We start from the raw sequence: 286969 nt of genomic DNA, 5'->3' as shown, positions 1-286969 counted from the left end.
GCGAGGGCGGCTGCTCCAGCCCGGGGTCACGGCGGGGGCCAGGGAGCCCCGAGAGGCCCCGCCCCTCGGCCAGAGCACAGCAGGACTCTTGTTCCCCGTGAAGCAGAAAATGGCCCCCACAAGTCCCTGGGCTCTGCGGGCCTGGAAGCTGCTCGGATGCCCGACGGGAGGCCGGGGGGTGCAGGGGGGGGCACAGAGGAGGGGAGGCCCGGGGGCCCCGCGGCGGAGCTCGGCCGGCTCTGCACCGGGGCAGGCAGAGGGGGAATAAATAAGGGGGACATGCGCTCTGTGACCCGGGGCCGCCCCGCCCGCCCGCGAGTCTCTGGGGAGCGGCGCCTGCCCCTCCACGGGAGGGAGGCTCTCCCGGCGGCCGCGGCGGCTCGGCTCCGGTGCGCAGAGCACGCGGTGAATCTCGGGTGACAGCCCTGCGCTGGCACAGGTGCGGCGGGAGGGGGGCCCGGCCCGGCACCCCGGCTCCGCCTCCCCTGCCACCGGGCCCGGACTTGGCCCGCCCACGGCGGCAGCTGGAGGAGGCACCGCCGCGCCCCTGCCAAGCCGCCGAGGCGCGGCCACCGGGGCCTTCCGGAGCAAGACGGGAGGAGGCCGGGGCCCGGGCCGCGCCGGCCCTCCACCCGCGGGCGGGGCGGGCCGGGGCTGCGCCCCCGAGGTCCCCGCGCCCCCGTGCTGCCTCCGTGGCGGAGGCCCCGCGGGCCCTCAGCTGCTCAGCGCCATCGTGTCCACCACCTGCTCCAGCTTGCTCCGCAGCCGCTGCCGCCGGGCCTGCTCGTCCTTCTCCAGGGCGACCAGGATCTGCGGGGAGGGGTCAGCGGGGTCAGGGGTCAGCGGGGTCGGGGGTCGGCGGGGTCAGGGGTCAGCGGCCGGGCGGGAAGCCTACAGGACGGAGCAGCCACCGCCACACCGCACCGCAGTGACCCCCCCCCCCCGCGCCACGCCGTGGTTCAACGGGGGAGCCCGGAGGCCCGAGCCGCCGCGTGCCCGCCGCGTGCCCGCCGTGGAGGGGCCGGGCAGGGCTCCCGCCCAGCCGCGGGCGCGGGCCGCTCACCTCGTCCTTGTACTTGGCGATGTAGGAGTAGATCTCGTGCAGGGCGCTCATGCTGTTGAACTGGCTCAGGTGCAGCCGCGACTGCTCCGCCAGGTACGCGCTCATGTCCTGGTCGCTGATGGCGGGCATCTTGGCGATGTCGGCGTAGTACCTGCGGGGCGGGGGGGGGGTTCAGAGCGCTCCCGGGGCCCGCCCGCCCCGCCCGCGGCCCGGGGCCTCACCTCTCCACCCAGCTCTTGTAGTTGGGGATGTCCTTGGCGTAGAGCAGCTTGTTGGAGGGCGAGTCCTTGCCCAGCTTGTGCTCGGACGTGGAGCAGGAGTCCATGAAGGTCTGGGCCACCACCGACAGGCAGGCGTCCGTGATGCTGTTCTTGTGGATGTCGAACACGAACTGCGGGTTCTTGATCACGTTCACCCAGAAGCGCAGGGGGAGGCTGCGGGCGGAGGCACAGCGCTCGCCACCGCGCGCCCGCCGCCGCCCTTCCCCCGCGGCCTCCCGAGAGGCGGCGGCCTCCACGGGGACGGTCGGGGGCCGCCGCGGGGAGGGAGCACTCGCAGCAAGGACGCCGCGCCCCCACGGGCCAGCCACCCCGGCCTCCCGCCGAGCACTCGCTGCCCCCAGCTCAACGTGCTCACCACGCACGGCAGGCCGGCCGGGATGCTCCGCCCACCACCCGCCACGTCCCACGGAGCCAGCCGGGAGTGCTCCACCCACCACCCGCCACGTCCCATGGAGCCAGCGGGGAGTGCTCCACCCACCACCCACCACGTCCCACGGAGCCGGCCGGGAGTGCTCCGCCCACCACCCGCCACGTCCCACGGAGCCGGCCGGGAGTGCTCCGCCCACCACCCGCCACGTCCCACGGAGCCGGCCGGGAGTGCTCCACCCACCACCCGCCACGTCCCACGGAGCCGGCCGGGAGTGCTCCACCCACCACCCGCCACGTCCCACGGAGCCGGCCGGGAGTGCTCCGCCCACCACCCGCCACCCACCACGGAGCCGGCCGGGAGTGCTCCGCCCACCACCCGCCACCCACCACGGAGCCGGCCGGGAGTGCTCCACCCACCACCCGCCACCCACCACGGAGCCGGCCGGGAGTGCTCCGCCCACCACCCGCCACCCACCACGGAGCCGGCCGGGATGCTCCACCCACCACCCGCCACGTCCCACGGAGCCAGCGGGGAGTGCTCCGCCCACCACCCGCCACCCACCACGGAGCCGGCCGGGATGCTCCACCCACCACCCGCCACGTCCCACGGAGCCAGCGGGGAGTGCTCCGCCCACCACCCGCCACCCACCACGGAGCCGGCAGGGAGTGCTCCACCCACCACCCGCCACGTCCCACGGAGCCAGCGGGGAGTGCTCCGCCCACCACCCGCCACCCACCACGGAGCCGGCCAGGAGTGCTCCGCCCACCACCCGCCACGTCCCACGGAGCCAGTGGGGAGTGCTCCGCCCACCACCCGCCACGGAGCCGGCCGGGAGTGCTCCACCCGCCACGTCCCACGGAGCCGGCTGGGAGTGCTCCACCCACTGGCCACAGTCCCCCGGGACCCTTCTGCAGCCTGCTCCCGGGTGGGACCCCCCTCACCCCACCTTAGAGAAAGCCACCGCTGGGCCGCCTGGCGGCGACACGGAGGTGACACTGGGAGCAGACCCCGGGCAGCCAGGCCTGTGGCGCCCAGGGCTCGGGCTCGAGCTGGGGGCACAGCGCCTCCGACCGCGTGGACCTGGGGCAGCCCTCGCCGGGCCGGGCCACCCACCGCACTGGGCCGGGGCGGCGGCGCTACCCCCTCCTCTGCCAGGTCTGTGGACAGCACAGCGGGGCAGTGGAGCCCGCCGAGGCCTGGGAAGAAGAGATGGGGGGCCGCCCGGGACCCCAAAAGAAGGAAAGCCAGGGGCAGAGGGCCTGGCTGTGGTTCCCCCCCCACCACGGCGACAGAGGCAGAGGCCGGGCCGTGGCCCCCCCCCCCCCGCGGAGGCGACAGAGGCAGAGGCCCGGCCGTGGGTCCCCCCCCCGCGGAGGCGACAGAGGCCCGGCCGTGGGTGCCCCCCCCCCACGGAGGTGACAGAGGCAGAGGCCCGGCCGTGGGTGCCCCCCCCCCACGGAGGTGACAGAGGCAGAGGCCCGGCCGTGGGTCCCCCCCCCCCCCGCGGAGACGACAGAGGCAGAGGCCCGGCCGTGGGTCCCCCCCCCGCGGAGGCGACAGAGGCAGAGGCCCGGCCGTGGGTGCCCCCCCCCCCCCCCGCGGAGGCGACAGAGGCAGAGGCCCGGCCGTGGGTGCCCCCCCCCCCCCGCGGAGGCGACAGAGGCAGGCCCGGCCGTGGGTGCCCCCCTCCCCCCCCCGCGGGTACCAGTTGCTCTTCCAGGTGTGGCGCACGTCGGCGTCATGGATCTGGTGCTTGTCGGCCTGCTCGTCCAGGAAGTCGAACATGTACTTGATGGCCAGCGGCAGGGCCGAGCCGCGGTGCGCGGTGCTGAAGATGGTCTCGAACAGGTCGTCCACAAACTTCTGCAGCGTGCCCTGCGGGGCGGCAGCGCGGGCTCAGCGGGCCCGGGGGGCCCGGGGGGCCGCGGGAGCTCGCGCCAGCCCCGCCCCACGCACCTTGGTGGCCAGCAGCCGCGTCAGGTAGATCTCGGAGACCATCTTGCTGCCGCGGTCGCCCTCGCGCTGGTCCAGGTGGTCGTGGTTCTTCACCAGGTGCCACAGCTTGGTGCCGCTCTCCAGGTCGGGCGTGATCATGGGCGTGCGCGAGCGCAGGCTGTCGGGGCTGCTGGCCGTGCGCAGCATGCTCTCTGCGGGGGGACGCCCGTCAGCCGCAGCGCCCCGGCCCCCCTCGCCCGAGCCGCCGCCCCCGGCACAGGGAACCCGGGCAGGGCGCGAGCGCGGCCTGCAGCGCTGGGGGAAGGCCCCGTCCCCCCCCCGCGGCTCGGGTGGCGCGGGCCCCACCGTATCTGCTGAGGGACTTGGTGAACGTCGAGGAGTTGGAAATGTTGTAGGCAGACGTCTGCTTGGGCACCAGAGCCACCGACGACCCGTCTGTCACCTACGGGCAGAGGCGGGGACCCGTGAGGACCAGAAGGCCACGCGGATGCCCTGTGGGCCGCCCGCTGGGGGCCAGGGCCCTCGCCGGGTCCCTTCCCGCCCCTCGGCACAGCCCCGCGCGGGGCAGCAGAGCCGTGGCGGGCGGCGGGCACCTGGTAGTGGGCCAGCGTGTTGAGCCTCTTCCAGTCGTTGTCGATCTTGGTGGTGACGTCCTCATCTTGCAGGATGACGCGCGCCATGCGGCCCTGGCGCCACTCTGCGGGGAGCAGGGCATTGAGGGGCCGGGACACCCCTCCCGGCACTGCTCCTCCACCACCGCCCCCCGCAGCCCCCGCACCCCCAGTGCAGGGGAGGGGCGGGCGGGAGCAGCCCCGGGGGCTCCAGGGCCCTCCTCCACCCACCACCCCCCCCAGCCCTGGCTCCTGGGGCTCCGCCGGGTCTGGTTCTAGCACTGGGCTCCCTGGGTTCCAGATCCCGCCTCTCAGCCTAGAGCCCCCCCCCCACCAGGTCCTCAGCCTCATCCGCCAGGCAGGACCCCCGAGTTCCACTGCACAGCCATCTGCAGCCGCTGCGGCCCGTCGGCCTCTTCCCTGGAGGCCCCACCCCACCGCACCCCCCACCGGGGCCAGGTCCTCTCCTCGCTTCCCTCCCCGCCCACAGGCGCGCTCCAGGCCCCCAGGAGGCTCGGGACCGGCCCCCAACCCAACGCGCCCCACGCATGCGGCTAGCACACCCCCACCTCCCGCCCCAGCTCTCAGCCCGATCACCAGTGGCCAATTCCAATGCCAAACCCTCCCCCGCCGCCTGGGGCCGCTCACCCAGGTCCATGGCCCCCCCGCCCGCCCCAGAGCCCCTCACCCAGGTCCATGGCCCCCTCTGTCCTCCCGGGGCCGCTCACCCAGGTCCATGTCCCCCCCACCCCCCCGGAGCTGCTCACCCAGGTCCATGTCCCCCCCCCCGCCCCCCGGAGCTGCTCACCCAGGTCCATGTCCCCCCTGCCCCCCCGGAGCCGCTCACCCAGGCCCATGTCCCCCCCCCCCCGCCCTCCCGGAGCTGCTCACCCAGGTCCATGTCCCCCCGCCGCCCTCCCGGAGCCGCTCACCCAGGTCCGTGTTCCCCCCGCCCTCCCGGAGCTGCTCACCCAGGTCCGTGTCCCCCGCCCCCCCCGGAGCCGCTCACCCAGGTCCATGTCCCCCCCGCCCCCCCGGAGCTGCTCACCCAGGTCCGTGTCCCCCCCGCCCTCCCGGAGCCGCTCACCCAGGTCCGTGTCCCCCCCGCCCTCCCGGAGCCGCTCACCCAGGTCCGTGTCCCCCCCGCCCTCCCGGAGCTGCTCACCCAGGTCCGTGTCCCCCCCGCCCTCCCGGAGCTGCTCACCCAGGTCCGTGTCCCCCCCGCCCCCCCGGAGCTGCTCACCCAGGTCCGTGTCCCCCCGCCCCCCCGGAGCTGCTCACCCAGGTCCATGTCTCACCCAGGTCCATGTCCCCCGCCCCCCCGGAGCTGCTCACTCAAGTCCATGTCCCCCCCCGCCCCCCCGGATATGCTCACCCAGGTCCATGTCCCCCGCCTTGGGCCTCTGGGAGTAGGGCACCCCCTTGTACACGGCGTCCAGCAGCTTCTCCTTGACCTGCGTCACCGTGTCGCAGTTCAGCCCCTTCACGGGCACTTCGGGTGCGTTCTCGTTCTCGGGGTTCACGCAGTTCAGGGTCTGGGGGTGGGGGGGCCGCGTTAGCCCGGGCCGGCTCGGCAGGCTGTGCCCGCGCCCGGCCGCCCGCTCACCAGCGTCTTGTAGTCGATCTGCTGCCGGATGAGCTTGTCCTCGCTCAGGGAGTAGCGGGCCTCCCGGTGATGGCGTCGATGGGCCCCTTCTCCATCTGCTGCTTGATGGCGCAGTACAGCATGAAGAGCGGCTCGCCCGCGCACTCCTGCGGGGCCGGGGGCGGGGCGCGTGAGGGGGCGGGACCCGCCTCCAGGCCCCACCCCCGGCCTTCCACCGGCCCCGCCCCCCGGCCTTCCACCGGCCCCGCCCCCGCCCCACCCCGGCCTTCCACCGGCCCCGCCCCCGGCCCCGCCTCCGGGCCCCGCCCCCGGCCCCGCCCCCGGCCTTCCACCGGCCATCCGCGCCGCTCCAGGCTCCCAGGCGGGGAGGTGTGGGTCCCCGTGAGCCCGGGGAGGCGCTGGAGGGGCGGCCCAGGGGCTGGAGGGCAGAGGACGGGCTCGGAGCGCCTGAGCCCCCCTCGCCCACCGCCCCCGGGACACCCCCACCGCCACTGCCAGCGCGGGCCTGCCAGGCGGGGATCTGCCTGGTTCCGGAACCCACTTCCAGTGTCACCGGCTCGAGGACAGAGTCGGCAGCCCCCACCACGAGGCCGGGGGGCGCGGGGCGGGCGGGCGGCCTCCAGCCCTTCGCCACCTGCTCCACGCGGGCACCCAGGGTCCCGCCCCAGGGTCCCGCCCCAGGGCCGTTGCGCCTGCTGTCTGTGTAGCCAGGCCTCTTGCCTCCTCCTCTGGGCAGGGCCCAGCCTAGGGCCCGGGCAGCACCAGCCCCGTGGACGGGGGGGGGGGGGGGGGGTGTCCCAAACATCTGCTCATCCGCGAAAAGCTAGCAAAGTTGTCCCAGGAAAGCGTTGAGTCAGGAGCCGAGGGGAGCCAGCTGGCCGGGCTCAGCCTGGCCCCGCCGGCCCCGGAGGTGCCCAGTCTGCCCGGCTCGACATGGGGGGGGCACTGGGCGACGAGTCCCCACCGGGCCTGGCTCAGGTGAGAAGCCCTGGGGTGGGGAGGGGCGGCAGCTGCTCGGCCAGCGCCAGGCGCCCAGGGCACCTCGTTAGCATCTGTGGTAATTGGAGAGACAGCTGCTAAGGAAGGGCTGCAAGCCGAGCCCTCCCCTCCCCTCCCCTCCCCTCCCCCCCCCCCCAAACACCGCCGGCTTTGAAATTATGTTTCACTTGCAAACTTGGTATGCTAAGGGGGGGGGGGCGGACCAAGAGCCCTGAGCAGAGGGGGGCAGACCAAGAGCCCTGAGCAGAGGGGGGGCAGACCAAGAGCCCTGAGCAGAGGGGGGGGGGCAGACCAAGAGCCCTGAGCAGAGGGGGGGCAGACCAAGAGCCCTGAGCAGAGGGGGGGCAGACCAAGAGCCCTGAGCAGAGGGGGGGGCAGACCAAGAGCCCTGAGCAGAGGGGGGGCAGACCAAGAGCCCTGAGCAGACGGCTCCGCCTGGAAAAGCCTTCTGACCCGAGCGAGGGCGAGAGCCTCCCAGGCGGCGGCCCTGGCAGAAGCCTCCGGAAGCGGCCAGCGGCCTGGCGGGGACCCGCAGCAGGTGGAGGGGGGGAGCCGGGGAGCCCCACAGGCTCCCGCCCGGCGCAACAAGGCACCGCGGCCGGTCCAGACGGGAGCCATGGCCTCCCCTCGTCCTCTCCGGCCCGTTCCCCGGGTCATGGGCGGGTGGGGGAAGGGCGGGCGGGAAGGCAAGCCAGCAGCCGGTGAGACGCGGCCCGCACCGAGGAACCACGGAGCGATCGCTAGAACTGTGCGCAGCGGGACACCACCAACGCCAGCCACTCCGGAGGCCGGGCCCGAGGACTGGGGCTCCAAGCCAGGCCGAGCAGGACCCCCAAGGCACCCCCACCACAGGAAAGGGCCAGCCGTGGAGCTCGGGCTAAGTGGTGGAGGGCCAGCCTTGAGCACGGGCTCCGGAACAGCCTGAGCTCAGCCCGAGGACCGGCGCCCACAAGGAGAACCGGGGCCGCTCGCCACAGGAGACGCCGCCCAACCCACGAGCGGAGCCAGGCCACGGCGCCCAGCATGCGCCCCCCCCACAGCCGCCGGGACGGAGGACGCGGCGCCCCCCACGCCCAGAACTGCCTTGCTGCACGGCGAGAGTGGAGCCAACGGTACAGAAGATGAGCCTGCGGAGCCCTCCCGTGTACTCAGCCCGCGGTGTCCTCCCGTGTACTCGGCCCGCGGAGCCCTCCCATGTACTCGGCCCGTGGAGCCCTCCCGTGTACTCGGCCCGCGGAGCCCTCCCGTGTACTCGGCCCGCGGAGCCCTTCCGTGTACTCGGCCCGCGGAGCCCTCCCGTGTACTCGGCCCGCGGAGCCCTTCCGTGTACTCGGCCCGCGGAGCCCTTCCGTGTACTCGGCCCGCGGAGCCCTTCCGTGTACTCGGCCCGTGGAGCCCTCCCGTGTACTCGGCCCGCGGTGTCCTCCCGTGTACTCGGCCCGCGGAGCCCTCTGTGTACTCGGCCCGTGGAGCCCTCTCGTGTACTCGGCCCGTGGAGCCCTCTCGTGTACTCGGCCCGTGGAGCCCTTCCGTGTACTCGGCCCGCGGGAGCCCTTCCGTGTACTCGGCCCGCGGGAGCCCTCCCGTGTACTCGGCCCGTGGAGCCCTTCCGTGTACTCGGCCCGCGGAGCCCTTCCGTGTACTCGGCCCGCGGAGCCCTTCCGTGTACTCGGCCCGCGGAGCCCTTCCGTGTACTCGGCCCGCGGAGCCCTTCCGTGTACTCGGCCCGCGGAGCCCTTCCGTGTACTCGGCCCGCGGTGTCCTTCCGTGTACTCGGCCCGCGGTGTCCTTCCGTGTACTCGGCCCGCGGAGCCCTCCCGTGTACTCGGCCCGCGGAGCCCTTCCGTGTACTCGGCCCGTGGAGCCCTTCCGTGTACTCGGCCCGCGGTGTCCTTCCGTGTACTCGGCCCGCGGTGTCCTTCCGTGTACTCGGCCCGCGGAGCCCTTCCGTGTACTCGGCCCGCGGTGTCCTTCCGTGTACTCGGCCCGCGGTGTCCTTCCGTGTACTCGGCCCGCGGTGTCCTTCCGTGTACTCGGCCCGCGGAGCCCTCCCGTGTACTCGGCCCGCGGAGCCCTCCCGTGTACTCGGCCCGCGGAGCCCTCCCGTGTACTCGGCCCGCGGAGCCCATGGATGCCTGCAGTACCCGTCCATGTGCTCAGCACGGTGCCCACCTGTGGACCCAGCCCCAGGAAGCCCACTGCCATGTGAGCGTGACCAGTAAAGGCGGGGCGCACAGGAAGGGGCGGCAACCCGCGCGCCCGCCGCCCCGTTGCGGAAAGAACAGGCCAGCTCCGGTCTTCACAAAGGCGGGGCCCGCGCCCCTCCCCCGGCGCGCGACAAGACGCCTCGTGAGAAACAGCTCAGCACCAGGGCTTCCTCGCCGAATCTGGTGTGCGCAGCCAGGGCCGGGGCGCGGCCCTAACCCCCAGCGCTCAGGAGGCGGAATCTGAAGACAGCAAAGTCGCGAGACTTTCACCTCTGTCAACCACCCAAAAGCGAGCAGCAGAGCTGTGGCTCCTAGACTTGAGCGAGAAAGCTAAGAGACAGTGCTCAGGCTCTGAGTCCAAGCCCAGTGCCCACGTTTAGACACACGCACACACACGCACGCGTGTAAAACGAGGCCAAGACAGGAGAATTGCTCAGGACAGGGACTTCTGGACCAGACTGGACAACACAGCAAGACTTCATCTCCAATGATTTTTACAAACTAAAATAATTTTGGGGCTGGGAGTGTGGCTCAGTGATAGAGTGCTCGCCTCGTATACATGAAGCCCTGGGTTCGATTCCCCAGCACCACATAGATAGAAAACGGCCAGAAGTGGCGCTGTGGCTCAAGTGGCAGAGTGCTAGCTTTGAGAAAAAAGAAGCCAGGGACGGTGCTCAGGCCAGGGACGGTGCTCAGGCCCTGAGTCCAAGTTCCAGGGCTGGCAAAAAACAAAACAAAAATACTCTGTTTCTAGGTGTTTGAGACGGGGAGAACATGACTGAGCACGAGCGACCCCACCAGGCACTGTGGGCAGCCGGCCTGCCTCCTTACACTCACATCGGTGGTGCTACGTGTGCAAAACGTGACATGAAGCTTTGTCTCTAAAGACAGCCAGGAATGAAGAAGATCGCTGTTTAAAACCTGTGTCAGGAGGACAGGGACACCCAGCGGGCCTGTCGGTGTGGACACCGTGGGTCAGGGGGACGGGGACACCCAGCGGGCCTGTCGGTGTGGACACCGTGGGTCAGGGGGACGGGGACACCCAGCGGGCCTGTCGGTGTGGACACCGTGGGTCAGGGGGACGGGGACACCCAGCGGGCCTCTCGGTGTGGACACCGTGGGTCAGGGGGACGGGGACACCCAGCGGGCCTCTCGGTGTGGACACCGTGGGTCAGGGGGACGGGGACACCCAGCGGGCCTCTCGGTGTGGACACCGTGGGTCAGGGGGACGGGGACACCCAGCGGGCCTCTCGGTGTGGACACCGTGGGTCAGGGGGACGGGGACACCCAGCGGGCCTCTCCGTGTGGACACCATGGGTCAGGGGGATGGGGACACCCAGCGGGCCTCTCCGTGTGGACACCATGGGTCAGGGGGATGGGGACACCCAGCGGGCCTCTCCGTGTGGACACCATGGGTCAGGGGGATGGGGACACCCAGCGGGCCTCTCGGTGTGGACACCGTGGGTCAGGGGGACGGGGACACGCAGCGAGCCTCTTGGCCTGACATGCAGCTTGGAACTCGTGAACCGGTCAGCCGCACGGCGTGTGGCTGCAATGTCCAGGCCGGGGGAGGGAAGCCACGGAGTGTGGCGGCGGCGGCGGCGTGGATGCCGTCAGGTAGACGCGCACTGGGCCATCCCACCCGCAGCAGGCCCCGGGGGGGCGAGGGACGGGCAGGGGGCGGCGGTGCCAGGGGCTTGGGAGGGAGTGCTAGCGTTTACCGGGGGCGGAGCTGGGCTGTAGAGCCGGTGGCGGTGACTGCACGGCGGAGAGGACGGGCCGCCGCGGGGACGACCCCGGGAGGCTGAGGCAGGCGGGCCACGTCCTCGGGAAAGCCCCGTGGCACCACCGCCCGTGACCACGTGGCTTCCTGACGGCCCCGGACCTCCCGACAGAGCCCCTGCTCTCGCTGGGCGAGGACGGCGCGAGCTCGAGATCCACGGGCCAGGCGGATGCGCGCTGGGCGCCTGTGACGCAGACCCACGCGGGGCGGAGTCCGCGCCCGCTCCCCGCCGCACGCCCCGCGCCGCGCCCAGCGGCACGCCCCACACCGCTCCCCACCGCACGCCCCGCACCGCGCCCAGCCGCACGAGGGCTCGGCGGGCCGCCTCCCCTCCCCCGCCCCCCCCCCTCGCCACCTGGGGACCCGCCCGGCGCACAGACCCGGAGCCGACCCTGCAGCCGCGGCAGAGCCCAGCACAGCCTGCTGGGGGGAAGCGGGGCGGCCATGCCTGTCCCAGGGGCGGCCAGCGACACTGCTGGACACGTCCCAGCACGTTCCCACGGCCCTGGCGTGGAGGAGCACGGTCCACCGGCCAGCCAGCCACACTCGGAGGTGTGGACCGCCTCGCTGTGGACAGTGCCACCCAAGCAGAGCCCGGGGCCCCCGCCCCGCCCCGCTGCCCTCCCATGCTGAGGACGGCTGGTGCGGCCACCGGGGCTCAGGAGGGGGCGGGGGAAGCCCTGTGGCCCCGTGGAAGTCCTGTGCGGTGCTGCCCTGCCCGAGCCTCGTGGCCAGACTTGTCCTGGACAGGACTGCCTGCTGCTGGTGGCTGCCTGGAGGAGGAGGAGGAGGCGACGCAGGGCCCGGGTCCTCCTGACAGCCTGGCCCTAGACGGCTTTCAGCCGAGACCCGTGCTGCCCGCTGCCCCCCCCCACTGCCCTGCTGAGACCCATGACACCTGCCCCTCCCCCCCAACTGCTCCACTGAGACCCATGACGCCTGCCCCTCCCCCCACTGCCCTGCTGAGACCCATGACGCCTGCCCCTCCCCCCCCACTGGCCCGCTGAGACCCATGCCGCCGGCCCCTCCCCCCCACTGCCCCCCTGCTCCTCCCTCCCCACTGCCCCCCTGAGACCCATGCCGCCCGCTGCCCCCCCCACTGCCCCCTGAGACCCATGCCGCCCGCTGCCCCCCCCACTGCCCCCCTGAGACCCATGCCGCCCGCTGCCCCCCCCACTGCCCCCTGAGACCCATGCCGCCCGCTGCCCCTCCCCACCCCCGCGCGCAAGCGCCTACCTTGAGGAACTTGTACAGGAGGAACGTGAACCAGTTGGTCAGCATCTTCTCCGCCACAGACTCCGTGCTACGGGGTGAGGAGCAGCAGACCCCGCCGATGGCATCGTCCCCCCACCGCCGGGCCCACAGCCCCGGCCCCCGCCCCCGCAGGTCACCCCGGAAGGCGCCACGGTGGTGGTATCGAGCGCCCCTGGGCGTGTCGGAAGACCTGACACTCGCCCGAGCCGAGTGCCATAGCGCAGGCCCAGACGGCACCCACGGGCCACGGCCGGGGCCCAGCGACGCCCCCCACGCACCCCGCGGGGCCCCGCAGCGGCGGGCGGGGCTGTGTGCAGAGGAGGCCCAGCCTCGCCCCGTGCCCCCCCCTCAGCCCGGCCCCCGGGCCCCCCGGCCGGCTCACCGGCGCAGCAGCAGCTTGGGGTGGTTCTTGCTCTCCAGGTTCTTCTCGATGAGGTCCGACAGCAGCTGCTTGAGCACCCCGGTAGCGTACTCCATCTCCCCCTGCAGGGCCGTCATGATGAGCGAGGCCACGTTCCCGCGGTCGCGCATGGAGAAGCTGCGCTGCGCCTCCAGCGTGCGGATGAACGTCAGCAGGAAGTGCTTCTTGGTGAGCAGCTGCCCAAAGAGCGTCAGGGACTTCTCCACGTTGGCCTGCACCTGGGGACACAGCAGCGCTCAGCCGCAGGCTGAGGCGGGGGGGGGGGGGGGGGAGGGAGCCGTGCGGGGCGGGGCAGCCGCATGGACGCCTTGGCCAGTCCCCCGCCTCAGTTCCCAGGGGAACACTCGAGTCCTGGAAGCCAGAGCAGCGCCCCCAGGACGCAAGTGGGGCTGAGCGGCCCAGCGCCATCGGGGCTGAAGGCCGCCCTGTGGCCTGGGCGTCGGGACCTCTGGCCGCCCAGAGAAAGCCCGGGCCGCTCAGCGCGCTCAGCTTTACAACAATGACCCACACGACACTACCCTCCCGCAAACGGGAGCGGGACCGGGAAACAGTCACAGCTGGAGTGACCCAAGTCCACAGGATGGACACAGCGCACGCGCACACACAGGAGGGTCCTGCGTGACACACGGAGGCTGTGCGCCACCATGCACCGTCAGGGGACAGAGAGGCACTGAGAAGAGCTCACGGCAGTCCAGGGGTCCAGCTGCAGCCGGCACGCCACCCAGGCCCCAGGGGACTTCCTGCGGCAGAGGCAGCAAGTGCACCAGGCAGCAGAGGGCAGTGCGGCCTGCTGAGGCTGGGCTGTCTGTGGCTAGGCCCGCGTATTGGGCCCCCACAGCGAGGCCCTGCAGCCCTGGGCCGGAGCTCCTGGGCGCCCGCGTCTCCGGGAGGCCCTGGGCCGGGGCTCCTGGGCGCCCGCGTCCCCGGGTGGCCCTGGGCCGGGGCTCCTACGTCTCTGGGAGGCCCTGGGCCGGGGCTCCTGGGCGCCCGCGTCCCCGGGAGGCTCACCGTCAAGAGCCCGGGCACGGCGGATGCTGAGGTCCAGCAGAGCACCTCACCCCCCGCATGCCCAACAGTGACGTCCTGGAAACCTCGGCACCCAGAACCTCCAGAAGAGGCCGGGCCCGGGCCAGGCTGCCCAGGAAGGGCTAGGAAGCCAGGCTGGAGGTGGTGAGGCCGGCTTGTGGGCGTGGGGGGGAGCGGGCAGGCCCCCGCTGCCCCGCCCGGGTCTGCTGCCAGCACTGTCCGCGGGGTCCTGAGGCCCCCCGCCCTCTGCAGGCTCCCCGGGGTCCTGAGGCCCCCCGCCCTCTGCAGGCTCCCCGGGGTCCTGAGGGCCCCCCCGCCCCTCTGCAGGCTCCCCGGGGTCCCGAGGGCCCCCCGCCCTCTGCAGGCTCCCCGGGGTCCCGAGGGCCCCCCGCCCTCTGCAGGCTCCCCGGGGTCCCGGGGGCCCCCCGCCCTCTGCAGGCTCCCCGGGGTCCCGGGGGCCCCCCGCCCTCTGCAGGCGCGCACCTCCATCTCCTTCAGCACAGGGTGGTCCTCGATCCCGGGGAAGAGCACGCGCATGGCGTACGTGCGGTAGTCCAGGAACGGGATGCCCGCGCCGTCCAGGTCGCTGGTCAGCTCGTGGATGTCTGTCTGCAGCTCTGCAAAGGCTGCGGACAGGGGGGGCCCAGGTCAAGACGCTGCCTCACCCGGCTCCCCCGCTGCCTGCCGAGGCCGAAGCCTCGCCCTTCTGGTCCTGGTCTCTGGAGCGGCAGCCACTGTGCTTCCTGGTGCCTCCACGTTCCCTCCTGACGTGCACGGATCGAGATGGGAACAGAGGGGGTGCGGGGCCGGCCCCCCACCACAGCGCCGAGACCAACAGCCTCGGGGGGTCCCTGGGCTCCCAGCCCCCACAGACACCTGTCCCGGCCCGCCTGGGCCCTCGACCCCGCAGTCGACTCCTCTCTCTCGGGCGGCAGGCCCCACGGGACGCCGCGAGGCGTGGCTTCTGCAGCGGCCTGGGGATGCCCTCTGTGGGCTCCTATGTGCTGCGCCCCTCACCTCCCAAGGCCACCCCCACACTGTGCCCCCCGCCATCCCCGAGCACTAGCCTGCCTTCTGACCCACCTGGGCTGCCACGGAGCGGGTGGGCAGTGCGCCGGGCCCTGGGTCTGTCCAGGGCTGGGGGACATGGTGACCGCAGCAGACCACAGAGCTCCTAAACCAGGTGCAGCCCGCAGGGCACCTGGCTCGCCCCCCGCCCCCCGCCCCAGGCCCTCGGCTGTCACCGTCTGTAAGTGCCCAACTGCGGCTGGCGTCCCCAAGGCGCTCTGAACACCTGCGCCTCTCAGGGCTGTGGCCGTCTGCCTCCCAACAGCCTTGTCTGCGGAGGCTCCAAGAGGCGCCCGGCGGGGCAGGGCCACGGGAACGCAGGCCCGGCCCAAGGCACGGCACACCCACCAGAGGAAACGGTGTGACGCCCACGACCGCCGTCCACTGCTGCCGGCCGCACCCAAGTCCAGCAGCCGCCCTGCCCTGGCAGTGGCCACCCCGGCCTCTGTCCGTCTGTCCTAGGCCACCTGCCTCCGCAGGCTTGGCCGTGTGCCCAACTCCTGCCTGGCCCTCAGCCCTCAGGGCAAAAACGGGGGTCTAGAAGATTCCTTCCCAGTTGGGCCACGGGCCGGGTGTTAGGAACTGGCGTGCAACCCTGAGCACGTGGCCCTCTGGGATACCGAGCAGACGAGGGGGGGGCCTGGCGTCTGGCCACACCGCACGGGGCCTCTCGCTGCTCAGCGCTCCAGCCCATGGCCCGCCGGCTCCGGCCCGGCCTCCGGACCCTCTCTCCACCTGCCCGTGGGGTCTCTCCTCTTCAGGCTGGGGCTGCAGAGGCCCAGGAACGGGGAGGCGGGGGCCCACTATGGCCTCAGAGTACCAACAACTGGCCACTGAAGCAGCCGAACCCATCCACCATGGCATCCCCAAAGGGCCCAGCATGCCCAAGAAGGGAGGGGAGGAGCCCGGGGACTCCCACATACCCGTGGAGCACCAGAGCCAGTCATGGGAGATGGCACCAGCCACATCGAGAACTGCCCTGGCCAAACACCAGGGACCCAGCAGAAGGCCGGAGCTAATGTCCGCCACCACACCCTAGGTGCAGACACACACGCACCGTAGGACGACAGGCAGCCTGATGCAGGCGGGCCGTGCCAGCCCAAGCCCAGACCCGTGTGCCCAGGGGCCCCAGGGTGCAGACAGACCTACGCTTTCTCGGGCAAGCCCGGCCTGGCTGGAGTCCTCTATCCACACTGCGGGTGCCCTGGCCACACGGGCAGGGCACGTGGGCAGAGCTACCACGGAGCCTGCTCCGTGGCGTGTCAGCCAGGGACGTGGGCCGCCGCACATCCCGCAGAGGGGAGTCCGGCGGCCCGTGCTGGTCTCCCGCCGAGCCGGGCTGTGCGCGTGAGGCCACCCACTCCTGCACGCTCCTGCAGGCCTGGTCGCCAAGGTGCACTGGGAAACAGGAAGCTGAGCCGGCGCTGACCCCGCCCCCCAGCTCACCTTCCTTGCACTCCAGGGCCACGCGGGACTCCAGGTTGTCCATCTGGAGCTGCAGCCGCTTGAGGGTGCGGTCCGCGTCGCGGGACTTGCGCTTGTAGGCGATCAGCACGGCCACGATGACCAGCAGCAGGAGGCCCCCGCCCCCGCCGATGCCCACGATGGCGGGCAGCGTCAGCAGGCTGTCCGAGTACATCTGCAGCATTCCCGGGGAGAACTCGAAGCCGCCCGCGCGCACCTGCCAGGCGGGGGGTGGGCCGTCACGCGGAGCTCGTGGGCTCTGGGCGGCGGGGGGACGCGGGCACCGGGGCGGGAGAGGCGGGCGGGGAGCGGGGCCCCGCTCCCCGGCGAGGGGGGCCGGCACGCACCGTGACCTTGTGCTGTCCCGTGAGGTTGGGCGACTCGCACAGCAGCTGCGTCTCCGACACCGTGAGGGCGCACGGCGTGGAGCCGATGAGCACCGTGTAGTTGAGCCGTGAGTTGCCTGGGGCCGGTGGCAGGAGGTTCCGGCCCTGCACAGGGGTGGGCGTGAGGCAGGAGCCGGTCCAGGGCTCCCCCCCCCCCGCCCCCCGCCGCCGGCCGGGCCCTACCTTGAGGATGAGGGGAGAGCTGGGCTTGAGCTCCAGGAGGCCGGTGGGGCTGAGGGGCTCCAGCACGGGGTCCGGGTAGTAGAGGAAGGAGGAGGAGTTGAGCACCAGCAGGGCGCGCACGTTGTCCATGACGAAGCCCAGCTCGTCGGGCCGCTCCCCCAGCTCCGGCGGGCTGCGCGTGGGGTTGTCCACCGACGGGGCCCGGCACACCATGGTGGTGTCGTTGTACACCATGCAGCTCTGCGGCAGGCGGCAGGATGCTGGGCTGGCCAGCCCCGGAGACAGAGCCCGCCGCCCCGCCGGGGGATGGCCGCGCACCTTCCTCCCCCCTCCCCCCTGGGAGGGCGAGGCCGGGGCGGGGCATGGACTCACATTCTCCCGCTCAACACCTCCGTACTTGGCCCGGATGCGGGGCTCGCGGACGGTGGCCAGATTGGTGCCGGTGACCGTCAGGAGGGTCCCTCCGCTGGAGACGGAGGCGTGGGAGGTCAGCCCCCGCCCGGCCGGCAGGGCTTTCCCAAGGCGGCGCCCCCCCCCCCCCCCCCCGCACGCACCTGTTGATGCTCCACTCGGGGTCGATCCTCAGAATGGTGGGGTCCTCGGTGTAGTTGTACTTCACCTCGGGGTTGGTGAGCTGGGCGCGGTTGATGTTGATGACGATGGGGGCGCTGCCCGGGCTCTGCCCTGGCGGCGTCAGGCAGCGGATCTCCCGGGAGTTCCTCCTGGGGGCGGGCACAGGTGAGGGGCGTCCCCGGGGGCTCGCGCCCGCCGTGCAGGGGGCTCCACAGCGAGCCCTAGAACCACACACGGCACCCTCTGCCTCGAGGTAGCGACTTGTGCTCGAAGCTTCTACCCTGTCCTTGGCCCAGGCTGCCTCCGGCCCCTGGACCGGGCCTGGCATGTGGGCCTCTTCCCTATGCCCCCAACGGGGCCTCCACCCTCAGGCTGCTTTCCTCACGGGCTCCGCCTCAGAGCAGGAAAGGCCCTGCTTCACCTCGCTCCCCGCCAGGTCCTGACCAGGACTGTGACCCGCCTGCCTCCTCCCCAGCGCCAGGCCCGCAGTAAGTCAGCCGTGCCTGTAGTCCCGGGGGAGGCAGCCCATGCCCCGTGTCCCTGCAGGGCTGGGCAGCTCACCCGTAGCCCCCCGGGGGAGGCAGCCCGTCCCCTGCAGGGCGAGCCAGGACGGGCTGGACTGGGGCACGGGGTCGCAGGTCACCGTGACGGCAGCCGGCAGCCAGCACCCACTCCCAAACTCTGTCCTGCCGCTCCCTGCCGGCAGCCGGGGCGCCGGAGCCGCGGGCCTGGCTCAGCTGCAGATACCAATGATCGCGCTGATAAGGGGTAATTACCACAGGGAAATATTTAAAGGGCCGTTCCATTATCTCCCTAATCTAAAATTATCCACTTCAGGCCTCAAGGCTTTTGTTAAGATGCCTGTTTTCTCTTAAAAAAAAAAAAAAAAAAACCACTTCTTATTTTGTTCCCAAGGGAGTCCCACCCCCCATCCCCCAGGGGTGCAGGCTGTGCCCACCCTGGACGACAGGCCCCGCCCTGCTCCTTTCTACTCTGGAGGCAGCCCCCGTCTCCATGGTAACCTCTGCCTCTTGAGTTTCCATAGTGATCACCCCCGCCTGGCTCTCCATCCCCGTTACCCGGGCAACGGAAGGGGACACAGCCAGGGATCGCCCCGATCCGACCACCGGCGGGCAGGGGGGGTGCGGCCCGCCGGCCCCTGCGCCGCGTACCAGGAGAAGGAGCAAGGCCGGCCCCCGATGGACACGGCCACGTCGCTGCCCGCGTTGAGGTGGCTGCCCTCGATGCCGATCCAGGTGCCCCCCGACAGGGGCCCGCGCGAGGGGCTCACGCGGTAGAAGGTCGGTGTCTGCGGAAGACAGACCCGTTACCGGGAAGACCGTCCCCACGGCGGTGCTCCCGGATGGGAGTCCCGGGGCTCAGGCTCTCGCCCCGGGTGCCCGGACAGCCAAGGGCGAGGCGAAGGCGACACGGGAGCCCGGAGCCGGCCCCGGCACCTCGCGTGGGGAACCCCGAGCGGGGAGGGCGGTGGGCCTCGGGGATCCCCAGCCCCCCAACCACCTCCTTTGGTGAGCAGGGAGCGGGGCGGCACTTACCACGAACGTGAAGCGCTTGGGTGACAGGGCCCGGTAGTGGGGCGAGCAGTCGCGCACACACACCTCCACCAGGGCGTCGTGGGCCCGCACCGTGCTGGCGTCCCCGATCTCACACACGATCCTGCGGGCAGGGGGCCTCAGCAGCTGCCGCCAGCCCGGCCCTCCGCCAGCCCGGCTGCCCGGTCCTGAGCCCGGTGGACTGGCTCTCCACGCCACAGGGCCGCGCCCCTGCCCCCCCGCCCCCCCCGCGCCCCCCCGTGCCCCCCCTGCCCCCCCCGTGCCCCCCCGTCCCCGCGGCGCACTCACTGCTCGGCGCTGATGTACTGGCTCTCCACGGGGCTGCACAGCACCTTGCCCACGCGCACGCCCAGGCGCACGTCCTCGAACCGCAGGCCCAGGTTCTCCCCGGTGATGGTGAGCTTGGTCCCTCCCTGGCGAGGGCCGGTCTCGGGGAAGAGCTGGGGGAAGGCAGAGTCTGGCACCGGCCCCCAGCCCGTGCACCGCACCGCGGGGCCGGGGCGGGCCGGGCTCGGCCCCCGGGCCTACCTTGAGGATCTTGGGGTCCGCGCAGCGACTGTTGCCGTGGCGGGCGTGCATCCAGGCGGCGGGCGCCTCGGCCGGGCAGTGGGGGCGCAGGGAACAGCGGCGCTCGGCCACGCACCAGCCGCACTCGAAGCGCGGGTCGGCCTTGAGGCAGAGGCCACAGCTCTGGCGCAGGGCGGGGCACTTGTAGAGGTGGGCTGCGGGGGAGGCCTGGTCAGCCAGGCGCCCACCCCGAGCACCCTGCCCCCCACTCACCCTGGGTGTCCCGGGGCACCCCGCCCCCCCACTCACCCTGGATGTCCCGGGGCACCCCGCCCCCCGGCCCGCCACTCACCCTGGGTGTCCCGGGGCACCCCGCCCCCCCACTCACCCTGGATGTCCCTGGGCACCCCGCCCCCCCACTCACCCTGGATGTCCTGGGGCACCCCGCCCCCCGGCCCGCCACTCACCCTGGGTGTCCCGGGGCACCCCGCCCCCCGGCCCACCACTCACCCTGGATGTCCTGGGGCACCCCGCCCCCCCACTCACCCTGGGTGTCCTGGGGCACCCCGCCCCCCCACTCACCCTGGATGTCCCGGGGCACCCCGCCCCCCGGCCCGCCACTCACCCTGGATGTTCTGGGGGTTGTCGATGACGAAGTTACCATTCCACACCACGGACAGGTTCACGGGCAGGTCGCTGACGTCGTTCCCTTCGTAGGAGTACTGTGGGCGCAGCACCGCAGTCAGCGCCCGCCCCCCAGGCAGCCGGCACTGCCCCTGTGTTCCCACACCTGGCCGGGCCCTGCCCACCCGTCACAGAGACCCGCACCCTCTAGCAGCCAGGCAGGCCCCTCCTGAGGGACCTGCTGGGAGACAGTCTCAGCCTTTCTGGGACCCAGCAGCCCCTGGACAGCAGTGGGGATCCTCGAAACCCAGCACCTCCACGGTGCCGAACTGCGGCGTCCCCCGGGGCGGGCTGGGCTCGGTCGCCACGCCTCCGGAGGCGGCGCCTGGGGCTCCAGCTCTGTCCCACATTCTGGAGTTGGGGACCCCTGTCCGTCCCCCCCCCCCACCCCCTGGGCTGGAGGGAGCAAGCCTGGCGTCCTCAAGGGCAGCCCAACAATCCATGTCATTTTATCTGAGAAATTCCCTGCTCTCCACCCCCCTCCCCCCCGCTAAACACGGACCTAGAGGGGCGCTCGGGCCGGGAGCGGCAGGGGCGCGGCGGAGACGGCGTGGCCCCCGGGCAGCGAGGGGCCGCTCTCAACCCGCCTCACCAGGCCCCCGGTCAGCCAAAAGGCGGATTAGGAGCCCCTTCCCGAGGGCCGCCTCCCGCTCAGTGAGGGCCCAGCCCGGCTCAGGGACCTCCCCGCCCCCGAGCCAGTGGGGAAGCTCAGCGGGCCGGGCCAGGGCACAGCGTGGGGCCGGGCCTCTTCCCGACCACCCGGCCCCGCGCGGAGACGCCCCGTGCTGCTGGCTGAGCCGGGGCCCTTCGACCGTGCCCACGTCCGCGGGAAGCCCGGAGGGCTGCAAGCGCCAGCCCGGCCCGCTCCAGGCCGCGCCCCCCCACGGTCCTAACCTGGGGAGTGCGGAGGTGGCGGGTCCAGGCTGTGCCTGTGCGCACGGAGCAGGAGGTGCGCCCCGAGCCCCGCCCGGGGGTTCCGTGGGGAGCCCACGCGCATGCGCCCCAGCCCCGCCCTCCCGCCTCACCGAGGAGTTCCGCGGGGAGCCCACGCGCATGCGCCCCAGCCCCGCCCCGCCCTCCCGCGCATGCGCGTGCGCCCCAGCCCCGCCCCGCCCTCCCGCGCACGCGCCCCAGCCCCGCCCGCCCGCCTCACCGAGGAGTTCTGGCACTGCAGGCTGGAGCTGTTGAAGCGCAGGGCGGTCACGCGGGCCGGGTTGCCCGGGATGTGGAAGAGGCACTCGTACCCTCGCTGGCCCGACTGCGGCTGCGGCAGGTTGCGGGCGGCCAGGGTGATGGGCTTCACCACGCCCACCGGCACGTAGATCTGCGTGGAGGGCAGGATCTGGGGGCAGTCCTGGGGCAACAAGGCTTCGAGTGAGCGTGGGGCACCACCCGGCTCGCCGGCGCCGTCCTCACGGGCGCCGAGGGCCGCGGGCGATGGACGCCCTGCCCCGCCGGCGAGGCCCCACGCCCGGCCCGGCCGCCCGCCTCGGCGCCAGGTCCTAGGACCCCGGAGCCCCATCTGGCCTGCAGCTGCGCAGGCCCTCGAGGCAGCAGCCCCGCGTGGGGTGCTGGAGCCGCGCTCTCAGCTGGGGACCTGGGGAGCATTTATAAATAGCTGGAGCCGGCAGAAAAACAGCCGGGGCCCCCGGGGCCGCGCGCTGCAACAATAACTGACGCAAGGACCCGCTTCCTTGCAGCACCGCTGGAGAAGCCCCGGGGGCCGCTTTAAATAGGGCGGCTGACAACGGGCCGGGATCCCCGACAGCTCTGGGGGCCCCGGGCCTCACGGGGCCGTAGACCCCGAGCCAGTCCCCAGGGCCTCTAGGGGGCAGGCTGGAGCGGCCGTCGAAGCGAGCTGACCGCTCCCCGCAGGGCCGTCTAAGCGAGCTGACCACGTCTAAGCGAGCTGACCGCTCCCCGCAGGGCCGTCTAAGCAAGCTGACCACGTCTAAGCGAGCTGACCGCTCCCCGCAGGGCCGTCTAAGCGAGCTGACCACGTCTAAGCGAGCTGACCGCTCCCCGCAGGGCCGTCTAAGCGAGCTGACCACGTCTAAGCGAGCTGACCACGTCTAAGCGAGCTGACCACGTCTAAGCGAGCTGACCGCTCCCCGCAGGGCCGTCTAAGCGAGCTGACCACGTCTAAGCGAGCTGACCACGTCTAAGCGAGCTGACCGCTCCCCGCAGGGCCGTCTAAGCGAGCTGACCACGTCTAAGCGAGCTGACCGCTCCCCGCAGGGCCGTCTAAGCGAGCTGACCGCTCCCCGCAGGGCCGTCTAAGCGAGCTGACCACGTCTAAGCGAGCTGACCGCTCCCCGCAGGGCCGTCTAAGCAAGCTGACCACGTCTAAGCGAGCTGACCGCTCCCCGCAGGGCCGTCTAAGCGAGCTGACCACGTCTAAGCGAGCTGACCGCTCCCCGCAGGGCCGTCTAAGCGAGCTGACCACGTCTAAGCGAGCTGACCACGTCTAAGCGAGCTGACCACGTCTAAGCGAGCTGACCGCTCCCCGCAGGGCCGTCTAAGCGAGCTGACCACGTCTAAGCGAGCTGACCACGTCTAAGCGAGCTGACCGCTCCCCGCAGGGCCGTCTAAGCGAGCTGACCACGTCTAAGCGAGCTGACCGCTCCCCGCAGGGCCGTCTAAGCGAGCTGACCGCTCCCCGCAGGGCCGTCTAAGCGAGCTGACCGCTCCCCGCAGGGCCGTCTAAGCGAGCTGACCGCTCCCCACAGGGCCGTCTAAGCGAGCTGACCACTCACTGAGGGTCTAAGCGAGCTGACCACTCACCGCAGGGCCGTCTAAGCGAGCTGACTGCTCACCTCATGGCCGTCTAAGCAAGCTGACCGCTCACTGAGGTTTGGCCTAAGCGAGCTGACCACTCACTAGGAACGTGCGCCCTCCGTCCACTGGCCGGGGCCCAGGCAGGGGAACAGCACTGAGGCGTGCTCCAGCCCTAGCCCTGGAGATGGGGCACTGGCCATATCCCTAGCAATAGCTATTTGATAGCTGCCCGGTGGCTGCACCCCAAGTCCCAGCCTGGAATGTCTCATGACGGGGACCAGTATGGCCCCAGCACCTCAGGTGCCATGTGAAGAACAGGATGGGCTTGGCACTGAGTCCTTCAGGGTCCAAACCCCACCTGCCCTCAGCCTCCAGGAGCAGCGTAGGCGAGGAAGCTTCCCTCCTGGCACCTGAGCCAGGCGGCCCCACAGGAGACCAGGGGTCGCCGGAGCCCCCAGGGGAGACGGCAAGGCCCGGAGGTCCCGGGGACTGGGGCCTCCTCCCCGCCGGCTGGAGGTGGGGAGCGGACTCCTGCAGGGTGAGGTCCCCCAGGGCCCAGCAGCCCCCCAACACACAGATGGAAGGCCGTCCTGCCGGTCAGCTCCTGCCTTCCACCCCCCAAGCACTGTGCTAACCCGCACCCAGCTCTACCACACCAGGCGGGCTGTCGGGCTGGGACCTCCCGGCTGCCGCCACACCCCGCTCCCGCCTGCCTCCGGTCTCCTCTCCATACCACGGGGCACCTCCCACCTCTGCGTTCTGCAACCCAACAGGAGGAAGGCCCGACAGTGTCCTTGTCTCCAGCAAGCACCCAGGAAAAGGCGGCAGGGCCCTGGGGAAGGCTGTGACGACGGCCGTCACTGAGGGGGCGTGAGGGCACGGTGCCAGGCCTGGAGGCCCTGGGACCCGGCTCGCGTCGGGGACGGCCGCAGGGGCCCGGGCTGGGACCCCGCTCATGACTGGGGACGGCCGCAGGGGCCCGGGCCTCCTAGAGGCACTGGCTCACGTCTGGAAAACGGCGGAGGGAATGAAGCCCTTCCTGACCCGGGTTAGCACTTCCATCACACGGCCCAAAACGCGTTGCTCTACCCATCGAGTCACAATCTGGAAGGCTGCCCCTGTACAGTGGGCCTGCCTTATCCATGCACTTGTTAAGTTTCAACAATGGTCAAAAAATAAAAGGAATTGGATTCCCGTGAGTGCAGCACACGGCACGGAGAAGCGCTCAGCCCGTCCCACGCCATCGCCGGCCATGTCTGAATCACCGTCATCTGCTACGTCCCAATCCCCAACGTCACCGAAAACCTGCCTCCCAAAAAGTAAATGGTGTCAGGTGCTGGTGTCTGACGCCTGTCATCCCAGCTACTCAGGAGGCTGAGATCTGAGGACTGCAGTTCAAAGCCAGCCCGGGCAGGAAAGTCTCCCATTAATCACCAGAAAATGAAGTGGAGCTGTAGCTCAGAGTGAGCATCATCCTTGAGCAAAAAACCTCAGGAACCGCACCCAAGCCCTGAGTTCAAACCCCGTGACCAACCAAAAACAAACAAAAAACCCCAACAACAGTAACAGTATATGGTGCTCCAAAAGCAAGGTGAGCCAGTTCTAGTAGCTCACACCTGTAATGCCAGCTACTCAAAAGGCTGAGACGCAGAGGTTCAAGGCTCGAGACCAGAACCTAGGCACTCAAAGTCCACGAGAGTACAAAACAACCAGCAGGAAACAGGTTTAACAGCGTGGCTCAAGTGGCAAAGCACCAGCCGAGCAATCAGGCAGGAAAGCCAAGGAAGCACCAAGTCCTGAGTTCCGATCCAGTAATAGAGGAGAATGGGTGAAGTAAAGTGGATGTAATCAATTTGAGAAACTGAACATATGAGCCAGGGCTCAAGCGGTAGAAGGCTTGCTCAGCAAGTATAAAGTCCTGAGGGGAAAAGAGAGAAGGGAAAAAAACAAACCACAAAGCCAAGGCTTTGCTGATCAGAAGCCGGTGGCTTGTGCTGAAGCCGGTCGTCACCAGCCACTTCCTCACAGCCAGGGACCCAGAGCCACCGAGGTCTGCTGGCGGTCCCTGCCGGGGACTCGGCCGTCCCAGGGGCCCGCAAGTGGGACAGTTCAGAACCTGGGGTCTTGCGGGGCCGCCTGCAGACGGGAGCCTGGCCCGTCTCCCAGGAAAATGCCAGCCCCGGCTCCCACGGCTCCAGAAAACCCCTCCTCAGGAGCCTCAGCCCACGGGGCTCCTCCAAGCTACAGGCCGCCTCTCCTGGCACCCCACACCGGCGTGGCGGCCCCGCCCGGGGAGCCTGCCGGGCGTGGCTCGGCTGCCCATCCGAGCAGGGCCCGGCCCGTCCTGACGCCGAGAACCGCGGTTCTAGGAAGAGCAGCCTGCTGCTCATAAACACAGTCTGCCTGGCCTGGGCTTCAAAATAATTACTACCTAATTACTAGCAATTACCACGCAGCACTTCAGAGAAAGCCAGAGCCCACCCGCCCTGCGCCAGTTCCCGCCGGCCTCCGAGGCCCGGGCCCCGCCCTCGCGCCACCCAGCCAGGCGGCCCCCACCTCGGGCCCCCACCGCCCCGGCTCTGGGGCGGGACCTGGTGGCGGCGCCTCCCACTTCCCGGGCACGGGACACTCGGGCGCTCCACCCACCGGACAGGTGCCAGGTGCCCCTTGGCCTCTGGCCCTGGGCCCCGCCCACACGTACCTCGGAAACGTTGACGCGGCCCTCCAGAAAGGCGCAGTCGGCGGCGTTGTTGGTGCACACGTGGCGGTACTTGCACCAGTGGCAGGGGAAGGAGCCGTTGACGCACGCCAGGCAGCTGCAGGGAGGGCGGGCCGCGCGTGAGGAGGGCGGCCCTCCCCGGCCCCCCGCAGCTCCTCTCACCGGCCCCCGTGCCCTCCCCCCCCCCCCCCGCTGCCCCTTGCTCTACAGCTCTGACCCGGCGCCGGCCGCCGCGGGGACCCCGAGCGTGGAAACGAGCCGGCACACGGGAGAGGCCGTGTCTCACGCTCCCTTGTCCTGACACGCTCGCGTGTAAGTTCAACGGCAGGTGGCTCCCACGGAACGGCCCAGCGCCGCGGCCGACGGGCCCCCACCCGAGCCCAGCCCCCCGGGCCGGGCAAAGGGACCGGCCATGGCACCGCCCCTGGAGGGGGGCCCTGGAGGGGGGGCCTCGCAGAGCCAGGCAGAACTCTGCCTCTGTCAGGCCTCCGACCCCGAGGGTGCTCACGGCCAAGGCAGCGAGGTAGGGTGGACCCGAGCCTCAGGGCTCCAGGAGGAACCAGACACCTGGACGGCCCGTGGCCCAGCCGCAGCCGGGCTCAAGGGCAGTGGGCACCGCGTGGGCCGGGCCCCGGCAGGACCGCCTGTCCCCGCCCTGAGCGCCTGCCCCACTCTGGTACTCAGAGACCCCCAGCCACCCCGGCGACCGGCACCCCTCGGCGGCCACGCCGGCAGCCGGCCCCACCCGGCCCTGCAGCTGCCCGGGCTCTGGCACCCACCCCGGGGGGCCTCAGCCCCGCGGCGCGCTCCACGCAGGCTCTGAGGACGCCCGGGCCCGGCCCCAGCCCCCCTTCCTCCGCCCCCCCCCCCCGCCTGGTCTCCCCGCCGCCCCTCGCTCCTCCTGGCCCGGCTGGAGGCACCCACGGCAGAAGGGGGGCCGCGGGGGGCACACTCACGCCTGGTGGACGCTGCAGTTGTAGAAGACAAAGTCGACGGCCGCGAACTTCTTGCCCGTCTCCTTGGACTTCAGGTAGAGCTTCACCACGCGCTGGTCCCCTGCGGGCGGCACGGGCAGGTCGGGGGGCCGCACGCCACGGCCCACGACCCCACGCTCCGGACGCCGGCTGCTTCCGGGTCAGGAGGAGGCAGGGGGGGAGGGGGGGCCGCGCCACAGCCCAAGACCCCACGCTCCGGACGCCGGCTGCTTCCGGGTCAGGAGGAGGCAGGGGGGGAGGGGGGGCCGCGCCACAGCCCAAGACCCCACGCTCCGGACGCCGGCTGCTTCCGGGTCAGGAGGAGGCAGGGGGGGAGGGGGGGCCGCACGCCACGGCCCACGACCCCACGCTCCGGACGCCGGCTGCTTCCGGGTCAGGAGGAGGCAGGGGGGGAGGGGGGGCCGCGCCACAGCCCAAGACCCCACGCTCCGGACGCCGGCTGCTTCCGGGTCAGGAGGAGGAGGCGGGGGGCGCACGGCCCCTGCGCAGGGCGGCTGGGGGGGGGCAGGGGGGCTCTGCCCTCCAGGTCCCCCCTTCACCCCTGACCCTCAGCTCTGCAGCCTGCCCCCCCCGGCCCCCAGGCCCACTCACCCTGGCCCCTGGTGATGGGCGCCACCTCCTGGGCGGAGGGCGAGCGGCAGTGGATGCGGCCGTCCTGGAGGATGCCCTCGGACTCCGTGAAGTCCTCGAAGGAGCAGTTGACCCCGGCCGAGAGGTCGGGCACGTTCCAGGCCTGCAGCACGAGCTGGGCCAGGCAGGCGAGGCGGCGTGAGGGGTGGCGCCCCGCCCAGGACTCCCCCGCCCAGGACTGCCCCGCCCGCCCGGCCCACGACTCGCCCGCCCGCCCCACCGGCCCGCCCGCCTGCGGCCACACTCACCGGCACCTGCGACATGGTGACAGACACGTTGCGCGGCTGCACAGCCAGCCGCACGCACTGCAGCAGGCTGGAGGCGAAGCGCTGGGGCTCGTCCGCCCGCTCACAGGCGTCCTTCCGCGAGCAGCTACGGGCGGGGGGGGGGGGGGGCGAGGCTGGGCCAGGGCCGGGCGACCCCCCCCCCCCCAGCCTCCTCCACCCTGGCCGGCAGGCACTGAGACCCAGCGCAGGCCCGAGGGCCCGGGCACCGTTGGTGCGCTCCTGGGCTGGGGCCAGCCCACACCCCCCCCCCGCCCCCCCCCCTCGCCCCCCCCCCCCGCACGCCCTCACCTGCCCCCCCTGCCCCCCCTCGCCCCCCCCCCGCACGCCCTCACCTGCCCCCCCCCCCCCCGGCCCCGCCACCGCCGCTACTCACACACTATGCAGGACACACCAGCCGCAGTGCGGGTCCCGAGACCCCAGGCACAGCTCGCAGGACGTGTACTGCACGCAGCTCTCCACCGGCACCCGCGTCACCTGCGGAGGGGCGGGCAGGGCGTCAGGGACCCCGGCCCCCCTTGACCCCCACGCCAGGGGCGCCCGGGACAGGCAGTGCGCCTGACCTGGCCGGGCCCCGTGGGCCCCGGAGGCCCCGCAGGCGGCGGGCCGCCCACCCACGCCCGAGGGGCAGGAGGGCTTGCTGACCTCCCCGGCCCGGCGCCCCAGACACCGCAAGGCCCGGGAACAGAACTCACTACGCGGATAGAGAAGCAGCGCGAGCCCGAGGGCAGCAGGGCCAGCTTCTCCAGACGCGAGCCCGCCCGCCACCCTCCCCGCCCGCCACAGGTCGGATGGAGGCCGGTTCCAAGCGGGCGAGGCCGGGACCGAGAGCCCACAGACCACGCCGGCCAGGGCGGCCCGGGCCCCCCGCGGGCCCCAGCAGCCCGGCGCCTTCCTGCCCCGTTCAGGTTCAAGCAGAGTCACCCGGGGAGGGGGGACCGCCGTGCCCGCCCCCAGCCCCCTGCACGCCCGTGTCCTCCCCCAGGCCGCCTGCCCCGCCCGGCGGCCCGCGCACCCACCTGCTTTTCCGTCATGGCGTACAGGTACTGGTGGTCAGGGCTGAGGACGAGGTCGCGCAGGACGGGGCTGCCCTCCTGGACCACCACGCTCTCGTAGGCCAGGGCCGGCCGGCCCCCGGGGCTGTTGGGGTCCAGCAGGAGCTGTGGCGAGGCGGAGGCTCTTTAGGAGCGCGCCCACACCCCTGCGGAGGCCGGGGCGCTCCCGGCCCTTCCCGCCCCGCCCCCTCGCCCCCTCGCCCGGCCCGGCCTGAGGGGCCCCGCGCCCGCGTTCTCCCCCAGTACAGAGCGGGGTGCGCAGGCTGGGCCGGGGGTGGAGGCCCGGAGGCTGCAGGGAAGGGGGGCCCGGGGCAGCCGAGGAAGGGACCGGGTACGTGAGACGGGGCGGCCAGGCCAGCCCCGCCCGGGCGAGGCCCACCCCAGCGGGAAGACGGCAGGCGCGGGAACGCCCGATACCACGCGCCAGGCCATCCTCAGCCTGCTCTTCTCCCCAGCTTTGGCGCCCCAAGTATTTTTAGTTGCTTTTACCAAGCAAGTGTATTTAATTAACCGAGAGACCCAGGGGGCTCCGGGGTGCGTCTGCGCAGCCGCGCTGGGCCCGGGGAGGGTCCCCAGGGCGTGGGGTGGGGCCGGCCCCGCCCCCGTGGCCCGCCTCTCCATCCCCGCGTCCTCCCCAGGCCCGGGCTCCGCACAGGGCCCTCCTTTGTGCCCCAGGACACCGGACAGGGCAGGCCAGGGGGCCGCAGAGCCAGGCAGAAGCCCCATCCCAGCGCGGGCTGGGCGCGGGGCCAGCGGGGTGGGGCGCCGTGTGTGCAGCCAAGAGCCTGCTGGCTGTGGAGGGGGGCCGCATTCCTGAGAGGGGGCCCCCCCACATCCGCTCAGCTGCCTCCCCACCGAGCCGCCTAAGTCAAACCAGACTGGGAAGCGCTGGGCAGGGGCGGGTGCCCGGCGGTGCCCGGCCGGGACGCCGGCCGGCAGGGGCTGCCCACGCCCTGGCTCACGGGCTCTGGAAGGGGGGGGTCTCAGAGCCAGGGAGGGAGCCCAGCCGCCCCACCCCTGCTCGGGGACTAGGACACACTCAGTCTTGCTCCCAGCTGCCCATCACGGCCACCCAGTCCTGCCCTGCGGCCAGAGTGGGGGTGGCGGCTCAGCCTGAAGAGCACGGAGGGGCAAGGGGGCCGGCTGCGTGCCTCCGCCTCCGGCCCAGGGACTGGCGGGACCCATCACAGAAGCTGGGTCAGCTGCAGCCCGCCGGGACCCAGGCCTCGAGGGGACCCAGGCCTCGAGGGGACCCAGGCCTCGGGGGGACCCAGGCCTCGGGGGGACCCAGACCTCGGGGGGACCCAGGCCTCGGGGGGACCCAGGCCTCGACGGGACAGAGGCCTCGATGGACCCAGGCCTCGGGGGGACCCAGGCCTCGGGGGGACCCAGGCCTCGGGGGGACCCAGGCCCGAGGGACCCAGACCTCGGGGGGACCCAGGCCTCGGGGGGACCCAGGCCCGAGGGACCCAGGCCTCGAGGGGACCCAGACCTCGGGGGGACCCAGGCCTCGGGGGGACCCAGGCCTCGGGGGGACCCAGGCCCGAGGGACCCAGGCCTTGGAGGGACCCAGGCCTTGGGGGGACCCAGGCCTCGGGGGGACCCAGGCCTCGGGGGGACCCAGGCCTCGGGGGGACCCAGGCCTCGGGGGGACCCAGGCCTCGAGGGGACCCAGGCCTCAGGGGGACCCAGGCCTTGGCGGGACCCAGATCTGGTTGGGAACCAGGTCTAGATGGGACTCAAGCCTTGACAGGACTCGGGCCTAGATGGCACCCAGGCCTAGAAGGGACTCGGGCCTAGGCAGACCCAGGCCTAGACATGACCCAGGCCAGGAGCAGACTGGACCCACGGTGCCTAGGTTCAAGCCTGACGCAGACTTATCCCACCTGTGGCACCCATGTGTGGTGTTAAAGCGTTTTCTGCCTCAGTTTCCCAAATGACTGTCATTCTTGGGAAATAGAACGGCAGCCAGCCATCCCCCACAAACGTTCTGAAAGAGGTCAGACCAGCCTGGGACAGGTACCAGAGAGTAGAAGCGGGACACAGCCTGGTGTGGAACAGGACAGGGGACACAGCGCTCCAGACGCCAGCCTCCCACACGAGACCCCATCCAGCCTGTGCCGGGCCTAAAGCCCCTCCCCTGCCCCCCCAGGCCGGGCCCAGAGCACAGGGTCACCCGAGGCCGCCACAGGGCCGGGCAGGAGTGGGGCCCGCCTTCCCAGCCCTACCAGCAGCCCTGGCCCCGGCCCGGCCCAGCCGGCCCTCCCTCCCCCTCCCCAGGCGGGGCGGGGCAGCTCCAAGGCCGGCAGAGCAGGCGCTAAGCCGAGCCCAGGCGGGGCGGTGGGCAGCACTGCCCGGTGCCGCACACCCTGCCCTCCCCCGCGGCCCTCCCCTCCCCCCCGTGACGGGACAGGTGGCACGGACAGCTGCAGCAGGGGCTGGTGTGCACAGCTGCCATCCACCTGCCCGAGGGGCCGGCCCCCCCCCCCCGCCCTCCCTGCGCAGGCGGGGCCCGGCCGGGGGCAACCCTGACCCCATCTGAGACCGGAGAGCAGGGCTGGCGGCGCCCCGCCAGGTCGGGGGGCTCAGGTGCTGAGAAGCCACAGCCCTGGCTCCCCAGAAACCGTGCGCCACGCGTACGAGGTCCCCGGGGGATGACACCCCCACCCGCACACACGCGGCGAGGTCCCGGGGAGCACATGCCCGGGGCCACTGCACAAACACGCACACGATGGGGCGCGTGTGCGTGGGAGGCGGGTTTCCTGTGTGAGCACGTGATGGGGTTCCCGCAAGCCCATGCCGTGGAGTCACGGGTGCGCGTGCGTGTGATGACGGTGCACACGCGTGTGGCCCTGCGTTCGCACGCGTATGATGACATCCACGCGCACACGTGACAGGGTCCTCGCGTGTGCGTGTGGTGAGGTCCCGGGGGCCCTGGGCGGCACACGCGGGGCACCGTGAGGACGCGTGCGTGGCGGGGCCTCCGCGTGCGCGTGTGGGCGGGGGGCCGGGACGACGGGCCTCAGGATGCCGTAGGCCCGAGGGCCGTCAAGGCTCAGCCATCGTCACTGACTTCACGGGTGGTAAACTGAGGCCCGCAGCCCGGGACCCTCGGCGGCAGCTTTTGGGCCCCACGGTGGGAGGGAGTCAGCCCCGGTCGGAGGGCGGGGGCTCAGAGACCCAGACGGCAGGGCGGGCAGAGGGCCAGGGCGGCGGCGGGCCGGCCGGCGGGGCCACAGCTGTCCGCGCGAGGGCCACCCACCTGGAGGCAGCTGTGGGCGCCGGCAGAGGGACGCGTGGCCCGCGGCCCTCCCCACCTCCCCCCCGGGCCGCCAGGCCCCGCTCAGCCTGCGCCCTCCCCCAGGACCCCAGGGACTCCCACCTGCAGCAGGCCTGGACCCCACTTCTGAGGTGACGGGCCCCATGCTGGGGAGCCCCTCAGAGCCGCCCCCACCCAGCCTCCCTGGACTCGGCCCCAGCCTGTGCGAGGTCCTGGACCCCCACCCACCCCAGCCCGGGAGACGCAGAAGCCCAGGCCGCCCCGGCCCTCGAGGGCCCGGCCACTGGGGGGTCACGGGGGAGTCGGAGCCGACGCGACGGAGCCCCCTGCGCGGGGCGCCAGGGCACAGAGCGGCCAAGGCCCGTGCCGAAGGTGGCGAGCAGGCGCGGCCACGTGCGAGGCCGGGCCCGGCGGGGCCTGTGGACGAGCCCCGAGCCCAGGCGAGCGTGGAGGCGGCCGGCTCCGCGACCCCTGCTGCGCAAGCAGGCAGCTGACAGCCCGGCCGGGTCAGCTGTCCATCCCGCCGAGAGCCGACAAAGGGCCCATTCTCCCGCAGAGGGCGGGCGGGCGTGGAGGAAGACGTCTGGGCCGGCCAGGCGGTGTGCCAAGGTCGGCACGCGCCCCGTGCCCAGAGGCGGGGGCTGCCTGGCTTGGCCTGACCTGGGCGGGAGAGCCCGCAGCCAGGGCCGCGCTCCAACGCCCTCCCTGCGTGGGGGGGGCTGGGGACACGGCAGGGCTTAAGGGACAGGCCGGGGAGCGGCAGGAGGCTCCGTCTGCCTGCGGCCACCTGCGGCCCGGCGGAGGCGATCGCCGAGGGCAGCACAGCCGTGGGGGCCCCGCCACTCCCCCGGGGCGGCCGTGCTCACCCCTTTCCTGCTGGGCGGGGTCCACCCCGCGTTCTAGGGCTGGAAGAGCCCCCCGTGCTCTCCTCCCCGCAGCACTGGGGAGTTACAGCGGCCTGCAGGGGCCCGTGGCGGTTCCGTAGGCCTGGAGCTGGGGGGTGGGGGGCAGGGGACCGGGAGGGACAGAGGCGGGGAGGAAGGCCAGCCGCCCCTGCAGTTCCTTCTGCACCCTTGGTCTCGGCTGCCAACAGCCAACTTGCAGAGTTGTTCAGGAGTCGGGAGCTCATGTACTCCAGGAAAGGGGGCTTTGGTTTGGAGGCCACCGAGAACGAGACCCCCAGGCGAAAACTCCGCAGCGGGGCAGAACACGGCCACAGGGCCAGGCCACTGTGTCGGGGGACCCCGCACGGACCAGCCAGCACTAACCAGGACCCGGGGCGTGGGGCAGGCTCCCAGGGCACACCGTGGATGGGCTCACTTCAAACTGGCACTGGAGAGGCCCCGTGGCTCCTCCCACCCCCCATCTGCTTCATGGCCACCTGAGCCAGACCTCTGCAGCTCCCCTAAGTTCCACAGAGCCCCAAAAGAGCAGCCCCCACAGTGTGCAGACAAGGACAGTGATGAGCAGGGTACATCTGAGGACCTGGCCAAGTCAGGACACCATGCTGTTTGATTCCCAACATACACTAGGACACCCTGGGCACCGTGTACACTGGGACACCCTGAGCGCCGTGTACACTGGGACACCCTGGGCACCGTGTACACTGGGACACCCTGAGCGCCGTGTACACTGGGACACCCTGAGCACCGTGTACACTGGGACACCCTGAGCACCGTGTACACTGGGACACCCTGGGCGCCGTGTACGCTGGGACACCCTGGGCGCCGTGTACGCTGGGACACCCTGGGCGCCGTGTACGCTGGGACACCCTGGGCACCGTGTACACTGGGACACCCTGGGCACCGTGTACACTGGGACACCCTGAGCACCGTGTACACTGGGACACCCTGAGTGCCGTGTACACTGGGACACCCTGATCGCTGTGTACACTGGGACACCCTGAGCACCGTGTACACTGGGACACCCTGATCGCTGTGTACACTGGGACACCCTGGGCACCGTGTACACTGGGACACCCTGAGCACCGTGTACACTGGGACACCCTGGGCACCGTGTACACTGGGACACCCTGGGCACCGTGTACACTGGGACACCCTGGGCACTGTGTAAACTGGGACACCCAGGGCACCGTGTGCACTGGGACACCCTGAGCACCGTGTACACTGGGACACCCTGAGCACCGTGTACACTGGGACACCCTGAGCACCGTGTGCACTGGGACACCCTGAGCACCGTGTACACTGGGACACCCTGAGCACCGTGTACACTGGGACACCCTGAGCACCGTGTACACTGGGACACCCTGGGCACCGTGTACACTGGGACACCCTGGGCACCGTGTACACTGGGACACCCTGGGCACCGTGTACACTGGGACACCCTGAGTGCCGTGTACACTGGGACACCCTGATCGCTGTGTACACTGGGACACCCTGAGCACCGTGTACACTGGGACACCCTGATCGCTGTGTACACTGGGACACCCTGAGCACCGTGTACACTGGGACACCCTGATCGCTGTGTACACTGGGACACCCTGGGCACCGTGTACACTGGGACACCCTGGGCACCGTGTACACTGGGACACCCTGATCGCCGTGTACACTGGGACACCCTGATCACCGTGTACACTGGGACACCCTGGGCACCGTGTACACTGGGACACCCTGATCGCTGTGTACACTGGGACACCCTGAGCACCGTGTACACTGGGACACCCTGATCGCTGTGTACACTGGGACACCCTGGGCACCGTGTACACTGGGACACCCTGGGCACCGTGTACACTGGGACACCCTGAGTGCCATGTACACTGGGACACCCTGAGCACCGTGTACACTGGGACACCCTGATCGCTGTGTACACTGGGACACCCTGAGCACCGTGTACACTGGGACACCCTGATCGCTGTGTACACTGGGACACCCTGGGCACCGTGTACACTGGGACACCCTGGGCACCGTGTACACTGGGACACCCTGGGCACCGTGTACACTGGGACACCCTGATCGCCGTGTACACTGGGACACCCTGATCACCGTGTACACTGGGACACCCTGATCGCTGTGTACACTGGGACACCCTGGGCACCGTGTGCACTGGGACACCCTGGGCGCCGTGTACACTGGGACACCCTGAGTGCCATGTACACTGGGACACCCTGGGCACCGTGTAAACTGGGACACCCTGAGCACCGTGTACACTGGGACACCCTGATCGCTGTGTACACTGGGACACCCTGAGCACCGTGTACACTGGGACACCCTGATCGCTGTGTACACTGGGACACCCTGGGCACCGTGTACACTGGGACACCCTGGGCACCGTGTACACTGGGACACCCTGATCGCCGTGTACACTGGGACACCCTGATCACCGTGTACACTGGGACACCCTGGGCACCGTGTACACTGGGACACCCTGATCGCTGTGTACACTGGGACACCCTGAGCACCGTGTACACTGGGACACCCTGATCGCTGTGTACACTGGGACACCCTGGGCACCGTGTACACTGGGACACCCTGGGCACCGTGTACACTGGGACACCCTGAGTGCCATGTACACTGGGACACCCTGAGCACCGTGTACACTGGGACACCCTGATCGCTGTGTACACTGGGACACCCTGAGCACCGTGTACACTGGGACACCCTGATCGCTGTGTACACTGGGACACCCTGGGCACCGTGTACACTGGGACACCCTGGGCACCGTGTACACTGGGACACCCTGGGCACCGTGTACACTGGGACACCCTGATCGCCGTGTACACTGGGACACCCTGATCACCGTGTACACTGGGACACCCTGATCGCTGTGTACACTGGGACACCCTGGGCACCGTGTGCACTGGGACACCCTGGGCGCCGTGTACACTGGGACACCCTGAGTGCCATGTACACTGGGACACCCTGATCACCGTGTACACTGGGATACCCTGAGCACCGTGTAAACTGGGACACCCTGATCACTGTGTACATTGGGACACCCTGGGCGCCATGTACACTGGGACACCCTGAGCACCGTGTACACTGGGATTGTCCCATGTACACTGGGACACCCTGAGCACCGTGTACACTGGGACACCCTGATCGCTGTGTACACTGCTACACCCTGGGCACCGTGTACGCTGGGACACCCTGAGCGCCGTGTACACTGGGACACCCTGATCGCTGTATACACTGGGACACCCTGATCGCCGTGTACACTGGGACACCCTGAGTACCGTGTACACTAGGACACCCTGGGCGCCGTGTACACTGGGACACCCTGGGCGCCGTGTACACTGGGACACCCTGGGCACCGTGTACACTGGGACACCCTGGGCACCGTGTACACTGGGACACCCTGAGCACTGTGTACACTGGTACACCCTGAGCACCGTGTACACTTTGACTCCCTGATCGCTGTGTACACTGGGACACCCTGATCACTGTATACACTGGGACACCCTGATCGCCGTGTACACTGGGACACCCTGAGCACCGTGTACACTGGGACACCCTGAGCACCGTGTACACTGGGACACCCTGAGCACCGTGTACACTGGGACACCCTGAGCACCGTGTACACTGGGACACCCTGAGCACCGTGTACACTGGGACACCCTGAGCACCGTGTACACTGGGACACCCTGAGCACCGTGTACACTGGGACACCCTGAGCACCGTGTACACTGGGACACCCTGAGTGCCATGTACACTGGGACACCCTGAGCACCGTGTACACTGGGACACCCTGAGCAGCGTGTACACTGGGACACCCTGATCACTGTGTACACTGCTACACCCTGGGCACCGTGTACGCTGGGACACCCTGAGCACCGTGTACACTGGGACACCCTGATCGCTGTGTACACTGGGACACCCTGGGCGCCGTGTACACTGGGACACCCTGAGCACCGTGTACACTGGGACACCCTGATCACTGTATACACTGGGACACCCTGATCGCCGTGTACACTGGGACACCCTGAGTACCGTGTACACTAGGACACCCTGGGCGCCGTGTACACTGGGACACCCTGGGCGCCGTGTACACTGGGACACCCTGGGCACCGTGTACGCTGGGACACCCTGGGCACCGTGTACACTGGGACACCCTGATCGCTGTGTACACTGGGACACCCTGGGCACCGTGTACACTGGGACACCCTGGGCGCCGTGTACGCTGGGACACCCTGGGCACCGTGTACACTGGGACACCCTGATCGCTGTGTACACTGGGACACCCTGGGCGCCGTGTACACTGGGACACCCTGGGCGCCGTGTACACTGGGACACCCTGATCGCTGTGTACACTGGGACACCCTGATCGCTGTGTACACTGGGACACCCTGGGCACCGTGTACACTAGGACACCCTGGGCACCGTGTACACTGGGACACCCTGAGCACCATGTACGCTGGGACACCCTGGGCACCGTGTACACTGGGACACCCTGGGCACCGTGTACGCTGGGACACCCTGGGCACTGTGTACACTGGGACACCCCTGTGCACTAGTCTACGGTAGCTGCTAGACAGCAGAAGCAGAATCGTTCCCCGTCACGCACACAGACTCTGAGATGAGCCGCCGGGACGGCCTCGCGGTGTAGAGACCGCTTGGCGTCAGGCTCCTCAGCCCACAGTGGTGGGCCATTCCTGGCAGGACCAGAATGGAGAGCAGCCTGCGTTCCCAGGAAGCGCAGCCACCCGCAGCCACCCAAGGCTCCTGCCTGGCGAGTGGGTCACCACCTACTGGGTGCGGGCAGCCGTCCCTCCGCTCCCACACCTACCCCACAACCAGCTGGGGACGGAGACAGACGGACCCCACCGGCAACTCCCAGCCCCCACCCGGTTCTCAGATCAGAGATGAAAGATGAGCACCAACGGCAGGCCAAGCTCCTAACTCTGGGGCAGAGGCTCGGCAGGCTCTGCCCTCCCTCTGCAGACCCACCCCCCAGGACGGGCGCAGGGCACAGAGCTCCCCACAGGGAACCCAGGGGCGCGGCCGCCGCGCGAAGCTCCCCGTGAGGCTGAGCAAAGACGAAGCACACGCACCGCGTGACTCAGCCGCCAGTTCCGGACGCAGCACGACGGCCCAGAGCCAGAGGCCAGCCAGGGCGCCCCAGAGGCCAGCCCGGGCGGCCGGGAGGGGCTCTGGGAGGGCGGGTGCCCGCGTAGCCTCGAGGGACACCCTCGCGATGCGTGTCTGCCGTCTCAGCGTGGGCCCGACTACCCACTGGCCCCGCGCGGGCCGCGAGTGCAGACTGCGAAGCACCCGAGGCCAGGGCAGGGAGCGCGGGCCGGGCCGGGGTCCCGGGCAGCCCAGGCCCAGGAGGGCGGGGCAGGAGCGGCAGCCAAAGCCCAGTGAAAGCTCCAGAAGCACTGCGGGGAGCTGAGCTGAACCCGCCCCCCAGGCCACTGCTGCCCAGAGACACCCCAGGGGAGCCCGGCAGCACTCAGCCCTACTGGTGAGCACGGAGACGTGGAGGCCGGGACAGGAGCGGTGGCAGGCTCCGGGGGGCTCGGGACAGGGCGGAGCTCTGCTGTCAAACGGCTAAGCCAGCGGATTGCAGCGGGCAGCCCATGAGCGGCCATGCAGAGCACAGAGGAGGGGCAGCACCCCCAGGGCGGCCATGCAGAGCACAGAGGAGGGGCAGCACCCCCAGGGTGGCCATGCAGAGCACAGAGGAGGGGCAGGACCCCCAAAAGAGGGGCAGCACCCCCAGGGCGGCCATGCAGAGCACAGAGGAGGGGCAGCACCCCCAGGGCGGCCATGCAGAGCACAGAGGAGGGGCAGGACCCCCAGGGCGGCCATGCAGAGCACAGAGGAGGGGCAGGACCCCCAGGGCGGCCATGCAGAGCACAGAGTAGGGGCAGGACCCCCAGGGCGGCCATGCAGAGCACAGAGGAGGGGCAGGACCCCCAAAAGAGGGGCAGCACCCCCAGGGCGGCCATGCAGACCCTCAGAGGAGGGACAGCACCCCCAGGGCGGCCATGCAGAGCACAGAGGAGGGGCAGGACCCCCAAAAGAGGGGCAGCACCCCCAGGGCGGCCATGCAGACCCTCAGAGGAGGGACAGCACCCCCAGGGCGGCCATGCAGAGCACAGAGGAGGGGCAGGACCCCCAGGGCGGCCATGCAGACCCTCAGAGGAGGGGCAGGACCCCCAGGGCGGCCATGCAGACCCTCAGAGGAGGGGCAGCACCCCCAGGGCGGCCATGCAGAGCACAGAGGAGGGGCAGCACCCCCAGGGCGGCCATGCAGACCCTCAGAGGAGGGGCAGGACCCCCAGGGCGGCCATGCAGACCCTCAGGGGAGGGGCAGCACCCCCAGGGTGGCCATGCAGAGCACAGAGGAGGGGCAGCACCCCCAGGGCGGCCATGCAGAGCACAGAGGAGGGGCAGGACCCCCAGGGCGGCCATGCAGAGCACAGAGGAGGGGCAGGACCCCCAGGGTGGCCATGCAGACCCTCAGAGGAGGGGCAGGACCCCCAGGGCGGCCATGCAGAGCACAGAGGAGGGGCAGGACCCCCAGGGCGGCCATGCAGACCCTCAGGGGAGGGGCAGCACCCCCAGGGCGGCCATGCAGACCCTCAGGGGAGGGGCAGGACCCCCAGGGCGGCCATGCAGAGCACAGAGGAGGGGCAGGACCCCCAGGGCGGCCATGCAGACCCTCAGGGGAGGGGCAGGACCCCCAGGGCGGCCATGCAGAGCACAGAGGAGGGGCAGCACCCCCAGGGCGGCCCTGCAGACCCTCAGAGGAGGGGCAGGACCCCCAGGGCGGCCATGCAGACCCTCAGGGGAGGGGCAGGACCCCCAGGGTGGCCAGTGGGCGGCCATGCTGGGGAGGGGGCATGCCCAGGTACAGTGAAGGGGAGTGAGAAGCCCAAGAGAGCAGAGCCTGGCCCCCCTTGGCCCCCTTTGGCTCCCCTTGGCCCTGCTTCAAGTACCCCAGGCCTGCAGTGCCTTCCCTAAGCTACACCCCAGCTCCGCAGAGGCCCTCAGCCACGACGGGCAGTCACGGGCACGCGAGCTGTCGCCGGCGTACAACAATGACGAGCTCTCACACCGAGTGCCACTATCCAGGTGACCCTGAAACACCGGGTGCTCGGCAGATGGCCTCGCTCCCGCCTGGCGGGGCCGCCCAGGGCCAGGCTGTGCCTCGCAGGCCGGCTCTCGGGGCCCGCAGGGCACAGCCCCGCGCGAGGGCTCGGTCCGCGGGCCGCTCCCCGGGGGCCGCCGAGCGACGGCCAGCGCCAGGGTCCTCAGAAGCCACGGGGAGCCGCGCAGAGCCCGGGGCTCTGGGGGCCAAGAGCATGCTGGGAAGGGCACCCAGGAGCGCCGGCTGGGCAGGGGGAGGGGCAGGTGGCGGGCAGGGCACCGCAGCCAGCCCTGAGCAGCTGAAGTTGGCAGGTCTTAAATTAATCCGCTACAATTTTACACAACAACACGTTTGGCAGGGCCTGGCCGGGGGCCAGCCGGGTCCCCGGGGCTCGGGGATGCTTTTTAAAGCCCTGCGAGAGCAGGCCTGGGAAAGGGGGAGGGGCCGCCCGGCTCGGCGGCAGGCGAGGCCAGGCGTGGGGACCCTCCCCGGGCTGGGGCAGGGAGAGCCCCAGGTCCAGCCCCCTCACGCCCGGCCCGCGGTCAGGGTGACCAGGGGGAGGCCAGGGCTGTGGGAAATCTGCCTCCCCAAGGCTCAGCCCCGCCACGAGGAGCAAGCGTCCTTGGTGGCCAGCCCGTGTGGGGGCTGTGGGTGTGGGGGAGGGGACAGCCAGGGCCCCGTGCGTGCCGAGTGGGCGGGAACGCAGGGGAAGGAGCGCAGAGAGGAGGTCACAGGCGGAGCTGGGCCCTCAGAGCTCTGCGGGCCCCGGTCACGTCCTGACCAGCCCCAAAGGAAGGGAGGGAGGGCAAGCACCCTGCAGCCAGCACCCCTGAGCACGTGCCAGCAAGAGCTGGGGCTCAGTTTCCCCACCTGTCGGGTAGCGGAGTTGCTGTGAGGCCCCGAGCGCCCCACGCGCTGCGGTGGGTCAGGAGCCCGTAGGGGGGGGCTGGCGGGAGCCACGGGCTCACCACAAGGCCAGTCTCCACGTGGCCACCTGCACAGCCCCGCGGAAAGGTCCCTGCGGTCTGAGCAGCCGCCGGGCAGCCCCCAGACCCTCAGGCGGGCTCCCCTCACGGCTACCTCCACGTCTGGGGGGGCTTCATGGCAGAACTCCACACAGAATGAGGTCCGCTCCCCGAGCCCAGACGCCCTGCAGCCGACCCCAGGCGTCCCCGGAGGCACCGCCCACCCAAGACTGCGCGGCACCTGGAGCCGCTAAAGCCACCCGCGGCCCGGGAGGGGCTCTGGGCAGCAGGAGAAGGGGTGCTGGGCAGCGGGCTCTGGGGGCACAGCCCCCTCACGTTCCCGGGGGGGGGGCCTGGCTGGGGCGGCCAAGCTAGCCTGCGTGCCGGGGAAGGGCAGCAGGACCTCCGGCGGGGGCCACCGGCCCTCCCCTGGCTCCAAACCCGGGGCCTTCCTGGCACAGAAAGAAGGGCCCAGCCACGGCAACACCGAAGCCCCGCACAATCCACTCGCCCCCGACCCTCGCCCAGGGGCTTCCTGCGGCCCCGGGTCCCAGCGCCTCCCCACAGGGCACCACGCCCCGGGTGCCCACACGCCCCGTCAGCCGAGGCCCCCACGGGCTGAGGACAGGGCGGGGCCCCGAGTGGGGGCAGTCAGGCCAGGCGTGGGCACGGCCCCTGGCTGGGATCTTGCTCCTGCTTGGGGCCTCTGGTGCCCCCCACCTTTCCCTGACCCTGGGAACCGGTCCTCACGGGGCCTGGCTCCCCCTCCCTCCCCCACGGCCCGCAGGCGCCCCCTGCCCCGCCCGGCTCCACGCGGCACTCCGCATTCCTGGGTGGAAAGGAGAGCCTAGAGACCAGCCCTGAGCGGGGCTCCGGCTCCGGCAGGGCGGAGGAGCGGCCTCCCCTTGCCCTGCCCTTGGCCCGGGCGGCGGAGAGGCGGGCGGGGTGCGCGGAGCGGAGTGCTGCTTCAGCAGACACCAGATCGCCCACCCAAGCCGTCCAGGGCTGGGAGCGGGGCGCGGGGGGAGCGGGCCACCAGGCCTGCCCTGCCAGGCCCCCTGCCCGCGGGAGCCCTTCAGAGGGCTCCGCGCTCGGCCCCAGAATCCCGACTCGGAGGCCCAGGCCAGACGCGGAGGAAACCTCCCCAGGGAGGCCCGGCAGGAAAGCCCTCCACGCGGAGGTCACCGGGCACCCGCCGTCCCCACTCACCGGGCCCATCTGACGTCACGGGGGGAGGGGGCCAAGCCACCTCACCAAAAGGCCCCCCGCCCCGCCCCCACCGAGCGCACGCGGGCCCCACCTTGCGGATGCGGCCGCTCCGCGTGCCGGCAAACACCACGGTGTCCTCCTGGTAGTTGTAGGCGGCCACGGCAGTCAAGCCGTCGTCCTTGTCCACAAACAGAGGCGTGCCCTCGATGGTGACCGTGCCCCCCAGAGGCTGGTTGAAGTCCTGGCCACAGAAGTCGTCGTCGATCTGCAGGGGCTGCGAGAGGGGGCGGGGGAGGGCTCAGCCCCGGGCCCGGCGAGGCCACCTCTGCCGTCGCGGGGGCCCTCCGAGAGCAAGCACACCGGCATCAGACCGGGGCCAGGGACTCCGGGGCTCCCTGGACGAATGAAGGCTCTGGGAGCTGCCCCAGCCAGGCCCAACAAGAACGCCCCGGAAAGGCAGGAGTCCCCAAGGGCAGGTGGAGCCGGGCCCCGGGAACAGAGGGGAGGACGGGAGAGGGCCGCCCGAGCGGGAAAGGCCAGGCGGCGGCAGCTCGGGTTCAAGGGAAAGGCAGAGGCTGCCGCGTGCGCAGCGAGCAACGGCTACGGGGAAGTTCCGGAGACGGCTGGAGTCCAGCGTGGAAGGGGCGGCCCCCGAGGAGGGCGCGTGGACGGGGAACGAGGACCGCGCAGAGGCCAGCCGGCCCCCCTCCGGGGCCCGAGGCCTGCGGGGGAGGGCACCGTGTGGCCAGGCAGGCTGGGCCAGGAGGAGAGCTCGGGAACCACTCCGGGGAGGAGGGGGCGGGCGGGCCACCGAGGACGGGCCGCAGCAAGGCGCGCGTGTGGAAACGCCGTGCGGGCTTTGGCCAGTGGACCCGCCCTGTGCACTCCGGGGGCAGACCTCGGAGGAGAGGGGTGCGGGCCTCCCCGGGCCACGCAGGGCCAGGCAGCGGGAGGGCAGGGCCGGGGAGGCTGGCGGGCCGCTCGCACGACCTGACCCGAGCCAGAAGTCACGCCCGACGGCACCGGCAAGACGCCCCGGGGTTCACGGCTGGCCCGAGGCGAGGCGGGCTACCGCGGCCAGCGTGCCAACGTGGGCGTGGCCCGGCCACCCCCAACCCGGCATCCTGGCGGCTCGCGCACCGGGCGAGAGGGCGAGGGTCTGGAGGGCAGGTGTCTGGCCAGGGAACAACGGGGACAGCAAATGCTCCGCAGGGACAGCAGGCCCCCCGTGCAGGGAGCTGGCGGGCCCCAGTTCTGCCCTGCCCGCTGCGCGGCCTGAAGGCCTCCCTCTCCCTCTCCCAGCCTCAGGAGCCCAGGCTGAAGAACGGGCACGAGGAGGCCAGGTCCCAGCAGTGCGGGACGTGGCGTCGGCACTGCGTCCGTGCTCCCTGAGGCCCGGGCACCCCGGGGGCAGGCCCGACCCCGTCCCCCGCCCCCGCCCGCGCCAGCGCCCTGGCCAGGCGCAGAGCGGCCGCGGCCCGGCACTCACCGAGTTGATGCAGCCCAGCTCCTTGTTGAGCAGCCAGGGGAGCGAGAGCTTGCCCTCCCCGCGGTAGCAGGACTGAATGCGCTCCTTGATCCTCTCCTTGATGCTCCTGAGCGTGAACAGGCACAGCACGGACTCCTTGGGCGGCTTCACGCGGTTCTTCTGGCCCTGCGCAAACACGGTGAAGAGCACGTCCTCGTCCCGCGAGAGGCCCAGGCTCTGGCCCAGGTGGGGGCTGGGCCGGCTCAGGTAGGCGTCCTGCACCAGGCGGTACTCCACGCCGGCCTGCTTGCAGCCGATGGGGAACTCCACGTAGGAGTAGAACTTGGGGTCGTCCACGCAGAGCCGCACGATCTTGGAGGTGAAGAAGTGCTCGCCGGCCGCGTCGGGCGAGGTCAGCTGCGTGTCCAGCTGCAGCGTGAGGTAGTACACGAACTGCTCGCTCCGGAAGCTGTACACGTAGTAGATGTCGAAGGCCGGGAACTTGGACAGCGTGTCCGACGGGATCTTGAGCTGGGAGGACACAAATTCGTCCTGGTACACGAAGCCGAACATGTCGGCGTCCTCCTCGTTGGCCATGAGCCGGCGGCTTGACAGCGTGGGGAAGTACTCGGACTTGCCGTCGATGGGCGTGCCCACGAAGAGCTTGGCCTGGGCCTGGCCCGGCGGGGCGGGGATGAGCACGCCGGCCATGCTGCTGGCCTCCCGCACGCTGGACAGGTAGTGCTCCTTGCGGTGGTGCGGCTCCCCCAGCTTGAAGAGGTCGTCCAGCCGCAGGAACTGGCAGATGCCCTGGGAGGCGCTGCCGCAGGCCAGCAGGCGGTTGGCGGCGTAGTCCAGCAGCAGCAGCTTGTTGACGTTGTCGGTGATGCCCAGGCCGTGCGGGCAGGACTGCACGCTGGGGGGCGGGTAGCACTTCTCATTGTCCTCCACGGGGCCCGTCACGTGCACGCGCAGCAGCGTCAGGTTCCCCGACAGCTTGTAGATGCGGTTCACCCCGCCCAGGTACACCTCCCCCGTGTGCTCGTGCACCACCAGGTGCGTGAGGCCCCAGTCGCTGACGGCGAAGGTGCGGAAGGCGGGGCCCCCGGCGGCCCCCGCACACCCCAGGAGCAGCAGCGGCAGCAGCAGCGGCAGCGGAGGCCGCGGGCTCGCAGCTGGCGGCCGCATGGCGGGCCGGGGCCCTGGCCCTCGGTGCTCAGGTCGCAGAGGGGCGAGGGTCATGGCGCCAGCAGCCCTAGAGGGAACAGGTCAGAGAGGGCGTCAGCACGGGCCGCACCTCCCACCCCGCCCCCAGCGCCCGTGTGTCCCTCCAGCGTGATGCCTCCGGGGACCGGCCCACCCCCCTCCAGGCCCGGGGAGGCCTCGATGCCCTCGGGGGACGGGCCCACCCCCCTCCAGGCCCGGGGAGGCCTCGATGCCCTCGGGGGACGGGCCCACCCCCCTCCAGGCCCGGGGAGGCCGCGATGCCCTCGGGGGACGGGTCCACCCCCCTCGAGGCCCGGGGAGGCCTGCGATGCCCTCCGGGGACGGGCCCACCCCCCTCCAGGCCCAGGGAGGCTTCAATGCCCTCGGGGGACGGGCCCACCCCCCCTCCAGGCCCGGGAGGCCTGCGATGCCCTCGGGGGACGGGCCCACCCCCCCTCCAGGCCCAGGGAGGCCTCGATGCCCTCCTTCGATGCCCTCCCCTCCTTCGATGCCCTCGGGGGACGGGCCCACCCCCCCCAGGCGCTGGAGGAGAGGACAGGCCCTCGCTCGAGCAGGGAGAGCCAGGGGCTGCAGAGGCCAAGCTGTGGCGGCCCACGGCGGCCAGGACACCCGCGACGCGACACCGCGTGGCCACAGCACTGCTGCCCGGAGCCCCGGCCCGCACGGCGGGCGGTGACAAGGGCCTGGCCCCTGCACCCCGGGGCAGGGGACCCCTTCCCGCCTGAGGCTGCGCTGCCACTGTCACCCTACAAGCGCTGGGCGTCCTGCCCGCGTGGAGCACTGCCCCGTGACCCCCGTGGCTCTCGGGTGGGGTGCCCACCCCGCCCTGGCCCGGCCCGGGGGGCGGAGGGGCCCCGTCTGCTGGCGCTACTCCCCGGCCTCCCCACAGAGCACACCCCACAACACCAGGGCCCTCTTGGACCCCAAGTGCCAGCACGGCCGTGTGACCCCACCAAGCCCACCGCACCGTCAGCGACCCAGCCCAGCGCCTCTGCCGCGTGGGGTCCCGCAGGCCCACAGCTGGGGTGCTCCGGCCCGGCCCTCTCCCTGGGGCCCAGGCCCCAGCGGCTCTAAGCCTGCACGCCTAGAAAGGAGTGCGCGGCGCCTGCTCACCTGCGCCCCCAGCCCTGCCTCTCGCCTTCCCTCCAACGCGCCCCTGACCCCGCCTCACGCCCCGCTGGAGGCAGGAGGGGCGGGCGGACGCCAGGCCTTGCAGGGGCCCTCGCCCAGCCCAGCAGCTCACGGCCCCCGCACCCCGCGCTCCTGCCAGTCACACCCCCCCCCCCCGTCTCCTCCAACCCGAGCTGGGGCCCCCAGCGGCCCCGCACTGCGCCCATGACTCCACGCTGCCGCGGCGCTGCCCCGTGTCCACCGGCGACCACGGCGGCACAGGGCACCGCGGACGGGCACGCGGGATCTCGGCCCCCACCCACCCGGAAGGCTGGCTCCACGCGCTGGCTCACAGCCACACGCGTCCCTCCACGGCCGTGGGGCCTTGAATTCAGGCCCCTTTCCTGGCCTCGTGCTCCCCGTCTGTGGCGGAAGCTTCTGTCTTGTGGATGAGCCAAGGCCTCTCGGCCCACTCCCCGCTGAACCCCGACCTTGGCATGCTGGGCAGCCCCGCTTCCCGGCGGGGGCCACCGAGGCCAGGTCCGCTGGGCGGCCGCCCCCGAGCCAGGGCCCCGCCCCTCACCTGCCCAGGCCGGCGGCCAGCCTCCTCTAGCCGCTCCCTGAAGGGAGAGCATGGTCTGCCCGGCTCAGCTTTCGGTCACTTGCTGCCTGAGGACAGCAGTGCCCCTGGGCCCAGCTCTGAGCGGTGTGGACTCCCCGGAGCCACGGGGCTCAGAAACACTTGTGAATGAGCGAACGGGGACACAGGGTGGCCAGAGGGTCTGAGCGGAGTAGCACAGCACCTGCCCCCTGGCTTTGCGGCCCCATCTCCTGGGGTTCCGGGAAGCCAGGAACGCTCGCCGGAATTGCAGAGCGGGAGCAAGGTCGAGCCACCTTCTGGGACCCCTCCCAACAGGCTGTGCGCAGCCCTTCCCAGACACCCACCCTGCCCCCACCAGCACCCTCCGCGTCCCCCAAAGGCAGCCCGGAGAGCACCCAGCTCCCACCCCCACCGCAGCCCATGGCAGACCAGGGAAGTAGACGGAGAACAGGTTCTTCACAGAGGCAGTGGCCCTGGCTGAGAGCTGAGTGTATGTGAACTCCAAAGAAAACATGAATCACTCACCGTTTATCAGTTCAGAGCAGGCCTGCAATTACCAGGGGCTGGGCTCTCCCCTCCTCCGGGATAATTATACACGTCTTAATGCAATTACGGGCCCTACTTTTTATATTAAACAGGAGGGACCCGACTGAAGAACCCACCATCTAAACTCAGCCTGGCCTGGGCTGGCTCCTCCACCTCCCAACACAGGCGGCCAGGAAAGGGCTGGCCCTGGGGCCCGGGGCTGCGGACCAGGAAAGGGGAGACCCACGGCCGGCCTCCTCAGACCCCCTGACAAAGACAGCGGGGAAACCCGGGCCACTTTCTCCACCTTGAGCAAACAGGACGCCAGGTTCCGCAGACTCAAGGTCATGCGGCTGCCCCAGCAGGTCAGGGGCCAAATCCAGAGCTTCCCCAGAGACCCAGGCGGACGGTGACCTGCTAGGGCTCAGCTCCCCCAGAGTAGGGGTCTGGCCTGGACCAAGTGCCCTGTGCGAGGCCGGCCAGGTGCTGGGGCTATGCCTGCACCACCGCCGAAGCACAGCCACGCTGGCCACTAGTGCTGCCGCCCTCCGAGGGGCCTGTCACTGGAGAGGGAGGATGAGCAGCACGAGGGGCCACCTCGTGAGGTGCGGGCCGAGGGGGGCACTTCTGAGTACAGAACGGGACCCGCGGACGGGGCGGAGAGAACGGCTGCCGACTCCTCCGCCTGGGCAGCGGGTGGGCCGGGGGGGGGGGGCCACGCCGGCGTGGGCCTGTGCGGCGGGGACGGCCGGGGAGCCGGGCCGGTAGGCAGCAGGTGGGGGCTGAGGCCTAGGGGCCCCACTCCCAGACAGGACGGGACGGAGCAGCCAGCAGCGGAGCGCACACCGCTCCGTGCACCGTTCCCTCCCCCTTCTCTCTGAAACACAAAAGCCTGAAAACCCTCCTCACAGAGGGGACAGCCCCCTGCCAAGCCCGCCTGCTCTGGGGCCAGGTGAGGGCTTGACGGAGCCCAACATGACAGTGCCACCTGTCCCCAGGACTCCCCTGGGCAGTAGGGGAAGGGCTGTCCCAGGTCGGAGGTCACAGGAAGGAGTCCCAGGGGGCCTGCTCGCCACCCGTCCCCGGTGCTCAGGGCTTGGAGCGCTGGAGCCCTGCTCCTCAGAATAACAAAAAAAGGAGCCTGCTCGGGGCCTCTCCGGCTTCCCTGAGCACGGGAGCTTCCCGGGGCTTCCACCCAGCCGGCAGCCACCCGCGGGCCTCGGCGGCGCCGCGGACGACGGTGGGCTTTGTCCGCAGGCACCTGGCGGGCTCCCACGCCCTCGGCTTGCAGAGTCCGCGGGAGAGGTGCCAGCCTCCCCCGCGGGCCGGGCCTCCACCCGGGCCGCTCGGGGCCCCGCGGGCAGGCGGCCTCCCGCTGTCTGGCAGCCCGGCCCTGAAGGGAATCCCTGCACCTCCGCATGGGGCTGGGTGTGCCGGAGCCAGGTAGGCTCGGCGTGTCTGGTCCTGCACACCCCAAGTCAGCAGGGAGCCAAGGCACCGGGCGGTGCTCCAGGCCAAGGGGGGCAAAGGCAGAGCCCCACCCGGCCGGACGGAGGCCCGGGCGGCGCTGCATCCTCGGAGGGGGCGGTCGGCGCCGGACACCCAAGCCGGCCAGGAGCCCCGCTGAGGGGCAGCGGCTTGGCCGGGCCCAGTCCCCTCCCCCCACCACCCCTTTCTTTCAAGGGGCGTGGCCCCAGCACCCCACGGAACAGCCAGAGGCAGCTGGCCGCACGCAGCGGCGCCCCAGAGCTCCCCTCGCCCCTCGCTCCTTCCCAGGCTGCGCCCGGGGTCGGGCCGGGCCGAGGGGCCGCGTCTCCCGGGAGCCACTGCACCCCCTCGCCGGGCGGCGCGGCCTCGCCACGGCGCGCCAGGCCCGGGACGGCCCGCGAAGCCCAGCGAGGCCTCGGGGAGGGGAACGACCCCGAGAGGCCCAGCGCGGCGGCGGGGGGGGGGGGGGGCGAGGCCCGAGCGGCGGCCCCCGGGGCACCGCGCCGCCCCCTCCCCGCCCGCCCGCCCGCCCGCCCGAGGCCTGGCCCGGCCCGCGCGCCCACTCCCGCGCCGGGGCCCGAGGGGGCGGCGGCGCGGTCCCCACGAAGCCCTCCAACTTCCACCCGGCCCCCCGGGGGCCGGGCGGGACGCGGCCCTCAGACCCGCGGGGCGCCCGCGGCCCTGCCCGGGCCTGCCGGGCCGGCGATGCCCGGCCACCGAGGTCCGACCCGCGCGGCCCGGCGGCCCGCCTCGGCCCGCGCCCCCCCCGCCGGGCCCGCCCGCCCCGCGGGGCCCCGCAAACTTTCTCTCCCGCCTCGGGGAGGGGGCAGCGCGGCCCCCCCCGCGCCGCCCGGCGGCGAGGCCCCGCGGCGCTCGGAGGGCCGGGCCGGGCCGGGCGGCGGGGGGAGGCCGGGCCGGGCCGCCGTGTCCGGGCCTGGGGCCGCGGTCCGACCCGGCCGCGCGGGGCCGCGGCGGCTCCGCGCCGGCGCCGCGGCCGCGCCCGGACGCAGGCGGGCGCCCGGCGGGAGCCGCAGGGACACGCGGGCCGCGGACGCGCGCGCCGCAGTGCCCCGCGCACGCCCCCCGCACGCCCGGCGCCCCGAGGCCGCCCGCCCCGCCCGGGCGCCCAGCGCGGACCCCGCGCCCGCGCCCCGGCCCCTCGCGGTCGCCGGGCCCGGCCTCCTCGGCCGCCCGGACCCCGGGCCCCGGCCGCCCGCCCGCTCCCGCGCGACGCCGCGGGGAAAGTTGCGCCCCGACTCACCCGCCGCCCCGGGGCGCGCCCCGCCGCAGGCCATCGCCGCGCCCCGCCGCCCGCCGCGCCGCTCGCCCGCCGAAGCCGCGCAGGCCGCCCGGGCCGAGGCCGCCGCCGCCGCCGCCGCCGCGCCCTGGCTCCGCTGCGTGGCCGCGCGGCCGCTGCCCAGCATGAATGGGGCGCCGAGCGCCGCGCGGCTGCGGACCGGCCTCGCTCTCGCCGCCCGCGGAGCGCCGCGCCGCGCGCATGCGCCGCCCGGGCCGGGGGGCGGGGCCGGGGCGGGCCGGGGGCGGGGCCCGCGGCGGCCTCCAGGGGGCGCTCGGCCCCGCGTCGCGCGCGGCCGGGGCCCCACCGCGCGCCTTCCCGGGGCGACGCCGCCTCCCCCGCGAGGCGCCGGGCGCGGCCGCCCCAGCACGGGCTTCGGCCTCCGGGGCCCGGGCTGGGGTGGAGGAGTGGAAGCCGGAGGAGGCCGCCGCCCGGGGCTGCGGGACTGCGGGGCGGGACGGGCTCCTCCGCGGGCGGGCGGGCGGCGGGCGCCCCCTGCAGGCAGGGCCGCGGGCGCGGGCTGCGGGCGGGCGGGCCGCGGCCCCGGGGTAGTGCGTCCCTGGGTGCGCGGGCCGCGGCCCGGCCGGCCTGTCCCTGGGTGCGCGGGGCGGACCCCCGGTGGCGGGTCTCCAGGGCCGCGGGCTGCGGGTGCGGGGCGAGCAGCCGGAGGGGCGTGGCGGGCCCCCGCGGGCCTCCCAGCGCCGGCCTTCCTGCGCCCTTCCCCGCGGGCCCTGGCCCCCGCACCTCGCGTTCTTTTGTGTGGCTCGGTTGTGCAGGATCGAATCGGGGTCACACCACCCGCGCCGCCCCAGCGCCCCGCGGGCCACCACCCGCCCCGCGGCGCCCGCCCGGCCCCCGCCCCCCCCCCCCCGCTCGGCCGGGCGGCTGGGCTCTCCTCGCCGGCTCGCCGCCCCCCCCCCGCCCAGCCCCCGTGAATAAAGCCCGGATGCGCGCCCGGCCCTGCGCGCGGGGCAGACGCCCACCCAAGGCGGCCCGGGCCCGGCAGGAGTGCGCTCGGCAGGGCACAGGGGCCGGGCGCGGTTCCCAGGCTCCCGCCGCACCTCCGCGGGCTGAGGTGGGCCCCTCGCGTGCCGGCGGGGCGTCACTCCCGGTGTCCCCCTAGCTTCTGGGGGGGGGGCAGCAGTGGGGCTCGCCCTCGGGGCCCCCTGCACGTGCTAGGCGCTCCCATCTCCGCGTGGGCCGGGCCGGGTCTCCCCCACCCAGTTACCCCTCCACCGGGAACGCCCCGGGCGCCCAGAGCTGCCCACTAAGCAGCCGTGGCCTCCCGGGGGAGCCTCTCTCCTCTCCCCGGCACCCTCTGCATCCCCAGCCCTGTGGACTCTTCTAGAAAGCGAACTCCAGAGCCGCCTCCTTCCTCCCCCACCTGGTCCCCGCATCGTCTGCTCGGTCCAGCTGCTGTCCGCTCTGGGGTCCGGAGTGCATACCCCCCCCCCCCGCCCCAGGAACTCGCGCCCGACACCCCGCACCCCGCACCCCGCACCCCGCAGACACACACGCACTTGGCAGGGGTGGAGAGCCATCAGGCCCGGGGCCCGCGGGTCTGAGTATAATGGAGGAAAGCGAAGGACTTCTAGGGAAAGGGCGCAGGTTCTCCTCCCCCGGGGCGAGGGAAGGAGGGAGCTCCCCAACACGCGGGGCTGGGCTGCGCGGGAGTGCCCGAGGCCCCCCGGGAAGAGGGCCCGAGACACCGCGGCCCTGGCCCTGCGTGAGTCCGGGCTCGTCCCGGGCCGCCCTCCCCGCAGGGCCCGCGGGGCCGCGCCGCAGGCCCGGGAAGTGAGTCAGCCCCGCGCCGGCCGCGGGCTCCTCCTCGAGTCTGCCCGTGGGTCCCCCCGCCGGCCCGGCGCGGACCGGGAACCTGACTCCTCGGCTTCATCCTTTCCCGCCTCTGGCCACGGGCGCAGCTCCAGGGGCCATTTCTGCGTGGCAGGATTCAGCGCCTCCCGCAGAGTGCACGGGGCCCGGGGCTCCACCCGCCTCCGGGCAGCGCCCCGCGGGGGGCCCCCCAGGAGCACGGCCGCCCACCCCGGCCATCCCGAGCCGCGCCTCTCCCCATCCTGCCACCTCGCAGGTCGCTCGCCCCGCCCACTCGTGTGCCCTCCACGCGTGGCCCAGCAAGATCTGAGGAAAGCGCCAGTGTGCGCACGCGCACGCACCCGCACACAGAGCAGCACACGCGCCTGCACGCCCATGCATGCCCTGGTGCGCGTGCGCACACGCGGCGCCCCGCGGCCGCTCTGCCCTGGCGGACACGCGCATCACCCCGGGCTCCCCGACGCTCCCCGCTTGGAGGGTCCCTGCACGGCACGGAGCGCGGGGCCCGCACTGTCCCCACCTGCGGGCTGAGCTGGGAGAACTTCCCCGACGAAACCCAGGCGCAGCCAGGAGTGCTGGCTCGCATCCGCAAGGGGAGGCCGAGGGCAAGAGGACCGCGGTTCAAGGCCAGGCCGTCCATGAGCTCCAGGGCCCCGGGGCCCTGTGGGGTGTGCTACAGCCAGAGCTGTGCCCATGACCCGGCCCCCCACAGGACCACATGCTGCCAACGGACTGTGCCTGCCCCCCCCACCGCTCCCATCCCCCCCACCCCCGGTGCCTTGCCGGACCAAAGTCTTGCTCCAAAGACATCTTCAGATCCCAGGCTTTCCCCATTCCGTGCCTCCTGGCCGGAGTCTCGCGCTCCGATTCCATTCGCCAGGAACCTGATGGCAGCACCTGACCCAGCAGGCCGGCTGGACGCAGAGCCGGGAGGCTGCGCCGGCGTTGGCCGCCTGCATGGTACTGGGCAATGGCGAGTGTACATGACCTGCCTGGCCCTATACAGCCCACACGGCATGCACCCCCCCCCCCAGTGGAGCGGGTCACCCTGGGCCTCCAGGCCACCAAGGAGGTCCCCAAGGACGGGAGGCCTCTCCGAAGCCCGCTGGCTGGAAGCAGTGGCAGCTGAAAGGGCCGGGCCGCGGTGGGGGCGCTGGAGGCACGCCGGGTCGGGGACACTGGCCACCACAGGACAGCGCACCACCTCTTCTGGGGGGCAGAGTCCTTCCTGCTACAGGGTCCGGCCTGGCCCCCCACACCCAATCCTCCTGCCGCAGACCTCCAAGTCCTGGGGTCTGGACAGCGGTGGAAGAACACGTGTAACTGCTCTGAAGACCCAGGGAAACGATCCTCTAGGAATGAGGGTGAAGCCAATGAAGAAAGAAAAGGTCTTCCCTCTGCACCCTGGGCGGGGGGGCGACTGGCGCCCTGATTCTAGCAACTCAGGAGGCTGAGATCTGGGGACTGTGGTCTGAAACCAGCCCGGGCAGACATACACAAGGGACTCTTATCTCCAATGAAGCAGCAAAAAGCCAGAAGAGGGGCTGGGAATATGGCCTAGTGGCAAGAGTGCTTGCCTCGTATACATGAGGCCCTGGGTTCGATTCCCCAGCACCACATATACAGAAAATGGCCAGAAGTGGCGCTGTGGCTCAAGTGGCAGAGTGCTAGCCTTGAGCAAGAAGAAGCCAGGGACAGTGCTCAGGCCCTGAGTCCACGCCCCAGGATTGGCAAAAACAGAAAACCAAACAAAAAAAAGCCAGAAGAGGAGGCATGGCTCAAGTGGTAGAGCACCATCTTTCAGAGAAAAAGCCATATGAGAACTCAAGAAGTTCAAGCCCAGTACCAGCACCAAAGCGAACAAGAACAAGAACAAACCCTGAGTGAGCGGGAAGAACAGTGGAAAGCGTTAGACGGTGGAGACAGCACAGCGGGCATCTTCTCTCAAGTTTGCTAATTACATTTGGTGGTTGAAGATTTTACTATTGTCTACTGACTTAATGTGTATAGAAGAGATACGCAGGGTGAACACATTATAAAGAGGGCACCGAGCTCAGACGGCCACATGTCACTAGAACTGGTAAGAAATTGAGGTAGACTGTGAATGGGGCAGATTATGATGCTGAGCAGATTGTGACAAGTACACAGACACATGTGCACGCACACACATACACACTACTTCTAGTAAGCACTACAAATCTACACATACACAGACTGAAACACTGTAGGTAGACAGAAAAGGAACGCTAAAGATAGGTTCAAGTAACCCACAGAGAGGCAGGAAGGAAAGAAAATAGAGGAAAAGCCACTAAATCAGAAACAAAGCAGAAGATGAAATGGTAGGCAGGAGCCCTATCAACAGATCAATAGTTACAGAAGACACACGTCATATAGGATTCTACTTAGGCAACATTTCTAAAAAGACAGCGCTACAGAGACGGAAGCTGGAGGGAGCCGTGGCGCCTCTGCATCCCAGCCACCGGGAAGAAGACGTGGGGGGATTCTCCAGGGTGCGGCTAACCCGGACAGGAATGCTCACGGGATGCCATCGAACAGGAAGAGCTGAGGGCGGCGGCCGCTGGTGCTGTCCCGGCTGCCTGGGGGACGTACACCGGATGGTTTGGGCCAAGACCCTCGCAGGCTGGAGGTGTGGCTCAAGTAGGAGAGCGCTTACCAAGGACGGAGCCCTAAATCCAAGCCCCGCTAGAGCCTACAGATACAGGTGTGTGTGTGTGTGTGTGTGTGTGTGTGTGTGTGTGCACGCCCTGGCGACAGAGGGCAGAGCAGGGCCCTGGGGGGGGGGGGGGGTCAGCAGCCTGTCCTTACCTGCTGCCTCCTCCCGGCGGGCCACCAGGAGCTCTGCTTTCTCGGACACGGCCGAGCTTTGCACAAGACGCTCGCCCTCTGACCCTTCCCTGGGGTCACGACCCTGCTGACCTCAGCCGTGGCCCTGGCGCAAGCTCTTCTCCTTCCAGGACTGCCCTGGAGCCCCGCCCCCCCCCCCCCCCCCCCCCGCAGCTCCCGGGGCTGCAGAGGCGTTGTGATGACCTTGGGCTCCTGACTGGGGCTGGGTGCGCCGCCATGAGGAAAACACCCGAAAGGGACGGGAGAGACCACATTCTCCTCTGCACCCCAGGACCGCCACATGGGGCGGCGCGGGGATGATGGCCGCCTCTCCCTCCAAGCTCAAGAGAGACGCTCCCACGGTTTATGTAACCGTGACCCCCCCGTTCATCACCTTTATCGTAATTTAAAACACAGACGCTCACCTTTCCTTAAAGAAGAACCCAAGTCGTTCCTGAAAGGCTGCTCCATGGGGCCCCTCCCTCTGGTCCCCGGCCAGGCCTCCAGAGCAGTAACAAGTGACAGCGCTGGCTGTCCCTGCCAGGCCCAGGCCCGCGCCGGGCAAGCAGACGGCCACAGGCCTCTTGCCGCTGCTGTTCAACAGATGTAACCTGCACGCCCCACCCAGGACCTCCCCAGTGGTTCTCTGTGTGCCGCCTTCCTTCCCTTCCGTGGGTGTGCTCATCCCGGGGCTTGAACTCAGGGCCTGGGGACTGTCCCTGAACTTCCTTTGCTCAAAGCTAGTGCTCTACCATTGAGTCACAGCACCACTTCTGGTTTTCTGGTGATTCACTGGAGATAAGGGTCTCATGACCTTCCTGCCTGGGCTGGCTTCCAACCCTCATCTTCAGATCTCAGCCTCCTGCGTAGCGAGGATGACAGGCGTGAGCCACCAGCGCCGGCTCTTCTTTTCCTTTTAAGAGTAGATTTCTGGGGATAACTGAATCTTTCTCCTCCTTCCTCCCTCATGTACATAAGGTTCACAATCTTAAACTACTGCCCCATGCACTCTGACCTCCACACACAGACTTGGTAGCTGCCGTAGGCGGGGCTCGGCCCCCACAGACGAGCTCTGTGTCTGGGGTCTTTGATCAGCTATCAGTGGAGGCACTCACTCGGGGTCCTGTGACTCAGAGTCACGCCTGGCCTCCCAAGTGTGTGACTTGTTTCCAAGCAACGGGGGGGGGGGGGGGGGGGGGAGGGGAATGGCCTCCCATCAGAGGCGCTGGGAGGCCTGGTCCTGAGGCAGAGCGGAGACTCAGCATGCCACCTTCTGCCCAGGCTGAGCGGGAATGAATGGGTGAGCGCTGCCTCCACCAGGTGCGCCAGGCCGGGCCCGGAGCTCCAGGAGGGGCGGCCCGGGCATGGACTCCAGAGCGAGGGGCAAGCTGCCAGGTCTGTGGTCCCTGGCTAGGAAGACACAGTGGACACGGCCGGAGCAGGGTCCTGGGCTCCTTACTGCCGTCTACCACCCAGGACTTCGAGCTCTCCTGCCGCGAACGCGGCGTGCCTCCAGGCGCGGAGCGGCTGCCTGGGTGACCGCAGTGTAAGCCATCTTCCCCAGGAGCCGATACCCATTCCTACAGCAGTGGGCAACCCAGGGCACTCGCTCGCTTGCCCGCACTCTTGCCCGCACCTGGCCTCCCCGTTCTCTCCCATCCAGCCTCCGGGGGTGTGCGGAAGAGCTTAGTGGCTTGGGTAATGACATCTTTCTTGCTGTGCCGTGGATGGAACCCAGGGCCTTGCACAAGCGCCACTGTGCTACACCCCCACCTGTCCTTAAACCCCAAACTGGACGCACAGGGAGACGGGAACTGTCCTCACAATGGGGAAACGACTGGGCACCTCATGCAGTCCAACAGTAATGGCGGCACAGAGGAAAGCAGAGCTGAGGGCCAGGAGAGTCCAGTTCCTAATGACTATGTTTCAGCTCCTAGATCCAACTGTGCCTGAAGCACAATGTGTCAAGTTGGTGGCCGAACAAGCCGGTTCTGTCTGTCTTTCTTTTGCCTGAGTCAAGTGCGTGTCTGAACGATGTAGACTCTGAGTGTGCCCACACCCTGGCTCTCCAGGACACCGACACTCTTGAGAGCCACCATGCTTGGGAAAGGAGGAGAGGGGGAGCTCTGAGTCCCAGGCTCCGTCCCTCCTGGGCTGGCCACACCCCGCTTTATCATCCAGAGTGCTCTGAGGCTGAATGACCATGTAATTGGCTCATCCGTTCCATAGTCAAACTTTGGCAAATAACGTTTTTCATAATTAGTTGATGTTTATTTAACAAGAATAACCAGCCGATTAAAGTTAATGAGGCAGGTTGTCACGTATGAGGTGGAAACGCTTCGAGGAGTCCCCTGGCTTTGGTCTCCCCGGCCGCGGAGCTGGGGAGATGCCAGGGCACGCCCGTCCCGCTGTGGAAAGCCCCGGAGGCAGGAATGCAGCCCACGTTGCCCTCGGGCGCCCTGCCCCCTCCGCCGTGTCTTTGGGGTTTCTTGGTGCCGGCCTGTCGTCACTGGGGTCGGGCTTCTCAAGGACGAGGCCTTCCCCCACCCTGCTCCTGCTCCGTCTCCAGGGAGCATGTGGGACGCAGCGACGGCACCGGGAGGCTCCGGGCACTGGGCACCTGGATTTGACGGAGGGGCCGGTGACTGGGCCTGGGTGACAGACGGGAGGGCGCCGGGCCCGCAGGCCCAGCCCCTGGCTGGGGAACCACAAGCTCCCTTCACACTCGAGCCACCACGGTTTTGTGCTTGTTCTCTTTGGTTCTACTTGGGTTGGACCAATGAGAGAGAGTGGGTTCTAAACATGCCCATCCCCGTGACCCTCCCTCCGGCTTTGCTCAGAGTGGATTTTTTAAATCCCAACAAGGGGTTGACCCTTCCTTCCTTAGCCACAGCGCACAGAGACACCCCGAGCACCCCTGCTCCACGCTTGGCCCGTCCGTCCGTCGGGCGTCTCGTGCACCCTTGGCACGCGAGGTCTCCACTAGCTTAATGTCATCATCAACACGGGCGTCTACACCACCGTCTTGCCTGGCGGGTCTGGCTCAGCCCTCGCACCTCAGTGTGGGGAGTGTCACCAAGGCTGAGCTCCAAGGTGCATCAAAACTGGCCTTCAGGACGCCCCTCCTGCTGGACCCTAGCCTCGCGGGCCTGGGACACGCGGGAAGGTTAGCGCCCTGGCCGCTAGGCGCGGCGCGGGGCTGGGGCGGCACGACCTTCGTCAGCGAGGACAGCTCAGCGTGGGAGGCGGGCTGGGGGCCGTGGCTCGCTCCAGCCACAGGGTCCCATCTTGCTGGGGGGTCTCAGCAGCCCGGCCCTTCCTGGAGGGAGGACTCGGGTGAAAGGCCATCAGCGACACGGGCAGCAGGTCCTGGGAGGGCCCGAGCACAAGCATGGCCACCCCACTGCCACAACCCCAGCGCGAGCAAAGGCTCGGCGGTTCTGGTCATGCACGGCCCCGTGGCTCGTGTCCAGCTTGCGTGGTACTGGGCGTACATCCTGGACCTGGGGTGTGAGACCCACAGTCCCTCCAGCTTGTGCCTGCGGTGGATGTGGCGGCAGCTGCGGCCCCGATTCTGCCAATTGGCCCACAAGGTGGCACAGGGCGGCGCGCTCCCTGTCAGGTCCGCGGCCAAAGGCCCTGTGGCTCCCCGTGCTCTGCCTTCCAGATCCCAGGTGGGTCCCTCCCTCCCCTCCCTCCCCCCCCCCCCGCGCCTATGTCCACCAGGTCTTCTGGAAGCAGCACACAGTGGGACCACGCGGGGTCTACACACTGAAGGCTTTTCGTGTTTCACCCAGCGTGTCACCCCAGGAGGTCGCTCCTAGTGATGAGACTCGTGCTACGGTGGGCGCCCTGTGCCCTCCCCCAGCCCGGCCACTGCTGGCTCTGCATGTGCACGGCCACGCCTGCAGCTGGGGTGGCCAAGTGGCCGGGGCGTGGGCAGTCTGTCTCACGCAGCGCCCCGGGCCCTTTCCGTGAAGCCTGGCTCGGGCCGGCCGGCTGCCACTGACCACTGAGCCACTCCTGGCGTCGGTGGTATGGAGAGTGCTAAGCGGCGGACACCCCTGCTAGGGTTTACCTTCTGGGGAGCCAGCGAGGGGGGAAACCTGCTGATCCCCTCGGCAGGGCCGAGGCGGCTCCGGCTGTCCTGGGTGCCCGAGTTCTGCCTGGCACACAGCCAGAGTGGCCTCCAAGAGCAGGTGTTGGGTGGGGTTCAGGCCAGGAAGCCAAGGCACTTCTAGCTCAACCGCAGCTAGTGCGCTGTGTGGCCCTGGGCAAGTTACCCACGCCCCGTGCCAGTCTCCTCGCCAATGAGGAGTGCAGTAGCAGCCATTACCCTGGAAGGTTGTGGGAGACTTTAAACAAGCGCCCACTGATAAAGGCCGTGCACCAGGCGGGTGGCGAAAATCCAATAATGCTAAGCCTGATTATTAGTACTGTTCCCTGCAAGCTGCCGTGATCTGGCAAGACAAGGCAGAGATCCTACAGGCCCACGTGCACAGCCCTTCGTGGCTCAGTCATGCGAGCCTGCTCATGCGTGTGCGTGTGTGCATACATACATGTGCACACACTTCTGCTTCACACGCCATCCATCCCACGCGACGTCTTTATGACTTGACCTTCTGCCACGTGTGGCCACATGCACAAGTGCCCATACGTGCACACACCTACACACTTCTCCGAGTGGTGTGTATGGAGAGGGGCCAAGGGAAGGAGACGGAAGCACGTATCAGCAGGTGTTGCGTGTGGCTGGCCCTCGTGTATCAAGTCAAGTCCCCGGTACACACAGACCACACACACACACAGACAAATGTGCGCCTATATGTACACGCACACCCACAGAAGCACCCATTCCAGTCACACCTGAGCACACGCACAGAGACAAGGACATTCTAGGTGCACACACAGACACCTGGACATGGACCCAGCTCACATGGGCGCACATTCACACACGCAGCGTGTGCACCGTAAGCGTGCAGATGCTATGCAGATGGGGAAGTCCTGGGGAAGAACACATATGCCGTACACACAGTGGGCAGCTACGCCCTGCCATGCGCCGGGGGTACGGGACACCCCGGTCCTCCGGGAGGCCGCTCCTGCAGCACCCCGCGGTGGGAGCACGGCCTCCACGCGGCCTGCCTGGGTGAGAAAGGGGCTCACACTAGGTCTCTGGAAGGGGGGTCTGGGAGGCGCGTGACCCAGCAGGCAAGCCGGTGCAGCAGGTGCAGCGCCAGCCTCCCTGTGTGCTCACCTGGGGCTGCTTCCTCTCCCAGGCCCCCAACGGAGAGCTGGAGAGCTGAACGCAGACGCGGGAAGTTGCTCCTGTGTCGCTGGTATTAGATAAAGCCCTGCAGACAGGAGACTGAACTCCTCCCTCGTGGCCTCCCTTCCCAGAGTCTCAGGAGTGTCAGAGGGGCTGCTGTGTCTGGCTCGAGGATGGCGCTCATGTCACTAACTAGGTCAGTGACCAGGGGACCTGGGGCCCCTGCTCCCTGAGCATTCAGGCCAGAGAATCCTCTGGCCTACCTGGTCGCTTGCCCCTGTGTCGCAGGAAGCTGCCCTCCCAGGACCTCTGGCAAGGCGTCCATGTCTCCTCCCAGACCTCCTAGCGTGTGGCTGGATAGCTGAGACTCTCCCAGACTACAGCCTGCTCTTGGGTTCCCTGGGAGGTTTGGGGACGAGTAGAGGCGTCTGTGCTGCATAGCCCAGGTCCTCACGGAAGGCCCCAGAAGTCTCATGGTAAGCCCAAGGTCACCAACAGTGTGGTTGGAAGGTTCCAAGCTCTCCCAGAAACTCACTGCTCTGACACAGTGCAGGCCTCAGCAGGGTCATGGCGGCCCGGCCCATGGACTGAGGCAAAGGTCAAAGACAGGAAACCCAGTGTTTGGACTCCAACGATAGAGAGCAACACCGTACCCTATCTGTCTCCTTGCCCCGACATCCCTCAGCCGTGAAGCCACAGCACCCCTGGAGGCCCCTCCTAGCTCCGTAGACTGGGCCTGTGGGCAGGGCATGCTGGCTCCACCCAGTCGGCTTTGCTGAGCCTTTCCGCTGCACTGCACAACGCCGGCCCAGCCCTGCCTTACTCGAGAAGCGCTCCCGCAGACAGCGGAGCCACCGGGTTCACGGAGCGCTCGTCCCACCCCCTCTGGCCAGCCTGGCCCCTGTCCTTCCACGTGGGTGTCTGAGGACAGGCAGAGCCTCTTTCCGGAAGCTGGCTCTCCTCACTATGGCTTCCTGGTGCCCCAGGGCACTTGCTTCCGTGGCAGACTGGCCCCTGTGGGGTAACGGCACGCCCCCTACCGGGCTGGGTGCTCCTGAGGAGAGCAGCCCGCCCCGCTCGGCTGTGCCGTCGCCGTCCAGCAGAAGGCTGGGCACGGAGCAGGCAGCAGTGATGGCTGGCCAGAGAGCCGATGAGTGAACACAGTGCCATCTGCTTTATTGGTTCTCAGACAGCAGCCCACGCTTTCCTAACCACACTGCACCACGAGCTCAGAGGCAGTGCGGTGGCCAGTGGGAAATGGCAGAGCACAGCGGCCGTGGCCTGGGCCTGTGGTCCCGGGGTCAGTCCCTCCTTCAGCACGCCAGGTCACTGCAGGGCAGGGACGATGCTGCTCCTTAGCCCTGCAAAGAAAACAGTTGGCGCTCAGTGGTGGCTCTCTTGTGACGACCGGGTGGCCACGGCTCCGAGAGGCCACGGCCCTCTGCTCAGGGCTCCTGGCAGGGCGCCCGGGGCCGGGGCCACTTCCCTGTAGCAGGAACCCTGCCTCGGGGGGGAGGCTCTGTAGACTCTCACCACACCACCCCCCCCACACCCCAGCTCACTCAGGGGCAGGAGCTGACTGGCATGCAGCTTAGGTGCAGCGCAGCCTTGTCTCGCGTCTGCCCCGCCTTACTGGGGCGCCCCCTCTGGTCCCTAACTTAACAGGCAAGAGTTTCTAAGCCAGCCCCGGGAGAGCAAGGGCACTGGCATGGGGGGGGGGGGCGTGAGCCCTTGGCCTGTTGTGCAGTGGACGGCCACACGTGGCACCCAGGCTTTCCACGTGGAAGGTGTCACACCCACAGGTATCTGAGCCGTCCCAGGAGCTCAGGTCTGCTGCTTGAGCTTCATGTGGGGGATCGCCCAGCTCCCCAACCAGGTGGGCCTCTTTTTTTCTGATAGCTGGTCCCTCTTGGGGACCCTAGCTGCCAGAAGCCTTATGAGGTAGAGGCTAGAAGAGGTGAGGTTTCTCTAGTTCCTGTTCTCTCTGAGGCTGCATGTGTGGCTGGGTGCCAAGGCCCCGGAAGCAGGTGGAACGCAGTGGTCCAGACACAAGAGCCTGCGCCAAACAGCGGGGAGACCTGGGCTAGCCTTTGCTCCGGCCACCTGCTCACCTCCACTTCACTCTCACGCAGGGCTGGGGCTGGGGGCTGGGGGCTGGGCCTGGCCGTGTCCCCGAGCCTCTCTCGGCATGCTGGGGTGGCAGAGACATGCTGGAGCATAGTGCAATCAATCTGTCTGCTTCAACATCCTATTTTTGCCTTGGTGCAGCAAGGACAGTGGAAGGCAGGGCTGATCTCACCCACCCACTTGGGGAAAACACCACGGGGCCCCCCTTTTCCTGGGCTGAGGTCCAAGGGACGCATGGGAGGAGCCAAGCAGAGTGTTCACAGGGAGGGGAAACTAAGACCCAGGAACGCCTCTCTTGGCAAGTGCAGAACCCAGACTCTGACTCCAGAGGAGGCAGGTGGCTGGCCTTACCTTGTGGGCGGAGCTGACACAGTGCTGGTACTCCTTGACCAGGTCGGAGCAGAGCAGCACCTCATGCAGGTGGTCTCGATAGCAGCGGAGGATCTGGTACTGCAGGCCTGAGCACACGGGCTCCACCCGGCGGGGCCTGGGAGGGACAGAGTACAAAGGTTCCAAACCTGCTCCCAGGTGGGCAGGGGAGGGAAGCGACCCCACTCACAAATATCCTGGGGCCAGACTCTAGGGTAGCCGCCTACTGGCAGCCACCTAGCCCGCTGTAGAGGTTAGGGGTGGTGAAAGCACCACACCCTGGGGTGTAGACTCCGGGGTGCCACGCTGGGCCACCTCAGTGCAGGAAAGGACTGGGCGGGCAGTGACCTCAGCCCGAGGCCCCGACCTCTAGGGTGACCCTCCCAGCTGGGCCTAGCCCAGACACCTTACAAGGACTTTTCTATGCCAAGCTTCGCCTGGGACTATAGCTATATATACGCTATCTTCTTATGCAAATTGTTCCTATGATTTTAAAATAAATACACATGAAGGCAGCAAACCTAGAAAACCAAGAATGTCCAAAAAGAAAAGTTTCAAATTTCTTACAGATAGCCATGGTAATATCTTGAGGTGCTTTACCACTTCTTCCTTCTTCCTTTACTGGAGTAGTTTAAGAACCCACAATAAATGAATATGCTCACTTTTAAAAATTGTGAAATAAAAATAAACAACAAAAAAGAAAATATGCACTAGCATAGTAGGGCGAGGTGTCTCCTCCCATCCACTGCTTCCTCCTCCTCCCGCCCCGCAACCTCCCCCTCCCTCCCGTGTGGCACACGCTCCTTCCCAGGCACGCTCACACACACTCCCCCGTGGGCTCGTCACACTCACCTCTACTGCCACGCGTCCACGCGGTGGCTCAGACCCGTGATGACACGCTCACTCACACCCTCCCCAGTGGCCCCAGGCTGGGAGGAGGCTGGAGCCACCACTCACCATCTCCTTCCTGCACTCTCATACTTGGGGCACACGGGCCGAAGTGTGGGGACAGTCACGTGTACTGACGTGGGCTGGCCACACTGAAGCGTGGGGACAGTCACGTGTACTGACGTGGCCTGGCCACACTGAAGCGTGGGGACAGTCACGTGTACTGACGTGGGCTGGCCACACTGAAGCGTGGGGACAGTCACGTGTACTGACGTGGGCTGGCCACACTGAAGCATGGGGACAGTCACGTGTATTTACGTGGCCTGGCCACACTGAAGCGTGGGGACAGTCACGTGTATTTACATGGGCTGGCCACACTGAAGCGTGGGGACAGTCACGTGTATTTACATGGGCTGGCCACACCGAGTCTACCATCTGCTCAGGGCGTTTGGGCCAGGCACACCCAGGGTGCACTGTCACAGCCCTGTGGCCCTCAGGAACCCGGCCAATGGTTCTGCAGTCCAGCCCACGCACGGCAGGGCCCTTCCTCAGATTTCTTAGCAACAGGAAGGCCCAGCATTGTGCATGCGCACGCGCAGGCCGGAGGCTCTCCTGCCCAGGTCTCTCATTGACAGCATTTAGCCACAAAGCAGGCACTGGAGGAGGGTAGCACCACTACTGTTTACAATAAATTAACCAAACCAGACTCATCTACAACAGTACAGTAAGCAGCAGAAGCCTTGAGAGTAAGGGGCATTTCGCGGTCCCACTCCAGCAGTCTGGAGATGGGGTGCTTGAGCACTGCGGTCCAGCCCCACAGTGCTGCCTGTGGGTCCTCCTTTCTTTCCTGTACCAACCCCTGCACACAGACCTAATCACAACCGAGTGGGACTCCGCAGGGAGAAGCAGGCCATCTACGGCCGCATCCTCTCACTCCTGGGGGGGAGGGGATGACTGGGCTGCTTACACCAAGGGGGCAAGCGGGCCAAGCAGAGCACACCCATCCCCAGCGGCCAGGTGGGGCTGGGGAGGTCACCCTAGCCTGAGTTTTGCTGCCCATCGGCTCTGGTGTGACCCTCGCCCTCTTCATGCTGGCGCTTGCTGTACAGACCAAGTCTTGAAGAGCCTTTCCTCTGACAGAGGAAGTCCACTTTGCAACCCATCAGGGGAGCAGGAGAAAACCATGGCCCTGGCCCTCCCTCGCCAGAACTGTGGGGTTGTCCTGTGAGGCCACCCATTACTTCCCCACACACTTGTAGGATGGTTCCAGTTTTGCATTTCCTCATTGTTGGCACAGATGTGTGTCATCACAGTCCTTTAAAACAGTGTGTCCCCTTTGGAGGACGCCCCGCTTCTGGCAAAGGTGGGGTCTTCTCTGTGCACAGCTTCTTCAATTGCTCTGAGGGCCTCCAGGAGCACCCCATCCCGTCCTCCTCTGAGGACCTCCAGGAGCACCCCACCCCATCCTCCTCTGAGGACCTCCAGGAGCACCCCATCCCGTCCTCCTCTGAGGACCTCCAGGAGCACCCCATCCCGTCCTCCTCTGAGGACCTCCAGGACCACCCCACCCCGTCCTCATCTGAGGACCTCCAGGAGCACCCCATCCCGTCCTCCTCTGAGGACCTCCAGGAGCACCCCATCCCGTCCTCCTCTGAGGACCTCCAGGAGCACCCCACCCCGTCCTCATCTGAGGACCTCCAGGAGCACCCCATCCCGTCCTCCTCTGAGGACCTCCAGGAGCACCCCATCCCGTCCTCCTCTGAGGACCTCTCCAGGAGCACCCCATCCCGTCCTCATCTGAGGACCTCCAGGAGCACCCCATCCCGTCCTCCTCTGAGGACCTCCAGGACCACCCCATCCCGTCCTCCTCTGAGGACCTCCAGGAGCACCCCAACCCGTCCTCCTCTGAGGACCTCCAGGAGCACCCCATCCCGTCCTCCTCTGAGGACCTCTCCAGGAGCACCCCATCCCGTCCTCATCTGAGGACCTCCAGGAGCACCCCATCCCGTCCTCCTCTGAGGACCTCCAGGAGCACCCCATCCCGTCCTCCTCTGAGGACCTCCAGGAGCACCCCATCCCGTCCTCCTCTGAGGACCTCCAGGAGCACCCCATCCCGTCCTCCTCTGAGGACCTCCAGGAGCACCCCATCCGTCCTCATCTGAGGAGCACCCCATCCCGTCCTCCTCTGAGGACCTCCAGGAGCACCCCATCCCGTCCTCATCTGAGGACCTCCAGGAGCACCCCATCCCGTCCTCCTCTGAGGACCTCCAGGAGCACCCCATCCCATCCTCCTCTGAGGACCTCCAGGAGCACCCCATCCGTCCTCATCTGAGGAGCACCCCATCCCGTCCTCCTCTGAGGACCTCTCCAGGAGCACCCCATCCTGAGAAGGTATAGTGTCTGAGAATGTCGTCCTGTCCTCTCTCCTGCCCTCTGCACTGCTGTTCAGCCCACCGGTCTCATCCTGTTTTCTCACATGCTGCCCCTCTGAAGTCTGTGTCCCTGAGGCCACAGCACTTACCTTGAAGCAGTGTCCCTCCTCCCTCCATCATAGGACTGTGACCCTCCTCCCCCACCAGGTTGAGCAGCAGGTCTCTCACCAGACACTTAGTGGGGACGACAGCTTAGGAGACGCTCCAGGGCTCAGTGAAGGCAGCGCTGTCTGCTCTGGGACTAGGGGTGAGGCTAACCAACCACGGTGGAAAAGCACTCTCAGGTTAGGGTCTAGGAGAACAACCCTGGCCCAGTCTGCATGCATCATCTTGGAGCCAGAACTCCAATTGTGAGCCTTGTCCTCTACAGATGGACAACTGAGGCCTGACAGCTATTCTTCGGGACTGCAGAAGAACAGAGGCTAGCATGATCACTCGTCCCTTTCCCCACGAGCTTGGGGCTCTGTCCTCCCTCACTAGCCCCTCCCCCACCGGCCTTCAGGTGCCCAGTGAGGGCCTCTGTGCATGTGAAGGGTAAACCTCAAAGAACACCCATGGGCTCCCAGGTCAGGAGAAACTGGGCCGTGGTGAAATCTACCCCCTTCACACTGACACCACCTCTGGGACCACAGAGGCCTCTCCTCTGGGATTCAGCAGGAACAGTATGAGCACACAGAAGGGTGGGCAAATGTCAACAGCAAGAAATTCTACCCATTTGTTCAAAAAGGCTCCAAATGGGACAAGCCAGGCAGACCTCAGCTTATGAAGTGAATGCATTCTCTGCAGCAGGGCAGGTCTAGGCCTGGGGTGAAGCTATTCAGGAGGTGCAGTGCGCTCTAAAAAAGCCAGCCACCCGCCCCCCACCAGGTCTGGCCCGGGGCCACCTCATTTTATAATGCATGCTAACAACTCCTGTTTGCAGCATGAGTTCTAGGAGAAGCAGCTCTTCAAGTGCTTAAGCTCACGTGTTCACAGCATGCCACAAACTTTCCAGGGACAGAGTACTTCCTGGACCCCTAGCTCAGTGCCAGTCTCTATGCCAAAGGATGCCGTGTGTGCATCTGGTGACACCAGGGATCTCCCACTATCCAAGGCAGTGTGGGGGGTGCCTGGTCTCACCCCAAGGCAAGGCCAAAGCTTTTATCTCCCTCCTCTGCACAATAGAGATGGTGATCACCTGCCCCAAAGATGAAGACCAGGAAGGACGTGTGTGAGTGTTGAAAAGTGCAGCTTTTATTAGCAACTGAGCTGCAGGTGCTGGAAACAAAGGCAGAGCCAGGTCAGAGGTGGGGCGGGGGCACTGGTACCTGCAGGAAGGTGGGTGATTGGTAGCACTAGGTGAAGAAGATCTGTGGCGAGGCAGCCCTACATGCAGGGCTTAGAGAGTAGGATGCCGCCTTACTGTCCCTCTTCTTCCCACCTAGGCTCTGTCAGCACGACCAGCTCGGACCTCACCTGGGAGCATAGGCTTGAGCCACTTGACCCAGGTAGGCCAGCCTGGTTCCAGTCAAAGACGGTGAAGGCACACAGCTGAAGCCCTGATCCTCCAGGGAAAACAGAACACGGGGCCCCCAGCAGCCACACAGACCCCACTCCATCCGAGTGTCTCAGGGAGAGGCCCATGCTGCTCCCAGCTCTCCTGTGGCCCAGGCCGGCATGCTCTACTTTGGCTCACGTCAGTTTGGAGTGAGTGTCTATTTCACTCACAGCTGCTGTCAGGAGGGTACAGCATGGGGAGGGGCGTCCAGGGCCCCTCTCCAGAGCCCGTCCTTCCTGGACTCAGAACACGATCTTATTTGGAAGCAGGGTCATTAGAGGCGAGACTGGTGAAGATGAGGTCGCGGTAAGGTAGCATGGGTTCCTAAAGCGATGCAGAACTAACTTCTCTCCTGCTATGAAGTGAAGGGGGGATGGGGGCAGATGCACAGGGACAAGGCCGTGGAGGGGCAGAGGAGGGATGGCGGCGTGCTCCTGCTCCGAGCAGCCAGGGACGCTGGACCCCTCCCAGAAAGAGCGTCTACCCTCTGGAGACGCCAGCTGGCAGTGCCATGTTACAGTGCCCCACACAGAAGGTGGCGTGCCCCGCCCTCCAGAGGCCACACTGGCAGGGGTGACGGGCAGGGCTTAGGAGAGACGGCACATGCTGGGCCACTCCTCGGTGGTCGAGGCCTGGTGCCCAGGGCTCTTACAGCAAGCAGTACAACTGCAGTGGGCACTGCTGCAATCAGTGGTCAGTGACCGATTCTGCTCCATGTCTCTGCCCAACCTGGTGAGGCACCATCTGCATTTAGACGTGAACCAAGCGCCTCAGTTCCCCTGGTCAGGGAGAAGCTGTCATCCCGGGTAGGTCTGCGCAGTGCCTTCCTTGGCTCTGCAGGAAGCTCTGCCTGCTGGGAGACATTGGGTGGGGACCAGGCCATAGGAAAGGGAGAAGATACACTTCTATCCTAGTGAGCAGTGGAAATTCAGGCTCTCTGGGATGTGGTAGGTTTGTGGTCCGGCCATTCTTAGGACCAATACCTGCCATGGACTACTGTGCTCTATGAACATCCACGACATTACCAACCCATTCTCAGAGTGGTTAAGTGGCTTGACAAAGTAAGCCACTTGGCAAAGTTGGGTGGGTTCAGGATAAAAGCCTAGTGTGTTTGGTTCCACGGCCCTCGTCCCTACCTTTAAAGAAAAGGTAGAGCATGCAAGGCTGCACAGTGAAGAGCACTGAGAATATGGTGGGTCTCTCACCCTGGAAGAAAGCTGACAAGCAAGCAGCAAGACAGGCAGACCATGCAGTTTGAGGCTCCTCAATGCTAAAAGCTGCTGCCTCTGAGTAAGGAGAGGGGAGGAAGCCCAGGCAGGAGCCGAGGGAGAGAGGGAAGAGAGGAAGACGCCCACTGTGTGGGTGCATGAAGTAGACGACGAGGGCAGGCTCCACAGGCAAGGACAGCGAGGAATCAGCGACCTGGGTCAGAGCAGGCATGGCACCCACCTGTGTTGCCACACAGGCACGCCAGCCTCAGCGCGGACACGGGCAGGAGAGCACCTAGCAGAGCTAGGTGCCTTCCGGCCTCCAGTCAACTCGCCAAAGCACACCCCACATATGCTCATCTTATGGCCCAAACCCTCTGTGCCTCTTCACTTTATTTAATAAATGGAATCTCATCAACTTATCCTTCTTCTATTATCGTTGCTGACATCAATCTGATAATACTGGCCTGGCATGGAATTGGGCTATTATATGTCCTCCTGATATTTAATTTCAGAGAAACATCGGCAGGGGGAGACGCTGCAGAGCAAGCTTTTTATTACAGGCAGCAGTAAGGAGATTCCAAGTGAATTAGACATTCGTCTTTGTCAGGGCTGATCTAGCTGTTCAGAAGAGGTTTCTGCTTTAACCTGCGGCCAGGGCTAAGGCTCTGATGAGACCACTGTGACTAAGGACTTGGTTAACTGGCTGCTATCGACAATGTGTCATTTCGGCCTGGGAGAGTGGAACCCAGAGATCTTGCCATTGATCAACATGCCACTTGGGATCACTGCCAGCTACTCAGACAAGGTGCCCAGCTGCCTCACCCCTCAGGCAGGAGAGAACATATTGGAAAGCTCTGGCCCAGCCGGGGGCCCGGCGTAAGCCTCTCCCAAGAGGACACGGGGCACAAATGCATCCTGGCTGTCCATCAGCGAGGAAGGCTGCCTCTGACAGCAGTCTCTGCAGCCCTCCCTTGTTCTATTCTCACCCCACCCCGCCCAGCACAAGCAAACATGTGTGTCACACGCGTGTGCACGCGCGTGCACGCACACACCAACACAGATTGGGAAAGGGCACTTTCTTTCCTGTCTGTGCCCTGTTAGAGAAAAGAAGGATGCGCACGTTCCCCTGAGAGGCCGCATTCACGAGCTGTGTGTGGACTCAGGGTGTCAGGGAGGAGGAAGGAAACGGCAGTGTCACCATGATCCAGCATTTGGAGTGGACTACCCTGAGCTAGTGTGGTTGTCATCCTTGTGGCAATGACATCTGGGCCTATCTGGGCTGCTGGAGGGTCTCGGGTGCAAGCTTGTGTTCCCTAAGCAAGTGCCGGCCCTGACCTGGGTCTCTAGCGCTCATGTGCCTGCCCTCCCCACCCCCGTGAGCTCTTGCCATCTCTCATCCAGAAAGCTTCAGTCACCTCAGGGCCTATGCATCTCCCCTTTCCATCTGCTCTGCAAACCCAGCTCCTGGTTGACACTAATTAGGGACTGGCCACACAAGCACTCCTGGAGGACGACGGCTAGCTTCAGCTCGGCCTCAGTGCCTGTGTCCTAACAAGAGGGCCCGCCAGCTCCGCCCAATCCAACCTCATAGTGGTGCTTCATTGTGAGCCAAGATTCTTTTCTTTGAGTTGCTGGGTCCTGCTCGGCCGTCTGCAACCTGGCCTTCCGCCACAACCTTCTCCAGGAAGAAACTCCGTGTTACAGGCCCACGTACAAACTCACGGCTGAAAACACCTACCGAGGACCTAGGTGGGCAGACAAGTAGAAGACCAAACCTCAGCATGGCCTCGGGGTTCTGCCGGTGAGTAGGAGGCCCAGAGGCAGGGCCTGGCCCTCGGTGCAGCCCGCGGTCCCTGCCACACTGCCGTCCTGAGGCTAGCCCGAAGACCTGGGCAGCTGCTTCCTGGGGGCACACCGCAGCACGCTGCGCGCCTTCCACTCCTGCTGGCTGAACCACGAGGGTGTGTCTGCCACGGGAGAACATTACTCTCACCAAAGATGCTCAGGCCCGGCCGACTTGGTTTGTTAGGAGCTTGGGGGCTGCGTGAGGGACAGGTTTCTGAAGGTCCCAGCCTGGGACAGGAAGGGTGCCGCCTACTGGACATGGTGCTCGTCGAGGTGGATTCTTCCTCCCAGCAAGCGTAGCTTGCGGCTGGCTGCTCTGCTGGATCTGCCCAGCACCAAGGCGTGGCCTGCAGAGGCCTAGACACTAGGAGTGCTGCTAGAGGCCCTGGGGACAACAACGCAGGAGGATGGTCCCTACGTCCGCTGTGCAGACCGCACTGTGCAGGCCAGCCAGGGCAGGTAAGGAGATGCTCCTGCTTTGGAGACAGGTTCTCCAGAGTTCTCAGCCACTGAAAGAAGTGATGGGAACTGGTACAGGATGTCTGGCAGGGACAGACCACTGGCTGGGTGTACTACTCAAGTCTTACCCTTGTCAAAATGAACCTAGTATAACGTAAAGGGATTTGACCAGCCCCCGCCCAGTATAATGAAAGGATGAAAGGACAAGCTCCCCTCCCCAGTAATGAAAGGATTTGACAATGGCCACCCTAACTGGCAACAGGCCGCAGTCACAAGGTCATCTCCAATTCTGAGTCAAGCCACAGCTACCTAGAGGAAGTCCTGTATGATTTGGGGTGGTGGGAGGAGACAACCTCCACTTTGCAGGGGTGTGGACCTAGAGTACATGAGTGTGGAAGGAACATCTGAGAGATTTTTGGGAAGTCTGGCAGCTTTGCCTCATGGCCTTAAAAACCATTGGTTTTAGTCAGCTGAGGCGGAGGCCTTCCAGGTCAACAGGGGCTCCCTGCCCTCCCATCCTGCCTCTATCCTCAAAGGTCCTAGATGCTTTGAGTCGTGCAATACACCCTTTATACTCAGAATCCATGGAGTGACACCCAACTCAACTCCACATGCGGCAAGCCCTTTGCTCTCCAGGCCCATGTGGCCCTCTCCATTCCAGTCTCCTCTGCTCATCAGCCCTCCCGGCTATGCGGTTTCCTGGGGTGATCCGCATCCGAGGTCATGCCCTTGTGTGACTCTGCCCACCCGCACGCTCATCTGTGGATGGCTCCAGGGATCCAAAGCCACATGGGGCAGTGGCGTATCTGTGGTGATCAAAACCAAGCCCTGGCGCTCTCCTCAGAGAGACTTTAGAGTGGAGTAGAAAGATGCAACTCAAGTAGCTCCACGCACAGATTGGGAATGAGATGGCCCACTGGAGGAGAGCACAGGGTCCTGGGCTACCCAGGGAAGATGACCACTGGGGCTGTCACATGTTCTTTGACTCTTCAATCTCTCAGTAACCTCTTCTCTACTCTTGCTGCACAAATTCAAGCCCTCCCCTTCTTCCCAAGATCCCACCCTGCTTTCCTATTCGTGCTGGGCCACCCACCACTGTGCTAACTAGTGTGATGGAAAAATAACTGGACTGCAAGTCAGTCCCCAGTTTGGAAATCTTCAAGGTTTGTGGTGCCTGCCAGCGTGAGAGCCGTTCTATGGTGTTCAAAGGACTTCTCAATCGCTCTTGCTTCTCTGCATGGGTTCCTGGCACCACCCCACCACGTGTTTCTGCTCCCAAACAGGAGCTGCGGAGGCCTCCAGCATGCCCTCCTTCCCACCAGTGTGCCTCTGGGGTCCACGTTCAGGCTGCTCTGTGTACTACAGGCCACTGGCCACCAGTGGCCTGGCAAACCTACCTGTCTGCATGCCCAAGCCAGCCCCTCCAGCAGACTGGGGCGTCACTGTGCAGCGAAGAGTTGTTCTACGGATACCACAGAGGTCCTACTATGTGCGCCCCACCCAGTCTCCATGCTTGCTTTGTGTCTATTCCTGCTGCTATTACATAGCCTTCTTTCTCTGGCTTGAAGCTCCTCTGGCTGCTCGTGTATTCCCAGGGCCTGCCAGTGTTGCAAACAGCACGTGCTAAATAAACCAGTGGCGACAGAAAGCAGCAGGGCCATCTTCTCAATGTGCCCACCACCGCCCTGCCCCCCCCCCCCCGCCTCACCTCACTGCACAGACCCGTACCCACGCCCACAGAGGTCCTCGCAGAGCAGCTCCTTCGCGCTGTCCTGCCGGTGCCACGTGCGTTGACCGTGACCCCAGGTGAGCATGCACACAAGCTTCCTGCCTCTGCTTTCTGCTCTGCGGGTCTGCAAGGCCTGCTGGCCTCTGAGGACCCTGACGCTGACGGCCCCACCAGAGCAGCACACACACTGCAGGCGGCCACATGGGGGCGGGCTCCTTAGGGGACAGGTGTAACCCCGGAGACAGAGTGTCCACAAGTATACTGAGGTGGGCAGGGCGTCGATAATTAAGTCACTGAGACTCTACTTCCTTATAGCTTCTAGGGCAGAGAACACACCCAACAGACACACTCGATGTTGAGCCAGACTGACTTGGGTCCCAACACCGGGAGGCCTGGCCCTGGCTATGCATCTTGTCAGACTGTCCAGCCCGAGCTATGCTGGGTGGGCTGACTTCCTACAGTCTCATCTCTGCTGCTCCTCATCTACTAGATTCCTGTTGCTGGCCTTCCTCCCGCCCCTCTCTCCTTGAGTCTGAGTGACTCATTCTTCCTTCCCTATAGCTCCAGAAGCCTCCCAAGGTGGGAGTCTTAGTGTTCGCCCCTGCAGTGTCTGGGCCTTCAGAACACTTCTACTGCAACAGGTGCTCCCTGCTGTCTGCTGCTGGGTGAGTCACAGACTTTCCTACAGGGGCTGGGCAGACAACACACTGCCCCTGTGGCCTGTCTCGCCCTTCTCTGCCAGGAGCGGGTGTGGCCAGCTGGGCCAGCCCAGGCAAGCAGGGTGTGGGGCACTTGGGCTCAAGAAAAGTTCAAGTGTGTCACGTGCTCCTGTGAGAGCACAGTCATAACACGAGACCCAGGATGGGGAGGCAAGAACCGGACTCCACTTGGTAACCCTAGACAGGAGTTCCTTGCTGGCAATGTATGGCTAGGTCTGAGTCTAAGCCATGGCTGCACCTGCTGCTCCCCGGGGCAGCTATGCTGGCGCCCCATGGCATCGGCCGGCCATTCCCAAATCTGACCTCCTGTCGCCTTGCTGTGAGGTGAAATTCAAGCCTACCTCCTGGGTACCTCACACCATGCTCCTGGGCTCTTTGCCAGACAACAGACCCAGGCGTCAGGGGCATGCCTAGAGCCTCCTCCAGCCTTGCCCCCACACACCTCTCCTGGGGCCACCGAGGCGCCTCCTCTAACCCATCTCCGTGTTGTCTTCTACTGTGACTCTTCTGAAAGCTCTGTTCACTCTGTCTCCACTAGATCACACCCCAGCAGGCCCTGGCAGACCAGGGGGGTCTCGTGTCTCCTTCACACGTCCTCACTGTGTCTGAGTGAAGGTCAACATCAATGCTTTCATGGATTGTGCTTTTGTCATCATACCTAAAATGTAATGGTTAAGCCTAAGACGGTGTCTATTTTCTTGTTTATCTTCTGGGAGTCTGATAACTTAGTGCATTAAATTTAGGTCTGTGATCATTCTGAGTTAATTTTTGTGGATCTCACTATTTTCTAAGTTGGAGACATGTATGCAGGTTGGTACTCTTTATACGGGTCGTCGATGGGTTCTCTCCTCTCCCTTCCATTTGCCCTGATCATTTACACAGATGGTAAAGAACAGCCCAGGGCACCCAGCACGTCCTGCAAGAGGGCTCGTAGACCCGGGGCCTGTTTCCTCACATGGCTCCCCATCATTCAGGGACTCCCCTTTCTCTTCACCTCAGATGTCGGGTGCTCCTTCGCCAGGACAAAAGGGGCTCTTAGTCTAGAAAGCACCCTAAAACCAACCTCTCCAAGTGATATGTAGGCTTAGAACCGGAACTGAGCTCCCTCGCACACTCAAGGGGTCAGCTCCTGGCTGCGGAGCCCAGTGCTCCCTGACACGAGCTGACCCCTGGAGGGAGGCCTCACCCTGTGCCCACCCTCGCATCCATGCCATGGTGGATACCTTGGCCGTGGGGCCCTGCCTTTGCTTCCTGGTGCCCAACGACCCCTTTTCCCCTGCCACTATCCCTGCCCCTAGCAGGAGCAGACGGAGGAAGTGGCGCGGTGAGCTGCCAGGAAGGTGGCCGTGGTGTCCTGTGCTGAGCGGCAGGGTGTATATGAAAGGGAGTCAAGGCATTGGGTGATGGTCACGAGGAAAAGAAGAGCCAGGTTTCCTGCTCTCTGGAAGGGATTTCCAGCCATGGAAAGGGAAGGCCACAAAGAACTCCCAGGCACTGGAATTGGTGAGACTTAAAAATATAGATAAAAATATTATAGGGGCTGGGGATATAGCCTAGTGGCGAGAGTGCCTGCCTCGGATACACGAGGCCCTAGGTTCGATTCCCCAGCACCACATATACAGAAAACGGCCAGAAGCGGCGCTGTGGCTCAAGGGGCAGAGTGCTAGCCTTGAGCGGGAAGAAGCCAGGGACAGTGCTCAGGCCCTGAGTCCAAGGCCCAGGACTGGCCAAAAAAAAAAAAAAAACAAAACAAAATATTATAAACGCATGGTGCATGTACATGCACATACATGTATGTGTTCTGGGCATACATGAGTGTCCTGGCTCTATCCACTGACAGCACAAAAGCACACCCAGTGCCCAGACTTTGGTTTCAAATACCATTTTCCAACAAAAGGAAAAGAACTCCTTAGAAAAATGGCTGATTCCAGGCCTGTTGGAACTAAGAATAAGATCTACTCTGTCAGAAGGGGAAGAAATGCCAGGAAATAAAAACACAGGCTGAGAGGCTGGGAATATGGCCTAGTGGCAAGAGTGCTTGTCTCCTAGACAGGAAGCTCTTGGTTCGATTCCCCAGCACCACAAATATGGAAAACGGCCAGAAGTGGCGCTGTGGCTCAGGTGGCAGAATGCTAGCCTTGAGCGGGAAGAAGCCAGGGACGGTGCTCAGGCCCTGAGTCCAAGGCCCAGGACTGGCCAAAAAACAAAAAAAAAAAAAAACCATAGGCTGAAAGGACAGAAAAGAGCTGGGCACTGGTAGTTCATATCTATAGTCCTAGCTATCCAGAAGACTGAGATCTGAGCACTGGAGTTCAAAGCCAGCCTGGACAGGAAAGCCTTTGACAATGTTCTCTCTAATTAACCAGCAAAAAGCCAGAAGTGGAGCTGTAGCTCAAGCGGTAGAGCACTAACCTTGAACAAAAAAGCTCCAGGACAGCACCCAGGTCCTGAGTTCAAGCCCTAGTACACCCTGCCCCTAACACATGCATAACAGAAAAGAATGTTTGAGGGGCATCTGAAATCTAGAGTATTTGAACATCAAAATAAGTGAGAATGTACATTCCAACTCAACACACAAATGTGAATCCTTGAGTTCTCATTAATGTAACCAAATAAATGAACACCTAGCTAGCTCAGTGAAGGAGATGGTGAAACTCCTCACCTGGCAGAATAGCAACTCTTCAACAAGGGAGAAATTGTGAAGTAACCCATCACCATTTGGTACCCATTATTGTGGTGGCCTCTTTGGCGAGAGCTGATGATGGAGGCAAAGACACACCGGGATAGTGTCTAAAGTATCTTCCCACAAAATACCGATCCATCCATCGCCAAGTGAACACCAGGCCTTCACAGGAAGCCCGCAGGGGTGTGTGTGACCAGTCCTAGGCTGACATGGCTGGGGTGAGATGGGTCCTCTTTAGGGCTTCTTGACAAGATGCACTGCAAAGTGCACCACAGATGTCTTCCTGGTCATGAGCAGATAAAAGGTGAGCCCCGACTGGGTCACCATACAGAAGGAAAGCTTAGTACTTGCATTAAAACTCTGCAAGTCAGGCCAAGAGCTGGTGGTCCGTGCCTGTAATCCTAGCTATCTCAGGAGGCTGACATCTGAGGATTATGACACAAAGCCAGCCGGAGCAGGAAAGACCTCAAGACTCTTAACTCCAATTAACCACCTGAAAATGGGAAGTGGAGCTGTGGCTCAAGTGGTAGAGGGCTAGCTTTGAGTAAAAGAGCTTAGGGACAGAAGCCAGGCTCTGAGTTCAAGACCCATGACCCCCCGCCAAGCAACCCCAACCCCTCCCCCCCAAAAAAACACTGTGAAAGTCAGGAGCAACAGGAAAGATTAAGGCACAGTTCCCTCCCTATGAAGGAACTGACACATGACCACGAAGTATAGAACCAAGTCATGAACAGTTTTCTGGGTCAGAAAGAAGAGAGGGAGACTGCTGGTGGTTTGGGACTAGTCATCACGCTGAAGCAGTGATTTTCTAACTGGCAGGTTGTGTAGTTAGTTACGGAAGACATCTTTGGAAGGACACAGTGGACAGACACAGGGAGAGGAAAAGACAATGCTTTATTTGGGAGAAGTGATGAAGCAGATTAGAGACCCCTGTCAGGGAGCTGCAGAGCAACCTTGCTATGAGCGGGAAAGTGTTTTCACATAAGCAGAGAGACAATAAGAATGGCAATGTGATAGGGCTGAATGTGTTCAAAAGAATGTACTGATCTCAAAAAAGCGCCTACCAGATTTTCTTTTCTTTTTCCGTCTGGGAGTAAGGTTGGGGAAGTTTGACAAAGTGATTCTAAATGCATCGCAAAGAACAAGTTGGAAAAAGAGAGTCAAGGTAGAAAAACTTGTTCTGCCAGATTTTTAATATTTTAAATAACTGTAGCTTCCTAACACACTTTAGACATAATTAAAACATGCAGGATTGGTCTTGCATGGAAAGGAGTCTAGAAATACGCCTAAGTGTATAAGTAGAAATTTAGCATATGACTGGGTAGAATTTTATACTAGTACTAATGGGACAAAGGACTTGCTCTTTGGGAAAAAAAAACAAAATTGGATCTGTACTTCACATCTTACTTCCAAGAAAATCCCAGGGGCTTATCTGGGGCAACAGCTTCATGGAATGAAATAAAATCATAGAAGCTTCAGTCCTCAAAGTCTGGATGCACAAAATTATATCACAAGCGGGGTGGGGGGGGGGGAGGTCTTTGCAACATAACTTAAACCACACACAGAAAAACGAGCAAAGATATACTTGATCCCTGCCCTCCACATCAACCTTCAAAGGGCAAAAATTAAAATACTAACTAGAACAACGGACATGACAAAAGTTAAATAATAATACATTACACAAATACCTTTTAGAAATGAGTCACAGGAAAGAACAGAGGTCACAGGAAGCAATTCACAAAAGAAGAGAAAAAAAGGCCAATAATGGAAGAGAAGGTTTTTCAATTTCACTTAATACCTATAGAAATGAGATTTAAAAGTGACGGTTATCTTCCCCCCTTTGAGTTTGGCACAGATTTTTCTACAAAACACTTAAAATCCTTTTCTTTTGAAACCAAGAGTTGGGTTTTATTCCCCATACATTCTAACAGCATCAATTCATTGTAAGGGGGGGGGGGGGTTGTTCTGACATGTCCACCTAGCTCCCCTCCCCCGCCAACCCTGAACTTGTGAAGTCTTTGGGAAATAGACGTCCTCTAGCATTACCAACTGGGAATAGGCACTTTTCCTTTCTGGGGTTCAGTTGTAAAATGTAAGTATACAAATATACATATATATGCAAGTAGGTTTTTTTGGTGTATGTATCTTTTGACCCAACAACTCTGTCTAGACGAATTTAAGCAAGTAAAGATAAGATAAGTAAAGATAAGTGTTTCTCCTACTGGGAAAAAGTTGGGAAACACCTGAGGATCCACCAATAAGGGATTCCTTATGAAAGTTGTGCCATCGTATGGAACGGTAACAAGGCATGTAGAAGTGCAGGTGTAAAGTTATCTCTACTGCGCACCGCGTGTGGGCAGGGAAGAGCGCGCACACCTGCGTGTGGAGTGCACCACAGCGCTACTCCCCTGCAGGAGCACGGTCCTCTCCGTGAACTGAGTAATGCCACCACACAGAAGCAGGGAGAGCGTTTAGAGCTTCACAACTTCCCTCGTGCTTTTGCTATATTTACTGTGACATTCGTATACAACTTTTAGTCAAAAGACAAAAATTATTTTTCATTTTGAAAAACGTGGGAGATACGTATGTACTTATTTGTGTATTTTGGATCACCTGTGGTTTTAAGATGCTACTAAGAGCCAATCAAATATAGACACCAAAGACTATGTGTTAGTGTGTGTTTCAAGTACTAAGCATAGTGCCTAGCTGACTGTAAGATCCATTTCTCAAAGTTACTCTGCACATATACGCACACATTTCATCTTCTGCTAATCACAAAAGACAGGGGAGCACAAAACATAGGGACAAAGTATAATTGCAGACATTAAGTAGGAAACTCAATAAACGAATTAGAAGGGGCAAGGATGTACTTGTGTCTGACATTCAGACTTAAAGCCCAAATTGATTTACTCAGATGGCCAATGGGGTGAATGTGAGTTCTAGAGTATTGCTAAAAGATCTGTCATGTTTTGGCCCTCCCATCTGGTTCTATCACTGTTTAGGAACGTGAGGGATAAAATTCCTGCTCTCTTTTTCTCTACCTTGTCACAAGACACAGTTTTCACAAACCTGTGGCTCTGTGGCAGGAAGCCATCTTAAGGCATTCTTACTTCCTTCTGTCATATTATGTTCCCTACTTACACATATACGTGTGCATGCGTGCACACACACACACACGTGCATACACTGACTGAAAGAGACAGGTTGGAACAATAGCCTGCAATTGGCATGAAATCAAGTAGAGACAAATGTCCTGAACTTGGGCTTAAAAATAATCAGCGTCACAAAGATAGGATGGAAGAGCTATAGCTTGAAAGACAACATATCATTTCTGGAATTATCTTCCTGAAACACATATGATCATGGCATTTCAAAAGCTCAGATATTCTGGGCTTCCCAAGGCATCAAAATCAAAAGGATACCCTGCCACTCAGGATCCTACTGCTTGTCCTGTCCCGGCTGTGCAGGCTCTCCTGGACTAGAACCTGATTCTCTGGCTCAGCTCTATGACCTTGGGAAGCCCAACTGTTTGGCCAACTCCAAATCTCATTGCCTATAACACTGGAATGACAAATGAGATAATACGTTCAAAGGTCTCATGATTTGCAAGGACCACAGAAGGGTCTGCTAAATCCAAGTACCCTCCTGGACACAGGAGTATTGACAGGAGTGCCAAACCACAGAGAAGGCCAGTGCTTCATGTCCAAGCAAGAACATGGCTGGCAGATAGGAAGTTCAGAGAGAACCTGAGAGTGGGTCTCAGAGACAGGTGCTCGACAGCAGAGGCCTCCGGTTGGAGACCAGCCAGGGCTACACTTGAGTCATTCCTGAGGGAGGGACCCAGGAACTCTGACGACCATCCCTGAGACCACTCTGCCTCTGTGGCTGTGGCTCATTCCCCCTGGCACAGTCCCAGGGGGAAGAGAGTCTCCCAGTCAAACAGGAGGATGCCTCAGTGACTGAGATGTTGCCCCTGGCTCAAAAACATTGCAATGTGAAGAGTCTAAACTGGTTGTTGGGTTCTAATGGCCAATGGCAATAATAAGTAAAACAGCTACAACTTACAAAATATTGTAAGTTTATATCATGAACTGACCCAGTGGAAGGCACTCTACTCACTGATCTCTCTCTAGCTCTGTTTTAGTATATTACACACATACACCTTGGTGTCTTCTGAATCCACATGTTATGGCTGGGAGAACACACAGGGAGATGACAGAACTTGCACACGTCGGGTCTGGCGCTGGAGCTCAGATTCACATGCTCTCAGGCTGGTGTGTGGACTATGACATCCTGGAAGATGGGGCCATTTTGCTGTCCATCTTGCTCTTATTTCCTCACCCCCAGGCCAACAATCACATGTCACATGCTGCATGCTAACAGACCCTTGCCAGTCTTCCGTCATAGAAATGGACTCTCATCTGGCTTTTCACAAATCAGAAATTCAGAAACCTAGATAAGAGTTGTTTCTCAGGATCCTGGGCTCAAGACAATTTTCAGCCCATGGCCCAGGCTTAGTGTGGGAAGTCTTCATCTTCTGTCACATGGCTTATGTAAGGCCCACCCCCGGGAGGGCTCCATGCAGATCCCCCCCCCCCCCCCGACCTGTTTAAGTCTGCGCCCAGTACCTGAGTTACCTAGGTAACGGGCACACCTGGAGGCCTTACCTCCTCCTCCTCTGAGCTCACATCCAATCCACCTGGCCATCCCTCCCGCCTTCCCCTGTAATCCAGCTCAACACAGTCCTCTTTCCTTTTCTCTCTTACTCTTGCTCTTTTCCCTTTTTCCCTTCTTCCTTCCTCTCTGTCTTCCCACGCCTCCATCTTGTATAGGCTGGCAGTTTGCTTGCCCCTTAATGAACTCCTTTCTGCCTGAACCATGTGGTGGGTTTCCTTTCTGGCGAACCTTACAGCTAAGATACCTGCAGTACTCTAGACCACAGGGTCATCACCTGGGCAACTACTACCTCCAGCAGGGACAGAATGAGCCCTACAATGCCACATCCCTGTACATACCTTCCAACCCTTTCACACTTGCTCAAATTCTTACCAAATATGCCTGCTGCTGTCAGTCTGAGAATGCAACACATACAAAACCACCAGTGTGCTCTGTGACTCACTGGGCCAGGAACTCTGATATACAAACTGATCTGTGCAATGTGACTCTGCACCTTCAGAGAGAGGGTGGAAGTTCATGAGCATGCCTGAGCATGTACTGGGTTATTAACCCTCAGAGAATCACCCACAAGATCCCTGAATTCAAAGCAGATAGTGCTTTGCCCTGGGTTACTCTTGTCAGATTCCAAAGGCCAGGTAACTTACAAGATTAGACCTCTACAGCATCACCTACCCCAGGATCCCTCCAGGCTAGCCTCCCGACTCCTCAGTGTACACCTGCCTAGTTCCCAATAAACACTCTCGATCTCTTACCCAAATAGGTGCTACAGTTTGTTGCTCAAATGCTTTTCTGTCTGATTCTTGTAAACTCAAGTCTCTGAAAGTGTGTGGAAGTTACACTCATCACCAGCTTACTCCACCTGCTCCAATAAAACCAGCGGCTGTGTGGTATGGTCAAAGTCACAGTGGACGAGAGCCAGGCACTTCGGTTCTGGTTCCTACTTGACTATGGGCTGGCTTCTGGCCTTGACAAAGGCTTTGAATGCCACTGAAGACTTCTTTGTGTTCAAAGGGAGGAAGAAGGGCTGGGGATATGGCCTAGTGGCAAGAGTGCTTGCCTCGTATACATGAGGCCCTGGGTTCGATTCCCCAGCACCACATATACAGAAAGCGGCCAGAAGTGGCGCTGTGGCTCAAGTGGCAGAGTGCTAGCCTTGAGCAAAAAGAAGCCAGGGACAGTGCTCAGGCCCTGAGTCCAAGGCCCAGGACTGGCCAAAAAAAAAAAAAAAAAAAAAAGAATCAAAGGGAGGAAGAAGAGGGTGGTATGCAGGAACCCTACCTTTCTCCAGCTCATCACCCACAAGACCTGGAGCAGATGCTTCAACTTAGGTGGTGTTGGGTAGGGGTGTGCAGGCAGCATGCACGGGGTGGGGTGGGGTGCTAAAAGGAAGGGAGTGAGGTCCCAACAGAAATAGGACGTAAACCACGTGTGGGATTGTAAGTGTTCTACTAGCTATGTAAAAAGTAAAACAGGGCTGGGAATATGGCCTAGAGGTAGTGTGTTTGCCTTGTATACATGAAGCCCTGGGTTCGATTCCTCCATACCACATATATAGAAAACGGCCAGAAGTGGTAGAGTGCTAGCCTTGAGCAAAAAAAGCGCCAGGGACAGCACTCAGGCCCTGAGTTCAAGATCCAGGACTGGCAAAAAAAAAAGTATAACAGGTAAAGTTTATTTTAAGGATGTATTTCTTTTAATAAAATAAAATGGAATACTATCATCTCAATATGTAAGGCAATATGAAAAACTCGTAAGACATTGCACAACTTTCTTGTACTAAGTCTTTGCAATCTAGTGTGTATTCTGCAGTTACAGATCATCTCAACGCAGATGCAGCACGTGTGGTGTGCACGTCATCTGAAGGGCCCAGGACTAACACGGTTAGAACAAAACGCTATCCTGGCTTTTCTATGCACATAACGTGTTCGTGTGACGAGGAAAGGCCTACTGTGGCTCGTGGTTTCCGAGGCTTCAGTCCAGGGTCACCTGGCCCCACTGCAGGACAGCATATTCCTGTGGGGAATATGTAGTGGAAGAGGCCTCTCCACATCATGGTGCAGACAGGAAGGGGCTTGGGTCCCAGGGGACCAAACTTGCTTCCATAGGCCCCACCTATTAAACTCTCTGCAATATAGTGCCATGGGCTAGCACCAATGACTTCATACTATCCTACCTCAACCACAAAGGGCAGCATTGCCATCCCTGCACACACACAGCTGAGGAAACAGACGTAGAGCGGCTGGGCCATATGTCCCTGGCCCTGGCATGGGAAGTCACCCAAGGAGGATGCTCACAAGGAGGCCGCCTGGCTGATGCTCACAAGGAGGTCCATCTGGCTGAGGGATGACGGGCATTGCTGTGCCCCGAGGGGGAGACGCTGATCCGGGGTAGGAGCCGCCCAGCACTAGCTGGGTTCCTAGAGGCAGGCGACTGTTAGGTGTGAGTGGGGGCTGTGTTTCGACTTTGCACAAGTGAAGGGCATATAAGCATGTTGTGGGACAGCCAAGGCCTTTCCCTCTGGATTTCTTGGGCTACTTCCTGCCACATCATCCCAAGCCAGAGTGGAAGGCAATGTTTCCCACCTAAACCTAGCATTGTTCTTTCTTCCAACGCCATGTTCCTGCTGGTATGCTATCTCCCAGACAATTCTGTGTCATTCACATTAGAGCTTTTGCTCTGCTGTAAAACCACCTTTTCATAGCTTTTCTTAGTTCTTCAAGATGTATTTCTGTGACTTTTGAACAAATAGGTACAATTTCATTACTCATTTTTATCATATGGGAGGTGTCACAGATTTTACACTAGCTTCACATGCTCTGTATTATAACAAACACCCGATTTTCCCCCTTTGTGTCCTCAAAACAGCCTTTTGACCTTTGCTTAAATAAGCATTTAGACTACAAAGGTTTGTGGTTTTGAGCTGATGTAGCAGGATCTGTAGGGTAAAAACTTGAATGCAAAGCATTTTTGTCACAATTGAGGGGGGGGGGGGGCAGAGCAGGGGGGTAGTGTTGCCCTGTAATGCTGTCCTGAGGCCTGGGACTTAGTCTACTTCTATGGTAAGCCTGAGACTTCAATTCTTAAAATTGTGAGACTGTGTTTGGTTTTTGCATGTTGCACGCCTCACGCCTGTCCAGAGTTCAAGGTCACGACCCACGTGGCAATCCGTGTGCTGGGCCCTGATGTCCTCTGCTCTGAAGGGTGGGAGGCCCTCAAAGAGGTGCAGCACAGAGGAGAAGCCATTTCTGAGAGGTGCTGACCCCCCCTCCCCCGCCCCACTTCCTGCAATCCCGGAGCCCAGGGTGAAACCATCCCCAAAGGTACTGGGGAGGAGCTTCTCCTGCAGCCAGGGATGGAGAGGTGAAAGGGAAGGGGGCCGGGGACCCTGGAGCAGCAGAGCAAGAGACATTACGCCGCAGTCTTCCCAAATCCCAGAACTCTGGTTCTGAGAAACTGTGTCCTGACTGAGAATCAATGATCCCATCCCCCATCAGTTTCTAATCCACAGATAGAGAGCCATTCCTCTTTGAGGTAGAAGCCAATCTACCCGAACCTACGAGCTAATGTAAAAGAGAAAAGGAGGGGGAAAGTCCAAGTGGTCCCCAGCTCCGACTTCCAGTGGAGCCTGACAACATGCTTTATGACAGTGACACAGTGCCCGAAGCTGCCAGTACTGTCTGTCAGGACTAATGACCCCAGAGGCAGCTGTCATTAGCCAATTCACTAATTAGGGGCCTGTTTGTAGAGCTAATGGGAAGGGTAATCATTTGTTAGCTTAAATAAAACTCCCAGGCATTCCTGACAACTGTCATCATAGAAAAGTTTGGAGAGCAATTTATCTATTCCTGTAAAATTCAAGGAAAGAATCTGGGAAGCTTTTAACAAGAAAAAAATGAACATCATACTTCTTGAGGAATCCTCTAATAGGGGCTTCCTGCTTTTAGCACCTGGTACATCTGCGTCCGCAGCAAGTAAGTATGAGTCTGTACAGACGGGGCCCCATTCCGCCTCTGCCTGCGGGTCTGAGCGCCGTGGGGTGGACGGACCTGCCTTCCCGTAGGTGGTGAGCCAGAGAAAACAGTCAACTCTAATGCCCCAAGTGGGTTCCTGCCAGAGGAGGGGCTGCTGGGGACGGGCTGTGTGTGTAAACTCCAGGGAGAGTGGGAGAAAGGGGGTGCACCAGTGCCATAAGAAGGGGGCGTTTCAATGATGCTATCTGATTTATTTAGGCTTTCTGTTAAATGTAAAATTGCAGTTTTTAAAAGATGATTGATTATTTGCACTCGTCACATAAATTTAAAACAACATGGGTTGTGAATAAATATTATTACTGGGAGGTATTTTAGTGGTGGGCTAAAGCCATGGTTACGATTTAGGGAAAAAACATGTTCCCATGAGTGTGGGATCTTGAAGAATGAACTTTCCTTTAACACTTTCACCAGCAGGGTACCACGTTCTCTCCTGCCTGGTCCTTCCGAGCATCCACCTGGCTGCTGGAGAGGGAGGCCTATGGGGCTGGGACACGAGCCCCCCTCGCAGAGCCCGCTGGACGAATCCAGGCACAGGCTGCCCCTGAGGCCCACTGCGGAGGTTACAGTTGGCTTGGGGAGGCAGCTAGGGCTTAAGACCCTCATTGTCCAGCCACACCATGACCGATGGAGACCCGGGCCCCGAGTGGGAGGCGATGTGTCAGGGTTGCTGGTGTGTATGCCAGTGGCACAGGCGGGACCCTGCTCTCCTCACATCCCACAGTCTGAGGGGGTCGGCGGGGGGCCTGCCCCAGCAAACAAAGCCCGGGCTCCTCTCAGAGGGGGTGAGACATCACTCCTCAAGAATCCAGGCAACGATACCATGTATCCATGCTCACAGCACAGCTGCCGTGACTCCTTGCCCAACGGAGGCTCGTTGGCAAATGGGTCAAAGACTTTGCAAAGGCTCTTCTGCCTTCACGCCGCCAGAACACGGGCCTGCCGCTCCAGCCGAGCCCTGTGGGCAGCGGGAAGGCGTGTGGCAGCCTCGGGCTGCTGGATGGGGGTCTTTCCGGGGAAGGGCTCCGGCTCCCCAGACTCAGGCCCCGGCTGACCACCTCTGGGCCTTGGCTGTGGGAGAATTCCTCACTGCAGAAAAAAGCAGCAGCTCCCCACAACCTCTAGGGCCCTCGGAGGCATTTCAGAAGTCAGGCTGGATGCAGTGGCTTTCCCTAGGGGGATTTTCTGGGGAAGTGATTAATTTGTTGGCCAGAGCACATTCACTTTGGCAGCTGATCACAGCAATCACTTGGGAGCTTGTTTACAATGTAGGTTCTGAGGCCCCCTGCTTCAGGTGGGGCCCTGGACTCTGCAGGCGTGTTTCTGAGGAAAGCTGTCCACGGCTGCCACCCACCTAACGTGGCACACGGATATCCCTGACGGCAGCCCACGGGCAGCTCTGTGAAGCTGCAGCATGCTGTGACCGCTCCGGGGAGAGGCTCTCCAGACACAAGGGCACAGGAAGCAGCTCTCTCCATGTCCTCACGTCGGCAGCTCCGAAGAGAGCCTCAGCTTCAGGAGCCGCGGGAGGAAACCCAGAATCACGGCCCTCCCCTTCAAGAGCGTCCAGCAGCTTAGTGTAGCTGGCACATTTTATTTCCTCAGGAAACTGGAGCACGAGTACCACAGCCTCAGGCAGCTTTAGTGAGACAGCTTTGGGGGGGGGGGTAGAGTACAGGAGTTGAACTCGACTCACACTTGCTAGGAAGATGCTTTACCACTTGAGCCATGCCCCCCGCCTTTTGGCTTTTGTATTTCCCTAATAGTTTCTTGTTCCCCACCCCCATGGGCCTGGACCATGACCCTCTTCTTTTATGGCATCACCATACCAAGCTTTTTTACTGGCTGAGATGAAGTCTCACAATTGTGTGTGTGTGTGCACGCGCGTGTGCCAGTACACAGGCCTGGGTACTGTCTCTTAGCTTTTCCCGTTCAAGGCTGATTCTACCACTTAGGCCACAGCTCCTTTCTGCTTTTTTTTTTTTTTTGTCAGTTGTGGGGTTTGAACTCGGTGCCTGGGCACTGTCCCAGAGCTCTTCAGCGCAAGGCTAATGCTCTACCACTTGAGCCACAGGGCCACTCTGGTTTTCTGGTAGTTAATTGAAGATAGGACTCTCATGGACTTTCCTGCCTGGGCTGGCTTTGAACTGTGATCCTCAGATCTCAGCCTTTGAGTAGCTAGGATTCAAGCATGAGCCACCAGTGCCTGGCTGCCATTTCTGCTTTTTGGTGGTTGGTTAGAGATACAAGACTTAGACTTTCCTGCTCTTGGGATGGCTCTAAACTGTGTAGCCAAGATTACAGGTGTGACCCACTGATGCCCAGATGAAGTCCTCAAAATTTTGCCTGGGTTGGCTTCAAACTACAATCCTCCTGACTTCCGACTCTCAAGTAGCTAGGATTATAGGATGGAGCTATAGCACTTTTTTTTTTTTTTTGGTGTGTGTGTGGGGGGGGGGGGTAGTCTGTCCTAGATCCTCTTTGCAAGTGCAGATCATACCAGGGGTCCAAAAGCTAGTATTCTAGTGTATTAGTCAACGCAGATCTTTTTCTCCTGGTAATCGGCTTAGAGCACAATGCTATAGATGAGGCTTGAGAGCTCTGACAGTGCGTGCGTGCGTGTGTGTGTGTGTGTGTGTGTGTGTGTGTGTGTATGAAGGGGCTTTAAAAAGGAGTATCAGGCCTCCTAATGTGAAATGAAGGGTGGACAGACTGAGCTGCTGCTGGAAGCAGGAGTCTGAGGTCAAAGTTCACTAGCTTCTGAGCCCCAGACCTGTCCTAGGGCCCGTGGTGGGGGCCAAAGGTCCATGAATCTTGTGGCCAGTCCTTCTAAACAGAGTCACTCTGTGCACCAGCCTCACCACAGCAAGATACTGGTTCACAGTCACACTCAGTTCTTCAGAACCAGGCCCACTTCACAAGCACGTTCTAAGTATCTGCGTGTAGGGCCAAGCATGGAAGTGAAAGGCACACCCAGAGTTCCACTTCTTTAATGCACAGAATCCCAATGAAACTAGCTTACACAGAAAGGACATTTACTCTCTGATCACTGGGAAGTGCAAGGTGATATCATAAAGGACCTTATTGTGCAGTGGGAGCCAGGTGGGGTGTGGGAACCATGTCCTCATGCTTCTCGTGTGCCCTGCTATGTAGAAAACATCCCCAGGGAGCAAGAATGCAGCCCGCCACCCTGCGCGGTCCTAACAAGGCAGCCAGTCTGGGCAGGAGGCTGCCCAGGCAGCCCCCTGCCCAGACTGGCTGCCTGGGGAGCAGGAGGTACAGTGAGACAGGGAGCCCTTATTCTAGATAGTCCAAGCTGTGAGACTTTGGGAAACAGAAGGAACAGGTAGGAAGAGATGGTTGTAGGTGGGCTTAGTTAAGATGGGTGAGGAATAGATACCACCTTCTCTCTCTCTGAAAGTTTCCAAAATAAGGGAAGTTTGTACTCTACAGGGGGAACGGGAAGGGTTATGGGTAGATACATCCTTATTCAGCTATCACAGAAGCTCTGCGAGCTGCTGGTAGTCACCCGCTACAGATGAGAAAAGAGGAAGCTGCCAACCAGGTTTCCCACAACCAATGAGAGGCGCAACTGGAATTTGGAGTTTTCTGCTTCAAAGCCCATGGGCTTCCATTTATATATGGCCTCCTCCCAGAAATGCTAGCAAGAAAGTCTGGAAGGTCTTCACGGCAGGAAGATGATCACAGGCCTGAGCTACCTCCCATGAGTGCCAGCTCCTCCTCCTCCTGCCGTGCTGAACAACGGCAAGAAGGGCCAAGCCACTGTCATGGCTGCAGACTCCCTGGTGAGAGACGCCAGCATTTCAGTGCGTGCTATCTGAAAGGGTGCACTGCACCCAGTGCAGGCAGAGCCTAGGCAGGTTCCACAGCAGGATGGCATGCAGGTCTTGGAAAGGATCTGGAGATGACTAATAGGTGGTGAGCCTGCTGAACTAGGAGCCTCACTCTCTCCTCTTCCTTTGACCAGGGATCCTGTCAAGAAGAGTGAGGCATACAATGGCTGTCTAGCTCGAGATTTTACCTGAATCCCTTGTGACCCAAGTCACAAGTGGTGGGAAAGGAGCCAGGATGGGGGCTGGGTAGTGAGGAAGCCGGTGAGCTGAATGTTAGCCCATGTGCCTAAGGTCAACTTAGGAGATGTAGTCTGGTACAACTTAACGTTCCTCAGTGTCTTAGCTGAAGTATATAATGGCCTGTTCAAGTTTTTTGGAAGGCACAGTGGGAGGTGGTAGGGCCAGCAGAACCTGAATAGTCTGTAGGCTGAATGAAGTTTATGAGGAACGTTTATGTAGGCCCTGGATACAAGTGTGCCATAGAGAATTATGCCTGTGTGTGGGGATGAGGTTACAGAAAGCTTTATGTGGTCAGTGGGGTCCTCTAAGGAGACAGCATACGGTACATAGCTCACACAGGGCTGGGACCTCCTGGACACACTACTGCCCACAGAGCACAGCTTCCAGGTAAGGGAGGCGATGCCAGCTCTGCATTCTGCCTGGCCTCCCAGGTCCTCATCCATTTCTAACAGGACAGAAGAAGGTGCCTTCAAGCCAAGTGTGTCCCTTACTGGAAGATTTAGGAAAGGATAAAGCCAAAGGGAAAAGAAGGTATAGAAAACGCCTAAGAGATCCCTTCATGGAATGGAAGGATGACTAAAGTGGCAGAGCACTGGCCCTGATGAAAAAAGCCAAACTTGCACATGCATGTGGGCACGTGCATGTGCGCGCACACACACACACACACACACGCACATGCACACGCACGACATTCCTCCAATACCTGTCTGGTACATTTTCACTGTGTCTAGAGTCTCAAGGAAAGAACTAGGAAGCGGCCTCCATTACAGAGCTCTTCCCCAACTGCCAGGCGGGCAGATCTGAAACAGGTGGTGTGAGGACAGCCCCCCGCAACTGACCTGATTCTAGCAGAGGTGGGAGAACCACCTGGTGAGGCCCCAGCAACCACCCCCTCTGCATGGTGGAACTGATGCAATGGCCCCGAGAGCCTGGACAGTCACAGGCCTGGTGGGGAATCAGCCTTTCTGGGGCCTTCACCTGGTCCTGTGAGAACAGGATACCAAGACCAGGAAGCAGGGCCCAGCTGTTACCACAATGGCAGGCCCTGGTGGCAGGCCCTTGGGGAAGTCCTCGGGCCTCAAGCCGCCCTGAGCAGTGTGGTCCACTAGAACCAGGGCTGACTGGAATTCAGTACTGTGTAGCTGGACAGAAAGGCCCTGCCCCTGACCACAGCATTGCACCCACGGCACGATAAACAGACAAAACCCCACAAAACCTTCTCTTAAGAATTGGCATAGGGAGGTGACAAGAGTTGGGAAAATAAACCTAATAGCAACAGTGCTAAGCAGTTACTTCTGTACTGATTAAAAAAGAGAGAGAAAGATTCAGCTGTAATAACATTTAATCCCCAGAAGCTAATCTAAATGTAACACTCAAAAGAAAACAGAAGTGGCACAAAGAAACAGAGCCCCGGCCACTGCCTTTGGGAACGCTGGCTTTATTCCCCAAGTGCGTCCATTAACAGAGCAGGGATGAAATGCCACTGCTGCCTTTGTGCAGGACAGGGGATTAACCGATGGTTTCTCTAAGCCCAGTTTTTTGAGTCATGGATCTCTGAGTACCAAGAAAGCACCTGAGCAAAGGCTGGCCGCCCAGCCGGCTACTGTTCCCCTACGCCTTCGCAGCCGGCGGGGAGTCAGCTGTATGGAAACGACCGATGCACAGGCCAGGCACTTCAACCCGACGGCGCTGGCTGAGCGTGAGCCCTCTCCCAGGCGTAGGACAGTGAGCGCACCCTCCTGACACGCGTGCTCAGCTCATTCCCACGGCCCGGGTCAGGATCCCGGCTCCCAGAGGGTGCCCCTTCCCGCAGGGCTCAGCCCTCCTGGCCTAGCACAGCTCAAGGACGGGAACTCGTGAGGGAACCTCTGCTCTCGCAGGGCATCTGACCCACTTGTCATTGCTCAGGACCGGTTGCGTGCCAGGCGCATCCGCGGCGCTCTCTTCTACCCGCCCGTTCTGGGGGCGCTTTGCATAATCTTCTCGTTTCACCGCGACCCTCCCCCTGAGAGCGGGAGGCACGGGTCCTGTCCACGGCTGCATCCCAAGAACAGTGTGTGCGGGAGGCCCTGGGGACGCATCTGCGGATGGGTTTGTCATCCCTTGCCGGCAGGCGGAGGGAGCCCCCTCTTTGCTCTCAATACCATCGCTGCTTCCTTCTCCCAGCTGCTACCAGTTATCCTTCTAAGACACAAGTCCGATCATACCAACCCTCACTCAAAAGCTTCTTTACGACTTGCTGCTGCCTACAGGATGAGTTCCACAGCACTTTAGCATGCAGGGAGGGCCCTCCTCATTTGGGCGCAGCCTCCTCTCTGTCCCGCTGCCGTTCGGGGCCGGCCCCAGCCCACCTCCCCAGGGAGCCCACAGGGAAGCCTACTGCAGGCCTGTTCCACCGCCTCCCCGCTGCACGCGGAGGGGGAGGGCTGGCCCGCCCCACGGCCTCGCGGCTCAGCTCAGTGCTCGCTGCCGCTGTCTCTGCACACACCGCTGGGCCCTCACACTTATTACAGATGTCTCTGCACCCACAAAATGTCTCAAGTGCTGGAATACTGGGCCAAGACACAGCTCCTGCCTGCAGGACACGTGTGCAGACAGCCCAATGGGGCACTAGAATGCACCGAGGAGGGCAAGGCTGCCTGCTTCTACCTGCCCGACACTGTCAGCTGCCCCCTCTAGCAAACTTCCAGCCGTCTGGGAAGTGGACACTGCAGGCAGGGCAGCCTGGTGGGTCTGTGTTCTCCCGCAGCGACAGCGATCATGCCTCCCTTCCCCTCTCCAGTTACATATCGACGCCTGCCTGCCTGCCACCAAGCCAGTGTGAGGAAAGGGTGTCTGCACTTGGACCAGAGGCTACATGATATAGACCATAACCGTCCAATCTCATAAGGGGAAAACTAAAATGACAAAGCAAATATACGCCAAGCTCATGGGTGCTGGGCACAGGGACTGAGCGGGGGCACAGGAATGAGTCTCTGGTGGATGGGACTCCACATATCATCCAGGAGCAAAGGACTAGGCAACTCTTCCCTGGAGACACGGTGGCAGGCAGCCTGCCAGCCAGAGGAGGCAGAGACGAAATGCCAGCTTTGTGTTGCCTGTGAACAGATGGGGAAGAGGGCTGGCTATCCCACGCTTCGACTACAGATAACAACACTGTGGCTTTTTCCTTAAACATCTGCAGAGGAAGGCTGGGTGCTTCCTTTAGTTGTCATCACTTGCTACACATCAGGAAGGTGTTTGCTAGACCTAACTTGAGTTTCCTGGGCTCCAGCTAACCCCTGGCCTTGCTGCCATCCCACCGTCTCCCTTCCAGAGGATCACTGGCTACCCTTGGCAGCTCTCTCCTTTTAGGCTGCCCAGCGCATATCTGCCTTCAACTTTAACTATCCCGTCTCTTCCTCTGGAGCCTCGGTGCCTCTACCACATGCCCCCACAGCCCGGGGCCAGGTAAGCATAGCATTTCAGACAGAACAGACCACCCCTGGCCAACTCCAAATATCATTTGCTCCCGTGAAGTTTCAGCCTTATGCCTGATGGAGGATTTTGAGACAGCTGACAGCAAAAAGCCACTGTGGATTCCTTCCAGCTCACTTTACCACCTCCCCACCCCACTCCGACAGGAGAGCATGAAGGCACTAGGAGAGAGGTCTGCCTCAGGACACCCCAAGGCCGCCAGTCAGGACCAGCCAAGCCCCCTTCCCCGCGGCAGCGAGCACTGAGCTGAGCCGCAAGGCCGTGGGGCGGCCGCGTCTACTCTCGGCACACAATCATTCCCAATGTCTCTGCCTTGGCCTAAGCCAGCACTATTCCTTTCCTTGTGAATAGTTTTAATAGCCTTATTCAGTTTTAATTATATAAGCTATAACGAGTAGAGAGTTGTTGCTTTTAAATAAGCATGTGATTGTAGGGTCCACAGGAGGGGGTCTCCATGCAGACACCTCCCACCTATTTAAGTCTCTGCTCAGTACCTACTTGTGTTACCTAGGTAACTGGCACACCTGAAGGCAGTTCCCTCCCCCTTCTCTGAGGTCATATCCGCATCTACCTGGCCACCCCTTCCTGCCCCCGCCCTAGATAAGGCCAGGCCCCGTGGCGGCTCAGTCCTTCTCGTTGGCCATAGGCCAGCAGTTCAGGGATAAACTTTTCTCGCCTGCCTGGATACCGTGTGGTGTTCTCATTCGTGGGCTACCTACTTTAATAACTCTTACAGTTATCCTAAGGGCTTCAGTCTCCCTTGGTCCTTTTTGTTAACAGCTCCGAACTCACCTGAACTGGCCGGAGGTAAGCACTGCTTTCTGTGAGGCGGGGCTTTCCTGCGCGCACACAAGCACCAGCCGTGAGGAGAGGCCACTTTCCCGGGGTGGGAGGCGCCAGCACACTTTTGGCAGCTGTCTGCTAGTCCAGAGTAGATCAGGGCTATCCCAGCCCTACCAGTCCAGTCCTTCACACTGGGACACAGGACTGCGGTGCGTGGCCTGAGGCTGCTTGCGCATACACCGTAAGGCTCTCTCTGGGGCACCGCCCACGGGCTGCCTTTGGGCTCCAGTTTCCTCCTCTCCTTAGCTCCAGATTCAAGCACTAAATGTACTGACTGCCTTGGGTTCCCTGTCCTTTGCTCCTGAGTGTAAGGTTTGCCAGAAAGGAGACCCACCACGTGGTTCAGGCAGAAAGGAGTTTATTGGGGGGAAAGCAAACTGCCAGCCCACACAAGATGGAGGCGGCATGGGGAAACAGGGGGGAAGGGAGAAGGGAAAATGAGAGAAAAGGAAAGAGTGGGGGCTGTGTTGAGCCAATTATATAGGAAAAGGTGGGAGATACGGTCAGGTGGATTGGATGTAACCTCAGAAGCAGGAGGTAAGGCCTCTGGGTGTGCCAGTTACCTAGGTAACTCAGGTACTGGGAGCAGACTTAACCAGGTGGGGGGCATCTGCGTGGAGCCCTCCCACTGACCTCCAATCTCTTACTAAAATGCTTCTATATGATTGACCAAATATTGCTGAGATACTTATACACTTTAGTAGGAAGACTGGGTCTGGCTGGCGCCATCTTGGCCACATGGTGGATGGTAGGGTCTGGCATCTTGTCTTCACGGTGAGGGAAGGGGAAGCCACTCTCCCCTCCCCTTTGGGCTTGACTGAATCCCTAGAGGCAGGGGCAGGGACTTGAATGATAGGTTACTAAACCTGTCAGTCCAGTGCCTGGGACTACAGTTTCCTGTGACACTTCCTGGTGACCCAGACCAGCGCTGGCGCCGGGACACCGTGCCACATGTCTCCGTGTTTCTGTCCTGTCTCTGGTCTTCGGGCTCTTCTCCAGTCACCATCAGTCCCACTGAAGCTCTCTACTGGAGCTGAACTGGTTTGTTGGTATTGTTTTTGTTCTTTCTTCTCCGGCCTCCGTGGCTCAGTTTCCTAACAGTGTTAAGTGAATTTTCTAGCTGCTGGTCTTTGAGACAGGAGTCCATCATGCAGTCGCTGGCCTTTTAATAGAGAACCCAGATTCGAGCCCTCAAAATGTGGCTTCTCTGGTTTTTTTTTTTTTTTTTTGCCATACAAGAATATAATGAGTCAGATACTTTCCTCGAGGCCCAAAAGGCCCATGCTGCCTTCTCAGCAACTTTAAGGAGTGTGTCTCAGAGGCCTGTCACATGACTAGCTGCGCCTTGGGCAGAGTGGCTGTGATCCCGGCTGCAGATGCCTCCACAGAGCCAACTATCTGTCAACCTCGGCCCTGACTTCCCCCCACGGCAGCCGCCTGGTGCACCTCCATCATGGCCGCAATCCTAGGATAGCCAGGGGAATGCAGGGTTAGCTACGATGTTGGACTGCCCCCAGGTGAGACCGACAGGAAGGAGAAAATATGCTCAGGCTAGACATTTAAGTGACATCACCTATAGGAACAAGGAGGGAGAACATTCTACAGAGAAAACAGCAATGATTCTAATAGCTCTCTGTTTTGAAATCAGAAGCCCAGTCAGAGTCTCAAAACAAAACTCAGAAGAATTTATCTGGCCCAGGGGTAGCAAATAGCTCTTACCCTGCACGCCAGTCCTTGTGGCTGATACTAGCCTCGACAGTGCAGTCCTGGGGAGCAGCCTTGAGGCTGTGCCCAGGGGAATGCAAGAAAGCTGGGACCCTCTTCCTCCTCTGCTGGGGAGCAGGACACCGCCCAGGCGAGAGGCCAACCACCTACCCACCCACACTCCATGACTTTCTCCATGCATCTTTCTCTCCCCTACACAATAGCGGCATCACGCTGCCCACAGTGGCATGGGAGGAAAACACACAGGACTGAGGAAGTCAGGCAGCCAGCTCGCCAGCAGACAGCTTAATCCTGGAGCTGTATGTTTCTAAGATAAGGGCCTCCACAAAGCAGGGGGAGAATAAGCGCAGACACACACCTGCCACTCCGGGCATGTGTTCCGAAGAGGAACTCGGGCCACCATCTCTGCTCTTCCTCAGAGCCAGTGCAAGTGGGCACTGCTTGCTCCCGGTTCACTGGCCAGGAAACCCACCTCTAGGGACAGCCCTGGCCTCTGCCTGGGAGCTCCTTGTAGCAAGAAGTCAGGGGACTACACAAGTGTCCAGCAAGGTACATCCACTCCAGGATACCTCTAGTAACTAAAAAAAAATGTGTTAACTGAACTGATTTGTGAAGTGAGTTTATTAAACGGGCTTTCATTTGTTAACTTCTCAAAGAACAGACTGACCCTTCTAAACTACAGAGTAGTTTCCTTTATAGAGGTTATCTAAGGTTACCTAAATAGGGAAGTAACATCTTTGGAATTCAGACTGCTGAATGTTATCTGGATTAAAGAATGTTTAGAATGCCATTTTATTTGGGGTTCAAATGAATGAGTATTGTTTTAATAGGTCACCCGTCTTAAGCTAACTAAACAGATGCACACTGAGGTGTGGTCTATTTATTCTCAGGGGAGCCGGGCTCCACCCTCACAGCCGGGCACTTTTCCCAGCGCCGGAGGCACCGGGCAGCTCCGCTCCTGCCAGCCCCGTCAGCCGAGTCTGCGTTAGGCAGAGATCCTCGCATCAAAGTCCTAGGAGCACAATGACTCCGTTTCAGGAAACAGTTAATAACCTTCTTCCTCCAACTCAATTGTTCTAACCTCTGTGAGGGCCAATTCTTTGTGGGGCCCGGGAAGACCGTACAAGCTTCCTGACAACGAGAAGCCAAGACAGACTCTGAATGAATCCCACGGGAGGAGGACTGAAGGTTGTCATAAAAAATGGATGTGACACAATAAATGCAGGATGCTCCCTGGGGTCTTAATCTCTTCCTTCAGAAAATCTGAACACTACCACCTGCTGGGCTGCGGTGAGGTAGAAGCTGGGGTGTGTACACACACAGTTTGGATATTCACTTCTATCTCAACACTTTTCTTCCAAAACAAGAATCCAGCCTCACCAACAGCCAGCTCTCTGCTTGGCATCTGAGAAACTAAAGATTGTAACCACCATTTTGTAGTTACTAACTGCTAATTTTGCTTCTGTAAACCGCTTTGCGGCTAAGGACCTAGGTAGCTCCACACTGTACTAAGACCCCAATCTGTACCTGACTGACCTTACCGTAAGCCCTACCCTCCACCCCTCACTTTCCAGTAAAGACCATCAAACGCCCTGGGACAGAGAGTTCTCAGAAAAACCATAGACACCCATAAGAGTGACTGGCAGAGAAGAAAAACAAGTTTTGGAGTTACTCCAGAACTTCCCCACCCAGGTGTGGTTTCCAGGATCTAATTAAAACCCCCTTGCTACATCCCTATGGCTTAACCAATCAATTTTAAATGTGTCGGTCCCTTGATCTGACCAATGACCCTTTCCAGATTCCTTCCCGCCACCAAATGCACCAAATAAGCTTTAGAATTATTTTATAATTTTCCCACGGCGTGTGTTGATTTGTTAAGAGATGCTATGATGTATGCTAAGTCCCTGCCTTCCCCAAAGAATGTATAAAACAGGTGGAGCCTTAGCCTCAGGGCCTCTCAGCGTCACCCGTTGCCAAGCGCACACAGGACCAAGCTCGAGCTTGCAATAAAGGCTCCTTTTGCTTTTGCATTGGTGTGGGTCTCTGGTGGTCCTTGTGGGGGTCCGGCGTTTGAGCATAACACATCCATTGGGCCGGGCCTCAGTCAAGCTAGAGGATCTCAAGAAAAACTAGGGGCCTCCTGAGTCATCCATCTGAATGCTACTCAGTCAGTGCTTGGCTCACTGCTGTCTAATAGAACCTTCCTCCTGCCACACCGAAGCAGACCCACACTCTCTGAGGGAAGAGAGGAGCTAACTTGAAATACAAAATCTATCTCCAGGTATCCAAGGACCTAGAAGGTAGGTCTGGAAGGCCATGACGTGAGAAGGTAGTCACAGAGCCACGAGTGTTCACGTTGGAGGTTTCTGGCAGCTCCAGATCCAGGAGAAGAGGCAGAGCTTCAGCCTAAAAGGCAGCTTCAGCTGGAAGGCTGAGAGGTCAGGCTCCCGGGCAAGCAGGGGGCAGAGCCTCGAAAGCCAGAGGCCACCAAGGCACCTGGGACCTAAAGGGCATTCTCCTTCCTTCCTTCCTTCCTTCCTTCCTTCCTTCCTTCCTTCCTTCCTTCCTTCCTTCCTTCCTTCCTTCCTTCCTTCCTACCTTCCTTCCTTCCCTCCCTCCCTCCCTCCCTTCCTTCTCCAGTCCTGGGGCTTGAACTTGTAAGGTCAACCCCAGGGAGGGCTCCACGCAGATGCCCCCCACCTGTTTAAGTCTGCACCCAGTACCTGAGTTACCTAGGTAACGGGCACACCTGGAGGCCGCTACCTCCTGCTTCTGAGGTCACATCCAACCTACCTGGCCACATCTCCCACCTTTCCCTATAGAATCTGGCTCAACATAGTCCCCGCTCTCTTTCCTACTCTCTCTTACTCTTTTCTTTGTCCTTCCTTCCCCTCTGTCTGGCAGTTTGCTTTCCCCCCAATAAACTCCGTTCTGCTTGCCTTTCCTTCCTGGGCAAGCCTTACAGAAATCAGGACCTGGGCTCTGTCCTTAAGGCTCCCAGTGCTCAGGGCTAGCACTCTAGCACGTGAGCCACAGCTCTCTACTTATTGGCTTTTTCTGTGTATGCGGTACTGAGAAATCCAATGCAGGGCTTCATACATGCTAGGCAAGCACTCTACCACTAAGCCACATTCCCAGCTCCAAGGGCAGCATTCTTGAGAGTAGCAAGACAACACTCAGCCATTTTCTTGAACAACACTCAGCCATTTTGTTCTTTTACAAACTTGTAAATTACTGAGCTACTTGAGGAAAGAAGCCAAGAAGGTAACCCAAAGGCCACCAAAGGGGAAAAGAGCCATTTCTAGAAAACTTTACAAAGTCTAGGAAGCAAACACAGTGGTTTAGGGCTCACTGAGACAGAGTGTCTTGGAAGGCCACATCGTCAGCTCAGGGACACCTGGCAGACTGAGCACCCAAGTCCCTAGGGAGTGAGGAGGCTGGGCCCCAGGGCCGCCGCAGGGAGGGCGATGTCACCAGAGCCCTCTGTGTTCTCTCTGCCATGTCTGACATTCAGTCACGAGTGACCATGCACACAAAGGGGAAACGGGTGGGGGCAACAAAACAGACTGGCGGATGACTTTAACACAGCTTTACTTGATATGTTCAGGAAAATAGAAACCAAAAGCAGAATTTCACCACAGAATAGAAATCCTTTTTAAAAAATGCAACATCTATAATTGAAAAATAATGCAACAGCCGAAATTCAGAATTCAGCAAGTAGGTTTAAGGCAAACTTGACACCATAAAGAGGATCAGTGAACTGAAAGATCAATAGGAAAAATGCAGAAACAGTATGAAGATTTAAAATAATGATGAAAAAGAAAAAGGAGCAAGAGGCCTATGAGGCAGTAATGCATGTAGCTGACATCCAGAGACAAAGGCTTAAGTAACACAGGCCAGAAATATTGTAAGGTCCACCCTGGGAGGGCTACAAGCAGAGGCCCTGCCTGCCTAAAGTCTCTGCCCAGTACCCGCGTTACCTAGGTAACTGAGGCACTAAGGGCAGCCACCTCCCCTCCACTGGTCACACCTCCCTGCCCTGCTCTAGGTGTGTGTGTGTGTGTGGGGGGGGTGATTGCTCCCCTCAGGCCACAGGCCAGCAGTTCAGGAATAAACTTTCCTCTCCAGCCTGAATACTGTGTGGTGCTCTCCTTTATCGCCCACCTACTTTAAAAAACCTTATGAATATCTAAGGAGATAATAGCTGAGAACTTTCCAAAGCAGACAAAAAGACATCAAACTCCAAGATGTAAACTCTACAAAGGGAAAAAATAAAGACAACCAATTCCTAAAACCATAATAAAACTGCTAAAAACCAAAGACAGAAAATCTTGAAAGCAGACAGGAAAGAAGAATGAATCCCAAAGTAGCAGGAACAATATCAAGAACTGATGTCTCAAGAGAAAAACATATAATAGAAAGAAATAAGAGTTAAAGATATCTTCAAAGAGCCAAAAGAAATGATTATCTTTTTCAAAACGCAGATGAAATATTTTCAAACAACTGAAAATATAAATTTTATCTGTCAAGTTATACTAAGAGAAATACTAAAGGAAGTTTGGGGGGGGAGCATTTGGAGATAAAGTCTTGCTAATATTTAGCCCAGGCTGGCCTTTAAACTCATGTTTCTGCCTCAAGGGATGGAATACACTACCACATTTAGCTGAAAATACATTCTTCAGTCAGAAGAAAAGTTAGCTGAGGCTGTAGCCCAATAGTAGTGCACTTGCCTACAGTGTGATAAACAAACAAAAATGATCTCAGAAAAAAAACAATATATTCATCATTTTGTAAAGATACAGAAAATTTAAACATGCTTAAATAACTGAATTTGAAACAACCAGTTTCAATGACAAGACACACATTTGTTTTAAGTGCACATGAAAAAGGGCAGCCAGAACAGATTATATACTGTATCAAAAATCAAGTTTCAAGGGGCTGGGAATATGGCCTAGGGGTAGAGCGCTTGCCTCAAATACATGAAGCCTTGGGTTCCATTTCCCAGCACCACATATATAGAAAAAGCCTGAAGTGGAACTGTGTCTCAAATGGCAGAGTGCTAGCCTTGAGCAAAAGAAGCCAGGGACAGTGCTCAGGCCCTGAGTTCAAGCCCCAGGACTGGCAAAAAAAAAAATCAACTTTCAAAAAAAGTTCAAACAATTAAGATTATTCTCATTTTATGGCAAATTAAACTAAAATTGTGGTGGCACAAACCTGTGTCCCAAAGGAGGCTGACGAATTGTGAGTCTGAGATCAGCTTGGGTTATAGTAAGACTCTTTCAGAAAAAAGTTAAAACTAGCAATCAGTAGTTGAAAAGGCAGGTAGAAAATTCCCAAACATTTGGAAATTAATCAATAAATTTTTCAAAAGAAAAAAATCAAAATGAAAATTGGAAAATTTTTGAACAACTTAAGTTAAAAACACACCACAGCACACCGCACCAGGCTGCAGCCCCAGCTGTGTTCACGGACAGGAATCGCAGCCTCCCTGGCCCCGAGAGGAGGAGGAAGCACAGTGGACTCCACTGGCGAATGCCACCCAGCCCCCAATCTCACAAAGGGGCGTCCTGGTGCAACCAAGAGGTGTGGGGCACGCGGATGCAGGAGGCCCAGGCAGGAGACTGCTGCTGTCCAGCTACTGCCATCCGCTTTACAGTAAGGTTTTCTTTAATAAGTAAAATAAGCCTAATCTAAAACACTAAGTATAATACACTAAGCATCTCAAGCAGTAACAGTCACTTCCTATCAAGTATCATGTGCTGTACATAAATGTTCCAGTGTTATGTAACTGGCAGTTCAGTAAGTTTGTTGACACCTGTAAGCCACAAAGACAAGTGTAATTAATGTGGTGTGTTATGACAGTATGATAGGTACAATGTCACAGGGAGCTCCATTATCATCTTATGAGGCTACTGCTGTCTAATGTGGTTGACTGCTAGCCAAAACATTGTGTTCCTTAAATAATCTACTTCTTGCCACAGGGCCTTTGCACATGCTAACACTAGCTTGATATGCTTTTTCCCCTTCTTTCTTCTGTTCAACTCATTTCAAAGGAGTCACTTTACATTTCTTGAGAAAATTTCTTCTAAGTCTAGGTTCCTCTGATTTGTACTTTCATAACTCTTTCACAAGCAATAATTGTTTGTGCAGCAATAGCTGGTTGTGCAGTTAAGTTTAAACGTTGTCTGCTATTCCCTAGATACTACAAGTAACTGGCTCTTCCGTATATCCACCGGGCCTAGCATGACACCTGACAAACAGCAGCCTTTGTATATATGTGCTAGATGAATGAATGAAAACACAGACATTGAGTTTACCCTGAAAGTAAACATTCAATTTATTCAAAGCTGTTAAAAGATGCTCTACTGTCCTGGAAGAAAACTCCAAATATTACCGCTGCCAGCAGTTGGCATTTACTTCTATGACATTTACGATCATTTGCTAATCCAAAATACCAACCCAAAGTCCCCTCCCCCCCCAATGATATCTAAGGAAAACAATCTCTAACTCTACACTGCTTCCTGTTTACTACATTTGGGAAAAGACACATCTTGGAAACCTAAAGAAAGCATTTATCAAGTATGCTCTATTCTGCACCAAGCAGGTGCGATGAAGTGGTTCGAATGGCTGGCTTTCCTGATGGGGGCTCCTGAAGCTAGCGCCACCGATGGGGGGGCCGGCCTGTAGCCCGACATCCTCCCACAGCCCTGACGCCAGGACCTGCCGGGCCGGCCGGGCTGGCAGATGCAGGACCTGGTGAAGTCGGGCTTCCTGGCTCACACCGCGCCTTCTCTGGGCTCTCTCTCATGAGAACACTAATCCTACTCTCAATGGGGATCTGACACTCTTCTAAGAGGATCACACTGGGGACTGCTTTCCGAGGGACACAGGCTCAGTTCACAGCCCACAGGGACACTGAGGCGGACCACAACTGGACTGCATTAGAGACGGGCCTCCCAGCAGGCACTGGCCGGCAGGAGGCGCAGCCAGGTTCACCACCCAGGCAGGCTCCCAGCACGCCCTCTGCTGCCTACAGGGACAGCAGTCAGGCAGAGTGGAAGAATGTGGCCCCACAGCCTGAGCCAGGCTTGACCCCAGCTCTGCCACAGCCAGCTGTACTGGCCTGTTCAACTGAAGGGTGGGTCCCAGATCTCATTCACTCAAAGACACCTTCAGTAACCATCTACCATCTACTAGGCTCCACCTCTACAGACCTCCCACCCCGCCCCCCCCCCCCAGTATCATGGACAAACCATGCCTTCAACACTAATTTTGAGGCACACCAACTATGACCACAGACAGAGTAAGAGAAGTCTCTGGCCTCTGTCTCAGCTCTTTGGCAGTGAAACAAACAACAGCACATGACCAAATAGCCCCGAGGGCTGGGCAGAGGGCCACTGTTTAGTGATGCCTCCAATGGTGGCAAATCCTTAATCTGCCACAGCTCAGCACTCCCCTGCTCCAGGTGCTCAGCCATTCCCCGTACTATTCCGGTCCTTTGATTCTGCTTCACCGTCTCCATGGTCCTTCCACCTCCTCACCCAGTTTGGTTCTGCATTTCTACACGTACTCTGGCGCTTCCCAGTTATCAGGTAGCCAAACACATCTCTGACATCTTTTCCTCACGGTGCTAGATCCAACCACTTCGTACCAAGATGCGGTTGCCTGCCAATCACCCTGCTTCCTCTTGGGGAGGAATGGAAGGTTGGTGGAGGCTCCTGGGTGCAGAGACCCTCTTCAAATACAGGCCCCACTCTTCCTCCATAGGCACCAGCACTCTGAGCTTAGCAAAGGTTCCTTCTGTAAGGAGTGCAGTACCAACCAATGTGTCCCCCTGGGTTCTGGCTGAGCGTTCAAGGACAGCACAGAAGCAAGGGATACCATACAACTTGTCACTTGAGCAAGCCATCCATCTCTCTGAGCCACTGGGAGTAAATTGCATGTGACCGGAGGTGCCAACACCGAACACGCAAAACACCCCAGAAATTGGAGATAGGCTGAAAACCCCCAAAGCCCTCCACTGGCCTCCTCTAGGGCCTGATTACCACTCCTTGCCTGGGTGGACAGTAAAAAACGCTGCTCACCAGATCCGGGGCCTGCAGACATCTCTGACAGCCTCAGCCCCACTCCAATTGACCAAGGAACTGAAAAGAGCTGAGTGCTAATTTGGGCAATTACCAGTGGCCAATGGTTAGCTTAGGCTCAGGCGAGGGAGCCGAGGAACAGATGGCTGTTGTGTTATTAGAGAAATCTGAAATCAGACAGGTAGCGGCAGGCATCAAGCCACATGAGAGGATTTTTACAAATGCAGGCCAAGTTCACAAAGAACAATAAGCAAATTCTTACTTGATTGCGCTCTCTGCTTTCGAAGCTGCCTCATGGAACTGCTGAGCAGACAGTTTATACATCTCAGCATTCTACAAAGAGAAAAACAATTGGTTACCAAAGACTGAAATTTCCCTCTGGCCCTCATGGGATTCAACCACATTAGAAACCAACAGATGCTAATTTCTTGACCAGCATCAACGCCAGGTGGTGATTAGTCCACAGCTTGGGTTCTAGCTCCTACCACGCTGCCTGCTGCTTTAGGATCCTAGAACACAAGTGCTGGAAGAACACAACAAGACCCTTTAGTTCAGGGCCTGGCGAGCCACAAGCCCCAGGCAAAACCTCTGGCCACCATTTCTGTAAAGTTTTACTGGCACCCAGCCACCCTCATTTGTTTATACATTATAGTTGCTTTTATGTGACAATGACAGACTAGAGTAGTCGGGACAAAGACTGCAGGATCTACACAAAGCCTAAAGTATGTATCATGTTTAATGAAAAAAATCTTTCACAGTCTGGTCTAATCGTTATGTTGCAGGTGGACTTTGCTGCTCAGAGAGGTCCAGTGACATGACCAACGTCATACAGTAAGGGCAGTGCCAGGCTCGAACCCAGGTGTGTGGATTCCCAGCCTGGGACACCCTCTGCTGCTGACCACAACACCCTATTTGTCAGCGTGGTAGCTGCCAATCCAGAGCACTGCAGGGACCTTCTAAAGGTCTGCTGTTGCACCGGACACCTGCAGAGCCAGGATGCAGGGAAGAGTCTAGGCTTGGGAACCAGACAAAGCTGGGTTTAACTGCTCTGTGTGCTAGGGTCACCCAGGAGGCCATTCTGCCCCCCCTCCCCACCCTTCCTGTGAGGCTCCTGAGTTCCTACTTGCGCTCAGAGGAGAGAGGCACAAACACCGGTTGGAACACCTGCTGTTCCAGGTGGGAGGGCTTCAAGGTCCAAATGCATGATCCTTGGTAGCAGGAAAAGCCAATCAAGGCTCAGTCTTGTGGGAAGTGGATTCAAGGGGAAAGCAACCTGCGCCAGGGCCCGGTCAGGCTTCCCCCATGCAGGGGTGATGAATATGGCTACAGAGGCCACATGGGCCTGAGGCCAGACCTTTTATAGACATGACTGTATTTGCTCCTCAAAGCCGTACATGGGAGAAATGTTCCTTGTTTTACAGATGAGCCAAGAGAAGCTCAGGCCCAGTCAGTCACTGTCACAGCTTGTGTGGCAGTGAAGGGACGAGGAGATCACAAGGCTGTGCTCCCTGGCACATCTGCTGGCTTGAGCCTGGCGCTGTGTAACCAGAACACATGCAGAGGCCTAGCCTGGCTCTGCCTGCACAAAAGGATCATGCTAGTCCTTAGACAGGAAGTGAGATGGTTCAGAATCAGCCCTACAGACAGAGTAGTTCCTGCATAGCACAGAACTCAATCAGGCCTGCAGGGGAGGCAACCAAGGTGGGCTAGGACCTCCCTCTAGGACATCCAGGAAGGCAATGGGCTACAACCAGGTACCCTACACCCTCCCTTGGGAATCCCCCACTGTCCCTAGCCTCAGAGGGAGGTCAGGGGAGAAAAAGCAATCTCAGAGGCAGAGCTGGAGCACACAGCCACGACCAGCAAGGACTGGGCTCCACGCTGGGCCTTCTACTCTCAAGCTGCCAAGTGGACTTAGCCATGTCAGGAGGCCTGTCTTCTTCCCACTTCCACTCTAAACCAGAGCCCCTGGCTGAGAAATGCCAATGCTCCCAGCACACACCAGACACTCATTACACCCTCTGGTCCCAGAGCCTGGCCAATAGCAGGTCTGGAAGACACCAGAATACCTAGCATGAGGGCCCTGCATTCTCCCTGTTGTCCTCACAGTCCAACCAAGAGATAGATTATGCTTCTGTGGACATTCGCCACGGTGGACTGTCTTGGTAGAGGGGGAACAGACGAGAGGAATGGACTGAGGCCTCTCCTCTCCCTCCATGTAGGTGCTCTTCTGCGATCTCTTTGATGAGGGACGTTGTGAAGACATGGCATGGTCTATAAGTAAAGCCACGTTCTAACCTTGGTGGCACCTTAGCACAGGCTAGCTATGTCCCTGGGTAAGCAGCTTACTTCTTCGGGGGCCATGTTTTCTTAACTAAGCAGTAAGCACCAGCCCAGATGGCCTGGGGTACGGCATGTTGTTGGGCTGCAGATTTTGTGAAGTTAAACCAGTGCTGAATCCTAAATGCTTCCAGCTGAGCCTTGGCTCTTCCTTCCTCACATGATCACCTCATACTCAGGCCTTCTCTTTGGGCCAAACTTCTCGTCCCGCAGCTTGCCACAGGGTGTGTCAGACCTATCACCCGTGGGTGACCCTGCAATGGGAAGACCTATGACACCGACGGGACCAGTGGGATACGGGATAGACTGCACAGAGGCCTACAACCAGGCCGGAGGGAACCCAGGAGTGGCGAAGTTGACTGTGAGCTGAGATGAACAAATGTGTGGTTGCTAGGATTTGTCACAGGAAGTGCCTACAGGCTAAGAAGTGGTTGACACTGGCGCACTGCAGCTTCCTCCACTGTATCAGGAGGACTCAGGAGACGGGCCCCACCCTCCTCCGAGCTGACTGCTGCACATTTCATGACACAGAAAGGTATCTGGCCACACTAGGCAGCACTGTACCCCTTCCTGAGATGCCTGGCACGGGCCTGGCTCCCCCCTGTGGGCAAGTAGAGCCCTTGACAGACCATGACTCAACAGCATCACGGGGCTTCTGTGGGGCTTCTAGAAGGACTGGTACCCCCAGTGTTCATTCTGAAATCCACCAGTGTCAAGAGATTCCAAGACAAACCCAGCTTGCTCCCCAGATTTGTGGAGTGCTCAGAAATAATGTCATGCCTACAAAGGGACACTGGGCAGCCTAGCAGAGATGGCGAGTCAGACTGTCTTCTGGAGATCACACACTCACACACACACACACACACACACACACACACACACACACACACACACACAGTTTATTACAAAGTTATTCACTCTCTTTTCCCATTCTCCCATCTCCTCTGCTCCCGAGTAGTCACTTTGCTTGGTTTGTATTCTGTCTAACCACATAAGTAATTTCATATATGTATATAATATAATTATATGTCTATATATACACACACATTCCTATGAACATGAATGTCTTTTCGGTCTTGTTCCACATGTAAGTGAAAAGATATATTTTATTTTCTGAGCTTGTTTGTCTTGTCTTACATAGCATAATGTCCTCTAGTTGCATCCATTTGACTGAAAATGACATGATTTCATTTTCTTTATGGTTGTGTAATATTCATACGCACACCACTCTCCCCTCCTCTTCCTTATCCATTCGTCTGTTGTTGAGCACTTCAGCTGACTTCATTGTGTGGCTGTTGTGATACACACAGAGGTGCAGGTTCCTTTCTCACACAGTAATTTTTTCTCTTTTGGATCTATGTGCCGTAGTGGTATGGCAGGGTCATAAGGAGGAGCTACTTTTAGTCTTCCGAGGAATCTCCATACTAATTTCCATAGTGGCTCACTAGTTTACATCCCTACCACAATGTATGAGGGATCCTCTCTGTTCCTGCATCTTCTCCAGCATTTGTTGTTTTCTGCTACTAAGACTGGAGTGACATGGGATTTTGGTGTGGTTTTGATTTGCTTTTCCTTTGTGGCTAAAGTTGCTGAAAATGTCTTCATGTATATATTGGTCATTTGCATTTCTTCTTGTGTGAGAACTGCCTACTCAGTTTGCATGCCCATTTGTTGAAGGGATTATTTTTTCTCTTGCTGTTTAATTTCTTTTATTTCTCTGGATATTAGTCTTTTATCTGTTCAACAGCTAAGAAAGATTTTCTTTCCTTCTATGGGTTCTCTCTTAGTTCTAATGATGACTTCTTTTGCTGTGCATAAACTCTTTAATTTGATAGAGTCTCAACTATCAATTCCTGATCCCACCCTCTGGGCATTTAGATTCCTAACTGGGAACATTTTACTTGTGCCTATGCTTTCCTTATAGTAGATCTAAAGTTTTAGTGGGAGAGGGGGTACCCAGTTTTCACAGCAGGAGGTAGACCAGGTAACTGGTGCTGGAAACAGAACACATGCACAGTCGAGCATACAGCTCTACCATCAGCTACACTCCTGACACTAAGGAAGGCACCATTATGTTTTATTAAACGATGCTGTCAAAGATACAAATGGTTTAGAAAACGAAAGCAGAAAGGAGGCCGGGTATGGAGTGACTGAGGGAGCTGCTGGGCAGCCTCTCCTCCTCCTCTGTCCTATAGGCGAGGTGGCAGTGCACCCTGGAGCACACTGCTGAGCGAGCACACACAGAGCCCACCTGTCCCTGACACTCATGGCAGACATGCTGTGCCCCACTTCATCTTCTCACTTGCCAGAGTTGCATCCACTTTTCCTATTGAATAAACAGTCTTTCCTTGGATGGACAAGTATCACGAGCCTCAGGCCGTACCGGCACCCCTACCCCCTCGGCACACATACACAAGGCCATTCTGCAGGCTCCCACAGTTACAAATGACGCCGAAGGGAACGACTCTGTGACGGAATGAAAATACTTATAGGGAACCTTCTAGAAGCTAAGTTCTTGGGTCAAAAGGTGTATTGACTGTTGTGTTTGTCTTTTTAAAAAAATAAATGAACAGAAATGATCCAAGTGCGGAGGCTCACGGATAACAAGCCACAGAGTGAGAGAGCCTGAAGCGCGCAATGGCTGCAGGAGAGGCGGGGTGCACTGGCTGGGGAGGGATAAACGACAGGCAGGGGCAGGGGCAGGGGCAAGACACAACGGAACTGGAGGACCTCGACTGCAGGCTCACGGACCTGGCCTTCAGCCCGGGAACATAAGAGGTGAAGAAAAAGGCTCTGCATTTTGAAGGAGGGAGTGGCAAGTAGCATCCTAAGGTCACTTAGTTTTTGGTACTGGGGCTTGAACTCAGGACGCCACACTTGTAAGGTGAGAGCTCCACGGCTGAGCCACCTCTCCCTATCTTTAACAGGACAGGGGAGCTGTATCAACAGTAGAGTGCAGCTTTCTCCCAGGGTAGGTCATCAGTACTGAAGAGTCCTGCAGCCCAGGGCCCAGGAAGGTGGTTGCTGAGCCTGTAACGAGGCCATAGAACCCCATCAGTTGCTAGGAAACCCCTCTGTCTTTGAGAGACATGTCCTGAATCTTCACACCTTTATTAGTACCTAATGATCACAAACTAGTGTTTCTGGGGGCGGGCTTCTCAATTCTGGGACGCCTCTTCCTCTGTCCTGTAGACAGCCACCCCTCCTCCAGCCCCTCCAGCTGCTCTACATGCACATCTGAAGGCAGAAGACCTGATCTCCATTAATTAAATCTGCCATTAAAAATTAAATAACGTGAGTAAGAAGGTGTGAGCATTATCTCTACGGGTTTCAGGAGTCACAGTGTTTCTTCAATTACTTCCCAAGCAGGTTTCATATTTCATACCGACTGATTTCTCCAAGGGCCTGGATTTGCAAGATCAAAAGAGAGTGTGAGGGTGAGGGAGGCACAGCGAGCGGCAGGAAGGGGAGGATGCGAGGAGCATGGCTGCCGCCCTGTGGGAGAGCCTGGGCTGGGAGCAAAGCAGGGAGGGTGTTGAGGCCTGAGGTCTGTGGAGCCCACTGAGCACAGGGCCACGAGGAGCTCGCGTGAGCAACTGCAGATGTAAAGGCAGACAGACGCTTAGTCTGTTGGTTTAGAGCCACCAAAGACACACAGCCCAGCAAAACCATTCGCTAATGGCCTACTAAGTGCACAGGCCGATGCTAAGTGTCACAGAGAGTCCTTCCCAGCATTTGGGGTATCTAACAAGGAGAGACAGTTTAATGTCTAAGGCATATACCAAGAACAATAGGGAGAAACCTAAAGCTAAAGAGGCATGTACGGTACGGTTAGGTCTGCACTGGGTCAAGTCCATGGGCAAGGGTCAAGATCTCTGTCGGTCTCGCTTCCTATCTGTAAAGTGAGAAGGGTGACAGAAATTCCTTCAGACAACTTTGTGGGAACTGAATGGCATATGCAATGTAAAATGTTTACCACAGTGTTCAGTACAGAATAGACACTCAATAAATGTTTTTAAAAACTTAGCAAATGCGTATTAACCAACCCCAAATGCTGCATGTTTGGAAGACAAATAGGTATATTGAAATAGCAAGTGAAATCTTGTAACCCGCTCAAAGGTAGGACTTAGCCTCTTGTTCATGCGTTTATCCTTAGAACCTCTAACAGGGCCTGGCACACCGCAGGCCCTTAAGAGAAAGTTACTGAGTACATGGAAATTAAGGGTAGACCACTAAGATGATCCAAAAAGATGGTTAGGATAGAGTCATTTATTTAATCGGTCAAGGGAGTTTGCTGAGCTCTGCTCTGTGGCAGGCACTGCCCAGGGGAACTGGCAGGTGGGTGAGTCCTCGGCTGGGTAGCATAGGGTATGCCTAGGGCACAAGGGAAACTGAGTAGACAAGAGGGCTGCATATATGTGGGAGGATTAAGTAGCAATCAGAAACTTGGAATCTTTCCTAAAGGTAGGAACACTTTATTTTACCAAGTGCTTCAGGAGGATGCAAGCATCCAAAGCCATGGAATATGCACTGCATACCAGTGATGTACTCAAAACCCCTGTCAAACACAGTCTGCTTTTAAGTCCCATGGTCCGCATGGGCCAGGTCCTGTACAGGGCAGGGACTTTCCAACAGGCAAATTCCTAAAATAATTTACACTGCTACTTCAAGATCAGAATTGCTGCACGTTGGGCAGATGAAAACATGGAGGTTCAGCAAGGAAAAAGTCTTTTCCAGGGTGTCACAGCATCAAGCAAAAGACCGGGATCTGTCAAATCCATGTCTCCTACTGGTGACAGGCCTTCCTGCCTGGCCCAGCTGTCCCCAACAATCCAAGGGCCTCACAGAACACAGCAGCTATGAACAGCTACATGTAGACAAACACGAAATCCTCAAATCCTGGCGGCCAGGGAAAATCAGTGCAGGCTGGGAAAGGGCCAACGTCTGAAGGCCCAAGTAAATCCCAGGAATCCGAGAGGAAAGGACAAGAGACAGGGGAGCCCCATGCCAAGGCGCTGCCAACATGGCCAGCACTGGCCATCTGGGGAGATTTGAGACTCACCAGCTTAATTATCAAAAGCTTCTCAAAGCTCAGAGGAATGCTGAATGCTAAGGAAAGTGAAGGTAACATATCCAGAGTTGAGTGCCTTAAGTGAAAAGAGTAAAGTCTTTTTTTTTTAAGGTCAAAACTAGCAACATAAAATATTAAAAGTGCAAGACGTGTAGTCAGCCACACTGCCAATGGCTGATGAAGATTTTAATTTTGCTAAGTGGCTAGGCAGCCAGCTCTTGCTGGCTTACAAAGCTGGCAGCTACATCCTGGCCGACTGTCATCTGGAGAGAGGGATCGCTTTTTCCTCACTTGTTCTGAATTTACTCTATGGAAGGTACATAGGCCCCCAGTGACCCGGTAGCTCTCCTCTGACCCCCGAGGATGGCCCAACCAACCTGACTCCCATCCTCCAAATCCCGGCAGGCAGGCTCTACCAGCCGCCCTCCACTCTTCTTTGGAGCCTCTGGCTCCTGCTCCTCTTGATCCCCTTTTGGGCTCTCCTACTCAGCCTTTTATTTTCTTTCTTTCTTTTTCTTTTTGTTGGTCATGGGCTTGAACTCGGGGCCTGGGCATTGTCCCTGAGCTTCATGGCTCAGGGCTAACACTTTACCAGCCAGAGCGCCACCTCTGGTTGGTTTTCTAGGGGTTACTTGGAGATAAGAATATCATGGACTTTTCTACCCAGGCTGGCTCCAAACCATGATCCTCAGATCTCAGCCTCCTGAGTAGTCAGGACTGTAGGTGTGAGCCACGAGAACCTGGCAAAGCCTTTCTTAGTCTGCTACTTTTTGGTAAGCTATACGCTGCCTCCAGTCCTCATCACACCTACTCAGATCTCAACCACCATGCCCAACTCCTCAACTCAGACTATCCTGGCAACCTGCCTGCTCTGCCCCAGGCGTAGGAGGCCCCAGAGCCATTCCAAGATCTGCCAGGGCAAATCGTGGCTCTAGCTCAGTAGAACCATTCCCGAGATCCTCACAGCCCTGAATTCTTCATGCCTGCAGATGAGATCACCCTGTTCTAAGCACACTTCTGCCAATACCCATGACTACTACCCTCAGAAGAGATGTTCACCACCCACTGTGTGCCCAGTGCTGACCGTGGCTCAGGATGGATGCTCCTCCCCCTAACTTGCTCTTTCCCTGGTCCAGAGGCAATGGCCCCCAGCTTCAGGGATACACTGGGGATGTAGGAATTACTGAACATGAATGTGCATGCTGAGCATGCTGCTCAGCAGGCCATGGTTCACTGGTTTCTTTTAGTAAGTCACTCAACAAACATTTGTTGAGTGCCTGTTATTTGCCAAGCTGCTTTCTACAAGTAGTGAGCACATCAGTAAACAAGAGGGAATATCCTGCCTCCAGTGAGAAAAGAGTCCAGATACAGAAGAGGGGATTGCTCCTTGAAGTACCTAATCAGGCCTCTCCCCTGCTTGGGTGACACTGGCAGAGGTCTGACCCATAGGAAGTCCGGACTGGGCAAAGTCCTGAGGTAGGACCACTTGGTGTGTTCTTGAAGTAGAGTGGCTAGAGGCTTTAAGAATGAGAATGGGGGAAAGATGGGGGAGAATGACAAAAGGGGTGACACTGCACTTGAAAACTGACATGTTGAGCTGAAACCTCTTTGTACAATAAGGATAATAAAATTACTTTACAAAGAATAACAGAAAGGGTGCAGTCACCCAGAGCCCAACCTGACCACACTCCTGCAGAGCCTATCTAGCCATGGTAGGAAGCCACTGGAAGACAAGCTCAGGGCAACTCTGGACAGACTGCAGGCTGCAGGAGAGTCTACTACCCAGCAGACAGCAACAGAGTGGAGACGGCGTGGACAGCTGGGGCTCTGCATGCTGCAGGGGAGAGATGGTCAGGCCATGTGCCGAGAGAGTTGCTGGGGAATCAGACTAATAACCCAGCCTTGAACACGTAGGAGATGAGGCGTGGGGAGACTGGGAAGGCTGCTGGAGATAGGTGTGAGCACCTCAGGGGTAGTAGAGCCCAAGATACAAGGTTCACAGCCTCTGTGGCACGTCCCACTCCTTAAAACTTGGCTAAACGCGGACCCCTGCAACTCCCCGGATGTGCCCTTCTCCACATCCTCAACAGCGCCAGGCATGTTCCTTCCCCAGCTTCCACATACCCAGCTTCTGGCTCTGGCTCTGCTTCTTGCCTTTCCTGCACTGGCAGGCAATATTACTCCTCACCTGGCTCTGCTTCCTGCCCCAAGGTTCCCTTTCAGCCAGCAGGCAGCTAAGCTGGTGGGTAACCCTGTCTCCTGCTCATCTCCTGAATCTTCCCCTCCCCTTCCTACCCTCACTACTTTCATTCAATCTTCCTTGTCTTCTGAGTGGACGACTGCATGGATGTGCCTCTCACCGTCCACCGCTCGTCTGGTCCCTTGGCCTCCAGATTATCCTCCTCACCTCTGTCGGGGGAACCCTTAGATACAGCTCTCGGCTGAAAGCTTTCAAGGTTCCCCAGTGCTTGTGGAGTGGTAGACAGACTCTCCCTTTGAGACCCGTTCTCTCTATTAATAACCTTGGCACTGTCCCCAAAGTCTCTGCATTTCACTCTTAATGAGTTTCTATTCCCCAAGTCTCCATGATATTCCAGGTACTGCTTCCTCTGCTAATTCTACCCTGTCCCCTGGGGAAACTTCTACTCATGCGATAAGACCCAACAATACCCCTGCACTGGGACAATGGCACTCCTCTCTGGACAAAATTAACTCTCCTCCCTGCTCTACAGCCAGTGTCAGTGGCATCGCCCACAGTGCACTGCTGCCCTATTTGTCTCCCTTGCTAGACTGGGAACTGCTCCGACTCTGGAGTGGTGGCTTTGGGTGTGCTAGTGCTAGGGCTTGAACTCAGGATCAGGGTACTGTCCCTTAGTTTTTTTTGCTAAAGGCTGGCATTCTACCACTGGAGATAAGAGTTTGGCCAAATTTGCTGACTTCAAACTTCAATCCTCAGATATTAGCCTCCTGAGTAGCTAGGACAGTAAGTGTGAGCCACTGGCACCTTGCCAGTGCTTGGCCAAACTCTAGGCTGGATTTCTGTATACCTCAAGAATGAGAAAAGGCATTCCCAGTTCCTCCTGAACCTGACTGCTGTGCTCCTTACCCACCTGGTGCGCCTCCCCCCGCTGGCCTAGCTGTTTCGATGTGCAGAGGCAGTCTTCTCGAAATGTGTCTGGCCCTTCCACGGCCCAGCCTGTGCCCTTTCCTCTCCTCCAGAGCACCGGCTTCCCCTTCCCAGCATTCCCACTCTTAGGCCATGCAGTCCATGTCCTATTTCTTTTCTTTTCTTTGTTGGCTGTGGGGCTTGAACTTAGGGCCTGGTAGCTCTTTTATTCAAGGCTAGTGCTCTACCATTCTAAGTCACGGCACCATTTTTGGTTTTCTGATGGTCAGTTGGAGATAAGAATCTCATGGACTTTCTTGCCCAGGCTGGCTTTGAACTGCAATCCTCCTCAGATCTCAATCTCCTGAGTAGCTAGGATTATAGGTGCGAGCCTAGCTTTATCCTACTTCTTAATACATCTGACTGGCTGCCACTTAAACCCTGCGTAGGTGTGAACTACTAATTAGAGTGTAAGTAGCAGTGGCTGTAGGTGAGAAGCTCTCAAAAGCATTTCCATCTGTGAAACACAGAGAGAAAAGATCCCTTTCTGTCATTCTCTCCCTCAGGACCATGATGAGGGATAATCCTGGGCTCAGAACTATGTATTCTGGACTGGGCCTCTTCTGGGGTTCGGCTGAAACTCCTGACCCTTTGTCACTTCTGGGGTATGTTGCTGAGTGTATTATTGGATTGAGGAGGAATTTACTACTTTCTCCTTACAAGGGATAAAAAATTACAGCCTGGACACACATCCATGTCTGTATGTAGTAAAACAACACATAAATGTAAATTAATTAGAAACAGATGCAGGTTTTTAAAAAACTGATTTATACTAAATATATAACGTTAGACAACAGACCTTCCATGGCTTCCACTATTTACCCCAAAGCTCTTTTTCTTTGTTTGTCACCAGGATTGTTTGTGTGTGTGTGTTGGGGGGAGGGTGTGATCCACACCTCTAGGGTACCTGGGTAAGTGTGCCCTCAGGGCATGCAGACACCACACTCCATTACATGGGAATTTGTTATGACTGAAAGAGGACTGACAAACTGCATGGCAGCTCCTGACAAACAAGGCTGAAGGTCTGCAACCCAGCAGAGCAGGGGTGTGAGCGCAGGGCAGGGGTGTGAGCACAGAACAGGGCAGGGGTGTGAGTGCAAAGAGCAGGGCAGGGGTGTGAACGCAGGGCAGGGCAGGGCAGGGCAGCGGTGTGAGCGCAGGGCAGGGCAGGGGTGTGAGCACAGGGCAGGGCAGGGGTGTGAGCGCAGGGCAGGGCAGGGGTGTGAGCACAGGGCAGGGCAGGGGTGTGAGCGCAGGGCAGGGCAGGGGTGTGAGCGCAGAGCACAGGGCAGGGCTGGGGTGTGAGAGCAGAGCACAGGGCAGGGCAGGGGTGTGAGCGCAGAGCACAGAGCAGGGCAGGGGTGTGAGGACAGCTCATTCCATTGTCTCTGTTAGATGGAGGCCTAGGAATCTGAGGGTAGATGCTGTGTTCAGGTGTGCATGGAAAGATCAAAAAGAAGTACCCAATTAACAAATAAGAACAAAAGAGAAAACCTATTTAAATGGGGCTGGGTATATGGCCTAGTGGCCAGAGTGCTTGCCTCACATACATGAAGCCCAGGGTTCGATTCCCCAGCACCACATATACAGAAAATGGCCAGAAGTGGCGCTGTGGCTCAAGTGGCAGAGTGCTAGCCTTGAGCAGAAAGAAGCCAGGGACAGTGCTCAGGCCAGGGACAGTGCTCAGGCCCTGAGTCCAAGGCCCAGGACTGGCAAAAGAAAAACAAACACAAAAACCTATTTAAATGACGTGTGTAGAACCCTTTCTAGTATGCAATGGTACTGAAAGGCCAATTTCGCCTATGCAGGGGGAGGGTGTGTGAGCAAAGGCGGTTTCCTGGGGAGCTGACCTGAGGCCAGGAAAGGGCACTGATTAGGGGGAGGTGAGGCTCTGCATGGCTGTGAGGGACAGAACAGCATTTACCCTAGACAGAGAGAAGCCACGCGAGGGTAGACAGGGAGGGAATTCAAAGGTGTGCTTGGAGTAAACAGGATTGACAAGGTAATCTACTGCTGTAATCATTGCACTGGCAGGGCAAGGAGAGGCAGGCCTCCCAGCTGGGCAGCAGAGTCACTCTGACAAATGTCGGGCAGCCAGCCATTCTTTGGGGGCTGGTGGTTACTTGGGTCTTACATCTGCAAAATGTATTTGGCAACATGAGTATCTGAAGGGCATGATAGAAAGTAAAAATTCAAAAATCCAAAAGACATGAATTTTAATCCAATTTTTGCTACTTACAGGTAATCTGACCCTCAGTAACACTATACAGGTCTTGATGTTGTAGAAGTGCACAGAATAATCTCAAGGGCCATCCGCAAGCTGTGAAACCTGGGGCTGGGATTCCATCATCGAGGCACAGTCATATCCGCTAAAGAGGTGGTCAGCCTGCTCAGGCTAGGCAAGGAAGTGCTTTGCATCAGGCCACAAAAGGATTCAGATGATATTTCCACATCTGTGCTGATCCTAGAGGTTTTACTTTCAGATGAATTGCAGAAGGAAGACCAGACAAGCATGTACTCTGCAATACAGAGACAGAGGCCTCTGTGACAGAAGTGGCGCAGGCCTGAGGCCCTCCCAGAGACTTCCAGGATGGGACAGGTGTTGCGTCCTCCCAGGGAACCGAAGGCGGTCTCTTGCCATAGTGTCTTTCTGCTCAGTCTTGGGCAGCATGTGGCCTTGGGACTCAGAGGGTAGCTCTGGCCATAGCATATGCATGGCTCGTGGAGCGTGTTCCCACTGCGCCATCTTGGAGCCCCTAAGCCGGCCGGAGATGTGCGCGTGCCATCTGAGCAGAGGCAAGCAGGGGGTGAGGCCTTTCAGAGCTTAGGTCTTCAGAGAACTACATTGTTGTTTTCGTTTTTGTTTTTTAAGTTATGCTGGGTGCCAGTGGTTCATGACTGCAAGCTCCTTGGGAGGCTACGAATAGGAGGATCACTGTTCAATGCTGGCCCAGGTAGGGCGCCCTTACAACCCTTCTCATCCCACACTGCACACGTGGCAGGCGCCTGTGGTCCCAGCGATGATGGAAAGCTGAAGGGCAGATACGCTTCAGCTCAAGCAAACTAATACTCCATCCTAAAGCAACCCATGACAAACAGGGCTGGAGATCTGGCTCTGCAGTACTGTGCCAGCATGGCAAGTGTGAGGTCCTAAGTTCAGATCCCTGATGGCCATCAAAATTTCACCACAGTCCTTACATGTCCCCTGTGGTTTTATACCTGCAACTTCATATGCCTGAAATTCCTCCTGGGCTCTGGCAGCCACCTGTGCTGTGGCCCCAGTCCCGGCTAGCCCCAGGAATTAGCTGAACCCACTCTGAGACTATACTGGCCCAGGAGATGCTAACGTGCAGCCAAGACCAAGAACGGCTGCTCCAAGGCCAGGTGGCCTAGGCTTAGGTCTTGTGTTCTCCACTTGCGACTTCAGGCAAGTTAATCTTTCAATGCCTCACTTTCATCACCTACCAAATGAGGAGCTACCTGGCAGGCCTCATCCTTTTCGCAAAGCCGTGTTGCAAGGATTAGGAGAGAGCATGCCGCTGGAGAATATGGTGCAATGCAGTCTGCATTCAGTGAATGACAGCAGTCCTGGTCCTGTTTTCATGCATGTGACCCCACAGAAGATCCAGGCATGTAGTCATCATGACCGCCGAGTCCTCAGCTCTCAGCCCTTCCTCCTATAGCACGTTTCAAATGCTTCTCAAGTCCTGCTTTTACTGTAGGGAAAGAGCCTTATTTGGTCTACATTCCAGAGCAAAAAGGAGGAAAACCAGTACAGTCCACATGAGGGGAGAGGAGGGAAGGGGAAAGGGGAAATGAGGAAGTGCCTGAGGAGTTTTCAGGCAGAACAAACAGCGTGTTTGAAGCCCTAAGGGAACACCCTCAAAAAAGGTCAGAATGGTGGGAGGTTCTCAAATGCCACCTGCCAGTTGGCAGTTAGCTCTATCAACCAGAGAAGGCTGGAGCACCATCTTTCCTACAGATAAAAAAGAGGCCGAAACAATGAAGAAAAATGCCCAAGGTTGCATGCAAGATTTAAATCCAGGTCTATGTGTCCTCCCTAACATGAACTGCCTCTACTTTCTCCATCAGGCAACACAGAATACGAAGTTCTTCAGTAAAAAGCCACTGAAGAATATAGACAGGATAAAAATCAGATAAAGAAGCAAGTTTGCTCTGTTAGATAATATCTTTGTTAAAGGAGTAACAATCCATCTCCAGCACATTAACCCATAGCACTGCCAGCATATTAATCTGGAATGAGAAAAATGTCTCAGAGTTGCAATCTACTGATAACATGACACTCGTGTGGAGAGAGCCCGATCCATGGTCCTGGTACTTAGAGACACACAGAGGATTAATGACTCCTGAAACACAGCCAGCCTCCACAAATGGGAAGACCAGCCCCGCTGGCAGAGCAAGTCCACTTGCGGCGTCCTGGTGAAGGTGCACCAGCCGGGCTGCCCTGCCTGCTGCTCCCCTCCCCTCTTCCTCCAGCTAGCCCATGGAGGAGTCTAAGCGGACACGCATCTTGTGAACTGAAGCCCGTTAATGTTGCAGCAGCAAGTGCTGGTTGAAAGCAGTTTGCTGGTGAAGTCTGGGAAAGGAAGGAGGCCTGGGAAAGAATGTTCATGGAGTGGAGCAGACACACCGGGATAGGAAGTTCTCACCTCCACCATTCACCACGTACTTCCCTTTCTGGGACTCCCACTTCTCCCCCTGTGCCACAGCTGACTGGACTGGACACACAGCACAACTAGGCCACACTACTTTCCATTCCCACCCTACCAATCCAGGAGTGTACCAGGGGAGTCATCGTTTGAGGTAACAAAGTACTTTTCTGGCCAGTGTCCTGTGAACAGCATGAGATGCTGGCTGCGCCACTCAAGTTTCTTGAGGAATAAACAGGAGCAAGTGGCCAGTGTAGGATACAGGTAATGCAGAGGGAGTCTTTATGGCCATCCGGGCCAAGGAACAAAAGCAAAGGGTGGCGCGTGGGGAAACCAGGCAGTGGGCAGTAGGGAACAGACTCAGCCTACTCAGAGGGGAACAGAGACCCAGACCCAGATCTGCCCTGGGCCCATGCTGCTTCCTGGTTCTAGGCTGAGAACATGCTTAAGATAAACTTCACTTTTCAACAGTCTCCTCCAGAGTCCTGGGGTAAAGCCCAAAGCTGCCCAAGGCAAGAAAGGATAAAACTACTTTGAAACTGCCTCTTTTATCTTACAACATAGCTTGAATTTTCCATGCTATTCCATAACATCAGTGTTTGCTTTAATATAAAAATAGTATCCTTCCCCTCAAAGCCTCATGTAAAATGGATGTTCCAGGAAGATGTGCCCTTTCTAGTCTGTGGTTTTTCATATCTCTACTCCAGCAAGTGAGTGGGCAACCCTAGGGGAACATGCCCTGCAGGCACGTACCTAGGGGTGGAGGGAGGGCGAGACACTGTAGCTGGACGGGACAAGCTGGGCTCAAGGACCTTGAGGGGCCTTCCCGGCTCTCCCTTGCAGCCTGTGAGCTAAGAGGCTCGGGAGCATACAAATGTCCCCGTTCCTGTAGACCTTGGAGCTAAGAAGCCCCACCTTAAGTGTGGAAACAGAATTACAGCCCTGTGGTCCTTCCAAAAGGCTTCTGTTCATTCTCGTTCATGCCAATCTACACCATATGGTTGGCTACAGAGGGGAAGGCAGTGTGGGAGACAGGAGAGGAACAAACATGGAGGGAGGAGGCACACCCTCACGCCACTATGATTTGTTCCAATGCCCAACAAGAATCACAAAGAACACAGCAAAATCCCAGTGACTTGAGGAAGATGCCTGCTTTCCACACCACGAGTGGCTCATTTTGCTGATGAAGGCAGAAACATGGACCACTCACACTTCTACTGGCTCACATGACTTTCACATTACCTTGGGAGCGCTCCTTGAGCGCCTATGAGGGCTCCCCTGTCCTTTCTCCTCCCTGCTGCCTGTCTCGGAATGCCAGATGCACATGTGGAAGCTGAGGAAACGCAGTGGCAGGAGTGGTCACCCCTACCTCCCATTCCTACCTGCCATCCCCAATCCTCAGCCCTCAGGAGGCTCTTCCTTCTAAGTAGCTCCCAGAGGAATCCTTTCCTTCACTAACTCACTGTGCCCTCAGGCAAGTCACCTCACCTCCCCAGGTTCTAGCGAAATGAGGCAATTAGATCACATTGATTCAACGTTTCTTTCCAGCTTGAGGAATCTATGATTTTAGCTATGTAACCGTTAACAAGAATGAGAAAGGTTTATATATACCGACAGAGAGAGAGCTGCAAGACATATTATTAAAGTAAAAAGAGCAAGCTGCAGAACAATATAGTATGATTCCATTTGGGTAAAATATATGCTTGAATATGCATTAAAGTTTTTGAAAGGATATACAAGAAAGCACGAACAGTGGCTACTCTGGTGAGTGGGAAAAGGGTTTGCAAGAAGGTGGCATTCAATTTTACAATGACTTGAATGTTTTACCACACGCATGTACGACTTTTTAAATGAAATAAATAAATGCATGGAAAGCACCTATTGTCAACCGAGTTCCAAGCACTGCCTCCAGAGCTCTGCTTGCCACTGCTCATGCTGGAAGAACTGCAGTGTCCCGTGCCTTGCGTGCATGGCCCTGCCTCGTGCTTCTTAGGGAACAACAACAGCAAAAGCCCTTGCTTGGTCGCTGGTCACCTTAGTGCTTTGCTGGCCTCCTGTTCCCCTCCTGCCTGCTTTCCACGCGAACTGCTGGGACGCCTATGAAAACCTGCTGGGTATCCTGCCCAGTGCCTAGGAGGGAGGAAATGAAACACACTCTTCCCCTCCGAGCAGAGCCTAAAGTAGGAGCCCTCTCTCAGCGTGCCAGCATCCTCCCTGACTTTCCTCCTCCCCCTCCCCAGCTTAATGTAGGCCCTTCCTCTTGTGAGGAGTCAAGGAGTCCATGGGCCTCAGATGGACAAATGGCCCCACAGAGCAGAGAAGCTGTTCAGCACAAACACTTTGAAACCACAACCCCTGGCCTTCAGTAAAGGCTAGCCACAGAGGGGAAAGAGGGGAGCCCTGGGGTGCACATGGGGCTCTTGGGAGAGGAGACGTCAGGAATTACTGTGACACAGCTCTGGCTTAGTCGAGAGGAGGAATCACATTGGTAACAGAGCGAGAGCCAAGTACATGCACACCCACTGGAGGCTTCTGGGAAGGATCCTGGGGCCTGTTTATTGTTCTCAGTGCTGGAACCTGGCGGGCCTCCCCGAGGGCCAGCTACTGCTCCTCTGCTAGGCGCCATCCCCTCTATACTCAGAGGGGAACCAAGACATCCACGCATGTCCCCCAGGAGCGGACTGTTTCTCTCCCAGCCTATGGTTGGAGTGGCCTTTCTGCTAGGCCTACCTAACAGCGGGACCCTGCACCTTGGCTCAGAACACTGCTGCACTTTCACTCTGCTGAGCTCTCGTCCACCGAGCCGTGCTTTAGGCTACATCCCCCCAGGAGCTCTTTCACAAGGACACTCCTTGAAGACTCAGCATCTGTCTGGAGCCCGAGCATCATTGCACTAGCACCATTTTACTTTCTGTAATAATAACAACAACAATAATAATAACAGGGAGTCACTGGATTAATAGCCTTTATAGAATGCCCAAACAAGAAATAAGAACTATTAGGCTTGCACAATGTCTGTCCTGATCTCATTCAAGGTAGGCAGAGCAGGAGAAGCAGTGTCACCAGTCCCCGCAGGGTGGGAAAAACAACCAGGCAGAGAATATGAGTGAGTTGCTTGGAGTGATGAGCTACCTCAATGACAAAGAAGGAAGAAGGCTGCTAGAGTCTGGAGTTCTTATAATTATATACTACTCTCTTCAGAGCTTAGAGATTATTTGATTGAAAATGAACCCACTGATGTGACTTTCAGCAAGTAGGAGCTACTTGAGAAATGGGATTCCTTCCCCATCAGCAGAAACACCTACCTCAGAAAATGGTGGCAGGGCAGGGAATGAACACATGGAATCCCAATGGAGGGATGGGGCTTGGTTTGAGGGCTTGAGTCTCAGAGAAACCAAGTATGATGGCTCCTGTGGACAGTGGTCACAGGAAAGAGAAGTTTCTGAAACCCACATCTCAGAAGGAAAGGGGAATGAGGGGCTGGAGTCTGGAGAGGAGAGCGTATGCAGAGGGAAGGGGCAAGAATGCCATCTTATCGACCAGGTAGTCTAGAGACAGACTGCACGTCTCTTGAGGGAAGAACTGGAATGGGGATCTAGGGGCTCCAAGGATGCCCACCAGGAAAAGTTCTGCTAGAGCTGATGAGAAAGAAATGAAAGTCAGGGTCAGGGCTGTTGAGGTTCAGTGGAGCAATGTTCGAGACGGTATTGGAAGCTGGGCTACTTGATATGGATGGCTATGACCTTATGAAGCTTCTGTTTCAGGTTTTGTGATTTCTTTGGAACCCTGAAACTAAGAGAAATTTACAAGTCTCTATAGACCTGGAGCCAATGTTGGGTTAGGCTCACCCTGGGCCTGATCTGTGGTAGGCACAGGGGATTCCCCTTGGATCTGGTTCCGAGCAGAGACCTTGGGCCCACTTGAAAAAATCAGACAGCCTAGGAAGAAAATCAGACACCCTAGCAGACTAACGGGAAGTTCTATTTTCTAGTTGACAGTCGCCTGGCCCTTGACTTCGGCCATGTCTAGCTCCTGGTACTCAGTGTGCCGTGCTGCTTATGGGCACTTAAGCAGCAGTATGATCATGGTGCTCCTCAAATGCCTGTGGCTTAGAACCCAGGGCCACTGTGGAGCTGAGGGTTAGAGACGCTGCGGAGCAGGCCTGGGTCTAATGTTTACAACCCTGGCCCCAGTCTTCCTTTCCCAACTCATCCAGCAGGCCAAGACAAGAGCTTCAAGCTAGTCCTGCTCTAGCTTGCTTCTCTAGTTGATCCCAACAACCCCCTTAGTACATCATGCAAACCCCAGATACAATTCAAGTCCACCTACTTCTCCCAACTCTACTCTCTCAACCCTGGCCCTATGTAACCTCTTCCCACACCAGATACCTGAACAGCCATATCCAAACTGACCTCTGTTTCCAGACTTGGTTTCTCACTCTCCTTCTGGCAGAGCCATTTCATTTGCTTGAAGTGCAAATCACATCTGCTTTAAGTGTCTGGTTGCTCCCCAGCCCTTTAGAGGAACATCCAAACTGCCTCCTGAGGCCACCCTCAGGGTCCCTCCCCTTTCTCCCTGGCCCTGGCCACCTTCTCAGCCCAGGGATGTGCAAGTTCATTCCCACCTCAGGGCCTTGCCATGAGTTCTTCCTTCTGTTCAAAGATCTTCCCAGGGCTGGATGCAGATCTCTGGAGCGTTCCTCATCTTTGGACCCACATCTACCTCCCCCTTAGACGTTCCCACCACTGTCCCTTTTCTTCACTCATTCTCAACTCTAGCAACACTCTCTAGGGAAAGTTCCAAATGCCTTGCTAACGCACTCTGAGACTGTCACATGATAACTTTGATGGCCCCCACGCCCCCGATTCCTCTTCTGTAGATGTCCAACACTGCCAGTCCCCCTGGTATGTGTGTCCAGGGCACGTGCACCGTATTGATCATTGCTAACCCCAGAGCAGTGCCTGGCAAAGTGGCTGCTGAATAAATCTGCCTGCCTCCCCTACCCCTGGATGAACCACCATGCCAGTCCACACCTCCAATCCCTCCTCCACTTCTCCACAGAATACAAGTTCAAGCTCCATCACCCTGCTACTATGCCTTCCGGCTTCTTGGGGAATCCAGCTGAAGTAAACACTGAGACCCAGGGGGGAGAGGGTTGAAGAACCACTGCTTGGAAGAATGCCTGGAGGACCAATATTCTGAGAGGGATGAGGATACATGTGGCAGACTTGCAGAGCAGAACATGGGACCCTGAACAGCACCCAGCAGTGGCTTTCTGGCTTCAGAAGAACTGCTGGCCAAGTAGATGCTCTTACTCAGAAGGCGGGTGAGACTCAAAACTCCTGGTGCTGCTACTGTGTGTGATGTGAGGCACATGACTCAGACTCCGCCCCCAATGTTCCCCTCCTCTTCCCTCCCAACTCTGCTGCCCCCAGGAACCTGGAGGAGCTCTGGAACTTCATCAGCACTGTCCTGCCAGCAGGCGCCACCTGCCTAATACACCTGCTTTATGTGTGCAGTGGGGGGAGGGGCTGCTGCAGCCCTGCCCAACCCCTGCCCAAGGGATGCTGCGTGTCTGAGTCACCTCATCCACAGACCACAGTAGTCAACAAGGGGAGCCAGAACTGAGTCTGGGCCCCACTAATTGTGAGGGACCGTGCACACCTGGGATGTAGCTGGCTATGGCCCCTGATGAGCTCTTTTCCATTTTTGACAGTGCTGAATAGCCCCCAGGCCCCTGCCAGTAGCAGGCTTCTCAGGCCACTGAACCCACCTGTTTCCTGAACAGCTGGTACATAAGCAAGAGGAGCCCCAACAAGCTGGGGTCACTTCATAGACACTAACTGTCCTCTCCACATGGATTGGGCAGGTGAGGGGAGAAGTCACAGCAGGCATGGAAAGCCTGGGCACCTGGATAGTCAGCCCGACACACCAGCAGCCTGGTGAACTACTGGCTCCGGGCTGCTGTCCAGGCCCTCTGCTGGAGCTTCCACCAGCAAACTACAAAGGCAGGAGTGGGGCTGGCCAGCTGGCCAGTCCTCCCTCTAGGGACACTTTCTGTGGGCCTGGTTAGAGAGACTAGACTGGGTACCAGGCCCAACCATGGGGGTGTCTGTGGAAAGACTTCTTCAAATAAATGTTCCTGACACTCAGGAACTCCTCAGCGCTGAGGACTCTGTAGGACAGAGGTAAAGAAAGGCAGAGGAGGAAAAGGCAGCCAGAAATGTGGAGGGGCCAGTGTTGTCAGTATAGGTTGTTTCAGCAGGTGTCTACCAGGGCAGGGACTCAGCCGAAGCAGGGTGAGGCCACACAACTCCATGGGAGTCATTCTCAGGGCCCATCGACACTAATGAACACAGGTTCTGGGGTAAAGGGGTCCTGAACTGCTGAAGCCTGACACAGGTCACCCCTCCCCCATCGAGGCTAGGTGACAGCCCCTCAGAACCCCATCCTATGCAAGAGCATAGTTTGCTAGCCTGGTCACTTCTCACCAACATGCAGATTGGTGGGCCCAGTGGCCTTTTAGATGCACCAGCTAGCCCTGCTCCCTTCCACCTCATCCATTCTGGCACCTAGGCTACCCTCCGACTACATCCAAGTCCAAGCCCCTCAGTGCCCTCAGCTGCTTAGTCCTGAGCACCTTTCTCCACTCATAGCTTTGGTCCACTGACTTGGGCTCACATGGCTGATTTAGACTCTTCCCCACGTCATCAGCAAGGCCTTCCTTATGGCCTGAATATATGCCACCTTTTCTAGAAGCCTCGACTATGATAGCTCACTAGCTACTCCAGGATTTGTTCACTGACCCCATCTACTTGATGGTTTCATAGACCAGGAGCTGTGCCCAAGTGGCAGAACACAGTTGCCCATAAGCCTAAACAGAGAAATGAAGTCTGGCTGTGGGGCTGAGCAAGGTACTCTGACCAGAAGGAGCACTCACGGGGACAAGGGCTGACTTGCCTGTTTTCCTTCCTGCAACTAAGTCCTGTGGCCACTTCCACAGTTCTCAGAACCTGCAAGGCTCAGGTCCCGTGCAAAGGAACAATGCACTGAAGAACACACTGCCCAACACGGGGGAGTGCTACAGTGCCGGGATGCGCAGGACACTTGCCAAGGGCAGAGCTATAGTTTTCATCTCTGTCACTCCTTTATGATGGAGAGGGCAGAGAAGCAGCATCCCCAGGCCTTGGTGTCATGGACAAGCCAAACAACTGCCTGCTATCTCAGTAATGTCTAGCCCCACATGGTCTTTCTCAAAGCACCCATAGTTCTTTCCAGCCCTGCTTGGTGGCCTGACCCTCTAAAACAAGCATGCACAGAGGGAGCACTACATAGCACAGCTATGGTGAAGACTTTTCTTGTGGGTCCATGACTCACTTGGAGGTGAAACCACCACACACCACGCACACTGCTCAAGGACCACTCTTCATCTCCAGCCTCTCCAGGGTCGGTGAGCTCCTCAGCATGGTCAAGACAGAAGGGCCTGCCCTGCCTTTCGGCTGCCTCTCTCCTGCTTCCACCCCAGGGGCCTCAAGGCCTCCTGCCTCACGAGCCCTGCGCAGCTCGGGGTTGGGCAGGGGCAGTGGGAACCTTGCCTACTCACTTCAGCAATATTAACTGGAATGCGGCCTTTGGCACAGCACTGTGTACAGAAAAGTAACCCCATGTGTGCCGAGTGAAGAGTGAGGAAATGGATAAACACTATTAGGGGCAACAGAAGCGGAGCTCTCGACCATGCCTAAGCTCAGGGGTTAGGTGACTGAATATGCTTCAGGGGCCCTTTGTCAAAGAGAATTAGATCCAGCTATAGGTAGCAGGAGAAAGCTACAGTCACAGGGGTTCAATCACTTACAAGTCCTTTTCTCTCTGGGAGAAGCTAGCACATAGTCTGGAGGGCTTCTGTTCTCTCTTGCTCTGCCCTTCTTAGGTGGCTTCCCTCCTCAAGGTCACCTTTCCTTGAGCAGATGGTGCTGGAGCTTTTGTTCCCATAACAGTGTCAGCCAGAGAGAAGTAGCAGGGGGCTTCAGCCAGGGGGCCCTCAATGGCACCCTACCCATGTGTGCCTGGTTAGAATGGGTTAATGTGGTGACCCTGTGTATAGAGAGGCTAGGAAATGAGTGTTAGCAGGACTATGAAATTAGACCTCTATTGTGGAACAAGTAAGAGTGGACACAGAGCTGGTAACTAAGCTATTGACCAGGCTCCTGCTGTTCTGTCATGGTTCTCATTCAACAATAGAGCACTGGCTGGGTGAGCACTACAGCCTGCCTTCCCCAGCCTTCCCCAGCAGTCTGTACTCTGGGCCATGGAATGAGAGGTCAAGAATCAGAAAACTGGACTCAGACCTGGCTTTTCTGGGAGTCATTTACTTGGGCCTTTACAAGGGATGAGAGCAGTAAGCTAAATGCTCTTGTGTGATGGCTGACTCATATTTTCTCAGAAAACCTCCAGTTAACACTGGGACCACCTTGAGAAAATCTTGTGGCAGACACAAATAGCAGCAGTCAATTCAAGAAGTCAAGAGATTCCTTGATAAAGAAAGAGATAACAAGGGTAACAACAGTGAAGTTACGTACTATACACTGTTACGTGCTGAAACATTTTAACCCCGTGGCTCTGTTTTACAGGTTAGGAACGAGCAACAGTCCCACTGTGCTGACCGCAAAGAGGCTAACCAAGATTAAGGCGCGCGCTGAACTCACACAGTGAGTGAGTGAGGCTGCCAGCTGGCTCCGAGGTGGACGGATGGCTTTCCAGTTACCAGAGTCACAGCACAAGGGCCAGGGGTAGTCAGGCGCCAGTGGCTCATACCAGTCATCCCAGCTACTCAGGAACCGGAGAGCTGAGGGTTGTAGCCTCAAGTCAGCCCAGGCAGGCAAGTTTAGGAGACTCTCATCTCCACCCAGTCCCCAAAAAGCTGCAAGTAGAGCTGTGACAGAGGGGTAGAGTACCAACCAGCCCGGAGCAAAAAGAGGCGCAGGGAAAGCGCCCAGGCCATGAGCTCACGCCTCAGGAGCAGAAACAAAACAAAAAACAACAAAAGAAGGCCATGAATACAAAGCTCAACTACAACTACAAATACAAAGCTCAAGCCCACAGCACAGAAAGCAAATCTGAGACCTCAGGCAGAAGATCGCACCACACTGTGGCATTCGAATCAAGAAGAACTTGTAGGCCACTTTTAGGGCACAGCCCGCACAGAACCTACACAGCGGTGAAGGAGGGCCTGGGCACACAGAGCTTCAGAGCCCACTGTGGGAGGCTGAGTCTCCTCTGCCAGGGTGCTGCCCTGCAAGAAGCGGGTGAGAAGCTCCTGAAACACTGTCTAGCTCCTAGACCCTAAGTGAGAACACAATCATACTGTGACTGAGTGCAGCAGGGCACAGCACAAACTGAGCTGAGGGGCTACTGGCCAGCAACAACCCAGTGAGAGTCAAGGAAGAGGTCTTACTCAGGAACAGGAGAGGGATAAGCACCCATTTTAGGCACAAATAGCACCCTTAGCTTCAGGGCTTTCCCACTAGCATCTGTGAGTGGTAGTCTGTGGCAGTGTGTGTGTGCGTGCATGTGTGCACACACATGCTGGTAGCTGGCACTAGAGCTTGGCCTTTTCACTCAAGGCTGATGCTATACCACTTGAGCCATACCTCTATGTCTAGCATTTGGTTGGTTAACTGACTATCAGGGTCTCATGGACTGTTTTGCCCAGGACAGTTTCAAGCCAAGATCCTCAGAATCTTCTAGTATCTAGGATTATAAGCATGAGCTACCAACACTTACTCAGTTTAATTTTTTTTTTCTTTTTTTTTGGCCAGTCCTGGGGCTTGGGACTCAGGGCCTGAGCATTGTTCCCGGCTTCCTTTTTGCTCAAGGCTAGCATTCTATCACTTGAGCCATAGTACCACTTCTGGCTTTTTCTACTTATGTGGTGCTGAGGAATCAAATCTAGGGTCTCATGCTTGCTAGGCAAGCACTTTACCACTAAGCCACAGTTCCAGCCCCAATTTAAATTTATTTTATTTTTTTTTTTGCCAGTACTGGGGTTTGAACTCAGGGCCTGGGCACTATCCCTGAGTTTCATTTGCCCAAGGCTAGCACTCTACCACTAGAGCCACAGTGCCATTTCTGGCTTTCTCTGTGTATGTGGTACTACGGAAATGAACCCAGGGCTTCATGCACAAAAGGTAAGCACTCTACCACTAGGCCATATTCCCAGCCCCCCAATTTAAAATTTTTAACTGACATTTAACATTCATGCATAATTATAAGGTATAACATAACATGCAATGACCAAACTAGTGGGAATTCGCATTTCCATCTTCTCAAACACATCACCTGCATGTGCTGGGAGCCTCTGGCTTCTACTTATTTTGAAGCTTCATATGTCATTGTAGGCTACAGTTATCTTACTGTGTTATATATAGAACACCAGTACTAATCCCTCCTACTTAACTATATTTGGCATCCATTATCTAAGCTCTCTGTCTCTCCTTCCCAGTCTCTGGTGGCCACTATTCCATTGTCTTCTATAAGATCAATTTTTATGGCTTCCACAAGTGAGTAAAAACATGTGGTACTTGTCTTTTGGTGTTTAGCTTCACTTAACATAATAGGGTCAGTACTGATTGTGATCACTCACACAAACAAACCTACTTTGGGGTCCGAAGTAATTTTTAGAAGAGAAAAGAGGTTCTAAAGTAACGTTTTGAGAACTGCTTTCTGGAGCATTCTTGGAAATGCCCTCTGATCAGGCCCCTGTCTATCTATTTCCACTGCCTCAAGAAATAGTGCAAACAACCTTCCAGACAATGGAGGAAATGATGTTGGAGGTGAGGTTGCTATGAGCAGGCCCTTGGCATGAATTATGCATTCTTTGGGAAGTGGTCTGTAATTTGAATTTAGGGCTTTACACTTGCAAAGCAGGTGCCCTACCACTTGAAGCATCCCCCAGACAGACCTTTTTCCTTTTTTTTGGATAAGGTCTTATGTTTGGATAAGGTCCTTATTTTTTGGATAAGGTCTTATGTTTATGTCTAGACTGGCCTTTGTCAAGATCCTACTACTTATGCTTCCTGCATAGCAGGTGTTTTTAAAGTACATTTAAATAGTATTTACATAGCAAGTTTTCAAATCTAGAAGCTTTTCCAGGTCTTAACTTTTGTCTTTCCTATATGGGGCTTATGGGGCACTAGTCCTATTTCCAGAATTATTAAAGGGCTTCTTTCTGCTCTGGCTCAGAGCTGGAAGCCCAAGTACATTCCATCCTAGCACAAGAGCTCCTCTTCTTCCACTTTCGTCTTTCAATGTCTGTTTGATCATCCCTGCTAGTTTTTTACATCTTCCAGTGCCCCTCTCTTCATTCTGGAGTCACAAAGAAAAGAGAAATAGCAAGGCCACAGAGGACATGCAGCTCCCATCCATTTTATGTTTGAATCACATGACAGTAACTTTCCCTTTCCCTCTGCCCAATGAGAAAATCATTTATTGCAAATGATTATATGCTAAGCAAGAATTTTTTTGTTTTGCCAGTCCTGGGGCTTGAACTCAGGGCCTGAGCACTGTCCCTGGCTTCTTTTTGCTCAAGGCTAGCACTCTACCACTTAAGCCACAGCACCACTTTCGGCCTTTTCTGTGTATGTGGTGCTGAGGAATCGAACCCAGGGCTTCACACACACAAGGCAGGCACTCTACCATTAAGACACATTCCAGCCCCCGAGCAAGAACTTTTACAAAGAAATTTTTTTTCAAACTGTGATTCAACTGATTTTGAGACACAGTTTCCAAACTAATTTCCATTGAGGTGCTAGATCTTCAGAAATCTAGAGCAGTGTGCCAGAGTAAAGGTACCATGCACCTTAACAAAATAGGGCTATTGGTTCTCTATAAATGTGTGCTGGCCAGAGCAGGACTCAAAGGAAGGAAAAACACTACTGACATTCTCCAATCGGAAAGTCACAATTAATCAGCAAATTTCTTAAAGTAGCTAGCAGATCTTCCACACTCTAAAACAACCCTTTCCATACCCAAGACTACAGGGAACCCATGGCAAGTACAGCTGCGTGGACTCACAGGCTGGCACACCAACTCCATGCTCTCCCGTATCTCCTGGCTTCCCTTGCCAGATGGAGAATGACCAGAGGTTGTAAGGCACCATGCAAGGCCCAGTAATGCATCTCAGGATTGGCTCTCTACATGTAGAATCAAGACATAAAGTGAGTTATTCTAAGTGACCTCAAGGTCATGGAAGGCTATTCATCGAGGTGCTCTACTCCACAAACTGACTGAATGGCAAGTGTGGAGATGGCCAGCAATCCTAGATCTTCCATAAGAGTATGGCCATCAGTTCAGAAGAGTCTGTGGGTGAATGAATGAGCTATATACACAATGACCTCCCCCTACCCCACAACCCACTGTATTCATGCCCCCAAAGACCACTAACCTTCATATAAATCTGCCTTCTTATCTCAAAAATTGGAATGATACTGGTGGATCAACTTTAGCCTTCTGTATTAAGTTTCTCAACTTAATGATACTTAGTTGTTTGAAACTTTTGTTGTTGTTAAAATTAACAGAAGAGCCGGGTGGGGTGGCTCATGCCTGTAATCCTAGTCATTCAAGAGGCTAAAATTGAGAAGACTGCAATTCAAGGCCAGCACAGACAAAAAGACCATGAGACCCCCATCTGGACCACCACAAAGCTGGATACGGTGGAGTGTGCTCGTCATAGTAGCTACTTGGAAAGCCTAAACAGGAAAAGCATCATCCACGCTGGCCTGTTAAAAAGTTGAGACCCTGTCTGAAGAAGGAAAGCAAATGATACTGTAGCATGTTTCAAATGGTACAGCACCTACCTAGCAAACAAAAGCCCTCAGGTTCAATCCAAGTACTGACAAAAAAAGAAAAGAAGAAGGAAGGGAAGAAAAAAAGGAAGGGCAAGAGGGAACACTAATGGAAGAGCATTTAAAAAAATTTTTTAAACCTGCTAGATTAAATTTTGTAATCACTGCCGTCCACACCCAGCTTTTTCATGGCCTCTCTTCGCTATTCCAAATAATTTGAAGCCAGTTAAATTCCTATTGTCAGTTCTCAGTGAAAATAGCAAACCTACTTTCTCTTTTCCTTTGCCCAGATGAATTTTCTTCACGGTTTGTCAACTCCTATGAGTTCCAATTTCTAATTTTAGAACAGTTTCAAAATGTTGGTAGATAGCTGGATTTTATGGGAATAATATAGCTCAGTGTATCTGTAGTATCAATTACTACCTGGGTTAAAATAATTCCCCCCTTTATTACCAAAATTACCAATACCAAGTGCATAAAGATTCTTGCTGAATGTTTATTAATGGTTGTAAGAATTTCCAAAAAAGATGACCATTGTGCAGGATGCAAACGAGCCCACAGGAGTGGGACTTGGCCCATTACGGGCACCTACTGTGTGCCGTCCCTAAAGTGCCTCATGCACTCTAAACCATTTTGCAAATGGATAATAGGTTTGGAGCTGGCCAGCAAGGAAACTAGCACTCAGATCTGCTGATCTTCCTACTTGGTACCACCACCACCACCACCACCACCACCACCACCACCGAGGGTAATTTTTCTTCAAATAAGAAACTTGATAAAAAGTAAAACAACAGAGCAGACTCTAGTAAGCATTTTGTTCCATCTAAAAAACCAGTGCTCAGATGAGGTAAGACTACAGAAATGAGAAAAGAAAGTAATTCTGTAACCCATGAATGTGTATTTGCCCTCCAAGCTGTGCAAATGCAGACAGGAAATGTCACAGCATGGAGAAAGCCTAGAGGTCTTAACATAATCCTAATGTTTGGGGGACTTAAAAGGTATTTTCTTAAAGGTTCCATTTTCATATCCACAAATACAGCCCAATATATGCAGAGGCAGCTCGCAAGAATTATCTCATAAATGAAACAGGCCTGGACTTAGAAGTCGCAGCACACAGTCTGGCTGGGGCAGCCCGACACTGCAACACAGTCAGAGGTAGTAGAACTTCAAACCCCAAGCTGTGGGTGCAGGTCTGCCTGGAGCACCTGTCTACAAGGTGAGGGGGGTGCCTCCGGAGACCTCCTGACACTCCTGAGCCCCCTGCTTAGAGGAAGGTTCAAGTTGCTCTTGTCAACAACAGAGATAACTTCTCTGCCCTATGGACTACTATGAGGAGTGAAAAGGACCACTTATAATATGTACCTAAGACAAGGTTTTAGTAGGTGCTGAACGAATTACAGCTGCCATTTGTTAAGGGAATCAATTCATAAGCCTCTGAGACAATGAATTAGAGTTGAGGACAGGCTCTGAATTTACTGGGAGAAGGACTGTCTTTCAGCACCAAAACCAGAGGTAACAATTCTAAGGTAGATGTCTCCAGACATGAACGTCAGACTCCGAGGGGCTAAATGTTCACATCAGCAGTTTGAGAGATGCAGAGCCGAGAGGAAATTCAGGCTATCACCTGAGAACTTGCTCACATTTCTACTCCACTCTGAGTCCTGCAGAGAGACGGGGAGCTTGGGGCTCTGGGGAGCTCAGAGGCAGTGAAGCTACGTACCTTTCTGCCTGCAGGTCTAGTCAGGCTCCTACCTTCCCGGAGGCTGGTTCAGGAGCCATGTGCAGATAAAGGGGCATCTGGTGACAAGAAAGGCAGGAGAAACTCCAACAAACAACTGCTACGAGGCCCATCGGTGGCACGCTGCACTATTTAGGAACAAGGCTCTATCTGCTATACCATCCTGCCAGTCTAGTCTTAGGCTCCTCAGCTTCCACAGGCCTCTCACAGCCTGTCAGTCCTACAGGGGTCACTGTTCACACCTTCTGCCTCTCATAGGCTTCTCCTCTGGAGCATCTTGGAGTACTTGCCCCTGTGTCTAACCAAGCCCAGACTTGTGCAGCACTAGGAACCCGTCTCATAGACAAATGAGCAATAACTCAGGAACAGACTCTTAGCCCAACCATTAATAATAATAATATAAAAAAAACCACACACACACACACACAAAAACTAGAGGGCCTGAGATATGTTTTGCTGGTCGGAATGGCAAAGATAAAAAGATTGCTAGTGGAGAGCAGGCCTCAGACTGTCAGCAGCATGTGAATCGATGAGTCCTTCCTAGAGGGTATGCTGGAGATGTGGATCGCCTCACCAGTGAGCATATCTTGTTATGAGGAAACAGAGAAGACTACAGAGATGTAGGCTAAAGGAGTTGTACAGCAGTATCATTTATATTAGCAAAAAAACTAGTAGCCACACAAAGGGAATACTTAAATAAATGATGGCACATCCAAAGAATAAAATGCTATGCAGATGTTTAAAAAGTGAGATAGATCATTATACACTGCCAAGAAAAGACGTCCAAATATATTATGAAGTCAAAATATCTGGTTGTAAAACATCTGCTCCTGTTTACATAGAAATAGGTAAAAATACACTTAAATAGAAAGACAATCTGGTAAAAACACACAAACACGCAAAAATGAACTGTTCCAGGCCAAGCATCTCCTTCCGTCTACAGGGAGCCTCTCTGGGTGGGCCCAGGCTCTTTGGTGTCTGGCCATGGACTCCTCTGAGGTACTTCTTGACCCCGTTGTCTCACTCAGAGAAGCATCGGGCTCCCCAGAGACCATGAGGGGTAGGCCACTCAGCACAGCCACACTGGGCCTTTCAATGGTGTGTCTCTACTTCCCAGCACACAGCCTGGGAACCGAGAGAGAGGGTGGACAGAATGGTAGGAGGAAGAACACCTGTCAGCTTGGTCAGCTCACAGCATTTGTCTTGGGTAGTCCCATCACCTCTGGCTAGACTCTCGGGAGCTGGAGGCTTGCTCTCTCTGCTTACAAACAGAACTATTCTCTAACCCAGACCAGAAACAGCCAGGCCTCCCTCATCTGGGAGACTACCGAGGGAACCCCCTTATCCACACAGGCAGTTCACACAGTGAAATGGCAGATCTTACACTTGGCTATGTGAAGCCCAAGAGCCCCTACTATGCGGTTTCCTGCAGAGGCTCAGCCAGCAGCCTGAGCCAGCCCAGTCCTTGGGATAGGCAGAGCACAGCTGGAAAGAGTGAGCAGCTGCCATTCAGACATTCAGCCTTTGACTCCATCAAATGACCAATTCTCCTGTTTTCTGTAAGAGGCATCTGAAGTGATTTCTGCCACTATGCTGTACCAACTTCCAGCTGAGTGGCCCTGATAGAGAATTAAAAGGGAGAAGGTGATAGGTATGGAAGGGCAGGGATGGGGAATCAGCATAGGGCAGGGGAAGGGACAGGAATGGCCAGTGGAGAGCTGCTGGATGAGGCCCCTGTGCCTAAGCACTCCCCCCAAAGCAGCAAGACCAAAGGCCTCTCCTGCTCAGCTCCTGGCTCTGAGAAGGGAACACAGGAAGGTGGGAAGAGCCTGTCCTGAGCCTTACCTGTTGCCCACTAGCCATCCCTGTCCCTTACCTGCTAGGCAGGCCTGTCTCCTCCCCTCTCTCACCCTGGCAGCCTTGGCACCCAGTGACTGCTGCCGGATGTCATCCTGCCTCCAACTGTATTGACCCAGCAAGTCTGGGGCATAGACGGCTGCTTGTTGGGGAATGGCACTGCAGCTAATACAGAGGGGAAACTGGCAGACAGATGGAATCTTTGCTTTCCAGAGATAGCCAACTTGTTCCTGCTAGAACAGCCCCACTTGGGTGTCAGAGCCACCTGTCACTACATCCACACGACGATTTCAAAGGCTGCTGCGGGTCTGGCCTGAGTTCCCTAGCCTCAAGTCTTGCTAGGATGTTAGACCTTCTTGGACTCCTTACTAAGACATGCTCCACAATGGGGCTGTTAGGAAGGGCCGCCTCACTCGTTGTAGCCTTGAGAATCTGGCAACCAATTCAAGAGGATGACAGCAGGCCTACAGTTCAGCAGTGACCCAGCCCCAGCTTGCCACTCTGAATTCCCATTTTCATATCCATTTCCTGATCCATCGACTTGCAACACTAGTGGTCATTTCTCATGATGGGCAATGGGCAAGGAGGTCTTAGCTCTTTTATGCCTCTGCTCACAAGTTTTTCTGTATATTTCAATATTCACTATTATGCCAACATAAACAGTGGCCACCGCTGAGTCACACCATGAGCCATACTTATATTTCCTTTCCTGAAAAGGCCTTCCCTACAATGAATAATTTCCTCACTCACAAATCTATTTTCCTTAGACTTAGCTCTGGTCCTGACACTCTCAACAAGCCTCTCTGCTTTATGCTGTGGCTGGTGGAGTGTCAGGAGCTTCCTGGCTCAGTCCCCAGCTAGCAGAGTTCCACTCTAAACCCCATGCAGCTGCGCAGCTGCCAAAGCAGTGCACGCCTGGGCAGCTCATCAGTGCCTTCTTGGGCTGCAGCTTTTTCTGCACCTTACATTCCCCTCTTTTCTTGTTTTACTTTTACACAGCATCTTGTATCCTCCTAAGAAAGAGCGTAAAGGTAAAATATTTGAGATGTTGCATGTCTAAAACTTCACTTTACCTTCCTATCAATTAATTGGGCTATATACAGGACCTTAGGAGGAAACCACAGCTTCAGTTCTGAAGGGTTTCCTGCATTTCTAGTGTCCCTCCCTGTATTACCCATCCTTTACCTATGACCTCCCAATGTCAGGCTTTGAGTGTCTTCACTTAAAAGAATCCTCTGCTTGACTGAACCACAGGAACCAGGGAAGAGGGTAGCAAGCCCCATGTGCACCTCCAGGATACAGCCTTTCCATCCCGTTTGGGGTTTGGGGACTGTTCCCGTCCAGACTTTAAATGCTCCCCTATTTGCAGCTTCCTACCACACCTGGTTCTGCCAGGCCTTCAGTGTCAGGGCTGGCCTGGGTCCCGCGGGGCAATGCATTTCCTTTCATTGTCATTCCTCGGAGCCACAGACTCCCATACCCTCCTCTACCCACTCTTGTCCTCCCTATTTTGTGACTCAGTGTCATGGTGTGATTTCCATGGGAAGTAACAAAAGCTGTCATCATTACTGGACAATGTCCTCTGCCCTAGTTCTCCTCTCACCAGTGGCTGCTGTCTGGTTATACAGTATGCCCCCTCGACTAACCAGGCCTATCCTTCAGGGCCCAATGTTAAGTATGGGAGAGACAGGTCCCACTGCCATTTTGGTCTACTCCGACCTGTATGGTTTTTTGACTTCCCTAGTCTGGCTCCTCTGCTTGTCACTCAAGACACCCAGTGGGCTTCCCACCGCACCCTATGTGTATCTTTCTGCTCCCTGGGCATGGAGGAAGTCCATGCCTCTGCCTGCAACACGTTGAGGCTCCAACTGACAAAAGATCAGGTGGGTAGTATGATCAGAGCAGTAGGACAGAGATGCTCTCAGAGCTGGGTCAGAAGAGCTCAGATCCACTCCTGTGGCCTTGCCAGTCATTGGTCTCTTGTCCCTTCTCCTCATCCTTTTGCAAGTACTTTTGACAGACAGGTGACAAGTCACCACAAACGTGGTGCCTTAGCATAACACAATTCTAATAACTTCAAGTCCTGCACATCAGCTGTAGGTCTCACTGTGCTCAAGTCAAGGCGTCCTAAGGTTCTAGGGGAGAATCAGTCTCCTGGCCTTTTCTAGTTTCTTTTCTTTTCTCTTCCTTTTCCCTTCCCTTTTCCTTTGTTCCTTCCCTCCCTCCCTCCCTCCCTCCCTCCCTCCCTCCCTCCCTCCCTCCCTCCCTCCCTTCATTCTCTCCCTCTATCCCTCTCTCCTTTCCTTTCCTTTCTGGTACTGGGGCTTGAATTCAGACTCCTGTGCTCTTGCTTAGACATTTTTGTACAAGGCTGATGTTCTACTGGAGCCACATCTTCACTTCTGACTTATTTTTGCTGGTTAATTGGACATGTGAGTCTTGGACTTGTCTGCCTGGGCTGGTTTTGAACTGGAGTCCTCAGATCATAGGGTTAAATATAGGAGGCACTGAAGTCTCTTGATCAGACTTGGCTACCACTCCAGATTCAAGGCTGGACTGTGATCTCCTGAGGCAAGCGGGGGGGGGGGGGGGGGGGGCGGTCCCAGCTCCTGAAGACAGCTAAGGGGTTAGGGCCAGCTCCACACACCGCTATACTGTGTGAGTGGGTTTCTGGTGGTACATCCCTATCTCCCAGCTCAGCTCTTACTTCCAAATGTTGTCTCTGTAACACATAAAGAATTGTGTAACTTGGCTACTTCCTTTCTCTGGAATTTCTTTCACAGAGGGGGCACTGTTGGCTCTTGGACCCATGTGCAGCCACACCTAGCACTGTGTCACGTATGGACAGATCTACCTGACCACAGAATGCAGCTGACAGCTCAGCTATATTCCTTTTCCTTTCCTTTTCATTCCTCCATCCTCCCAGAAATCTTATATAGGAGGGGAGTTTGTAAGTAAGTGTACCCCATCCCCATGTTTTTGTATTGAAAAATGTCAATTCTTAAAATGTACCAAACGGTATTATAAATACTGATGAGTGCAATTAGCGCTCTCAGATAGATCCCTGTCCCTGAGCTCTAAGCTCGCCCTCCCCCTGCAGGGTCTTGCTGTCCTTCCCACCCTGCACCTACAGAAGCTGGCCGAGAAGGCCTTGCCTTCATCATGACACGTTGCCAACCCTCAAGCACTCCAGCTGGATCACTTGAGAACCAGGATATTCTAAAATTCTGCTACATAAACACAAATGGTCCCATTCAGTACATTTCACATTAATGCCATACTTTTCTAATACACAGTCTCTGTTTTCACCCACACTCCTAATAACAACACCCTATCCTCAAAGCTGGGATCCAGGCAAGGCCCATATATTGTATTCAGATGACATGTTTCTTTCTTCAATTCTAATCTAAACTCTTTCCTCCTCACCCTTTCATGATACTAGTATTTTTGAAGAGGGTAGGCCAGTTTTGAAGAACATCCTTCAGTGATTTGAACAATGATTTTTCCATGATTAGATTCAGGTTTAAAATTCCTGGCAGGGAAAAAAAAAAGACAGTAGAGGTAGTGGTACTTCAGTGGCACTATCTAATTTAGGTAATCATCACTGGTCCTCTCTGTTATAAGAATCTGCCGCAACATTCCCCAACCAACATGCTCAGTTCCAATGTACTGTGACATTCATCCTATCCTGTGGTGAGGTCCATCTCTTCCCTGTGGCCCTGGGTAGAACTTTGTAACTTCAACTGATGTAACATGTGACTTCTAAGGTTAGCTCATAAGATGCCTGGTGCTGGTACTTGGCTCTTTTGGGATTCTGCTCTTGGAACCCACTGTGCCAGGAGGAAGTCTAAAAGAATCTACACGTAGGTGTTCTGGTCAGTAACCTAGCTTATGTCACAACTGAGAGCAGCATCCATAGTTCTAGATATCTCTAGCCCCTAGCCATCAAGTCTTCCCACGACTCTGAGAAGCAGAGACCAGCTGTTTCTGCCATACCCTGCCTGGACTCTTGATTCACAGGGCTCACGACTATAATCAAACATGTACGTGATTCCCCACCATGTTGGGGGGCTTCATTACACAAAAATAAATGAACTGCAGCCACATTTGCCCTCTATAATTAATGAATAATCTGAGAGATGATGCTACAAGGTCATGTGATAATCCTATTTCCTAAGATTATTTCATACAATAGTTTTAGATCAACCCATGATTTCTGTCTGAATTTGTGATAACAACAAAACAGGTGTGTTAGCCTTGTGTTACTGAGACAATCAACTTGGAGAAAGGGCTTATTTTGATTCCCAGTTTCTAGAGTTTCAATCTATAGTATCTTGTCCTCTTGACGTGGGCATGTGGTGGCACAGTACACCCACTTTTCTAACATGGAACTGCACAATATTTTACTGTCTGGAATGGATATTTCATTTGCCATAATCCTTCGGGATTCACCATGGCTGGTTGGCATATCCCTTTCTGTGGCAGGACAGTATTTCACACTGCTATATGGATGTAACATGTCCAAAGGATTGCCGGATAAAGAACACCTGGTTGTGGGATGGGAACATGGCCTGGTGGTAAAGTGCTCGCCTGGTATACATGAAGCCCTAGGTTCCTCAGCACCACATATATAGAAAACGGCCAGAGGTGGTGCTGTGGCTCAAGTGGCAGAGTACTAGCCTTGAGCAAAAAAAAAGCCAGGGACAGTGCTCAGGCCCTGAGTTCAAGCCCCAGGACTGGCAAAAAAAAAAAAAAAAGAACACCTGGTTGTAGACAATCATGACTAAAACTGATATGAATGGTCATCTTCTGTCAATTCAAGTTTCCATTCCTCTGGGCTAAATGCCAAAAAGCACAACTGCTGGGTCATGTGGTAATTGCAAATTTGGGTATACAAAGCCTGTCAAACTTTCCAAAGTGTACTATTTCACATTCCAATCCACAATACAGGAGTGAGCCGGTTTCCCCACATCCTCGTCAATACTTGTCGCAGTCACTCTTTTTAAGTTGTTATCCCGATACGTAGTGATAATTCATTGTGGGTTTACTCTGCATTTTCTCCAATGGCTAACAATGAAGAATGTTCATGTGCTAGTTCCGGAAGCCCTCGGGTCTCTAGTCACTCTGCCCTGACCTTCCCACCCTTCAGAGTTCTCTTTCCATTACCTCTCAAGTACTTTCAGTTTTCATAGAGCATGGAGAGACAAACCTAGCCATCTTGTTCAGACCTAAGTCCATCTACCTTAATATTTTTCCTTCTGATTATATTAAGACTCTACTGATATATCTATTTATAGCTGTTTATATTGATTTAAGCTTTTTTTTTTTGAGACAGACTAACTATATAGCCTAGGTTGGCCTTGAACTTGAGATCCTCCTGTGTCTCTGGTTTCATTTTGTGTGTATGTGCTTGAATTCAGGGCCCTATGCTCTTGCTCAGCTCATGACTGGTACTCTACCACTTGAGTCTGGCATTTTGCTGATTAACTGAAGATGGAATTTTGTGAACTATTCTGCTTGGGCTGATTTAGAACTGTAATCTCCTAGGTCTCAGCCTCTTGAGTAGCCAGAATTATAGGCATGAGCTACCAGCATCTGGCTTTTAATTACTAGTTGGTTAATTTAGTGTTTATCCTAGGACTTTTAAGGTCAGGGCCTGGGCACTATCCCTGAGCTTTTTTTGTGCAAGGCCAGCATACTAGCGCGTAAGCCAACGCTCCTCTTCAGCCTTTTGGTGGTTAACTGGAGACAAGAGTCCCACAGGATTTCCTGCCTAGGCTGGTTCTGAACCTTGATCCTCAGATCTCAGCCTTCTGAACAGCTAAGACTACATACAGGCTTGAGCCACTGGCACCCAGTTGGCTCTTATTTTATTTTTGATTTGCCAGTCCTGGGCTGGAAGTCAGGACCTGAGCACTGTCCCTGGCTTCTTTTTGCTCAAGGCTAGCACTCTACCCCTTGAGCCACAGCGCCACTTCTGGCCTTTTCTGTGTATGTGGTGCTGAGGAATCGAGTCCAGGGCTTCCTGCATGCTCGGCAAGCACTCTGCCACTAAGCCACATTTCCAGCCCTGGCTTTTATTTTTGAATAAACAAAACCAAAGCATGGTTCAAAAGTCAAACTATCTACATAAAACCTACTCAGAGAAGTGCCAGCCCCTCTCAACCTTTTCATTTCATCCACATTCATCACTGTAGCTAAAGACTTCATGAGTTTCCTGCATTTCTTTTTGAAAAAACAAGCAGATCCATACACGTTCCCCTCCCCCTCTTATTTTAGCAAAGGCACATTTTGGCCTGAGAATCTCAGTTAGCAGTTGATAATTCACTAGCAGTGATTTCCACTCTTTATAAGCTGGATGTTTCTCCTATGAAAACCCCTCTGGATGCATCTCTGATTCCATCTAAACCCCTTCCCTCCATTCTGCTCACACTCCTCAATCTGTCGAGTCACTTGGCTGCTCTCCCTCTTCAAATGTTATTGATGCAGATTTTTTTCTCCTGACTTGCCTCATAATTCTTATTCTTCATTCAGTCATTTACATATTTGAGAGGCAGTCTCAAGGAAAAAAAAGGAGCTGTGTGTCTTACTGGAATATACATCTCTCTCAGAGTCTGCTGTAAAGTGGCTCTCTGTGAGGTGAAGCCCCTTCTCCGTCGCAGTGCATTCCAGTTCACTAGGGGGGCAGTGGCCACAGGGCACAAGACTGCCGCATTTGAAAGTACCGCTTACGTTTAAGATCACATGCTTATGGAAGAAATGAGAGATTTTAATGAGACATTTGCTTAAAAAACATAAAATGTTAACAATTATACCTCACCACGCTTTTTAAATGTCACATAATACACATACCGACGACGACAGTACAACACTGTCCCAGCTCTGGCAAGCCGCTCTGTTATCTCAGACCAATTCTCACGTAGAGGCAAACAGACTTTGGCAATGGAGCTCAGCTTCTTCTCACTAGACTCAAACAACCTTCACACTCACTCTTCTCAAATACCTCACTGCTGCTTTTGTCTCAGCTGAACTTACCAGGCCTCTTTCCAAGCTGCCCCCCCCTCACACGCAGCCCCGCCCACTTCTGGGTCCAGACTGGAGAAGAGCTTGATTAGAGGCGGGCTTCTGCAGTGAGCTCATTTGCTCACTGATTCAAACAACAAACAGTGCCGGAATATTTACAAGTAGCAGCTCTATGAGCCGATAGTTATAAAATGCTTAGCACAGTGTCTGGCACACTGTAAGTATGCAACAAATATTAGCCTTTATCCTAGGCTAGGCAAAGCCACTGGCTAATATCCAACCACTAGCAGCAAATTAGCAGATCTTACAATGTATTCTCTTATTTTGCCAAAAGCTGGTGTTCTCATTAGATGCCATTAGAATATCAAAAGTGCTTGCCAAGTCTGACCATTTTAACAAGAGACAATGACATGACCTATATTCCTTCCTGAGAACAGCAGGAAGCACAGCAGCCTGCAAGTTTTCGCTGCAACGTTCCTCAGGGAGAATCTATGACAGTATAGGAATATTTCTAGTCACCTCAAATAAAAACAAAATATGGTAGACTGTTTTTCAAGAGGCCTTTTCATACACTGAATAAGTTGAGTAACTAATCTAACCTCTCTGAGCTTGAGTCTAAAGCCTGGGCCTGTGAGCTTTTAAGTACACTGGAACACCATGAAACTGACTGTGTTTATTTAAAACAGCATAAAGTAGGATGCTATCAAGAATTCTCCCTCGTCATGTTTGGAAGGCCTTTAATAAAGCACCCTATAAAGCTTGGGCCCAACTCTCTCATGCCTTCTCCCTTCAGTGCTCGTGTTCCAAATACCCCAAGGAAGGCTCTCCTGTGGCTTTCAGATGGCACTGCAGCCCAGCAGAATGTACCTGGCCAGCAGAAGGCTCAACACCCAGCCCTTGGCATGTTCCTGGGTGGTCCTCAGATGTCCAGTCATGGGCAAGGATCAGGGAGCCCTTTTCCCTGGCAGAGGCTGTGGTGGGCAGCACCCCAATGGGTAGAAAGGACACAGACTGTCTCCCCAGCACCTGTAGGAAGTGGGTACTTCTCCATGGGACACCTTTTTCTCTCTCTTTTTTCCTGCTTGGGATTCTGGTGCTATGGTGTGAAGGACATTTCTTTACCTGGAGAATTGAGATTGGGGCAAAAGACAGGCCAATCTCAGTGCAGTCAATGCCAGGTCTAGGAAACACTGAGCTTTGAAGCTGGATCAAGAGGCTTCCTGGCAGAGACGCTGGCTTGGCTGAATTATAAAGGGGATGTGGAACCTGACTTGCATTGGTGGGACAGGGGACATTTCAGACAAGGCCTTAGGAGAAACAGACCGATCTACAAGAGCAGCCAGTGGACTCAGAGAAGCAGCAGGTGTGTTCTGCGGGTCCAAGTGTGAGGTGGCACTGAGGAATCACCAGCAGGAGTCAGGTGGGGGCTGGGAACCCATCACTGTGAAGGATGAATGTAGTGACAGCAGCATTGTTTCTGCAGGGTCATGTTGTGGACTTCCCTGGATTGGGACTAAGTGCCAGAAGACTACTGATGACCAGGGAGTAGATGTAGTATTGATGAAGAGGAGGGGGTAGTTTAGAAATACTTAGGAGGAGGAGGAGCGGCTGCTTCTTGCACACAGGTGACAGCGCACACGGAGCTTGTGCCTTCAAATGTGGGACCTCGCAGGGCGACACCACATGCAGCATGAGTGGATGTGACAGTCAGCACCCCTGGCACCGTCCAGGTCCATGTGCTCCGGCCTGAGCTCTCCACCCCGGCATGTGCTCCTGACATGGGCTCTAGATGTTGTTGTTTTTCCTACATCAACATCATGTTCCTAAGGCTTCTTTCAGGTTCAGTTTTTCCTGTGAACACTTTAATTGACCCTGAGAGCCAGAAGGAGTCTGTAGGTCAACACTTTTTAAATACCTACAATAAGTGGTGACAGAAACAAGAGCTGGATCTCAGGCTATCTTGATAGTGCTCCATGAGCTCCTAGCATGAGCACTGCACGAGACACACGAAGAGACTCTCTAGAAGGGACATGATCTGGCCAGTGATCCAGAATGATCAGATTCTGACGGCTGTGAGCTATGTCCATTTTTGAAGATGTATTTTCCTTGCCTTTGTAAAAAATAGGTCATAGTTTCAACACAAGAAACAAGACTAAAGATGTGGCAGTCAGGCATTCTTGATCTAAATCCTACTTTCCTAACTTACCAAGCAACTCAGTAGATTCTAGGTACTGAGTTCCTACGATACAATGCATCCATCGTGAGAAAAGACGTAAAGCCTCTGGGAGAGGTCTCGGTACTTTCCAGGTAGGGCTGGTGGCCACATGCTGTACGCGCATGCTGAGGCCATCTTTCCAGGTAGGGCTGGTGGCCACACGCTGTACGCGCATGCTGAGGCCATCTTTCCAGGTAGGGCTGGTGGCCACACGCTGTACGCGCATGCTGAGGCCATCTTTCCAGGTAGGGCTGGTGGCCACACGCTGTACGCGCATGCTGAGGCCATCTTTCCAGGTAGGGCTGGTGGCCACACGCTGTACGCGCATGCTGAGGCCATCTTTCCAGGTAGGGCTGGTGGCCACATGCTGTACGCGCATGCTGAGGCCATGTGCCTCTGGGAGAAGCCATCCTACCAATCTGCTCTGTGTGCCACGACTTGCAGAAGCCAGAGATGCGGCAATGGACAAGTGGAGGTCTTAGCACAACATCCCAGTTAGGCTATCTCTGTGGACTGTGCCACTCTTCCTGGCCAACTGGAACCATGCCTCAGTTGAACTGGCATCTAGGTCCTATGTTCTGGGTGAGTAGTTGTAGGGCAGAAGAGCATACTGAATGCACCTGGAGCATTTCTGACTGACCGCAGACCATGAAGCCCTGGTGGCAGCAGTAAAGCATTCTGACTACTGCACTTCAAAGGATGAACAAATGAAGGAAGGCAGGACAGCACTTCAGGAGAAAGGAGAAAAGATGAGCTTGGTCCTTAAGGTACAGAAGCCATTACCAGGTCTCATTCCAGCAGCACAGGAAGGGCAATGGTCCTGTGATATCTCCAGCTCCCGCACTATTTCTTATCGAGAGGATTCTTGACAGGCCTCATGGAGTGTGCACTGACCCTCTCAACCCTTAAATGCCTCGCAAACCAGTGGGATAGGAAATGCTGACTGGAAATACACCTATGTGTCCAGGAGACCAGCTGTGCCCACGTGCACAGCAATGACAGCTGTTGCAGGGTCAGGGACCCCAGCAAGTCCTGACGGGTGGGCAGAGGAACAGCAGTCTCTATCAAAAATATGCACACCTGTGTCTGGAGACGCTTCAAGCTAAAACACATCTTGTTAGACCCAAGGTGGAGGGAAACCAACAGGATCCCTCCTCCAAGCAAACTGCGGCCTGGAGGAATAGGGCAGCATCCCCACCTGTCACCGTGGCAGTATCTCCTTTACCCTCCTAATCCTACAAATACTGATGAGAACCTGGGTTCTCCAAAGAAGCAAGGTGCTGTGCCTAAGCATGGGCCAGGGGGAAAACTCAGGAAAGGGCAGGCCTAGGCCTTAGAGTGCTGGAAGCCTTCATCCCAGAGAAGATGTTGAGGAGTTTCAGGTCCTTACCTACAAATGGCCAACAGTGCTACACAACATGGTCTGTGAACGTCAGCATCGTCTGGGTATGCTCATTCAAATGCTAACTCCTGGGTCTTTCCCAAGCTGGAACTCAAGGCCTCCTGCTTGCTCAACTTTCTTGCTCACAGCTGGCACTCTACCATTTGAGACCCACTTCTAGCCTGGCATTTTGCTGTTAATTGGAGATAAGAGTACTACAGACTCTTCTGCACAGTTTGGCTTCTAATCTCAACCCTCCAGCTCTGAGCTGCCTAAATAGCTAGGATTATAGACATGAGCCACCGGCACCTCTCTTCCTTTTCTTTTTTCTTTTTTGTGCCATTCCTGGGATTTGAACTCAGGAATGGGGCACTATTCCTGAGATTTTATGAACAAGGTTAGTGCTCAACTACTAGAGCCACAGCTCTAGTTCTGACTTTTTAGTGGTTAACTAGAGATAAGAATCTCGTGGATGGCTGAGAATGTGGCCTAGTGGTAGAGTGTTTGCCTCATAAACATGAAGCCCTGGGTTCGATTCCTCAGCACCACATATACAGAAAAAGCCAGAAGTGGTGCTGTGGCTCAAGAGGTAGTGTGCTAGCCTTGAGCAGAAAGAGAAGCCAGGGACAGTGCTCAGGCCCTGAGTTTAAGCCCTAGGACTGGCCAAAAAAACAAACAAACAAAAAAACCCAACAATTCTTCCTTAAAGAGTCTCTCCATGGACTTTCCTCCCCAGACTGGCTTTAAACTGTGATCCTCAGATCTCAGACTCTTGAGTAGTTAGGATTACAGGCACCAGCCACTAGAGCCTGTTTTTTTTTTTTTTGTTGTTGTTGTTGTTTTTAAGACAGAGTCTTGCTATATAGTAGTAGCCCAGCTGTGCCTTAAACTCTTGATTCTCCTTTCTCGGCCTCCCAAGTGCTGGGGTTATAGGTGTATACTACCAGGGCCAGCAATTTCTGTAACTTTTAGCAAGCACTTGAGGTGGGCCACGAGGCACATGAAGCTGTTCTACAACAGAGTCTCTCTCTCCTTGGCATTATGGACAGTTCATTGTAGAGCTGTCCTGGGCCTTAGGGCAAACGGGCTATCAAGATTTTTACAGTTCACAAGTACCTGTGAGATCATTCATCATTGTACTTCTCTGAAATCGGTTTGAAAACCCTTTGCGCAGAGCAAGCCTCTCATCCTGTCTGGTACTCACAGGGTAGAGGGGATGGGGCTTGGAGGGCCATGCCAGGCCTCTGTAGGGAGGGAGATCTATAACTTGAAGACCACAGAGGTGCTTTTCTACCATATGTTTCTAGAAGTGAGATCCTAATCCCCCCTGACCAAGGGTCTCAGAGTGGCTACAGAGGGGCTTGCACAGACATAGCTTGCTTCTAGTAAGGAGTGCCCCAGGTCTATGAGGAAAGAGGTAGGAGAGCTGCAGCACAGACAAACTGAACCTTTTGGAAAATGTGAAGGATGGGGGGTGAAGGACAGCTTTTTAAAAGTGGATTAGGAGCGATAGGAACAAGAAGGGATATGCTTACATTGGGGTGAGAGGTGTTGAGTTAATAGAAGATGGAGAGAAAGAACCACTAAACTCCCATTTCTATCTCAGAGAACAATCTTCAGACTGAAAAGGGTGAATCAAGCACTGATGTGAGGGAATTGAAGGCCAGGGTGGGGAGAGACTGTGAGAGAACATCTAGTTGCACTAAATGAATTCAAATCTCCCAATCCAGACTCCCCACGCCTCAGTAACAGAAAAGCCTTGCTCACTGTGGGCACTCTGGAGAATTCAGATAAAATGGGAAGATGCACAAGACAATGTCTAATTCAGACTGGGGGAGCAGTGACAGAGTCTCAGAAAGACTAGTCATCAGACATAAGGTCCCTGACAGACGTCTACAGTCTATGTACTTAGAAGTATGGCCCCAGAAGCCTGCCCAGCCCACGCTGAGGAAGAAGGGTCTGACCAGACCCACTTCCCTACCTTTTGTATCCATCTGTTCTAATGAGATAATAATTAATAGGAGCAGACCTGAAGGTCCTGTGCTTCAGTATAAAAACACCAGCCATGCTTACTGTGGTAGTACATGCCTGTAATCCCAGCACTCAGAAGGTGGAGACATAAGAATCACAAATTCAAGTCCAGCTTAGGCTATGTAAGCAAGACTCTGACTCAAAATAAAACATCTTAAAAACACTATCCACATGAAGGAAGGGAGATGGGTCACTCCAGAAGTGCACACAGGGGTAGAGTCTGTTAAATACCCTGGTCAAGTCTAGTTAATCAAGGCCTGGAAGGGAGGAGCTGAAAGAGGAAGGAAAGGAAAAGGCTTTGGAATAGTTAATTAAAATGAGTTGTTTCAAGCTGGGAATGTGGCTCAATGGTAGAGTACTTACCTACAATGCATGAAGCCCTGGGTTCGATTCCTTAGCACCACATAAATAGGAAAAGCCAGGAGTGGCGCTGTGGCTCAAGTGGTAGAGTGCTAGCCTTGAGCAAAAAGAAGCTCAGGGATAGTGCCTAGGCCCTGAGGCTCTAGGACTGCCCCCACACAAAAAAATATTGTTTTGTTTTGGTTTTTTTTTTGGCCAGTCCTGGGCCTTGGACTCAGGGCCTGAGCACTGTCCCTGGCTTCCCTTTTGCTCAAGGCTAGCACTCTGCCACTTGAGCCACAGCGCCACTTCTGGCCGTTTTCTGTATATGTGGTGTTGGGGAATCGAACCCAGGGCCTCATGTATACGAGGCAAGCTCTCTCGCCACTAGGCCATATCCCCAGCTCCAAAATATTGTTTGTTTAATGGAGTCTTCCCTGGAAAGGATATGTGTGCAGGATAGCCTGCACACGTGATGGACAGGCACTTCTGGCTCTTCAAATCCTAAGTACCTATTTAGGAGACTTAATGCACTAGTGGGGAAAACCAACACATGGTAACCCTGGAGGAGGAAATGTTGCATATTAACGCAGCTGCTGCTGCGAGGAATGCTGCAGAAGCCACTTCAAGAGGAGATAGTGATTGAGCCTGGGCTTACAAGGACCTTAGCAACAATAATGGAGGAAATGACATAAATCAGCAGTAGTGAACATCAACTTAACTGTGAGATTAGCCCTTGGCCTTACACAAAAATTTCTTCTTTCCTAATAAGGCTTTCTTTGCAGCATTTATCTTTACTCCTCTGAACCAGGTTTGATGCACTGAAGGGGGGAAAGAAAAAAGAATAAAAACCTAAGAGATTGTTACAAGACCTTGTCCTACCTGGATGACGAGTGATTTAATGCCTAAAATCAAATGCAACATGGTGACTCTGTTGGATCCTGACTCAGGACAAAAAGAAATAAACAGTAACACCAACACAGAAGATAGTCTTGAAAACGAGACAGAAGTAATGTCCATCCTCTGAGGCAAGATAATGACACTGCAGTTAGGTACGAACATATCCATACGTTTCAAGAGATGCATACTGAGATGTGGTGGTTGAAATGGCAAGGTCACTGGGATTTGCTTTGAAGTACTTAAGTGAAGAACAAAAGAGAGGGGAGCAAATGTGGCAAACTCAGTAAGTCTGATGCTCATTGTATTAAGCTACTCTACTTAGGGGTCAATTCCATTGTGGGTCATTTTAAATATGAACCAATCTCAGAGAAGTTGGCCTAGTGTTGTCAACTGATACATAAATGATCCACTGAATTCACATTGTCAGGGCCTATGGACAGCAAAACCCAACTGCTTCCTATGATGCCAAACCATTCATGTGACATCGGTGCAGATCTCCATACCTATTTCTCTATCTGTAAGACAGGGATGGATAAGAGTTCCTGCCCATAAACGCCTTTGAACCTGTAATAAACTGGTAGACACCTGACTTGCTCAGAACCCCCCCTAGCACTTTTTACATCAGCATACAAACAAGGTTAATTGTTTCTATTACCACCCAAACTTCAGGCCCACTGTGAAGGCCAAAAGGAGGTCAGTAGTCAGGTAAAATTCTTTTTTTGTTTTTTTTTTGGCCAGTCCTGGGCCTTGGACTCAGGGCCTGAGCACTGTCCCTGACTTCTTTTTGCTCAAGGCTAGCACTCTGCCACTTGAGCCACAGCGCCACTTCTGGCCATTTTCTGTATATGTGGTGCTGGGGAATCGAACCCAGGGCTTCAAGTATACGAGGCAAGCGCTCTTGCCACTAGGCCACATTCCCAGCCCCTCAGGTAAAATTCTTGACCAGTGATTTCTACATGGCATGAGAAATGTTACTGGCACCAGGAAAAGTAGTTTTGGAAACAGAGAGGCAAAATTTGCTAGCAATGTTGTATTAATTCATTTAATTTTCAAAACTATCCTAGAAGATCATAACTGCTGTACTTTACAAAAGTAGATTCTAAAAGGACTGGTGAAGGATAAGAGGCTTAATAGCTGCAAATGACAGGCTGTGTCTTAACTTCTCCAAGTATTCTTATTTTCATCTGTAATAAGTAATACTACTCAAACTTCCCTACCCCATCACAGACATAACTCTGGCACTACACCAGATGAAGAGCAGGTAGGGAAGCCAGTTCAGAGGTCCATGTCTAAGACATCTAACCCAAAGAAGCCTGGCTACAAGGCCCAGGAAAGCCCCAGCATTTCCAAATGAACAACAAGTTGAAGCTTCTCACTGAACTTCTGTGAGCTAAGTGACATGGTGTCCACAAAGTCTGAGGTGAGACTGTGAGGTAGAGAAACATCATTATCAAACCACCACAGGCAATGCAGAGTGGACTGAGGCAGGCAGAGTTGGATTGATGCAGTCGCAATGGAAGGGATGGTAGTAGGGGTAGCAGTGGTAGGAGAGATGTAAGTGGTAACAGAGGAGGTAGTAGTGGTGGTGATGATGGTACAGTTGGTAGTGGACGTGGCAGAAATACAAGAGGTAAAGGTGATGCTGGCAGTCAGGTGGTGGAGTTGGTGGAGGTGACGGAAGTGGTGAAGATGGAGTTAGAGGAGTTACAGATGGAAGTGGTAGAGGTAGAGATGGTGGCTGAGGTATAGAGGATGAAGGGGAAAGAGGTGAAGAAAGTAGAGGAAGTAGAGATGAAGGAAGAAATAGAGGAGGTAGAGGTTGGGAGGAAGGCAGTATGAGGTAGAAAAAGGCAGAGGTAGGGGGAGGAAGCAGAGGTAGAGGTGAAGGAAGAGGTGGAGAAGGTAAGAGATGCAAGACTCCCTGCCTTATTTTTACTATTTGGATGACCTGTAAGGACAAGAATAATAGCCGTTATATTGTGGAGACTTGGCTAGCAACAATAAGGGCAGCTACCACTGACAGAATACACTACTAGGGCTAGGTTCAAAGTTACATCTTCTATATGTAAACAGAAAATGCAATTAATGGTGTCATTCCCCAAAGAAGCAGACCTCCAAGAATCAAGAGTCCAAGAAACTGCATCATCCCCATAACCAATCGGTGGTGAAAACATAATACTAACTCAAGTGATCTGGATCTGAACCCCAAATGCTCATCACTGTACCAAGTGAAATCGCCAACTAAATAACTGCCTTGGGGCTCTTTGCTCCTGAGTGAAAGAACTAACTAATTCTCAGTTTCTCTATATCTTTTTATGTCTCTGACTGCTCTTATCAAAGGACTTAAAATTCACCAGGACAGGTATAAAGCACCCCCCCCCCCCCGCCGTCAAGAAAGGTCTCTAGGCAATATGCCATTTCATTTTGCACTTTCAGGACATGTTGAAAACACTTTTATCATGGTGCCATTTAGCAAAAGAGAAAGAGTGGAAACCGTTGGGTGAGCATCCTCTTTAGTCCAACTTGGTAAACAACTTGGGGATTCAAAAATCTTCCCAAATCCTTTGGGCTCCAAAGTCACCTCAGCAATTCAAAAAAAAAAAAAAAAAAAAAAAAAAAGGGCGCCCTCTCCTCCCTGGTCTGGAGGGTGGCTCCTCTCCACGGTGTCTCCTCTCCTTTTGGGTCACTGTTGCCATTTCCTCCTCGTGTTCCCTATTTCTTGCTGTACTGTTTTCAGGTCAATGGCACCACTCCCTCCTCCGTCCCCTGCTCTGGCCACTTTCCTCTGCAGACCTTGCCTATGGAAGTCCTTGCCACTCTGCCTCACCTGGCAAATGATAAGCCTACTCTGAATGTCTAGCATCAGACCTAGGCCTGACAAAGAAAACAGGGCAACTGGCAACATCGGAGAAGCTGTGGTCAGCTGTTCTTGCCACAGACACACCGTTCACTGACTCCAGGCGGAGGTGGCCCTTCCTTGGCATCTCCTCCTCTAACTGGGGATGGGCTTCCACAGGATAGCCCCTTACTAAAAATGCTCATCCCATTCCCTCATAAAACCACCAGCATTCTCTCTTTGGTGAAACTTCTTAAGAGAATAGCTAGTACTTATGTCTCCTACCTTCCTCTGTGTTCTGCTCACCCCCACCCCGCCGCTTCCATGGCACCCTCCGCATGGCTCTCAGGCCCCCCACGATGGGTGGAGGAGGCCTGCTCTTGTCCTTGTGAGCTTTGCCCAGCAGCACTCGGCCTGGGGACGCATTCTCCTTGAACTTCTCTCCCCGGGCCGCTGTGGGGAAGCAGCGTGATGTGGTGGCAGGAGCCGGCTCTGGAGCTCTACAGACCTGACTTCATCCATCAGCCGCCCAGCTTCTGGCAGCTTGCTCAGCCTGCTTCCGAGTTTTCTCATTTGTACAACATGTGTAATATAATCTACCTTGCAGAGCTGCTGCCAGGATTAGTGATAACTTATGAAAAGGAAGGGGCTTGGCAGACACCGCACAGGCTCACAAAATCATAATGACTATCATCTTGTAGGAGCAGAGCTCCCTGCCTGACATGTCTCAATCATTTGCTGGCCATATCTGCCTCATAACCACATGTCCAGAATTAAACCCATCACCTTCCACACGTGGAGTGGCTCAATGAATTTTTTTCTCTTAATGGCACCATTATTTTCCTGGGCATTCAAGCTCAAACTTCTCTCTAGCTTCCAGCCCTTCAAGAACTCCCCACATTATGCTTGCTCAGTGAAGGTGACACTTGTCAGCCAGGTGGTTCTCAACCTCCTGCCAGCCTTTTTGTACAGCCTTCCTTCCCACTTGGCACGGAGCACCTTGTCTGAGGCCGGGCTGTCCATGCCGAAGCCACAGCTCCACCACGCTCTGTCCCTCTGGCTGCAGCAAGCATCCTGTTGATTCTCCAGCACAGCTTTCACCAAACAACATTGCTGACAAAGCTCTGTTTCGCTGCATCACTGATTCCTGCTGACACACACACACACACACACACATATACACACTCACACACACACACTCTTACTGAGCACCCAGTCTACGCCAGCCACAGCATCCCCATCCCTTGGGAGTGGTGAATCACCCCTTCTGAACCTGACCGGTAAGAACTCTGTGCTCAGACCTTCACAGTGAGAAGAGAGGCGGCTACCAATGTTAACAGATAGGTACAAAACAGCACAGTGAGTGCTGGAATCCGCTACAGGGTGCCAGGCCCCAGGGGAGGACAAAGGGAGGAATGGAAACAATTGTGCTGGTGCCCATTGGGCAAGCCAGCTTCACACCCAGCCTCCATCCTGTGCGGGTGCCTCATGCACTATATAGTACTAGATACAGTGTTCTGGGAACTCCTGTGTAGTGGAAGACAGATAGAGAATCACACCAGTCAGGAGTGGAGGGCACCTGAGTTATAGGACCTCAGAGGAGACAAGGTCCCAGAAGACTACACATCCAGATCTGGGCTTGCAGCAGGGCCTGCCACATGCCTGGGTGCATCTTTGAGCAGAGTGTGCAACCTTCCTCAGTTTCTTGCCTTTTAGTTACAATGAGGAGCAAAGCCAAAAATACATGTTCATAGTCTAGCTGGAACAGTAATTCAGGACCTGCTAGGCTCCCTGGGATTTGGGGGGAAAAAAGCCTTCAGCAGAGCCCAGCAGGACAACAAGGAGGGTATGAGGTGGTGAAGGACAGCGGAGGCGACTGGACCACCCAGCTGGCCTTTTTTTCCCAGTGGCTTCCCACTGTTTAGGAAGTCTAGTACAATGACTGACAGGAGGAACACAGCCTTCAGTGCACAGCTAGGTGAATCCTCGTCCTCACCTACATGTCCTCCTTCCAGTCACACAATCTCCCATGTCTAACCCTCTACCCTGCTTTCATCCACCACAGATTTGGTTTGCTGTTTTCAAGCTTTATGCAAATAGATTACACAATGTGCAGGCACTCATCTCTGTCTGGCCTCCTTTGCCGAACAGTGTGCTTGGAGGAGTCTTCCACACTAGCACGTATAATATAGGCGGCTCATTCTCACTCCTGCTGTTAATTAATCAATTCTCCTGATGGTAATTTGGGGCTATCATGAATGTTTCCACTAGGAACATTTCATAGCATTTCTAGGAACCTACTGCCACACTTCTCCGGGGACCCCGTGCATTCGTATGTTCAACTCTAACAGATCCTAGGCAACAGTTCATAAAATAGCTGCGTCAATGTAAGCTGCTACCAGCAATGCTTGCAAATTTGTCCTAAGTCACATCCTTGTCAGCACTTGGAGGCCCATCTTTCTGCTTGCGCCATTGCATTTCTCTAATGGAATGGGTAGGGCACCTTTCCCGTGCTTACTAAACCCTAGCACAACTCCACCGATCACCTAGAAGAGCGTGTTTTCCTGAACACACCAAATGATGCACCAAGTGACCAGGGTTGAGACAGGTAGGCCTGGGATAGGCAGGCTTTGTTGAATGTCATTGGTGAAGAGTGTGTAGGACTGGCAGGATCAATCAGTCTTTACTTAGGAAACCCTAAGTCGAAGGACAGGAAGGGAGGGATTATTGGCTAATCACAGCAGCAGTGGAAAGTAGCATGTATTCATGGTAGACAGGAGGGAACCTGACATTCTGGGGGAAGAGCTAGAATCCAGGAAGAATACACACATTTCTAAGTTTCTCCCCTTTTCTCTGGTTTAGTCCTAGGTGCTAGCTCTGAAAAACACTTCCTCCAATGGCTAGCTGCTGAGTTTGGAAAAAAGTAAGACAAGATCTTCCACAGAACTGAGAGTCAGAGAAGACAGCACACAGGCTTCCTCTCATCTGGTGTTTTAATCCTCAAGACCTCCTTCCCTCCCACCAGGAGACCGGAACCACCTGTCTGAACCATTTCTGTGTCTAGCATTTGGCAAACTTAAATCAATGCATTAATGAATGTTCATGTGTTTCTTACAGAAGAAAAAAGTAAAAGGAAATAAAATTCAAGAGTGTAAGATGGTTGTTTTATACAAATTATCACTCATTCTAAGACAACTGGCAGGTTAGTCTCACTGTCTGCACTTCCAAGACAAGGAAACTGAGGCTAGAAGGGACATAAAGAAAATGAGCTTAGAGCCACAAGGCTGCTCCCTATTATCAAAGCAGCACTAGAATGACACCTGCCTGGCCTCAAAACACACATGCTCCCACCACCTATTCTGGCTCCACTGCCAACCACAGAAGACAAGGTCTTGGCTAGTCCAAGCTGTCAGGTCCATGGCTTGTCAGAGTTTATGCCAGAGCATCTCAGTACACAGGGTTCTGCTAGAAGACATGCTGTTTCCAGAGGCACAAGTCACCCTCGCTCCAGGAAAGCTAACTCCAGGCATGGTGTGAGTGGATCCCACTCCTAGTCCTTTGCTTTCTACAAAAGCTACAGTGGCAGGTTAGCAAAGCATGGAAATTTAGTGGGAGAGCAGTTAAGATGGCAAGAAGTTCAGTGACCATGCCTTGGTGCAGGTACAGGGGGTGGGAGATTTCATCTTCCTGCTGCATATCCCAGCATACTAGCGAAATGGACTTGTTCTGCCACTGTTGGGCTTAGGAGATAAGCCAGGCTGTGAGCAGTGCTTGGCCTCAGCCTCCGACACACTGCCTGACCTATGGGACTCCTGGAAGGCATCAGAGAAAAGTCTAATGGAGCTCAGGAATGAGGCTTCCCCAACTCAGAGAGCAGGTTAAGGGTTCAGGCCAAGGGTAAAATTCACCTCATCTCATGTACCTGTATGCTTGCTTGCACACGCACACGCACACGGCACACACACACACACACACACACACGTCTTCATCTATTAGTGCATAATGGAAGCACTGTAACATCTAGCAGGATCTCCAACACTGCTGGCCTCAGGAAATGAAGCCAGCATACTCTGGCTATCTGGCACACACCAATACTTCCAAGGATAGTGCTTACTGTAATCTTGCCATTCACTCCTATAGAAAACAGCAGTGATCTCTGGCATACGGATGAGGAGGTGGAGATATAAGGAGGTACAGTGACTGTAGAAAGCAATGATGCAGAACTGGAGGTGCTAGCCCACTGGGCTCTAGTGGCCAGGTTCTGTCCCCTATGAACAGCATGTCCAGGGTTCTACACCTCCCGTGCCAGAGATCCGGCAAGGGCCCTGCATCCTCAGCAGTTCACCGCTGTCTCTGGTGAAATGGAAAGGCACTCTTCACTTAGGAGCCCTGCAAACTGTGATTTCCACTCCAAAGAATGATCAACTCAGGGAAAAGCACTGCTGTACAACAGGGTCACAAAGCACTCCAGGGTCGAATCCTACAGGTGGACGGGCAGTGAGCTTTAAGCTAGCCTTGGAAACACTCCAAAGCCCCAGGCTTCCACCTTTCCCGCCCCAACTGCCCTGGCTTGTGATGGCACTCGGAGTTCTTCAGGGAGGTCAAGGATGGCAACGCAGCCAATCCACATCCCTATAATAAGTGTCCACTGTCAATGTCCAAACTTGAAATGAAGAAATAAAGATGAGGTGACAGAGGGGAGGGGGGGGAGAGCAAATGGGGGGAAGGGAAGGAAGGGGAGGAAGGGGAGGGGTGAGGAAAGGGAAGGGGCATGATGATTAGAAGATCTTGGAGCCATGTGTAAGGAAGCTAGAAATGTCAAGGTCTGAGAGTATGCAACAAATGAAAATCGAATTGTATAAAAGCAACAGCTAATAAGAAAAGATTGTTGAATGCTGTGTTTTCCATCTTCCCAGCCATTACAGGGATAAAATTATCCGCAGAAAAGATTGAAAACCTTTTTCAAAACTAATATAATTAAGCCTTATTACTCTGCCTCTCCTCTCCTTCTACACTTCCCCGTAACCCCTGCTATCTCCCTCACCAATCTCACTTCCTGAGATGTGGAGGTGCTCTCCTGTTTTATTACCAGGAGCAAAATGCTGTGTTTAAGAGGTGGAAAGGAAAGTGTATTTTTGCACTTCCTTCTGGAAGCATTTAATAACTGTCCACAAGCATGTAAGAAAACCTCCCATTTTCCCAAAAGCTCCTATCTGCATGCATAAGGAGTCTGGACTCCACATTACCAAGGGAGAGAAGGAATAAATAATGAAGGGCTTAGCTTCCTTCTGCAAAGCAAGGAACTAATTTTGCAGGGAAGAACTGAAGTAGAAATGGGAGAGGAGAGGGGAAAATCGAATTTAGAGGAGGAAAAATGTGGTGAGGCTATTTCCCTTCCTTCCCCAACAAGACGTGTATACACATCCTTCTAGCAGCCAAGCCCAGAGATAGTGACACAGAAGAGCACAGCAGGAGACCAAAGCTGAAGAAAAAAAATCTGTGCCTAGGAACATATGGGCAACTGTGATAATTAGAGCTATGGCTGGTAGAGTTGTTCTACCCTTTTCTGGGACCTCAAATCACAATCCTTGTCATTTCGCAAGCTACAGTAAGCCTGTGCCTGAGCCTGCCCTGCAAAGCACTGGCTTGTTAAGGGCCACTTGGCAAGCAGCTCAGAGGTTCACTGCTGCTCCTCGGACTGTGGGTATCACCATCAGTGCCTCAGGGGCTCCTGCGGCCAATTCTGACCCACTCCCTAAAGATGCTACAGAGGTGGACAAGCATGCGTGTGTGCGTGTGTGTGTGTGGTGTGTGTGTGTGTGTGTGTGTGAGAGAGAGAGAGAGAGAGAGAGAGAGAGAGAGAGAGAGAGAGAGAGAGAGAGAGAGAGAGAGAGAGAGCGGCCCTCCTCCTGTCTCCACTGCCTGGGAATCTAGAAACCTACAGTTCTGCCAGATTCCACTGTGGCACAGCACTGGAGAAAACCCCTGTGGAAATCAAGCCCCTCAAGCAAACTGTCAGTTTCAAAGCTCCAAACCGTGACAAATGATTCAGGAAGATCTGCCTGCAATAAGCTAATGGCTCAGGTTGCTTGGCATGCTGTCTCAGGCATGAAGGAGAACAATTTTTTTTAAACCTCCCAACCATCTCTCTTCCATGCTTTATGCCATTTCTTTGGAAAAATCTGTCATAATCAACAAATTAACCCCCCCCAAAGTAAGCAAGTTACCCAATGAATTTTCCTCCATTGTTTATTATAGACATTTTTTAAAGGTAGGAGATGTGTCTTTAAATCTCACTCATTTCAAGGGCCTGTCCTTAGAACAGCAGTGAGTGTGTAGCAGCAATGCACTTTGATCTTCCCAGCTCCCAGGAGAAAATCAATAATACAACATTAATGTATTTGTATAGCAAGACTTCATGTTATTATTATTTTTACCCAATGCAGCTTAACTAAAGTGAAAAAGGTGTATTGGGTCTCAGCACCGCCCTGTGGTGAAAGTGAATTTTTTTCCCTAAAATTGAACTATAGCAGAGCCAGCCGCATTCAACAAAAACCAGGCCAATTAAAAACCAATTATCTTGTGAATGTAACTTGTTGAAAGGCTGGAATTGTGGTGCTGGCTGCGGAATGCAGGAAGGCGTGTCCACGGGGTGACAGGCATCTGGAGCAGTGGGCTTAAGGCCCTTGGCTCTCTTTTCCCCAGGACGGTGGTGTATTCTGATCAGGTACCTGTAGTGCCTGGCCTCTGAGAGAAGCCAGCCACCGGCCTACCTTCTTCTCGATGCGCCCCAGCTGCTCTTTGTAGAAGGTGTCTCGGCGTTGGAGCTCTGCCTCTCTGCTCTCAAGCTCCCTGGCCTAGTTGGAAGAGAACAAAGCCTGTGTTAGCCGCCAGCCACAATGGGGGCTGCAGGGAGAAGGCGACTGACATTTCTGCTCACAACAACACTCAGAATGAGTAGAACAGCAATAATGAACCAAAACCCCACGATACGGCAGATCGTTCACATATTTTATGCTTAATTTTCACAACAACCCTTCAAGGTAGGTAATTATTATAACCATTTTGCAGATGATAATCACTAACGTTTATTGAATGCTTACTATCTGCCAAGTACCGTTCCACGTGCCTCCCACAGACTGTCTGCCATGCTCCTTCCAACAGGCAGGTAGGATTACTTAATCCCCCACCATAGATGAGGAGACAGACACAATAAGAGGCCAAGGACTGATCCACAGCTCGCTGCTGCTCTAGAGGAGCTGGAGGCCGAACCTTTGTCAAGATGGGTTCTGGCTGGCTGAGAGACATGGTATGGAAGGGCGGAGCGGGGCACCAGGTGTGGAGTCCTGACACGTGCAGTGTGTAGCATTTGTGCCACTGGCCCGCAGCCTGAGCTGTGAGGGTAGAGACCAGACACCCACCCACCTTTAGAGCACACAAGTGGAGGGTCTCCATCTCCCTCCAGGTAGTTCAGGGCAGCCTCAGCTAAGCAGGGAAAGCAACCTGGAGTGGCAGACCTGGGCTTTAACCCAGACCCACTATTAACTGACTGGATGACTTTGAATAATGGTCTCTATTCCACAGAGGTCCAGCTTCCTCTGATACAATGTATAAAACTGGAACAGAATGGTCTCTGCTCCTCAGCATCATAGGACTGCTTGATAGTTCAAGAAAATCACAAAAGAAATGTAGGATAATGCAAGGCCTTTACAAAGGCCACCAGAATCACGGCAGAGCAGCAGCACAAATCCCTTGGCTGGGATACCCATGTCCCTAAACCCTCTCAGGGGCTTTCCAGAACCAGATTCCAAATCCTAGTGCCTTTGGGCCTGCAGCAATGGTCATGTCCCATGCTATGTTTGAGTCTGCCTGAACATGTTTCTGAGTTCCTGGTGGCACTTAATTCTTAGCACTCCCAAAGCACCAACTGGTCAGTGACTAAGCCCTGAGCTTTTCTTTCCAAAGCATACAATGGTATCAGCACATGGGTATGAATCTTGCAAAATACAAGGGAGGATACAAATGGAACTTGCTGAAAATCCATCTCCTTGGAAGTGATACTAGCCTAGAAACCTGTTGCAACTGATCATCAGCAATAGGACCTGGCCCCAAACCAACACCTATTAATGCACAGTGCCAGGTGAAAGCCTTGAGGAAGGGGCCATTGCCCCTAGGGAGTGCCTGGCCAGTGGGGCTAGGTGGCAGGCTGTGCCCCTGAGAATGGAGCTGTAACAATGGCTTTAAATCAAGGGGCCTAGTATAGCCTTGATCATGCTGTCCTCCTTGTTTTGTGTATTTTCCCTTGACAAGTAGAGGCAAAGTAGAACTTTGGCTCCCCAGATGCTATAGAATACAAAAAAAAGCCAAGAAGGCCTCTGGAATGCCAATGCCTCTGCAAAGTGAAACACAAACACTAGGGCTGAATGCTTCAAATATTTTGGAGATCTTGGAGATCTTTCAAAGAGGATGTCAAGGATATGTCCCAGGAATACAAGCACACTAATCTATACCGAGTCTCTCAACATTCCAGCACTGAATTGTGAACAATCCCTGGTGCAATAAAGAGCTCATTTGATACTATTACAGCCAGGAAGGAATATCTCACAGAGTTCTGGACCTGCCATTTTCTGGCCAGTAATCCCAACCAAGCAGGGAGATAAAATCTGAAAGCAAGATCATCCTGAGGCTCTTCAACTACCATTCACTCGGGGCAACTGGGGCAAAAGAGACTTGGAGGTTCATCCATGCATCCACCTACTATCTAAAAGACACCTGTGAGCCGTCTTCGGGACAGAAGCTGCCACACCACTCAGCCAGTAGCTTCCAAGTCTGGGCCAACAAGATGTTATGATAAGAATGGGAGGCAGAACTAAAGTACTGAGTAAAGATGTCCACCGACGGGCACTTCCTCAGGCAAGAGAGAGAAAGGAATTGCTCACACATATACACACACAAAAGAAGACTGAAGGTTGAATGCACATGCTTTTAATCTTAGCTACTCTGGACACAGACATCAGGAGGATCATAGTTCTAAGTAGACTGAGCAAAAGTTAGCAAGATCCCAGTTATGGGGGACACAAGCTTATAATCCCAGCTACATGACTGGCACGGGTAGGAGGCTCTTGGTCCAAGGACAGACATGGAAAATAAAAAATAAAATAAAGAAAAAAAGGAAAAAGAGAATGGCTAGAGTAGCGGTTTAAGTTACAGAGCTCTTGCCAACCAAGCCTAAGGTCCTCTACCCCAGTACCACTAGAAGAGAAAGAAGAAGAGAAAAAAAAGGAACAAGAAATAAGGAGGAAAAGGAGGCGGATGATTAAGGACATTTAAGGCACATTTAGGGCATTTCTCTATTGATATCAACTTGTAACACAGCTAGGCAGTGGTCATGTAAAGACATAATGAGCTTTTAGAAAGAGACGAGTCTACCTGCCCATTGACTGGAACAACTCTATGCCATGTCTCCAACACCTTGTGAGACTACAAGGTGTCTCTCTACACCACGTCTACCACTACCATGTGCTGCCTGCCTGCCAGCTCTTGTCTCCTCTAAGGTTTGTAATGAAATCTTCATGACTCATGACAGCCAAGAGGTGACATGGGAAAAAGGGCAATGCAAAGAGAACATGATTCAAATGTCTGGATATTAGTGCCTGGTCAGAACAGGCACCCAAAGATTTATCAAGAAATACAAGAGACAAAAATGGTCACTTGACACAGCTGCTCGACAGTTCAATATCTGCTTCCTAGCGTTCATGAGAGGCCACACATAATGTAGCTCTCAGCATGACATTAGAATTAAGGAACACAGGTAGGCTTCAATGACTAACTCAGTAACTTCTCAGCATGTTACTGAGTGTCTACTATGTGACAGACATTATTTTGAAGTGGCTGCAGATAACAGGGAAACCAGAGAGCCAGTTTCTGCTCTCATGGAGCTTAGATCCCAGTGGGAGAGACCAATGTGCATGCAGATAAATAAGATAATTTCAGAGACTGATAGATGCTGAAGAGACCATAAGACAGAACAAGTCTAAGGTAGTAGGTTGCTATTTTGTTTGAGGAGATTTCCAAGAAAGTCTTCCAAGGAAAAAAATACTATATTAAAGATACTGTATCTGATTCAAAGGCAAAAATGTCACTGTTGTGAGAGCTGCTCAGTGGAAGGACAGTCTGAATGGAGAGTCACAGTTTGGGTGGATCAGTCAGGGCCTCCTCTAGTCAAGGCAGCATGTGAGTTCATACTTTGATGTACCTCTGCTGCTCCAAACACAGAGCAACCACCGATAAGAGCAGACCACCAGAAAGACATGGCCAGGTTCAAAGACAAGATTAAAGTGTCTAACACAGAACAGAAACACAAAGCAGTGGGTGGGGTGGAAGCTATATGCCTGCTGGGCGTCAGGAACAGCTAAGACCGCTCCATCCTTAGGTACAGGAATAGACCATGCTCCACAGAGACAGGGGACTGGCCACCTGGCACTGAGAGCACCTCCTGAAATAAGAAATAGACATGAAAGATTCCCAAGGTTCCCCTCCAGGCTGTCTGTGTAAGTCTGGGCAGCACAGCTGGCCCTGGAGCTCAAATGAATCCAGAACCCACAGACTCAGCTCTTACCGCTGCAGGGTCACCAGCCATACTATGGAGACCTTCAGAAAGACCAGCCAGACCTGGTCTGTCCTCTGGTACCATATAGGCAACTAGGAAAATGCCAGGCAGGAAGAAAAGGCCATGCAGAAAGGGGGAGACAAACAAAGCAACAAAAGAAAAGTCAAACTGCCTACTCAAAATAAGCCTGCAAGCCAAATATCAAATTGTAAAAGCATAATTAGAGAGGCTACCAGCAATTCAACAACTAAAATAAGAATTACTACCCATGAAATTAATTTTATGGGACCATATGATAAAAGATTAAGAAACCCTTTTTATTGTGTAAAAATTTAAATATAATACAGGATAAAGGAGATAGACATAGCCAAATAAGCTTCAACAACCTGGAGCAAAGGAGATCTTTCAACTATACCCTCTATCCTCTTTATCCACAAGTATTTTATAACAAATTATTTCACTGTGCATACTTCAATATATTGCTCTAAAAGATAAAGGATTTTTGTCAGTCCTGGGGCTTGAACTCAGGGCCTGAGCATTATCCCTGGCTTCATTTTGCTCAAGACTAGCACTCTACCACTTGAGCCAGAGTGCCACTTCTGGCTTTTTCTATATATGTGGTGCTGAGGAATCAAACCCAGGGATTCGTGTATACAAGGCAAGCACTCTACCACTAGGCCATATTCCCAGCCCACAAGATAAAGGATTTTTATTTTTCCTAAGAGAACCAGAGTATGATGGCATATTTTTTTTAAATAACAATAATTCTTTCATGTCTGTGGGGTACACTGACTGGCCCTGCCTGTCCGCAGCCCGGAGGTGTGTGGTTGTTGTGCCTCGGGAGTGAGGCCCTGAAGAGCCCCGCCTGCCTCGGTCCCTGGGGGCATGCTTGCTTGCACCGCCTCCCGGAAGAGGGATCCCAGTTAGCCCCACCTGCCTTCTGGGTCCGGAACTGGAAAGGCGGCTCTAGCTGGCCACGCCTCCCAGCCTTAAGACCATGTGCAGCAAGATGGCTGCCCGCAGTAACCTGGGGGTGGTCCTGCTAGTACTTAGGCCGCCCCTTAGGGAGGTCCCATGGCCTTCCGCCCTTGACTGACAGCTCGGACCGCCAATCATCGCCCCTGGCTAGGTATGTTACACCCTCCTCTTCCTGCTGCCATTGCCCATACTTAAGATCGGGTCCGCCCCACTAAAACAGAGCAGTCTTGAACCTCTCCCGAGTCGTCTGATTGTCCAACTGCCGGGGAAAGGTTGGGTAGGGCTGGGTGTGGGCGACTCGCGGCTTGTTACCTATTCTGGGTTCACCCTCAGCAGGGTGCGCTTCCTTGCCTCTCCCGCTGGTTGGGAGAGCGCCCGGGGTGCGGGGACCCTGCACATGTCATCAAATATCTAACCAGTATTCAAATTTATCATTGCTAAAGAATTTTAAATATATACATTTAAAGTGCTCAAAAAGATAAAGGAATAATTTGTGATTTATAAAAAAGAAATTACAAACTTGAAATGGGAAAATCCTATAACATAAATAGTAGGACTTTAACATTTTCAAAATGAAAAAGAAAATGGCAAGACAAACCCTAAGCTGAGGGCTGGAAAGGAGAAATGGGTGACCTGGATATGGTACAGAGATATAAGCCAAAGAAAAAGATGAAGAGTATGCAAGAGGAGATGAGAACCAGGTAAGGACGGACTGGCCCATGCCTAGGAATGGATATTTCCAAGGAAGATCATGGAAGGACTAAGCAGAGGCGGGAGGCAGAGAGTCTCTCAGAAGAACAGGCAGGTTAGAGGCCAGTGGAATGGGCATGAGTGAGGATGAAGATGAAGGAAGGGAGGTAGGGAACAAGATGTGGGAGTAAGGAGAATGACAAGAGCTTGGATAAAAATAGGTAGGGGCAGTAAGCAGAAAATATCAAATAAAACTGTAGAAATAAATGAGTCTGTCATCCCAACAGACATGGGGTGGGTGCTCCTAACCACCCCGGCTTCTGCACTTAGACCTGTGAGGCCTTGCTTCCACTGGGCATTGCACCGGGGACTACTAAACCCAGCCCTCAAGAGGGCCAATGGGACATAATGTCACTTCTGAGATGTGGGTGCACAAAACAGCGATTTCTGTCTTGCTCACACTCTCTTCCCCTCTCTATGATTGCTCACACTAATGAAACAAGCTTCTGTTTTAATGAGCTGCCCTACGGAGACATCTATGTGGTAATGAACTGAGGGCTGCACTGGCCAATAGCCAGTAAGGAGCTGAGGACCTCAGACCATCAGTCCATGAGAAACGGAGTCCTTGACAGCAGTCTCCAGTGGGGCCTTCAGAGGCAACAAAACCGGAAGACATTTCCACAATAGCACTATGAGGAACCTAAAGGCACAGGCACCACTTACTAATCCATGCCCGGATACCTGGCCCACAAGCACCACCGACACAAATGAAGGCTCGCTGATTTAAGCTACTTAATTTTATAATTTAGCAATAAACAACAAACACAAAATGTAAGCTGATTAATCTCATACTTAACAGAAAAAGATAATTATTATGGATAAAAGAATACCCAACCATATGCTACTTACAGGAAACCCAGTAATTGTCTTATAGAACAACAACAACAAAATCTTTACTGGATATAAATATATATTCCAGTGTCTAGTGTTTCATTCCATTTATAGAACTTTGTTAAAATAAAGTATGTTAAATATGTAAATAATGAAAGAAAGAATGCAAAAAAGGAGGGAGGGAGGAAGGGAGGGAGGGAGGGAGGGAGGGAGGGAGGGAGGGAGGGAGGGAGGGAAGGAAGGAAGGAAGGAAGGAAGGAAGGAAGGAAGGAAGGAAGGAAGGAAGGAAGGAAGGAAGGAAGGAAGGAAGGAAGGAAATGACCATAGAATGATAAAAGAGAATCAGACCACCAATGGCCCAAATGTTAGATGAACATAAAGGAACTGCACAGAACTGTGACTAACCTATTAGTCCTAAATGTATTAGAGAAAGGTATGCACACATGTGAGAATATGGAGAAAACCCACAGTGACAGAAACTATCTGGTAGAAACTCTCTACATGTATACAAGGAGAAATCAGCTATAAATCTTACTAGGAATTCCTCCTCTGTACCAGGACTTCTCTCTTACAAGCTTCAATACATTTTCTATGACTTGCCTTCTGACATCTTGTTTACAGCCCCTATATGTGTACTTGGCTAGATTGCCAGAAATATGTAGGAGCATTTCAAAACCTCCTATGGAGAATTCATTTCCTAGCTTTTTCTTCTAAGCTTTCTGGCCACTCTTTTTCTGAACTCTTACCTACTTCCAAGCAGCCATAATGTTCAACAATTGCTTCTGGTTGTTTTGACAAGTGCCTCCAGAGAAAGGGTGGTTGGCAATTAGGTCAAATAAATACAGCCTTGCAAGTGGGGTCTTCCACAGAACAGACAGAATAACTCTAACCTCTCTTACTCCTTCTGAAGATTGTCAGGCTACAGGGTAACATGCTACCTATCGGCTGTTGAATTTTGAGACCATTATGGAGGTGCACGAGAGCAAAGTATGGAGTAGGATAAATTAAGATGGCCCAAATCTTTGCTGTTCTAACTCTAACTCTCCAATTTTTCTTGAACAAATGCTCCTGGATTGCCATAAGCCTTGGGTTAATTTAGAGTTCTGAAAAAGTAGATCCTAACTATTTTTGTCAGTATTTTCATCTCTGAAAGGGGATTTTCAGGGGCTCTTATTCTATCATTTTCACTCAGATGCTAGAAATGAAATCTTGGATTATTATCATACTGTATTGAGACAGCAGAGGAAAGAATGAACTTGGAAACAAATCATTATCCAAACCAAAATATAACAAAAGAATAAAAAATATCCAGGAAATGAAAACAAGAGGTTTTTTTTTTTTCTTTTTTGCTGTTTTCTCTTTCTTTCCTTTTTGTTCTGTTTGTTTGTTTGTAAGTCTTTGGGAGTGTAAAGGAAGACACAGAAATGGAGGGACAAAGCATGAACAAATGTAGCAATGATACTCCATGGACACTATGTTGAAAATGAACTATATAACTTGTGGGTGGGAATGCAAGGGCAAGGGAAAAACTGGGAGACAGCAAGGGAAGAGGTGACATTGTCCAAAAAAAGAAAAATGTACTTGTTACCTGGCTTATGTAATTGTAACCCCTCTGTAAGCACTTCTATAATAACTAAGAACAAACAAACAAAAAAAGAAATGGAACAAAGCACCCAGGATCTATAGGTTAGGACCAAATGCCCAAAGGATGAATTTAACTGGAATTTAGTAAAAAACAAAAAAAGTAATAAAGTAAAAGAATAAAAAGATAAAGGCCATGAATTTCCAAAATTTATTAAACACAACAGATCACAGATCTGTGATATTCAGAAAAATCCAAGAATGATGCCTTTATAAAGTTCTTAAACAATTCAAGCAATGCAATATATTTTTTAACACAAACAGCTTTCCCCCCCCCAAGTCCTGGGGCTTGAACTCAGGGCCTGAGCACTGTTTCTGGCTTCTTTTTGCTCAAGGCTAGCACTCTACCCCTTGAGCCACAGCACCACTTCTGGTCTTTTCTTTTTCTTTTTTTTTTTTTCTTTGCCAGTCCTGGGGCTTGGACTCAGGGCCTGAGCACTGTCCCTGGCTTCTCTTTGCTCAAGGCTAGCACTCTGCCACTTGAGCCACAGCACCCCTTCTGGCCATTTTCTATATATGTGGTGCTGGGGAATCGAACCCAGGGCTACATGTATACGAGTCAAGCACTCTTGCCACTAGGCTATATTCCCAGCCCCACTTCTGGCCTTTTCTGTGTATGTGGTGCTGAGGAATCAAACCTAGGGCTTCATGTATGCAAGGCAAACACTCTATGGCTAAGCCATATTCCCAGCCCCAAACAGCTTTTTCTTAAAGCTAAAAAATTTGTAGTTTCTACAGCAACCTAAAAAAAGCAATTTAAAAAGACATAAATAAAAAGCCATTAGAGATGAGATGAATTTCATAGGTTTATCCCCATTCTTTTCCTAAAACAAAATTGTGAGATAAGAGTAGAGAAGAACAAAGAACAGGACAAAGAAACCAAACACAAGGATGGCATATTTAAATGCAATGATGAAAGCAAATAATTTAACCACTATATTAGTTTCCTGTGGCTTTTACAAAAAAAATACCTTAATAAATATATCCTCCTACAATTCTAGAGGTCAGAAATTTCTAATTATTTGGCTAAAACCACAGTGTGGCAGGGCTCTATCTTTCTGGAGGCTCTAGAGAAGATACTATTTCCCTACTAGTTCAAGAACATTATACCACCTTGCTCTCTATCACCCTCTTTCCCCCTTTCTGACTCTCCTGACTCCCTCTTTACCTTATGAAGACCCCTGAGTTATACTAGATAATAAAGGATAACCTCAACATATATCTTTAATTGCAGAGGGCCTGAGAGTTTCCTTTGCTATCTAAGGAGACATATTCACAGGTTCCAGAAATGAGAAAATAGACATCTTGAGGCAGGACACATTATTCTGCCTACCACACATGCCAATAAAAATGAAAAACCTTAACTATGTGTACTTGATACAAAATGAAAAGGATTGAAAAAAAAAAAAGAATGGAAGAAGGTATACATACTCAGTAAATGCTAAACCTAAGAAAACTGGTACTTTTGTATTAACGTCAAATAAAGGAGAATTCAGATGAAAAATATTACCAAATATAAAGAGGGCAATTCATCATATTAAAGAGAAAATTATTCAAGAAGAAATAATAATTCTAAATGCATATATACTTAATAAACTTCATAAGTACATAATTTGAAAAATGAGGAATAGAAACAAATCCACAATCACAGCTGAAGGCTTTAATATTCTACTCTCAAAATATTAATAGAGCAAGTAGACAAAAAATCAATAAAGATATAGAAGAGGTAAGCAATATTATCATCCAATATGACCCAACTGACATTTATGGGACTCGCATCTAACAGCTGCAAAATACACATTCCTCTTAGTTGCACAGGAGATAGACACTGAGACACATAAACTGAGCTGTAAGAAGTTGAAAGGCAGAAAACACAGTATGTTCTAAGAGTATAATACTTGAAATGAAAGCCTAAAAAGTGAATCTAGTACAGTGACTGGGGGCTGTTTCACTATCAAGTGGTATACATCTGAATCTGGAGAACAATGGATGAACATTTCTTGATGTGTTAAACATTAGAAGCTCAACTAACCAATTCAACAAAAATATAACAAGTGTATACCTCCACTCCTGTTTAACTAATATAAGTTAAAAAAAATTATATACCTGGTCGTTCTAAGTACATAATTTTCAGACTTACAAAACCAAAACAAAGGCTACCCTAAAGAATTTCAGTCTAGATGGTTTTATTTATTAACTGTATCAAGTATTTAAGGAAGAAATATTGTCTCTAAGCAAATTCTTTCAGCAAACAGAGAAGCCCCGTGATCAACTGAGGCTTAAATCAGGAGTCAAAGGCTGCTTTAACATATAAGAATCAGTCAGTATTCTTTAACACGTAAACAGATAAGTGAAGGAAAATCATATGATCATTTCAAAGAAACAAGAAAATCAGGTGACAAACTAGAAGAAATTTCCTTATCTGAATGAGACATGTTCAAAACAAAACCAACATATACAAAATACAACAACACACTTACTGAATGCTTTCCCCCTAATGCAGCCGAGGAAAAATTCATAAGGATTAAGAATCTCTGATTAACAAGATTGATGTGATGACATATTACTTCCAGTGCCTCTATTCCCCAAAATGAATATTTACATTTTAGAGTTGACCATTAGTTAAAAAAACAAAATCATTCTTTAAGGTCTCATGCATACATATGGCACACAAATAGCTTTTCCAATGTAACAAAAAACATGGAAGTCAGTTTAGCAATATGTTCTCCTAAATAACTGAGCTATAGAAAATAAAAATTACAATTTCTACAAACTATACATGTTTCAAATTGTCATGTTGGCCTCCATAAATATGTACAACTATGTCAAACAGAAGTTTCAAAACCTTTTGAAGTTTTATTTTGAAAGAACAAATTTTCTACTTTTAAAGAAGAGGCAGATTAATGGCTTTAAATCATTTATTTATTCATTTTGAGTTTTCTTTTTGCAAATTCTTCTTTTCTTATATTAAGAACATATGACTTGGATTAAAGCACCCATTGCAGGTCACAACAAGGCTATCAAGACAGGCTCCTAACTCCCAGATAACCAACTGGACCACATCTCTACTCAGTTATCCTGCCTTGAACTGACTGGTTTTGACAATGCAAAAATCACTGTCCACAAGCTACATACCTCTTAAGAATTTGCATTGTTGTTGTTGTTGTTTTTTCTAGATAACTATGGGAACTTTTTCATCTCAATTCTTACCTCTTTTTTTTTTAAGGTTCCCTTCAAGTTTATTTATTTATTTTCAAATTTTTATTATCAAACAGAGAGGTTACCGTTTCATACGTTAGGCATTGGATACATTACTGTACTGTTTGTTACCTCGTCCCTCACACCCCCCCACCCTCCTCCCCCTTTCCCTTTCCCCCCATGAGGTGTTCAGTTCACTTACACCAAACAGTTTTGCACTGTAACAGTGCTCCTCAAATGTTTACAGTATGTGTGAATCACCTGGGATTTTGTTAAAGGGTAGATTCTGAATTAGCAGGTTTGGGGGGTTTAAGATTGCACAGTTCTAGCAAACTTGCAAGAGGGTTACTCTAAGTAGCAAGGCACTAGATCATACCCATAGAAACCTGACAGTTACAATATCTCAAAAACCCGTGAGATCCACCACACAACCTTATTGTTTCTGACAATCCTTGCTTCACATTGGTCAAAGCATCCTCTAATTCTAAAACTTAACAGAGGGTAGGAGCTTAAGAGATTTGCTTTTATAGTCAGGAACCCCTAGGCCTAAATCCTAGCTCTGTCACTTCCTGCTTCAGCAACCTCTCTAAGCCACAATTTCCTAATCTAGTCAATAAGATTAATAGCACCTATATTTCATGAGGTTGTAGTGAAGTTAATTTAGATTATGCATACAAAATACTAAATGCAGCATTTAATACAACTTAGTTTTTTAAGTAAATTTCAGCCAAGAATTATTTTTAGGATAATGAAAGTGTTATTATTAAATATCAATCAGAAAAGAAAATATACCTATCCACAAGCATAATGGATAACAGCTTTTTAATGTAAAAAGGAAAATCTCAAAGACAAATATAACTTTGAGATGATCTGCGATAATCTCTGCTCTTGGCACTGATACGAGGTGCTCTGGGACACAGTACCAGTTTTCAAAACCATGTTTATTTTTCCATCTTACACTGTGCATCCTCTCCTGTACTATGTCCACCAGGGCAACTGCCACAGACTTCCTTTTAATACATGTTTTGAATTTTTTAATTGTTTTAAATTGATATGTAATTCATTCTTTTAAAATCTACAAGGCAGGATTTTTACAATATTTACAAGGTTGTGCGATTACTGCTATCTAATTTCAGAATGTTTTCTTCATCCAAAAAAAAGGTAAGTCTAGGTGTAGCAGTCACTTCCCTTCTTCCCTACATGTACCTCTAAAAGTCCATCAACTAGTGAATGGATTTTGAAATGTTGCTTCTCTTTACAATGGACTGTAATTCAGTCAGAAAGAGGAATTAAGCTCTAATACATGCTTTAACCAAAATGAACCTTGAAAACAATGTGCTAGGAAACAAGCCCAACATAAAAGGCCACATATTTGATGATTCTGTTCATATGAATGTGCAGACTAGGCAGGCCCAGAGACAGAAAGCAACTGAGTACTTGCCAAGGGCTGGCGAGGGAGTGGAATGACTACAAATTGCAAAGGGTTTCTTTCTATGGTGATGAAAAGTTGAATACACTAACAATCAAGGTATCATCATCTACTTTATACGGGTGATTGCATGGTGTATAAATTAGATATCAATAAAGATGTTAAAATATAAAGGACTGCAAAGGAAACAAAGTCATCAAATTACTAAGTAAAAAATGCACCATCAGGCAACACAATCATCCGGGTTGGATATGCAGAGGTTCAACTGAGGCTGGGTGCTGGGAGGAAAGGCTAGGATCCAGCAAGAAAAGACGAATCAAATGTAAGGGAAGAGAAGCAAACACAGTAACTTCCCCAGATTTCAGGTCTGTACCTTGACAACCATATCTATATATACTGTAAGGATAAATGAAATCATAGCCTTACACTTTAAGACATCTGGACATAGTCATGCATGGTTGCAGAGCTAACATGGTAACTAACTAGCACATGGATATAAGCTTATAAACTTATATAAGCTGCCAGCTTACTGCCAGTATCTAACTTGCTATGAGTATACTTGTGTTTATGCAGAGAAAACTCTAAGGTAGGAAAGTGTGTGTTCACAGGCCTATGGGTATCCTTCCCAGTTTCTGAAAGCCAGGAGCCAAATCTTGATCATTGCCTTTTCCCCCCCAGGGATACAAAGCAAATGTGTTCTCTCAGAACACAAAGAATGCTAGTGACACTGAGATGTTGATTCAAGAGCAGTGTGAAGCAGGCTATGAAGATAGTAATTGTGAGGGTTAAGAAGCTTGGGGTCAAGTTCTGGCTCTAACAATTATTTGCCATCAAACACTGGATGGGTTGTTTGATTTGTCTGAGCCTTGTCCTCTTTATGGTACTGCCATGAGGGTTTGTCACAATTCCATCCTGATGTATAAGTCCTGGAAATGCCTGGGTCAGGAGAAAGTATCCCAACGAACCCAGCCTCCTTTCCTTCCATACTCCAGCTTGGACAGGGCAAGCTATTCCAGGGGCCAGCACAGTTCAGCAGAGATCGCAGCTTGTCAAGGGATGCTGAACTTCATCAACTCTCAAGGCTCCTCCCAACTCCAAGAAAACATCCCATCTCCTTAAAGCCCATGCATTTCTCTAAGATCATGCGCTTCACTTTCTAAACTACTTACCTGTGCCAGGAAGGAGGGGACCCAGAAGTGTGCAGAAAAGAGGGAACTTAGAGTCATGTCTTTATTCTTCATTACCCCATGCACATATCCTGAGAGTCACTAATGCCTTGCAAAGAACTTCAAAGACATATTCTATTGCAAGACCATCTGCTATTTTATGCTCTTTCTGTAGCCTCCATTGCCTTTTATCACAAGGAAGAGTGGCATGAAAATGGCTCTCATTTGAAGACCATGTCTACCTTTACCGATTCCTTCCAAATCTCCACTTGTAGGACACTGTGCTGAGACTGTGTCTGGCACTATCTACACTGAGACCACACAGGGCAAAGCATGAGTTAAGAGGCTTCAGATGTAAGGGATCATTCTATAGGTAGTCTCCTGAGCAAGCAGATCCTGCTCTCCCCCTAGGGCCCAAGTAAGGAAAGAACAAGACCAAAGAAAATTCATCTCTGGCCTATCTTATAGCATCGTTGATGTGCCTTCCCTTCTCTTAGAAACACCTTGATACTGATATGGGCAAAAAGTATACTCTTGATTCTGACAAAACCAATCAGGAACCATGACCCTTTATTAATAGTAAACTATTTGCTATGTGTTACTTTAATTCACACAATAGACAGCCAGATGAATAACTATTATCAAACCAATTTTAAAGGCAACAAAGAGAGTAGTTAGATCACCAGGGCCACACAAGCAGCAAAATGGCATAGCTAAAATGCTCAAGTAATGGACTTCATCAACTAGAACAGTAAGATCCACTGGGCATAATTTGCCAAGCAAGACTATCTTAAGAAACCATGATATCACCTCTACAGTTTGTAATAAAAGTTCCAGAGCACAAAAATGGTGAGGTTGGAAATTAAACCCAGAAGCAGTCTGGTTAGTGAGACAATCTCAGGTTTGCACTGAGCAGCAGTGGTGAAAGCTTACCACGCTGGCTAGTTCTTCCAAGGAGAAGCAGGCTGGGCTCCTCTCTTGCTTGCTGCTGGCTTTAGCACAGTGCTTACACCCCATACCTTCAGGTGCTGCTTGCCCGGCCTGTGTCATGACATGAGCAGAGCAGCCAAAAGAACTGGTCTACAGGGGCACCTCTAGCTTGATTAATAGCTCTACCTCCCTGGGACACCCTCTGACCTCTCAACACCTCTACATCATCTCTGCTAAAGCCTGCAATATCTCTGCTGCCATTTCACTCTTATGCTTATTCAGTCAGTAACAAAGATGGGGTACTTTCTTGTGGGCCTGGGACTATGCACAAGGAGGGAGCAGAAAGATGAACACAAATGAAGGAGTGGATAGGACAACAGATGTGATGAAGGGCTTCAAGAACAAATTGGGAGCCCAGAGGCACGGGGCTGACCAACCTTCTAGAGGAGGTTCCCTCTCAGGAGGTGACATTCAAGTTCAAAGTTGCATGACAGGAAGAGAGGCCACAACGATCCCAAGAAAGTTCATTCATAGCAGAAAAGAGAAATGCAAAGCCTTCTGAGTGAGAACAATGTGCCACAGTTGAGGGACAGGGAGGACATAACAAAGGGCTGGGGGTGGAATGGAGAGCATGAACTGTAGTACGGAAAACAGGCCAAGGCCCAAAGGTGTGAGGCCACGCAGGCTGTGGAAAGAGGTCTGGACTGACTTCTGTGAGCCACGGGAGAGCTTTGAGCAGGAGAGTGATATGATCTCACTTATTTATTTTTTAAATCCAGTTCATAAAAGCTGAACTGGAAGGCTGCTGCCCAAGAGGACTGCTTGATTATCTCTCTTCCCGTACCATGCACTTGCATGCACAGGCACACGAAATATCAACTGTGGTTATGACAGCTGTAGCTATACAAAGGCAGCAAGGAAGAACCTTTACAGAGGAGATAATATGCAATTTTCTAGCTGAACACCTTTTAAAAAGTAATGATGGAGAATAGAATCCCTGCCTGTGAGTGAAGTAGGGGCTGTTTCTAGGTGCAGGGTAACAACATGCCACTTGAAATAAGCCAGAGTGGGCAAAGCAGAGCCTACTGGTGTATCTAATCTTCAGGCTTAAAAAAAAAAAAACAAACAGAGATGGATGAGGGAGAAAAAGGAGCCAGTAATTCAACCCAAGGCCTGCTGCTTTTCACTGAAGCTCCAAATCGTTGAGTTCAGAGAAGATGCTTAATATGACATGTGACAGCTAAGGCTCTTTGCGGTTGGGCGGGGGGAGGAGGGCTGACAGCCGAAGCTCCCATTCAGTCAGAGCGAGATCCATGCCCTGGGCAGAGATAGCCAGATCTGAGCGTAGCACTCTCCCACATCCACATGGACTGCAAACCCGAGGGTCTCTAATACCAGTGAGTTAGAAAGAACACCAGGAAGTTAAGGAGTCAGAGCAACAACTCCTAAATGACCAGAGAAAGACAGCCTGGCTCAGTCACACCCTCAGCATATTAACAGCCTCCAAGGGAGATCACAGACTGGCAGGTGGCACTGCTTATTCCTACACTAAAATGTGACATCAGAGCACAAAGCTGCTGCCCCATAGCCACCTGGGCCTTTCTGGATGCTGCCATCCTCATACCTGTTGTATCAGGGACCCAGAAGTCAATTGGAAACCTTGCCAAACTAGGTAGACCCAACTAGAATTCATGCCTGGGCTCTCTCTTGGAAGAGTAGATATTAGAAACCAAAGGAATACTTTTATTTGACCTAGCCACAGCCAACTGTAAACACAGTGGATTGCACATCAGGGCTCCACTCCTCCACAGTGACCGTTGTTTTCCAGGACACTTACTTCTGGTTCCTTCTGCTCTTTGCTAGAAATGTTTCTTTTTCTATATCTTACCTATATGCCTAGAAGATTCTTCAAGGCTTTGTTCAAATGCTCTGCTGCTTTTCAACTGTACAGAACCCAATCAACTTCCTTTCTTCTGCACTGAATTCAACCCCATGCAGGAGTGGCGGGGGCAGAGTGTCTTCTTTATAAAGAGGGGACCAGATATGTAGACACTTTCTGCCCTCAATTAGACAGGGGTAAGCACCAGACTTGGACTCAGTCAGTCACCAACCCATGAAACTGAATCCTAGAGAAAATGACACACAATGGAGGAACTGACAGAGACTGAACTGATGGAAACCACAGTGATAGTGGTGGCGGCAGTACAATGTGAACCCAACCAGCAAGGCTTTATATTCTAGGTCCTTCTAGGAGATCCCTCACTTCTGGCCCATCCTCTCAAGCCTGGCCCTGCAGACCCATGCCCCAACAGCCTTCAGATAAATTGCCTTTTTGCTTACAATAGCTGGAGCTGGTTTCTATGGCTGCAATTAAGATGCCTGACATTTTTTTCTCTCTCTCCATTCAAACAGAACTGTTATGCCCCATCCGTATTTCCATAGCAATTAAATATTACTTTATAATTATTGTTACTCTAATTAATCTATAGCTATTGATCCCCTTGTTAAGTGTAGGAGAGTTTATGAGAGAACCTCAAATCACTTCTGTTTGTATTCCCATATCTGGCATGATACCTAGTACCTAATATGCAGTGTAAATGTTTGTTGAGCTAGATTTAGACTTTCAAGTTGTATTATTACATAGAAGAATGTTTATAAGGCAACGGCATTAGTTAACAGAAGCATAACTTTAGCCACCTAATGTCATCTTAGAAAACCTTCCTAAAGGGGCTCAGATGTTTATTCTCCAACAAATAATACTCATCAGTATGATAGCCATTTCGTTTATTTTATTGTTTATTAAGTAGGTGCCAATTAAGGACTCTGAGCCCAGACAGCATAGCTATCAGATGGCCAGGTTGGATGTGGATTCGGGTGTGTGCAAATATTAAGTTTATGGTCCATCCATTCTCTACATTACTTCTGGATAGGTCTTTATCAAAGAAATACCATAGAAAAGGCATTGTGCCAATTGTTTTAACAAAGTTGCTTAGAAATTCCAGAATTAGCACATACTGGTATCCCTAATAATGACAAATCTTCTACCTTTAAGGGAATCGCAAAATCCTTGTCCACAGGTGAAAGGAGGCAAGAGGCAAGATGTCCTAAAGAGGGCAGAACCAGCCACTGAATAAAAAAATGTGAACCTGAACCCCAGGAGGAAGCGAGCTTCCTAATGAGCTTCTTAACTAACAAGTCTTTGTAGTGCAGGGTGTTGACAATTCTTGGAGCTTGAAAAGCATGTGTATGAGTACATGCAAGACCACATTCAGGGAACTGGATGACTTCCTGCTGCACCTCCAAAGGGAAATACAGACTATATGTCTTAGTTATGTCGGGAGCGCGCAGAACAATACGAGGGCTGGACCTGGAAACTGGCCAGCCTAAAGTGACAACAAGGAAAACAAGAAGCTAACACATGGACCTCCCCTACCCTTCCCATACCAGAAGTCTTTGGCTGGGGGGAGCCACACACTCGTGACACCCATTCTCTGAGAAGTGGTATGGTAGCCCTAACTCAGCTAGTTTTGATTATTTCTTTCTTCTCTTTCCTTTCTCAGGCTTAGCAATGATTTATTGTAGCATGACAGGGTTAAAGTAGGGAGAAATGAAGAAGAGAAACCTCTTCTGCTTCCCCCTTCAGGAAATGGGAGTTAACTCAGTGGTGTTTTTATTTGTGGCTTGTACATTTTCTGAGCAAGGTGAGTGCATGATCATATCAGCCCATGGAATCCTTATCCTTGAGAGCTTGTTTGGAGGTTCTGGCAGGGGAGCACAGCTACTTGTATAACCTTGACCGAAGACCGGTCCTCCTCTATCGGGGATGGTCGTCCTCCTCGACCAAGCGCGTGGAATCCTTATCCTTAGACAATGGCTTGGGGTAGGCAAGACAAGTGAGGCCCAGATAAAACGTAGGTAAACCTTGCTGGATCTGCCACTCCTTATCCCCGCCTCTCCATTCATCAAGAGCTCCCAGAGAAGGCAGATTTAGACTTGCTCTGATCCTTCCTGGTCCCCTACCACTCGTCCCTCCTCTGCACACGACTACCAGGAGGCACTACTTGATTTCTATTACTAAAAATGCTACAAAGCAGAAAGAATTAAAAAGGCACACTGAAACACGAAGACAGGAGAAAAATCTAAGAACCAAAAGATTTCCCAGTGATTCCATTTCCTCCATCTGGCAAAGGAGAGGTCCCTGAGTCCTTGATAAAGTAGACCCTAAGGACTGAACTGTTCAGATTCATAATTGTAACAGCAGACTACAAGCAGAATGAGTCTGTAGGAAGATTCTGTCAGATTCACCATCTATTCTACAAATATTGAAAAGCAGCCACTGGATAGCTAGCTGAGTTTAATGTTGCAGAGGTGCCAGAGATGATACATGCAGAGATGCTCTAACTTGTGGCCCTACCCTTGGCCCTGTGGCTGTTGGCAGATGAGGTTAACATAAAACAAGAAATGCTAGCAAGTACTTGGAACAAGGAAAAGACAAAGAAGGTTAACTCAAGTGCCTACAATCTGGCCACATTAAGAGCAGATTGCAAGGGGTGAGAGATTTTCTTAAGAGGGTAGTTAAATAAGAGATAATGAGGCCAGTAACAAGCAGTGGCCACAATGAGGCTCTTTTATGAAGGAAACTGAATGACCAGAAAAAATTGTCTCCCTATCAAAGGTAAATGAGAACCTAGGAGGAGCAGTGGGATGAGGAAGACAGCAAATTCCCGTGAACATGTTGTACACAGTGTGCCCGGACATCTTTAACTAGAGAAAATGGAGAGACAGCTGGGTCTGGAGTATGCAGAAAGCACACAGTGGGTACCGCAGCTGAAGCCACGGCCCCAAATACCTGCAATCCTCTCCTAGGCAGGACCCTAAAGTCTGGAGGCTATAAGGAGGTAAAAGATCCAGAGGCCTCCTGCCTGACCTCACAATCAGGCTGGAGATCAACAGCAACTAATGACAGAGTGGCACAACACAAGCACTAAAGGATATCTACTTTCTATGTAGAAGAATAACTCAAACTCAAGTAGTCTAGGAAGTTTATACTGCTCAAGTACTGTGGACTGGGTGGCCTGAAATTCATGTTTTCTTCTTTCACACTTTTGAAGGCTGGGAATTCCAAGACTATGATGCTAGGAGATTTGGTAGCTTGGGAGGAAGGGCTCCCTCCTTTGCAGACAGCCATATGATAGAGGGATTCTTCTCCTAAGAATATTGATCCCATGGTGGAGGCCTCATCTAAATTTAATCACTTGCCAAAGCCCCCACCCCATATTCCCTCACATGGGGAGGGGTAGCAAACATCCAGTTCAGAACACTTCTTGCAGAAAACAAGTGATAAATTCCATGACAATGCCAGTTACTGGTGGCTCTCAGGAGGCTGAGATCTGAGGACTGCAGTTCAAAGCCAGCTTGGGCAGGAAAGTGCATGAGACTCTTATCTCCAATTAACCTTCAGAAAACTACAAGTGGTGATGTGGCTCCAAGTGGTGAGTGCTAGCCTTGAGCAAAAGAGGCTGAATTCTAGCCTTACAATCAACCAAAAAAGAAAAATATAACCCTGTGAAGGCCCTGAACAATGAGCCAAAGTAGTCAGCAGGCAGAAGTTGTGAGGAAGGAGGACAATCAACATGTGGAAGAATGGAACACACCGGATAGGTACATGGCTTTTATAAAATATTCTCAAGAACAGGTCCTATCCGGACCTGGAGACCAAACAGAAAACCAGAAACCTCAATCTAAGGCACCACAGCATCTGGAACCAGAGTTCACACTAGCTGTGCTGGACACTTGGAATGCTTCTCCAGAAAGGAGACCCCAAAGTCTGCATGAAAACTGCCCAAATCTCTTACAGACTCCTGAACTACACATGCGCAGGGGAAATTCTGTAGCAGGTAGTAAAAAGCCTTTGGAGATAAGATGGCAGCTGTAAGCCCCTATATTAGAGAAGAACATACCAAAGCCATGATCTATTGATCCACTTTAAGAAGCTGAGAAATGCCAACTAATTAAACCCAAAGTAAGCAGAAGAAAAGTAGTAATAAAAACAGGAGTGGAAATCAATGAAAGAAAGAAAACAATAGAAACAAACAACAGAGTCAAAAGTTGGTTCTTTGAAAAGATCAACAAAATTGATAAATTCCAAGGTAGACTGATCAAGACAAAAAAGAGAATACAAATGATCAATAACTAAAATGAAAGGAGTGTTACAAATATTGTGAATTGTCCAATTATGTGTCAATTAACACACACACACACACACACACACACACACACACACACACACACAGTGCAGGCTGCTGGGGTGTGATGAGAAGGACAGAGTTGCTGGGAATGCTCTCAGGAGGGTCTCTCCAGACAAGCAGGAAGGGCCTGACTATGACAGGGCCTGAAAACATTTAACACCAACATTTAGTCTCCTTGGCAAACACTTCCCTTCTTCTTGCCAGAGAACACATGAGATCCACGTTCAAATGGCTGCCACTGTATCCCACAAAACACAGAAGTCCCTGATTTCTGAACCCCAGAATGGCCTCTGTCTAAGCATGACTTCTCAGCTGCCTGTCAGTTTAGGGGCCCACAAGGTCCTCCTGACAATCTCTTTTATTTAAGTTAGTCAGAGTTGGTTTTCACTACTTCAAAACTAAAGACTTCCAGCTGCCACTGGTGACTTGACATCCTGGAGGTATGGTGACAGCCACCAGAAGGTAGGAACCAAATCATTTTTCTAGGAGGAAAGACATCAGCACCTGGGCCAAGGTCAGAGGCTGCTGACCTCTGTGGCAACAACCCTACACCCAAACCCCAGACCAGTTTCTTCCACTCAGCTTCAGTAAGGTCCCAAGACCTGAGGTCTTATAAAGGTAATGAGACCCTAAGTTTTTGGTGTGACCAAGAGATTAACAAGGAAAGAGGGGACAATAAGAATTCTCTTGGGGGACAGGCAATGTGGCTTAGTAGTAGAGTGCTTGCTTTGCATGCATGAAGCCCTAGGTTCAATTACTTACCACCACATAAACAGAAAAGGCTGGAAGTGGCGCTGTGGCTCAAGAGGTAGAGTGCTAGCGAGGAGGGGGGGGGGAGGAGGGGGAGGAGGGGGGGGGAGAGGAGGAGGAGGAGGGGGGGGAGGAGGAGGAGGAGGAGGAGGAGGAGGAGGAGGAGGAGGAGGAGGAGGAGGAGGAGGAGGAAGAGGAGGAGGAGGAGGAGGAGGAGGAGGAGGAGGAGGAGGAGGAGGAGGAGGAGGAAGGGACAGTGCTCTGGCCCTGAGTTCAAGCCCCAGGATTAGCAAAAAAAAAAAAAGAATTCTCTTGGGGCCAAGGACCATTCTGGAGACTTTAGAATTAAGAACTATCAATCCATGGGTCCTCTAGCAAGTGAGAGTTTAAGACCCACAGGAGAAGTCAGACAGCAGTTCTGGCCCTGAGCCTAACACCTTCAACTTCTCCTCTAACATGGCTTCACAGTTAGCTTCAGAAAGGACGCAGGCTGAAAGACACAGATCACATCTCGCCCCAGGCCCCACCAGTCACAAAATGACTATGGTTTGCTGCCCCCAGGGAGTGAGCACTACACTCCCTCTGCAGCCCAGCACGTGAGGCAGGAGACCCTGAGTTCACATTAGCTGTGCGGAGCACTCACAAAGCTTATCTAATTAACGTGGCTCCTATCTATTAGGGAAAGGAGACCGGAGGAGTTCTCCACTTTCCAGACCCGAGAACAAAAGAAAGGAGGCAGTCAACCTAATGAATGAATGACTTGCCCTGGTGCAGGAAGGGGTAAGGCAGATTGGATTCTCAGCAGGAGGTTCAATTCACCTTTTCCAGCTGTTCACGACATAGTCATTTCTTAAGCAAGTACTCTGTGCCAGACCCTGGAGCATTAAACACACTCCAGGCTCTCAAGCTTACAATTTGACTAAGAATGACAGAAAACAGCTAACTGCTTGTTCACTTAGTCACTAGCTCCTCACACAGACAATGTATAGCAAGAAGTTTAAAGAATCCAGCCCAGAGTACTGGAGGTCCAGTCTAGCAGGCCCATCTTGGCCACATGGTGAATTGCAGGGTCTGGCATCAGGTCTTCATGGTGGAAGAAGGGAAGTCTCACTCCCGGTTGATGGGTGTGTCTGAATTCCTAGAGGAAGGGAAGTCCTAACCCCAGGTGATTCAGGTGTGCCTGAATCCCTGGAGACAGACATAGTCACTTGGCCTATGGGTTACTGAACCTGTCAGTCCAGTGCCTGAGACTGGGAGCTACCTGTGACCCTGCCCCCTGACCTGACTCTATTTAGTTAGACACAGACCAGCTCAGGCGCCAGGACGCCATGCTTCCTGTCTCCGTGTTCACGGCCTGTGTCCTGTCTCCTGTCTCATCTCCAGTCATCATGGCGTCCCAAGTCAGCTCTCCATTGAAGCTGAATTGGTTTGTTGGTATTGTTTTTGTTCTTTCTTTCCTTTCTGGCCTTCATGGCTCAGTGTCCTAACAGCGTTAAGTGAATTTACATAGCACAGAGCTTAGGTGAGCCACCACCTTATTGGGAATAATCAAAACTTCGGGATAAAAGGACATTTCCAGGAAATGAGGACCAAAAGAAAATAGGCTGAGGATACAGACCTGGGGTCCCAAGCCTTATGATGGGAAGAGGAGGTTCTTCAGAAGATATGGAGAGACCATTCCAAGCAATGGATAAGACGCTAGGAGAGAATGGCATTAAAAGCCAAGGGAGAGCATGTTTTCAGAGCCAGAATCCGGCGTCTACCGGAGCCATACAAAGCTGAAGTGTTCCCTGGGCGGTGCTCAGAGCTGCTGCGTCACTGCTAAGGGGCAGTCAGGTGGGCCTTCCACTCTCCCTCAACAACGGTAGCCATGTTAGCTTTTTCCAGTAAATGGCTCCTGAACCATCTACATCTATAGGCCAGCAAACATTTGGCTCAAGCCACATAAGCGGTCTTCTGGCTTACCAAAACACAACCTAGAACCATCTTCTTCCCACCAACTTTGCTCTAGAACATTCCTCCCCTAAGCTGCAGCAAGAATAAGCTTCCTAAGACAATCTGATCAAGCTGTCACCTTGCACACAGCCTTCATTAGATCCAGATACCAAGGAAGAAAGCTCCGTTTCCTTACAGTGACTTCCAAAAGCCCAAATGACCTAGATTCCTCTTCCAAGTCTCACCCTTCCTCTCTCTGCTCGAACTTCTCAGATACTCTTGATGGACCCATTTTTTCTCTCACCTCTTGGCAGATTACTGCCTCTTCCTAGATGCTTTCACAGAAAGGAAGGCCGACGTCTGCCAGTGGACATGGAAGCTGCTAAGAGATACAGCAGGACTGCCTGGTATCACAGTAGTAGCTTCAGGGGGGTCTGTGAAACATGTTAGAAAACACCTGTACACGACTCCCTGGCTCCTTGTGACCCAGTTGCAACAAGTATACAGACCACCATCCCAAAGGCAGCTGCATATCTCCAGCCAGTTTTAGACTGTAAGTAATGGCATGAGGCCTGAGGCTACAAGGACCAAGTCTTCACAGAGAAGGGAAGGAGACAATAGGGAGATGCAAAGGGCTACAGCTACCACCTGATGATCTCTACTGAGGAAAGGTCTTCAGTAATGAGACCCACTGTGTTCAGGAAGAGACTCACTACATGTACTATGAGTGGCAATGGCCAATCCGCTCCGCTTCTGTAGGCAGAAGAGCTCATCTTAACTGGTGAAAGGTGAAGGCCACCATGTTGCCATGGTGATTCCTATTAGAGAATACTGGGGCCCACGCAGAGAGGCTATGGTTTCATATGCCTCCACTTATTTTTCTCTTAAAAATACATTTTAATACAGAGTCAAAGTCAGTACAGGTAATAAACATAATGGAAGGCAGAGACGCCAGCTGGCCGTCTCCAAGGAGATCCGGTCACCTCTGAGAGAGAGCCTGAGAACAGCTGGGTGCTCCACCCCTGCAAGCGCCTAAGGAGCAAGGGACTGGCAAGGGACTGGGCTGATTTCTGTGGAAGACAAAAAGTCAAGTATCACCAGAGCACCAGTTTAGGAAGAAGAGAAGTTCATCTACAAATAATTACAAATGGCAATGCTGGTTTCCACCTTTAGCGCTACCCAAAGTTTAGGTCTTGAGAGGAAGAAATATGTTTCCTATCAGGCAGGTTAGCGAGGAGCCATCTAAACCACCTATAAACGGGAAACATTCACAGTCTTTTGCTCTAATGGTCTTTCCGTCCATCTTCGTAAGGCTGCTGAGGGCAGAGCTACGGCCGAACCAAGATCAAACTCAGGGCTTGGTGCTGGTCCTTGGCACAATCTGCAGCTCCCAGGCAGCATAGTGCTTGGACCTGAAAGACCACCTGCATTTCTAAAAGGGGATGATGAGAAGTGTGTCATAAGAGGAGGACACTCGGGTAGACACAAAGACAGCACCAGTGTAGGGCAAAGGAGAAGAAAAGGAAGTCAAAGGAAGTCACAAGGCAAGAAGATTCAGTCAGGTATTTAACGGCCTTAAATGCTACCTAGGGATCAGGGATTGCATCAGGTTCAGCAGAGAAGGAAAACAAGATTATGAACCATCAAGGGGAACAGCAGCTTAGCAGCCTGATCCGCTATACCCTGAGGTCAGAGTTGTGCTGGGGAGGCCTGCAGGCAAAGGCCAGGCTTCCCTAGAGCAGGCACTTATAGACTCAGCCTTCTGTGGGTGACAGCACAGATGTGGGGTAGGGAAATGCACAGTCAGCTGGCGGGGAGAGAGAGGGAGCCAGGGTCTTTTTTTGGTAACTATCAATGCCCTAGAAGTGGCTTTCCGACATCTGCCAGGAAAGCTTTTCATTAAAAAAAAAAAAAAAAAAGGCAAAAGGAAAATCTATCTGGCAGAACCCCAACATAGTCAATTGTAAAGAGAAAACAACCAAACTGCACTTCTTTCTATAGGGCTCTGCTGCCTTCTGGCTTTCAGTCATGAACACAGAAGGAAGGGCGTTTTGCAGAGGTGCTGGAGCCAGAGCAGAGGCACAGCTACGCACCTGCACTGCCTCTGCATATTTTTGAGCAAAGGAGTAAGCCAGGTGGAATGAAACAAGAATAAGTGCCCGAGCAGTTAAGGACCTAGAGCCACAGGAAGGCGCTGGGCCAGAAGAATAGGCTGAGAAGCAGGGAGATTTTAAAGAAGACACACAGGTTCAGGGAGGTAGACTACGAACTAGAACAAGGGGAAAATGAGGCCAGATGCTCACAAGTTTCTAGCTTACACAGAGAGGTAGGTGGATGGATGGGGAGACAGCCAAAGTCTGCCCTGTAAGTGCCATACTTCTACACAGAGTTGCAGAACTAGAGTTGCTGGCATACTGAGAATGGCTAGAACTCTGGAAAAACAGGAAATTACCTAGAGAGGGTATAACTGGGGTTACCTCCCTAGGGGAGCACCAGCATTTAAGGATCAGGTAGGAAATAATGAACAGCTTTACGGGAAACATAATCCTACAATACAAAGGGCTTATGATACAAACTTCTTCCCATGTTTCTCCAAAACTCATCATCACCAAACTAAAAGTCTCTTGGGTCTGGGTTAGATTCACAAAGGACTTCCGCCTTTACTTCAGAGATGAATTTCCTCAAAGAGGCAAAGAAGTGATGACAGAAAGAGCTACCTCCAGCCCAACTTCCCTTTTTCTTCAGAGGCATCTTTCCTGCTCAGACCTCTTTCTTGTCACATGTTTCAGTACAATGTACTTCAATCCAGAAATATAAAATCAAGTAAAGCCACATTCCAATATTATTTGTGCAGTTATTACTAGCAAACTTAGCTATATCTAAATGTTAGATTCAAAACAGATGCGAGATTCAAGACGGAACTAGAGTTGGACTGCTCTACAGATTATTCTCCCACTGGGAAGAGAACTAAGATCTAGAATTTACGGCTTCTAGCAGATTCCCCCAAGCAACCATGAGTGGCCTATGATTCACTGATGCTCTGAAGACAACTGCCTGCCCTCCACTCATGGCAGGTACATGGACTTGGACCTTCTACTACCAAGGACCAAAGTAGACAAGCCCAGTTACTCAGAACATCCAGCTAATGGGGGTGTGCGCCTCTGCACAGCATCTGCCCCCAGGGAGCCCCAGGTCAGGGCGGAGCCTTCTACTCAAGTGGTGGTGAAGGCCTGTTTGTTCATGTCCAAAATAAAGCTTTCTTTCTGTTCAAAGGGTATGTGATGATTCCTGGAGCTAAGGGTGAGGAAATGCATCTGAGCAGTGGCTAACAGGTCTTCAGGACTGCCTGTTTTGTTGTCTTTTCTCTCACTGGGGATTACAGTGCAGAGATAGTCACTTCAGGGAAATTCAGTAAAGAAAGGTAACCACTTATAGTCCTCCTATGTCTACTTCGTGTCTTCTTAAGCTAGCAAGTGTGCTAGACCATGTTAAAATAATGGCAGTAACGTAATGTGTAGCAATTTTAAATGGCTTGTGCTCAATCTGTTAGATCCTTAACAATAATGTGGTGTGGCCCACAAGGTGGGGACATTATCCTTTTCAGGAGATGAGAAAGCCCAGACTTCCAAAAGGGGGATGACTTAGCCAAGGTCATATAGCCAAGAAAAAGAAAACAGAGCTCTGAGCTCAGGAGTCTGAAGCCATCCTAGGGAGATAAATCCAAGAGAATCTAATTGCCAATTAACTAGCAAAAAACTGGAGGTGGAGGTACAGCTCAACTGGTAAAGCACTAGCCTTGAGAGAAAAAGCCGGGCAACAGTGTGAAGCCTTGAGTTCAAGTCCCAGTACTAGTATTTTTTCAAAAGCTTAAGACTTATTGACGTAATCTCTTCTGTAAGAAATTTCATACAAAATATCTAATTTCCTGACTCTAAAATCTACCCTTGTCCACCACACCATACTATAAGTTCCTTTAAAAAAAGACTCCTATCTACATACGTCCATTTTTATAAATGTAATCAGATTTATAATATAGAAACAAGGATTAGGAACATAGAATCATAATAGCTTCAAAGACACCTAAAATTCCTGAGGAAAAATAAGCCACAATCACCAGTCCTTCCAACCAGAAGCTTAGGAGATAAGGAGACAAAATATACCAGACAGGTGCTCTACCACTTGAGCCACATTTGCCAGTCCTGAGAGATAAAACATAGATATATTTTAAAAGACACACATAAAAACCCCAAGGTGTCAATTAATAGGGAAAAGACAAAAGTCTTCCCAAAAAAGTATCATCATAAACATTAGTCTTCAGGCTAAATTAATAGGTCCACAGGTCTTAGGAGCACGTGGCAGGAACCTGTACCTGTCCTTCATGACATGACCATCCAAGGATAAGGGGAAACCATGAGATGAAGTTCCTTTAAGCAAAGATTCCATTCAGCTCATACCAGCAAACTAAATCTCTGGGGCTTGGGGATTTAACAATATGTCCTCCACTCAAATTTGTTAACAGCTTCACCTAAAACCTCTTGGGTAGGCTACTGGAGTAGTGTACACCAAACATACAGAAAAGAGTTTGGAGTGGTGTGGTGTGGTATGGCTGGTGGCTCATATCTGTAATCCTAGCTACTCGGGAGGCTGGGAGCCAAGGATCACAGTTCAAAGCCAGCCCAGGCAGGAAAGTCCATGAGACTCTTATCTCCAATTAGTCACCAGAAACCCAGAAGTGGTGCTGTGGTACAAGTGGTAGAGTGCTACTAATTTTTTTTTTTTTTGAGACAAGCAAAATGGAAACGTAGCCCTACTCACAGGAATGATTTAGAAGTGACAATTAAGTGGTCTATAAGCCACAGTTTTCTCAACACGCATTCTATTTTGTTAGATAGAAATAAAAAGAACTACTGCCAACACCTAAAAGACACTGGATGGGGCTGGGAATATGGCCTAGTGGCAAGAGTGCTTGCCTCCTATACATGAGGCCCTGGGTTTGATTCCTCAGCACCACATATACAGAAAATGGCCAGAAGTGGTGCTGTGGCTCAAGTGGCAGAGTGCTAGCCTTGAGCAAAAAGAAGCCAGGGACAGTGCTCAGGACCTGAGTTCATGGCCCAGGACTGGCAAAAAAAAAAAAAAAAAAGACACTGGATCTCTAACTTAGAAAAATAAAAAAATGTTGCCAGGTGTGGGGCATGCCGGGATGGCTTGCATCATTAAGAGGCAATTAGCTGGCCCCGCCTGTTTTCCCAGCCCTGGGGTCACTTGTGGCTGTTACACGGAACCCGGAAAGGCGGTCCTAGCTGCCCCGCCTCCCAGCTTTGGGACCGTGTGTGGCCAAGATGGCGCCCGGTGGTGAACCCGGAGGCGGTCCTGTGGGCTGTGACGTGGAATTAGGCCGCCTCTTAGGATGGGTCCCTCGGCCCTCCCCCCTTGACGGACACCTCGGGCCTCCCTTCACCGTCCCTCCATAGGTGCGCGTACACCCCTCCCCCTCCGGCCGCTCTCTGACCTATTTAAGAGCGGAGCTTATTTCAATAGTGAGACATGCGCAGACATTCTCCCGGACTCTGTCCTCTGGCGAGGGGGGGCTGGGTGCAGGCGGTCTGCCGACCCTTCTCCTTTCTTGGCCCGCCCCCCGCAGGTCGGGAGAACGCTGGAGGCTCAAGACCCCAACAGGTGCTGGGCTCACCTCGGTAGTCCTAAATGCTTAGAAGGCTGAGATCTAAGAACTCTAGTTCAAAGCCAGTCCAGGCAAAAAATTCCATGAAACTCTAACTTCTAATTCAGCACCAAAAACAGTGTGGCTCAAGTGGTATAGTGACAGCCTTGAACAAAAAAAGCTAATGGACAATGTCTTTCAGTGCCTGGGCCCTGAGTTCAAGCCAGCAACACACAACAAACAATATGCATACCTTAATTAATAGCTAAGTGCTAAAAATTGCTAATGGTCAGCCGAGCCATCAGATGTTGCCTCTGTGTCAGAGGCTGCTGACAGACAGGGGTGACCGTGGGTAGGGAGAGGTCGGGGTGTCTGTGGCAGTGTCTTAGAGCAGGACAATGATGAAGCTGTCCACACAGGTGGACTCCTCACCACAGATAGCTCGATAGCTATCCATAGCTCTATGCTGTCTGGTAACTGCCTCTACCATTGAGTCAGTCCTCTCAAACCTTGCCTCTGCTTCATCAACCAAGTGTCTGTAACATTCTGAACCCTTTGTTGTTTCAACAATGATCACAGCATCTTTACCAGGAGTAGATCTCATCTCAAGAGACTACTTTCTCACTCCTCTATGAGAAGCAACTCCTCATCTGCTGAAGTTCTATCAGGAGATTGCAGCAATTCAGCCCCATCTTTGGACTCCACTTTGGATTCTAGTTTTCTTTTTATTTCCACCACATCTGCAGTTACTTCCTCCTGAAACGTCTCAAACCCCTCTAAGAAACCCATAAAGGATGAAATCAACTTCCTCCAAACTGTTTTCTTAACTGACTGTAATTATTTTTAAGTTAATGTAGCTAGTTCTTACCCAGGGTCAGCCTTGGAATAGGACTCTCCTATCTAAAACCACCTTGGCTACCATTCGCAGCCTTCTAAATTGCTAATACTGTTATTCTGACTACCTCCCCTGAAACATGAATATTCTTAATACCAATGAGAATGGCAACCCCTTTCCAGACTCTCAATTTACCTTGCCCAGATCCATCAGAGGAATCACTATGTATGACAGCAATAGTCTTATGAAATGTATTTCTTAAACAATAAGACTTTAAAGTCAAAATTACTCCTTAATCCATGGACTGCAGAGTTGATGCTATGTAAGCAGGCATGAAACATTTATCTTGTCTCACTTCTCCATCAGAGTCCTTGGGTGACCATCTGCATTGTCAATGAGGAGATATATTTTGAAAGGTATCCTTTTTTTCTGTGTAGTAGGTCACAACGGTGGACTTAAAATACTCAGTAAATCATGTCATAAACAGATGTGCTGCCACACAGCCTTTGTTGCTCCATTTGTACAGCACAAGCAGAGTAAATTTAATGTAATTCTTAAGGGTCTTGGGATTTTTAAATGAGCACTGGCTTCAAATTAAAGTCACTAGCTGTTTTAACCCATAAGAAGAGCAGCCTGGCCTTTAGGTCTTTGAAGCCAAGAACTGATGTTTCTTCTCCAGCAATGAAAGTTCTAGTTTTGTTGTTCTATTTTCCCTTCACCAGGGATGCAGCCACACCCTGGGTCTATGCAGCTCACAGCAGCCTCTGTGTCAGCACCTGACGCTTCACCTGCACGCACGCATCTCAGACATTGTCCCTCCTTTCCTTAAACTTCTGCTGGCTTCACACTTGTCTTTAGTAGCTTCCTCACCTCTCTCAAAGCTCTGAGGCTGGAGACTAGGCTTTGGCATCAGAGAATGTTGTAGCAGCTGTGATCTTCTGTCCAGACCACCAGCATCTTCTCCATAGCAGCAGTAAGGCTGGTTCACTTTCTCATCGCCTCAAGAACTTACCCTTGCACTCACAACTTGGGCAACAATTTAGCTTTGGGACCCAACACAGGGTTTTTTAATCGGCATATTTTAGACATATAGGAGGAAAAAATTTCATTGCAACATCTCCACAAATATATACTTTATTTCAATCAATTTCTTTTTTTTCAAGCAAAACTGTACTGTTATTTATTTATTCTGCCTTCTCCCGTCGCTCCCTTACCTTCTTCTTCCCTTCCTAATGCAATTTCAGCATATTTCATTGTTCTATTTTTACACTTGCTGGCAATCTACTTCAACCATATTCATCCTCTTTTACCCTCTTTAGCCCAAGCCTCTCACTAGTAAGCCATGCCACCCAATAAAGTTTATTTCTCTTTCTCCTCTCCCACCCTCTATTGATCAACAACTTTCACTGAGGCTCTTTAGGTTGTTTTTATATATAGTTGCAGTGAATCCCCATGTTATTTACCCTCCATCTTTCTTTTTCCCTTCTCCTCCTTACTAGCTCCTTATAATAATCATCTACGTTTATTCATATGTAATTATGTACACAGGTGTATTATTATGTAATGACCCATAGATCATATATACCATATTTTCTTTATCCATTCATTTGTTGTTAGGTACCTCAGCTGATTCCACTGTTTGGCTACTGTGAACAGTACTATAATAAACATGGGTATACAGGTGTCTTTCTTATATACTGATTAACTTTCCTTCAGAAATATGCCCAAGAGTGGCATGGCAGGGTCATTTAGGAGGTCTAAATTTAGTTTTTTGAGGTTGTACTAGTTTAAATTCCCCCCAACTCTGAGGATTTCTCTCTTCCCAACCTCTATCTTCAAGAGCATTTCTAGTTGTTGTTTCCTTGATGGATCCAAACAGACTGGGGTGAGATGGAATCAGTATGGTTTGGATTTGCATTTCTTTTGTGGCTAAGGATGCTGAACACTTCATGGATTTATCAGCCATTGGTATTTCTTTTGAGAACTGTCTGTTCAGTTTGCTTGCCCATTTATTAATCAGATTATTTGTTCTTTTGCTGCTTAGTTATTTTTAGTTCTTCACTAAGCTTAACCATTTCTAGTTTTTGATCTAAGTCAGAAACTTGTAAGTCTCTCTTACAGCACAACATTTACAGGCTACTAGTAGTGTTACTAACTGGCCTTATTTCTATTCTGTTGTACCCCAGGAAATAGGTAGGCCCAAGAAGAGGGGAAGAAGGGGCTGGGAATGTGGCTTAGTGGTAGAGTGCTAGCCTAGCATGCATGAAGCCCTGGGTTCGATTCCCAGCACCATATAAACAGAAAAAGCTGGAAGTGGCGCTGTGGCTCAAGTGGTAGAGTGCTAGCCTCAAGGATAAAAAGAAGCCAGGGACAGTGCTTCGACCCTGAGTCCAAACCCCAGGACTGGCAAAAAAAAAAAAAAAAGGTGTGGGGGGGTAAGAGACAGGGGACCATGTGATTGGTGGAGCAGTCTAAATATGTACACATTATATAACAGATTTGCTGATTTATACAGGTGTGGTTCAACACAATTACAATCATAGCATGAAAGTTAACTACTAATCACAGATCACCACAACAGATATAATAATCATGAAAAGGCTTAAATAATATGAGAATTACCATCGTAACACAAATATGGGAAGTTATTAGCACATGCTAGTGGGAAAACATTGCTAAAAATCTTGCTCGACACAGGGTTGACTCAAAACTTTGTTTTGAAAAATGCAGTAAAAGTCAAGGGTAGTGGTACAAACCTATAATCCCAGATATTCGGGAGGCAAAGGAAGGAGGATCAAGAATTTGAGGCCAGCCTAGGAAAAGCAAAAGCAAAGTAAAAATGAGCGGCTTACACATGAGTCCTCCTAGGGACTCAGGAGGCTGAGACCTGATTGTGATTCAAAGCCAGCCCAGGCAGGGGGCAGAAAAGTCCCTTCCTTATCTCCAATTAACCTCTAAAAAGCCAGAAATGGAACTGTGGATCAAGTGGGAGAGCACCAACCTCGAGCAATGAAACTAAGGGACAACATGCAGGCCCTGATTGTAAGTCCCAGTACTGGCCTGGACACACACACACACACACACACACACACACACACACACACACACACGAAAGGGGATATAGCTCAAATGGTAGAGTGCATGACTAATAGTTGTGAGGCCCTAGGTTTAATTGTCCATAGAACAAAACAAGCAACCCAAAAATAGTACATGAAAGCAAATCACGAAACAAGATGCTATGTTTGTATAATTAGGAATAAAGATCAAACAGCAAAAATGGCATCATCTATCCCAATGTTTCCAATGTCCACTAGCACTGAGTTAAGTTCTCTTCTCAGTTCATACATATTCTATAGGCATAGGCATCTGCCCACATGACCAACTTTGCACTCTGTCTAAATCTTGCCTATTGGACATCTGATGTGCCTAAGCTTCTCTGAAAGGGTCTGCACCTGAGCCAGCCTCTCTCCTCTTCCACCCACCCATCTGTCCTTATGTCCTATAGTTCAGCAACTACCCATACCCATTCAAAAGCTTAAGAGTTTATCAACAATGAATCTTCATCTGCATGCCTTTCAAATACATTTTCTGATTTCAAATAATGGTTGGTTTACCCCCCCAAAAAAATTGCAAAGACTATTCAGAGTTCACATATGCTCCCCACCAGGGTCAGTAATGTTACCATCTTAAATTGTCATTGCCATGATACCTTTGTAGCAACTAGCAAACTTGAGATTAAAACAACTTTACCAGGGGCTGGGGATATGGCCTTGTGGTAAGAGTGCTTGCCTCGTCTACAGGAAACCCTGGGTTCAATTCCCCAGCACCACATAGACAGGAAATGGCCAGAAGTGGCACTGTGGCTAAGTGGCAGAGTGCTAGCCTTGAGCAAAAAGAAGCCAGGGACAGTGCTCAGGCCCAGAGTCCAAGGCCCAGGAAAAAAAAAAAAAAAAAACAACAACTTTGCCAACGTTTTTACTACTGCACTTTTCTGTTCTAGTGTCCATGCCAGGATCACTTTTTGGTCCTGTCTCTTCATAAATGTTTTCTATTGACATCAAGTCCACTGACACAAACTGTAGTACTTGACTCCACTGCCCAAGACTAGTGCATTATTTAACCTGTCTCTTCAAGTATGTGCCTGCATGTCCCTAGATTGGCTGGCTACTGACTTCCTACCATGGAAGACAAGGATGTGTCTTCTGTGGATGTGCCATACACACCTCTATACTCATCTCTGCCCCTCATAATTGACTTTAAAGTTGGTAGAGTTCAGTGTTTGGTGCCTGCAGTACAACTGAGGCAATATTAGTCACAGTTGAGCCCTGCAGTAATGTACTACAGTCAAGGTGCCTTTCTAGAAGCTTTGTTTTCTCTAGAATTAAATTTTGTTCTCCTTTGGAATTTTTAAAAGACTGCTTCTCTTCATCTAACAGCGTACATAACCTGTTTTCTTTTCACTGTGAGTTATGCAGCTTTCTCAGATGCTCCAGCAATCACCCACCACTGGTATATTCCTATCCTTGTATGGCAATCCTCTTCCTGCCCTTGAGGCCTGGACTTAGTGTCTCATTTCTAAAAACAGAATAGGGTGAGAGTAATGAAATGTGACTTCCAAGACCAGGTTTCCAAAGACGATGACTTTCGTCCTGTCCACAAGCTCTCATCCTCACTGTGACAAAGCAAGCGGTCATATTATAAGCTGCCTGATGAACAGATCCAAGTGACAAGGGATTGAGGCCTTCATAGGGACCTGAAACCTGCCAGCAACCACCTCAGTGAATACAGAAGCAGATCCACTCATCAGACTTCTGGATGACCGCACCACTAACTGACACCCTGCCTGAAGTCTCTTGATTGACACAAAGCCCAACGATCCAGCTAAGCCCACAGCAGCTGTGAGACACACCCGTTGCTGTTCTCAGCTATGGGTCAGCAGACTATAGCCTCGTTTGGTTGGAGCAGGCACAAGCACTCATGTACAGAGGGCTGTTGTGCTAGGACAGCAAAGATGAGTAGCTACAACAAGAGACCATTTGGCCCACAAGCCTAAACTATTAGAAGTTTCCAGTCCTGTTCTAAGCCACTCAGTTTTGGAGTAACAATGTTCCTCTCCATAGAAACTTTTTAGGATCAGCTCTGATGCTTGTGGTCTGCAGTTTTGTGAAGGTATATTCTGGAATGGCTATATGGGCTGGAAACAAATAGGCCCTTTTCAGTCTGGAAGGTCGTCTTCCTTAGTTCTAGAAAATATTCCGAAATCATTAACCTGTTTAGTTTTATCTTTCTAGTACTGCTGCTATTTGGATGCTTGACCTCTTGAATTGTCTTTTTCATATTGATCTTTTTTTTTTTTCTTCCAGTCCTGGGGCTTGAACTTAGGGCCTGAGCACTGTCCCTGGCTTCTTTTTAATCAAGGCTAGCACTCTGCCACTTGAGCCACAGCGCCACTTCCAGCGTTTTCTGTTTATGTGGTGCTGAGGAATCAAACCCAGGGCTTCATGCATGCTAGGCAAGCACTCTACCACTAGGCCACATTCCCAGCTCTATACTGATCTTTTTGTAAATCACTATTATAATTTCTAGAATGTCTCAACTCTACTTTCTAGCTTTATAATAAATTTTCCATTTCTGGTTTCTAAGACTCTGAATTTAATTAAGATTCTTTATTGGCATACATAACACGGGAGGTTCACTGTGACACCTCCACACATGCATACAGTACACCCATATCAAGCTCACCCCTCCACATTCTCTCTCATCCTCCTTTTCTCCCTTTGTAGAATAATTTCAACAGGTTTCACTGGTCTGTTTTCATGAGTGTATATAAAGTATATTGATCACATTCACCCTTATTCACCCTCTCTGTGAGCCAATAAAATCTGCTTTATTCTCTTGACATTCGTTTTTTAGTGTATATTAATTATACTAAGGGTTTTCACTATGGTATTACATGTATGTATACATTATAATCAGAATACCTCCATCTATTATAAGAGCTTTTGAAATTTTTTTAAAGTAACTCTTTATTCTTATTTCATTAATACAGTATTTGCTTTTATTTAAGGACTTTCTAACTGAAGAATGTTTTTCTTCTTTTTCTGTGCATTGTTTATTCCCCACGTTCCTTTCAAATCTGTTTGTTTTAGACTATACAGGCTGAAAAATACTGGTCTTACATGCATCATGGGTGTGTTTTGGTCATGTGAAAGGAAGTTAGACAATAGTCCTTAATCCATTAAGAATGAGTCAGTAACTGATTGCAAAGCCTGTCTCTCCAGGATTGGCTTGCCAATTGCTAGAGTTTTCCTAAAACTTCTACCTTTGAGTGTTCATGAGCCTTTTCTCTTAGATTTTCAACCTCTCATATGGTATCTTTTTACTTCTGCCTGGGAGTATTCAGCCTGTATTTATGGAGACAAACCAGGCCAGAAAGAACCCAAAGCAGGATGTAGAATCCCTTGCCTTGAACACAGAGCTCCTGTTCTTGTGATGCTGGCATTCAGACCCCACCCACTTAGCCTCAGCAGTGATAACTTGGGAGAAAGAGATACAGTTGTCCAGCACAGGCAGGACAGTATCTGGTTGCTTCTTAAATAACTTTAACCCAATCCTGCTTGCTCTTTTCTGCACCTAAACCTTACTTTCAGAGGTGCCTGATCCTCAGACCGGGGAGCTCTTGGAGAAACCCAACGTATGCGGCTGCTTCAGTGACCTAGCACTGCAGGCTGTCTAGTCAGCGTAGGCAATTACCACCACTGGACAGCCACCTCCATCCCAGCCATCATGGCCTTGCTGTCTTTAGCTTCCTCTGCTGGCGTCTTTACTCTCATTTTAATTAGGCTTGGGGATGGAGCCAAGGTACGTGGCAGTGTTCATTATGCCATTTATAACAGACAGCCTGAACACCCTCGATTCTCACATCTTTATAATCGCTCAGCTCTATAATTCTGTTTGCTAGATATCTTTTTAATCATTTGTTCCTCCTCAATTCCACTGTCATTTCTCAGGCCCTTATTGCTAATCAAAGAACAGCTAGTTTCCTAGTTTCCTTGGCCTCCCAGTTTCTCCTTCCCTCCAAGCCACGCTCCTGTTGTCATATTAAACATGGAAAGTCAAACACGCTACTTCCCATCTCCTATGTGCTGAACTATGTCCCCTGAAAGTCCATGTAGAAGCCTTAACCCTCCGTACTTCAGAATGTGACTTTATATGGAGGTAAGTTCCTTGCTTAAGTAATCAAGTTAAAATGAGATCACTAAGGTTGGCACCCTTAAAAAAAGAAGAAAATCATCCATTTGACAATAAAAATTTTTAAAAATAAATAAAAATAAAAAGAAGAAAATGTGGATGTGCACATACACACACATATACATTCTTTGAGAATGGCATGTGAAGAGAAATGAGCAAATGATTGCCACGCTCCCTTCCCCACAGGTTTCGAAACAGCATGGTCTGGTTGACACCATGACTTCAGACCACAGCTCTCACAACTGTAAATCAATCTGTTGTTGCTTTAAGCCACTGAGTTGTACTTGTAGCAGCTTTAGGAAATAATACACTGACTTGAATTTTTCTAGAGACTTTTGACAATATATAATCTGATAATATATATCACAATGGTAAATGTGCATATGATTCAAGTAACAAATGCTAGTTTTAGAAATGTAATCTAAAGCAAATATAAATAAAAACAAGGAGTATATATATGTACATATATATGTATACACACATATACATGCAAGTATACATGGCACAATATTTAACACTGAAATGGAAAAACAAATGTATTTTTACAATAGTTAAGAGCTTAAGTTATGCAATCTATATGACATACTATTCAGACTTTTTTGTGTGTGCTAGTAATGGGGCTTGAACTCAGAGCTTAGGCACTATCCCTTAACTTTTTTGTTCAAGGCTAGCATTCTACCACTTGAGCCATACTTCCACTTCTGGCTTTTTGGTGATTAAATGGAGATAAGAATCTCACAGACTTTCCTGCCTGGGCTGGCTCTGAACTGAAATCCTCAGATCTTAGCCCTCCACCCCCCGCCAACCTCTACCCAATAGCAAAGATTACAGGCATGAGCCACCAGTGCTCAGCTACTATTTAGACTTTTTAAATGATGGCATCAACCTGTATGGGTAGACACAAATAATATTTATAACGTTTTGTCAAATGAAAAGGGCTGTTTAGAAAACAACAAAGTATGATCTAAAGACCTTAAGACTAGATTAAAAGACAGAGATCAAGAGGTCATGGTATTCTTTTTCTCTAAACTGAATATTGTTTATCTCTTTGTGGCTCTGTTGTATGACTTCCTTGGCTCTGGTGTGGAAAGAACACAAGGTGAGTAGACATAGCCAGATATTCAAAAGGCCCACTACAGCTATGCTGCGTGCTGCACAGAGCACATGGAGCAGCCCAGGAATGTGCGGCTACTGAGCTACAATAAGCTCTGACTATCAGGATAAGCAGGCACACATCACAGCTCTGGTCTGGTACAGAGATCATTTTGGACAGTCATGTTTTCATACTTGGTCTCCATTTTTGAAAGCAATATGAAGCCACATTTTATCACAGAGGTGATAATAAAAATAAATATGAATAGACAACTAAAAATAAATTTTATGACAAAGGTTAATATACATAAAAATCATGATTTAGTACTGGAAAAGTAAAGGCTGGGTGGATCATAGTTCAAGGTCAGCCCAGACAAAAATAAATAAATAATATACACCATTTCAACCAATAAGACAGGTGTGATGGCAAATGCCTATAATCTTAGCAATGAAGTAGGTAGGCGGATCATGGTCCAGCCTATCCCTGGGCAAAAAAAAAAAAAAAAAGTAAGAACCTATCTGAAAAGTAAAACAAAAAAGCTGGAGATGTGGCACAAGTGTTAGGAGTGCATGCGTAGCAAGTACAGGGTCTAAGTTCAAACCCCTGTATGAAAAAAAGTACACTGTACTACCACACACACACACACACACACACACACACACACACACACACACTATGCAGTGTAGGCAACTTCAGGGTCAATCCTAGCAGCTGCAATCTAGGAACTCTCCTCCTGGGATGGTCTCCATCACTCTCCATCACCCGAGCATTAAGCAGCTCACAGTGCCCACACTTACCCTGCTGAGTACAACCAGAAACAAGAGTCTATCAGTCACTCAATTCCTTTTTCTTTTAAAGCTCTAGCTAAAAGCTCATCATGGAAATGGCTAAAGCACAGACTAAAGCACAGAACCTTGTGTTCTAAGTGCTAGAGAGATCTAGCAAATGTAACTAAGTGCTGAGCTCTGTAAGGCACAGTGGGCACCATGGGGTGGGGGGATGGCAGGACGCCAGGACATTGGACTGGCCCTAGGGAGTCACCGATGCCTTCTTGAAGGAGGGTACATCAAGGTCTATCCTGAACCTTTTTCTATTAACCTACCATGATATGAGAGCAACTGCCCAAGCTACAAAGCCACTTGAGATGTCCAAAAACAACACATACTAGCACTGGGGTCCACACAGAGGAGAGACAGTAAAAGCCACTGTGCTTGCAGTTACTGTTATCTGTGAATCTCAGAGGTGCTCAGTGACCATAAGCATCGAGAGCAAGGGGCTGGCTAAGGCCTAGCCATTATGTTGGGGGCCAGGAGGGCGGCTCCATGGAGTGTGGCCCTGGTAACAGGAAGCAGGGCCATCAGAAACAGAATGCTTGCCTCGTGACTGCAGATTCCATACAGGGGAAGCAGCAGGGAGAAGGGAATGTGATCTACTAAAGGGCAAGTTTGGTTTCCAGATCCAATTGTGGCTGACAGGTCAAGCTTGCAGGTACACCCCAGCAGGGTTCAAGCTCTCTCCTGGAAACACTCTTTGCTATTTGAATGGAGCATTCACTGGGATTGGGTCTTTCCCCTATCTCTGCGTAGATCAGCAGAGAATAAATGCCACTCTGAAAACCCACTGCTTGTAACTTGTCTAGGAGACAATGCGGAGTCCTCACTGTTCAGCATTCCCATATACCGTGGGACGGGAGGGAGCAAGGGAAACCCTGTGGCCAGCACTCCTCAGCCCATCTCTTCCCAGAACCTCCCACCACATGGTGTTCCCCTCCCAATCCTCCATTACATTCTCGGCTCCAAACTGTGAAGCAAAAATTACAGACATTTCTTTTTAGAGAGAAACCTTATTAAATGCACATTAGCAGCACATATCAGGCCTAAGAAGGAAAAGGCATGAGTGGGAAAAAATTATTCATCTCTTCCCAGCCTCCTTTCTAGTTGAGGTGACTGGAGCGAGGTGCTGCTCCAAGTGTCCTGTCCGTGTCATCCTTCCTCCTTCCCCAAGCAGCCACACCACACAGAACCCATACCCAGAAGCACAGGCAGGGAGCAGATGGGCAGAGAGCTGTGGCAACCTCTTCGGAGTGAAACTGTATCCAACACGTCTTATGAAACAGCACAAACAAGACAGACCTGGTGATTGCCTCCTCAAACTCAATGTCAAGGGTAGGAGAGTCTCATTTCTTCTCTGTCCCACCATCCTAGGCAGGCAGGTTTATTCCTGTGGTCTCTCAACAACTCTTTCCTTTCTGCCACCCCCATGGAGTTGCCATTATAATCTTTCCTTAGCATTTATGGCAGAGGAAATAAAGAATATGAGTTTGTTCTCTCTCTTCACTCAGCTAGAGAGTCTCAGCCATCTTCTTTCTGGTACACACAAGTACACACACGTACCAAGTCAAGATGAGTGGCCAAGGTGTTCTTCCAAATACAGGTGTCAGGGCTGGGAATATGGCCTAGTGGCAAGAGTGCTTACCTCCTACACATGAAGCTCTCGGTTCGATTCCCCAGCATCACATATATGGAAAACGGCCAGAAGGGGCGCTGTGGCTCAGGTGGCAGAGTGCTAGCCTTGAGCGGGAAGAAGCCAGGATGGTGCTCAGGCCCTGAGTCCAAGGCCCAGGACTGGCAAAAAAAAAAAAAAAAAAAAAAAAGATCCTCCCAAACCAAATACAGGTGTCAGGAAACAAGATGCAAACAATATGACTGGTGACATTGAAAAATGTTAAGAGTGGATTGAGGGATGGAGAAGAGGTGAGGTAGAAAAGAGGCCAACCAGAAGAGCCAGCTTTCCTAGAGCTTGCCCAGTGTCATTCCCCTCAAAGGGGCTCCAGTCCCTCTGGCCCAATGCTGAATACCTCTTGCTCTGGAATCTCAGCGTACATTTGAAAATCATGTGGATGGATGGATGGAGAAAGGCAGTCAAACTCTACTTCAGCTAGCCTGAGTGGGTGTATGTCAAACTCCTGTGTATATACACTGAAGCGAATCCCACAGAAAATAACTCAATGACAGACTGAAGGAAGGGGGATTTCAATGTTCTCATTATTCAAATAAATCGCAGCCTGAACTCCAAAAGCATCACTGTGACAGGAGCTTCCCGGGGTAGCCCCGAGTCAGCGCATAGGCTATCCCTCAGAAAAACCACCCAAGTCATCCTGAGAAGATGACTAGAAAAAAGAAAAAAACTACTCTAAGGAAGAGAGGGGGGAGAAAGGTAAGCAGGCAATCCCAAGAGGAGAAAAGAGCATTAGTTTCCTTGGCAAGTGGGAGCTCCACCTGCAGACAAAACCCAGAAGGAGATGAAGAAGCCCCTGCCATCGTCATGGGCACTGTGAGCTATCACCTGAACTCCCCTCTCCACCGTAGATGCACACACCTGCATGCTCTCTAAGCCCAAGCAAGAGGCTCCTCTTGACGTAAATGGACAGCTGGATGAGAAGAAAAGGATTAGCCCTCTCTGGCTTCCTGAGGGAATGTCCTCTCAGGGGATGGAAAAAAGAGAGACCTGCCCATCAGGAGATGTGCAGTGGGCTTAATGAGCTTCTGGCCTGCTTGCTGTGTGCTTGCTGTGAGCTAGAAGGCCTTATGCTGGTTCTGCTACTCACTACGTAATGCAAAGTGTCATTATTTAGCCTTCAGGGGATCTGAGCTAATTTGCCTATATGATGACACCAAAACAAAAACTGAGAAGCAGAGTTCCTTTCCAAAAAGCCAAACCAAAACAAAATCATAAAATTCTGAAATTCCAGAATCAAGTGAAATCTTTGAGGATTAACAATTATCCTCTGCCTCTGTGTTATGTTTCTACAGAAAACAAACATGGACAAATGTGATATACCCAATTCTTAACTTAGCTAGAAAGGCAGTCTCCCACTTCACAAAAAAATGTGTTCAGGAGAGAAAGAAAAAGAACTGAAGCTCACTGACTGCCAATTGCATGTCAAGTGCTTTATATATGCTGTCTTATTTAATGCTTTCCATGTCACAAGATGGGAATTACTGAACTCATTTTATGCAGGAGAAAACTGAAGTAAAACAGAATAAATATCCTGTTTGAGGGACTATGCTTTACAAACGGCAGAAGTAGAATTTTGCCGGGGGGCCTCCTGTGCATTGGTAATTGAGTTCCATTTTCCCGTCAGACCACAAGCTCCTGGTGGGCCAGAAACACAGGCCAAGACTCACTGTAGTAGCCCGTCCAGCAACAGCTCAGAGAAAATGCAAATGAAACTCTCCCACAACCCCTCACCATCACTACCTAATGACACTGGAGCCCTCAGCACCTCAGGTAAGGCACATTCTGTATGGCTGGAACAAAACCTAGAATACATTCCATCAAAGTAGTATCAGTAGGAAGGCAAGTCCTCAAGGACTGAATGTAGCAGTTCAAGTGCCTCTCCTGACACTTTCCCATGATTCAGTTCAATGTGACAATACTGATGTCTAATTTACTGAGCACTGTCCTAAGGAGGTTGTTTACTAAGCTGGGTATATAATACCCCAGCTTTTAAGACACAAGTAGACACTAAAGGTGCCCACAAGTAACATGGTTTGTGGATCAAGCGCCCATCATAGTAGAAAGGATGAAGAGTTGCAAGAACTCACTGGTAAAAGAAAGTACAGACAGATTTTCAAGTGATTCATTAAAATTTCTTTGTCCTACAAGTCTTTAAGCCAGGTGCGGTAGAGCACACCTGTAATTCAGTGCAGTCCTGGAGAGGCCAGTGAAGCACATGGGGAGGCTGGGGAGGATTTGGGGTTTGAGATCAACCTGGAATTCAGTGAGTTCTACACCAGCCTGGGCTACAATGCAAGACTTTGCCTAGAAGCTCTATACCTTTCATAAACTAAAAAGCATAAAACATTTCAGATGTGAATAAACTTTACAATTCCCAAAGATATTTCTGAAAGAAGAATTACTTAAGGAACTAAAACAAAAAGAAAACAAGTTATGTAAAAATGGAGATACAGTCTCACTGTATAGCCCAAGTTGACCTCAAACTCACAATCCTCCTGCCTACAGTCCCTAGTGCTAGGATTATAGAAACATGCTTTTGTACCTGGAAAATAATGGTAGTAATCTTTAATGAGTAATATAAATTTATATGTATCTAAATTCAATTTTTTAGTAGTTTGGAACAAAAATATGGGGGAACATAAAAACGGTCACAGTCAGAAGAGAAAAGTACCACGCATAAAGAATATCTGCAGAAATGATGGTTAACAATTTCTTCAGTCCTACAGATTCCAGATTGGTGAGTAACCTCACCAATAATAAACCTAGAGAAATCCCTCAGAAAAATGATAAGCCCAATTTTAAACACTAAAGACAAGGAGAAATTGGCATACCATGTGTGAGAGAACAATGCAAATGACCATGGACTTATTAAGAGAGACCACTGGACCAGAGGAAAGCAGCACACCATTTTCAGGCACTAAAACAAAAGAACTGTGAACCTAGAAGTCTGAATCCAGGGAACATGTCTTTTAGGAAATAAAAACTTACCTGGCTAAGAAGAGAAAGGGAACAAAGTGGCTAAGGGCTGAGAGGACAGAAAATTTTTGAGAAAGTTCACCAGGAAACAAAGCAGAAGGAGGGAAATAGTATTAAAAGTTGTGGTCAGAGGGAACTTTGTTGGACACCTGCCTATAGGATGGTGTGAAGCATGTCATCTTCCATGGGAGATCAAGAGAGAAATGACTAGTCATGTGCTGCTTAATGATGGAGACCTGCACTGAGGAATGCATCATTAGGCAATTTCATCACTGTGTGGACATCAGAGAGCACCCTGACACAAACCTACAAAGGGTGAGTCAATCACTCATTATGGCCTGTTCAAGCCCTCAAGACCACGGTCAGCCTCACACAGTGTAAGCACACTGTTTTACAATAGACTTCCATTCTGAAGCAGAGAGGAAACACAGAATGCGAAGCACCTCACCCAGTCACCGTGGCTCCCGGCCCTGATGAGGGCTTCCATGCTGCACAGCTGCCTGTGCTCCGTCTTGCTCAAGGAGCAGCTCAGCACACGTGCTTTCCCAGCATCTCCAGGACCGCACTGCAGGAGAAGGTTACCAAGGCCACACCGCCACTAGTCTGAATTTTTCTCTGGTCTAATTTCCGTAAAAGCAAGATTGAAATCATGGGTCTAATCTTGATGTGTGCCACCCTCCTCCTCCTCCACAACTAACATCCCAAGCCTACATGTCAGACTGTGGCCCCAGCCTCCACCCCATAAGCATCTACCTTACAAATAATGGCTGCTGGTCAAAAGCTGTGTGAGGCTCCATAGCAAGCAGCTCCACTCTTGGAAAAAAACTTCTCAAAATCGAAAGCCAACAGTATTGCAAATAGGACTGCTGCATATTTCTTTTTCAGATAGTTCATCATTAGTATACAGAAGCACAACTGATTATCTGCATGCTTATTTTTATACCCAGCAACTTTAGTGAATGAGTTTCTTAGTTCTACCATATTTTTTGGTGGTCCCTAGGACCTCTTACATATAAAATTACTTCAGCTGCACAAAGAGACAATTTAACTTACTTTCCAAGCTAAATACCTTTCTTCCTCTTAATACTCTGAAAGTTACAATACTATAGTGAACAGAACTGGTAAAAGTAGGCATCTCTGTCTTGTTTTCTCTGGAGAAGCTTTCAGTCTATCTTCATTGCGTATGATATTAACTGTGGGCTTGTCATATGCAGTGTTTATATTCCTGAGGTACCTGACTTCTACACCTAATACCAAGAGTTGTTACTATGAAACGAGGTTGAATTTCATCAAATGCTTTTTCAACTGACATGATGACATGACATCTTGCAAAGAGAAATAAGCTAGTTTCAGAAAGACAAATATTAGATGAGCTCATTTATATGTGGGACATATAAAAGTCATACTTAGAGAAACAAAGTATAACAGTTGTTCCTGAGGCTGAGGAACAGGAGAAAGGGAAGATGTTGGTCAAAGGGTATATATCAACTTTCAAAAATAATACATAAGTTCTAGAGACCTAAAGAACAATACGCTAACTATAATTAAGATTAATGTACTCCAGCTGGCACCAGTGGCTCACACCTGTAATCCTAGCTACTCAGGAGGCTGAGATCTAAGGATTGTGGTTCAAAGCCAGTCAGGGCAGAAAAGTCCGCATGAGATTCTTATCTCCAATAAAACTACTCAAAAAAAGCCAAGTGGTACAGGGCTATCCTTGAGCACAAAGAGGCTCAGGGACAGTGCAGGCCCTGAATTCAAGCCCCAAGACTGCCACCCTACCAAAAAATTACATACACACACATACACACATATGTACTTTATATGAGAACTTCCTGAACGATATAAAAGTGCTCTTAACACACATCTTCAGAATGATAACTATTTGAAGTTAGTATGTTAATAGCTTGATCATGGGAATCATTACATTATACTTATATCAGAACACTGATATACTCCTTATACCTAATTTTACAGTGAATTCTCTTCATACAATAAAGCTAACATAAAAAAGAAAGCTACAAGTTCACAGTCCAATTGGACCTTACCAAATAGTGCATGTGATTATTCTATGAAATAGGATGGAGTGTCCAGATACACACAAATCAGTAACACAGCATCTATGAGTTCGTTAAAACATAGGACTTTCTCAGATCATGGTTCAAAATGATAGCCTATCTGCTCATGAGCTCCCAGTGCTACCCACAAAATGACACTGATAGAACTGACTCAACAGTACTGACCCTGAAGAATGTGACACATTCTCATACCCCAATGCTAGCAAATAAGAAAGCCAATTCAAAAAGGAAACTGCAAAAGTGGAGTCTGTGAGAAAGTAAGGTCAGAACCTTCCTGACTAAGGGAGTGTTGATCTGTCCTCCCTGTAGACTCCCTTCCATGTGACAGAGTAAGAGAGATGAATACTCAAAGACTGGTGAGGAGCTTGTGGAGGCCTATATGGTTATTGGCCTGCCTGGCATCCATTCTGTCTTCCAAGTGTACACTGCTGGAGAGAACCAGTCATTCACCACAACCTAGACTATGACCCCCTCAGGAATCTAAACTGATCTAGAAGCAATGAACAGATTGGAAATGCAGAGGTTGATTCCCATAGCAGGAGTACCCCATGATGACTATTGCCTACCAAGGCCCCACCTCATCTTCAAGACCCAACTCAACTTGCCAATCCTTAAAAAAGTCACGTTCTTTTGCAGGAGTCAGCAAGGTGAGCCTTGTTGTTTAGAAAGAAATGAGTAAGAAGCAGCCTCAAATTGGAATCAGAAGTGACTAGTCTCCCTTGCTCTAGAGCTCTAGAGCATATGACATCAGCTTAGGCCTCATTCCCTGTCAATGAACAGCAATGCCAGGCAGCCACAGTCAGGGGGCCAGAATAGGCACTAAAACCACCAGAAAAGTGGGCACCATCCAAAGACTAAGAAAGACAGAGGGGTCTGCAATGGTACAAGGGCAAGAACAGAGCACAACAAACAGGCAGCCTTTCATTATTCAATTACTCACTCTGTAAATCGAGAATTAATGTTCACGGGTTCTAGTGAGTGACATAATTACAATTTAAAAGGGGCAATTAATCATAGGCTTGTTGTTCACTGCCTTGCTGGGAGCATTTGCTTCATGAACACTAGTAAAGCCACAAAAGCATTTAACACACAAGTGAATGTGACCACCAAATTCCAGCCTTTTCTGCCCCTTCTGCAGCTCCCCTGAGTCAGCTAAGCTTCACAAGATCACCACATCTGTTTCCCATTGCTCCTGTGACATTCCTCTTCCTCCCTAGTCTCCACTTCCTGAACAGTGCCCTCCCCTCCACTGCTATGAAGCCCACAGGACTTCTAACACTGTTTGCTGTAAGGAGTTCTCAACTCCAAAGGGATCGAAAAGAGAGTAAGGGAAAAGAGATGAGAGACAAGCAGGTAGCAAGACAGATAGGCAGAGAATGAAATGGGGTGGGGGGCTGGGAGGGGGAGTCACGGAAGAATTGGTATCTCAGCCAGGGTGCAGGGACACCAGGATCTGGATAGCAAGGCTATCCAGAAATACCTGCCTAACATCAGCATCTGTTTTCAGACTCAATTAGACTCTTCCCCAGCTCTGATCCCATAGCTGATGATGCCTAGCTACTCAATCTGACTCCAGGAATCCAAGCCAAGCATGAGGCCAGCAGTTATTTCTACCATTTCTAACAAATAGATAGGAACAAATAGTTCTCCTACCAGCTACACTTTGAAATATCTTCCCAAAAGGTCTTCCTTCCCTCTGTGACCTAGTTCCACTGAATGAATATTGAGGCAATAATGAGTCCCTGACCCATCAGTCCTTCAATGGTACCGCTGCCTTAGGCTGGATCAGAATGGCCTTGCTTCTATCTCCTCAGTAAGGAAAGGCCATGCCCTGCCAGTCTGAGACCCCTCAGCAGACTGGCATCTGTGTCAGCCTCTTCTGTAGCTTTGGCTGGATGACACTGAGGTAGACAGGGTCCACTGGCTAGGCAGCAGACTTTTCCCCAGCACTGCTACCTTCCTTTCTGCTAAGGGATCCTGGTTCTGTGAGAACTGAAAGCCTCTATCTCAGGAAAGGCGGGTGCTTCAGCCAGCCTCAGGGGAAGGAGTGTAATCTACCTTGCCAACCATGGTACTCACTATTTTTGCCAGACACTGTGCTGAGGTAGTCACATGTCTCAGCTGCAGCCAATGAGACCTGCCTAGACACTAGCAGGAACGACATGTCCTTCCTGTCCCTTGCTACTGGAGATGCTGAGGAGGACCAGCTGGCTGTGACAGGCTAGGAAGGAATGGCCACAATGTGGAAACACCTACACTTCTGGTCTGGCACCTCTATTGCAGCAATTGCTGCTTTCAGTCTTCTTACATAGGAAGACTGATATGTACCTTAGTGTCCCTCCTCAAAGCCCAGGGCAGTGCTAAGCCACAGGGCAGTGCTACCACCTGTGGCTTAGCACTGCCCTGAAGCACAGACACTCACTCACTCTGAGGAATATGAGCAACCTGAAACATCACTCCGCAGGCAGGGATGGTCAAGAGAAATGTTGAAAGACCTCAAGGCCACACCAACAGGAAAGCCAGGGCAAGAGAGCAACACTTCAAGACAAAGGAGAGTTAGGTCAAGAATATTTGACAATCTGGGTAAGCCAGTGGGAAAGATTACAAAGGACCACTTTCTTGCATATGCACTAGCTTATCTTTATACATATATAATATGTAAATATATAAATAATATATAATACACATATAATATAAATGTGTGTGTGAGAGAGAGACAGAGAGAGAGAGAGAGAGAGAGAGAGAGAAATCCATCACAAGTCTTATCCCAAGGCAGGGAGCCAGGTGTGTCCAGAGGACTATGGTGACAGGCCCTTTTACTGCAAACCTACTTTTCTACTTTTGAGTCATGCCAATGTATTATCTATTCAAGATTAAACTAAAAAATGAAGAAAACTGATAAGGAAAGAAAAAGATAGGAGAAACTCTGCTTTAAATATTCCCCTAAGGGCTGGGGATATGGCCTAGTGGCAAGAGTGCTTGCCTCGTATACATGAGGCCCTAGGTTCGAATCCTCAGCACCACATATATAGAAAATGGCCAGAAGTGGCGCTGTGGCTCAAGTGGCAGAGTGCTAGCCTTGAGCAAAAAGAAGCCAGGGACGGTGCTCAGGCCCTGAGTTCAAGGCCCAGGACTGCCCCCCCCCCCAAAAAAAAAGATTCCCCTAACTTGGATTGTTCAGGGACTACCAGGTGATTTCTTAAATCTTTACTTTTAAAGTTAAAATCGGTTTCAAGACTCTAATTACCAAAAATTAAAAGTATTATCATTTGTCATTAATAGGAGCTATTTGTAAAAAGTGATATGATGAGAAGTAACCCTTAGAGACAGCTGGACCTAAGCTTCTGAAATTGTCATGTGTTCTCCGCTGAAAAGGAAGACCAGTGTTACAAACATCTAAACATTATACTGAGACTTTTTTCCTTATGTAATCAGAAATCAAAATAGAATTCTGAAAACAAATCCCAATCATGGAGTGACTGGCTGCTATAGCATTAATGAGCATTAATGGCAGGACCCAGGGCACACTTAACTGACCAGGAAGAAGATTGTTCCACATTCTTTTCAGCTGGGGGGGCTCTGTTCTTTATTCTGATTAACTCAAATGTCCAATGTATATTCAGTACTGGGCTGGATACCAAAAGAGGGCAAAGATGAGTAAGATATGATCTTTCCATGATATAAGGATTATATAACCTTAGTGAGACAGATAAAGTATACAGTAAAGATGTTTCCCACTCATATTCTACTATAAAGTCATCTATGTATGTACAGCAAAAGACTAAGTTCTTTTATTTTTATCAACTGTTGAGACAAATATCCAAACTTCATTTGTTAAGAATGAAGTTAGGACAAATGTTGATGGCTCACGCCTATAATCCTCACAACTCAGGAAGCTGAGATCTGAGGATCAGGGTTCAAAGCCAGCCCAGGCAGAGAAATCCCTGAGACTTATCTCTAAATTAACCACCAAAATAAGTGGTTGTCAGAGTGGATGTGTGTGGCGCGTGGTCCCAGCTCCCGAGTCTGGGTTGCAGCCCTAGCCGGCCAGTCTGCTTTTTCCAGTGGCAGTTTCAGCTCCGGAGTCTGAGCTGCAACCCTGGCCAGTCAGTTCACTTTTTACTTCCCCAGTAAATCCACCTTTTTATCATTTTTGCTTGAGACTGTCTCTGAGTGGTGGACTCTTGGAGGGACGGGGGATTCCCCCACCTCGGACCCCATTACATGTGGTACACTGGCCGGGAAGAGTCCTTAACCACCTTCTTTTGAGGGGGAAGATGGAAGATGCCCAGGTGAAGAAAAGAAACCTCCGAAGGTGTAGGTATGTATGTATGTCTGAGCTTGGTCAACCAATCTGTGTCTGTTTCTGTTTCTTTGTCTGTGGGACCATCTGTCTGGGCCCGTCTGTAAAGGTGCGCTGTAAGGAGCACCATCTATAAAGGCCATCTGTGGGCCCGTCTGTAAAGGTGCGCTGTAAGGTGCACCATCTGTAAAGGCCGTCTGTGGGCCAGTCTGTCTGGGCCCATCTGTAAAGGTGCGCTGAAAGATGCACCGTCTGTAAAGGCCATCTGTGGGCCCGTCTGAGTGGGCCTGTCTATAAAAGTGCGATGGAAAGCACTGTCTGAGTGGGTCCGAATGGGTAGGCCCATCTGTAAAAATGGATGGAAAGCACTGAGTGGGCCGGTTTGGATAAGTCCTCTAGGGAGGGATGTGTTGGTTGTGAATCTGAAAGGGCACCGTCTGTAGGCCTGAGACAGAAGCCTGAGACAGAGAAGCTAGAAGGGATACCTTGACCCCCTCCTCAAGGTCCTCATAGGGAGGGATGTATTGGTTGTGATTAAACTGATTTTACAGGAAGACATGGGACATGTGGCCTCTGCCGGTATCGAGCTCCAAACAGCCTCCCCAGGTCCCCTAGGATCAGGAGGACCGAGGGGAAGAGAAGTCAGCTTCTTTAACCATTTTCTTCCAACTGAAGGTATTTAAAGGCCAATTGATCTGTAAAACGCTCTAGTCAAAATTGGGCTGAGACTAGAGTCAAGTACTGGGTGGGCTGAGTCTAGGGAACCCCCTTCCAGCTATCTTCAGCAGAAAAATATTTAGTGTGCTAAAATGTCTTGCTAAAACTAGCTAGCCATGGTAAATGAGGCTGAAGAATGCTAAAGTCATTTGTTAAAAGTTTTGTCTTGTACATCTATGGCCTAGTGGCAAGGGTGCTTGCCTCATATACATGAAGCCCTGGGTTCGATTCCCCAGTACCACATATATAGAAAATGGCCACAAGTGACGCTGTGGTTCAAGTGGTAGAGTGCTAGCCTTGAGCAAAAAGAAGCCAGGGGGCTGGGGATATGGCCTAGTGGCAAGAGTGCTTGCCTTGTATACATGAAGCCCTGGGTTCAATTCCCCAGCACCACATATATGGAAAACGGCCAGAAGGGGCGCTGTGGCTCAGGTGGCAGAGTGCTAGCCTTGAGCGGGAATCCGAAGCCAGGGATGGTGCTCAGGCCCTGAATCCAGGCCCCAGGACTGGCAAAAAATAAAACCAAAAAACTTTTTTCTTGGTTAGTCATTGTAAGAGTAAGATTAGCAAAAATACCTCTTTCCACTGGAAAATGTACGGCCGATATTTATTTTGCGGTTTTAAGATCTTTTGAATGTGTATGTATGTGCATGTGTGAGTGTTCAAGATTAAAACTGTCAGTATGATGTAAAACTGGGTGAGTCTAAGTTTAAACTCAAAGGTCATCAAGTTTGGGCATTACCAAATGTTTTAAAGGATTAGTGCGTTGTTTTAAAGAGGAACTATAGCTAATTTGCATTGAAAAGATTTGGTATCTTAATGCCCAAGACTGTTTGCACTGTTATCAAGTTATCTGATTTAGCCAAAGGCATTTGGGAATTTAAAATTTATTTTCCTCCACTGTTAACATTTGGGGCTAAATGTAAGAAATTTGGATGTAAAGGCCTGTTTATCACTGTTAAAGAACTGCTTGGCCTTCTCAGTCAGAGATCAAGAGAAAAGGACAGGAAAACTTAGGACAGGCCTGTATGCCTACCCTCAGGAGTAAGGGGTGATCTGGCAAAGGTACAGCTTAGCCAGTCCACATGGTAGGACAGGCCCTAGTGGGGAGTCCCCATGGTGGCACAGGCCCTGGAGGGAGTCCACGCATGGTGGGACAGGCCATAGGGGAAGTCCATTCATGGTGGAAGAGGGCAAGCTGGCACCAAGGCAGTTCATCAAGCTCTAAGAAGTGGGATGGAGACATGCCCATTTTGTAGGACAGGCCAATGGAGGCCCTTCTTCGTCCTTCCTGTCTCTTTTATTTGCAGATGGACACTGGAAACCTGGTGATAAAAATGAATGAGTTGATTGGTATTTCTAAAACTGCCCCTTAGGATGAATTAAAATCTTAAAGTAGGGTTAAAAGGTTTATTTTTATGATGTAATTTGATTTCTGTGCGATTTTGCAATTTGGATATATTGAAAAAGCAAAGATGCTTAAAAAAAAAAGTGGAGATGTGGCTCAAGTGACAGAACACTAGCCTTGAACAAAAATGCTCAGGGACAATGCTCAGGCCCGGAGTTCAACCTCCAAGACACACACACGCACACAAACACACACACAAATGGCATCAAACCCTTATATGAATTAGCCCTGAAACTAGAAACCTCTCAGGAAAATTACAGATGTAAATCTTTAAACTCTTGGGTTAGGCAGATGTAACACTAAAACAACAAAAGAAAACGTAAATAATATCTCATCAAATTTTAAAACTTCCCTGTTTCAAAAGACATTACCAAGTAAAGAGACACTCGTAGAATGTAATTTTTTCGAATCAAGTATCTCACAAGAAATTTCTAACCAGAATAAAGAAAAACTATGAGATAACAGTACAACAATAAATGGGCAAAGGATCTTAAGAGGTATTTCTCCAAGGAGATACATAATTGGGAATAAGAATGAGAAAAGATACATCATTAGCCTTTAGAAAATGCTAATCCAGACCACAAGAAGATGTCTCTGTATTCTTACTAGGATAGCTATACTTAAAATGACAAAGATGGGCAAAGATGTGAAGAAACTAGAGCCCTTAGATCATGTAAAATGGAATTTGCAGCCATTTTGGGAAACAACCTGGACATTCCTCAAAATATTAAACACAGTTACCATTTGATCCACCAATTCCACCTCAGGGTATATATAAAAACGAAATGGAGACACATATCCAAAGGAAACTTGTTATTCATATTAGCATTACTAATAGTAACTAAAATTCAGAAACAGTTCAAATGTTCACCAACTGATTAGTAAATACATAAAATGTGCTACATCCATACAATAGAATATTTCTGGTGCTGAAACAGTTATAACTAATGTGGTGAGAACCACCACCTAATACAGCACATTGCATCCCAAATGTAACCAGTCTTACTTCCTGAAGTGTGTATTTAGGTAATTTTGACCATATATGGTTTTTACCTTACTAGCTGATTTGGAGTCTAAGCCCCTTAGAAAAAATGTTAACTCCATTAAATAAAGAAAACCAGGTGGCTGAGATCTAAGAATCAAGGTTCAGAGGAACCAATCTGTGCAGACAAATCTGAGAGACTCATTTCCAATTAAACAGCAAAAAGCTGGAAACGGAGGCATGGCTCAAGTGGTAGAATGCCAGCCCTGTGTGAAAAAGCCAACTGAGAGTTTGAAGCTCTGAGTTCAAGCCCCACTACCAACACATACACACACACACAAAGAGTGCACGCATATACACACACATGCACATACACACACATTAGAAAATGCTAGGGATTTTAAAGACAAAAAAGAAATGATAGGCTAGATGGGTAACATTGTATGAGAAAGGCTGGCATGGCAGGTGAAGAAGTCTGAGCTAAACTTGGCTGTACTTGGTTGGACTCATGACCCATCTACTGTTAGATGAGACATTATTTCATATCACTAAGGAAAGAAGACGCTATTAGTTATAAGGTGTCATTGATTAAAAATGTGTCCCCAATTCAGAAAGGTAGTGATGTGAAAAGAATGTTTACCTCTGAACTGGTGAAATAAATAAGAGTAAAGATAACTAGTTACAAAGTCAGAAAGAGAATGGAGTAATTATACGTAAATATTTTTTCTGCTGTTACAAATGATATTAAAATATCAAATTCTCTCTACTTCAATAACTGTCATGACTTGTCTCCTGATTAGACCCTAAATGAATAGCAATGAATTAGTCTTCTCTTTCAATTCAATTCTGTTCTCTCTCTCTCTCTCTCTCTCTCTGGGACATGAAAAGCCATTCATGAGAGGGAATAAAAGGTGCAATAAATATGTTTTAAAATCAGCCTCCACTTAAAACTAAATAAGCAAAAATTAATAGTACAGGGCCCCAATCTCTGCCCAACAAATCAACAAAGATAAAAAGGGTCAATAACTCCCACTGCTTGGCATAGACACTCTCATGTATTGTCAGTGGTGTTGTTCACATGTGGAAGGAAGCCTGATGGTATGTTACAAATCCTAACATTCAGATAGAAAAAGAAAATACTGTAGAAACATATTCACTTCTTCCTATTTCTTCTGTGAATATAGCTAAAACCATAGATATGACATATACCAGACAAAGTGGGGAGAAAGCTGTCTGTCCAAAGGCCGTAGTGACCTGGCCAGAGTTCCCTCAATTATTTTCTCATCTAATTTATCTTAGACTGGGTGCTAGAGGTGATACAACTGGAACATACCGGAAACCCTGGTTCTTTTTTTTTTTTTTTTTTTTACCAGTACTGGGGCTTGAACTCAGGGCCTGAGCACTGTCCCTGGCTTCTTTTTGCTCAAGACTAGCACTCTACCACTTGAACCGCAGCACCACTTCTGGCTTTTTCTATATATGTGGTGCTGAGGAATCGAACCCAGGGCTTCATGTACAGGAGGCAACCACTAGGCCATATTCCCAGCCCACCCTGGTTCTTTAGAGCCAAACACCAGAGGAAAAAAAGCAGGCTAGCAAGACAGACAAGCTTTGGTAATCACTACCCTATTGCAGCCTAAAACTACAGAAAACACCAAAGCCACTGTCTACCAGAAAAGCCATAGGGGAGCCTATACTGTTACCCTGGTCGGTCTGCAATGAGGTGTCCCAGCCTCCCCCCACCCCCGGCTTCCTGCTGGGTAGTAGAGGAGAACAACAAGTAGAAGGAAGATTTTTGACATCAGCCAGGACTCATGAGCCCCCGTAGTATCCTTACTGCGTTCCCAGAATTCTTCTTTCCTCTTTCTTCCTGTCAGTAGACCACACCAAAACCTACTGAGACTGAATGAGTACAGTAGCAATCCATCTCACCCCCTTTCACCTTCCAAGGTTTCAGTTGCTTGTCACCAATTGCAGTCTAAAAATATGGAGAACTCTGGAAATAAATAAGTCTTCAGTTTTATGTTGCACACCATCAGAGCAGCTTCACAATATCTTACATTGTCCTACTCCATCCCACCTGGGACATGAATCAATACTTAGTCTGTTCACAGTTTTTGCACTACCCTCTCACGAATGACTCAGTCACAGTTACAGTATCTCAGGCATTCACTAGTGGTTTTGGAATATACACCCGTGGATAAAAAGAATTACTACACTCATTTCCCTTATCAAGTGTGTGATCCACAAAGAAAGTCTTCTTCCCGGAACAGAGCTGCCAAAGAGGAGGCTGCCATATTTATTGACACTTCTTCTATCATGTAGTGAGCGCATGTCTCCTCTCTGAATGTGGATGGTCTTATGACTGCTTTGACCAATACAGTATAACAGAGGTAAGCCCCTAGAAAGCCATGCAGCCTCCACTGGCTCACTGAACGCTCACTCCAAAGAAGATTTCTCGGGATGTTCTCTTCTCCCTGTGCTCAACAGCACATGCACATACAGCTGCACTCCTTTTCTCCTACCCCTCCTAGGCAAAGATGAAGATGACATGTGAGAGGCTCCTCCAGAGAACCACATTAAGCCCAGCCTTCTGTCATCGTAGCTAAGAATGAAGAAGTGTCTATGTGATTCTTGCCCTGAATATTTGAGTCTTCCTAGCTGAGGCAGACTATGCAGTTACATACAATATCATAGGCAAATCAAAGGGCATTCAAAGGAAGGAAAGAATGGCTCATTAAAAGAAATAAATTTACTTAACATAGCATCCTTGAAGAAGCCCAGATATTACACTTACCAAACAAAAATCACTTGAAACAACTGTCTCAAATATGCTCAAAGAGTTAAATGAGAAGACAAAGATTAAGAGGAAATCTGGAAAATGATGCATAAGCAAAATAGGAGTATCAGTAAGAGAACAGAAATCATAAAAAGGAACCAAAATTCTGAAACTGAAAATTCAAGAGTTCAAATACAAAGTTCAATACAGGGCAGAAGTTCTGAGCAGAAAAAAGAAGATATAATGATTAAAAGAGTCTCAGGAGCATAGAGAGAAAAAGGAAAATAAAAGAAATATGAACAGAACCCAAAGGACTTATGGGACACCAATACACACATTATGGAAGTTACAGGGGGGAAGAGGGGAGAAACAGGAAGACAGAATATTTGAAGAAATAATGCCTGAAATTCTCCAAATTTGATTCTATGAATCTATGAGGAGCTCAACAAACTCTACCTCAAAGAAATCTACATGGAGATACAATAGTCAAATCACTGAGGCAACAAAACCAAAATATTGAAAGCAATGAGAGAAGTGAGTTGTCATGTACAAGGAAACCTAAAAAAAATCAGCAGCCAACTTCTCAGAAACTAAGCAGGGGAAAAAAATAAAATGGGAAGACATATTAAAGTGAAAGGAAAAAAAAGTATCTTCAGCCAATAATCCTATATACAACCAAAGTGATAAATTCATTCAAACAAAGTGAGGTCATTTCTAGATAGGTAAAATCTGAGGGAGCTTGTGACCACCACCAGACCTTCCCTATGAGAAGTGTTTCAAAAGGAGCCTTTCAGCCCATACCTGTAATTCTGTAATCCTATGAGGCTTGCATTACTCTAATAGCACGGCCAGGTATTAGGAGAAAACTACTAATCAACATCTGTTATGAAAATAGATGCAAAATCCTCAATAATATACTGGCAGACCAATATCATATCAAAAGTACTATACAAGGGCAAGTTATCCTAAGAATGTAAGGACGGTTCACTAAAAGAAAGTCAATCAGTTTGGGCTGGGAATATGGCCTAGTGGCAAGAGTGCTTGCCTCATTTACATGGAGCCCTGGGTTCAATTCCCCAGCACCACATATACAGAAAAAGCGAGAAGTGGCGCTGTGGCTCAAGTGGCAGAGTGCTAGCCTTGTGCAAAAAGAAGCCAGGGGCAGTGCTCAGGCCCTGAGTCCAAGCCCCAGGACTGGCAAAATAAATAAATAAATAAATAAATAAGTCAATCAGTTTAACATATCCTATCAATAAAACAAAACAATAACAAAAAAAATCCACATGATCTTCTCAATTGAGACAGAAAATCCAACACCTCTTCACAACAAAAAGGGAAAAGCCCACAGATAACTAGTAGTAAAAGGATAATTCTGCTCATGATAAAGGTCATGAGTGAAAAACCCACAAAGGTGAGAAACTACCAGCTTTCTACTTAAGATCAGGAACAAGACAAGGGTGCTTGCTCTCATCATTGCTATTTAACATTTTAACTGGAAGTCCTAGCTGGATTAATTAGGTAGAAAAAGAAATAAAAGGCATTCAAGTTGGTACTGATGCAGTAAAACTACTTCTATTTGCAGAAAACCTAACCTTAGAGCCACGTGTGGTGTTACATGCCTGCTATCCCAGTTCTTGGGAGGCTGAGGCAGGAGGACTGAGATTTTTTAAGGCCAATCTGGGCTATATAGCAAGGCCCTATCTTAAAATATGAAAAAGAAAAAAGATACATATGTATATGTATATGTGTGAGTGTATATAACTAATTTTGATGTTACTTTGTTATACAAATCCTAGGAAACTAACAACTACCCAAAGGAATCTATAAATCAGTATAAATACCCAAACCAAGATTCTAGTAGCCTTTTTTCTAAAAGTGGAAAAAACCACTCCAGACTCATATGGGTTTTAAGAAAAGGTTAGAAGGCCCTCTCAATTTACAAACCTACAGTAACCAAAACAATATGGTACTCACTTAAGGACTGACATACATACAATGGAAGAAAAATAAACCCATACATGTAAGTCCAGCTAATTTTTTACAAGATGCCAAACCATGGCGGGGGCGGGGGCGGGGGGTATAGGAGGACACAAGCTTTTCAATAGACAGTGCTGGGAAACTGGATCTTCACATGCCAAACGGGCTGGGAACATGGCCTAGTGGCAAGAGTGCATGCCTCATATACATGAAGCCCTGGGTTCGATTCCTCAGCACCACATATACAGAAAACGTCCAGAAGTGGCGCCATGGCTCAAGTGGCAGAGTGCTAGCCTTGAGCAAAAAGAAGCCAGAGACAGTGCTCAGGCCCTGAGTCCAAGCCCAGGACTGGCAAAAAAAGAAGTAAGTGCTTGCCTCACATGCCAAATGATGAGGTGGAACACCCAACATCACATCACACGCAAAAATTAATTCAAAATAGATCAATAATTCAAGTATCAACTAAAAATTATAAAACTCTTAAAAGAGAATCTTTATGACCTTGGGTTTGACAATTATTCATATAGTACCAAAAGCATAAGCAACAGAAAAAAACAACAACAGGTAAGTAGACTTCATCCAAAATAAAAACCTTGAAGCTGGATATGGTGAAGCATGACTGTAATCCCAGGTACTAGGGAGGTGGAAGCAGAGTATATTGCAAGTTCAAAGCTAACCTACGCAAATGTGAGACCCTGTCCCAGAAGGGGGAAAAACTAAAGCTGGAGGTATAGGTAGAGCCCTTATATGCATATATCCCTGGTTCAATTCCCCGAAATGGCAAAAAGGAAAAAAAAATGTGTCAAAAGAAGTGAAAACACCATTTACAGAACAAGAAAAAATAAGATAAGCTGATTGAAAATGGGCAAAGAACCTTGTAGACATTTCTCCAAGAAGATATGCATGTGGTCAAAGAAACACATGAAAAGATGTTCGGCAGCATTACTCATTAGAGAACTACAAAACAAAGCCACACTGAGATACCACTTTACACCTAACTAGGATAGCAGATGGCTATAATTTTTTTCAAGAGAAAAATACTTTGGGTAAAGATGTAGAATAATGAGAATTCTTCTAAGTAGCTGGTAAGAATGTAAATTGATATGATGTAGTCACTATGACAAACAGTATGGAAGTTCTTCAAAATATTGAAATAGAATTATAATGTGGCACAGCAATTTTACTTCTAGATATATACATCAAAAAGTTGTAAGAAGAATCTCAAGAAGATATTTGTATATTCAAGTTCAAGACATAGAAGGAAATCAAGTGTCAATCGACAGATGAAAAGGTAAAATGTGAGATATAAATCATAGAGTATTAGCTTTAAAAAGGAAAGAAATTCTGATACATGCTACATACAATCTGACACACCTTGAAAACATCAAGTGAAGTAAGCCATTTACAAGAATACAAACTATATCATTCCTTATGCAAGGCCCTAGAGTAGTCAAATTCATAGAGACAGAGAGTAGAATAAGAATCAGGGATAAGGGCTGGGGATATGGCCTAGTGGCAAGAGTGCTTGCCTCGTATACATGAGGCCCTGGGTTCGATTCCCCAGCACCACATATACAGAAAATGGCCAGAAGTGGCGCTGTGGCTCAAGTGGCAGAGTGCTAGCCTTGAGCAAGAAGAAGCCAGGGACAGTGCTCAGGCCCTGAGACCAAGCCCCAGGACTGGCCAAAAAAAAAAAAAAAAAAAAAAAGAATCAGGGATAAAAGGTAAGGGGACAGGGAGCTGTTGCTTAAAGGATACAGTCTGGAATCATAAAATGTTTTTGGCAATTCAAAGTTGTAAAGGGTACACAACACTGTGACTATAATTAATAGCACTCAATTGTAAACTTTAAAATAACCAAAACCAGCCAGGCACTGGAGGATCATAACTCTAATCCCCGCTACTCAGGAGGGTGATATCTGATGATTGGGGTTCAAAGCCAGCACAGAGGCAGGAAAGTCCTTGAGACTCTTATCTCTAATTAAATACCAAAAAGCCAGAAACGGAGCTGTTGTTCAAATGATAGAGTGCTAGCCTTGAACACAAACGTTCAGGGACAGTGCCCAGGATGCCAGTTCAAGCTCCAGGACCAGCACAAAAATAACATTAAAAACAAACAAAAGAATCAAAATGGCAAGTTTTATGTTAGACATGTTTCAACTCAATAAAAGAAAGATTAAAAAATCCCGTGCTTTGTTGTACAGCTGTAATCTCAGCAACTGAGGAGTCTGTAAGACCTCCTAGAAGGAATGCCTAGGTCCAGGAGCTTAGGGTCAGCCTGGGCAGCATAGTGAGACACCATCTCAAAACTCACATACATGGAAAGAGAAAATACAAAGAATCATCAATATCCAGAAAGTCACTGGATGAAAGACTGTCTGGAAATGGTACTCTGCACAGTCTTGAAAGCCACCACACAGATTACTTTTTACTTTCAGAGGAGAGAAGGTGCCTTTAAACACAGAAAGCCGGTACATTCCACCTTACCAAATAACTAAGTTTAACATTACCAAGACTTCCGACAAACTGGTGCCATGCTGTTCTGAGTGATATGCTAAGAGCACAAGAGCAATTTGTCATTCTCTTGACGGGATGTTTAAATCCAATCTACTTATGAGGGATAGATAAGGTAAATATAATTAAGACCCTCTACAGAACCACTGGCTTGAACTCTTCAGCCATGTGAATATCACAAATGATTAAACAAGACCTGAGAACAACCCTGTCATACTGAGGAACACGGGAGATATACAACATAAACTGCCTGTCCTTGACTGAATCCTAACGTTAAAAAAACAAAAAGTAAAAAACTGCTACAAAAAACATGGTAAGGACAGTTAGAACTGAATGGAACCTATACAACGCATGTAAAGTATAGTGATTTTCCTGTGTTCCCTTAGGAGAATGTTGCTGTTTTTAGGAGATGAGATACAGGTGGAAGTACAATACAGGTGGATGAACAATAATATTTGCAAGTAACTCTTAAATAACTCAGAAACAATACCACCGACAGCATGACACCTGAAGAAGGCCAAAAGCTCCATAATGGAAAGAGTATTAAGAGCATTAAGACTGAGGCTGTGAAGAGGTGGGTGGAGGAGGTGACAGCAGTACTAAATGAGCAAAAACAGGCAGATCTAGCCCCTCCAGTGTGCTGACAGGAAGAAGTGAGCAGAGATGTGAAGACCAGCTATAGGGAGAGAGCTGTTACAACTCAAGTCTGCGGCGCGGGCAGAAGGAAGTACTTCTGGAGAAGGCAGGGCTGCAGCAGATGAGAGGAGGCCCAGAAACAGATTCAAAGCAGCTCATCCTGTGGGCACACTGGCAGAGTGAAGTCTTGATGGCCCTACTTTATCTCCTCATATCTTCCTATGTATTCAAATGGCACCTTAATATCTCATGGCTTAATACCTCCTACATGTGAACTTCAGTCACAGCTTAAGAATTAGAGCCAATGCACAGAAATGGAGGGACAAAGCGTGAACTAATGCAGCAGTGGTACTCACTAGACACTATGTTGAAAATGAACTACACAATCTGTGGGTGGGGACAGGAGGGAAAAACTGGAAGACAGCAAGGGAAGGGGTGACATTGTCCAAAAGGAAATGCACTCTACTTGACACAGTAACTGTATCCCCAATAGCAATAAAAAATAAAAAAAGAAGCCAACAGCTGAAAATGAATCAGCAATGAGCTAGTTTAATAAAGGCAAAAAAAAAAATCACTCTTACAAGAAAAAAGTGAGCACTGAGAACAACTCTGCCTTCATCCCATGAAAACATTTGTACAGAGACCTCTGTTTTTTCCAACCTACTTTCCTCATGAGAAGAAAGCAATTGCTCTCTAGTGTCTACCTACGGACTGGATAGATGGCCAACAAGATAGAGTGTAACATGCTTTGATTTGCTATGAGAAATGAGATGTAGTTCAACACCACTGTGATTTGTAATGCCATTTACATAATTAAACATACAGACAAGTGGCACAGGAGGTGGATATGGTTAATGGAGTTACAGACGAGCTAAAAATAGCAGACACAGCTCCAGGCTGGAGGGGACACTGGGGGCAGCACCTGCAGATGGGCACTGATAGCCACAGAAAGATTGTCAATTTGCCAGGGATATCTCTTCTACTTAGCTGAGGTCTTTTAATCAAGATTTTAAAGCTCTCCACAGACACAGAACAGCTGGTGGTGGTCTGCTTCACTGATAACAAGCTGAAGGTTATCAACAGGGCCACAGACGGGTTGCTCAAGAGCTCACCCATATCCTGAGTTCTATCCTGGGTTCATCCCCGAACCACAACTAAAGACCCAGTAGGCGTTTGGGTTATACTTAAGTCTTCAGATTTGTTTATTCAACATGGTTTCTTCCTTTCTTGTTCTCCTTTCTTGGGAGGCAGTACTGGTATTTGAACTCAGGTTTGTGAGATAGTGTCTCACAAAGATTTCTGCTCAGGCTGGTTCAGAACTTGATTCGCTGGTAGCTGGAATGATAGGTATATATCACAATGGCAAGACAAAGTCTTGCAAAGTTTTTATGTCTGGCCTGGTCTCTGACAATGATCCTTCCAATCTTTGCCTTCTGAGTTGCTAGGATTGCAGGCACAAGCCACCACTGCCTACTCTTCTTTTAAAAGACTGGATTATTTTCAGACACTTAAACATTCACACGAAAACCTCTGTATGTAGCTTAGCACCCTGAGGGTCATACATGAATGCTGCTGTGTCTTAGTGCCGTTTCTCAGATTCTGCATCCCTGGTAGGCATTTAAAAGTTTGTATCTTTGATCTATGCCTTTCCTAAAACCTGTTTGATGTCTATGAGACTACCTTGAAGGATTGTTCCCTGCCTTAATACTAAAATGCTGAGATGACCTGCTGACCTTCTACCCCACACTAATCTTGCTGACCTTTGGGGACAAAATGACTAGATAGGTGGGCCCCAAGTCCCTGATGGTTGAAAGTGCCTAGATCTACAATGGATGCCACAGTGACAGCCAGGCAGCCCCTAACATCATTAGAATCCACGGGCAAGCTAAGTGATACCTCCCTAGGCCCATGCCAGTTGACCACCTCCAGGAAGATAAACCATAAAAGAGAAAAATCTACAAGTTTCTGGTCAAACTTCAGGAAAATTTCTGCCATCCTCAGGAAAGATATGACTTCCTCCTACAACTTGTTATCCTGTACCTAACATTCTAAATCTCTTTCTCACTTCTATGTTTGGCCAAGAATAAAATCTTCATTGTTCAGTCTTGTTACTGGGTTTATAACTTGGAGAGGGGAAAGGGCTCAGTTTGGTATAAAAATTAGTAACAGTATTAACCTTAATATATATAGGCATTGGGCAAAAGTAGCATTTCCTAGTCTCAAATCTTCAAGACATGCCTCCTAAGTGCTAGTCTGAGCTTACTGAAGGAATCTACATTCTGCCTCCCTACACCTCAAGGATCTATATAGACTAACAGTCTTTTAGTTTTTAGGTGGTCTGTCCAGAGCAATGTTTCTCTTTCCCATAGTTATGGCTTTTTCAGTACAATCTGCAATTTTATTAAGAAAAATATAAATATGTGTTTCATTTCTCTTATATACCTCCATGCTAAAACAGACAAAAAGGGAAGAGATTTGTAACATCACTGTTTAACTTAGAGGTACCCCAAGGACACAGGTGACAACTATAACATACTTCTTGCCTTCATTAACAAAATGCAAGCAGATAATCTAAGGCAAACCATAAATATGTGCCACCTGACCTAGTACCTACTTGTTTACTGTGTGCCTCACTTATGTTCTACACAACTAGAATAGAAGCAGTGATCTCTACAATGTATCCTTAGTGTCTAGGACAGAGAAAGTATATACAAAGTGATCAGTGGTAACTACTGAGTGAACAGACAATGTGTCCCTCACACCCCATAAGGCTGCCTGATGCTTGATGGGAACCGAGGCCACAGAGGTTTGAGCATTTGCCTGAGGCCATCCAGGACTACCAGCCTAGATGGGGGGGTGAAAGAGAAGAGGGACCTATGGTTGGACAAAGAAGATCCTGAAGAAAAGTGGTGAGATATAAATTCCACTCACCACACAGACAGGCACATCAGAATGAAGCCCTGGCCTGGGTGGACTGAGGAAGTGGCTAAGCAGAGGACTGGCCCTTCAAGGTGCCATGTTTCTAGCAACCTATGGCTTCCGCCACTCCTCACACCAGCTCTTTTGGAGACAAAGAAAGAAGTGCCTTAATAATGCTCATGTTTCTCCTTTTACAAAAACTATTGATTCTCAATAGTGGGCGTATTTAACAGACTCACCCTAGAGGCTTCTGCAATCTCTATTTCCTCTTGTCCCTCCTCCACGAAAGACCTGAGGGAGGGGAGGGGACAGCCACCAAAGGAAAATGCCACTCCCTGATTTCCAGCTGCACTGCCCACTGGCATCTCTAGCATCCAGACTTCAATCAAAGCAGCCAAGGCAGACCAGCAACTGTGGCAGGGATCCCCCTCACAGTCCTGCATGCACCCCCAGTGGAGCTATGGGTAACTTACGAAGACTCTCTAAGCCTCAGAATCGACTGCAAAATGGAGGGTGACACTGTCTGTACTGAACAGGATCACTGTGATGGGAACCCACAGAAGGAACCAAATCCAGGACTAGGCATAAGGAAAGGCTGTACACACACACATACATACATACATACATACATACATACATACACACACACATGTTCATACATACACAGGCATGTACACACCCACAGACACTCAACAGAAGCACCAGCACCTGGGTGTTCACAATAAAGGTACTAGTAATGACTTCATTCTCATTGCATAAATTTGATGACAACAAATTTTAGAACATTAAGCTTATGAATAAAAGAGAATACCAATATTCTTTTTTTAGATTAATGGAATGTTTCATTTTTTTAAGCCACACAAATATATCTGCATTTAATGAGACAGTTGTACCTACCTGTCAGGCCTAAATAATAGGGCTGCCAAAAAAAAAGAGCTACAGTGACTCAAATACAGATATACTGATGAATCCCTGTGGAGCCCAGTAAAAACCACAGGCTTTCCGAACTGTGTGAAGACACTTCCAGATGCCTGCTGTGCAGCAAAGCATCAGAGAAGACCCTCCAGCCAGGGACACAGGCCCAGAGCCTCAGGTCAAGTGCCCAGGGACTCAGATACACAGGCATTCACTCGTGTTGTTGGACAGGCCACCTAACCTCTCATGGGCCCCAGGCTGCCCTCTGCAGTGGCAGGGCCAAACAAGATGAACTTATAAACCAGCTCTCAGCTCTGATGATCTATAATTGTACATCTCCTTCCCCTGAAGGCAGATCTGCTGCTTGCCATCCAGGACACCCCTGTGGAGAGCTGTAAGAAGCACTTCACTACACTCTAGTTTGTTTTTTTAACCCTCTCCCCTCCATGCATTCTTTTCTGGTATTGCTTAGGCCCAGGCCCACTTCCTGCCATCAGCAGAGTCAAAACAACTGATTATTCTCTTCCAGGCATCAGGCTTGATAATTTGAGGCGCTCAGATCCTTTCTGCACTATTCCTTTCCCCAGCATTACAGAATATGACAGCTTGTTACCTCTGTTGGGAAGATGCCAGACCCAAGAAGGCTGACAGCAGCCTGGCTCTCTACCTGTGACCATCTCCCCTGCTACTTGCTGAGCGGCTTCTTAGCCCGAGGACTACTCCAAAGGATGGCTGGAGCCACCTACCATTTTGCCAGACCTCATAAATGTGTCCTTCTAGAAATAATGGTAGGTGGACTCCATGGTGGCTAAAAACAAAATTCATCTGGAAGTTTGTGATCCCCAAGGGGAGACATCAGGGTTCCTAGCAGCAGTTACACAGGCTAAAATCAATCTCCCCTGAAAACCAATTAGGGTGCGCACAGAGGATTTTCACTTTGGCAGCTGAGCTGTTAGAAGCAGCCTGCTTTGGAAAGGAACCATCAAAAAGAATGTTCCTGGACAGGCCCATCTTGCTTCTCCAACTCACTCTTTGGACAGCAGCCAGTGTCTTAACAAGTGCTTAGCCATTTGAGAGCAACAGGGCACCCTGGATCAGATGTGCACAGGGAGAGACACAAACTCCTGGGGGCTAACCAGATCCAGCTGCTTGCTTCTCTCCCAAACTGAGTCAATGCCAAGGACCACAGAGCACAGAGGACTGGGAAAAGCATTCTGAAGATGTTTAGCCTCTAGCCTTGGAATGCCCCTGTCCCTGTGCAACATATGGAGAAAATGATACTTAACCTAGGCACACAATTTATTTCAGTAACACAGGCGGACTCGTTGGAATTCGTTTTTCCCCACTGTCCACTCTGTCCTTTTAGAGCAACTCAGACTGTGATTCAAACAACTGGAGCTCTAGCTACTATGATGCCTTAGGACAAAGCTACTTCCCTTACCTACCTATAAATCAGAAATTAGAGCATGGTCACAGGACTGCCATGCTGTTGTGGGTTCTGAGGAACTACATGTGTATTATAATGCATCATCATCTACCTGGCACTTGTATACCACCCACAAAGCAGCATCTTCCCACAAAGGCACTCCCCTCAGGAGCAGTGGCTACTACTTTCTTTATCTTGGCATACCATCTTGCTGATCTCTCTCGGGTAGCACCACCTCCAGTGGACTTGACATATATGCCACAGAATATGGGGCCACTGCTATCCAGGTACGTGCTGGAGTGCAGTAGCCCATGGAACAGAAAGGAAAAATAGCCCAGCCCATTTTTTTTACCCACTGCTTTAGAAAAGCAGAGTCTAGGCAGTGTTCCTATATGCCAAAAAGAGACAGGAGTAAGGGAGGCAAAGATATGCAAAAAGAGGGGTAGGGTACATACTGATCTGGGGAAAGGGTGCCAGGGGCCTGACAAAGCTTAGGAATGCTCAGCTGAAACCACTTCCGGAGGCTGTTTACTTGGGCCTCAACCCTGGTGGTGGTGTCAGCCAATGCTTTGCCAGCCACAGCAACGGGAGGCAAGCTGTAGCAGGCTCCCCTGGAATGTCACAGACATGCTCTGTGCTAAGTCACAGTGCCTGTGTACCTCTCTTGGTCAGAGGAAGGCAAAAGGACAGTGCAGCTCCTGCCTCTGGACCTTGACTTCTCCAGAGAAATGAGCAAAAGTTGTCACATATACCTTCATATGTTCCTGAAACCCAACAGCTATTCACTGTGAGAAGTTCAAGCCACTGCTACATTAGTTGATTTTTTTCATATCCCTTCTTGGTGCCTAGAAAAAAAATCTCCTTGGTTGCCAGAATTGTGGCAGTCCACCCACCCACAAGAAAGTCAGAATCTGTTTGTTTTGCAGAAGGAAGCCAAAGGAAAGGCACTTGAAGGGTGCCATCAGCTACCAAGAAGGCTGTGTAAGGAACTTTCTTTTCTTCCATCTGTCTTAGGGAAGAAGTCGCAGACTCGACTCTTCATTCAACCTTAACCTTGGTAATATCCCCAGAATACCAGGTCTGGAAATCGTGGTTTCCACGTGGATGTCCCAACCCCGCCCATCATAAAAACCCCCATGTGTCATTCCTTCCTCATCGTATACCAACTGTTCCTCTTCTGGACCCAAGCCAAGCCATCAGCAACGTTCTGGATGAGGAGCAAATTAGAAGAGAGGAGAGCCCTTCCCCAGCCAGCAGCACTACAGGGCCTGGGAGAAAGGAAGCCCATCCCCAGAGGCTGCTATCTGACCTGCAGTCATCCCAGGATAGCCACACCACCGAAGAGCAGACAAGAGCAAAATCCCACCAAAGTCTACGAGGGAGGCGGGAGATCGTGCCAAAGATAAAGAGCCTTTCAGCCTTTGGTTTTTTTTCTTTTTCCTGTCGGTTGTGAGGCTTGAACTCCGGGCCTGGGTGCTGGCCTGAACTCTCTTGCTCAAGGCTAGCGCTCTATCACCTTGAGCCACAGATCCACTTCCCTTTCAGCCTTCTTGACCAGATTCTACTAGTCTCTCAAAGGAACCCACGGGGATGAGTTCCCCACCATGCCAGGGCCTTCTTCCAGCAGAACGTTGCCCAACAAGTGGCCCAGGATTGCCACCTAGTGGGCTCTGCTCAGCATGCATGACAGGATAAGGTCAGAACCCAGAAGTGAAGTGGTTCAGACTGGATGGATCCTGCCCCATTGTTCCAGGACTTCATTCGCTAGGCCCAGTGGGAGTCCCTCTGGCTGTGTCAAGAGCCAAAACTGTTGAGAAAAAGAACAGGAGAATAGAAAGAAAGGAAAGCAGGAAGGAATTAATTACATTCTCAGAGCCTAGCCTTCTTTCTCAACTTTCCTAAGCCCGGACAACCAAGAGCACAAAATGAGTGGGGCAGGTGCATCAATTCCAGAATGCTGGTCCCGGACATGCTAACCCAAATATGCAGATTTTGAGCTGTGAACGGACCCCAAGACTTTGGCCTAAACCTTGATGTGAGCTATGAGTGGCTCTTATTGCAGCACAGGAGGTATCACTGCATGGCCAGGCAAAGCGTTAGATAGAGTACCTAGCAAAGGGCAGAGGGCTGCACAGACATATTTATTCAGCTGTGAATACTAACAACTATGACAGAAGCTGGCTTGGTAAACAATGAGTGCTAGTGTGTGCCAAATACTACTTTGAGCATTCTGTGAGCATTATCACAACAGTCCTTACAATGCCTTAAGAAGTGCAATCGCCATCTCCATTCACCAGCATGGACACAGGACACAGGAGACAAAAGGACAACCTTGAGGAACATACAGGGGTTCAATCCCAGGCAACTGGGTTCCTGAACCCATGTTATGCCACTATTTACCATTCTAGATGCCAGACATAACAAATTATAACTCCTGCTCTAAAACCCCAAAGCTTTCTGTAGCCAGGGAGCCCACCAAAGGAACAGAGCCCTGCTACTCTAAGCAAGTGGAGACAAGAGCCAAGGTCCAAGATACAAACACATTTTTTTAAGACAGAAAAATCCTATGTGTTCAAAGAAGTGCCATCAGAGGACAGAAAGATCCTGCAAACAATGGGACCAGGACAACAGATGAAAACACAGATTCCCTTCTCCAGTACTAGTGGTGACTCTAGGCAAACCAGAGGGCAAGAAACATGAGAATGCCCTCCACCACCAGCACTCTCCCCTATCCCTCCAGACCTTGTAGAGGTCAGGAGGGCTGTGCTGAGGTCAGCACAGAGCACCTACCACTCTTGGCCAGCTGTGTCTTCATAAAGGAGGGCAAAGGCTGGGCCCACAACACTGCTGCTGAGTTCCCAAGGGAATTTCATAAATTCCTCATTAGCATGGAAGAGCTGCCTGCCTACCTGTTATAAGAACTTTTCATTCATAGTGACAGATGGGGATGGCAAATAGGCTGGCTATAACTGAGATGGGAAGTTCAGGCTCGCTGCAAAGGGAATCAATGTTAAAGCAAGGTGGGCATGCTTACTTATGCTTGGGGGGTCCATTCAGGACTTCTAGTGACAATGGTATATAGACTCTGAGTGCCCAGAAATGGCCAGGGCCCTAGCAGAGCCACCAGCACCAGTGGCCAGTCTGCTTAGATCCAATCCCAGTCCTCATCCTGACCCAACTTCTGGGAGAGAGGCCTGAGCTCTGGAAGCCTTTCTCTGCCCCCCAACTACTGCTAGAAAAGTCTTGCTTTGTGAAGTCTGCTCAGGGCCAAACTTCGGACAGATGGCTGGGGAAGCACTGTGTGCTTTGCCACAGTCAGCATCTTGACAGAAAGTCTTTGAAACAACAGAGACACATGTCTGAGGTTTCAGTGGAAGCTCAAAGGTCAGCTGCCTGTTAGGCCATCTGACCACTAGAAAGAAAAGTCCAAACAACTCTGCAGAACACACCCCACTTATTGCTCTGTTCCTAGAATACCTTGGCAGAGAGAACAACACTGTTCCTGCACCAGGCATGGAGAAGAACCAAGCAGTCATAACAACAGCAAAATGCTCTGTAAGTGATGAGGAGCACAGGTTTGGAGAAAAGAGAGACTACTGGATGTCCTCAGTCTGACCTCCATAAACATACCAGGAGAGGTAGGTGTGCCTGTTGTAAAATGGATACAAAGTACCCTCCAAAAAGGCTAATGCAGTTCCCAGCAGGTGGACCCAATCATTGAGGGGTGAATGGATCCCAAGGATTCTGATCTGGTCCTCTGATGGACTCCTAATTTGATGTGTACTGCATGAAAACTTTTGGAAGCATGTCCTACTTGGACAAAGTAGTTTACTGGGGGCATATCCTTGAAGGTTGTAGCTCATCCCCAGGCCTCTGCTTCCTGACTAGCATGAGATTAGCGGATCTTTTGCCTTACCACAGTCTGCCAAACTAAAACTTCTGAAATTATGAGCCAAAACAAAATTTTCATCCTTTTAAATTGTTTTTCAGGAATTTGTCAGAGTGGCCAAAAAAACCTGATTAACAGTGCCCAACCAACACCTGCAGAGCAAAAGCCCTACCAAGTATGGATCCAAGGTAGATATGGGAGTCATTAGCAGGGAATAAGGAGACAATAAAAGAGAGTGGTAAACTTCTAACTGTCCCTCAACTGCCATTCTTTCCTCCTTTATTATAAGGAATTTCATTATGCTTTCTAGACAACCTATAGCTAAGAGTGGCCAGATGACTGCCCTCTACCCAACAAGATCCGTTTAGAAATGACATGTCTCCAATAGGCTCTTGTGTTTAAATGACTGGTGGGACTGCACTCACTTGTCCCTTTCTCTTCTGGTGAAAACTGGAGCGAGCAGTCCCCACTAGTCCTGGAGCACCTACCTATGTGAAGGAAGAACAAATATCTCTGGGCTTTTTTAACAACTGGTCTATACTCCATATGACCCGAGAACCCCTCATGGACAGCGCGCATACATGCTTGGAAATGGGAAGAGAGGTCCTTCTCCTAGGCACACCTCTGTCAAGCATCTGGCAAAAGCCAGAAACCAAAGAATGATCTTCAACCTTTCATTCTTCCTCACCCACATACCCAGTACTTATTAAGTGCACTCGTACTTTTTCTCCACTCCATTCCCCAAACACTACCATTGTCTTTCAACTGGGGTCATCATGACCCCTCTCCAGGACATTGGGAGACTTCCCATTGATCTCACTATCTAAGTTCTTGTCTACTATGAGCTATCTTTCGCCTTTGTGAAAATTTCACGAGCTCCTTCTTGCATCACAGAACCTGTCTTTCCACTGTGCCTGTGAGAATAACTTGAGGGCTCCCATACACACTGGCATCTCTTTAACTCAGACTCTCTCAGGCTGCCCAGATCTTTGAAGCATGCTCTTCCCACCGACTCCTCCTCCTTCTCCCTCCTCCTTGCTCTTTGTCTAACCCATACTTGTCCTTCAGATCTCAAATGTCAGCTCCTCAGAGATTTTGAGGACCTCAAAATTTTGAGGTCTCTACTATTTCTCTAGTGCCTAATGCTATTTAAATTGGACACACATGTCAATTTGCAACTGAAGAGTATTTACCTGTTTAATGTTTGCTTCTCCAATAGGACCACAGATTACAGTAGGCCAGAGCCAATATCATTTCAGTATGCCAAACACAGTGCATACAACAGAATCCATGATAAACCATTGTGGAATGATGAATAGCACATGCAGAGGAAGGGGCAGAAGAGCTGCAGCACAGAGACTGACAAAGTGAGGTCAAAGAAAGGGTTGCTCTTGGTGTGGAATACCATACAGAAGGAAGTAAAGGACAGTTAACTGACTAGTTGGAAAGAAGATAGTCATAAAAGTGGAAGCTAAGTTGAAATGACCACTCTACCATGACTCTAAGCCATTCTATGGCAAAGGAAAAGGAAGAGCCAGGTGGCACCGAGAAGAGCTCTTTGGGAAAGGGTGAAGGGTGCTGGTTTCATCCAGGTGTGGGTATGGAGAGGGGAAACAACAGTGGGTGGTGAAGGGAGGGGAGGAACTAGAACTGGGATGCAGGTCCAGGTCAGATGCAGGGAAGGCTTTATTGAAGAAGCGAACGTCTTCCTCTGAGCTAGGGACTAAGGAAGAGAGAACAATGAGACAAGCATAGAGAGGACTCAAAGGAAACGTGTGGAAGGCATGAAGTGGATGCAACAGGAACTGTCACAGAATGGATGGGATGGAGTGAAAGGGAAGAAGCATAGGCCACAAAGACAAGTAGCCCTGAAGATGTCAAAGAGCATGTCCCTGAGCAGGAAGAGCCAATCCACCCAGAACATCACAGGTCCTGGCAAAGCTAAACAAGTATGAGAAAGCAGCTAGTGTACGCACTACCAGTGCAAGCTCAAGTCTTGCACTGTGGGCCTGGAACAAAGCACATTACCTGTGACCAAGGATCACACAGACCTGTAGCTGCCAAATGCATCAGGCCAGAACTTAGGATAGTCCATGAGGATATGGTCTGAGGAAAGCTAAGAACAAGGCCAATGGAGTAAGGAGGGAAAAAGTAGATGTCTGATTTAAGATAGAGCAACAGAAGAAAAAACACCAATTAGAATAAGGCAGAAAGATTGAGAAACATATTCTGGAAACTGGTCAGGAACTCTTTCCAGCACAGGCCTTCTGTGGTTGGCTAAGCTCAGTGCTTTCCATAGTGCAGACAGTCTCCTGGAGTTGAGTCCTAAACACACTAGCCCACAGCTGGGAAGCTGCAGTCGATGGCACAGCTTTCTTGTAGTACCTACAGGGCCCCGGCTACCTTGGAGTACACCCAGACCCAGACTTGGGGTTTAAATCCCTGTTAGCAAAGTTGGGGCCTCACCCATATAGCCTTTGAGAATGAGAGGTACAATGAAAAGGAGGAAGGCAAGTGTCTTTTTAGGGCACCTTCAAAAGAAAAGTAGCTGGGCTGGGAATATGGCCTAGTGGCAAGAGTGCCTGCCTCCTACACATGAAGCTTCCAGTTCGATTCCCCAGCACCACATACACAGAAAACAGCCAGAAGTGGCGCTGTGGCTCAAGTGGCAGAGTGCTAACCTTGAGCAAAAGGAAGCCAGGGACAGTGCTCAGGCCCTGAGTTCAAGGCCCAGGACTGGCAAAAAAAGAAAGAAAGAAAGAAAGAAAGAAAGAAAGAAAGAAAGAAAGAAAGAAAGAAAGAAAGAAAGAAAGAAAGAAAGAAAGAAAGAAAGAAAGAAAGAGTAGCCAATGACCAAAATCCTGTGCAGGGTTATGAAAGTGGGGAGAAGGGCACAAAGCCAGGGCACAACAGCCCAGGCTGAGGTGCAAGCCTTTCCATCATCTCCGGGCCACCTCACAGCGCCCGCGCGCCCTCCCCATGTCAGCCAGGTCCTCCCCAGGGCCTGCAGAGTCCTGCTCATACAGCAGTGGATTAAATTTTTAAAAAAAGAAAAAGCCCTGAGGCAGCAAAGCCCACTCTTCTACAGGGAAGATTAAGGAAGCACTGAAAAGAATCAAGAAGGGGGGCAGGGGAAGGGAACCTGCTACATCCCAGCTGCTAAGAGTTAGCAGTCTTACTTCTCATCAAAAACCTCTTCGGCAGAGGTTAAGCACACAATAGGCTATCAAAAGCGCCAGCCTCTCAGCTGCTTGAAATTCTGCCCGTGTGCCATGGCGATGTATTTCTATTAATGTCCAGTGTGTGTCAGCGCAAAGATAAGGTACCGACATCATGTCCAACCAGTCAACTAGAGAATGCGCCCCGTGTTCAACACTGTCTGACACTGGGAAGCCCCTGGAGCAAAGGCCCTTGGACTGATGCCACCCAGATGCATTTCTGCATCAGAGCTACGGCCATGGGGTGAAGGTGTGGAGGGGAGCAGGACCCCAGGGCAAGACAGTGCTGCTGGGGCTACTTTGCAGATGACTGCTAAGACCACTGCACAACACAGAAATAAAAGCACAGAGGGTCGTGTCTTGGGGTCAGAGAAGGGAAGGAGGGGTGCAATGGATAGGGAAAAAAGAGGGAAGAGTCAGCAAAGACAAGGAGACCCAGTACTGACACCAGTGAGCAGTGGGGCCAGGCACTAGTGCAAGGGCAATATGCAGATGGTTTGGTCCCCTGTGGGAGAGCCCTAGAGGCCCCACGCCACCACTTCCATTCCAAGTTCTTTAGTCCCAATGGCACTAGAGCTTTGCCACAAAGGCAAAGGCTCTGCAACATACATTTCTCAACAACATCCCTCAGGAGGACCTGCACAATCTCCCAAGCCCTGTCAAGAGCTCTAGAGCCCTCCAAAGAAGTCCTACAGAGAACTGGATGTTCTGAGCACCCAGATCCTTAGTTGCCACAACCCAGAGCTTCTAAAAATACTTATGTCCCATGTCCATGAGGGCATAAACCAGGATCTGGCAGTTGTGAGAAGCACACATTAACCTGGGAATTGGGGAAAGATGGCCTGCAGGCTCTGGAGATCTGCTTTAGAACAATGGAACACAGGGCAGGGAGGAACAGGTAGGGGCAAGAATACTGACACACCAACTGTGGCCTCATCTTGCCCTTGGGAGCACTCTGTGGACTTCCCTTCTTGGCCAAAGAGGAATATTATGACCTACTGATACCTTCAGTCTCTCTTGGTTACTTGGTCAGCTTCTTTCCCCATGAATTTTTGGGGACTGGGCATCATGCAAAGATCCACCGACCCCCTTCTGTCGGCCAGATGATGTGCTGATTGCTTTGCTTGCATGGAGTATGATGCTCTAACAACTCTGGGACATTCATCCAGGCAATGCTTCAGGAAGCCAAAGTTCACAAGGTTAAGCAGCTGGCTTAGGGGCACTGAGACCGGGACTTCAGAACCTTGAGCCCAGAGTCTAGCAGCTGGGCTCCTCCTAAACTGCCATGCTATGAAAAGTGCTCTTACCATCTGACCAGTCTCCAGACTCTACTTCTTTAATAACAACCCAGATTTCAGGCGAGCCATCAGGTGCCCAGCTAAAATGATTCATAATTCCAACCCTCCTCTCAGCCAGAGGAGTTCATGTGACACAGTTCTGCCCAGGACAGTCCCTGGAAAGGATCCCTGCAACATAAAATAAGGAAACTTCACTAGGAAAAGGCTTTAGGCCCTTCCTTTTTCCTGACTGGAAAACAGATGTGATAGCTCAAGGCACAGTAACCATCCTGCAACCATAAGGAGAGTTATGCTGAAGATGGCTGATCAAAAAGAAAAGGGAGATCGGGCCCTCTTGACATTCCCAACTACCATATCTTCTTGTACTACCTACCCCTATACATCTTAATCAGAAGATAAATATACCCCACTGTTTAAGACACTGCCCACAAGGCTTTTGCACTGATAATTGGTACACATGTTCATCTCTAAGAGTGTTCATTTTGGATCCCAGACACATGAGAAGGGGACACAAAGATAAGTGAAAGAATCCAGGACTTCCTTCTGCCTACTGTTGGTGAGTCAAATATGTAACTCCTTTTCAATTCTTTACATTGCCAGTATAGGAGTAGCAACACAATCTGATTAACTGACAAAAACCTTTTTCCATAAAAAGGAAAAGGCAGGATGCAGCTCTGAAAAGACACAGACTTAAAACCAATTACCACCCTCCCTGTGCCCAGCCAGCTGGCATCCTGAAGCATGCACAGAAGCAGGCAGACACCAGTCCAATTTCACTCAAGCAGGAGAGGAAAGGTAAATACAGGGCTGTCAAGACAGCTTACAGTTGCTGGGTCAGCGAGTGACAGGGTGGTGGGAAGAGCCATGTACAGGGAGAGGACACATGCAGAGGGGCACACAGTCAGTGTACCAGCACTGCTCTCTGAACCTGCCTGCATCTTCTCTGCTGCACACACCATCTGACTCAGTCATGAAAGATCCCCTAGGCTGCAACCAAGTTTCCCACAGCTTTAAGCTGGTGCATTGCTCCAGAGACCTCAGCTCAAACACAAAGCCCCAAGCTCCAGCCAGGCCTGGGCTTCTTACAAGAAAGCAGGAAGTCAACAAGGGGACCAGGGACCCCCAAGACACCTCAGTTAGATGGAAGCCTATGGCTCTGTTGCCACAGGACATATTGAGGCCATCACAGAGGCCAAGGACCTGGCTGAGGCTGGCAGTCCAATTCCCTCAAGAGGCTGAGAGAAAACACTTCCTTCACAGTTCACTTCAGATCCCAGACCCAGCTGTCAGGCTCTTTCGCTCTTTCCTGGTGCTAACAGACATTTTCGTAGACATGTAATCTGCTAATTAGAAGCTATGACACCCAGAATGGAACCACAACCAGCCATTTCCCTAACAAAGTTAGCAGCTAATGAGGACTTCAGCCTCTGACACACTGGCAGAGGTCACCAAGCCACACTCCACAGGCAGATCAGGAGCTAGACGGAGCCAAGTACAGGCCTGTGATGGGGAGAGGCACCCACACCCCAGAAGCTAGGCTGCAAACCCACTTGCAATCCACTTCTTCGCTGAAGACTATGACACACACCTCATGCTCCTCCTCTGGATTGGATGTTGAAACCCTCGCACTTGAATTTGAGCAGTCCACAGTGCAAAAGCTTTCTCTAAAAGGCAATCCACAGACTCCCCACTCTCCTTTTCCTACCAACATCGTACACCTTTGTCCTTGTTCAACAGGTACCACCTGTCATGCCTACCCCTTGCTCCACACATCTTCCCTTCCTATGAGTCCCTCCTACTCTCCTCCTCTCCCTGTCTCCTCTACCCAGAAGCCTGCTGTTTAGAAATGAGAACACCACTAAGGGAAAAATGGGTCTGGCCCATCACAACATCAGATGAAAGGGATGAGAAACAAGAAGCTAATGGGCCTCATAAGGGAGATGCTGAGACCTTGACCCGAAGACACCTACAAAGAGATAAGACTGGCAGCAGCCTTCCTGTGGACCCAGAGGCCTCGAGGTTTCATTTTGATTCTACTCCCTGCTTCCCACACTGAACGGGCCTTGGTAGCAACTGTAAGCAGTTGAGGCTCTAGGCTTTCACACAAGACAAGCTACGGCTGAGAGCCTAATGGATGTCATCTGACATCCCCTACCTACAATGGCCATTGCCTGCAACTGTGGCAACAGTTTCTGCCATTCCCTAAAAGGCCGAACTCAGGTTGCAGGGCAACATGGACAGCATATTATCTTCCCTATGCCATTCTTGGCAGGGATAGGAGCATCAACCTCCCTGAGGTCACTAAGCCTGAACAAGCTGTTCCGTCAGATAAGAACTGTCTCAAGGATGGGCAACACAGGATAGGGAGGTCACCCCATCACCGGGCCAACAGTAACAGTTCCTGGCCTGAGGACCATTGAGCCATCTCCTAGGTGAAAAGAGCACACATCCCTCAGGCAGCCAGACAATAAAAAGAAAAAGGGGCCAATAACCACTCTCAGGTAAATGGCTCCCCTATGTCAGTGCACTGACTAAATCCAGACCACTGCACCAAAACTGCTCACTAAAGGCAAATGTGTCAAGGCCTGTTGAAACACAGACTCAAGGGTCACAGTACCAAAGGGTCAGTACTGTTTCTAGTGTAGGAACCCCAGTGAACCTGAGCCTCAGCCAGCTTTGGAAGCCTATTAGAAACCCAGAACAAAGCAAGGTAGGTAAAGTGGTCTTTCAATGGCAAGACTACATCAAAGAGCCAATGTTCCAGACCCGATCACAGGCCTGGAAAGTCCCAAATATGGGAGGGGCAAAGAGGATCCACTAGAAAAGCAAATGGAAGGACAAGGAGCTTAGGACAAGCCCTGCAGGTACTCAATGCTAAGCCCTCACGTAGTCTGAAGATGAAGCTATAAATTACTCAACCTCCTATAGTCACAGCCTATCAGAAGAGGGGCCACTTCTGAGTAGGAAGACTGTTTTCCTCAGGATCTACAATTCTGCATATGAAGTCCAGCAGCAGCAAAAAACAAAGTCACTGAAAACTACATGAAAATGTGGCCCATTATCAAGAGAGGAAACAGTGAATAAAACTGTTAAATGGAAAATAAAAGAGGCCATTGTTTTGTACTTAGCTTCCACACAGGCCAGGCTAAAAATCAAAATGGAGTCACTCACGCTGAAGTTCCCTGTCACCAAGCTGAAACTAAGCTGCTTATCTGACTTCCCAAGGAATCAGGATTAGAGAGATAGCAGCCAAATTTCCAAACAGGCCAGTTTCAACTGGCACGATCATGAAGTTCCTCTGTCTCAGTTCCTAAACCAAATGTAAGCAAATCAGCTGTCTTCTGTTGTGGTCATCCTGTGCCCCTTGCACAAGGACAGTACCTATGAAATGGCCAGTATACTTTTCATCCTTTCATTACTAATTTCTTCTCTCTGTATGTAACCACCGTCTTCTGCTCAGTCCATCAGAACACTTATTTTATTTTATGGAATGAAGTGCTGCCTAATTCTAGAACTGAGAATAGAGACAATTAAGTACTTAAAACTAAATTGTTCTAATTCAGACCAAACCCAGAGTTGATCACAGTGTGGGAATTACCAGAGTCTTCTGGATAACTATGATAAATGTGTGTAGAGGCTCTATCTACAGGAAAAGCTAGGAAACATGTGTAGTAAAATGGCAAATTTCAGTAGAGAAACCCTTATTTTTTATAAAATAAAAACAGAAAAGGAACCTGGACTTAAAAAAGCAGAAGTTCAAGACTTTTCACATAACCACTGAACTGTCTCCAGAAAAAAATCCTCTTCGTACAGATTAGAAGATGAAGGCTGTCTGATTCTACCAAAACTCAAAACCCAACCACTCAGAAACTGAGACAACCATCAAAGCCCTACCCTGTAGCTTCCTGAGATACCAGGTACCACAGAGGACTTAAAAAATTTAAATCCTGGGGGGCTGGGGATATGGCCTAGTGGCAAGAGTGCTTGCCTGGTATAAATGAGGCCCTGGGTTCAATTCCCCAGCACCACATATACAGAAAATGGCCAGAAGTGGCGCTGTGGCTCAAGTGGCAGAGTGCTAGCCTTGAGCAAGAAGAAGCCAGGGACAGTGCTCAGGCCCTGAGTTCAAGCCCAGGACTGGCCAAAAAAAAAAAAAAATTTTAAATCCCTGGAGAAGCACATTCAATTACATGAAGTTTCTCTGCCCACCAGTCAAATGCAGACCACAGCTTCTTTTGGTAAGGTCTATGATCTAAGAATAGTCTTTATTATTTATTGTTATTTAAAAACAAAACAAAACACACAAGGGCTATGTGACCCATACACCTAAAGTATTTACTTATCTGGCTCTTTACAGGAAAAAAGTAATGAACCTCTCTGACCTAAAGATCAGTAGACCAAAAATGAAAACCTCAAGGAAGCAAAGAAAGAAAGTCATGTTTGTTTGTCCCAGTGCATGTCTTCTACCAGCCATCTCGGGCACTATCAATATAAATCTCCATAGGAATTCAAGATCCCTTTCTATAGCTCAAACTGAAACAGATATAGGAAAAGGGCACCAGAGTCCTCAAGTCACTAAGCTCCTAAAACACACAGCCATACCAAATAGCTTCTCCAAGACATCAGGACTCCCTGGGACCAACGCCAAGTACCCTTCTTCCTGACCTGAAGCCTAATTTGCCAAAGCCTCCTCTCTTCCTGGTTTCAAGCAAATTAAACCTAAGTCTGTAAGTCTCTAACTAGAAGACAAATAAACTTATTTTAGGTGACTCTCAGACATTATTAATGGAGTGGCTTTTTTGTACTGATTTTGTTTTCTTTATTTTTTAAGAGCCAGACCCTGTACTTGTATCCATTCTACAGAAGGCGCCTCTAGTCACCTGCTTCCAAGGGTCAGAAATGGGGCCCATTTAGACCTCAAGCAAAAACAAAGGACTGCTGGTCAGCAGCCTCAAGGTAACTGGCACTGCCTCACCCACTAGAGAATTGCCCCCGACCACTGTCCTATGTGCTGAACACTGCAGAGATGACCCAAGTGACCACAACACAAAGAATTTAGCCCAAAGGGCTTACCATCTGATGAAAACTACAAAAATACAGAAGGAAGATATTAGGAGGAAAGGCTGCAACGGAGGTAAAATCTTCCATCTCATTAATTTTAGAAAACTGAAGCTCAAAAGCTTCAAATCTCACATTTTTGTGGCATCATGTTCAAGAGGTTAACATAGCTAAGGCAGCAGATTCTAAGAGCATCCAAGAAATGAAGGGCCTAGAACAATGACCAGACCAGAAAGCCATCTGCCAACTAGAGAGGGTGATCAGCTCCTCAAGGATGGGAATCCTATGCTGAATCAGACAGATCCAGGTATGGAGTCCCTGATTATTCCGGGCAGAAAAATTTGGCCTCAACTTCTTGCTTTGCCATTAGAGACTTCCTACTGTCTGATGTTCAAAGAAGAAAACTCTTCTTATGGAGAAGGAAACTCCTCCCCAAAGCTCCCCAAGTGTCGTTCTATGTCCATGTTTGTACTGACCTCTGGCCTTCCTGCCTGGCACAACCATCCTACCCTCCATTCCAGCCAAACACCTATCCTCTCCCAACCTCTGGCCTGGGCTCGGGGGTCATCTATCTAAAACATTTTTCTCCCTCCTCTTCATGCTTTAGCAAAACATAATCCTCCCTCAAGACCCAGGTCACATGTCCTGTCCTCTCAAATGCCTTTTCTACCCTCCAAGAAAAAAAAGTGGCACGGCCTCCTCCCTCCACTAGGTCTCCCTATCTCTCTGTTGTGGAGCATCCAGCACCCTATTATCACTGCTGAGATGTTTAACTCTCCTGATCAACACATCTGCTCAAGGCCACCAGCTACTATATCTTATTTATTTCCATTTACTAGAAAACTAACCTAGTGCCTAACACATAATAGGCACACAGAGAATATTGTATGTAAAGAAATCAAAGTTTTTGCTTTCTGTCAGGTGTACTGAAATCTCCTATACCTAATAATACCTGTCAGGCAAGCAGCAGCAGGCAAAGCTGTCACTCATTCTTACTAAAGTAAAGCCTCCTCCAGGTCTTTATTCCTCTTCCATCCACTGGCTTTATGTTAAAGCTCTATACATCAGAAGATTCAGGTCACCAAACCACTTCCTTCTTTCCTATTTTTACCAAGAATGTTTCATGTGAACTCCCAAGTTTCCTCCACCAATTCAGAAAGCAGAGTTCGCCTAGGTCTCAATGATATTTAAAGACTTCAGCCTCACCAGAACTGGGGCTGAACCAGTCTGTAAGGGACAGGAGACAGGTGTAAACACACATACAACAGCTAAGTACTGCTACACTAGATGAGAAATAGTAACACTTTTGTCTTCAAAAATAGGTTATAAAAATGATCACCTTTCCTGATCATTAGTTTTACATATACTTTTCCCCAAAATGAGCTAAATCATTTGCTTATGGAAGAGGATTAAAAATCAATATTGTAAAAGTTAGAGGACAACATAGAGGGGAGAAGTGGCCATGAAATGTCAAATGGCACTCGGTAGAATCAGAAGGAAATCTTTCAGACAGGGTCCAAGGATGTGGGGGCTTTGGATACTGCATCAAAAAAGACACCAAGGAGAGGCAGCGGGCTCACCCAGTCAACCACTACACTAGCCCCCAACGCTAAGAGGACATGCTATGAGCCACATACCTTCAGACTGCCAAATCCTGCAGTGCTCTTCCCGGTAGGCTGCCAATTACTTGCCCTTGGAATATTCCCTTTAATGTAGAAGATTCTAATGGGAAAGGAAAGTCTCTATGCTTGTTTGGGCTCTTCTCTTCCTCATACTCTTCTTATTTAAATAAATGATCCAAAGGTAGAACTATCTTCAGTGAAATCACTTTCCAGCCATACCAATCCAAAGGTAGCCACTTCCTGCGGAAGTAATGGCAACAGCATCTGCCGAGGATTTTAGATGTCTACCTACGTGTGTTCACATACGGAACAACACTTGGCTTCCCTTCACTGGGAAGTGACTACAGGGCTCCACAGTCACCCATGACAGCACCTGTTACAGGTGAGGCATCACACAGCAGAGTCACCTAAAGCAAAAGTAGTTAGTTAAGCTGGCAGTTGTCAGGAGGAGCTGACAGAAACCAACAGCACCTTGGAGGTATAGGAGACAGCAGGAAGGATCTACACTGCCCTCTGAAGCTGCAAGGAATAACCTGCCCTGGCCTCCTGCTCTCTGCTTGTCTCTGCTCTCACCATAAACGGGACGTCCCCAGAGAGGGGTTTCCTGCTGAGTGTGGGACCTGTGCCCAGATCCAGCTTCCACAGAGGAAGACAAGCAGTGGGACACAACCCACAGAGGCGATATACAATAATGAAGTAGCAAGGCTCCTGAAAGAAAATAGGAATAGCGACCATAGAGAAATGTACAGCAGTCAGAAATGGGAATGCCACAAAAGTTGTAACTTGCTTCACTAGTACTCAGAATTCTATTTCAGAAAAGACATGACTTATAGGGATCTGAGGGGGGAAACTTCAGTCAAGATACAATTTATTTATTCTAAAGTCATCCTTTGTTTTTGTTTTGTTTTTTTAAACATACATATGCACCAAGGGTCATCTAAGTTCCCTCCTACTTTTCCAGCAGAGTTCTTCCACCAGAAACAGTCTCAAGAAGGAAGACTTAGCCTTCTCCCTTTGCAGGTGCAGGGAAGGGAAGCTGTGATTTCCTTTTCACTGTAATTAACACATTCCAGGTGAGAAGGAAAAGACAGAATACCTGTAGGCTGTGATTTTCCATCTCTGGATGACTTCTCCTGCTCATCCAAAATTAACCCTTCCTCTCCAGGATGAGAGGCCTTTGGTCATCAGATTCCCTACAGAGCGGTGATACCTCATTGACCTTCAGAAACTAACTGCAGGAACTTCTCACACCACATCCTGAGGGCCCCTTGATTCTCATTACATCACCTGCCTCCTCACCAGGAAGCCATACAGACAGACAGAGAAACAGACTCCCATCCTCTGCTGCTTCTGAACCCCTGAGCCCTACCATGTGAGCTAGCTCCTCAAGGCGTCTAAAGCCACCTAGAGCTGGCCACAAATTTTGTTCTCCTCCCCTTATGTTCCATCACTGTCTCAGCCAACAGCTGTTTCCTTGGTCTGGATGTGACACCTTTCAGGGCTGAGGGTAAATGCCCTCTTGAGCCCACCCAGCTTTCTGCATTCCCACAGCACCTCGTCTTTGCTGTCATTTAATAGTGACTGCAACTAACTTAACCTTGTTCAAAATGTTTGAATTAAAGCTGTCTCTTCCACTAGATTGAAAATGTCCTAAGGGCTAGAAGCCTCATTATTTATACTTGCACAGGACCAATTCAAACCAGCATTTTTTTCAGTCTGATACTGGGACTCAAATTCCATACCTGATGATTTCACTCAGCTAGCACTCTACCACTTGAGCTGCACCTCCAACCTTAAACCCACTGCATGCTTTGAGTATCTGTATAGTCAAGGCCTGCACTCAGCCATCATGTCTTCTTTCCTGTCCTCACCTCATCTTTTCCTCCCTTCCATGCACACCATTCTGTCTCTGGCCTCAAAGTCCATGGCCTCTAAAGCAGACGTCACTCCTGACTATAATCAGTCCTGAGTCTGTCTCATCTCCTCTCTCTCTACAATGGATTGGCAGTGGATTGGCTCAGCAATTATGAAGGAGGAATTCTGCTGATGAGCTCTGCGAAGGCTGTCCTTGCTAGCAGAGGCCTTTCCTTTGTTGCTGAGTGCTGTGACTCTGAGCTTGTGTATGACTGACACACTGTTGGATAACAGAGAGGAAGGAAGATGAGGATGCTGGTGAATTAACTGGCCCACCCTCGGGTGCTCCTAGACGTCTCATGTTAGGAAATAAACTCTGCATTTAAGCAGAAAGAATCCTAACTAATAGCTCTAATCAACTGGATGTATTCATAATAGTAACAACAGCAATAGCACACTTCCATGATTTGCCAAACACATGCTAAGCCCTGGATAGACATTATCTCTGATCCCCAGGGCAATTCTACATGACAGCATTGTGCTGTTCCACCAAGGCTCAGATGAGGTGCTAAAATTGGTAAGGAGGGAGCTAGAATTTGCACTGGGCTGCCTATCTCTGAAAATGCTCTCCATGCTGTATATTTCATGGTCTTGATCCCTAATCCTCTCTCCTCACATTGTCCTGGCACAAATGATGCGCTAGCCCTTCTACCTGTGAAGTTTCAGAGATGAATGAGGCTGTCAAATGATCTATGGAAATCCAAGGCTCACAGGAGGGAAAACACATGCACAGGTAGCCATGCCATCAGGGACAGAGCCAGGCGTGGAAGAATCTAAGCTCCTGATTCCCAGGAAGACACGTTTTCCACCAACATGAACTTGAATACATCCAGTGGCAGCTGAAACCACCAAAGGCTTCTAGCAGGTCAGGTTCCAGGGCCTGACCTCTACCTCCAAGAGTTCTACACAAACTGTCAGACTAGCTTGGGCTGCACTCACCAGACGCACAGAATGCCTCTTCTCACGATTGCTGTCGCTTGACCCTGGAGACAGTGGGGCCTTCAAGAGCTTTGAGGCTGCCTCTCTTTCCTTCTTCACCACCTGGAACAGCTCATCTTGGGCTGCAGCCTGCTCCTCTTTGAACCTAGGCCAGAGAAGAGAGAAAAGCAGATACAGACAGCATGGCTAGCAGCACATTGGCAGTAAGTCTTAATGTTCACGTCAGCTAGCCAAGTGAAACTGGGATCCATGGGTCAAGTGACCTCTGAGGCTGGCCTCTGGCTGGCCAGGGAAGGAGAAAGGCTAAGCAACTGCATGTCCATCATGTCACCACTAGGGTCAGCCTCATGACAGCAGCCAAGGCCAGGGGAGAGGGACACTTTCTCAGCTAAGAAACACAAATTAGGCACAGAAGTGGAGTTGGCTACCAGTCAAGGATGTCAGCAGCCAGGTGTCCTCTGAGTCTCAGGACAAGGACTGAATCCCATGGGAGCCAATCGCTCAAGAAGGTGGCAGAATAGGAAGTTTCACTTTCCTTTGCCTTCATTTGAAAACTTGTTGGTAGCTGTCCTTCTTTTGAACATCTAGCTCCTACCTTGGACCTATTTCTGAGTATTCTGCCTCATAAAACCTAGGTGGAGGGAAAAAAATTGCTAGTACTAAGATATTCTTAGCTTTATCTGCTATACTGAAAAAAAATGAAAGCAACCTAAATGTGCAACAATCAAGGTCAAGTTATCAAAAATACAGCATAACCATAACAATGATGTATTATAGCACCAATGAAAAATGCATTCAAGCCAGGCACCAATGATTCATGTCTGTAATCCTAGCTACTCAGGAGAGTGAGATCTGAGGATCGTGGCTCAACACCAGCCTGGGCAGGAAAGACCACGAGACTCTTATCTCCAATTAACCACCAAACAGCACAAAGTGGAGCTGTGGCTCAGGAGTACAAAAAGCTCAGGGACAGCATCCCAGCCCTAAGTTCAAGCACAAGGACCAGCACACACACAAAAAAAAAAAGAAGAAGAAGAAGAAGAAGAAGAAAGAAAGAGAGAGAAAGAAAAAGAAAAAAGAAAAATACATTCAATGATTTATCTAAAGGTTGAATCTAAAAAATGAGAGCCAACAATATGTTTAGCTACAGAAACGTTTATAAAGCAGATGTAGCAAATGTACAATAATTATAATAGGAAGAGAAAATAGCAAGGCACAAAAATCACAAGGAAGAGAAGGTATGTAAAAGAGACATTTCAAATTATTAGCATTGGTTGTACTGAGATAATGAGTCTATGGGGGATTTTCTATCCATTTTACATATTCTCAAATTTTTTCATTAACACGTTACTTTAACATTTTTTAAATGTTTAGAAGAATGGAGGGAAGGGTAATTATTCCTAGAGAGGTCTCTTAGGATTATGGAAGATAAACTCTGAGAATGTAGGCTAACCTTCCAGAGGAGCAAACCCCCAACTGTGGCTGGCAATGGGCCTCCTAGACTTTGTCTATGGTCCACTGACCACACAAGAGAACTCCATCAAGAATGCTGATGAAGTCAACAGTCACTGAGAACTCAGTATGCAGACACGATGCTTACACTCTTTTTGTACATCAGGTCATCTATTCATGACAATGCTCTAAATGAAAAAAATCTTCTTAGGTTCAGGTGATAACCAGTAAGTTACAGAATCAAGAGGCTACCTCTGCACTAACCATTTTTCTACCTGTCTTCAGGGGACAGGAAACAGGTCCCACTTCATAAGCGTGGCTAACTCTCAAGATCATAGAATAACAGGAAGTCACCATCAGTTAGAACTAGAAGAGCTCCACTTTCCTTATCGCTCTAAAACACATCCCTACACCATGCACAGACAGGTTAGCCAGGTGGTTATTCTGTTCTGAACCTCTTTTAGAGGTTCTTGGGCTGAGGATGTGGCTTAGTGGTAGAGTGTTTGCCTAGCATGCATGAAGCCCTGGGTTCAATTCCTCAGTACCACATACACAGAAAAAGCCGGAAGTGGGCGCTGTGGCTCAGGCAGTACAGTGCTAGCTTTGGGCAAAAGGAGGCCAGGGACAGTGCTCAGGCCCTGAGTCCAAGCCTTAGGACTGGCAAAAAATAAAAATAAAAATAAAAGAGGGGGCTGGGAATATGACCTAGTGGTAAAGTACGTGCCTCACATACATGAAGCCCTGGATTCAATTCCTCAGCACCACAAATATAGAAAAAAGCCAGAAGTCGTGCTGTGGTTCCAATGGTAGAGTGCTAGCCCTGAGCAAAAAGAGGCCAGGGAGAGTGCTCAGGCCCTGAGTTCAAGCTCCAGGACTGGCAATAATAATAATAATAACACTAACAATAATAATAATAAAAGAGATTCTTAAGAGCTCATTTTAAAAACCAACCCTAGTGGTATAATCCCAGTGCAGATTATCCTGAGCTATATATCAAGACCTGGTCCTAAAAACAAACAAAAATAACTCATTTTTAGAAATTCCTCCACCAGGCACCAGTGGCTCATAACTGTAATCCTAGCTACTTAGGAGGCTGAAATCTCAGGGTCACAGTTCAAAACCAGCCTGGGCAAGAAAGTTCATGAGACTCTTATCTCCAATAAACTACTCAAAAAAACTGGAAGTGGTACTATGGTTCAAGTGGTAGAGCACTCACCTTGAGCAAACAAAGCTCAGGACTGTGCCCAGTGCCCTAGGACCAGCAAAAAAGAAAGAAAAGTAAAAGAAACCAACTCCCCTATACCCTTTTGGGTATTTCTTCACCTTTAAATTAGAACTGATGCTACTTGTACCATAGAGTTGTCCTTCAACACAGACAAGATAAAAACAGTGAGACAGGTCCCCCAGGGCAAGATAAAAACAGTAAGACAGGTCCCCCAGGGCTTCAAACAAGGGGAAGGGACCCAGGGAGGAATGAGGCTTTCAGTGAAATACAGTAGGCACTCAGGCTCACCTCTTGAACTCCTCTGTCACATCTGAAGGTCGCTGGATACCACTAGGTTCTGACTTGGGCAGTTTGAATTCTGCAAAAGGGGAAATAGGACCTGTCAGAAGGCCTCAAGATCAATAAAGGTATGGAAGTCACCCAAGAAAGCAGCTCAGGACCATGTTCCCCCTGAAGACCACACCCTGCACAAAAATAGGTAAATCTTCAGAGGAGAGCCAGCCATAAGGACAGACCAATCAGACCCTGTGGTAGACAAGGAACAGATCTTTGACTAAACTAGTATGGAAAGCCCAATGGACCTAAGGCTCCTCTTGCCTAGAAGGAATCTATTCTGGATCATGAGGCTTATGAAGCGGGCTGGCAGCAGGCAAAACCACTTAAATATAGTGTCACTCACTGGACAATTACTTGGAATCTAGGTCACTTCCTAAACACAGGCAGATGTGGCTGAGGGAAACTACTGCTCGGCTTTATGAGGAGCTTCAGGGGGTCTCGGTGTGGGCATGGTACAGCAATATGCAGGAGTCTCCTTACACTTTGTTTCTTTTAGTTCCCACTACAATTTGAATGTTCTCCCTTTCCAAAACTCATGATGAGATTTAGCTGCTATCTTCATAGTATTAAGAGCTGGGGCCTCTAGGGAGTAATTAAGTTTAGATGAGACCATGAGGGTGGAGTTCCCTAGTGACCTCAGTGACTTTAGAAGACCATGCTGTGCCACCTCCCATATAATGCCCTGTTCTACCAGGACTCTACTGCACCCAAACAAAGCCCTCACCAAACGAAGCCCTTGATGTTGGACTTCCTAGCATCCAGAACTCTGAGAAATTATTTTTTATAAATGCCCCAGTCTGCGGTATTCATTACACTAACAGAAAAGAGACTCAAATAGTACCCCATTCTTAGCTTTCTAGTCCTGAGTGTAGCAAACATGCAGGAGGCTCCTTACACTTTGATTCCTTTAGTTCTCACTATAGTGTGAATGTTTTCATATGTTCATATATCCATCTGACCTGATTCTACTCCGACCTGTATTTTTTCTAATATTACTGGATTGTTTAAGTTAGAGTTCATCAACACTTTCATCATCACTAAGCTGGGACGTTTGAGCAAATCCAACTGACTTCCTACCACTTGGTGAGAATGAAGGTTTTTGGTGTGTTTTTTGTAGGGTTTTTTTTGTCTGTTTGTTGTTTGATTTTTACTATTGCCACTCCCTAGCCTTACCTTCCCAAAACTTTGCTGGCCAAAGCTCAACACCTTTCTGTAGCCTTCTCTGATGTTGAATACATCCTGTGGTTTCCAACACAGCAGTAGTTCTAACTGCAAACATTAGATCCTCCTCCCAGACCTGTCAAGCCCTGCCAGGGATCTACCTCCAAAAGTGGGTTTGTGTAGCTCTCCACTGAAACAGACTAAAACAGCAGCAACAATATCAACAACAAAAACAAAAACCAGAAGACCACTGGCAGTGTTTTGGTCAGACATTAATATTCCTCTTTCTCCTTTCACCTTCCCTCTTCTCATGTCTCTCTCCCTCTCCCCCACTTTCTTCTATTTAAGGCAAGGTCTCACTATACAGCCCAGGATCACATCAAACGCTTGGTCATCTTACCTCAACTTCTCTAATGTACCACCATGCCCAGCTAATGCTCTTCTATTTATTCACTTTTAAGTTTATGATAGCTTCACTGAGGTATAAATTATGGGATTTGCTTTTGCCTATGATGTAACTGTCCTTTTTCATAACTACAAAAACAAGACACTGACCCACAGGAGGGAAAGTAGCGCTAGTGCACACTATGTCCTTGCCTGTAGAGCTGCCAGATTCCGTTTCCTTGGTAATGTACATTTCTTAGTCTATGTTTCTTCAATTATTAGTGACTCTGAGAGGCTTGTCATAAACACCTAATAAGATCCTATTGTTCTTGTTTTCTTTTTTTTTCTTTTTGGCCAGTCCTAGGGCTTAAACTCGGGGCCTGAGCACTGTCCCTGGCTTCTTTTTGCTCAAGGCTAGCACTCTGCCACTTGAGCCACAGCGCCACTCCTGGCCGTTTTCTATATATGTGGTGCTGGGGAATCGAACCCAGGGCTTCATGTATATGAGGCAAGTACTCTTGCCACTAAGCCATATTCCCAGCCCCTGTTCTTGTTTTCTTAAAGATCTTTAGAACATATTATAGACTGGTATTACAGACAATGTAATGTTATGTTTATTCCTAGCTTACTATCCTTTCTTCATTTATTTTTCTTCTATATTGTCTCTAATTTCCTATTGTCAAATTTCCACTTTTCTTAGTTTAGGTTTCTTGGTATAGTGCTTAGAAAATCTTTCATATTATATTCTAATGGCTTCAATTCTTTTATCTGGGATATGGTATGAGGTAAGAATTTAATTTTAACTTCTTTTCCTAACCCATTTCATCACTAAAATATTGCAAAAACAGGTCTTAAAAGTTAAAGATATCTTAAAATTAATCCATTTCAAAACAGTTCATTTATATTGACTCTTCCACATTCAGAAACTCAAACTTACTCAGCCAGTTATTGTGCTATAACTAAAACCAAATAACAAACAACCATTACCCATTTTAAACTGCTGCGACTTAACAAATTGAAGCAAATGCTTCTTTATCTCCCAAAGCTGAAACTAATGTAATATGCCTTGGAAGTTTTCACTTTCCTATCACTTCCACTCTGTCTAACCAGGTAATCTACAGTTTATTTAAGCACACTGGATCAAGTTACATCCCTTGATGGTCTTACCTATCTATCCATGGCTAGAGATACCACAGGCAGTAAGCCTTCTTAAGGCAGAAATATTTTCAAAAATCTCACTCGGGGCCAGAGTATAGCCAACCGCGAATGAGCGCTAGAGCTAGCCAGCATGCCCTGGACCCTAGGTCTATCCCTACCACAGCAGAAAGAAGAAAAAAAATCTCATTTCGCCCCTTTAAAAAGATCCCAGGGGCTGGGAATATGGCCTCGTGTTAGAGTGCTCACCTCATATACATCAAGCCCTGGGTTCGATTCCCCAGCACCACATATATAGAAAATGGCCAGAAGTGGCGCTGTGGCTCAAGTTGGCAGAGTGCTGGCCTTGAGCAAAAAGAAGCCAAGGACAGTGCTTAGGCTCTGAGTCCAAGGCCCAGGACTGGCAAAAAAAAAAAAAAAGATCTCAGGTGGGTCCAAATCCAGGTACTGGCTGGGCTATATAGCTAAGGCATGTGGAAAGCCCTGAGCCAGACAACACAGGGGTAGAGTTTTCAGAATACATGGCCAGGGCCTCTTGTCCTTCAGGACAAAACCAGGGTTCTCTGGCCACCGAGTGGAAATATCTTTACGTTGGTCCCTGCACACCACAGCCTGGACACTGTATTTTAAAGATAACTGCTTCTAGGTCTGCAAACAAGCCAGGCTACATCACACCTCTGAGTCTCTGCTGCTGCATTCAACAGTAAATCCTGCCTTCTATCATCCTTTTTCTAAATCCAGGCAGTCCCTGTGCTACCCCTGATCTCACGTTTCTAGGATTCCATCACAACACAGTATCATAAGCATCAGAACCTACTACAGTTTGCATCTGGTCCCTTAACCAGAGTTGTGTACTCTTGCATTCATAAATTAATCATTCCTCCCTCTGTACCACTAAGTGTGTCAGAGAGTAAAATATTTATATGTTTAGCTAGTAAAGATGTGCCTCCAAGGGTGGATTTGTGTGTGCCCTAGGATAGAGGTCCTTTCCACTTACCCTGTGTTCTGAGACCTAAGACATGATTCACAGATTACATTCTGGAAGTGCTAACTGGACAGAAAATGGTTCTTAACTTGTAAACTCTTACCACCTAGCAGAGAACACTGGACGAAAAGATACAACTGGACTGGATGTGGTTGTGTGCACCTACACTCCCAGCTACTCAGGAGGCATAGACAGGAAGATTGTGGTTAAGGCCAGGTCTAGCAAAATGTCCACAAGATCCTACCTAAACCAATAAAAAGCTGATGTGGTGGCGTGTGCCTATCATACTAGTTACCCAAAAGGCATAAATATAAAATTCACCATACAAGGCTGATCTTGGGCAAAACCAGGAGAACCTATCAGACAAATAAGGATGGGGAATGTGGCTGACGTAGCAGAGCACCTGTCTAGGAAGCATCCTGAGCTCAAACCCTGTAAAGACCAAAATAAGATAGAAAAGACGGCACACTGCAAAGCCACATGCATAACAAACATTAAAGATTTGTTATTCCTACTGTAGTTTATCTGAGGTAGTGACATGGCTCTCCCAGCCATGTATAAGTATTTATTAAGTATTTATTAAGTGAAACAGTAGTTACTCCATGGACTTTCTTCTTTTGTAATACCTTAGTATTTCTGACCTTAACAGCCTCCTTTATTAATTTCTTTTGCTGCTTCTTTGTAGTTGCTACAGCTAATTATTTGGGAAAGAGCACACGCTTCCTTACTTGTGATAGGTAAAACAAAGCAGGTAAGAGCATGGGCGCTGGCCGCAGAGGGTGGGGAGGAGCAGCCCTTAGAACCCCTCCTAGAAGCCATGTCAAGAGCAAGACCTCCTGACTTGAGGTCAGGGCTACGGCTGGCATCAAGGTCATTCATTCAGATCCTCCTTATTTGGCCCAGTTCTCTTAGATCACTCTCTTCCTTTTCTGCAACCGAACCCTCATTCATGCTAGGCAAGTGTTCTACCACTTGAGCTATGCCCTCGGTACTTTTGGTTTTGAGATATCTTTGCCTGGGCTGGCATTGAACTTGCCATCTTCCCTCTTCTGTCTCCTCAGTAGCTGGGATTACAGGCATGCCTCATTACATCTGGGTGCCTCACATTTTATGTACAGAGAAACCGAATCACAATGAAAGGAAACAGCCTGCCCTAAGATCACAGCAACACTGACCATACTCTGAGTCTCAGCTGTACCAGACAGTATCTGTCATGTCTCTCCTGGAAAGTGGCTGCTGCCATCACCTAGAAGCACACGAGTCACAGCAGCAGTCAAAGGTCCATGTTTTACCTCTCCCCAGCTCCGCTGCACCCACTGTACCTTTCTGGGGGAATGTGAAGCTGCTATCGGGGGAGCTACGTGTAGTAGGTAGACGAGTAGCAGTTGGACGAGGAGAGAGTGGAGATGTAGGGGGTGAACTCGCTGCAGGTGGAAGCGTAGTGAGAGGAGGCTCCGTGGGTGGGGTCTCGGTGGGTGGAGGCTCCGTGGGTGGAGCTGTGGTAGATGGAGGCGCCGTGGGTGGCGGGACGGGCTGCGGCCCTTCTGAAGGCTCACTGGAATCCTTCATGCGGTTGACCACACTTTCAGACAGCTAAGGGAAGAATTGAGAAATTGGAAAAGGACATGAAAAAGTTCATCACAGAAACCTCTGGTCATTCAGACCCCCTTGCCCTTTTTTCATACCCCAGATTTACTAAACATGCTGTTTCCTTAAAGACCAATAATGCAATTCTAATCAAAAACTTTTCATGCTGGCCCAATGCCTACCAGACAAACCTCAAATTCATGTGGGACTCCAAGCCCAGCCTCCTTTGTCCCACTGGCTCTGCATCTTCATCTTTGGCCACCCTTCAACAGAAACCCTGTGACTGGATTCTCCAGTGTGAACCCCCTGAATTCACCCATGCTGGCCTTCTGAACACCACCAGCACTGCCACCTACCCGGTACATCTCCACCAGTCCAAATGCACCTTCTTTTATGGGCAGCTTGGTGTACCCTTCTGCAGGAAACTTCTCCATTGTAAGTGCAGCATGGTCCCTGCCCTCCCTTCAAGGCCAATGTAACACAATTACACAGGGACAGGCTGTTCTTCCCATTGAACTATCCTTAGGGTTTGTCAATACCTTGCCAGCTATGCAACTCACTCATCTCTATGCCCCCTCCAGTGCCACACAGAGCAGATAATCAAAATATTCCTTGACTCATTTCACCTTAGTTCCCCTAATGAAGACTGGATAAGCAAATGCTCGTTCACTTTAGAGGAAGTAAACTAGGCATAAGGGTGTCATAAAACAGTATACTGAAATGGAATGGCAAGCTAGGGATGCATCCAGAATAAAAACCCTTAAGGTTCACTTCAGTAAATATTTATTAAGTGCCTAATATGCACAAGGCATCATAAAGCACAATTGAGTGAAAGACATTAAAAATGACTTAAGACAAACGACATGATCAGCACCGCTACTTGCAGACATCTAAGAGAGAAAGGGTCCCCTGAGTACATAAGGCACAGGTGAAGGATGCTCACTGTGGTACTCATAGAAATTAGGGAAAAAAAAAAAAAAGTTAAACCTAGAAAAAATACTAACATACAACAATAGGGACTTGATTTAAAAAATCATACTTCATCATTCTTTGAAATATTACACAACCATTAGGAAAGAACAAAATAAGACATGTACACAAGCTGGATATCAGTGGCTCATGCCTGTAATCTTAGCTACTCAGGAGGCTGAGATCTGAGGATAGCAGTTCAAAGCCAGCCCAGGCAGGAAAGTACATGAGATTCTTATCTCCAATAAACTACTCAGAAAAAGCTGCAAGGAATAGAGTGCTAGCCTTGAGCAGAAAGAGGCTCAGGGACAGAGCCCAGATCCTGAGTTCAAGCACCAGGACCAGCAAAAAAAAAAAAAAAAAAAAAAAAAAAAGGACATGTACACCCTACCAGGTATACAACGGATTACTGGTTGTGATTAAGTCACAACTCTTGGTAGTGTATCAAAATTTGGCTAAAATATGTAAATTACTATAAAAAATAGAGATCAACAAACAACTCTACTGAATGTAGACATGCATATATCCACATTTACAAATGCAAATATGCATCTGAATTTTCACCCCTATGCACACAGCCCGTATAGGACCAGGTAAGAGGTGAAGCCCACAGGCTCCTTACCAGGGCCCCACAGGGTTCCACAGGACAAGCAGGGCAGAAGCAGCTGAGGCAGGACTTTCGTTTTGGGACCTTTTGAGTCAATTCTTTATTTTATTACCTCTATGTGTATATGTGCTTGTGCCTTGAGGGTTCTTTTTTAACCAAAAACATTTCTTTTAGTAACTAAAGATTATAATAATAACAACTGGATCTCTCTAGTTTTTAGGCTACAAACCAAATAGCTAATTCATGATACAGAATAGCCAAAGACTAAACACATATATCTGTATTAACAGAAGAGAACAAGGAGCCCAGAAGTGAAGCTCTATTTCCATGGTCAACTGATTTTCAACAAGTTTTCAAAAAGTTTGTCTCCTAGAGTGTTCCAGCGTGGTGAAACTGAGAGGTGATAGGATTCCTGGAGACAAGGCCTAGAGGGAGGTCCTCACTGACCCCTCTTTGCTCGTCTTACCTTCCGATGATGTGATTGCCCTCTCTCTCCTTTCTCTCTCTCTCCCCCCACACCCTTTCCCTCTCTCTTTTGCTACCAACACTGTGATGCCACCTGCCATGAGGGGATGCTGCCAACCCAGCACCATGCTGCTTGACTTCAGCCTCCAAAACTATGAGCCAAACACGCCTAGACTATCAATGGCAAGCTAATTCAATGAGGGAAAGGATAAACAGAGTGAGGACAACTTGTTATCTCCATGCCAAAGGGGAGCTGGGCCCTTACCTTATTTACCACACAAAAACAAAATCAGAACAGAACAGTGACCAAAATTAAGAAAACTGTTCGGTAAATCCTAGTGCCATTAGTCTGGCAATAAATTCTTAGGGCAGGACACCCAAGTAAAAGCAACCAAGGAACAAAATAAATACACTGGATTTCATCAAAATTAAAGTTTTATCAAAAGATACAACCAAATAACCAAGAATACAACCCAGAGAAAAGAGAAGAGACTGTCACATATTCCTAAAAGAGAGCTTGTATGTAGAATATATTATAAACTCCTGTAACCTATGATTAAAGAAAAAACAACTAAAAGCTGGACATGAGGATTAGATGAGTACCCTCAACAGCCCACACACTGGAGGCTTGTTCCGCAGGGTGGCACTACTGGGAGATGGCGGGTCTGTTAGGAGGTAGAGCCTAGGAGAAGGCCTTGTCATTAAAATGTACCCTCTAAGAGGTCAGTAGGACCCCAGTCTCCTTTTTCTATTTGTTTACTGGATCTTGGTGAGCAGTTTTGTTCTACCATGTGCTCCTCCTGTCGTAGGCCCAAAACAATGAGGCCAAATAATCATGGAAAAGAACCACTAAACCTGTGAGCCAAAACATTTTTTTCTTTCTAAGTTAATTGTCTCAGGTATTTTGTTGCAGTAATGTGATGCTGATAAATACAAAGGGCAAAGAATCTAAACAGGAATTTCTCTGAAGATACATCAACAGCCACAAGCACATGAAAATATGCTCAACGTTAGAAAAATGCAAAAATCAAACCACAATGAGGTAATTCACTAAAAATAATATAATAAAAAAAAATCAAATACGTGTTAGCAAGGATACAGAGAAATCAGAGCCATTATTCATTGTTACCTTGGGCTTAGGGTAATGGAAAGACTTAAGAGTTGACAGTGATAGGGGAGGGTTGGGGAGAGGATTGGAGGGAGTGAAAATGTTAGAAAAGTGGTGGTGGTGGTAGTGGTTACATGAAACTGGATATATCTCAATAGTAGAGAGCTTGCTTAGCATGCATAAGGCCCTGGGTTCCATCCCCAGTGCTGCAAAATAATATGAATTTATACTTTGAATGAGTGAATCGTATGGTGTGTAGGTTGTATTCAAAGAAGGCGGTAATGAGAAATAAACACCAAACATCAAAGAAAAAATAAAACAGCTCAGATAGGATGTCACTCAGAAATAGCAAAAGGGGATATCCTAGCAGTGTCACTTGCCAAGGGAAATACGCCTGTATGGATTCCTGATAACTGGAGCAGCACTAAGACAAAAAGAGGCTACAGTGCAATGGTTGGTAGTAGTGAAAGCCAGAGTGTAACACAGCGTAGGACAGGACACAAAGTCTTGTGTGGAAGTAGACCTAGCAGGAGAGACCAGCGTGCCTGTAGCCCTGAGTTCAACTTGGAAGGCATGGTTGTAAAGGTGGACCTGTGTGTACCTAACACAGAATGAAGCTGCATCTATTATTCATGGAAAGCAGCTTAGACAATTGAAGATGTCTAAAGCTTCTGAGCAAGGAAATACTTTCAGAAATTGAATCAACAGCACATAGGAGCACAAAAGAGTGGGGAACATGCCCTTGGTAGTGAAGAGACAAAGGCAACAGCAGCAGCTTACAACAAAAGGTTTGCATGGTGGTGGCCTTGACTATGAGGATGAATGAGAGAGCAGAGTTAATAAAGAGGAGTTTTGATCCTAAGTTAGTGGAACAACTTGGGTGAGAATGACAGAAAAGGGAAATTAAGAAGAGAAACTATTTTGAGAAGGTTGAACGTAAGTTTGAAGATATTAAAAAGCACAGATTATAAAAGGGAAAGAGCCTTCAAGAGTTTATTGGTTTGCTCCATTTTGATCTATAGCAACTAAATGCTGTATTGACATATGGGAAAGTGAAAAATAAGCTCTAAATCATGGCCCAACTCTTCCATTCTCTGTGTGTGGAACCAGCCACACACCGAGGGCAAACACACCTCTGGGAAGTGAATGTTTTTCCAGGTAAGCAGGGACCTGAACTGGTGCTCAAGAGGGAGCCAGCTCAGTGGAAGATTTGGGCACCCCACCCCTGTGCTGTGACTGGCTCACAAGAGCTGACTTCCAAACTTTCAGGAAAATTTGAGAGCTGGTTCACTTTAAGATGGCAGTTTAAATTTGGCCCTGGTAGGAAGACTTTTCACCACAGGAAGTGTCACATACTACAAATCACAGCCCTTTCTTGTGGCTGGAGTAGGCTGTTAGAAATTCACTAGCACCCGCTGGGCACAGTATGGAGCTGGTCGTCCCAGCGACATGGGAGGCAGATCGCGAGAGGATTTTGGTTCAAGACATGGACAAAATCTAGGCATCTAGACCCAAACCTGGGCATGTGGTGGATGCCTCTTATCACAGCTGTGTGGGAAGTATAAATAGGAGGCTCACAGTCCAGCCTGGTCCAGACAAAAACACAATGCTATGTGTTTTGCTCTTAATAAGGTCCAAGGGCTGGGAGAATGTGGTTTAAGTGGTAGAGTGCCTGCCTTGCAATAACAATGCCCTGAGTTCAAACTCCTAGTACTGAAAAGGAAAAAATGAAAGAAGGGCAGCACGGAGCAAGAAAGGGAAGAAAAAGAAAGAACAGAGGTGAAAGTGACAGAAAGGGATAAAGAGATAGGGAGGGAGAAAAGAAAAAGAGAGAAGAAAGTGGACCCTGTGAGAATGCACCAGTCCTCTGAGGGACTAAGGGCAAAGCATGTGTCGTGAGTGTGAACTGCACTAAAGACTAAGCCCTGCGTGACCCTCAAATCAGTGGGCCATGAATGAGGCAGGCGTAGCAAGCAAGGTCCCAACCCACAGGGTGGAGAACAGCCAGGTGGACGGGAAGAACAGGCATCGATATAGGCAGAGGAGCCACTTACAGTACAACCCATGAGGACCAAGAAAGCAGCCTGGCCAAGAGTAAATGCATAAGACACCATGACCACATTTCATCTGTTTGTTACACTATGCTTAACAGAAAACAATGGTGACCATAGTGAAAGAAAGACACTGTCCTTGGGGCTGGAAATGTGGCTTAGTGGTAGAGTGCTTGCCTCGCATGCATGAAGTCCTGGGTTTGATTTCTCAGCACCACATAAACAGAAAAAGTGCAAGTGGTGCTGTGGCCCAAGTGGTAGAGTGCTAGCCTTGAGCAAAAGGAAGTCAGGGACAGTTATCAGGCCCTGAGTTCAAGTCCCAGGACTGGCAAAAAAAAAAAAAGAGAGACACTGTCCTTGCTTCCTTGGAGTTAATGGTCAATGAGATAGTTAATAGTCATTCATATCCTATTTCATATAATCAACTTAAATCACAACATCATTTTATTTACTGGATAAAAGATAAAAACTACTAATAAAGCCAGGAGCCAGTGGCTCATGTCTGTAATCCTAACTCAAGAGGCTGAGATCTGAGGATCATGGTTTGAAGCCAGCCCCAGCAGGAAAAAGTCTGTGAGACTCTTATTTCCAATTAATCACAGAAAAATCCAGAAGTGGTGCTGTGGCTCAAGTGGTACAACACTAGCCTTGAGTAAAAGGAAATCTGGGACAGCGCTCAGGCTCAGAGTTCAAGCCCAAGGACTGGTAAAAAATGAAGCTGGGTGCCAGTGGTTCAAGCCTTTAATCCTAGCTACTCTGGAGACTGAGATCTGAGGATCACTGTTCAAAGCCACTCTAGGCAAGCAACTCTGTGAGACTCTTAAATACAATTAACCACCAAAAAGTCAGAGATAGAGCTGTGGATCAAGTGGTAGACTGCTATCCTTGAGCAAAAGCAGCTCAAGGAACATATGTTTGGGGTTTGGGGTTATTGTTTTTGTCAGCCATGGGGCTGATCTCAGGACCTGGGCGCCATCTCTGAGCTTTTTTTGCTCAAGGGTTTTGCCAGTTGAGCCACAGCTCCACTTCTGAGGTTTTTTGTTGTTGTTGTTGTTTTTGGTTTTGGTTTTTTGGTGCTTTAATTGGAGATAAAGTCTCACAGACTCTTCTCCCCAGGCTGGCTTTGAACCTCAGTCCTTAGATCTCAGCCTCCTAAGTAAGCTAGGATTACAGGCATGAGCCACCAGCACCCAGTCTATGGAGCATTTTGTCCAACTTCAGATCCTGACCCCACTCCCTAGTTCCTCTTTGTACTGGGGTCACAGGAGCTCATCTCTGTACCTGGCTTATTAACTGAGTTAGGGAGGTCTCACTAACGTCAGCTATCGGAACCATTATCCTCCTGGTCTCTGCCCATCGTAGCTGGGACGTTAGTGTCTTTCTCCAAGGCAGAGGCAGAAGAGTGAGAAGAGAAGGAAGTCCAAGCATGGCACCCAGGGATTGGGAACTGTCCACCACCCAGGCTCCAGAGGACTGGTCTGCTGTTCTGTGGCCAGGCACACGGGCTGATGATCTGGGGTCTCTCCTTCCCTGCCCTCCCCTTCCGGTGCACACTGACTGTGTGTGTGAGTGTGAGCGCGTGCTGCAGGGTGGGGAGGGCTGATGGGAGCATGCAGGGCAAGGAGTGTAGGAAGACCACCTTGAAAAAGATGCTCACATTAAGACTGCAACCCTCGAATGAAGACTCTCAGCAACAAGCAAGAGGAGAAAAGTCTGGGCCTGGCATGTCCCAGGGTGCAACAGAAGGCCACTGTGGCAGTGAGTAGGGAAAAAGAAAGGGACCAGATGATCAGGTCAGAGGGACAAGCAAAGGCAGGGCCACACAAGTCCTGACAGACCAAGGTCAGATGTTTAAATCTGAGCCAGTGGAAATGCCAGGACTTCACACAGGTGAGCCACAGGCTCTGATTTGCTAGTCCCAGCCAAGGTAGGACCAACTGAACTACACTACTTGGTAAGTGAGGGGTTAAGGAAAACATTGGCAAGATGCTTGTTGACAGTGAGAGATTCGTAATATTTCTTAATGTTGCTATAAAATACAGCAAGTAATATTTTTAATCAACAAACATACATACACACACAGTAGTCATGCGAGAATAAACACCATCTGGGCAACGCTCCCTGTACCAACAGAACCAGAACAGAGGCCTCCAGAGCCAGACAGGGCTGGGTGCTCGGTGCCACAAGCACACTGGCCATTATGCCACCAGAGCTGGCCAGAGCGTATCCTCTGAGGTCAGGAGGAGGCCAATCCAGAGCAACGCAGGGGAAAGGAGCTCTCCCCACTATCTAACTACATGACCTTGGCCTAGTTCTTTAGTGTTTCTGAGCTTTCCTTTCATCCGCCATGAAACAGAGATTCCTTGAAGACGAGGCGGCTTCAACACAACTCAGGAATTAAGTACATTCCCATTAGACCAGCCTGGGTTTGCATCCCAAGTGTCTACTTCCTGCATGACTTTGAACAGAGGACTTCTCATCTCTGAATCAGTTTCTTCATCTATAAGATGGAAATAATGGTAGAGACTGTAGAGAGTATGAGTTACATGAAGCAATCTACAGAAAGCAGTTGTGCAAAGAAAATAATTCATGTTAGCTATTAAGTGAAAATGCCAAGCACATATTGAGTACAAACAGAGAACATGAAAGAATCAACAACACAAATCCTTAGGATTAAGCAAAGGAAGGCAAGGGAAAGAAAAAGGGGTGACATTGTCCAAAAAGAATTATACTCACGATGTGACTTATGAAATGGTAACCCCTCTGTACAACATCTTATTAACAGTAAAATTATATTTTTTAAGAGAAACATTAGGGCTGGGAACATGGCTTAGTGGTAGAGTGAATGTACAAAGTGGCAGAGTGAATGTACAAAGCCCTGGGTTCGATTTCTCAGTACCACATAAACAGAAAAGGCCAGAAGTGGCGCAGTGGCTCAAGTGGTAGAGTGCTAGCCTTGAGCAAAAGTAGCTCAGGGACAGTGCCTAGGTCCTGAGTTCAAGCTGCAGGACCTTGAGAAAATCCCTTCCCTTACTGTCCATATTATGTACAAAGTTAAATTGGGTAAATTCTTTTTACAGTCCCTTCCAAGTCTGACATCCTATGGCTTAAGCCTGGACCTGGCCCTCAACCCAGGAGTAACAGAGGAACTCTAAAAAGACGAGTTCTTTCCCCACCACCCCAAAGAATGCTTGGTTGGCACTTCCACAAGTCCCCAGCAACAAAGTAAAGGCCAAGAAGAGTCTCGTTTTCCTTTCCTCTCCAGCTCACAACCCTATCCTCAAGAACATGGCCATATATGAAAGACATGAAGAAAAAGGCATCCCAGGATAGCAAAAGTCAGAGGCAAGAACAAGCCAAGGAGCTGAGTCCCAAACTAAGTCATATATGCATAGAGACCTCACCACTTCCACCCCAACAAAGGCTTCTAAAAACTCTATGACCATAACCAATACATCACCCTCACCCAAAGCCAAGCTCCCAACAAACACAGAATGTACACCACAGAAGAGTCAGATAAGAGCAGCACATCTAAAGTGCCCCAGGAATCTCCTCTTGGAACCCGAAGCTCTAGTCAGACAATACCTGAATGAAGCCTCAAGGGATAACTTACCTGAGTGACCTTCCCTGAGCTCACTCAATATGCCAGGGAAGGGATAGGATGCATTTTGTAAGACAGAGTGGGGCAGAGAGTGGCATTCCAGAATAGGGAACAGCATGAGTAAAGGCACAGTAGGAAGAGTGCATGAAGAAGTCCTAAGGTTCAGTGAGACAGGCATACAGGCAAATGAAAAAAGTAAAGGGTTGATTAATTCTACCAGAGGCCTTGAACGACAAGTTAAGGAGGCTAGAATTTATGCTGTGTTGGGTTGGGAGCCACTGAAGTTTCAGAGAAGATGCCCTGCCAAGATCTTCTCCTTGCACAGCGAGGCAAAACAGAAAGAGGGGCTGAGATGGCAAAGCCTAGAGGAAGGATAACTACCACAAGGGTGCAAAGCAGGAGTAAGAGGGCTGAAAAACGTACCAGCTGCAGGACTGAAGGGGAGGGGAGGGACACAAAGACACTAAAGAAATACACTTAAGACATGGAACAAGTGAAAAAGCCAATTCACGAATAGTAAATGCAATATGATCTCATTTGTGCCGCAAGAAAGTAGAGTATGCTCATATATGAAGGCTTAGAGTCTGAAAAGATTCATGAGGAATTATGAACAGTTGGCATTTAAAAATAAGATGCATTTTGCAAAAAGAAAAAAATCTTAAAGTAAGAGATGAGAGAAAAGTTGTCAGCAAGGCTCTGAGACTGGCTTGCTGGAAAGAAGGCAGTGTATTATTGAGCCAAGAACTGCTCTGTGTGTGTGTGTGTGTGTGTGTGTGTGTGTGTGTGATGTATTCTAAGTGCATTTAAATATCTCTGTTGTGTGTGTGAGAGGGAGATGTATGTTCTAAGCTCATTTAAGTATCTCTGTTCCACAGGCAAATAGGTTTGCTCAGGAAGCTGGAAGAGGTTGCATCTGGAGAAAGAAATGAGGGAATCCCTGGTGTAAGAGTACTGAGAAGGGAGAAAGGATGTAATTTCCCCACTCTCCAGAAGGAGGCAACGAAGCTCACAGCTGGTGCAGAGGAAATCAAGCCCCAAAGTGAAGGGAAGAATGCCTATATAAAGCTAATGATAGAAACAACTGTGACTATTATTCCTTGAGGACACTCGGTATGCCAAACTCCAGGCCAAATGCATTGTCTACACATCATCCTTTAGCAGTCAGAGGATGAACAGTCACAGATGCTATACATACCAGGACCAAGACTCAAATCCGAACCCTGGTATAAGTACATAAGCACATATGAAGACAGGAATATGGAGCACCTCTAAAAAGTAACTTTTCATAGAAGGGCCAAGTCTTTTTTTTTTTTTTTGCCAGTCCTGGGGCTTGGACTCAGGGCCTGAGCACTGTCTCTGGCTTCTTTTTGCTCAAGGCTAGCACTCTGCCACTTGAGCCACAGCACCACTTCTGGCCATTTTCTGTATATGTGGTGCTGGGGAATTGAACCCAGGGCCTCATGAATACGAGGCAAACACTCTTGCCACTAGGCCATATTCCCAGCCCCAGAAGGGCCAAGTCTTGAAAGCTGAAGTCACTTGGATGTCACATTTCATCCCCTGACTGTGCTTCATGGTCCAGAGGAAGTAGAAGGAGGAACATCTATGTCCTCATCAAACAGAAAGTCAACCTAGTTAAACCTACCAAGGGCCAAAGCGAAAACCAGCTCCCAGTGTTGCTGACCAGGCACAAAAGAGAAGCAACAATGTGGAGGCATTTTTCTGAGGTCACAAGTAGGGTGTCAGCTCATTCATGGGCAGAAACAGTGTCACCATCCTCATACCATGAATGGAGAAGGACAATGCAGAGAACACTGCCTGGGGTTGCAAGGCACATTAGCAGCTAAACCGGGTCTTCACAGTCACAATCAGTCCACTCAGTACCACACAGCAGTATGCACTGTACCAAGCACTAGGCTACTACAAAGAGCTAAATGCTGCTCCCTGCTGGCCCCACGCCAGGCCTTTGGCTCCTGTGGGAAAGGAGGGAAGGGGGGTCAGCCCCACACCAGGGCAGGGCCAGTGTGCCACCTTCTACAAGATCAAGTTTGCTTGGAGTCTCAGTTAGGATCCTGATGCCCAAATACCTCAATCCCTGTGAATTTCCTGCCCAACTCTGTGATTCTAAAAAGATTCTTCCTCTCCTTGCTCAGGACTGTTGCCTTGGAGATTCTGTTCCTAGTCCTTTAGTTTTCGATGAGCTGAAATTAGACACACCGGCTGCTCACCAGATTTAAATCCCAGAATGTCAGGAAAAGAAGCCTGGAGACCTCGCACTGCAGGCTTACAAGCACAAGTGTCCACAGGAGCGCTGAAGGTGACAGAAATGTAAACCTGGTAAAGATTTAAAAAAAAAAAAATAGTGCAAGGGCACTGTGGTGCTGAGGGGTGAACCTACAGGGCCACCAAAAGAGGGCAGCCACCTTGAAGCTCCAACAAAGTGCTACCATATGGGAACAGACCAGACTTTGAATGTTTTGTTTTTTTCCCAAAAAAAGCAAAAAAAAAAAAATCAAATTTATATAAAGTCTCTCAATGTTTAAATAGTGGCAATTAATTCAAATCTATTAATACCATAGTTTCTGGACTCAGAGTGTGGGAGAGAGGACCAGCCACTGGTTTAAAATACTATCTAGCAAGTATCTAACTAATTTATAACAGGCTCTGAGCCAGGTGATGGGGGGGCAGAACAAACAAGCAGGATATGGCTGCTGCTATGGACTAAAGGGAGGAGCTGAGGAAGAGGCCTTTTGGCCTGACTCAAAGTACTAATGTAGGTAGCAGAGCTACAGAAGGCTCCTGCAGAGGCAAAACCTGAGTGTAGTCAACAAAGGAGAGGTCACTGCACAGACAGGAGAATGGAGTTCCAGGCACAGAAGCATGAAGCAGCGGAGACAAGGGCAAGACCAAGTGTCTCCTGCTGGGACATTTCTGCCTCTGTTTCTGGAGACAGAAAGGGACACCAGCACATGGAGAGCCAGCACCTGGTGAGACAGACTCAGCAATGGGCCTTACAACTGTAGGCAAGGAGAAGCCTTACGCAGCTGGGAATGGGGGTGCTTTGAGAGCAGGACAGATGAGCAAGGTGGAAAAGAGACATTCTTTTCCCTTACATACTCTCTTTGAACTGTCCAAATTTTATGACCTTTCGGGAAAAAAAAACACTTACCCTTGTAGCACCATGACTTACAGATTAGTGGGAAGCAAGCCTATTGGAAGAAAGAACAATTTGTCAGATGGTGATGGGAAGACAGTATGGGCCTGAACTGAGATAAAGAGCAGTAAAGACAAAGAGGGAAGGATGCAAATGAGAAACTGTTGGAAGGTAAAGCTCAAGACTGTCACTAAAAGTAGAGAAATGCAGGCTGACTGCCCATTTTCCCAGACAGGGACTAGATGGTAGAGCCATTTCTGGCATGAGGAAGAGGTCATTTCAGAAGAGGCAGAGGAGGGGTGCAGAGGTATGGGAACAGATGTACCCACAAGATGACATGGGACCTGGAAGAGAGGATGCAGAAGCATGGGAACAGATAACCCCCCCCCCAAGGCTATATGGGACATGAAAGAGACAATGTGAAGACATGGGAACAGATGTACCCACAAGACAACACGGGACATGGAAGAGGACCAGGGGAATTAAGACAGCTCTGGCTTTGCTGATTAGAATCTAGATGTCATCAGCTCATGAATGAAGATGAGAATAGGGGTCAGGGGACAAACCGCACAGAAGGGACAATGAGGATGAACAAGGAAAACTTCTGAAGCTTCTACAAACTCAGAGAAGGAGGAGGAGGGTGGCAGTTTGGGTCCTGGACACCAGTTCTACTGTGGAAGACAGGCAGAGATGTCCCTCCAAGAGATGGAAAAGGCAGCACGTATGCCCCTGAGCAGCACCTTCACTTCCCAAAGGAAGTAGAGGTGAGCTTAGACAAAGTAAAAAGTCGGGGCTGAAATCTGGCTTAGCAGTAGAGTGCTTGCCTACCATGCACGAAGCCCTGGGTTTGATTCCTCAGCACCACATATACAGGAAAAGCCAGGGCTGGAAATATGGCCTAGTGGCAAGAGTGTTTGCCTCGTATACATGAAGCCCTGGGTTCCATTCCCCAGCACCACATATAGAAAACGGCCAGAGGTGGCACTGTGACTCAAGTGGCAGAGTGCTTGAGCAAAAAAGCCAGGGGCAGTGCTCAGGCCCTGAGTCCATGGCCCAGGACTGGCAAAAAAAAAAAAGAAAGAAAGAAAAGAAAAAGCCAGAAGTGGTACTGTGACTCAAGTGGTAAGAGTGCTATCCTTGAGCAAAAAGCTCAAGAACAGTGCTCAGGCCCTGAGTTCAAGCCCTAGGACTGCCCTCCCCCCCCAACGCACACACAAACACAAAGTAAAAATTCACTATCCTTATATTTATGCTGGCTTGGGGTTTGTTTGAGGTCTTTTCTGTATGTCGGTCATGGGGCTTGCTCAAAGCTAGTGGTTTACCACAGCTCCATTTCCAGTTTTTAGGTAGTTAATTGGAGATGAATCTCATGGCCTCTCCTGTCCAGGGTAGCTTTGAACCACAATCCTCAGATCTCTGCAGCTAGGACTACAGGCATGACCCACCAGCACCTGGCCCACATATATGCTGCTTTACAGATTTATCTTTTACATATGAAGACATATATAAGGTAATTATAATTATACAGTTAAGGATCACTGCAATGGAATTTCATCTTGTTGGAGGGCAACATTCTAAAGTCCGAGGGCAAGTTAGAAATCACTGCAATTCTTAAATTGTCACACGTTACACTAATATTCAAGTAAACAAACCCCTGAGAGTTACTCAAAGTGCCCCTAGGGGCACATGACTGCCCACAGTCCCCCACTATAAAACACTACTGAGTTTAGGAACTCCCTGGCCATAAGAATGGAGGGCACCAAGGGCAAGTCTGAGCCTTCATACTATGCAGCCTCAGCAACTAGGGAGAAAGGACTGAGAACCCTCAAGTATTGTTTCCCTGTTTTCTAATATCTCAACACAAGCCCCAAGATGTGACATGTTGGGGAAGCATATGGGAAAGCACCAAGCCCAGGGACTGGCACACGGTGTGTACTCAGGTGCTTTGCTGGACTTGAAATTCAAACTCACTCTCCATTCACTGGAAAGCAAAGGAGAGGCTGGTGGCCTGCATCTTGGCTTCTGTTGTGACTCTGTCAAACTGCACTCACTCAAACGGTAAACCAAGCAGTGCTTTAAAGCGGAAGATTGGAGAGGTCCTGTGATCTAACCCTTTCAGTTACATATGCTAAATACACACATGGAGGATGTATCACATCTATCGCTCTAAACTGTCAATCTTATGCCCAGGTATTGTAACATTTTCTGTTTGCCACACTTACTGTAGCCAAGTGAACTTAGATGGACACAACCAAAAAGAAGATTATTGTGGATTGGAGAGGATCCCAGATATGTAGGTTAACATCTAGCAAAAACTAAACAGAAATAGAGAACAGGAAATGGTAATATAAAATATCATACAGATCATTGATGTTAACACTGAAACATTCAAAAACATAAGCTCAGAAATATTGTTGGGTAAGAGTACAGTAGAAAAGAAACTGCTACATACATATGAAACAAGTCTGTATCAAAGCCTCATACACAGCTGTCAGACTGCCAGTTTGACCAGAAGCAGAACTGTTAATTCACTAAGTCAAGCATCAATTCAAAAGTCACATACTAATAAACCAGACATTCTAAGCTTTAAAAAAAAAAAAAAAACTTTGCTCTCTTAGAACTTACTAGAGAAAAACAGGGCCAAGGTCTGAGAAGAACAGGGTGACAGAGACTAATAAAATCATTAATGTGAAGAGGGTATATACATAAGTCCATAAGCCTACCGTTCACATATTATTCATGAGAAGATGGAATGACTCCTCCCTAAGTTCTACTCAACAGTGTGCTGGGGAGTGTAGCCCATGCAATAAGACAAGAAAAAAAAGAGAATCCAGAGTGGAATGGAAGTTAAACAGCCTTTACTGGCAGACAGTATGAGGCTGCCTATAAAATATCATAAGGAATTAGCAATGAAAAGAATAAGAATCAACAGTAAGGTTGCAAGTCACAAGATCAATATGCAAAACTCAACTTCTACATACTAGCAATCCCAAATTCAAAAATGAAATTTAAAAAACAATTTTGTGACAAGGGAATGTGGCTTAGTGGTAGAATGCTTGCCTAGCACACATGAGGCCCTGAAATTGATTCCATAATACCACATAAACAAAAAATAAAAAATTAATTTACAAAACAATTTTTTCATAACAATATCAAAAAGAATAAAACACTTGGGAATATTTTAAGAAGTGTACATTTTTTTCACTAGAAATATAAAATATTAGAAACGTTATAGAAAAATTAATAAATGAAGATATTTTCAGACTGAAGATTCCACATTTTTAAAATGGGGCAATTCTTCCCCGAAGCAATCTATAGACTCACCACAAAACCTATCAAATTCCCAATAGGAGCCAGATGCAGAGATTGAGATCTGAGGATCGTGGTTCGAAGCCAGCCTGGGCAGAAAACTCCATAAGACTCTTATCTCCAATAAATTATTCAAAAAAGCCGGAAGTGGCGCTGTGACTCAAGTGGTAAAGCTCTCATCTTGAGCAAAAAGAAATTCAGGGGCAGCACACAAGTCCAGAGTTCAAGCCCCAAGACCACTTCTCCGCCCCCCTCCAAAAAGTCCCAACAGGCTTTTTGTAGAAGTTGATACATTGATCCTAAAATGTACACAGAAACATAAAGAACTCAAAACAGCGAATTCAATCTTGAAAGTGAATAAAGTTGAAGGAGTCATACTTCCCAGTTTTGAGACTACAAAGCTATAATAACCATTAACAACATGGTGTTGGCATAGGAAATAGAGATCAATGGAAATGAATTAAAAGTCCAGAAATAAACCTTAGGTTTATGCTGGATGGATTTTTCACAAAGGCTCCAAAGCAATGCAATGGGGAAAAATAGGCTTTTCAACAAATAGATTTTGAAAAATAAGATATATCATGCAAAACAAATAAAAACGTCAGCACACTCCAGCACTTGAGCCAAGTTCAACCCATCACTTGATTTGGTAATTTCTTATTGAAACACAGCTATACCCACTCATTAACATATTGTCTATGGCTGCTTTCACCAAAAATGTCAAAACTCAGTAGTCATGACAGAGACCTTTGGATGTTCAAAGCTTGATGGATTTACTACCTGGCCCACTGCAAGAAGACTTTTGTCCAGTTCTGATTTAGAGCCTGACCTCACAACATACACTAAAGTTAACTCAAAACATACCATTAAATCTAAATATAATAGTAAAAATGACAAAACTTTTAGAAGAAAAGAACCGGAGGAAAGTTCCATGACCTTAGGTTAGGCAAATATTTTACAATATCAAAAGCACAATCAATTTTGAAAGGAATAAACTTCATCAAAATCATAAACATTTGCAGTTCAAAGACTCTATTATGAAAATGAAAGCACAAGCCACATAATGGAAAAAAATAGCAGCAAATCAGAACAGAACAGCAAATCAGAACAGAACAAAGAGTTTATATCCAGCACAAAGAAATAATGATTTTAAAAGACAAATAATTCAATTAAAAATGGTAAAGATATGAGTACATTTCACCAAAAAGAAAGCATGGATAGAAAATGAGCACATTAAAAGATGTTCAACAGCATTAGTTATCAGAAAAATGCAAGTTCAAATCACAATGACATACCATTTCACAGCTACTAGAATTGCTACAATCAAAAAGCCAAGACAATAGCAAGTGTTAGAAAGGTTATGTGAATCCAAACTCTCATATTTGCTGGTGAAAAAAGAAAAGAATACAACCAGTTTAAGAAATAATTTGGCAGGGTTGTTTGTTTTGTTCTGTCTTTTTAGTTTTAGACAGGGTCTCATTATGTAGCCCAGGCTGTCCTTAAATGATGATTCTCCTGGCTGGGCCTTGTGAGTACTAAAATTATAGGTATGTACCACCACATCCAACTTGGCAGTTTCTTTTTTTTTTTGGCCAGTCCTGGGGCTTGGCCTCAGGGCCTGAGTACTGTCCCTGGCTTCTTTTTGCTCAAGTCTAGCACTCTGCCACATGAGCCACAGCACCATTTCTGGCCATTTTCTGTATATGTGGTGCTGGGGAATTGAACCCAGGGCTTCATGTATACGAGGCAAGCACTCTTGCCACTAGACCATAACCCCAGCCCTGGCAGTTTCTTAAACAGTTAAACAAACCCAATTCATAAACAAGATGTTCCAACAAGTGTATCCTCGAGAAATAAAAACATATGTAAAAAAAAAAACTTGCAACAAACAAGCATTCATAATAGCTGAGAACTGGAAACAATTCAAATCCCCATCAAGTGATAACAGAACACACAAAATGCACTATATAATCCATACAGCAGGGTACTATTCAGCAATGAAAAGGAACAGACTACAGACACCTACAAAACCACCAATGAGCCAATTTCGAAAATATTAAGCAGGGCTGGTATGTGGCCTAGAATGCACAAGGCCCTAGGTTCAATCCCTAGCATCACAAAAACATTTACTCTAAGTCAAAAAAGCTAGTTCATCCCTGTAATCCTAGGTACTCAGAAGACTGAGATCTGAGGATCATGATTTGAAACCAGCCCAAGCAGGAAAATCCCTGAGACTCTTATCTTCAATTAAACACCAAATTGTTGGAAGTATCAAGTGATAGAACACTAGCCTTGAGCAAAAAGACAGTGCCCAGTCTCGAGTTCAAATCCCAGAACCCCTCCCTCCACTATTGAAATGAGAAATATTTACAATATATAAAATACATCTCCAAAAGGTTTTTTTAAGTCAACAACACCCAATAAAAAGCTTAGAGAAGACTAAAGATGGCAAATAAGACACTACCACTCGACAAGAAAAAGCAGCCAAGTTAGCATGTCAGATAAAGGCATCAGGTAAAAGAGTTAACATCTAGAGAATAGGGGAAATTAAAATATATCAAGGCAGGATCAATAAAAGAGAAAACTTGACTAGGGAGAAGCCCACCTGGCCTTTCAGAAGAGGGATCCAATCTGCTCCATCCCATTGTATTAGTGGCAAAGACCAATGGAAAGTAATGAAAAAAAATGAACCGGGGACGGGTGGCTCTCGCCTGAAATCCTAGCTACTCAGGAGGCTGAGCTCTGAGGATCACGGTTCAAAGCCAGTCTGGGGAGGAAAGTCCATGAGACTCTTACCTCCAATTAACTACCAGAAAACCCAGAGTAGTGCTGTGGCTCAAGTGGTAGAGAGCTGGCCTTGAGCTGAAGAGCTCAGGGACAGCGCCCAGGCCAAGTTCAAGCCTCGTGACTAACACATGGCCTTTGAGTCATTTTTAAGTAAAAAGGGATTGCATTATGCACAATTATGAAATGTCTTTGGATGGACATGGAATTGAGACTATTTTTCCATGTCAAAGAACACTAAAATTCCTATCAATCGGTTTGGGGATTCTTTTTTCTCTAATCTCTGAATACTTTGCTCCTGACGAGAGCACACCAGTGTGGCCTCCAGGAAAACATATTCACAGCCTTTCCTGACATCCAGGGTCCACCACTTGGTGGCCAACAATCTTCCCAATATCCCTACCCCTATGCCTGTCAAGATTCTAACTTTGAGCCTGGCTTCCCAGGTTTTTTGCTAACACTCATCTCACTGAAGTTGCCTTCTCACTTCTGAGATGGGGGTGACATTTCACCTCTAAAAGGGGGATTATGGTGTCTCTCAAGACTAGCATGTGCAGTAACTGGAATATGCACCTGACACACTGCTCAGCTAAGTAACTATGTACAGTCCACGAGGATGGCTCAGATCATACCATCAGGGTCACCTCCCCAAACAGGCATTTGTCCTTGCACTCTTATTTTCTCAGAAATTGCAGGGTTTTTTTCTTTTGCTTCTTTGTCCTTCCTTTCTCTTTTATCATTTCCTCTACCCACCTGAGTCCTCCAGGATGGCAGAGACTTGTCGTAAGGTTAGGCCTGTCTTGATAAGTAACCTATTGGCAGCAAATATTTGCTGAGATGGTAGTGACCCCCCCCCCCCCAGCATGTTGTGGGATTCTCTTGTGTATCTAACTATATCCTCTGGGCTTTCCCCTTCCCACTGGCCCAGAACTATCCTCAAAGGAGCACTGAATAGTAAAGCTGATCTAGTCTAGATCATGTAATGAGCTTGGGGATGTGGCTGAGGAAGGTTTATCAAGTCAGTGGAATAAGAAGCTCAATAACTGGCAAAAGGAAGAAGTTGGGGAACTGAGAGAAGTTTGGATGTCAACAAGTAACCAACTTCGGTTGAATTACTTGGTGGTTTTTTACATGGGATGGAGAAGAAAAAAGTAGACATACAGAAGATATTATTGCCATAAATTTGTCTTTTCTTATTGGAGGATGAGATTAAATGAACTGGTTAAAACTATCTTTATGTATTTCATGCATGCTTGTTCTAAAAACTGGAGCTGAATATAATTGTAGCACTTTGCATTAATTAAATTTTTTTCCTTCCATAGAATTAGGGCTTAAGACTTTGTATGCAAATGTATGCAAATAAGCATGCGAATGAGCAACAGCCCTCCCTAACCTTTTATTCTGAAGGAACCAGAGCACTTTCCAAGACAACCAGACCTCAGGGAATAAATACAAGTGGTCTCTAGAAATACTTAATTTCCTCTGAAGGAGCTGGGACAAATATTCTTTAAGAACCTCTTATTAGGTTAATGTATTAACTTCTCATGTGTTCTCTTTGCTAACTGCTTTGTTGATCTGCTGGGGCTTTTTCCTGATCTTTACTCACCTGCCTAAAGACAAGGTGAACTCAAGTAGCTTTACTAATGAAAAGCACTCATTACTATCACATCCTTTCTTCCATCGTCCTCTTTCAAATGAAGTACACAAGCAGGCATGACTTGTCCTTTCCTAACACGGAGCTAAGCACCTCTCACTAGGTGCCTCTAGACAAGCCATTTTATCTTCTCCGACCAGCCTGCCCAACTAGAAAAGGATACAATCCCTGAAGTTTCTTCTTTCCTCCCCACTTCTTGTCACAGCTAACAGGACTCTAGACCACCGACATTTTCATCTTATTCCAGGGTGCAGCTAAGATTGTCTCACAATTAGGACTTCCTAAAGTCTTCCCCTGAACCATTTCCCTACTTAATTCTCCTATACTCCTCTGTGCATTTCTTTTAAATTGGTCCATTTACTAGGTGTATTCACTCAACCTTATTCAACAACTACTGACACAGCACCCACAATGTGCCACGCATAGTGTGGGAGGAACTATAGCACTGGAGTTCAACAGCCAGATCTGGCACTACCTACTTCAATCCCGGTTCTCCCCACTTGTCACCTATGTGACCTCGGACGTGACTTCTCTCAGCACCTCAGATCTCCTTACTCAAGAAACGGGATGACAGAATACTTCTCTCAGAGGTCTGTCGAAAATGAAATGAAATACTGTCTGTAAAGGGCAACGCACAGCTGCCATCACGCACCAAGAGCTGCTTTTGTGGTTCTCCTCCTGCATTTTGGAGGTAGTCTCACCAGTCACACAAGAGCCTGTCACAAGAACTTACACTAATGGAAAAACGACTATCGCCACAAGTTTTAAACTGCGGTGTGTGCAATGCAAATAACAGTGCCGGCCAGGTGGAAAGCTATTATGGACTTGAGTGGCAAGGGGAGGGTTCTTAGGAGACACCTGAGTTTAAGGCCCATTCAGTTGGTCTTGGGGTCTAAGTAGAGTCAGGTCTGTTTAGTGCTTGGATGGGGGAGAACACCTAAGCTGGGAGAAGTGACAAGACGGGGGCAGGGGAGAGGAGTGGAGTGGGGCGCGGTAGATACGGAGACTGCTTGGAACAGGTTGGCATCTGCCAGACAGAAAAGGCAAGAGGGAGGTCCTGGGAGTAGCGAACGGGCGGGTGGAGATGAGGAGGGAAGGGGACTGGCCTGGGAGACGGTCGGAGAGGTCAGCAGGCAGCTGGCGGCCACGGGAGCCTAAGGGCCGGGAGTCCACGTGGAGGGTTTTAGGCGGGGACGCGGCACAGGACCACACAGCCTCCCCAGGTGCGTCGCAGGTGGGAGGGAGCCCGCGGGGTGGGGGTGGGGGTGCGGTGGCCCACGCGTGGACGCACCCCCCGTGCTCGGAACGCGGCGGCACGGCGGGGCGAGGGGCGGGCGGCGGGCGCGGAGCAAGCCCGGCAAAGGCAAACGCGAAGCCGACCCGAGCGGCGCCTCCCGGGGGCGCCGGCGGGCTCCGGCGCGCGGCCCCCACGCCCCCCGCCCGGAAGGCCGCGGGGGGAAGCCGGGGGGCCGGGGCTCCGGGTTCGGGTCCCGGCGCGGCCGCCTCCCGCACGGCAGACTCCGCGAGGACGGCGCGGCGGCGGGCGCCCCGGCCGGCCGGCCGCCCCGGCCCTCAGCGCCCTCGGGCGCCCTCCGCGCCCGGCCCGGCCCGGCCCCGGCGGCGCGGCTCACCCGGATGCCCTGGAGCACCCGGACCCGCTCCTCCTCGTCCATCTCGAAGGACACCCTGCGGCTCTCGCTGCTCTCGGCGCTGCCCATGGCAGAGGCTGGCGGGCGGAGGGCGGGCGGCGACGCCACCGGCTCCCGAGCAACCCGGCCGACGCCGCGCGCGCGCGCTGCGCCCCGCGCCGCCGCGCTCGACCGCCGGGCGCCCGACAACAAGAGCTCGCGGGATTGGCCGACGCCGGAGGCCCGGCCAATCAGGTGGCTCCGCCCCGCGATGCTTTGTGGGAGTTGTAGTCCGCCTCCCGGGCGCCCCGCGGCACGCCGGGAGCGCGGCGGGAGCGTGGCGCTCGGGAGCCCGCGCGCGGCGGGCGGGAGGGTCGTCCTCGGCGGAGTCGCGCTCGCGGGCGCGGGGCGCGGGCGGCCGGGCGGTCGCCGGGCAGCGCGGAGGGGCGCCCGGAGGCGGCCGTCCCCGCGGGGCGCCCGCGGGCTGGCTTCCTCGAGCGCGCCGCGGAAGCTCAGGGGGGCGGGGGGGGGGCCTCCCGGGGGGCCGGGCCCGGGCCCGTCGTCATCAATGGAAGACGCGTGCGTGTGTGAGCGTATACCTGCCTGCACACCTACGTACGTACGTGTTCACGTCGATGCGTCTACAGAAAGAGAGCCTGGGGCATGCCCACTTGTAGCCTGCCATGGAAGCGTAGCACCTATCTATAGTCTGTAACAAGACACTTACATACTGCTGTGTATACGTGTGTATGTGTGTGCATTGCCGATATGTGTAGATGTGTGTATTGCCGATATGTGTATATGTGTGTATTGCCGATATGTGTAGATGTGTGTGCATTGCCGATATGTGTACATGTGTGTGTATTGCCGATATGTGTATACGTGTGTGTATTGCCGATATGTGTAGATGTGTGTGCATTGCCGATATGTGTAGATGTGTGTGTATTGCCGATATGTGTAGATGTGTGTGTATTGCCGATATGTGTAGATGTGTGTGTATTGCCGATATGTGTAGATGTGTGTGCATTGCCGATATGTGTAGATGTGTGTGCATTGCCGATATGTGTAGATGTGTGTGCATTGCCGATATGTGTAGATGTGTGTGCATTGCCGATATGTGTAGATGTGTGTGCATTGCCGATATGTGTAGATGTGTGTGCATTGCCGATATGTGTAGATGTGTGTGCATTGCCGATATGTGTAGATGTGTGTGCATTGCCGATATGTGTAGATGTGTGTGCATTGCCGATATGTGTAGATGTGTGTGCATTGCCGATATGTGTAGATGTGTGTGCATTGCCGATATGTGTAGATGTGTGTGTATTGCCGATATGTGTAGATGTGTGTGTATTGCCGATATGTGTAGATGTGTGTGTATTGCCGATATGTGTAGATGTGTGTGTATTGCCGATATGTGTATGTATTACCGATATGTGTATATGTGTGTGTATTGCCGATATGTGTGTGTATTGCCGATATGTGTATATGTGTGTGTATTGCCGATATGTGTATACGTGTGTGTATTGCCGATATGTGTAGATGTGTGTGCATTGCCGATATGTGTAGATGTGTGTGTATTGCCGATATGTGTAGATGTGTGTGTATTGCCGATATGTGTATATGTGTGTGTATTGCCGATATGTGTAGATGTGTGTGTATTGCCGATATGTGTATATGTGTGTGTATTGCCGATATGTGTATATGTGTGTGTATTGCCGATATGTGTAGATGTGTGTGTATTGCCGATATGTGTAGATGTGTGTGTATTGCCGATATGTGTAGATGTGTGTGTATTGCCGATATGTGTAGATGTGTGTGCATTGCCGATATGTGTAGATGTGTGTGCATTGCCGATATGTGTATATGTGTGTGCATTGCCGATATGTGTAGATGTGTGTGTATTGCCGATATGTGTAGATGTGTGTGTATTGCCGATATGTGTAGATGTGTGTGTATTGCCGATATGTGTAGATGTGTGTGTATTGCCGATATGTGTAGATGTGTGTGTATTGCCGATATGTGTAGATGTGTGTGTATTGCCGATATGTGTAGATGTGTGTGTATTGCCGATATGTGTAGATGTGTGTGTATTGCCGATATGTGTAGATGTGTGTGTATTGCCGATATGTGTGTGTATTGCCGATATGTGTATATGTGTGTGTATTGCCGATATGTGTGTGTATTGCCGATATGTGTATATGTGTGTGTATTGCCGATATGTGTATACGTGTGTGTATTGCCGAAGGCTCTGCAGCGGTACAGTGAGGGAAACGTTGCCCCTGGGGACAGCGGGAGGCCTGGCTCAGCCGGTAGCCGGCCAGCTGGCGCTGAAAAGCCAAATGAGAGCACAAGGCCCGGAGTTCAAATCCTGGGTACGAGCACACCCACACAAAAAGAGCGTATTCTGGAAACCGTAAAGCACTGCTGCCTGGGAATCTTATCATCTGTAGAGAGTACCTTGGGGTGGACATATTAGCGGTACGTTTAGGGACGTGTAACACAAAAAAAGTTTGATTTCTCACCTGGATGGAGGGGAGTTGATCCTGGCTCCCTGCAGACGTGGCTTTCTCTGCTCCAGCTCCAGCTGTGCAGCCCCCTCTGGCTGCAGGACCTGGGAAGTGAATCTGCTGAGAAGACACCACTAAACCAGTCAGCACCACTAAACCAGTCAGCACCCCTAGAGCCTTGTACAATGGACAGATGCACAATTCATTGATCCCATGTTGTTTTCTGAGAAGGCCCGTCTAAGAAAATAGGTTGATAATAACAGGGATTTCTCACACTGAAGGAGCACAGAGCCGCAATGATAACCATTTGGGAAGCAAATGTGTCATGGCAATGGCCTGTATGTGTGTTTTGCTGAACAGTAACCTTGTCCCGCGGGTCTTCTGCCTTAGGAAGATTTGTTTCAGGGTGCAGACATGCCGGCATATATAGCAAAACTTTGAAAGCCAAGTCGCTCTGCTGTTACTGGTCATTTTTCCGTTTCATGGTTAAAAGGTTCTTACATCAAAACAGGTGTCCTCCTTGGACTCCAAAGAAATGTCTTTTTCTCATACTAACCACTGTCCTGTCTCTTACATCAACTAGGTGTCCTAGAAATCAGGTCAGTTAACAGTAACTCCCGGGGCTGACTTCAGTCACACCAGGCAGTCCCTACTCCCGATGCCAACCACAAATAGGATTCCTCAGTTGCATTACCGACTGGATATTTCTACAGCCCCTGCTTAGGTTCAGTAGTTCACTGGGACACTCTAGAACTCAGAAAGGACTGTACTTAGTACAATAATCTATTATAAAGATACAACTGAACAGCCAGATAGAGAGGTGTATAGGTCAAGGTCTGGAAAGGTCCTGGGGCAGACGCCTCTCCCCAGGGAGGCAAAGTGGGATGCCAACCGAAGTTCTCTGAATCTGATTCAAGGGTTTTTACTGAGCCCAGCCGCCATCCCCCTCTGCCCCTCCCTGGAGTGGGGGGGGGTAGGCTGGAAGCCCCTCCCCTCTGCTTGACCCTCTGGTGACTGGCCCACCCTCCCGGTGCTGTGTGATTCACACCCCTGACACAGACTCAAGTGAGTCTAGAGCCGCTCGCAAATAACAAGGTTCCAGGAACTGAGGGCAAAGCCCAAATATTTTCAGTGTTTTCATGGTGACACAGTGGTAGGCTGATAGATTTTGTTTTGTTCTTTAACCCTTTTTTGTGGTCCAAAACTAAGACTGGAACTCGAGTCCTGATGCTTTTGCTCATTGGCTGGCACTCTCCTAACAGAGCCACGCCTCCAACCCCTTGATTTTCTTCTGATTGTGATAGCATCCTGTCTCCCATCTCCTCGTATGCTTCTGTGCAGTAACTGGTGCTTTTGCATGGCTTAAGTGGTTTCCAGCAAACTGTGGGGGCCTGCCTTCAGAACAGTCTGAATGGATTTAGCAACTATTGCTAGAGAACCATGAAAGGCAGTGCAGGCCTAGGGAGGGATGAGAGCCCGGGCCCAGAGTACTAGAAGGATGGAGTTACTGGAAATGTTCTAGAATGTCTAGTCGGATCCTAAAGATGAAGGACATGAAAGCCAAGCCCCAAGTTTGACCTCTGAGGTGGAGCCGAAGTGGAGAAGTCCTGATTTTTGGAGAGAAGGTTCCCCCTGTGCTTGGGAGTTCCCCATGCCGGGGTGGGAGGTCATCTCTGTGGCAGCCCTGGAGATAGTTCCAGAAGCCTCTCCCGTCCAAAACAACCAGGCTGAGACACGGAGAGCATTGCCTGGGTGTTGGCTGGGCTCTCAGGCAGTGGGGGGGGGCGGGGAATCTCACAACTCCCTCCCTCTTCACTGCCTTGAGCCTCGAAGACACAGTTGATTGGGGAATGCCCTCCCCAGCTCTATGTGTTCCAGTGACGGTGGCATCCAGGGTCGCTCCATGCAGCTCCCATTTCCAGCATGTGACGCTGCGTGGCTCCTCCCTTCCTCGTCCGTCTTTGCGAGCTGCCTGCCTGCATGAGGCCGGGAGCTGAGAAGGGGCGCTCTGTGCAGCCCAGGACCGAGAGGACGCGCCCCGCCCACCTTCCTGTTCTGCATTGCCCCCCCCCTCCCTGCGTGGGGTCAGGGTGCAGGGGGCCACCCCTGCTGGCCACAGTAGCTGCTGGGGCGGGTGCAGTGCAGAGAGGGCTCTGTCCCTCTTCCCCTGAAGGAGCCAGGGGTCTTCTGCCGGAGCCACGGTGGCTGGGCTTGGCCACACAGCCCCTGCGCTAACCGGACTCTGTACAGGGGGGCGGCGTGGCCACAACCTGCCTTTCCACCCGCATGGCTTACTGCCAACAAAATTAGCCCACGCCTTTGTGAACAGTCCTTTTGCTCATGCCTCTTCAAGCCCCCATTTGAGCAGCCATCTGTTCCTGCCAGGGCCGGACTGTTGGACTGTTGGGACTGTTGGCCGGTTTGCTGTGTGTGCAGTGGGAATGAGCTGCATCTGCACTGTGCATGTGTTGCATCAGCACGCGCATGCGTGTGTGTGTGTGTGTGTCACTGCAGAAAGGGGCAGAGTCAGCCCAGACAATAAAGCTGCAGGGTCCATTGTTCCGTGGCTCTGTGCACGGGTCCCCACCTGCCCTCCTGCAATCCAGGAAATTCTCAGTGCGAGACAAAGCCTCCAGATGGAATGAATCAGCTGAAAAGCATAAGTGGCTCAAGCAGAACGCCAGGCTCTGCCTCCTTGGCCCCAATTTCCTTTTCTGTCTTTCAGAGGTTTAAGCTACGGCTTTAGCCTTGGATCTGACTGTTTAACCGAGCAGCTGCCTGCTTAGCGAGGGGAGCAGGCCAGGGGCCGCCAGGATTGGGTGCAGCCTGGCGGCTTCCGGGGGGCAATGCCCCGGGAAGTCAGAGCTCCCCCCGGGCAGGCCGGCCTGGGGCGGGGATGGCCGGCAGCGTGGAAGGCCCAGGATTTCTATATGACAAGACACAAGTTGGCTCAACAAAGCCAGGTGGGCCACAGAGCGCCCAGTGAAAGGAGCTACGCACCCAGCCTGTGCGGCCTGGACCCTGCGTTTTCCTGCCCCTTCTCCCCCCGCCCCGTGCGTGCGTGTGCGCCGCTCCCGGCTCCTGCTCTGTCTGCAGAAGTCCTGCTTTGCTCCCTGGAGGTCTGGCTGGAACCCCGTGAGGGCCGGCACCCCCGAGGGGACCCCGGCTGGACAGCGCCACCGGACGGAAGCTCCGCTCCAAAGCAGCCCCAGAGCACTGCCAGAACTCAGGGCCGCCGCTCGCCCGCTCGAGGGCGGGTGGGCCGGGTCCGCGCACGCTCCCCGCTCCGGACCGGGGCGCCCCTCAGCGCGGAGCGGGCAGCCGGAGGGCGGTCAAGCCCTCGGTCTGCTCCCGGCTCCGGCCCGGGGCGCGCCTCAGCGCGGGGCGGGCAGCCGGAGGGCGGTCAAGCCCTCGGTCTGCTCCCGGCTCCGGCCCGGGACGCGCCTCAGCGCGGGGCGGGCAGCCGGAGGGGGGTCAAGCCCTCGGTCTGCTCCCGGCTCCGGCCCGGGGCGCGCCTCAGCGCGGGGCGGGCAGCCGGAGGGCGGTCAAGCCCTCGGTCTGCTCCCGGCTCCGGCCCGGGGCGCGCCTCAGCGCGGGGCGGGCAGCCGGAGGGCGGTCAAGCCCTCGGTCTGCTCCCGGCTCCGGCCCGGGACGCGCCTCAGCGCGGGGCGGGCAGCCGGAGGGGGTCAAGCCCTCGGTCTGCTCCCGGCTCCGGCCCGGGGCGCGCCTCAGCGCGGGGCGGGCAGCCGGAGGGCGGTCAAGCCCTCGGTCTGTGGGCCGGGTCCGCGCACGCTCCCGGCTCCGGCCCGGGGCGCGCCTCAGCGCGGAGCGGGCAGCCCGAGGGCGGTCAAGCCCTCGGTCTGGAGCAAGGACCGAGCCTCGGCCCCGCGCGGCCCAGGTCACTGGGTCTCGCTCAGACATCTCCACAGACCGCTTCCGCCTCATCTTCCTCCTGGAAACGGAAGACCACGCTAACTGTTGCTCGTCCACTTGTGGATGGTTTGTCTCCTGTACTGCCCTGGTGCGCACACACAAGCACACACACACTCACACACACTCAGGAGCACCGCGGATCTCCAGCCCGTGGTCCAGGCCCGGCGCAGATGACCGGCCGGATGAGGAAAGCAGCGAGGGACTGCCCCGCTGGCACCGCTCGCTCCTCGTTCAGGAAAGTCAGGGCCTGAGAATAAAGGCCCTGGGGCCGGAGGGCTCCCCTCGGTGCACCGACCCACCTGCCCTCTCTGTGCCTCGTGTCTGCAGCCGCGTGAGGGGACAGGGACCGGCTCCAGCCCACGGGGCTGAGGGAAGGGCCTGCGTGGCGCTCCTCATGCACGTAGAGTGTGGAGGGAAGAAGAGGAAATGCCGTAGTTGTGACTGAGTTTGAGTCGCTCCAAACACCCTGCGGGGGTGGGGGGAGCTCACGGCCAATGTGGACAGTCTCAGGTAGGAAGTGAGTCTCACCTGGGGCCCTGTAGCCAAAAGACAGTGTCAAGATTTGAACTCTGGTCTATGTCTCAGATTATGAGGAGCTCTTCCAAGGCCCCACGTGGGCCCCTGGCGCCCCACAGGACACGGATGGGCCGGGCCTTGGGGCTGAGCTGAGCCCCAGTGGTGTAGGTGTGAGCCCGCAGGCTCCTCCCGAGGGACCCGGTGCCCCACCCCCTCCAGCCAGGCCTGAGGGTGACAGAGAGGAGGCCTGGGAACTCCGGCCAGCTTCCCAAGCACCCAGAGTACACGTGTGAAATCACAAGCTGCACCTACACACACACACACACACAGTGAGGGGTGAGGTTGAATTTCATGAGTTCATTGGATGTGTAGACAAACTTTTCAGGAAATCACATGACGTTGAAATAAGAGCTATAAATCCGTGCGATTCTTTAAGGGTTCCTGGGAAATGCTGCTTGCTGCCTTGGCTAAGTTGTTTTCCTGCCTTTGGGACTTCATTGGCCAGGAAAGGGAGGGGCCGGCCCCTGCCCCCCCCCCCCCAGTCCTGAGGAGCCCCGAGGGCCCTGAGGGACGGCCAGGTGCAGAGGTGGGAGAGATCCGCCAAGGGGGGTTCACCTTCCTCTCAGCTGTTCTAAGCCACGCCCCTAGGCAGCACCCAGCCCCCCCCCCCCAGCCCACTGGGAGCTGCTTGTGTGCATCTGTCTGTCTGGACCCCTCAAACTCAGTGAACCCACATGTAATGCACACCGGAGGGCCTAGTGTCCGGAGAGCCGGGGCCGCTCGTCTGGGAACCTGCTTCCTCGCCTTGGCTCCCCGCTCTTCAGGTGTCCCCACTGATTTTTTACCCGTCATTTAGAAGTCGTCTGAATATCTGGTAGGGGAAACGGATCCTTTCTCTTTCCTTCCTTTTCTTTTTTCCTGGCTGGGATGGGAATGTGTCTTAGTGGTGGAGCACTCGCCTTGAGCAAAAGAAGCCCAGGGACCATGTCCAGGAACTGAATCAAGCCCCAGGACTGGGAAAGAAAGGGAGGGGGGAGAGGAGAGGAGGGGGGAGGGGAGGGGAGGAAATGGAAGTTTCCTGGCTGTTCCTGAAAATTTCCCTTGGGCGTTGGGGGGGGGGGGGTTGGCGATGATCTTGCACAATCTGTGAACGGTCTCCCACTAACTCACAGATTGCTGTACAGGAGATCGGCACAATGCACTCTTACCAAAGCCATTCAGAGAACGTTGGTTGCGTTCTGTATAGAGGTCTTCATGCAACTCTGCATTAGGCTTTTTGTTACGTTTCCCCGAATTTGTTTTTTTTTGCTGGTTCTGGCACTTGAACTCAGAACCAGGGCTCTGTCCCTGAGCCTCTCTGTGCTCAAGGCTGGCACTCTACCACTTGAGCCACAGCTCCACTTCCGGCGTTTTCTGTTCATGTGGTGCTGAGGAATCGAACCCAGGGCTTCATGCATGCTAGGCAAGCGCCCAACCGCTAAACCATATTCCCAGCCCTGGAATTTATTTCTTGTAGGAATGAGTTTATAGCTCATTTCTTTTCTAATTAGTATCCGCTAGTATGTGAACAGTTACTGATGTTCTCTTTTCTTCTCTCTCCTCCCTCTCCCTTTCTTTTTTATCTTTATCTTTTCTTCTTTCTTCCTCAGTCCTTCCCTCTCCTTCCTCTTCCCTGCATTTCCCCCCATTCTCTCCTTCATTTTGTCCCCTTTTTGTTGAGGATCTAAGTAATACTTCTGCATTAAGGTGTCCTCCCACTTCTCCCTCCCTCCCCAGTGTGAGGGCTGTCCTCTCCTCTCCCCCCCTCCCTCCTGTCAGGGCTGTCCTCTCCTCTCCTCTCCTCTCCTCTCCTCTCCTCTCCCCCCTCCCTCCTGTCTGGGCCGTCCTCTCTCCTCTCCCCCCCTCCCTCCGGAGGAGCAGGTCACAAGGTGTGTGCACCCCACTCCCTGGGGTCGAGCTCTGGGGGTTTTGTCCTGTGGGTCTGAGGATGGAACCCAGGGCCTCACGCACGCCAGGCAAGTTCTAGACCACTGAGCGGCAGCCCCAGCCTCCATGCTTCCTAGTGCTTTGTGCTTTTATGGTACTTGGTGGGTAATTTCTCAGCATGAGTCTTCAAGTTACCAGGTTGACCTTCAGCTGAATTCCTTCCACTTTTCATCAGCTCAGCTATTGAGGGTTGTTGTTTTTTTCTTTTTTTTTTTTCCTAATTAAGGAGTCAGGTCTTTAATATCCTTATTTTTTAAATGAAGACGAGAACCTTGGGCAGATCTCTGAAGTCACTCATTATTCTTTTCCAAATTGCTGTTCTGGTTTCTTGTTCCACCTGACTCCTGAGCTGTACGTTTTGTTGCCATGGATTGATTTTGGTGACTCTCTTCTATAGGTAGGCCTGCTATGTGGAGAACATGACGGAAAGACTTTCTTGTTAACTACGTTCAGATTCTCAATACAGCTCACAGATTTCCAAACAGTTAGCAGTCCCGATGCTAACGACGCTAACGGGAGAGGTGTCCACTTAGCGGGGGAGTGGGGGGCTGGGGGGGGCTTCTGGTCCTAGCATGCCTCTTCCTTTCCAGCCTTCTTCTGCTTCTCCATTCTAGCGTGCCTCCCTGCTGCAGCGTGCTCACGGAACCCTCACTCAACGCTCTGCAGGTGGACCTGGGCCGTGCGAGGCTGGAGGTTGGTCCCTGGGAGTCAAGGCGAGGGCAGGCAGGCCTTCCTGGTAGAGGGCAGAGGGAGAGGTGCGGGCCAGGGCATTCCACAGCCCTTGAAGGTGCCAGTGGTTGAGCCAGTTAAGTGAGGTCACTGGACTAATCCCACGTGCAGAAGAGGTGGAAAGGCAGGCGGAGGCCCTGTGAAGAGCCCTCCCAAGCCCAGGCCGGGCGGCAGGGCTGTGGCGGCTCGGCCGGGGATCCTGCAGACGGTGTTGAGCCGGCAGCGGGCACTGCCGGGCCCGGGAGTGCTCCGTGAGAGTTCACTGGGCTGGCCCAGAGGCCAAGGACACCCCCTGCGCCACTCGGGGCTCAGAGTCCCCGCTGCTGCCCTTGGAGGTCTTTCTTGGAGGCGCTGGGAGTATAGCGGTCAGCATGGCTGCCTTCCAAGCCTTGCCTGTTCTATTTGTCGTAAGAAGAGCTTTGAGTGGCATGTCTGGTGATGCACACCTATAATACCAGCACTTGGGAGGCTGAGGGGGGACGACTGGGGGTTTAAAGCCAGCCTGAGTTACGTAGGGAGACAACCCCCCCCCCCCAAGAAAAGCAAAGGCACCGGGGTCTTTTGTTTTCCAGTAACAGGAGTAAGTACAAGTGTATTCAAATTCCACAGACTTCGTAAACAAAGAAAGTCTAGACCTTCCTCCAATCGCAGCCTGGGTAGCTCTGCAATGTAGAACTCAGCCTGGTGTGTTATAAACATCTTGTTTTCAGACCTGAGGAATTCCCCCACCTCTCTGTCTGGTTGATATTTTTCCCCCAAGTCTATAGATATTCTTCATCCTAACTTGACAAAGGAGAGGTGCTTTTGAGGCTGTTTTATGGGTTTTCTATTCTGCAGGCTTGTGCCCGTTACTATCATCTGTCAGAGCCACAAAGCAGCAGTGTGCGTGCTTTCCCGTTGGTTGATTTTATTTAGACACTAATTCTTATGGCTGTTAGAGGAAGGGGGAGGAAGACAAAGGCGGGGGAGGGGGTGGGGGGGTGGACTGAGATCTCTCAGAAAATTCTCACCTGCTCCACACATCACGGCTCAAGGACAAGAAGCACAATTCTGCGGCAAGATAAATAAATACATAAATAAAGCCACCGGGAGTTGTAATAATTGACCATTAGCAGCCTCCCAAATTGCTTCCAATTTCTGGTCTGTCTCCAGATACCGGAACCTGCTGAAACCAGTTTTATCTCCAATAACTATAAGGCTGCATCTTTAACTGGCAGATGATACCGCTGCCATGGAGGAATAAGATGAATTCCTGCTGCAGGTGGGATGGGTTCTGTGAGTGAACAGGAGGCAAATCTGAGAGGCCAGTGTGCCAGCCCCGGTGTCTGGGAAGGGAAAGGGAAGCGGGGGCTCTGCCGGGGGGGGGGGGGAGGAGCGCCTTCACATGAGCACGCCTCCCACGTCCACGCCTGAGCACGCCTCCACGCCCACACCTGAGCACGCCTCCACGCCCACGCCTGAGCACGTCCACGCCAAAGCACGCCTCCACGCCCACGCCTGAGCACGCCTCCCACGCCCACGCCTGAGCACGCCTCCACGCCCACGCCTGAGCACGCCTCCCATGCCTGAGCACGCCTCCCACGTCCACGCCTGAGCACGCCTCCCACGCCCACGCCTGAGCACGTCCACGCCTGAGCACGCCTCCACGCCCACCCCTGAGCACGCCTCCCACGCCCACGCCTGAGCACGCCTCCCACGCCCACGCCTGAGCACGCCTCCACATCCACGCCTGAGCACGCCTCCACGCCCACGCCTGAGCATGTCCACGCCAAAGCACGCCTCCATGCCCACGCCTGAGCACGCCTCCCACGCCCACGCCTGAGCACGCCTCCACGCCCACGCCTGAGCACGCCTCCACGCCCACGCCTGAGCACGCCTCCACATCCACGCCTGAGCACGCCTCCACGCCCACGCCTGAGCACGCCTCCCACGCCCACGCCTGAGCACGCCTCCACATCCACGCCTGAGCACGCCTCCACGCCCACGCCTGAGCATGTCCACGCCAAAGCACGCCTCCATGCCCACGCCTGAGCACGCCTCCCACGCCCACGCCTGAGCACGCCTCCACATCCACGCCTGAGCACGCCTCCACGCCCACGCCTGAGCACGCCTCCCACGCCCACGCCTGAGCACGCCTCCACGCCCACGCCTGAGCACGCCTCCACGCCCACGCCTGAGCACGCCTCCACGCCCACGCCTGAACACGTCCATGCCTGAGCACGCCTCCACGCCCACGCCTGAGCACGCCTCCCACGCCCTCGCCTGAGCACGCCTCCCACGCCCACGCCTGAGCACGCCTCCACGCCCACGCCTGAACACGTCCATGCCTGAGCACGCCTCCACGCCCACGCCTGAGCACGCCTCCCACGCCCTCGCCTGAGCACGCCTCCCACGCCCACGCCTGAGCACGCCTCCACATCCACGCCTGAGCACGCCTCCACGCCCACGCCTGAGCACGTCCACGCCAAAGCACGCCTCCACGCCCACGCCTGAGCACGCCTCCACGCCCACGCCTGAGCACGTCCACGCCAAAGCACGCCTCCACGCCCACGCCTGAACACGCCTCCACGCCCACGCCTGAGCACCTCCACGCCTGAGCACGCCTCCACGCCCACGCCTGAGCACGCCTCCACGCCCACGCCTGAGCACGCCTCCACATCCACGCCTGAGCACGCCTCCACGTCCACGCCTGAGCACGCCTCCACACCCACACCTGAGCACGCCTCCACGCCCACGCCTGAGCACGCCTCCACGCCCACGCCTGAGCACGTCCACACCTGAGCACGCCTCCACGCCCACGCCTGAGCACGCCTCCACATCCACGCCTGAGCACGCCTCCACGCCCACGCCTGAGCACGCCTCCACATCCACGCCTGAGCACGCCTCCACGTCCACGCCTGAGCACGCCTCCACACCCACGCCTGAGCACGCCTCCACGCCCACGCCTGAGCACGCCTCCACGCCCACGCCTGAGCACGCCTCCACGTCCACGCCTGAGCACGCCTCCACACCCACACCTGAGCACGCCTCCACACCTGAGCACGCCTCCACGTCCACGCCTGAGCACGCCTCCACACCCACACCTGAGCACGCCTCCACACCTGAGCACGCCTCCATGTCCACACCTGAGCACGCCTCCACATCCACGCCTGAGCACGTCCATGCCTGAGCACGTCCACACCTGAGCACGCCTCCACGTCCACGCCTGAGCACGCCTCCACCTGAGCACGCTTCCCACGTCCACGCCTGAGCACGTCCACACCTGAGCACGCCTCCACGTCCACGCCTGAGCACGCCTCCACCTGAGCACGCCTCCCACGTCCACGCCTGAGCACGTCCACACCTGAGCACGCTTCCACATCAACGCCTGAGCACGCCTCCACGTCCACGCCTGAGCACGTCCACGCCTGAGCACGCCTCCACGTCCACGCCTGAGCACGCCTCCACGCCCACGCCTGAGCACGCCTCCACGTCCACGCCTGAGCACGTCCACGCCTGAGCACGCCTCCACGTCCACGCCTGAGCACGCCTCCACGTCCACGCGTCCTCCGAATCAGTGGCCAGGTGAGGGCGGGGATTCGCGTCCCCACAGCCCAGCCGCGAGGCCTTTCCTGCTGCCCCAGCAGAGGGTCCAGGCCCGGCCCCTCCGAGCCTCCCAGGGGCCCCGGGGAGGCGGCGCCCCAAGCTCAGCTCCAGCCCCGGAAGGCGCCGTCTCCACCACGACCACCGTGCCCAGCAGCTCAGCTCCGCCCGTTCCTCCATCACAAACCACAGGAAGCCAGGGCGGCCCTGCCGCCATTCCCGCCCAGGCCAGAGGGGGCGCACTTCCCCTGAGGGGGGGGGGCAGCAGGAGGCGGTGATTGGTGCAGACACAGCACCTCATTTGCATGGAGGGCTACTGTGATTGGTGAAACCCCAGCTCCTCATTCGCATGAAGGGCTGTGGTTGGTGCAGACACCGCCCCTCATTCGCATGAAGGGCTGTGGTTGGTGCAGACACCGCCCCTCGTTCGCACGGAGGCCTGTGGTTGGTGCAGACACCGCCCCTCGTTCGCACGGAGGCCTGTGGTTGGTGCAGACACCCCCTCGTTCGCACGGAGGCCTGTGGTTGGTGCAGACACCGCCCTTCATTTGCATGGAGGCCTGTGGTTGGTGCAGACACCGCCCTTCATTTGCATGGAGGCCTGTGGTTGGTGCAGACACCGCCCCTCGTTCGCACAGAGGCCTGTGGTTGGTGCAGACACCGCCCCTCGTTCGCACAGAGGCCTGTGGTTGGTGCAGACACCGCCCCTCGTTCGCACGGAGGCCTGTGGTTGGTGCAGACACCGCCCCTCGTTCGCACGGAGGCCTGTGGTTGGTGCAGACACCGCCCCTCATTTGCATGGAGGCCTGTGGCTGGCATGGAGGGCTAGGTGCTGATTGCACAGACACCCTGGCCTCTCTGGCATCCCGGCTGTACTAACGGGCGCTCCCCTGGCTCCTCTCAACCTGGAGACGCCTTCTGGGCTGCTCCTTCCGATCCGGATCAGTAGCGGGCGGGGGCGGGGACGGGGCCACGGGCAGGGGCAGAGCCAGAGCCCGGGGCAGGGGCCAGGAGGGCTGTGAAACGCTGCCCACCAGAAACCGTGTCCCCGAGGCTACAAGCGTCCCGGGCCGCGGGGTGGGGCGCCCAGGCCTGGATGTCCCGGGGCCGGGTAGCAGCTGCCCCGTGAGGCCCCAGAGCACCAGGCCCCCAACCTGGGCGCCTGCAGCCCGGGACCTGGCTGCCGAGCCGGCGGAGCCGAGGCTGCGGGGCTCAGTCCCTCGGCCCGGGGACCGAGGGCACCAGGCTTTCCGGTCCCCCGCGCTCCATTTCTACTCCGCAGCCCCCCCTCCCGGCCTCCCTGCCCCCTCCGCTGTCTCCCCCGCCGGGGGTGCTGCCTTCCCCCGGCCTGGGCCTCCGTGTCCTCGCTGGGCACAATCGAGGTGGCTTGAAGAGCACGGGAGGCTCCCGCGAGGCCGCCCCTCCCGAGCGAGCACCTGCGGCCGGGCTTTCACCGCCGCCCGCGCCGGGCGCCGCTGGGGGCGGGCCGGGCCGGCGCCCTCCCGCGCTGGCGGAGGGGGGCTGCGGGCCTGGGGCGCAGCTCCCCAGCCGCGGCCCTGGCGGCGCCCGGTCCCGGCGGGGGCCGAGGAGCGCGGCCGGGAGGCGCGGGCCGCCGGGAGCGGAGCCCGGCGCTCGGTCCGCGTCCCGAGGAGCGCGGGCGCCGCCCCGCGGCCGGCCCGGGAGCTGCGCCCAGCCTCGGAGCGCCCGGCGCTCGGTCCGCGTCCCGAGGAGCGCG

At 52.5% G+C, this 286969-nt stretch overlaps 2 protein-coding genes and 1 long non-coding RNA gene across 5 annotated transcripts in view; all 3 read right to left on the bottom strand.

Moving 5' to 3' along the window:
• Plxna1 (plexin A1) overlaps nt 1–49679 on the bottom strand; it is a 50109-nt gene extending 430 nt beyond the window's left edge. Inside the window, 33 exon segments of the mRNA XM_048356345.1 lie at nt 1–810; nt 1064–1214; nt 1285–1497; nt 3420–3589; nt 3671–3861; nt 4016–4112; nt 4264–4367; nt 5657–5816; nt 5888–5949; nt 5952–6033; nt 12113–12179; nt 12513–12769; nt 14061–14203; nt 16092–16326; nt 16457–16600; nt 16679–16918; nt 17051–17144; nt 17233–17400; nt 18424–18560; nt 18808–18928; nt 19114–19265; nt 19354–19547; nt 19958–20054; nt 21170–21370; nt 25496–25610; nt 26470–26569; nt 27100–27253; nt 27387–27510; nt 27799–27899; nt 28442–28582; nt 42075–42257; nt 43473–44706; nt 49664–49679. The exon segment at nt 1–810 is cut by the window's left edge and continues 430 nt beyond it. Of these exon segments, the coding sequence (XP_048212302.1) occupies nt 715–810; nt 1064–1214; nt 1285–1497; nt 3420–3589; nt 3671–3861; nt 4016–4112; nt 4264–4367; nt 5657–5816; nt 5888–5949; nt 5952–6033; nt 12113–12179; nt 12513–12769; nt 14061–14203; nt 16092–16326; nt 16457–16600; nt 16679–16918; nt 17051–17144; nt 17233–17400; nt 18424–18560; nt 18808–18928; nt 19114–19265; nt 19354–19547; nt 19958–20054; nt 21170–21370; nt 25496–25610; nt 26470–26569; nt 27100–27253; nt 27387–27510; nt 27799–27899; nt 28442–28582; nt 42075–42257; nt 43473–44693 (5715 nt within the window). The 5' untranslated portion in view covers nt 44694–44706; nt 49664–49679 and the 3' untranslated portion in view covers nt 1–714.
• Nucleotides 49680–60790: 11111 nt separating this feature from the next.
• Chchd6 (coiled-coil-helix-coiled-coil-helix domain containing 6) lies at nt 60791–272160 on the bottom strand. Of its 3 annotated transcripts, XM_048356349.1 has the most exons (8): nt 271985–272159; nt 250387–250657; nt 245332–245401; nt 242367–242511; nt 157746–157829; nt 102829–102899; nt 62118–62253; nt 60894–61000 (listed from the first exon to the last, which is right to left on the bottom strand). In XM_048356349.1, the coding sequence occupies exons 1-8, from the start codon at nt 272069–272071 to the stop codon at nt 60995–60997; spliced, it is 870 nt and encodes a 289-aa protein (XP_048212306.1). In that variant the 5' UTR covers nt 272072–272159; the 3' UTR covers nt 60894–60994. The 3 variants fall into 3 exon arrangements, with proteins under 3 accessions (XP_048212305.1, XP_048212306.1, XP_048212308.1); XM_048356348.1 differs by lacking the exon at nt 242367–242511 and having other exon boundaries at nt 60791–61000; nt 271985–272160; XM_048356351.1 differs by lacking the exon at nt 157746–157829 and having other exon boundaries at nt 271985–272160.
• On the bottom strand, nt 149200–156747 carry LOC125358863. Its single transcript, XR_007212412.1, has 3 exons — nt 155353–156747; nt 152931–152933; nt 149200–149210 (listed from the first exon to the last, which is right to left on the bottom strand). It is a non-coding gene; the product is annotated as an uncharacterized LOC125358863 (long non-coding RNA).
• Nucleotides 272161–286969: the final 14809 nt, after the last annotated feature.

This window comes from Perognathus longimembris, chromosome 10 (genome assembly GCF_023159225.1).
Source record: "Perognathus longimembris pacificus isolate PPM17 chromosome 10, ASM2315922v1, whole genome shotgun sequence".
NCBI lineage: Eukaryota > Metazoa > Chordata > Mammalia > Rodentia > Heteromyidae > Perognathus > Perognathus longimembris.
The sequence above is the reverse complement of the archived record's forward strand: the minus strand, read 5'-3'. Positions and strand labels throughout refer to the sequence as shown.

Excerpts from the sequence above, each read along its gene's own strand:
- Chchd6 (XM_048356348.1), bottom strand. The coding sequence starts at position 272,071 with ATGGGCAGCGCCGAGAGCAGCGAGAGCCGCAGGGTGTCCTTCGAGATG. Across the intron at positions 245,402-250,386 it reads CTTCACATTCCCCCAGAAAG|AATTCAAACTGCCCAAGTCA; the intron begins GTACAGTGGGTG and ends CCCCTTTTGCAG. Across the intron at positions 157,830-245,331 it reads GTGACAGAGGAGTTCAAGAG|GCCAGGGAGCTTGAGAGCAG; the intron begins GTGAGCCTGAGT and ends TCTTCCAACTAG.